The sequence below is a fragment of the Macrotis lagotis genome, chromosome 1 (genome assembly GCF_037893015.1).
Source record: "Macrotis lagotis isolate mMagLag1 chromosome 1, bilby.v1.9.chrom.fasta, whole genome shotgun sequence".
Taxonomy (NCBI): Eukaryota; Metazoa; Chordata; class Mammalia; order Peramelemorphia; family Peramelidae; genus Macrotis; species Macrotis lagotis.
In genome coordinates, this window is record NC_133658.1 from 756,145,616 (window position 1) to 756,433,973 (window position 288,358).

The 288,358-nt window shown below is 36.8% G+C and overlaps 6 protein-coding genes and 1 pseudogene across 18 annotated transcripts; 3 read left to right on the top strand and 4 right to left on the bottom strand.

Moving 5' to 3' along the window:
• The first annotated feature begins 10,803 nt into the window (after positions 1 to 10,803).
• CDON (cell adhesion associated, oncogene regulated) lies at positions 10,804 to 131,155 on the top strand. Of its 6 annotated transcripts, none has more exons than XM_074216380.1 (20): positions 10,804 to 10,908; positions 71,418 to 71,550; positions 74,917 to 75,189; positions 76,438 to 76,584; positions 77,892 to 78,035; positions 78,759 to 79,046; positions 80,704 to 80,973; positions 83,341 to 83,694; positions 87,087 to 87,379; positions 89,258 to 89,432; positions 90,476 to 90,607; positions 92,509 to 92,712; positions 93,584 to 93,765; positions 94,260 to 94,365; positions 101,091 to 101,213; positions 103,432 to 103,653; positions 107,690 to 107,967; positions 110,293 to 110,372; positions 125,210 to 125,463; positions 127,726 to 131,155. In XM_074216380.1, exons 2-20 carry the CDS (start codon positions 71,475 to 71,477, stop codon positions 127,887 to 127,889), a joined length of 3,765 nt encoding a protein of 1,254 aa, XP_074072481.1. In that variant the 5' UTR covers positions 10,804 to 10,908; positions 71,418 to 71,474; the 3' UTR covers positions 127,890 to 131,155. The 6 variants fall into 6 exon arrangements, with proteins under 6 accessions (XP_074072481.1, XP_074072480.1, XP_074072482.1 ...); XM_074216379.1 differs by lacking the exon at positions 10,804 to 10,908 and adding an exon at positions 11,094 to 13,722; XM_074216381.1 differs by lacking the exon at positions 10,804 to 10,908 and adding an exon at positions 11,094 to 11,306.
• On the bottom strand, positions 76,997 to 77,750 carry LOC141510219 (protein PBDC1 pseudogene; annotated as a pseudogene).
• A 3,771-nt stretch (positions 131,156 to 134,926) lies between the features above and the next one.
• Positions 134,927 to 149,349, bottom strand: VSIG10L2 (V-set and immunoglobulin domain containing 10 like 2). Its single transcript, XM_074213489.1, has 12 exons — positions 149,277 to 149,349; positions 146,699 to 147,046; positions 146,118 to 146,393; positions 142,923 to 143,198; positions 141,916 to 142,164; positions 141,283 to 141,543; positions 139,284 to 139,574; positions 138,429 to 138,725; positions 135,706 to 135,828; positions 135,365 to 135,389; positions 135,201 to 135,256; positions 134,927 to 135,021 (listed from the first exon to the last, which is right to left on the bottom strand). Exons 1-12 carry the CDS (start codon positions 149,347 to 149,349, stop codon positions 134,927 to 134,929), a joined length of 2,370 nt encoding a protein of 789 aa, XP_074069590.1.
• A 58,434-nt stretch (positions 149,350 to 207,783) lies between these two features.
• Positions 207,784 to 248,983, bottom strand: DDX25 (DEAD-box helicase 25). 2 transcript variants are annotated; one of them, XM_074216385.1, is made up of 13 exons: positions 248,838 to 248,983; positions 248,559 to 248,622; positions 245,508 to 245,567; positions 243,248 to 243,292; positions 242,549 to 242,684; positions 241,315 to 241,407; positions 241,123 to 241,225; positions 237,695 to 237,809; positions 237,173 to 237,350; positions 222,831 to 223,068; positions 213,984 to 214,146; positions 213,273 to 213,461; positions 207,784 to 207,995 (listed from the first exon to the last, which is right to left on the bottom strand). In XM_074216385.1, exons 1-13 carry the CDS (start codon positions 248,898 to 248,900, stop codon positions 207,934 to 207,936), a joined length of 1,509 nt encoding a protein of 502 aa, XP_074072486.1. In that variant the 5' UTR covers positions 248,901 to 248,983; the 3' UTR covers positions 207,784 to 207,933. The 2 variants fall into 2 exon arrangements, with proteins under 2 accessions (XP_074072486.1, XP_074072487.1); XM_074216386.1 differs by lacking the exon at positions 245,508 to 245,567.
• A 2,691-nt stretch (positions 248,984 to 251,674) lies between these two features.
• On the top strand, positions 251,675 to 263,920 carry PUS3 (pseudouridine synthase 3). Of its 5 annotated transcripts, XM_074216387.1 has the most exons (6): positions 251,675 to 251,787; positions 255,183 to 255,270; positions 256,527 to 256,956; positions 257,061 to 257,632; positions 258,264 to 258,454; positions 258,574 to 263,583. In XM_074216387.1, exons 2-6 carry the CDS (start codon positions 255,230 to 255,232, stop codon positions 258,864 to 258,866), a joined length of 1,527 nt encoding a protein of 508 aa, XP_074072488.1. In that variant the 5' UTR covers positions 251,675 to 251,787; positions 255,183 to 255,229; the 3' UTR covers positions 258,867 to 263,583. The 5 variants fall into 5 exon arrangements, with proteins under 5 accessions (XP_074072488.1, XP_074072491.1, XP_074072489.1 ...); XM_074216388.1 differs by lacking the exon at positions 251,675 to 251,787 and having other exon boundaries at positions 254,522 to 255,270; XM_074216389.1 differs by lacking the exon at positions 251,675 to 251,787 and having other exon boundaries at positions 254,522 to 255,270; positions 256,531 to 256,956.
• On the bottom strand, positions 253,154 to 265,765 carry HYLS1 (HYLS1 centriolar and ciliogenesis associated). 3 transcript variants are annotated; one of them, XM_074216392.1, is made up of 3 exons: positions 265,615 to 265,765; positions 255,073 to 255,259; positions 253,154 to 254,506 (listed from the first exon to the last, which is right to left on the bottom strand). In XM_074216392.1, the coding sequence occupies exons 2-3, from the start codon at positions 255,084 to 255,086 to the stop codon at positions 253,543 to 253,545; spliced, it is 978 nt and encodes a 325-aa protein (XP_074072493.1). In that variant the 5' UTR covers positions 255,087 to 255,259; positions 265,615 to 265,765; the 3' UTR covers positions 253,154 to 253,542. The 3 variants fall into 3 exon arrangements, with proteins under 3 accessions (XP_074072493.1, XP_074072494.1, XP_074072495.1); XM_074216393.1 differs by lacking the exon at positions 265,615 to 265,765 and adding an exon at positions 265,073 to 265,392; XM_074216394.1 differs by lacking the exon at positions 265,615 to 265,765 and having other exon boundaries at positions 255,073 to 255,601.
• Positions 265,766 to 265,866: 101 nt separating this feature from the next.
• LOC141508088 (small ribosomal subunit protein eS4) lies at positions 265,867 to 269,347 on the top strand. Its single transcript, XM_074216395.1, has 3 exons — positions 265,867 to 265,967; positions 266,195 to 266,299; positions 268,450 to 269,347. The coding sequence occupies exon 3, from the start codon at positions 268,463 to 268,465 to the stop codon at positions 269,252 to 269,254; it is 792 nt and encodes a 263-aa protein (XP_074072496.1). The 5' UTR covers positions 265,867 to 265,967; positions 266,195 to 266,299; positions 268,450 to 268,462; the 3' UTR covers positions 269,255 to 269,347.
• The last annotated feature ends 19,011 nt before the right edge of the window (positions 269,348 to 288,358 follow it).

Below are 288,358 nucleotides of genomic sequence, written 5' to 3' on the forward strand. Positions count from 1 at the left end.
CAATTTCCCTATCTGCAAAATGGGGATAACAATAACTGCAGAACCTTTCTCACAAAGCTGTTGCTGCTCAGTTGAGATAATGAATGCGAAGTGCCCTGAAAACTTTAAAGCATGATTCGAATATTAGCTACTATTCTAAGGTTTATTTGGAGAGTACCCCTTTTAAGGTCAGGGAGGTAAACTTTGTGCCTCAGGAATCCTATTTTGACCACTTGCTCCCTGTGGCAGAGGAATGGAAATGAAAGCAGGAGATCAGTGTTTGTACTTCAATACTTGGGATTCAAAATCCCTGGGATGGAGAGAGTCAGGGAAGAGAAATTTGTTAACCACTAAGAAATAAGTCCAGATTAAGTATCAGTGGTTGGAGAGGGGTCCATGGAAGAAGGCAGTTAACAACACTGTTTAAGACCCAGTCTGACCTTGTAACAGGTAGTAATATGCTTCATAGCAGGCAGGATCAGGGGAAGATACAAACTGTAAGTGTCTGGTAAGGAGACAGGATATGGCAGTTAGAGATGGGACAGATCTGAGAAAGACCTCTGGAGAAATAGAGAAGTTTTTGGAGTTAAGGGAACAGAAACCAGTGGCTTAGATCAAGGCTGACATAGACCTCTGGGATGTCTCTAAGGGTAAAGACAGAGGCTGGGAAGCAGGTGGTCTAGATCTTAGATCCTGCGGTGACATATCTGTATGTAGCCCAGCTGATAGATGTTTGTATTTTTGCTTAGCTAAGGATTTGACAAAGTTTACAAATCTGAGAGAGTTTACAAAGCACTTTACATATTTAATCAACAATAAATGGTTTTTTAAGTGCCTGCTTATGTATCTAGTACAATGCCAGGCTCTGAAGATAAAGAAAATTGAAATGATCCCTGTCCTCAAGGATCTTGCATCTTGTGAGGGTCTGGGGAGTAATAAATTTATGCATGTTTGTATATCCATCCATCCATATATATTAATATACAATATACATACATTTATTACATATCTATGTGTGTATATATGTATATCTATGTATATATATATATATATATAATATATATATGTATGAATTAATTTTTTTGTGAGGGCACTAGCAGCTATGGGGTTAAGGAAAGGCTTCCTTTAGGAGATGGCTTGAACTAAACTTTGAAGAAAACTAGCCAGCCAGCTTGGGTCCCTTGACCTGGAGCTAAGGCTTTGCTTCTAGTCCTGGAGAACTAAAAAGAGAAGAGAAATATTAAATCTTTGATATGACTGTGTAAAGGTAATGCTGATAACAAGAGCTTATGTAAATTCCTGATTCTGGATAATTACTATATACACAATAACTATTATTCCTAGGTTTGATTGATTCTGTTGTAAGTTTTATTTTATTTATACTTTATATTTGGTTTTCTCTTACTTACATATAATCATCATCTGCTCAAAATTAGAAAAATTAGAGGGCTTTTTCACCGACAAATAATACTATATTAACCAGAATTAAAGTTAGTTTAAAACTAATTAGTGGTATCATTAAGGAATTTTTAATGATGCTAATGAACAGACTGTGTAATTCAGTGGGGGAAAAAAACAGCCTCAGAATTAGGAAATTAGTTAGAATTCAGGCTTTGCCATTTAATAAACTGATTAAACCTCTCTGCACTTCAGTTTCCTGTTGAAGACAATAATGATGTAAGATGTAGGAAGTTAGAGAAAGATAATAAATAATAGCTCTGCCTATTTCATCAGATTATTTTGATGGTCATATGAGATAATTATATACAAAGTGCTTTGTAACCACTAAATTTTTATATAAATGCTAGCTATTATTATTATTATATAGCTGCGTGTACAATATTGTTTGGCAAGTTAACAAATTTGTTAAAGAATTGAGCTGCATAGAAAATACTACCAAACATAGTGCTTATTGAATTTATTGGCTTAATTTAGCCAGAGCTATGCCTCAGGGTTCTAGGACATGCACTTTGTCTTCTGGAAACTTAAAATGAAATCTTCCTTGTGTCAGCTGAGACATACAAAACCTCATTCCTTTAACATATGCTAGAGTTCCTAGTTAAGGTTACTAAAATGTGCCTTTACAATGCCTGGAATTTTTATAGTCAGGTTCTTTAGAGGAGTGGATATATCATAGCTCTTTAATCGCTCCTTTGAGGGGATAACAGAAACTGTACCAGAGAAGCTAGGTGATTAGTCCAAGTTCACCCAGCAAGACAAAAAGATAATGACAGAGCTGAGAATAAATAATACTGTGGAGAGCTCCCAATTCTCTGTGCCCTACTCTTTCTATGAAACCATCCAGCCTCAAATAACTCATTCTTCAACTGCCACCTTCCCCAAACATTCCCAACTCCTCATCTTTCTCTTTTAGTTCCTTTTTTCTCTTTCTTTCACTACTCAGCAAGGGTCTTGTTTACTCCATGGCACTGGATGAAATGAAAGGAAAGGTGGCATCAGAGTCTGTTTAATAGTGGGCTCCATTACAGGGCTGTCTTTTTCTTTCCTGTAAAATGATCTTCACATTCTTTACTGGTGCAAAAAAAGATGTGTAAAGTCGTTTTCTCTTGACCTGTTGTATGGGTAAATTAATCTAGCATCACAAACTCAGTAACAGAGTTAGGTGATCTGTGTATAATAGGTTTAGGCAGCAGGCTCTGAGCTGAGCCTGTTCAGCATATAAAAGGCCATAGAAATCTTTTTCTCTGTGAAATCTACTCGCACATATTTCAGGAAATGTCCAAGACAGGGGGAATGTAGTCAATCCATTGAGAGTTTTTTGCTATTTTTTGTTGTTTTTGCCCTGGAGAAAGTTTGTTGCTTTTGCACTGGAGAAAGTAAAAATGGTGCAAAAAGAAATGGATGATTTGCATTTTTCCCCTACCTTGATAGCCAAGGTGTCATGCAGCTGCCAGTTGCTTAATTCCAAAGGTTAGTGGAGAAGGTCAGGGCATTTAATAAGCTGTCAATATTAAGTTACATCATAAATAATCAGAACTTCCTGTATATTTAATAGGATCTTTGTGGTAAAAATTTGGAAACCATCCAAATGGAGACAAGCCTACTTCTGTTATTGTTTAGCTTTCTGAGTCCAACTTATTGTGAGGGTTTGGTTGTTGTTTTGAACTTTGGTACTTTTACCATCTAATGAAAAGAAAGGTCAGAAACCAAATGGCATCTAGGATGTACTGTTTCCCTCTTTTTTGTTCCCTTCTAGTTCGTAATTTATACAGCTTGGATTCTAATACATAAAAAGAAACAAAAATAAAATAAAAGATCAAAGTCAGGAACTGGATATATTGAAATCTGTTTGATCTTCAGAGTATTTAATATACTTATAGGTAAGGAGTTTAGTCAAAAAGAGTTACCATTTCACTCACCAGGAGATTATTATCCCAACATTACTTATTTTTATTTTGATATTGGAAGGTTATTTTCATCTGTGATTCCCAGCATGGAAATTCTCTTCATCAATGCAGATGAGCAACTCAATTCTTTATTTTATTAAGAGTATTACCTGGGAAGGGAAAAGTAGGGAACAGACATTTATTAAGGCCCTGGCACTAAGTGTTTTTTTTTAATTAATTTATTTATTTTCAAGACAATGGGGTTAAGTGGTTTGCCCAAGACCACACAGTTAGGTAATTATTAAGTGCCTGAGGTTGGATTTGAACTCAGGTACTCCTGACTCCAAGGCCAGTGCTCTATCCACTGCGCCACCTAGCTGCCCCACTGGCATTAAGTTTTTTAAAATTATTTCATTTGATCCACATAACAACCTTGTGAGATAGTGTCTATTATGATTCCCATTTTACAGTTGAGGAAATTGAGGCAGCTAGAGTATAAGTGAATTGACTGGGTCTCATAGCTAGGAAGTGTCAGAGGCATAACTTTAACCTAAGTCTTTTTTTTTTGAATTATAAATATTTTATTTATTTTGAGTTTTTACAATTTTTCCCCTAGTCTTACTTCCCTCCCCCCACCCTCACAGAAGACAATTTGTCAGTCTTTACATTGCTTCCATGTTGTACATTGATCCAAATTGAGTGTGATGAGAGAGAAATCATATCCTTAAGGAAGAAACATAAAGTATACCAGATAGCAAGATCAGACGATAAGATATCAGGTTTTTTTTCTAAATTAAAGGTAATAGTCCTTGATCTTTGTTCAAACTCCACAGTTCTTTTTCTGGATACAGATTAACCTAAATCTTCTTGACCCCAAGATTAGCAGTTTTGCATTCATTTCCATGCTGCCTTTCATCCTAACAGTAGATTATTGAAATGTACCTGACCAATAGGACCATAGATTCATAGAATTAAAAGTCAGTTGGGACTTGGTAGGTCATCTAGTCTAGCCCACTTTGAGTTTGTAAAGTGCTTTACATATATATATATATGTATATATATTGCTCATTTGATCCTAATACATCTTTGAGAGGCAGGTATTATTATTGTTATTATTATTATTATTATTATTATTATTATCTTAATTTTCCAGATGAAGAAATTGACAGAAAGTTTAAGTGATTTCCCCAGATTCACACAGGTAAGAGACATGCCAGAGTCTGTATTTGGAGAATAAGAATCTCCTCTATAGCATCCAAAGTAAATGGTTATCTAGTCTTTGCTTGAAGGCCTCCAAAGTGGGGGAACCCAATACTTCCCAAGGCATCCCATTCCATTTTAGGGTCACTCTATTGATCTAGGCTTTCCTTACAATTTAGGCCAAAACTGTCTTTCAAGGAGAACATGTCTAATAAAATTCTTTCATCCATGTCACAGTTCTTCAAATATTTGATGACAGCTACCATGTATCTCCTTAAATTTTTTTTTCTTTTATAAGTGAAACATTCCTAGTTCTTTCAACTAGTCCTTGTATATTATGGTCTCGGAGTGATTATCATTGTGGTTGCCCAACAAGACACTTTTTCTATTATCAATGTCCATCCTAATGTGAGAGATAGAGATAATTCTTTATCTTCTAAATTCAGTCAGGTTTTTACATTTTAATCAAGTTTAACATCCTGTGTTCCCTTTATGAGATTTGAACACATCTGAATGAGTCAAGAAGCAAATAACTCAATTGGCTGAGAAAAAAATTAGACACATTGAGATTGCAAGTTAGGATCTGTTTGTGGAGGAGACTCCTCTATGGGGAGAGGAAGGATCTTTTCTTTTTCAAGTTTCTTCATGGACCTTCTAGATTTGAAGGGTTACAACTTGACCAATAGGAGACACCAACATCTAGCAGGGAGAAGAAATAGTCTCTTTAGTTAGATACAGATACAGTGAAGTTGTCTCTTAGGGCAAGAAACAACTGTGAAGAAGGCAACCCTGACAATGGAACTGAGATCCTCTACCCAATGAGAACCACATGAAGCCTTCTAGGTCCTCAAGTAAGAGGAGTTGTGAATGGCCTGGTTTACATATGATTCTTCTATATTTGACTCACTACCACTAGACTTTGAGAACACTCAAATCACAAAATATCAGTGAATAACTCAAGGTAAGTTAATTCCCAAACTCAAAATCTCATCCATTTCCCAGCTATCATCCAGTATCCTCTTTATCCTCCATACATAGTAAGATATCAATCCTTCAACTTAGAAACTATTTTTGAATAAGACCATGATGTCTGGGAGATGATGCTATGACACGCACATAAATTGGATTTGAGTATGGGGATAATTATGCTCAGTTACCAACTTCACTTTTTCCTCCAGGGATATCTGGGTCTAGCATACAGATATTAATTAGGATGATCAAAGAGGGCTTTGGATGTCAGGAAATGGGGATTAAGTGACTTGCCCAAGGTCACACAACTAGTAAATGTCAAGTGTCTGAGTTCAGATTTGAATTCAGGTCCTCTTGACTTCAGGGCTGGTTTTCTACCATGCTACCAGGCTGCCCCAAAGAGACGAGATGCATATTTCTTGGAAAGTATAGCCTGGAGTTACAACTATAACTTTTTTTTTATAACCATCTGCAACTAAATGGCACAATGAATAGGCTACAGGACTTGTACTAAATAAGATATAGGTTCAAATAAGACTTTGACATGTCTCTTAGCTATGTGAATCTGGGGAAATCACTTAAACTTTCTGTCAATTTCTTCATCTGGAAAATTAAGATAATAATAATAATATCTGCCTCCTAGAGATGTATTAGGATCAAATAAGTACTATATGTAAAGAACTTTACAAACCCAAAAGTGATATAAAAATATGAATTATTATGGAGCAGCTAAGGTAGGGTAGATAGAGTACCTGGCTTGAAGTCAGGAAGACTCAACTTCCCGAGTTAAAATCTGGTCTCAGATACTAGCTGTGGGATCCTGGACAAGTCACTTAACCCTGTTTACCTCAGTTTCCTCATCTGGAGAAGGAAATCACAAACCATTCCTATATCTTCACCAAGAAAACCCCAAATGGGGTCACAAAAAATTGAATACAATCAACAACAACAATTTACATTTTTCTTTTTAAAAATTATATATATGTATATATATATATATATATATATATATTTCAATCAGCAAAAATCTGCCTTTTCTCCTTCTTCTCTCCTCCTTGTATTGAGAATGAAGGAAAAACAAAACCCTTATATAACTGTAATCATATTTGTTTTTCTGTATTGATTGCCATTTAAGAAAATGCCTTTGCGAAGAGCTAACTGAAAGGGTTGATTACTTATTATAAGGAAGCATACCAATAGCAGTATGCTTCAGGAATGGAGACTCTTAGAATATCCATAGAACCTGAGGTAGTTGTTCTCTGGGGACCTAATTCTTCATTATAATTTTGGGGAGTAGTCAAAAGGAGTACTATACTAAAATGTCTTACCTCTACAATATTCCAGCTGTAGTCTGACCAGGGAAAGTACAATGGAACTTTCCTCATTTTAGGCATTATACTTCTTCAAATGTGACCCAAGATTGAATTAGTTTTTTAAGTTGTGATAACGCAAGGCTAAATTCATATTGAGCTTGTTGCAGGTCACTAAAACCTTTAGAGCATAGGATAGAAAGGCTATTTTGAGGCACTAAACCCCTTAGATCAAAGGTTCTTGATTTAGAGCTGCAAGGGATTTTAGACTGCTCTTCAATTTCCAGAAAACTGAGGCCCAGAAAGGTTAAGTGACTTGTCTGAGAACAGGTAGCAGGTGAAAGAGTTGTAATTTAACTATGACTCCAAATATAGCATATTCTTCACTGTAACATACTGACTTCTTCATCTTTTTTCCCCAGTAAAATTCTATTCATGATTCCTCCCTCTTTTATTGAAATTTTATTTTTCCAATTGCATGCAAAGGTAGCTTTTAACATTCATACATTTGCAAGTTTATGGGTTTCACATTTTTCCCCAGCTTCTTTCCCTCCCTCTTCCCCATAGTGGTGAACAATATGGTAAAAGTCATGTTTGACATATTTCCATATTAACCATATTGTGAAAGTGGAATTAGAACTATAAGGCGAAAGAAAAAAACATAACAAAGGAAACAAGAAATTTTTAAAAAGTTGAACATAATAGGCTTTGTTCTACATTCAGACTTCATAGTTTTTCCTCTGGTTGTGGATTGCTTTGTCCAGAATTGTCCTTGATCTTTGAACTATTGAGAGAAACTGTATCTATCATAGTTGATGATCTCACAATATTCTTAATTTGTACAATGTCTTTCCAAGCTTCTCTAAAGTCCCACAGCTCATGATTTCTTATAGAACAATAGTACTCCATAACATTCGTATACCATAATTTGCTCAGTTATCCCCCAGTTGGTGGGCATCCCCTCAATTTCCAATTCTTTGCCAAAAGATCAGCTGTAAATATTTTTGAATGTGTGATACTTTCCCATTTTTTATGATTCTTTGGAATATATATATATATATATATTTATAAATATTTACTATTGGTATTGCTGGATCAAAAAAGGTATGTACAGTTTTATTGTCCTTTGGGCCTAGTTTCAGATTACCATGGGCTTCCCACTTTTAAATTCCACTGTAAGTCTTTTCCATTTTTGACTTCTTCAACATGGATGCAGATTGCAGTTCTTTCATTTTTTTATCCTGTGTGACTTTTTTTCAGATTCTTCTATAAATTCTTTACTATAGAGTCACTCAATTTCCTGGGGACATTCCTCTAGATCAGAACTCTCCAACCTTAGGTTATCTTAGGGCCACATCAAAATAAAATAATTATTCTAGGACCACACCCAGAATAAAAAATACAGTACATTAATATAATAGTTAATTTGTAGTCTTAGGTTTAGCAAACTATGAAAAATTTTGGCACTTTTAACTTCTTAGAAAGTGAGTCATCAATATGACAAGTGAAGGTGCAAAAGCAAACACAAAACAACAAAGCGACAACACAACAGTATAAAGATAGGTGCATACTGCCTGACCTGTATCATGTAGATGGAATGCATTCAACAGATTGATTGAAAATTCCATGCAATATGTTCCATCTAGAATATTATTTAAAAACATGAAAGAAAATGAACATCAAGATTATTAGTGAAGAAATTAAAAAATGTAATATGCCAAGCAAATTATTATTTTATTTTTTCTCTTGTGAAAATTAAAATCCACAGATGGGCCACATACAACCTGCAGGCCATATTTTGAACAGCCCTGCTTTAGATCTTTTGAAATCTCATAATTATTCATAGAGAGCAAAAGGGTCCATTGGTTATATCTCACCTTCAATATATTACACCTTCACTTCCAGTTATACATCTCTCTGATGACATCTTATATGGTGCTGCTTCTTTGCAATTCTTCATTGGCAATATGTTGCTGCTTACTCATGTCTATCATATACCTTTCAAAGTACCTTTTGGGTCTCATTCAAATTTTGAAAATTTTAAAGTTTGCTGAGGAATCCAAGAGAATATCAATAGTTTCTGACACGATGCTTAAGGGAACAGACAGCTGGATTTTGTAAATAATATTCTACAGCACAACATCTCTCTACAGTGACATAATTGGCTTTGGAATAATATTCTATCATTTTAAAAAGCACATAAATTGATGGAACAAAATACACTTTAAAATATCTGTCCAACAGGGCATCTTCTCTGCATGTCAAAAAAGATACAAGATTTCTTCAAAGATAAAATAGAAGTAAATTTGATAGAAGACCTTATGATTAGTAATTTCAAAAGAGACATAAAATAGGGAAGCATGCTTGCCACCATCATGGAGCTGCTGTTCCTTACTGGATTACTACTGTGAACTCTTTGAAGGCATGGACTGTTCTTGTCTTTCTTTGTATCCTCAATTTGGCAAATTTATTATATATATATATATATATATATATATATATATATATATACACATATATATACATATATACATATATTATACATATTTTATATATATGTCATAATAAATACTTATTGACTTAAGAGGACTTGAATTTGAAGGATTCCTTACAGATGGCAAGGACCTTCATTTGCTTTTGTTTGTGGATGATGTTTTGCAGCTTGGGTCAAGCTCTGGTGTTTTGCAGATCCACTTACGAAGCTCTGCAATCACTCAAAAATTTGACCCTATAAAAAGGAAAATAGAAGAGGATAAGGAGTGCTTATTGTCCAATCTATGATGGATGGACAATCACGTGAAACACATGAAACTCTTTGGAAGCATTTCAGTGAAAATCTGGGGGAAAGTTGTAAGGCAGTTGATATTTTCATTGGACTCTTCTATCTGTTGCCTTTATGCCTTCGATAGATGCTTACTTCTGGGCAAGACACACACACAACAAGATCTCTCAAGACATAGGAAAGCTGGGGCGGCTAGGTGGTGCGGCGGATTAGAGCCCCGGCTCTGGAGTCAGGCGTACCTGGGTTCAAATCCGACCTCAGACACTTAATGTAAAAAAAAAAATAAGGAAAGAAAAGAAATGGGAAAACTAGGGGCGCAGTGGATAGAGCACCGGCCCTGAAGTCAGGAGGTCCTCAATTCAAATCCGGACTCAGACATTATTACCCAGCTGTGTGGTAATCTCATTGCCCTGCAAAAAAAAAAAACAACTTAAAAAGGTGGGAAAGCTGAAAGTGTACTTGAACTCAGGTCCTCCACCGCGCCACCTCGCCCCCCCACTTTTTTTTTTTAAAGATAACTAGTTAGAGAGAGGGGAAGACTGGCAGGAGGTGGGAGCCTCCGCTAACCCAGAGGAGGAATGCAGCCTCTTCCATAGAAGGACAGGTGAGGGGTGGCGTGCGTGCCAGAATTCTGCGGGCGCCTGCACAAACGTTTCCCCTCTCGCTGTCCACCCGTGGGGTATTTGTCTCAGGAGCCGCTGCAAGTCCTTTGCCTGAGGAGCCCTCGGGGAGCGGCGAGTGCGGGGCATTGTGCCCCCTTCATTCGGCGGCTTCCCTCAGACTTGGTACGGCTCACCTAGCCCCTCCTCCCGTAGTAGAGCTGGCAGCCTGCGCGCGCCGTCAGGAGGACCGCCCCCTCCCGCCCCCGGCGGCTCGGATTGGAGAGCGTCTCCCTAAGACCCGCCTCTCCCCCCGGCCCCGCCCCTTTCCCGACGGGTCCCGTGCCGGCGCGGTGACGCGCGCGCGGCCCCTCGGGCGCTGGGCGCGCGGCCGCGGGGACGTGCCCTTGGCCCCGCCTCCCGCCCCCCTCCGCGGCGGCCCGGCTCGCGCCCGAGCACGGGGGTGAGGAGAGTGGGGAGCCCGCCGCCGCCTCCCGCCGCCGCCGCCGCGCCCCGCGCCCGCACGCACCACCTCCGCGCCCCCGGGCTGGGAGGCGCCGCCGCGCTCGCTGCTGTCCCCGCCGCCTCCGCCCGGTGCATGGAGGGGCCCGGCCGCATCGCAGCCTCCGCCGACGCCGCCGAGCTGGGGGATGAGCTGGGGCTGGCTGCCGGAGCCGGCTGCCGCGCGGGACGTCTGTGGGCTTAGCCAGCCCCGCTGAGAGGTGCGGGGCGCGGGGCGGGCGCGGGGCGGGGCGGGATGCGGCGGGCCGGGCAGGTGAGGAGCCGGCCCCGGGGAGGGCATCCGCATCCGCCGAGGGCACCGGGCTGCAGCCTGCAGACCTTTGTGTGCCTGCTCTCTCCTCACCCCCGCGAATCCCACCCATAAATCACCCCCGGGCGCGCGGGGGCGCGGGGGCCTCCCGACGCCCCCAGATCAGGTGGAAGGCTGGGCAGACTGCCCTCCCGGGGGCCGCCTGTGCCTCCCTGGACCACTAAGGCTGGCAGGTGCTCTGTAGAGCCAGGCTTCTTCCGAGTCAACGCCACCAGACCTTGGCACACGTCATCGGCAAACACTTTTTCTGAACCCGAACACCTCGGAAAATAAGGTTTGCACCAAAAGGTGACTTGAGATGTATGCTGGCCGGGGGAGAGCGCGGGACATCAGGCTGTCTAGCTTTTATGGAGATAATTCCCTCGCCTCCAGACTGTCAGCTAACTATTGAATGAGATGAGTTCATTCTCCCTGAAACTCACCGAAAACTCTCAGCTGACAATTATTGGGAGGTTTCGTCTTTGTGCTTGTGGTTGTCTGTTTTTAGATCACTTGGACACGGGTCTGTTTTTTCCGATAAGAGAAAAACTGGAAGATTTCTGAAAATTTTAAATTAGCTTTTGTTTTAATATAACTGCTCAACTGGAGAACATTTTTAGTAACCTGGAGAAGCGCAGAATACTGTGTTATAGTATCTGTTAGGCACATGTTGACATAAACTGCCTCATATTTTAGTTATATGAGAAGGATGGAGAAAACCTGTTTCATTTTGTAAAGACATATGTCCTGGGTGTGTGTTCGGCAATGTTTAAAGCAGAAACATTTTGTATCTCTGTTAGGAAATGCAGCAAAGATGCATATTGTTTAAATACTTCATGTAAAAATTTGGTTATAGAAATTGTGCCTTTGTTTAAACAGTCAGGAGAATTGATCCAGGAGAATCGGTTACTAGAAGTAATAAGCTATTGTTTGTCTAATAACTCACATAGGATGGTGCTTCGATTACTATGGCTCTCATCAACCTTTTTTCCTTTGGAAAGTGCTTTAACAGTTCCAGTTTGAATGCCAGAAAGTACTATACAAAGAATCATAAGACTTCAGCTCATGTTAATCTAGAATGTGTCAGATACCTTCTGAATCTATTGCTGCCCTCACCTCCCCTGCAGGTGCTTTGATTTTGGTGTGGGGAGGAATTAACACAGACTTTTTTTTTTCAGGTCAGCTAAGCTGGCTAGGTCAGGACTGGGTACTAGATAGAATGGCCAACTTCTGTCGTAGAGCTTTTTGGCTAGAGGGTCCAGGCAAACCATGTTAATGGTTTTTAATTCTGCCTCGTTCTCTCTCCCCCCCGCCTCTCCCCATTTTGTTAGGTTTTAGTAGCTTAATTTGCTTATGTCTTATTATCCTATATTCTAGCTTATTTCTTATTTTATTGAAATAAAGTTTGAAGCAAAATTTCTCTTCACTATTTCTTACATCCTGAAAAGTGGCAACATCAGTGCCCTCTATACTTCTAGGGAAATAATTGCAAGGATTACATACTGTTTCAGTGATCAGAGGACAGAGCTAATAGGGCTGGGGCATTGTGGAATGACTAGGTTCAGAAATGGGAAAAATAGCTTTTGTTTTAAAAAAAGCTTTAATAAGACATCACCTTTATAAGTATTTACATAAATTGTAGATAAACAAACAAAGTGGAACTAGATTGATACTAAAAAAAGATCTTAACGGTATTGGAGAGGAATGTTTTTTAAGTCCAGCCTACTAAATTACAGCTTTGAAGACTATTGTCCATATTTTTCTTAGTGCCTTTTTTAAAAGTCAGTTTTTGGGGATTGAATTGATCAAGAATGCTTTGCTGTTTTCACTTAAAATCTTTGGAATACATTGAGAAATTCCATTTGATGTTTCTTACTGCATGCTTTTTTTAAAGTTCATTTTCAAGAGAAGTGGGTGGGAGAAGAAATAAAGAAGGGGGAGAGATTTTACTTTATCCTTTTCAGTTAAAATTAAGGAATCATGATATGGGCATGTCAGTTTGAAAATCTTGGATTAGGAAAAAAAAACCTGCCTCTTTTCCCCCTTCAAGTTTTCCTTTATTGTCTGTGGGCTTTCCACCATTGTCAAGCTTAAAACATACAGTATCATTGTCATCTGTCTTCTAAATAATAGTCCTGAGGTGATATTATTAATGTGGCCTTTTAAAATCAAACTAATTATACTTGCCTAAAAGAGCCACATGTGTGTGATTCTAGCTGCCTGGTGCCTTTTGAGAGCCCTGGAGACAAGCTAGTGAATAGAGCTGAAAATTCATTCTGTATTTGATTAAATGGAACAGACTCGCTGCTCCTTACCCCAGCAGGGGCTATGAGATCTCTTGATCCCCGAAGCGGCTCCAAGACCCTGGGAATTCCATTAGCGAGCACCTGAGGAATTTCTGCCCTGCAGTGCCTTTTTTGTATGTGTGTATGTGTGCGTGTGTAGAGAGAACATAGCAGAGTGGTGATGGGCGGGGGAGGAGGCTACATTAGAAGACTCCATATGTTAGCAGATCTAAAATCAAGGCATGACTTAACAGCTTATCTTGTAAGAGAAAAGCCCAACCCAAAGGCAGACTTATAGTCAAGACTTTATTAAAAGGGGAGCTATGGTGGTATGATGGTATGGTCTTTTACATTGAAATGAACTTCACTTTAAGGTACAGAAAGCAACTCTTCTCTTGTCTTGTCTGAAGCTAGCACAAGCATATACACGTTTGCAAACGGTAAGTTTTTTGAATGATTTGTTGATAAGTATATAAAGTTGTGTTAGAATTTGTTCTTGCCTCCAAATGTTGATTCCTGAAATGAATTTTGCAGGTGAAAGCAAATCAGACTTTTTCCATTGAAACTGATTTGTCAGAGATGGCAACCCCACTTGCTTGGGGATTACATCAGTTTTTTTAAAAATCTAATTATTTCCATTCTACTCCATATACATTGTGGTGATAGCATTTTTATTTATTTAACATTCTGACCTTTTTGATTTATTAAGAATTTACATATGTTACTTGAGGACATTTTTCTAGCATTGCTTCAGGAGGTTTTTCAAGCTCTGCTATATTTTCTTGTAGGAGGCAAAATTAAATAAAAATATGATTAACTATCATAAAATCTTAAAAACTTAAGTGTTCCGAGAAACAGTATATCGATATGAGCATTATTTAGAATTTGTTAGTTCACCTTGTTTCTGATATGCTTTTTTGTGGGGATCAGCTCTGAATTATAATCCGGAGTTCCTAATTACTAATAGAAATGATTTTTTATCTATAGGAAGAGAGCTAATGTTAATAGTTAATTCCACCATATCTTAAAGTCTTGTATTTTTGAGCAAGTATTCAGTATGCATATTTGAAGATTTATTGATTGTATTTTGTCACTGATAGGATATCTTCTACTTCACTTTCCTTCCCACTCATCTTATATGAAATTCTTCCTATAGCAAAATTAAGAAGTAGTTTTGGATGTTTTAAATTTTTCACCTCACTACCCATAGTCAAGTGGAAAGGATTTATTTGAGTGGATCAGAGATACATGAAGTTCAACATTACATTGATGTCATGATTCACATGGATTTACATTTCTTTAGTTGCTTTACTGTAAGATATATTTTGGTGTTCAGAATAGAAAAACGTTCTCCAAAGGACATTTTATAATTCCAGGAACCATCTGGAAAGATGAGTGGGGGTTTCATTTCTGAAAGACATTTTGGTACTTTTAAAACATGATTCTAGGATTTCATTTTGTTTAGCAAGCAGGAGGGATAAAGGAAGTTAGCTGATACACCTTACTTGAGTGCAGTGGTTACAGAATTATCTAGTTAGGTAATGCTACTACTTACTTAGTTGGTCTTTCTTGAGAGTGTTTAGTTACTTTATTTTGAAATTACCCAAATGCAAACAAAAAATTGATAAATTAATATAACATTTTATTTTTTGCTAGCCCTGAGAATGTGCTATCCTTTTGTGAAGTTATGTGCTTTGCTCTGTTACCCAGATTTACTGTCTTTGAAGTATTATATGAAAAGTTTTTAGATGTTGGCAATAATATAGAACTATCTAAACCTATAATCTCAGAATATTGTTAGCATTTTAAAAATTCCAAATAAAGTGCTATGTGTTATGAAATATTAATGGCATATTTTATTAGTATTTTTTGTTAAGTTCTTGGCCAGTGAAAAAAAAAAGATCATTTTTCCCAGAAGCAACATAAAATTAGAAAAGATAGCTATCTTTTCTTTTGTGATAATGATACTCTTTTACTTTTATTTAGTGTTTTACAGCTTACAAAATGCTTTTACATGTATTTCATTTGATCTTCTCTACAACCTTGTTAAATAGATGGTTTTTTCCATCTCCATTGGCAAAAAAGGACAATGATAATTTGAGAAATGAGATCCAGTATTTTGTTGTTTTTTTCTCCCCACTTTACCCTGCTCTTTTAAAGAAAATAATTATGTTATTTAAAAACAATTATTAATCAACCAACATGAGCTGGCTCTGATAAAACTACCTCAGGGCCCACATTCCACAAAATCTTTCCATGTCTCCCAATTTTCAAAGGACTGAATTTGGGAACTGGGCAATAGGAAATATAAAATGTAGCATATCAGAAAGGAGGAGTGCTTTCCAAGGTCCCTAATATTTTTAACTGCTTAGTAGACCAGAGTTTATGCTCAGAATTGTAAATTAGCAACATTTGTCTCAAAGTAAATAACATTTGCATTTTGCCTTAAAATATAAATAAGAACAACAAACTAAACACATGTTGGTATTAGGCTTTTATTTTTAATAAAATTTCTTTTTTTAGAATCAAAACTTCAAATCTGCATCATTTAAAATATTTCTTAGACACTCTTCCTAAAATTTTCTTTCATACCATAATCTGTCTGTTTTTTGAGTTTTTGTTCATATTGAAATGAATGAATATATTGAATTTTGTTATTGTTATTAGAAAAGCTTATGAAGAAGCTGAATCAGTTTCTCATTTTGGGTGAGAATGGGGGGGGCCCTTTCTGTACTGTCTTAATCCCTTTCTATGAAATGTTGATAACATATCTTCTCTTGAACTGTATAGATTTAGAACTAGAAGACACCCTAGAAATCATCTAATTCCATCTAGCCGTTTTACAGATGAGAGAACTGAGGTACAGAGGGGTTCCAATTTGTCCAAGGTCACACAGAATAGGGCCCCTCAGACTCCAAATATAATGCTTTCCCATACTCTGTGAGAATCTCATATCTAATTGAATCACTAGTTTTCTTTCCCCACAATGTTATATATAATAAATAATTCTATATTAGAAATATATAATATATACATCATATTTAATTATATATATTACATATATATATATATTTTTTTTTTTTTGGTGAGAATGAGTGTTTTAACTGAAGTAAGGATATTGATAAAAGGCTTTCAGAAGCAACTCATGCATAGTATTACTACTCCAGTTTATGTGTTGTAATCAATAAAGCATTTATTGAGTTTTCATTACATTCATAGCACTTTGCTAAGTACTAAACAGTCATACATACAAGAAAACAAGACTGCTTGTCCTCAAGGATCTTGCATTCTAATGGGGGAAGTGAACACATGAAGGGGAACTAGCAAGGCACCGCAGTATGGCTTGGAGAAAATTAGGGAAGTGGAAACCAGTAAGTTAGCCAAAAGGCTTATTTGTAAGGATTGAGTTCAGGAGTATGCATAAAAGTTGCCAGGTTATCAGCAAAGATGGGAGTTTGTATAGCCCCAGAAATAAGAGAAGTTCATTCAATATCTTGCCTAGATTTCACTGTTGCAATGGGAGGTAAAAAGTGTTTACCTGGTGTTGAACTATTTAGGTGGTTTTAGATACATATATATAAATTATATTTGGAAAGAAGTATGATAGATAACTCTACTACCTTCTTTTCCTAATCATAGCATGGAAACAAGATTGTCTTAGGGGAATATAGGGCAATGGAAGGCTTCAAGTCAAGGAATTGTTGAAAGACCAGCCTAGCTATGTCTGCAGAACCTTAGGAGCAGAACATTTGACACCAGTTGATGGACAGTTTTTGGCTATAGCAACTCAAGAATATGTAAAGTAGGGTATATCTGGAAAAACTATGAGTTTTCATCTGCATCGTTGGAGGGAGTACCTATGGTGATGACATTTAAATTCTTGAAGTGTGGTAATTACAGGGATGTAGATTTCAGTTTCCTATAAGGAACTTTTCTATTGTTGGGCTGTGGCAATTAATTATACAGGCTAAAATAAAAAGTTTCTTGTTTCTAGGAGTGTTCAGTATCTAGGAGTATTGCAAAGTGGTTTCTTATTTAAGATTCTTTTCAATTCTAGTAATCTGTAAATCTTTGAAATAGATTTGTGAAGTGGTCTGGAACCTAACTACTATTTCTAATTTTCTTAAAGGGAAAATGTATCCTGACTTGCAAATAAACAAATTACAAATGTATATTAAGGAACAAAATAAACTTTAGGGAGTGTTTTTAAATTGGAGATTAACTTTATTAACCTTTTTCATCCAAGGAATTCTATTAATATTCATATTATCTCAGATAAGTGCTTGCTGAACTCTAGCTAAAGGGAGACTAGGGGAAACAGAAAAGAAGGAATTTTCTGAAATAATATCAACACAGATCCCTCTTATCTAATATTTTCTGTTTTCAACACACCTGTGAGCTTTCCAAAACATTCTTTGACATTTTAGAACTCCCTTCCTTTTCCATATTTTACCTATCCAACTTATACCACAGTTCTATAACATTGTAAAAAAAAAACAACTCACTAACTAGATCTTAAGTAACTCATTCCAGTTAATTAGATTTTTTGCCTTCTGTTTGACTATTAAAAAAAGCAAGTCATTTATATAAAATTGTTCTTTAAAAATGAGATTTACTAAAACCATTCATTTTTCAATATAATTGAGGTCATCTAATATATAGCTACAATATTTTTCAGTGACAGTTGATGTTTAGAATGATAAACTGGAGTCACTATAATTCCTTAAAAAAAACAAGAAAGAATTAAATTATGTTCTGTATTTTATAAGGCAATGTATTATGCTCTGTAACCTTGGGCAGTTAATTTTTCTGGGGCTTAATTTTCTCATCTGACAAAAGTGGAACATAATATCTATCCTCCCTATCTCTTTATTTTGTTCTGAGTTCAAACTATATAATATTATATGGAAATGTAATAAAAACCATAAAAATCCTGCTATTAAACAGAAAGGAGTTTAAATGTTCCCTTCAATTTAGGTTTTATTTATAAGTGTATCAGTCATATACATATGTATGTGCTATGCTTCCTCTTCACTCCACCCTTTTGTCATTACCATCATCACCCATCTTGTAGAGTAATGAAATTCAGAATGTTATGATGTATCATGGATGTCATAGTGTCATGACTCCCTGGAAAACGGAACTAGTACAATGAGAAATTCTGTCTTTTAAGGTGAACAATCAATAACCAATGAAGTCTCTTGAACTCATATGCCATGTCTAACAATTCACCAAGCTGAGAATGATAATGAATATTAGGACAAATGTGAGAATAAGGAAAGAGGGAGAGGTAAAAAGAATAAATAATTCTAGGAAAATCTGATGTCACATTAACAGAGCACTTTACGGGGCAGCTAGGTGTTGTAGTGGATTAAGCACCAGCCCTGGAGTCAGGAGTACCTGGGTTCAAATCCGGTCTCAGACAATTAATAATTACTTAGCTGTGCGGCCTTGGGCAAGCCACTTAACCCCATTTGCCTTTCAAAAACCTAAAAAAACAAAAAAATGAAACAGCACTTTACAAGTATTTTTACATTTAAAAACTATTCAAATTTTTAAAAATACATTCAGATATGTTACTAATTGATATATATATATATATATATATTGAATTGATATTTGGAATATATGGGATAACAGTAAACTGGAAATAAACGATGCCCACCATTTAATGAATGGCTGAACAAGTTGTATGATTGTCATGGAATTTTTTTTTGTGCTTGAGGAATATGATAAATTCAGAGAAATATGGAAAAACTTTGAACGAATTGATGTAGATTGAAGAACCAGGAGAATACACACAATAACTGCAATATAAATTGAGGACAAAAACCCATTAAAATGTCTACTATGGTTCTTTTACAGTAGCTCTTCTTTACCTTTTTTGCTTTTACTTAGGCCATCCATGGATGGAGAATGTACCTCTTTACCTCAGTCTTGTAGAATCCTTAGCATCCTTCAGATTTAGGTCAAGTGCCACTTCCTAAAGAGACTGCTATTGATTCTCAGTGGTTAGCTCCTCCCTCTTCCCTCAGCAAATTACTTTGTATGCACATTGTGTTTACTTTTCTATACCACAGGAAGTAAGAGTCCTTTAGTCCAGGGATGATTTGTTTTTAACTTTGTATCCCCAGAATCTAGGACATAGTTGGCACTTAATAAATGCTTTTTAAATGAATTCAGATTAAATGCAATGACACATCTTGGTGCCAGAAGATAAAACATACTTTCCCTTCTTTTGTTAGTGAGGTGATAGACTATGGATATGAAATGTTGCATACCTAGTCACAGTCAATCAGTTGGCCAATCTGTTGGTTAGTTTGCTTACAAAGACTATCTTTATTACAAAGATAGTCTCTTGTGGGTGGGGAAGGAAGAAGATAGTGATTATACTTTAAAAATAAAATCAACAATAAAGCTATACACACATGTATACATACACATACATTTGTTATGATGCAATATTTGGTATTGAATTTAGTGGCATCATTCACTTGAAGTCAGACTACCCTAGGATTGAATTCTAGCTCTGATGCTGTTATATCATTTAATTTCTTTGAGTCTTAATTTTATCAGCGGTCTAATGATAGTTAACCATAATTTCACTACAGGCAAAGTTGCATAGTGTTTAAAGAGCTGGCTTTAAGGTTAGGAAGACTTTGAAATCTGACACATACTGTGTGACCCTGTTAGTTTGCTTAATCTCTCAGTATCTTGAACCCTTTGTAAGGCTTAAGTATAGAAAAGATACTAATCTGCATTGGAAAAGAGAGTCCAGGGTTCCTTTGGAGTTCTCTATAATAACAAAAATCACAGGTATGATAAAAATAATGCAAAATTATTGCAAGGAAAGTAATTTGTTAACTGCAAAACATTATAAATCTGAGCAAATGTCAACCATGGTATCCTAGAGTCTTTAAATATTAAAACTATGTCCTGGTCTCTCTCTTGCTAAGAAACAACTGAAGGTTGTTCTCTATCTATGGTAGCAGAATGCAAGCAATTAGTATTTGTTCCTGTACTACAATTTGATATCTATTTGTAGATAATTGCATGCACTACCCACTTGGAGGTGAAATTGGCAAGGGAAATGATTAATGGATCAAATGCTACTTTTATCAGGCTGTGAAATTGCTGTGACATCAGAACTTGGCAGTTTATTTTACTTTAATAAAAAGAAAAATAGCATCACAAGCTGTGGGTGAGGCATTAATTCTTTTCTTTCATTTATTTTGGCTTATTTTCTTGGTCTTGGCCCCTGGGCATGTCTTGTACAATAAACTAACATCACATTTGATAACAAACAATAAGACTGGTGTGTGTGTATGGAGGGGAAGGGGGAGAATGATTTTAACCAATATTCATTTATACTGTAAACTGCTAACTAACCAACTTTTTTAGAATGTGTGTGTGTGTGCGCGCCTGCGCGCACACGGGCACATACACATACATACTCTGTACCCTTCAGATTTTTAGATCTTGTTTGGAAATACAAGGAGATTAAATGTTTAGAATGGAATTTAATACAAACAATTATAACACCTTAACTTGAAGTTTCTTAGAACTGTGTTCCCTAAAGAATAGCTGTGTGTAGAGAAAAACAGGTAGTTGGCTCTTAGTTATCTCCTACTACTAGACTCATACAAGGGGATTCACTGTGCCCATGTCAGCATAGTAATCTATGATAAATGATAAAACATGACTATCTGTGTAAAACACTCTACTTTTGGGAGAAAGGTTCTATAGAAAGCATTCATATAAACTTGTATCTGTGATTCAGCTTGTAGCTATCCAATCACATTCATCCAAAATGACCTCCACTTGAATTTTTCTTATTTGCAACTATACTTTTCTCTATTTTAATGAAATTATAATTTTAGATCTTTTTTAGTTGAATGATAAATCTGTCAACAGAAGTCCCCAGAATAAATTCAAGTTCCTGAATTAAATTTAAATTTGTTTAAATTCCTGAACAAAATAATATTTTTATGCTAGAATGTCTCAATTGAATTATGTTAGAACTTAACTATAAAATTGTCCTCAGGGTCTCATTTATGAATTTCTCATTTTAAGTGAGACTACCTCTATTACAGTGCTATTTTGATATTTCATTTGAGTAGGTACAATTCAATAACTTATCTTAAATTCTCATTTCTCCTTCAGAAAATTATACTACATATAGCAAGTTACCCTGCTGTTGGTTCTGAATTAGTTTTTTTCTTTTATTAAAGATTTTATTTGAGTTTTACAATGTTTCTGAATTAGTTTTAATGGAATTTAAACAAAATTCAGTATTTTACTTCACTTGAAACAAATTTTTAAAAATTTCTAACGTAGCATATTAGAACAATTTATGTGATTTTATTATATTTTATTCTATTAAAATATTAAAAACTATTTCCATTTCCTTTTAAGTCAGAATGCTATTAGCCCTGCTTTTTTGTTACCAGCCATCATTAAAGATCTACCTCACAGTCTTCCATAAAGCCTTGACTAGCTCTTCCTTTGGAAATTATTTTTTTTTTCACCTAAAAGATTTTGACAGATCGCTAACCTTTGGGCCTTAATTTCCTCATTTGTAAAACAAGAATTTGACTAGATGATCTAAATCTATTATCCTTTTAAAATCTTAAATCATTAGTCACAATTGAATTATTAAGTACTTAAGGGATAAATGGAATGTGCAATCTAATAAAAAAGAATAAAGATGCAAATATGATAGAAGATAACAAATAAGTTATATAATAATTTAAGACATACCAAATGTTTTTTCTTTGTTTTTCTGAGAGGGAATTGGAGTTAAGTGACTTGCCCAAAGTCACAGCAGTTAAGTATCTGCTTCTGGATTTGAACTCAGGTCCTCCTGACTTCAGGGGTAATGCTTTATCCTTGGTACCACCTAGCTGCCTTACAGTGTTTTCTTCATAACAAATGAGAAGCAACTTGGAGTAGAGAGTTCCAGATTTAGAATGAGAAACATCTGTGTCCATATCTTGCTTCTGACACTTGCTAGCTATATGTCAGGATCCCTCTTTACTCATTTCTAATTCTTATAATACCTATCACATAAATAGATTTGGGTAAATGGGGAGACTCAAAGGAGTGGAAAGGTCATTGAATTCAGAGACCTAGGACATGACTTCACATTCTGCCTGTTACTGCTTTTGTGACATTAGACAGGCACAACCTACCTGGGGCTCATTTTCCCCACTTTTGTAAAATGAGAGAGTTGGAACTGTTAATCTCTTCATTCCCTTTAGTTCTAAAATAGATGATTTATAGAGGTAATGTTTGTAAATTATTTTGTAAACCAGTAAATACTACATATGTGTCAGTTATCATTTTGTGATTTCTTGGCATAAAGAACTCCTAGTGGGACCTTACTTCACTTATATAGATAGGCTTAGAACTAGAGCCACTCTGGGACACAAAAGTTAAAGGGTCACATGCCTAATAGGTGTTAGAGGCAGGTCCTGAATCCAGATGCTTCTTAAGCTGTGGCTGTCCCTGTATCCTCTATTCCATGTTTCCTCTCAGTTGTTTTTGTTGTTGTGATAATGGTAATGTAGTGCAAATGTCATAATCGCCATTTTAAAGATGTACAAAATTGAGACCCATGGTTGTTAAAGTGACTTGATAAAGCAAGTAAAAATTAGAAACAGGTTGTGATAAGGGTTAAAAAATTCTCTAGAAAATGTACTACTAAAAAAAAATTTGGGAGAATGGAGAGAGCGTTTTGGACTGGATGATCCTAGAAAGACTTTTTGGAAGTGGAGAGGATATCAACAGCTAGAACTTTAGATAGAATTATAGTGAGGCTTATGGGGGGGGGCGAGTTTGGGAGAAGGATATGAATAAGTATGTGGTAGTTTAGCTGTGTTGAGAAGTATTAGAAGGGGAGTCAAGAGAAATAAGACTAGAAAGATAGCCTGGAATAATATTTAGTTCTTTTAAGATGAATATCATTTTTGCTAGATTTCTGTTGAGAGCTTAAATATCCTTGAGTATTATACATTGGTAATGTTTTATTTATAGACCTTTATATGATTGATATTCTTTGAAGTGATATTTTTCAGTACATATTTTGTTGCTAAAGTTTCTTAGGGCGTGGAAAGATAGTTTGAAGTTATTATGTGTTGTTGATATTGGTGTGTTATTAGTATTGCCAGTAGTATTAACACTTTGAGGTTAATTTTTAGTCTTTATTATGGTGGTTAGGCTTTAACATAATTTCACAGTTGTTACATGTGATAGCACCCACAGTAGGACTTTAATTATATAGTATGACATGTTCAGTGATTTGGTATTAGTGCTTTGAAGAATAGGAGCAATTTCTGCTCCAGGAATGAACTACATGACTCTTATTAATGGTTTTTTTTTGGGGGGGGGGTTATTGGGTTTTTTTAGGTTTTTGCAAGGCAAATAGGGTTAAGTGGCTTGCCCGAGGCCACACAGCTAGGTAATTATTAAGTGTCTGAGACCGGATTTGAACCTAGGTACTCCTGACTCCAGGGCTGGTGCTTTATCCACTGTGCCACGACTCTTATTAATGTTAACAGGAGTTTTGCAGCTATGTCTCTGTATGTCATGCTAAATGTGAATATTAGTAAATCCAGGATTTGGGTCTCTTCTCCACCTACTCTTTTCCCCACTTGAGCACTGCAGTCAAACTTTAAAAAAAATACTTGTTTGGTTGTCCTTAGTGGCTTCTTAAATAAGTAGATCAACAGGGAAAATGAGAAGAGCCTTATTAGCACTATAGAACACTAATGACTGAGCATCCTCTTATCATTTAGTTAGATATTATATCCAGTATACTGAGATGATCATGATTATAGATATTAGTTGGTTGTAAAGTCACAATAACAAGAGTCTCACATCACACCCAGGAAGCTTTTAAAATCAGAGACTAGGAAACTGATTTCTATATTTCAGCATTTAGGATTTTTCATTCTTCATTGTTGAAATGTGAATCTTCTAGAATAAAAACCCTTTCATAGTTGACATTTAGCAGGCTAACCAAGTCTATATTTGCATGTAAAGATCTTCTCTAATTTATTGAGAAACGATAGAGTCTTTTTGTGAATGGAGACCGTATAGTGTGACAATTTATAGTAAATCTTATGATTTAGGCAAACTGGATGGTAACAAAGAAATGACAAGTTTTGCTTAAGAGGGAGCCTCTTGTCTGTTTCTAAGCCCTGCAGTCCAAGAATGGTTTCCAGGGGATTTGAAGAGGAAAATCATTGGACTTTGCATGCATAGATAAACAGGGGAATCAGAACAAATTTTATTCTGAACTAGTTATGTTCTCTATCAAGAAGCTACTGTTTTAGTAATGGAAACTCTTGCTTTGGATTTTTAATTTTTGGTACAACATTTTCCTTTTTACTACCCTTAAAATGGTAATAGTTTTGTCATTCCTTTAGTATTTTTGAGCATATATATTTTCAAAATTATTTGCCTTTCTTTTGGTACCTCACAATAAATATCTAAGATTAGTATTGTTGTAGTATTGCCATGAAGACCAAAAATGCAGAGGTAGTAATTAGTGAGAAAAGTCTGAGGGTTTCCATCATCTTTAAAGTTCATGTTTAAATTTATTTTATTCTTTTGACCTTGATGGAATAAGAGGCATTCTACTTGAGCACTTTTCCTTTCTAATAACAGAAACAATAATGTATAATAATCTTAGAAGACCAGCTACAGAGCCAGGAAGATAAGGTTTTAATTTCTTCTCTGACACATATTGACTGTATTACCCCGAGCAAGTCATTTAACCTCTCTGTGGTCTAGGCTGTTCTCTAAGACTGTAAGTTGGAAAGACTTGGTAGGAATTTTCCTTACTTGGGAGTTTTGAATGCCATTAAAATCACAAGTCTAGTTCTAATATAATTTATAAAAGTTTTAAAATTTCTGTGACATTTAAACAGATTAAAATGATATAAAATAAAAATATTAGCTATGATTTTTTTTATTTTATGATAAGTAAAAAATAACACCATTAATAAAAATGTATTCTAAACCATGTATTCTATTATCATAATATTGAGTTGTTTTTTTGTCCAAGATATAGTGAATATACCATTTGAAGAGGTTTCTTCAAATTTTTGACTCCTAAGTGTTTAAATTTTGTTTGAAACTGTAGGAAGCCTTAATATTTTTCAGTACATTTTTTTCCAGAACAGATATATCATTACAGCTTTGAAAATACTGCTTAAGGGAAATAACATTTTAACTCTGCTCAGAATGAAGTTAGAAAACTTTTTCAATTTAAATGAAATTTGAGAAAAAAAAGATGTTTCTACAGAGCTATTTTTATGTGATGTTAGTGGCAAACTAAATATAAAATATAGAGTACAATTATCTTTTTCTTAGTGTACCTTCTGAACCAGAAGAGACTACTTCAGGATTTGGTAAATATTGAAATTTAAAAAAAAAAAATCTGTTCTAATTGCTTGGATGTAATAGAATGCTTGACCAAATCTTGCTACTTCCCTTCTTTCTGCCATATATAATTATTTGGGGTTAACTTTATATTAATTACATACACTCTTCAGTTAAAATAGAAGGTAAAATGGCATGATTTTATCAGATTAAGTTGGTGATAACCTGTAGTATGGATTTTGATCATTAATCTGAAATTAGAAAAACAAAGATTACAATTCTCTGCAGGGAACTGTTAACTTTTCAGAGTTCTAATTTAATAGAGCAGATTTAAAATGAAGACAATAAGATATTATTAAAAATTAAATTTGCTGTCCATCTTTAGGATGGTAGAGAGCAGGGTGAGGCTGTAGTGGAAACAGAGACCAGCTCCCAGCAAGAGGTGTGAGGCTGTTTATTTTCACTTTGGAAATGTATATACAACAGAAGGAGAACTCTGGCCTTGCTTAACCTAAGCAAGTCATTACTTATCTGGGATCTGGCAAGCAATTTGATTAAAGTTGACAGAGCTCATATAATATCAAGATCTGTTCTCTTCCCCCCTTGTAATTGATGAGCTTTGTCTGTAGACTTAGGGGAAAAAAAAGGAAAAAAAAAGGAAAAGTTGAACAAGAATGAACCTATATAGCTCTTATGAACAAGTATAAATCAAGATTAAAATAGTTGTGCTATCATACACATAATAGTTTCATACTAAAGTGAATGACATGTTCTTTTTTGTATTATAATTTTTAAAGATAACTGACCCTTGAGTCTTTTTTTTTTTTTTTTGCAAGGCAAATGGAGTTAAGTGGCTTGCTCAAGGCCACACAGCTAGGTAATTAAGTGTCCAAGGCCGGATTTGAACTCAGGTACTCCTGACTTCAGGGCCAGTGCTCTATCCACTGCGCCACCTAGCTGCCCTGACCCTTGAGTCTTAAAGTAATATTTGTAGCTCTAAAGATTTTTTAATTTGACTTTTAAAAGAAATTTAAAAATTTTGTTTCTGAAGATCCTATTTCATATCTTTGAATATCAAGTTCAAGGTATTCTATTAGAGTAATAGTCACTCATTGTTGTTTTTTTAAACCAATATATTGGGTTTCTCCACCACAATTTTTGAATAAAATAAAGATTCATTTTGAAGTGGTTTGTTTTTAATCAGAGGACATTTCTTAAATTTTAGCTATTCACCAATGAGATAAGAAAATGATTTTGACAAGTACAACAGAATATTATACTATTAATACTGATAGTGCTAATGGTAGTCCTGGCAGCTTGCAAGTTTAAGACACCCAATTGCTTGTTTGAATCACTGCCAACAAATATGATATGGTTTGAAATCTAAATTATTTTGCTGCACTGGAGTGAGTTCAATTAAAAGAAACTTTGTAATGACTTTTAATTTAATCTTTATACTACAGGACATTGATTGTGGAGTGTTATATACTTATTTTTTGATAAACAGATTTTCAAGATTACTGAATTGATAAAACTTGGATCAATAAGTTTTATATCAATTTAATCCTTAAATGTAAGGGATTCTCAGACTCAGTCAAATGTTAAGTAAATGTACTAACTGGAAAAATATGATATTACCATTCAGCTCTTTTAGACAGAAAAAAAAGTTTAAAAAGAAAAAGTTTCTGGCAGCTGCAAATGTGCATGAGAATGAGAAGAATTACTTTGGCACAAGTAAGGTTGGAATAGGTGAAGGAGAATGAAGACTACTTTTCTAGCTTATACTGAATTTGGTGATGATGATGATATACAATCCAGACACTTATCTTGATGGTTCTTATCTTAAATTTTCATTTTGGTTTTTTGGGAGCATTTTTCTTAATATGAAATAATTCTTTTATGCTGGGAAACTATAATTTACTTTTTTTGGGATATATTTTGAATCTAAATTTATAAGGATTCATCTGTTCTAAAAATACTTTTAGAAACTTATTTCAATTTAAAAAAATTAATGACATTTTTATTTTTTAAATTTTTATTAAATAGTCCAAATGTATGTTTTGGTATATGTACACTTTAATAACAATTTTAAAATTTCAGGTATTTTGTGCTTACACATCATGTTGGAAAAGAGAGTATTTTAATGGAATTATCATTTGTGAATTGCTCCAATATAACATTTAGATAATTTTTTAGATAACATTTAGAATTGGTACTCAGCAGATAGAGATATTACTAGGAGAATTTTTGTCATTCTCACTTCTAGCCACATTACTACTTGCTACCAGGTGCTCATCAGAAGTATGAGTTGCCCTACATGGGAGCTATTGAGAAGTAGAAATGGTATGTCCTAGTGAAAGGGAATCTAAAATAGGAAGTAGAAGTAGTGAGACAACAGGCTTACTTTTCTACTTGTCCTATTGACCTTGCCCCCATGGCTTCTTTCCCTAGGAGTGATATTAGTAACTTGTCAAAAACGGAAAATGACAGTTTTAAGTTAACAATAGTTAATTCTTACCTCCCTTTAGGTTGCAACCTACCAACTATGGATGAACATGATAGTTCTACATATCTTTTTTTTCTTTCTGGGGAAATGTTCCTTCTGCTCAGTCCTGTGAATGACATATAGATCAATCATGGCAAGTAATCTATAGAAACAAAGCAACTAAGAAAGTGGACAGGGGAAGGTAGGAAGAACAGCAAGTTGCTGTCATTACATGTTTCCTCCTCTTCCCCTCCATCCCTTGTCCCTGCTTACTAGTAGTAACTTGGGGTTTTCGATGGAAAGAGCAATGCAGCATAGAGTTGGCCAACATAAATGATGATTAGGAGTTTAAGGGGTGAGAAAAATATAAGACTGTGAGAGGATACTACTTCCATATGTAATATAGTATTAATCCTATTAACGACATTCTTTATGGTATCAGATGGTAGGAGGAATTCAAAACATCCCCTGACCCTAAGGCCCCCACTTCATAGGTCGAATCAGATTTTGAAACTGTTGCCACTAGTTTCCAGGTTTGTGTAGAGTTGTTTATAGCATTAAATAAAGAAAAATATTCTCCTGCATCTATATAAATTCATGAAATTTATGATGTTCTCTTTTCTGCCCAGGGAAGGGAATCTGACCTAATGATATTTTAAATGTTTAATTTTTCAGTTGTGATGATTTCAGTGATCTTGATGTCCATAAAAGACTCTTAGCCTTTCAAGGATCATTGGAAATTTTTTTTTAGAAAATCTGGAAATATATAGTTTGTTTTAATTTATCTTGATTGATTGATTGATTGATTGATTTTTGCCAGACTTGTGATTTCATTGACTCCCAGGAAAGAGTTTCTACCAATGCAGATTTGTACCTTTTCTGTACCTTGCAGTCAGAGTTGTCTGCAGGCACTGAGAAGTTAATGTCTTGCCCAAGAAAAGTTATGTGACAGAAATGGGACTTGAATATAGATTATTTTTTTTTTTTAGTTTTTGCAAGGCAAATGGAGTTAAGTGGCTTGTCCAAGGCTACACAGCTAGGTAATCATTAAGTGTCTGAGACCGGATTTGAACCCAGGTACTCCTGACTCCAAGGCTGGTGCTTTATCCACTACGCCACCTAGCCGCCCCATACTTCTCTGCACTGCTACAGGCAAAATTTCCTTTCCTCAAACATTCAATGATCCTTTTAGAAACATGTGTATTGTTTAGTTTTTTTTTAATTCATTCTTAGCAACACCTGGCTTAATATAGAATAATGAAAGTAATTCAGAATTATTAAAATGTAACTTTACTTTCTTCTCCTGACAACTTTAATCTGAGTGTTAGGAGTCAGTTAAGTGGCATAGTGTATAGAGCACTGGGCTCAGAGTCAGTAAGACCTGAGTTCATCTTCTACCTCAGATACTGACCAACTAGATCAGTTTAGCCTCTTAGTCTGCAAAAATGAAATAATAGCTACCAACCTAACAGGGTGTTGGAAGACTCAAATAAAATGTCAGGTCTGTTGGCTTATTATATAAATTTTAACTATTGCTATTTGTAAACTAAAAGTATACATAGTTTGAAATGGAGCTAGAGGGCATATTAATCCTCTCACAATTATGAGAATTGTCTTGACTTGTTTTTGAAATAAAAATTGACAGAGAAAATCAAAATATAATTCTTATAAAATGCATGCTTTTTGGTAAATCAAATTTTTTCCACTAAAATATCTGCATTTCCTTGGTAATTAGGAATTACACACACACACACACACACACACACATACACACACACGTAGTCTTTAAAATTATATTCTTGATAACAAGTCAGCCTTGCAAAAATTTATTATAAATAAAATCAGCATATAACTTGCATAGTTGTGTTTTTGTAGATCTTTGAAAATAGCCATGAGTACATAAAGACTTGAATCTTGATATAGACATTTTGACATTCTTGGTACAAATGTTTTAATAAAATGAAGTTCATAAGCAAATGAAGTGTTTAAAGTTAGTTGATCTATTTCTCTTTTACTCTTTATTTTCTCCCTTTTCTCCCTTTATTTTCCTTAAATTTGTAGTTTGCTATAAGCTTTTAATCTATATGAGGAAAGGAATGTTGTAATTTGGATTAATTAAATAAGTAATTTAGACTAATTGTTAGTTAAGTGGACAGTTTAATTGCTATTGCTAGTTAATTTGAATAATATAAGTAGATAATAAATGCTTGTTACATGGGTATAAAATGCTGGTTGATTAAGTGAATGCATACCAGTGTGTAAATATAATCTTTAGGGGATCAGAAAGAGAGGTATAATATATAAAGTAAATGGTAGAATACATAGAGAAGAATATAAGGATGAAATAATATATGTAAATTGTTTCACAAATCTTTAAAGCATGATGAAAATTAGTATTAGCTTTTAAAATTCGAGACCTTGACTGCCATCAGAAGAGACTAGGGCTCTGAACTAAGGAAAAAAAAAGGTTTACTTTCTTTCATAAATTAGGTTTGCTTATCATTTTTTAGTTTTTTATTTTCTATGAGCTCCAAGCTACCTTATGACTTACGACAGCTCTAGATTAAGTTGTTAAAAACTTTGGTTGCAGGTGTGAGTTTTGTATTTTCCTCAAGTGATCATAGGGGGAAAGGATTGCTACAAATTTGAGCAGAATGAGTTAAGATTGATAAACTGGTTTTTAAAGGATCTTTACCCCACATTTCTGCAATATTAGATGGTTGTTGTAAGATGATAGAAATTATAATGATTTTTCAAGTTTTGAATTAATGTCACTACTTAGTTTTTTAATTTGTAAAATAACTAAAGGAAGTGAATATTTGATATTTTAGCAATAATAGAATTAGTTTACTAAGTATTTACTATTCTATTTCTACTATTACTAATATTGTCATTTTTGTTTCAAAACTGCAATTTTTACTTTGTATCATTATGGACATTATCATCTTCATTTCAAAACTAATTCATACTTTGTATTTAAATATTGGGGATTGGCCAGCAGAAGTATAAAGACTTTGTATCTAATATGTTGGCAGTGTGAAATATCCAAGGCTTTGGTTATAAACTCTTCTAAATTGGTGAACTGTTTTCTGTTCATAGAAGAGATAGCACATTACAGTGAGAAGACCATATATTTAGTGTCATATGACCTTGATTCAAATTCTAGCTTTGTATTCTACTACTGTGTGCAACTTTGGGCAGGTCACCTAATCTCTTTAATTTCATTTGGTTTTCCTCATTTGTAAAATGTGGGACTAGGTGATCTGTGAATCCAGTTGTCCTTGAGGACAGGTATTTTAAGAATTTCTCCTTATTTAGTGATTCCCCCCCCTTGTGTTTTTCATTTCTTATAGAAATTTTTCTTTCTTTGAATTGCAAGTGAGTAAGGGTCAGTAAGAAGCATTAAACTAGATGTAGATAATTATATGAAATTAAATCAACCAAAACCAGCCAAGTCAGAATTGTTGCTTATTTGGATCAAAGTCCTCAAGATTATATTTTGTTTATATTAATAATTCAAAATGCTGTTAATGACTTTTTCTTTTTTAATTTCTTTTTTTAGTTTTAAGGCAATGGAGTTAAGTGACTTGCCCAAGGTCACACAACTAGGCAGTTATTAAATGTCTGAGGCTGGATTTGAGCTCAGGAATTCCTGACTCCAGGGCCAGTGCTGTATCCACCATGCCACCTAGCTGCCCCTGACTTTTTTCATTGTGACAGTTATTCCTTCAGTGAAATAAGACATTTTTGGAAACTGTATTAGTTTTTGAATTATTCATTGCATTTCAGTTCATTGAAATATAGTAGCTTATCAAAAAGATAACCCTACTATTGCCAGACTTAAAATATATATATTTTAGGTTTTTGCAAGACAAATGGGGTTAATTAAGTAGCTTGCCCAAGGCCACACAGCTAGGTAATTATTAAATGTCTGAGACTGAATTTGAACTCTGGTATTCCTGACTTCAGGGCTGGTGCTTTATCCACTGTGCCACCTAGCCACCCCTTAAAATATAATTTTCATAGATGTTTAATTTATTTCTAAAAGGTATTATTTATAAATTGGGAGGTTTTGGCTCAATAGTTATTTTAACCAAATGTACTTTACTTATTTGGAGGAATAATAGCTACAGCAAAGGAAAATTTGGTAATTGTGTTGAATGGTAAATCCTTGTATCATTTATGCCTTGGTCAGTTTTGTTATGTTATCTGTATTCTGCAAAAGAGGCATTATAAGTAGGGAAAATACTTGACTTTGAAATTCAGAAGACTCAAGTTTGGGTCAGTGCTGTAGCATTCAACTATTAACTTTGTGCCTGGGACCTGGGTCATATACACTTCTGTCCCTGTTTGTAAAAAGGTCACCAATAGTACTTATACAACTTCCCTCACAGATGGTCCTTAAGGAAAGCACTTTACCAAATATTCTAAAATCTCTAGAAATGTGTGCTAGTTTCATCATTGCTTAGTTTTAATGAATTTTTAGTGAAAAGAAATGGCAACAGTGAAAGTCCCTTACTTTTCATGACACTTAGCTTTTTCATAACCTATACAGGAAATCATTAAAAAGTTTCCCCTCTTTTGTAACTATTGCAGTATAACCTAGAATAGAAAGAGAAAGTGTAATGTTTTTAGTTGGGAGAGCAGAGATAGAGACTGTTGTTTGTACTCTGTGGAAAAATTATGTTCATTATTAGGCTTTGTCTTTGGTAAATGTAGTTTGGAGTTGATGTCTTTTGATTTCCTTTTAATTTTATCTCATTTACAGTCGAACATGCTGGTCATCATGACAGTAAGATCTATTGATTTTTGAGGCAAACATATAAAAATAAAAATTTAAAAAAGTTTCAGTCAATTATGATATCATCATAGCATAAAATATCATATATCATATCTTATAACATAACACAATATAACAGTAACATCATCAGTGAAAAGCAACTGACTTTCTTGGTAACACAGTGACCAAATAATTCAAGTACCTGACAATTGGCTACTTTGTTTTAACATCATCTATATGGGATGGATGAATCAAGTGAAGGGTTTTTTTTGAAGATGGTAGAGACATGGGTAAGTGGCCAGTAAATAGAGAGATTGAAGATAAGTGAGAGAGTAAGGATGGTGAGCATTGGAAAGGGAAGATAAAAGAAAGAAAATTTTATTTATACAGCATTTATTTTGTTCCAGGCACCATGCTAAATACTTTAAAAATGTTATCTCATTTGATCCTCAAAACAACCTGTTAAAGAAGTACTGTTATGTTTATTTTTATTTTTATTTTATCCTATTTTACAGGTGAGGAAAATTGAAGCAAACAGGAAAAATTTCTTGTCCTTGGCTTGCAGCTAGTAAGCTTTTGAGGTTAAATTTGAATGCAGGTCTTTTTCACTTGAGACCTAGCTTCCTAACATTCCTTATTAGAAGAGGCAATCTTTTAGAAAAGAGCAGGTGAAATTGTGTTTCTTTTGAATGTAGAGGGGTTTGCCTTAACAAGAGAAGGACCACTTCATCATATTGAGGCACAAGTAAGGGAAATAGCTGAATGCATTTTTAATTATGAGATAAGGGGTAAGAAAGAAGAAGTTCTCAATGATGGTGTTAATTTTTTTATTCAGGGAAGTATGGAGTAGTGCTCTCAAATGAGAAGGTGAAAAGACAGTAGGCTATGAAAGTTTGAGGAGGGCTGAAAATGTTTGAAAGAGTAACTGTGCTGCTGAGTGAGATAGTGAATTAGGGAGGCATAAAAGGATTGCTTTATAGCAAGGAGATTGAAATAAACATTTGAGGTTATGCAACACATATTTGTTGTGGACTCAGTCATCATGGCTTCATCTTTGTTCTTTTTCCATCTTTGTTCAGCAGTAATTAAAGGAGTGAAGTCAGTAGATGGTGGGAATGATCCAAGGCTGATGCTCAGCAGAATTCAAAAGAAAAGACAAAGAGTTGAATTGGATTAAAATGGGGAAAGAAGGATGTGATGCTCTTGGAGAAGGCTTAGGTCTGAGGGATAGAGGCATAGAATAAAAATGAATAAAAACCAAAGCTTGATTTTAGAAGGCAGAGGGTGAGATGGAATACCAATAGATAAGAGAATTTTAGTTAACTTGAAAGTTGTACATATGTTCTCTTTTGATCCTTTCTTATTATTCCTGTTTTACAGACAAGGAAAGAGAGTTTGAGGCAGTTTGAATTCAGATCTTCCTGACTTCAAATACTGATCTCTTTCCATTGCAACCTAGCTGTCTAGAATATGAATTGAAGGGGTATCTTGGTAGCACAATAGAAAGCACATCAACCCTAAAGTCAGGAGGACTGGAGTTCAAATGTGATCTCAGACACTTGACACTTACTAGCTGTGACCCCCGGGACAGTCATTTAATCCTAATTTGTTTTTTTATATAAATACTTTATTTGTTTTCCAATTATAAACAGTAGTATCTACCTACCATTTTTTGTAAGGTTTTGAATTTTACAATTTCCCCCCCTTCCCCCCCCCCAGAAGGCTGTCTGATAGTCTTTACATTGTTTCCATGCTATACATTGATGTAAATTGAATGTGTTATAAGAATAAACATAAACTACCCCCCCCCCCCCAAAGATGAGAGACCTCAAGAATAGAGAGAAAGAAAAAAAATGTACTTCAGTTTGTGTTCAGATTCCAATGGCTTTGTCTCTGGGATGAGTTGCTTTCGTTATCATAAGTCCACCAGAGAAGTTGCTTCAATATTTTTCCCACAGTTGCTATTACTAGCTGTACCTCCACTCTATTCCTCCCCACTCTCATTTATTCTATTCTCTCTCTCCTTTCATCCTGGCCATGTCCAAAAGTGTGTTGAATCTGAGTAACCCCTCCCTCGATCTTCCCTCTCTTCTATCACCTATTCCCCCCCCCCCCCCATCTCTTTCTTCTCATTTTTCTCTAGGGTAAGATAGATTTAAGTGTGTATGCTATTTTTTCTCTGAGCCATTTCTGATGAGAATGAAGGCTCACTCATTCCCCCTTGCCTTCCCCCCTTTCCACTCCATTGAAAAAGCTTTTTCTTGACTCTTATGTGAAATTTCTTAGCTTCTTCATCTCCTTTCCCTTCCTCCCAGTACTTTCCTTTATCACCCATTGACTCCATCTTTTTACTATATCATACCATAATATTCCGTTCCTTCCTATGTCCTGTCTATATATGCTCCTTCTAACAGCTCTTATAAATGAGAAAGTTCATATGAGTTATCAGTATCTTCTTCCTGTGCAGGAATACAAACAGTTCAATATCATTAAGTTTCTCATAGTTAGTCCTTCTTTTCCATGCCTCTATGGTTCACCAGTACTTGGAGATCAAACTTTCTGTTTAGTTCTGGTTGTTTCAATAGGAAAGTTTGAAAGTCCCCTATTTTATTGAAAGTCCATCTTTTCCCCAAAAAAGGATGTTCAGTTTTGCTGAGTAGTTGATTCTCGATTGTAAACCAAGATCAAGAATCTCATATTCCAATCCTGTGTAATCCTGACTATGGAGCCTTGGTAGTTGAATTTGTTTCTGGCAACTTTTAGAATTTTCTCTTTGATTTGGGAGTTTTGGAATTTGGCTATAATATTCCTGGAAGTTTTTCTTTTGGGATCTCTTTCAGGAGGTGACCAGGGAATTCTCTTGATTTCTATTTTACCCTCTGCTTCTAGGATCTCAGGGCAATTTTTCTGTATTATTTCTTGAAAAATGAAGTCTAGGCCCTTTTCCTGATCATGGCTTTCGGACCCCAATAATTTTTAAATTATTTCTTCTGGATCTGTTTTTGAGTTTGGTTGTTTTTCCAATGAGATATTTCATATTTTCTTCTAATTTTTTGCTTTTTTGGAAGAGTTTTATTTCTTCCTGATTTCTTGCAAAGTCATCAGCTTCCTTTAGTTCTATTCTTCGTTTGAAGGAGTTATTTTCTTCAGAGAGTTTTTTTTAATCTCCTTTTCCAGCTGGCCAATTTTGCTTTTTAAGGCATTCTTCTCCTTGTTTGCCTTTTTGTTTTGCTTTTTTCATTAAAGACCTAAACTGATTTTTAACATATTATTTTCTTCAGTATTTTTTTGCTTATCTTTCACCAAGCTGTTGATTTGGTTTTCTTGATTTTTCTGTATCACTCTCATTTCTCCTCTCAATTTTTCCTCCATATCCCTTAATTGCTTTTCAAAGTCTTTTTTGAGCTCATCCATAGTCTGAGCCCATTTTCTATTTCTCTTGGAGGTTTTGGATATGGAAGCTTTGATTTTGTCATCATCTGAGTATGTGTTTTGATCTTCCATGGGACTAATGTAGTTTTCTATGGTCAGATACTTCTTTTTCTTTTGTTTACTCATTTCCTCAGCCCAAGACAGCACTTCCAAGGCTTTCATTTGCAGGGGAGAGACACCCCACTGAGACCTTTATTCCTCCAAGGTCTTATGCTCTCTCTTTTTTTTTTAGGTTTTTGCAAGGCAAATGGGGTTAAGTGGCTTGCCCAAGGCCACACAGCTAGGTAAATATTAAGTGTCTGAGGCCAGATTTGAACCCAGGTACTCTTGACTCCAAGGTTGGTGCTCTGTCCACTGTGCCACCTAGCCACCCCTGTCTTATGCTCTCTTGCCTGTGCTTTGATGGCCCCAATACTTCCCCTCTGCCCTGGAGCATAATCTAGTCTGATTTATTTAGCAAACCTTTATTAAGTACTTACTTCAAAGTTTTGGAGCAAACAAAGAAATTTGGCAGTTTGTGATTCTGGATAAAGTTTTTTTAATTTTAATTTTTCCAAGAATTGTTTTACATTGATCTTTTCAAGATTCAGTTCCATAAATTGAAGTATAGTGGCATGACTTTATTTATAGAGTATTTTATTTTACACATTTAGTCCATTTAGCATGGACTTCACCAGATTGCTAAGAGGGTTCATAACACAAAACAGGTTAAGAATCCCTCAACTAGGAATGACATGAAATATCCCTAATGCTTAAGAGTGAAATATAGTCTTTAAAATTAAATCAGCATGAAGGTTTAAATAAATATTCTCAATTGTAGATCTTGAAAAATAACTGTTAGTGGTTAAAATTCCTTTCTCTCAATAAAGAACAATGGAATTTTTAGAAGTAGTGAATGCTTGCTTGACAGACAGATCAAGTGACTATTTTAGGTCCATAAATTAGTATAGTCTATACATTACAAATGCAATTCTTTTATTTTTCTACCCTGAATTAGAAGTTCAGTGAATATCCACATTATAGGAGAGTGATAATATGGATATTCTTGCTACTTGCACTAGACTAAACTTTTTTTTTTTAAAGACTGGGTTATCCCATCACCCCCAGGCTGATAAGTGCTGTGGCTCTCACAGGTCTTGATCCACCACTGATTGGCACAGGGACTTGGACCCATTCAATTTCCAAACTGGGCTTCTTTAAGAAGCTTGGTGGCTGCTTACATGGATGCAGGACTTGGTATAGACAACTGATTAGTCTAACCTGTTACAATTCAGAGTCAATCCTCTAGCACTTCTTTCCTGGCAGCAGGGATTATAGGTTTGTGCCATCATGCCTGGTAGCTAAATTTCTTTTATACCTATATTTTTATTTTATTTTATTTTAAAACATTTTTAACATTCTTTTTTTTTAATTAAGAGTTCCAAATTCTCTCCCTCCCACCTTCCCTTTTCCTGTTCAGTGAGAAAGCAAGCAAAAATGGTATCAATTTTATAATGTAAAGTCATGCAAAATTTATTTCCTATACAGAAATAAAATAATAAGAAAATAAAGTGAGGAAATTATACCTTAATTTGCACTTTAGAATTCATCAGTTCTTTCTCTAGAGGTGAATAAATGTTTTTTCAATATGAGTCCTTTGGAATTGTCTTGCTGAGAGAGATCAAATCTTTCAAAGCTTTTGATCATTATTTTAACATTGCAGTTATTGAACACAATGATTTTCTGGTTCTCTCTTCATTTTGCATTAGTTCATATAGATCTTGCCATTTCTCAAATGATGAGTATCTCTTCAATTTCCAATTTTTTGCCACCACAAAAAGAACTACTCTAAATATTTTGTACATATAGATCCTTTTTCTTTTTCTTTGATCTCTTTGGGTACAGACTTATTAGTGCTATTGTTGAGTTAAAGGTTTTTTTATAGTCCTTGGGCTAAGTTCCAGATTACAACTCTACCAACAGTGCATTTATTTTCTCTCATCCTTTCCAGCATTTGTCATTTGTGATAGGTTGTGAGGCTATAAAATGAGCTGAAGAAGGAAATGCCAAATCACCTCATTATCTTTGTCAAGAAAACCCCAAATGGGATAATGAAATGATGGAATGACTGAAAAACAACTGAACACCAACAACAATAAGTAGTGATTTAGAGTATTTTATATGACTATTGATGTCTTTGATTCTTTCTTTTGAAAACTTGAAAACAAAGCCTTCCATTTATCAATTGAGAATATATATATGTATATATATATATATATTTGTAAATTTGACTCAGTTTTCTATATTGAGAAATGAGACCCTTACTTGCTGTAAAAATTATTTACAGTATTTCATTGTGATACTTTTTAACAAAAATGTAATTTACCTGATTATTTCTTTTAATTAGGTCTGTTTTGACTTTTGTTTGCAATCATGGTTGCTTCCCTTGCCTTTTTTACTTTAGTTGAAGCATTCTATTCCAGCTCTTTATTTTAATTCTGTATATCTTTCTGTTTCATGTGTGTCTCCTGTAAACTGCAAATTATTGGATTCTGGTTGATAATTCATTCTGCTACCCAATTTTGTTTTATAGGTGAATTCATCCCATTCACAGTTATGACTACTGAGTTTCCCTCCATCCTGTTTTCTTCTTTTTGCTTTTGACCACTGTCTCCTGTCTCTCTTAATCCACCTTCCCTTTTATTATCCCTGCCCCCCCATCCCATATCTCTAATCTCCTTCCTGTCTATTTCCCTTTTGGACAATATAGAATTCTAAACTCTGTGTGTGTGTGTGTGTGTGTGTGTGTGTGTGTGTGTGTGTGTGTGTGTGTGTGTAACTATTCTTCCCTCTTTGAAACATTTTCAATGAGTGAAATTCAAACATTGCCTGCCACACACCCCTCCCCCCATTTCTCCCTTCAGTATAAATGTTCTTCCTTGTGTGCTTCTTTAATGTGAGAAATTTTTCATCTCAATATAAATGACCCACACTCATACCCTCTGTTTATGTAGACTCTTTCTAATTGTCCCAGTAATGATAAGGTTCTTAGGAGTTATGTGTGTCATCTTCCCATATAGGAATGCAAACAATTTAACTTTATTGAGTCTCTTATGGTTACTCTTTCATATCTACCTTTTTTTTAGGGGTTTCTTTTTTGCAAGGCAGATGGGGTTAAGTGGCTTGCCCAAGGCCACACAGCTAGGTAATTATTAAGTGTCTATGAGAACGGATTTGAACCCAGGTACTCCTGACTCCAGGGCTGGTGCTTTATCCACTGCACCACCTAGCTGCCCCCATATCTACCTTTTAATGCTTCTCTTGAGTCTTGTGTTTGAATGTTGGATTTTCTGTTCAGCCCTGGTGCTTTCATCAGAAATGCTTGAAAGTCCTCTATTTCATTAAATAGTCATTTTTTTATCCTGAAACTTTTACTCAGTTTTGTTGGGTAGATTATTTTTGGTTATAATCCTAACTCTTGCTTTCTGGAATCCAAATCTCCACTTGTTTAAGGTGGAAGCTGTTAAGTCTTATATAATATTGATTATGACTTCACAATATTAAACAATTTCTTTCTAGTTGCAAGCAATATTTTTTCCTTAATATGGGAGCTCTAGAATTTGGCTATAAAATTCCTAAGTTTTCATTTTTGGGATCTTTTTCAGGAAGTTATAGGTGGATTCTTTCTATTTTTATTTAACTCTCAGGATCTAAGATATTGGGCTCATTTTTTGATCATGGCTTTCATGTAGTCTAAGAATTCTCAAATTATCTCAATCTATTTGTATTTATTTTGTTATTTATCTGAGGGCCTATTTCACATTTCCTTCTATTGTTCCCCATTCTTTTGAATGAAATGTTTTTTCATTCTTTCTTACTTTCTCATGAGTTATTATCTTCCACTTGCCTGATTCTATTCCCCTCCCCCAAATAATTTTAGATCCTTTTCCAGTTGGCCTATTTTGCTTTTATTTTCTTTAGTGAACTTTTATGCTTCATTTACCATCAAGCCAATTGTTGTTTTTTTGTTTGTTTGTTTTTTTGCATGGCAGTGGGGTTAAGTGGATTGCCCAAGGCCATACAGCTAGGTATTTATTAAGTGTCTGAGGTCAGATTTGAACTCAGGCACTCCTGCTGCCAATTGTTTATTTATTTGTTTGTTTGTTTATTTATTTATGTTTATTATTTGGCCCCAGGCAGGCCACCCAGCCCACCCTCCCCCAAATAACAATAATAATAATAATAATAATAAATGTGCCCTAGTCCCTGCTCCAACACTAACAACTCTGCCATGGGTGGATCGCACTCTTTATGGTAAGTCCATCGCAAAAGTTACTTCCATATTTTTCCAACATTGCCATTGCTGATCGCAACTCCCTCCTTTCCTATTTCTCCACTACCATGTACTATATTTTCTCTCTCCTTTCACTCTGACTCTGCTGTAGGGTCACTAAGTGGCGCAGCAGACAGATCCCTGGTCCCAGGGCCAAGAAGCCCTGAGCCCCCATACCACCCTTAGGCCCAGAATCCACCTGGCCCTATGGTCCTGGACAGGCCTTCCAATCCCAGCCCCTTGCAAGAAGTAAAAAAGAAAATGTGTTATATCTGACCACTCTCCCCCCATGGTCCATCCTCTCCTCCTTTATTCACATCCCCACCCCTTCCCCCTGCTCCCCCACTTCTTACTCCAGATGCCTATACCCCATTGAGTATATATGCTGTTTCCTCTCCTAGCCACCTCTGATGAGAGCAAAGGTTCCCTCATTCCCCCTTGCCCCCCCTTCCATATCATTGCAATAGCTCATTGTAATAATATCTTGGCCTATTCCCCCTCTCCTTTTCCTCTCTCCCATTACATTTCCCTTTTTTTCTATTGACTCCATTTTTACACCATATTTTATCTTCGAATTCAGCTTTCTCCTGTGCTTCAACTATAAAAGCTCCCTCTACCTGCTCTATTAACTGAGGAGGTTCATATGAGTATTATCAGTGTCATTTTTCTATGCAGGAATACATACAGTTCATCATCATTAAGTCCCTCATATTTCCCCCCTTTCCTCCAATCTCCGTAATTCACCTGAGTCCTGTATCTGAAGATCAAACCTTCTGTTCAGCTCTGGCCATTCCAAAAGGAACATTTGAAATTCCCCTGGTTCATTGAAAGTCCATCTTTTTCCCTGGAAGAGGATATTCAGCCTTGCTGGGTAGTTCATTCTTGACTGCATTCTAAGCTCTTTTGCCTTCTGGTATAGTATATTCCAAGCCCTACGAGCTTCCAATGTAGTTGCTGCTAAGTCCTGTGTGATCCTGACTGCAACTCCACGATATTTGAACTGTGTCCTTCTGGCTGCTTATAATATTTTCTTTTTCACTTGGGAGTTCTGGAAATTGGCTATAATATTCCTAGGGGTTCGTTTTTTGGGATCTCTTTCTCTGGGGGATCGGTAGATTCTCTCCATTTCTATTTTTGCCCTCTGCTTCTAGAATATCAGGGCAATTTTCCTGTAGTAGTTCTTTGAAAATGATGTCAAGGCTCTTTTCCTGATCATGACTTTCAGGTATTCCAATAATTTTTAAATTATCTTTCCTAAGTCTGTTTTCCATATCAGTTGTTTTTTCAATGAGATATTTCACATTTTCTTCTAATTTTTCATTTTTTTGGTTTTGAAGTATTGATTCCTTATTTCTGGTAAATTCATCAATCTCCCTGAATTCTATTCTTTGTTTGAAGGATTTGTTCTCCTCAGAGAGTTTTCTTATCTCTTTTTCCATCTGGCCAATTTTGCTTTTTTAAGGCATTCTTCTCCTCAATAACTTTTTTGAACTGTTTTATCCATTTGACCTAAGCTGGTTTTTAGCATGCTATTTTCTTCAGCATTTTTTTGGATTTCCTTGACTAAGCTGCTGACTTCATTTTCATGTTTTTCCTGCATCTCTCTCCTTTCTTTTCCCAGTTTTTCTTCCAACTCCTTCATTTGATTTTCAAAGTCTTTTTTGAGCTCTGTCATAGCCTGAATCTAATTTCTGTTTTTCTTGGAGTCTTTAGATGCAGGAGCTTGTACCTCCTCATCTTCAGACTGAGTATTTTGATCCTTCTTGGGCTCATGAGCAAAATATTTCTCAATTGTCTTCCTTTTATTTCTCTGCTTGCTCATTTTCCCAGCCTGAGCCTGGTTTTGGGGTGCTTCCTGAGCTTTTGGGACACTCCCACAAGGGTCTCAGTGTGTGAGGCTCTGTCCTCCCTCCTGGTCTGTGAATGACCATATGTGCCCCCCTCTGCCACGGGGCTGAGGTGGGGGGGGGGGGCTGCTGTTCTGTGGGGGGGCCTAGACTGTGATCAGGATCTGAATGTGGTCAGAGCCCCAGAGTCCTGTTCCAGGGGCAGAGGAGGGAGCTCAGCAGTCTCTCTTCACTCCCCTCCCTCAGCTCAATGGGCTCATGCCCTGGAGGCTCCTGCTTACCCACTCCACCTGCTTCAGTTTCCTGGATCAGGGCTGGGGAAAGACCTAGTTGCTAGCTGTGTGCCCTGAGGGCTGGGCTCCAAGTGCTCGCCCTGGCAGAGGTCCCCTGCTGTTCCCCCACTTTGTGCCCGGTGCTCCCCTGGGTGCAGCTCAGGAGACTCCCCTGCTGCTGTGAGCTGGGGCTCCCAGCACCCTGGGCCTGCCTCTGGGAGGCTGAAGTTCTTTCGATCTGATGGGCCGCCCCTCCGACCCTGGGGAGCAGAGCCTTTCTGCTCTTTTCCAGGTTACCTTGAGTTAGGAGAACTGCCTCACTGGGTCCCTCTGTGAGTTCTGTCTGTTTAGAGTCCTTAGTTTCAGGTTTTATCAGAGAGCTCCTAAGACTTGATCCCTTCTTGGCCATCTTGGCTCTGCCCCCTGCCCATTGTTTTTTTAAGGTTTCATTCAGCAAGCTGTTAATTTTCTAGTTTCACTTTCTTTTCCCAATTTTCCCTCTTACCTTTTTTTGGCTTATTTCTTTCTTTAACTCTTCCCAGAATTCTTATTGGACTTGTATCTAATTAGCATTTTTTTTTGTGACTTTGCTTATTGTCATTTTTTCATTGCTGTCTTCTAATTTATGTTTGGTCTTCCCTGCCTCTCTAGTAGCTTTTTTTTGTTGTTGTTTGTTTATTTTTTCAGCCTATTTCTTAACTTTGTACTTTATGTTAAAGTTGGATTTTGTTCACCTAGGGGGCTAACATTTATTAATACAGTATTAAACCATAAATTATGTAGTATGTTATATACTAAAAAAAAATTAAAAGTTATGACCTGACATTTCATCTTAGAAGTCTTTCTTTGCATACAGAGAGGTAAAATGCAGTTAACCACATCATTTAAAGTTAAAAGTTTCTTGCTGTGCTTATAAAAGAGGAAAATAACTGTATAGATTTCTTTTAAAAAGAGATAAAAGTTCTACTCTGATTTGTCTGTGTGTGTGTGTGTGTGTGTGTGTGTGTGTGTGTGTGTGTGTGTCTGTGTGTTTCTGTGTGAGAGTGATTTGGAAGTGCCCTTAGGTTGTCAAAGACAGTGCCAGCAGATCTCAGGTTGTGGCAGAGAGGATAAAATTATGGCTATGGGAGCAGACTCCCCACTTTCTGATAGTGAGTTTGTTCATTCATGTTGAGGCACATTATCAATGCCTCTGGCTGACCTCTTGGTGACTAATCTTTTTTGGCTTTGATCATCTATGAATCAAAGAAGAATAAAAAGGTAGTCCTCAGTCATGTGCAGCCTCTTTGACCTCTGCAGATTACTCTGGACAAGTGACAGGAAAGGAACTGAAGGTGTGAAGAATCACAATTTTTAGAACCTCAATAAACATTTTTACTGTTGATCCTCTAAATGTGAGGTGCTTGTCCAGTGATTGATGATTATGCATTTTTGGTGATGAATAATGATAGATGATGTAAAACAAATGTTAAATGAATGATATCTTAAATAATTTATTATTATTATTATTAATTTATTAATATAATTGATTTAGAAAAAAAGAAGAATGTTGTAACTTAAATGGAAGAGTGTTTCATAGGTACTCCTTGAAAAGACAAAGAGTTTATGGAGAAAGCTTCATTGTATACCTCAGAGCTACAAAAACCATTATTTCATGGGACATATCCTTTTCATATGTTGAAATACTAATAATATGTATTTATAAAAAGACCACCATGAAAATAAATGCAGCTTTTCTACCACCAACAGTTGCTGAGGAAAAATTAGTAGAGAAATTTTGTGAAAAGCTTGTTGAGATCTTCCAAATCAAATAAAAAAGTTTCACTTTTCACTTTTCAATGAAAAGGTGAGGATGGGGAGATTATTAGAGAAAATCCAGTTCAGGATAAACAAAGAGAGGTCAAATCCATATAGATTATGCAGAAGCCTTAGGTCATTATCTCATGAGCAGTTTCTTCAAAAAACAAAAGGAAATGGTTGTTAATGGACTTGGCAAACCCCAAATGACAGCCTAAGAAGGAATTTGACTATAGTTGAATAAGTAGGGAAAAACCTTCATAAGTTAGTGGGAGTCATCTGTGAGGCAGCTTTCTTTGCTTAGTCACATCATTTACTTATCAGAGCTCAGTTCACAATTTATAGTAAATAGGAAGAAAGAAGTAGTGAGAAAAATTTGCATTTATTAGTATCTGACTTTTCATGACTCCATGGACCATAGTACACCACATCTTTTTATCCTACACTTTCACCCAAAGCTCGTCCAAACTCGTGTTCATTGATTACGTGATACTATCCATTTCAACCTCTAGTATCCCCTTTTCCTTTGGCCTTCAATCTTTCCCAACATCAGGGTCTTTTTTTTTTTTTTTTTTTTTTTTTTAGGATTTTTGCAAGGCAGATGGGGTTAAGTGGCTTGCCCAAGGCCACACAGCTAGGTAATTATTAAGTAAGTGTCTGAGATCAGATTTGAACTCAGTTACTCCTGACTCCAGGGCCGGTGCTCTATCTACTGTGCCACCTGGCCACCCCATCAAGGTCTTTTCCAATGAGTCCTGTCCTCTCCTTATGTAATCCAACCATTTAAACCTAAGCTTCAGTATTATGAGCTTCCAATGAATAGCCTGAATTAATTTTTTAAAGTATTGACTGATTTGATCTTGCTATCCAAGTGACTCTCAAAAATTTTCATCAGCTACACAGTTTTTTTGTTCCATGTCTCCTCTTTTCTTTTTACTCTTTTTTTAAAGATTTTATTTATTTTGAGTTTTACAATTTTCCCCCTAATCTTACTTCCTTCCTCCCACCCTCCACAGAAGGCAATTTGCCAGTCTTTACATTGTTTCCATGGTATTCATTAATCTAAATTGAATGTGATGAAAGAGAAATCATATCCTTAAGGAAGAAACATAAAGTATAAGAGACAGCAAGATCAGACAATAAGATATCAGTTTTTTTTTCCCCTAAATTAAAGGTGATAGTCCTTGGTCTTTGTTCAAACTTCACAGTTCGTTCTCTGGATACAGACAGTAATCTCCATCAAAGACAGCCACAAATTATCCCTGATTGTTGCACTGATGGAATGAGCAAGTTCATTAAGGTTAATCATTATCCCCATATGCTATTAGGGTGTACAATGTTTTTCTGGTTCTGTTCATCTCACTCAGCATCAGTTCATGCAAGCCTTCCAGGCTTCCCTGAATTCCCATCCCTCCTGGTTTCTAATAGAATAATAGTATTCCATGACATACATATACCATAGTTTACTAAGCCATTCCCCAATTGAAGGATATTTACTTGATTTTCAATTCTTGGCCAACACAAACGGGGCTGCTATGAATATTTTTGTGCAAGTGATGTTTTTACCCTTTTTCATCATCTCTTGAGGGTATAGACCCAGTAGTGGTATTGCTGGATCAAAGGGTATGCACATTTTTGTTGTCCTTTGGGCATAATTCCAAATTTCTCTCCAGAAAGGTTGGATGAGTTCACAGCTCCACCAAAAATGATTTAGTGTTCCAGATTTCTCATAACCCTTCCAACAATGATCATTGTCCTTTCTGGCTATATTGGCCAGTCTGAGAGGTATGAGGTGATACATCAGAGAAGCTTTAATTTGCATTTCATCAATAAGTAATGATTTAGAGCAATTTTTCATATGGCTATGAATCATTTTGATCTCCTCATCTGTAAATTGCCTTTTTTAGCTACACAATTTGAAAGCATTGATTTTTTTTTTGATGGCTACCAATTTTCCTTATAGTCCAAATCTCACAGCTGTATATTGCTACTAGAAAAACAATAAATTTGATTTTATGGACCTTTGTCAGCAAGGCAATGTCTCTCTGCTTATTAGTATGCTATTCAGATTTGCCATAGCTTTCCTTCCAAGGAGCAAGAGTCTTTTTTTTAAGTTGTTTTTTTTTTTTAGGTTTTTCCAAGGCAGTGGGGTTAAGTGGCTTGCCCAAGGCCACACAGCTAGGTAATTATTAAGTGTCTGAGGCCAGATTTGAACTCAGGTACCCCTGACTCCAGGGCAGGTGCTCTATCCACTGAGCCACCTAGCCACCCCAAGAGCAAAAGTCTTTTAATTTCATAGCTGCAGTCATCATCTGTAGTGATCCTTGAGCCTAAGAATATAAAATCTGACAGTTTCCATTTCTTCTTGTATTTGCCAGAAAGTAAGTGGACCAGGTACCAAGATCTTGATTTTTTTTATGTTAAACTCCAAACCAGCTTTTTTATACCTCTCTTTCACCCTCATCAAGAGACTTAATTCCTCTTTACTTTCTGCCCTCAGTCTGCTTATCTGAAATTGTTGATACTTCTCCTGACAACCTTATTTCCAGCTTTTGATTCATCCTCTCTGGCATTTCACATTATATACTGTATGTATAAATTAAATGAGGTGACAATATACAGCCTCATTGCACTGCTTTTCCAATCTTAACCCTGTCAATTGTTCAGTTCTAACTGTTGCTTCTTGCATATGTAGATTCTTCAGGAGACAAGTAAGATTATTTGATAATCCCATCTCTTTAAGGACTTGCCACAATTTGTTATGATCCACCCAGTCAAAGGCTTTAGGGTAATCAGTGAAGCAGATAGGGATTTTTTTTCTTTTTTTTTCCCCCCTGGAAAATCCTTTGCAATCTCCATAATTCAGTGAATGTTGGCAATTTGGTCTCTAGTTAGTCTACCTCTTTGAAAATCAGCTTCTTCTTCTGTTAGTTCTCAGTTCAGCCTAGCCTATACAATCTTTTTTTTTGTTAGAATATAAATTTTCTATAAAATCTTGTGAAGAATGCTAATGTAAAGTTAAAGCAATATCATTTTATAAAATGGAACAAAGTAGAAAATAAAGTCAGGCTAACTAAACTTTGGCAAGATAGTCAAGAATATTCAGGGATGAAAATGGAAAGAATACTACAAACAAGAAGAAAAGATTTGTAGAAATTATTAATAATGAACTTTTTTCCAATACTCACATAGTGCTTAGCAACATACTAAGCACTTATTAAATACTTGTTGACTCACTTGGACTATTGAACACAGTCCCTGAGGCATTTACAGAGTATAAAAGAATGGAATTAAAGAGAACAAATACGGGAATAGCTACTGCATTGTATCAATTATATGTGAAGCAGATATATTTTGACAGCAATAAATTAGTCAGCACTTTGAGAGCTTGATTACAAGGCATCTGAAAGGTGTGAAAAAAATTCTCTTATTGATATTAAAAACAATGACCAAGAAAACCTCAGCTACAAATCTTAATGTATACTCAAACATTTGTAAAAAATCTTTATATAATCCTTATACAAATTAAGAGCATCTTTTGATGAAGGTATTGTGAATAGGGAACAATTAGAATTTTATTATATTCATGATATTTAATAATAGACCACATCTTTGCTATCTCACAGTTGACTGAAAGATGTAAAAATAAGGACTGCAGTGTGCTTATTGTTTGTTGATGATGAGAAAGTATTTGACTTAGAGCAATACTCCATTTTATAGACTCTTTCACAAAAACATGTCACCCATTTACATACTTGGATCATCCAAAACTCCTTGGAATATGTTACAGCAGAAATAATTCTGTTCTGTGATGTTCTGATAAGAGATATCAGATGAATTTTAATTTAGGGAAGTTTATACTTGCCAAAAGTATTCATCTCTGTGATGCAAGAGATCCAGCACAAAGTCCTAGTTGAGGAAGAAACCCCTTGGAAGGTTAAATCTTAAAGTTGCATCTATTTATTGATTACATTATGTTGATTGCATAAAGCTCCAAGACATTTCGGAGTCTCCCAGAAGAGATCTGTAACCACTCAAAAAAGTTTGGACTATTCATCAATATAGGAAAGAATAACAAGATGAATTTTGAGTTCAACTTTTTAACATCCTGTAGAATTTATCCAAGAGTATGTATATCTAGGGTAGACAGCATAGATAGATGATGAACTAGATCCAGAGTTGAAAAGAAGTAAAGACTGGATTGATTTTAAAAGTAATAATCCTTGTGCTTATGCTCTCTTTCTCTGTATTTTTAAATCAAGAATATTTTCATTTCTTAAAAATATTCTTGGAGAAGATAATAAAGAATCTATTCCTAGTTTTAAAAATTCTTTACAGTCAATGACTTTTGCTTTTTATACTGGTGTTTTATTTATTATGGCACAGTAAACCATTTAAAAGGTCAAATGATAATGAAATTGGGACTGATATTTTGTTAAGCTTATTACTCTTTAATTAATTTACTTAGTGTGTTTAAAGTAAATTTGATGTGATGATGTTTGTCCTTTGTTTTTAAAGCAGACCATGACATCAGGGAAGTGATACTATGACAAGCATATGAATTGGATTTGAGTGAGGGACTGCTGCATTAAGTCACCAGTCTCATTTTCTGCTCCAGAGCCATCTGGGTCCAGTGGCCAGATAAGAATCATGACAGCTGGAAATGGCCCTGTATGCAAGGCAGTCAGAATTAAGTGACTTGCCCAAGGTCACACAGCTAATAAGTGTCAAATATTTGAGGTCAAATTCAAACTCCTGTCTTCCTGACTCCAAGGCCAGTGCTCTCTCTATTCCTTATACCACATAGCTACCCTAAGTAAAGTAAATTTAGCATTATGTTATAAATTCCATTGCTTTTCCTTCAATATTTTATTTTTATGAAATTGTTTCAAAGCATTAGCAAAAACTGTTGTAATCAGAGAAGGTATAGATTAACACAGTGAATCTGAGGAAATAGCTTTCAATTGTCATTTGGCCCATGATGTTCTTTAAAATTTCTTCTTTTAGTACGTTAAAGCACCATTAGTGGAGTTGTAGACTGGTCCAACCATTCTGGAGTACAATTTGTAGGGCTATTAAGCTGCCTTCCCTTTGACTCAACAATTCCACTAATTGGTCTGTCTCCCAATTAGTTCAAAGAAAAAGAAAAAGGACACACACACACACACAAACACACATACACATACACACACCTCAAAATATTTATAGAAGTTCATCTTTGACTTTTCTATGCCATATGGCTGGCAAATATTAGAGGGGAGATGTGAATTCAGATCTTGTGATTTCAACTTAGAAGACTTTGATGAAGTATACTGATGATATGACTCCTTTATATTACTGAAGTGAAGGAGACAGAATTGATATCTTTGTTTTTAGGCTGTGTTATATTAAGATGAATGTTGCATGTTCTCATTTCAAGTATTGTTACTTGATTTGGTGCTATGGTGATGTATAGTCCAATGGATTCTCCTTTTGCAGAGCTTCATTATATGTGGGCATTTTTTTTCTTGAAATCAAGATTATAGTTAACCTGTGGTAAAATACTGTTCATCAACACCCATTCAGTTGTAATAAGGATCTTTTCTATTTATAGGCATTGTTCAAGGATCAACGTGGCTAACTTCAGAGGGTTTTATTATACTAGGTTGACTGAAGGTTGATTAATTATTTTTACAACAACTTTTGATAAATGGAAAAAATAATGATCAAGACAAGCTAGCATCTTTTCTTCAAAAGTGGTCATGCCATGCTAAACTTATTTCCTTTTTGAAAGGGGTTATTAGACAAGTCTAATCAAGGACATATTGTAAATATTGTTTTATTTTAGTAGAGAGTTTAGTAAAAGTTTGCTGAATATAGGATATGGCTAGACAAAAGTTCAGCTAGATGGATTCATAAATGTGGACTAAACTACACAAATTTTGTGTTTGATGTTAAGTTCACTTAATCATAGAATCTGAGACTTGACAAGGACTTTGGTGACCATTTAGTCCAAACCATACACCAAAGAAATATCCAAGAATTTTATAACATGTTTGACAAAGGATTCCCTCTAGCTTCTGTTTAAAAGCTTCCAAAGAAAGGGCATTCACCACCTTTCAAGAGAACATGGAAGAAAATCTGCAATGGAAAATCCCAGGGACCTTGGCCTTATACTGTTAAAAAAAATAGTGACTTAGATAAGGCATAATTGGCATGAATATCTGGTTTGGAAATGATACAAAACCAAGATGGATAACTAACACATTGGATAGCAGATTTAGGATTTAAAAAGATCTTTGCAGGCTAGAATATTAGAATGAATTCAATAAGATTACATTTAATTAGTGAATAAATATAAAATCTTAGAGTTATGTTCATATAAATCACAAACCCGAGATGGGCAACTAGGTGGTGCAGTGGATTGAATGCTAGTCCTGGAATCAGGAGGGCTCAGCTTACTAGCTGTGTAGCCCTGGATAAGCTACTTAATTCTATTTGCCTCAGTTTCTCATCTGTAAAATGAACTGAAAAAGAAACTGGCAAATCACTCTAGTAACTTTTTTTTTAAGGTTTTCGCAAGGCAAATGGGTTAAGTGGCTTGCCCAAGGCCACACATAGCTAGGTAATTATTAAGTGTCTGAGGCTGGATTTGAACCCAGGTCCTCCTGCCTCCAAAGCCGGTGCTCTATCCACTGCGCCACCTAGCCACCCAACTCTAGTAACTTTGCTTAGAAAATCTCCAAATGGGGTCATGAACAACCAACAAAAGGCTATAAAACAGTATAATGGACATCAAACCCTTATATCAACAGTGTAATATGACAGTCCAGAAGACTGATGTGATATTAGCTACATTAAGAGAAGTAGTTTCCAAGAAGGTTGTAGTCTCACTGACCTTGTCCCTCCTAGTAAGACTACATCTGGGGGTGACTAGGTGGCGCAGTGGATAGAGCACCGGCTTTGGAGGCAGGAGGACCTGGGTTCAAATCCAGCCTCAGACACTTAATAATTACCTAGCTATGTGTGGCCTTGGGCAAGCCACTTAACCCCATTGCCTTGGAAAAACCTAAAAAAAAAAAAGACTACATCTGGAGAGTTGTATTAAGTCTTGGATACACTATGTGTCCAATGTGTACCAAACTGATATTGATAAACTGAAATAACCAAAAGATAGTAAACAGGATAGTTAAGGACCTCAAATGCATGTCACATGAGGTTTGGCCAAAGGAATTACATAAGTTTAACCTAGAGAAAAGAAAGATTGGTATTTAAAGGGGAGTCATATGGAAAAGAAACTGGACTTGTTCTTCTTGATTACAGAAGTAGAATTAGGAGCAGTGGTCATTCATTTAAACTTGATATAAAGAAAACTTAGCAGTTCTTCCTTTGTACTCTTCTACAATAAAAACTTTGTCCAAATGCTGTTCTATCTTGTTTTGCTGGATTTATAGGGTGGAAATGTACTTTTTTTTTAATAGTAATTTCCTCTCCTTCCTCCCCATTAGTTTATCATCTTGGAACAGCATGTCAATATGATGAAAAACCATAGCATCATAGGTGTGGACAAGCTTTTCAGTGTTTTTTTCCCTTACTTTTAGCATGTTTTTAATATTTAACATGGAATTCCAAGACTGGAAAGGACTTTAAGAATTCTCTTCTTCTAGCCAAGACTTAAAACTGCCCCTTAATAATAATAATAATTAACTTGTATCACTAGAAATTTTCCAGGAAAAAAGATTAAAGATAATTTATTGTGCTTCAAATTATCTGAAATATAAAATAATTCAGTCTGTCACAGTTGAGATTTTCTAGAGCAAGAACAACAAAAACAAAATTATTGCATTTGCATGTAATTCAAAATCAGATAATCACAGTTAAAACTAGGAGTTTCCTTGGCAATCTAGTCTAATCCCCTCCTTTTACAGATGAGGAAGCTGAAAACCCTACTACAGTAAAGTTTTAAGTGACATGCCCAACATCACAGAACTCATAAGTATTAGAAATAGTAATCTGAATACATGTCCTTTGATTATCAACAGTATTTTTTTCATTTGACTATGAAACCATCCAGAAGGACCTTATGTAGGTTTAATGTAAAAAAACTGAGACTCTTCTTTTTGTTCATATATCATTTGACCATTAACTTAGGAGCAATCCTACATATATCTTATCAATCTAAAATTAACATCAAAGTTGTATGACTTCTAATCTATGTGCATATTTTCTGAATTCAAGATTTAATATAATATGCAATAAAAATAAATGAAACCAAAATTGCACATTCAAAAATGTGTATTTTTTTTTCCATCTTGCTCATTGCTCCCTTGCCTCACCTCAGACTTTACTACTTTAGCTTTTATAGTCTGTTTTGTCTTTCAGTGTTATGGTGATATGAATTATACTTTGTAGGTGATTTTTATTATAATAATAAATAGCATCTTCATTGGATCTAGGAGTCACAACCATATAGGAAATTTGATATGACCTCATATGTGGATGTCTCCAATTTGGATTGCTACTTGGATTCTATATTTTTGTTTTCCTAAAGGACATTTGATTTAATTTTCTTTTTTCTGGTTATTTTGTGCTTACCACAGCATAAGGTAGCAGATTTTATTGGTAGTATTTTACTGTTTAATTCTGATAGATTTTCTTTGGTGCAGATTGTTCTTTTGGATTTACCAATCTGTAGTAGTTGTTTAGAGTTACTGTTGCATGATAATAATAAATGATTGGTTTACATGTCAGGTCTGTTTTCAGAGTCCTATCAATGCTGTACAGCAGCTGCTCCAAGATAGTGTGACACAATTGACCATGCAACTTCTGATTCAATTCCCATCACAAACGGAACAAAGCAGAGTTACACAAGGAATGTAGTTTTATTGAATCATTTTATGTAGCCACACGCATCTTAAAGCTTATGTTAGAATAGTATGTCTGTTTCCAGGTCTCAGGAAAACAACTCAAGAGACAAATACAAGGACTTTGTGACAATTTTCCAATATTCATGTTGGTTAAAGTTGGCTAAAGTTCATGTGTTTTGTCAGTAAGCGAAGTTTTCTTTTTAGTTTAGGTTTGACTTTCATATAAATATATTGCAGAATTGTAGTTCATCACTAAAGCGGGGTTTGTAATAGAATGTGCTTGATATGTAAAGTTTCAGAAATATTCATATCTTTTCTAGAAATTACTTATTTTTGCTGATATTTCTCTACTATCATTGTTTACCAGAGTGTACTTCATAGAAATATATCTTTTTTAAGTGTTTATCTTTCTCTATTTCTTAATTATTTATCTTTCTCTATTTCTTAATCCCAATAGCTTACTTGCCAAGAAAAAGCTATATTTCTGGAATAATTAGTAGTGCTAAAATATTATTAAGTTATGATAACAAACTGTGGGCTCATTCCTATCGCCTGTCCCTTAATAATACAGTTGAGATTTGTAGTCTTTATCTGTTCTTCCCATCAGTTCTCCTTTTGTTTTAGATATCCTAAGAATTTATTTGTGAGATTGAAAATCAGGCTTTTTAGTGTTTGAGTTTTGTAGTTATCATCTTTCCCTATGAAGCCAATCGGCAAAGACAAGTTTGCAAATCTATCTTTGTAAAGTGCTGGATTTGCAGTAAGTGTTGAAGTTGCATACTATTCGAAAAGTAATCCCCTTTATGCTTGCCATATTTTGTCTTTTAAAAATAATCTCCTTAAATCCTTTTTCATAATTTCTCTATCCATAATTCTACCTCTTAATACATTTAAGCAAAGCTTTGTATATAGCATACTATGGATGCCAGAATTGTCTTATCTCTTCAGAGTTCTTGGTTTCCTAGGCTTTAGAGACAGGAAGAAATACTCAGTTTAGTGCCTATTTGGAAAAATACAACAAGAACACTTGACTTTTTTTTTTTAAATGTACTATTGCAGTGAATAAACCCTAACTCGGATCTCATACCTCTCTCTATGTGTAATTAGGAACACATTGATTCTGATTGCAGCCGGCAGCCAGTCACTGTCGCCTTTTTCTGCTTGTGACCCTTGATCCCAATGACCTTTCCTGGGGTTAGTCTTAGGCCCTTTTCATTGGGATGGGGTTGAAGTGGCTCATGTGGAGTTGATTATTTCCTTGCTTGTCTGGCCTTTTTGGTGCCATAATTCCAAGTCACTTCCATTTTCTTCCCCTGCTTTTGGCTCTCCACAGTGAAAGGAAATGCTTTTGCTGGTCACAGGATCAGTTTGTATGCTTGGTTGACTCGATTGAGACCCATGAGAAGTTGGGGGAAGGGCATTGAAGCCTATAGGTACTACTTTTTCTTTAAAGGTTGAGGTGAATGATTGAGAGATCATTAAGTGTTTTTAAAAGTAAGTACTTGAGAAGTGATTTCAAAAGCTGCCCTTTAAATTGATAGGGATCTGAGTTCTGGGAAGGGAGGTTATTGAATTATTGACAGTGGGCTGTGGAGGGCATACTTTATATCCAACAGCTCTACTTTTATAAGATTGATTGGTGTTTTCCACTAACTGAATTGTGTGGCATGCCAAGGAATACATCAATGTCAATTGTTTGACTATTTTAAAGGATTTCTTAGTTTCTAAAAGAACTAAGAATAACTCTTAGATGTTAGCACTTTACTATTAGGCAGTATATCTTTTGCTACTGGTCTGCTCATTCCTCCCTCTCCTAATCCATTCCCAATAAAATCAGGGAAGGATGGATACCAGCTGTTACTCTCATTTTGCCAGACCCCATATGGGCAGTATGAAGACAGTCACTGATCAAAGGCTCTGGTGATCATGGAGGAGTCAACAGCTAAAGGAATGTGTCTGATTACTTTCTCTTACAACCCTAGACTCTAGGACCTTTTAAAGGTGTCTGGGTGTGAAATTTAATGATATTTCTCAGTTCACTTAAATAAATTCCGAATGTTTTTTTTTTCATCCCTGGACCATTGTTTGTGGTCTTGAAGGCCTTGCACATTTTTCAAGTGAGTAACTGTACTTGGATTATGAAAAGCAAATGAAAAATAAATTGCTTTATGCTTAAAATTTTCTCATTAGTGAGTTCTTCCTTTAGATAACTTTCTTCCTTTTTTAATCAATAAGTTTTATTTGTCATATTGTACAAAATCCCATTGTACTCACAATGTATACCCCACAAATGTATAATCTCTTTAAACTGTTAATCATAAAAATGATTCCAATGGATATAATCTTACCTAGGATACTTTCCAAGTTAGTATCAATATTGCCAGTCTGTTTTGCTGCCATTTAAAATGCTTATTATGTATATATTTATAGAAATTATGTATATTGTTCTCTTGGTTCAGCTTTGTTCATTTTTATATCACAGGTCTTTGAATTTTTATTTATATTTATTTATTTGAATTTTTCATAATTTTGTTATAGCTAGATTATGTCTTAAAAATTGCCTTGCTACAATATCTTCTATGAAACTAAATACTTATTTATGCCAAACAAGGGAACCACGAAAAACTTTATTACACATGAAGAAAGCTAGTTTTATTTATAAACTAGATTTGTAGAAGAAGACATTAAATTTTCATAGGGAATTTACTGTATAATTTATTAGGAGGTACATAGCATATAGAATAACTTCAAAGTTATTAAAATATATATCAACAAATGGAAAATTAATATAGAATAAGGAGTGGTACTACTTGATTAATCAAAGAAAAAAGACCTCTGATTCAGAATTTAACTAAAAAGATAATTGGCAGCCATTGTTTGCTATTCCCAATGCATTTAATTAAAAAGAAAATCTAAACCAAGTTTGGCCATGGCTTTTCTTTCTTTAAAGTTTGTATTTATTGACTTAATTATTTAAGAATCATTCTCTGTCTTATTCTATCTAGAGTGTAGTCATTTGCAATTTTTAATTATTCTAAAAGGCATAGACATATTAGTATAACTATTCTTTTGTTGAAAACTATATTTCATAACATTCTGTTATATTGATTGAACTTTTCTATTTTGATGTTTTTAAGAGGAGTTTGTAGTGAAGAAGAAATGAGTGTTGTCATTAGTATGGCAAAAGGTTAGGTTACTGGAAGTTCATTGCATTCTTATGCATGTCTTCTATCATGGTTGCTCCTAAAATTTTTCTAGCTTTTCTGGTAGAAGCTAGTGGATTTTGTTTATTATCCAAACTACTCTAATTTATCAACAGGACAAGAACGGTGGAAATGGTAGCATCTAGGAAGGCTCCTCCTATATTTCCCCATGAGATCATTTATGCCATCATAAAAATGAGAGAAGAGGTTCGCCTAGACTATTCTTGTAATGTAACTGATCTGTCTTCCTTTAGTCTTTTCTCCCAGTGCAATGCCTCCTGCATGTCATACCAGACAAGATAAGCCATTCTGAAAGCAGAACATTATTTACTTAATTCCTCTTAATTAAAAAAAAATCATATAGCAGATAAGAATTGGAGGGGACCTCACAGGTGAGGTGAATTATTGTTCACCATTATCTATTGACTAAAAGTTCAAACTCCTTAGTCTGCTATTTAAAACCCTTCTACAATCTACCCTCAGCTTTCCTCAAACCTTATTTTCTCTTACTCCTCTCTTTACAAGTACACCCATGCTTTAGACAAATTAGAATACATGGCATTCTCCAAACATACTTTATGCTTTAATATCTGTGTCTTTGCTTTAACTTTTCCTTAGGTAGACTTGCTTTCCTGTGTGTGTCAAAATCCTGCTCATTCTTTTTTTTTTTTTTTTTTTTTTTTTTTTAGTTTTTGCAAGGCTTAAGGGTTAAGTGGCTTGCCCAAGGCCAAACGGCTAGGTAATTATTAAGTGCCTGAGGCTGGATTTGAACTCAGGTACTCCTGACTCCAAGGCCAGTGCTCTATCCACTGCACCACCTAGCCGCCTCCCTGCCCATTCTTTGAGACCAAGCTTGAATAACACATCATCTATAATCTTTTCCTCTATATACTTTTATCCATATCTATATAAACACTTCTATCCTGTCCTTTTCCTGCCCTCTTATAACTGAAAGTGATTTTTTCCCTTAAATTTTGGTAGCAGGTTATACTACATATATATAGATAGCACTTCTATATTTCCTTATGCTTTAGCCATTTCTATATAAAGTATACACTTTATTTCCTTTACTTGATTGTAAGCATTTTTGAGGGGAGGATTTATAATGGAATTCTGCATAGCATAGTTCTTCATACCTGAGCTGCCAAAGACCTGTCCCACAACTCTACCAAGTAAAGAACCAGATTAAAATGTAATTGAGAAACATTTAACAAAATAAATAAAAATGGAATTTAGGTAATATTAATATGTGGGTTTTCTAAGTCAATATGTGAGCGACAGGAATTCCTGACCTTCCATTTGAGTTTGTCACCACTACTTTACACAGTAGTGTAATAAATGCTTTTTTGGATATTGTAGAACTTCACTTGGGAATTTTCTGTAGGTAGGTAATGATTTTTCATTAGCTAAATAAATTGTATTTAGAAGAAAATATACCTTAAAGGAGAAATAAAGCTATAAAATGTGAGATCAATATATTTTGATGTTATCAACTTAAAAACATTTTTATCATTTGGCATTATTTTTTTTAACTTATTTGTTTTTCATTTGGTATTCTTAACTGGAACTCTAGTACAGGAAGCATTGTTTTATGGGGTGCCCCCCCCATTCAGCAACACATAAAGTCAAAGGAAGTGGATGATGGAAGTAACTTAGGTTTAATTTGGCAAGGTGATGGGAAAAGGATACAAAGATTTTGGGTGTAGAGTATAGTTGAACTTATTATCAATAGGTCAAGATAGGCGAGGGAGGACAGTTTAAGCAGTGGAAAGATGTCCTCTGAAAAAAACATGAGGGCTGGAGGGAATTGAAAGTAATGGTGAAAATCTTAGTGATTGAAAGGCATAGGAAAAAGTAGAATGATAAAAGTAGTATATTAGTCAATAATAGTAAAGTTAAGTGTTTGGCATAATGCTAAGTTTCTAGGAATCAAAATAATAAAGAAGACAATCCTTGCCTTCAAGGAGCTTATAATATGGGGGTAAGTTAACAAAAGGAAGCTGGGGGTGGGGTGGGGTTGAGAGTTACTAGATGGTAGTCAGGCTAGACTTGATGTTCAAGAAATTGAAACCAGGAAGAGTAAGCTGATGGGCAGTGGAAAGATGACTTAGAAAATTCTGAACCCTTTAAAAAGGAAGGCTTTGGGAGGAGCATTTTTGTCCTATCCTTCGGCTTTCCAGTCAAAGGGGAGAAACAGCTGAAGGTACTGAGACAGTGATGTGTGTGTGTCAAACTTGAAGCAGTCTTCAAGAAGATAGGATTTCTAGTGATGAGCTTATTCTGAGCAAAGCATGATGTTCATGGACTTAAAACCAAGCAGGACATTTGGTGGGAAATGGAGAAATGTCTGAAAAATTTCTGATCCCTTTATAAAGGGAGGTTTGGGAGGTTTTTTTTTTTTTTTGGTTCTGCCTCCAGCCCCCCAATCAGAGGTAAAGAATACCTGTAGGTAAATCAAGGTTATGACTACCTTTTAACTGAGATGGAATAGAGAGGCCATGAGAATTGAATAGGTTGAAGAACTTGGAAATTAGGGTTTTGGGGGAGATAATTTTAACGTTGAGGCAGCAGTATATTGAAGTTTTCTAGCATGAATGGAATTTAAGAGACTTTTTTTTTTAGGTTTTTGCAAGGCAAATGGGGTTAAATGGCTTGCCCAAGGCCACACAGCTAGGTAATTATTAAGTGTCTGAGACTGGATTTGAACCCAGGTACTCCTGACTCCAGGGCCAGTGCTTTATCCACTGTGCCACCTAGCTGCCCCAAGAGACTTTGTTTTAAATTAATTTTTATTAAAGATATTATTTGAGTTTTACAATTTCCCCCCCATCTTACTTCCCTACCCCTACCCCCCCCCCCCCAGAAAGCAATCTGTCAGTCTTTATTTCCATGTTGTACCTTGATCCAAATTGGGTGTGATGAGAGAGAAATCATATCCTTAGAGAAGAGACAAGAATTCTAAGAGGTAACAAGATCAGACAATAAGATATCTGTTTTTTTCTAAATTAAAGGGAATAGTCCTTGAACTTTGTTCAAACTCCACAGCTCCTTATCTGGATACTAATGGCACTCTCCTTTGCAGACAGCCCAAAATTGCTCCTGATTGTTGCACTGATGCAATGAGTGAGTCCTTCAAGGTTGATCATCACTCCCATGTTGCTGTTAGGGTATACAGTGTTTTTCTGGTTCTGCTCATCTCACTCAGCATCAGTTCATGCAAATCCCAGAGGCTTTTTTTTAGGGTTTTTTTGCAAGGCAAGTGGAGTTAAGTGGTTTGCCCAAGGCCACACAGCTAGGTAATTAAGTGTCTGAGACCGATAGGGCCGGTGCTCTATCCACTTCGCCACCTAGCCGCCCCCAAATTAATAGACTTTTATTCGAGCCAGACAAGGAACTCATTGAAGAAGGAAAGAGAATGTTCTGGGAGTTCAGGAGATAATAATGGTCATCAGGCTCTGAATTAGATGATAAATTTTAATAACAAAACCTTTTTAAATAGAGGGGTTGCTAAGTGATGATGGTAGAAGGAAAATATGGAAGTGACAATAGAGGGAGCAAAGAATATTTTAAAAGTAAGAATCATATAATTTGACAAAAAAAATTCTAAGACTCTGTATATGTAGAGATTTCTCAAAGAATTGTTCATTACTGATTAATTCCAGTGCTTAATCTCAAGGAATGTGAAATTGGAGTTTGGGTCCAGGACCTTGAACCATAATTAGAAATTCTGTCACTAAGACAAACATTTGAGGAGAATGTGGTGTAGTACAGAAGACACTATAGTTGGGTTTCATTACCCAGTGCATGAAAACTACTTATTTGGAATTGGGAAGAGGGAGTAGGAGGATCCCAGAAGGAAAGTAACATAGATTTGGGCCCTAAGTGTTGAAAGATTGAAGTCATTCTGTTTTATTTAGGCTAGTAGAAGACTTCAAAGTATAGAGATAGTAGTCAACTGGTTATCAAGATATTAACTAATTTATTAAGGAATTCTTAGAGGTAGGATCTCAACCTGGGATTTGACTGGTATAGGAAACTTCTGGATGAAGAAATGTTCTCTATCAATACAAGTCAGAGCCTTATAGTTTTAGAGAGTTACAAATGGCATTGTGATATTACCTGGTAATAGAATTTTTTTTAAGTTATTGAAGAAATTTCCTTCTTAGAGTATATGTCAAAATAAATTATATTCCTTTGTTCAGATGTCATTGTGCTTTTTAAGTAGGGAATTGATTCTTCTATCTCAATTATATCTTCTGGGTATTTTTCTTTATTATTTTATTTTTTCCTCCAATTACATTCAGTTTTTTTTTTGCAAGGCAAACGGGGTTAAGTGACTTGCCCAAGGCCACACAGCTAGGCAATTAGTAAATGTCTGAGATCAGATTTGAACCCAGGTACTCCTGACTCCCGGGGCTGGTGCTTTATCCACTACACCACCTAGCCGCCCCTCCAATTACATTCAAAGATAATTTTCAACATTCTTTTGTTCTTTAAATGGAAATTAATTCAATTAAAAAAATTCATGTTGAAGAATTATATTGCACCAGAGATGGTTTGTGTTTATAAATTAATCCTGCTTGTTTCTTACATCTAAAAGAAATGAAAGGAAGGGTTAATGATTCAAAAAGAGAGCAGTGATCATCCCTTGTGAAAGCAAAGAAATTGCTTCAAAACCAAAGGAATTAAATCTAGAGATTTAGGAAAAACTTTTCCCAAAGGCTTTTCTCTGACAGAATTGTGGAAAGAGGTTATAAAAATGAGGTTCACAACCTAAATAGCAAGTTAAGTAAGGTTTAGGGTAGTATTTCTCTTCTAATTCCAAGTCAAGACTAAAGTTCTCTTTTATTCTTTCAATGTAAGATTCTAACACTACACAAATTTAAAGAAAATTGAACATTTTATTTCATTGTTATGCAAAACTCCTTTTGTGGGAAAACTTCTTCTACCAATTCAGATAAGCACCTAATGAGTAGCCTTGTAAATTTTAATGTTTTTAAAATTAAGGCAATGGGATTAAGTGACTTGCCCAAGGTCACACAGCTAGGTAATTATTGTCTGATTCTGAATTTGAACTCAAGTCCTCCTGACTCCAGGACCAGTTCTCTATCTACTGCATCATCTAGGTGCCCTGGCTTGTAAGCTTTTAGAAAGTTGTTGGAAGATGTGTGGAAAGACACCCTTAGTCACATAGACAATGTGTATAGGTGGGAGACCTTGAATCCAGCTTTTCCTAACTTCCTGGTCCACCAGTTAACCATTACACTGCATTAGAAACCAGTACATTGCCTTTTATCTAGATAAGTGAATGCTTGGAAGAAGACTATAACTTAAATATATCAACTGGTGTAGTGGCTTTGTCTAAAAAATTTTAACTTAGTAGGGTAAGTATACTTAGGAGTGATGGATCAGGGGTTATATTACTAGCTGTCCTTCTTGTTTCTTGTAGGTGCATAAAGGGTAGTGCTCCACTTCTCAGTACCTGTGAGCGTAATGAAAGCTTTAAAAACCTTCTCCAGCTTTTTTCTTTATCACTCTCAGAATTACACAAAAATGTATTGAAGCTATATAATTATATAATGACTGCTAATTTTGAGTGAAAGGCTAAAAGAGGGATCAAAGGATCTGTTCCCTTACATAAAGTAGATAATCAAATATATTTCTCTTGGTTCCAGTGAACTAGGTTATTATAATCATAATTTGTCCTATATTTTGGATATTCATAGGCTGCATTTAGTATTGGAGGGTGAGGATTTATCAATTTGTTACTATTGCTAATCTACTGCCACTAGGTGGTAAAAAAAGATAGTTGCCAGGCCTAGAGTCAGGAAGACCTGATTTAAAATCTGAGCAAGTCACTTTACTATGTTTGCCTCAGTTTCCTCATCTGTAAAATAAGCTAGAGAAATATCTTTGCCAAGAAAATCCCAAATAGTGTCATGAAGAGTTGGTGATGACTGAAATGACTTAACAATAATAACACTGGTGGTCTAGGGAGGCAATTAGATGGTATAGCAGATAGAACTGGAAATTGGAATCAGGAAGACTTAAGTTCAAACCTAGCCTCTGACAAAATTGCTGTATGACCTTGAACAAATCACTTAATTTCTCCATCTCACTTTTCTTATTTGTAAAATGGGGAAAATTATAGTACCTACCTCTCATAGTTTCTATGACAAAATGAGTTAACTAGGTAAAATGCTTTGCAAACTTTCAAATGTTATGTAAAAACTTGATGATGATGATGATAAGAGACTGAGGGAAAATATAGGTATGTAAGATTATGATAGGATGCTATCATGTTATGTCAGTGGTAAAAGCATTGGGTAAAAGAAAGGAAAGTACTAAAATATTTTATTAGATTTTGATTTTAACAATATATTGATAAAAAAGTTTATAAATATATATAGTTTTATAAGTCACTGTTTTGAATCAGTTGCCTTCAAACTTTTCCACAAATTATCAACTGCTTTTTGATATGTATTTTTAAAAACTATGCTCAGTTTTTGTGAATATACATGGAATCATTCTGTGAATATACATGGAACAAATTGAAACCATGCTGTGTAACCTATCAGCAGTGACTTTTTACCCCATTTCATCAAAGTCTCTGAGTAAAGAGCAGAGGTCTTGTGTCAAGGGTGGTTGGAGGTTCTGAGTTTCACAAGGCTTAAGGAAATGCAACTTGAAATGCCTTCTCTTGCCACCTTGATTTATTTTTTTTTATAAAATCATTCCTAATCACCCAAACTAGTGGATTTGAAGGAAATTCAGTTGACCCATCCATTCAGAATTTCAGGACAAAAGTTACTTTAAAATTTTTTGAACTTTTATTCATTTGAACATTGCTTTTTCTTTTCTTCCCTTTGCCCTATTGAGGAAACTAGACAAAAGGAAAGAAAATCTTATTAGCAAATAAACATACTTAAAACAAACCTCCACATTGGTCATGCCAAAAATTGTGTCTCATTCTATATCTTGAATCTATCACCTCTCTGTCAGATGTCATCAGTCCTCTGGAATCTTGGTTGGTCATTACCTTAAATCAGAGTTCTCAAGTCTTTCAAAATTGATTGTCTTTATATGTTGTTATGATAGAATTTGTTCTGTTTCTGTTTATTTCACTTTTCATCAGTTTATGGTCTCCCTTTGTTACTCTGAAACTGTCCTTTTTATAACTTTTTAAATTAATTTTTGCAAGGCATTGGGGTTAAAGTGGCTTGCTGAATGTCATGCAGCTAGATAATTGCCAAGTGTCTGGGTCTGGATTTGAACTCACGTCCTCTTGACTCCAGGGCCAGTGCTCTATCCTTTGCAACACCTAGCTGTCCCCTTTTTATCATTTCTTTTTTTTTAAGGTTTTTTGCAGGGAATGGGGTTAAGTGGCTTGCCCAAGGCCATACAGCTAGGTAATTATTAAGTGTCTGAGGCTGGATTTGAACTCAGGTACTCCTGACTCCAGGGCCGGTACTCTATCAACTGCGCCACCTAGCCACCCCTATCATTTCTTAAAGTATAATAATATTCCATTACATCCATATACCATAATTTGTTCAGTCATTTTTCAATAAATGTTTATACTCTTTTCATTTCCAGTTCTTCCTATAACAAAAAGAATTGCTATAAATATTTTTATTTGTAAGAATCCCTTCTTTCTTGAATGTCTTTGGGATATAAGGCTAGTGATGTTATAGTTTGGGTCCAAGGAAATGCACAATTTAGTAATTTGGGAGGTATAGTTTCACATTTCTTTTCACAGTAACAGGACCATTTCATAGCTCCACCAATGGTGTTGTTTCCCTGTAGTCCCCTGGGTATGAAGTAGAACTTCTGAGTTTTAATTTGTGTTCTGTAATTATTAGTGATTTATAGAATTTTTTTTAAATATGGCTATTTATAGTTTTCATTTTATCCTTTGAAAATTGCCTGTTCATATCCTTTTGACCACTTCTTAACTGGAGAATAGTTTTTGTTCTTATAAATTTGAATCATTTCCTGTCAGTACACATTTGCTAAGCACCTACTATGTTCCAGATACTGTTAAGCAGTAGGGTTAAAAAAGAGGCAAAAGACAGCCCATTGACCTTAAGGAGCCCAAAATCTAGTTCATTTTATTTATCTTGGAAATGAGATTTTTATGAGAGGAATTTGCAATGGATTTTTTTTCTCCAGTTATACACTTCCCTTCCAATTTTAGTTGTATTGGTTTTGTTTATGCCAAATATTTTTACTTTTATATAATCAAAGTTGACCATTTTATGTTTTGCATTTATAAATTTACTTCTCAGATTTTCATTAATGCCCCTACACACACACACACACACAGAATTCCCAGGTAGTAATTCCCATCCATATTTGACTCCTGAAGCTAGGTATTTGTTATGGATTTGAGAATTCTTACTTCACCCATTCATCTACCTTTGCAGGGGCCTTCATTGGGGAGCTGAACATTCATTCAACATGCCTTTATTAAGTTCCTAAAAGCCTGAGGAGATACAATGGTAATTAAGGCATAGTTTAGCAAGGATAATGTGACATCAATCCAAATGTTAAATAACTAAAATAATTGTAATGTAGGAAAGACTATAGGTGTCCTCAAAGTCTTAATGCAGTTTTAAGCTGCTAAAACTTATTTAAAGCATCTAAAACTTAAAGCTGCACTAAGACTTTTGGATCCCTGCATGAGAGATACACAGTTTTATGAGACATCTAAGAAAATAAGGACCATTTCTGGCTTGGGAAATCAGTTCAGATTTCATGGAATACTTCTGCCTACTTAAAACTTCTCTAGAGCAAGAACCATGTATTATTCTAAACTTAATCTAGCAATACAGTTTAGGTCCCATATTAGGCAACTTAAATGTTTATTGTAGGATGAGGATAGAATATTCGTGGTTCCTAGATTTGATTCCTGGTCATCTGTGATGTTGGTTGGGTAAAAGACACTCTTTTTAGATCTTAGTTTTCCTCATCTATTAAAGGAGGGAATTGGACTTGATTAGAAAGTGTCAGGCAGCCCATAACACTTCCAATTACAGTTCAAATCAGATTAAAATGTAATTCCTAGTTGATTTTAGTGTGGTGAAGTATTGACTAAAAAAATAAATTTATAAACATGTATGGCTTTCTAAGTCAATATGTAGCCTTAAGGGCAATTTAGTGACCCCTGTTTCTATTTGATGTCACTGGCATACATGATCTCAAAAGGTTCTTTCTGGTTCTAAATCTGTGTCTTATTTTTATAACTCCCAAACTATTTTCTTTTTCTCCCCCAATTGATATTGTATTTTTCCAGTTACATGTTGTGAAAAATTTTCAGCATTCATCTACATGCATATGCATATTTTTAAGTTATATAATTTCCTTCCATTCTCCCCTTCCACCCCTGCTCCTCTCAGTGGCAAACAGTTTGGTGAATATTGTACATACATATTTGCGTTTAACATGTTCACAGATTAGTCATGTTCTGAATAGGAATCAGGATTAAGGAAAAAGATAGTTATGAAAAACATAAAAGAAATTTTTAAAAAGTTGGTGTAGTATACTCAGATTCTGCAGTTTTTTTTATTTTGTTTTTCTTCTTCTGAATGTGGATAGCATTGTCCAAATCAAGTTTCCTAGGGTTGTTCTAGTTCTCTGAACTGCTGAAAGGAGCTTCATCCATCAAGATTGATCAACTCACAATGTTGTTAATGTGTACAATGTTCTCTTGGTTCTGCTCCCTTAGCTCAGCATCAGTTCCTGTAATTCATTCTACCATAACTTTTTCAGATAGTCTTTAATTGATGGGCATCCCTTCAATTTCCAATTCTTTGCCACTTCAAAAAGAGCTACTACGAATATTTTGGAACTTGTGGGACTTTTTCCATTTTTTTGTGATTTCTTCTAGATGTAGGTCTAGTATTGATTGGTATTACTGGGTCAAAAGGTATGATGAGTCTTATTGCTCATTGGACATAGTTTCATATTGCTCTCTGGAATTGTTGGATCAGTTCACAACTCCACCATCAGCACTGTGCTAAGCCCTTCACAAATATCTCATTTTGTCCTCACAACAATCCTGTGAGGTGGGTGCTATTATTTTCCCATTTTACAGTTGAGGAAACTGAGGCAAACATAAATTATATGACTGGCCCAAGGTCAGATGGGTGGTTAATATCTGAGGCAAGATTTGAATTAGTTTTTCCTGACCTCCAGGTTTGATAGAGTGCTTGTAATTGATCAAATTAAAATATTAAATTTTATTTTTCTTTTAGACAGAAATGGTTTATGTGCTTTTAAAAATGATGTGCTGGGGGGGGTAGCTAGGTGGTGCAGTGGATAGAGCACCAGCCCTGGTGTCAGAAGGATCTGAGTTCAAATTCAGCCTCAGACACTTAATACTTAGTTATCTGTGTGACCTTAGGCAAGTTACCTAACCCCATTTGCCTTGCAGTGCCCCCCCCCCCAAATGATAGGCACAGTCTGAAATGATTTCCTTAAGTTTTGTTTGTGTGAGCAGGGCAGTTGTCTTGTACTATTGACCTTGACATAGCTTTTCTGTTTGATGGGTCATAGTAAGAGGATATAGGCATTTATAATATTACAAAGAAAAAGTCAGTAAATAAGCATTTATTTAACACTGTTTTAGGAACTGTGCTATAAATGATGTAGATACAAAGACAAATGATGGTGTTTGTCCTTCATTCTCAAGGAAGGCCATAGCATCAGGGAGGTGATGCCTTGACAATCAAGTGAATTGGATTTGAATGAGGGCATGAATTTTCTCTGGAGTCATCTGGATCCTGTGCACTGAATATAAATCAGGACACCTGGAGATGGCCATGGATGTCAGCTAGTCAATGTCAATGTCCGAGGCTGGATTCAAACTCCTGCCCTCCTGATTCCAAGGCCAATGCTCTATCCACTGCCCAACTAGTTGCCCCACAAAGAAAAAGAAAGACAATTCCTGCCTTCAAACAGTTTACATTCTAATTGAGGAATATAAAACAAAAGGGGAGCTGAAAGGGTATAAAATTGCTGAAGGAGGGACAGTGGGACTGGAAAGGTAATTGTGAGGAAGACAAGGTTTCAAAGTTCAAAGCATGAGGATTGGCTTGTCAGGGCCTTTATAGAAATGAAACTTCTGGGAAGAACTGACTAGTGGGAGAAATGACCTGCTGGGGAGTTGGTTGGAGGAGGCAGCTAGGTGGCAAAATGGATAGAACACCAACCTAGCAATCAGGAGGACCTGAGTTCAAGTTTGGCTTTAGACACTGGATATTTACTAGCTATGTGACTTTGGGCAAGTCTCAACTCCATTGTGTCACAAATTCAAAAAAAGAAAAGAAGGAAGAAAAAATAAGTACTCTGTAGATGTAGCTTGTCTATTCTTCTTATGTTTGAGGATAGCTGATTAAATGCAGCATTTTTAGTTTTATTTTATTTTTTTAGTTTTTGCAAGGCAATGGAGTTAAGTGACTTGCCCAAGGCCACACAGCTAGGTAATTATTAAGTGTCTGAGGCTGGATTTGAACTCAGGTCCTCCTGACTCCAGGGCCAGTGCTCTATCCACTTTGCCACCTAGCTGCCCTAAATGCAGCATTTTCAACCAAAGTATTACAAGAAAAATAATACTTGATAATGTTCTTTAGTCTAGGGCTATTTTTTCTCTTAAATCTGGATTATACCTGTTGGGTATATTGTAGATGGGATTCTTGTTCAGTTTTGGGTTGGTCTTAGTTTTCTTTCAATACTCAGATTCTCTGAGTCTGATTCTTATGAAATCTAAACAATTTAATACCAAGCCTCATGTCAGAAGAATGTGAGCTTCTTGAAAGCTGAACTTGGTCTCATTTTTGTCTTTATTCTCTTTTCCTCTTCTTTCCTTCCCCCTTTTCCAATGCCTAGTACAATTTCTGTCTTTGCAGGTATTTAATAAATGTTTTCTTTTGAATTGAATGTTCAAGTTGTTCCAAAAGGAAAGTGGTATTGATTTTTTAATGAGATAATATTTTGTTAGATAATATTTCCTTGTTCCCTTCCTCTTCTCTTTCCCTACATCCAAATATTAATTATTTTGTGACATATTATAAATTTGTTTTCCACATTCTCCCTATATTCTTATAGCTCCGCTAATTTTTTAATAATTATAGTGATTATATATATATATATATATATATTTATATATATATATATTTGACTACCAGAGTAATGACCTACCATGGAATGATCTATTCAGTTGTTTTTTCAGTAGTGTGGATGGATTTACCCCTGCACTGATCTAATTCACCTTGGTGAGCAGTGATAAATATTTAGGCTTAGAATCATAGATTTTAAAGGTAAAAGAGATCTTAGAGGCTATCTGGTGTAATCTCCTAATTTTATGAATGAGAAAACTGAGGCCCAGGGATATTAAGTATATTGTTTTGGATGGTTTACAAACTTCAGAGGTAAAATTTGACCCTGAGTTCTTTGACTCCAAATTCATCATGCTTTTTGATTATATTGTGCTGCTTCCCCAAGGAGTATCATCAGTGGCTGTTGAATATAACAAAGTCGATTGACTTAGGTAGCAATGACCCTGACCTTGATTTCATTGACTCTTGTCAGGCTGAACTAACCATTCATAGACAAGTGTTAGGAAGTCATCAAGTATTTAGTAAGTGCTTACTTCATATTGTCCAAAGAGTCACAAGTAGACAGAAGAATCTCAGAGTTTGAGTGAGAGAGAATGGATTGTGATCAATTATCATTGTGGGGAGTAACCACATGAACATAATCACAAATTTGAAATATTAAATTTATTATATACTGACTTTAATTTTATTTTAGTCTCCAAAATCAAAGAGGGATATCTGTATAAAGTCATCTATATAGACAAATGAAGCAGAGAACCTACAAAGAATAAATTTAAAATGAATTGTTAAAGGTATTCCTATGGGGTGTTATCTGGATTCTACTAATGACCTGGTAATAAGGGACTCTGCCTCATTTATTTTTATTTTTGAATTATAAAGATTTTATTTTGAGTTTTACAATTTTTTTCCCCTAATTTTACTTCCCTCCCCACCCCCACAGAAGGCAATTTGCCAATCTTCTCATTGTTTCCATGGTATTCACTGATCCAAATTGAATATGATGAGAGAGAAATCATATCCTTAAGGAAGAAACATAAAGTATGAGATAGCAAGATCAGACAATAAGATATATCAGGTTTTTTCCCTAAATTAAAGGCAATAGTACTTGGTCTTTGTTCAAACTCCACAGTTCTTTCCCTGGATACAGATGGTATTCTCCATTGCAGACAACCCCAAATTGTCCCTGATGGTTGCACTGATGGAACGATGCATCCTTCAAGGTTGATCATCACCTCCAAGTTGCTGTTAGGGTGTACAATATTCTGGTTCTGCTCATCTCATTCAGCATCATTTCATGTAAATCCCTCCATTGCCTCCGTTTTTAAAGGACAGCTACAATGAAACTCAGTAGTTCATACATATACTAGGGTTAAAGTTGATGCTGAATATATGTTTCACTGCTTTTTATAAATAAATAATGAACAAAGAATTGGCAAAAGGAAGACAAGGAACCCCACCCTCCAACCCTTTTAGGGAAGTATCTCCTGTTAAGTTATTTGAATGTTTACTTTGTTCTGAGTCCTTACTATTGAAGTGGCAGTATTTACCCTTGAAATGAGTGAGAATTCAAATAAACTAAAGAAATTCTTGCACAGCTGGCTCCTTCTGCCAACTGAGTGTAACCAAAAATATCCATTCTTGCTTAGTAAAAAAGGTCATTTGAAGAATTTCTAAAAAAGACTTACCAGAGACCTAATAATCCGAGCTAAATATAAGTCTGTAATTCAACTTTTCTAGCCTTATGTGGAACTTTTTAATGTAAAATGAAAATTTTGTTGAGGGTTCAAGGATCATAGGAATATTTGTGACTTCTAGAAAGTAATATTTAAGTGAATTCTTTCTTCCATCTTCTTCAAACTAATAAATTGCCCAAGTAATATCATTTGGAGATTAAGTCAAGTACAACAAAGGACCAACAATAAAGTATAAGTTATATGAAGTATATAATCTATTTTATCAAGTATAAATATTTTTATTGTATAGGACAGATATCATACCCATTTATAAATTTAGAGTAGTTCTAAAATTTCATTAAAGAAACAGTGTAATTTTACATATTCCACGGTGAACATATTCCTTTTCCAACCCAGGTAATTTGCCATACATACTGATTTCTTAATCACAAGGGAATTGAATGAGATGAGAATAGATAGATAAATTTAAGAATTCATCACTTCTGCACACACCCTTAGAAACATACCCTAGTTTAGTTTAAAACAAGAATTAAACATGGACCCCCCAAAAAGACAACATAATGTTAATTTTATTGGTCATTATTAAAAGCTTTAATTTATAACATCATTAACAAAGCTTTAACAAGATCATAATCTTGTATTTTGAATCTATTTCAAGTCCAGTTATTACCTGTGCAACTATGACTAATTTGGGAGATTATGAAAGTTAAGACCACTAATATATCAAGATAAATTATTTGGGCACAAAATATAATTTTAATGATGTGATGAGTTAGGGTAGCTTTTAAAATACTTAATTTAATCTCCATAAATTAGTTTATATTGTAGGAAAATCTACCTCATTAAGACCCCTGAAGTGATTCTGTGTAGAGTTACCAAAAAAATTAGGACTTAGATTATTACTTCTGTCTACTTATAGTAAACATAATTAGAGGTTTTTCTTTTCCTTCATTTGTTTCAGTGTCAAGAACTGTGTTTTACTCTGAAAGTCTATTCTATCATCTCCTATTCTGGCGCTATGAATCCAGATTTTGGATCATTACAGACACTGTTATATGTTCCTTTTATGATCCTGTGCTCTTCTGTAAGTTCAGGTAAGTCTGTAGGAATGGTAACAGATTTCATAGTTAAATGCTTTAACCAATTGTCTCCATTGTCAGTGTATGATCATCCTGTAGTATAATATTGTTAAACTTTTTCAAATTTGAGGACCTTCTTTTAATTTCTAAAAATTTTGAAAGTTGTCTTGTGATAGTAATAGCTATTAATAAGCATTGAAAAATAATGACAAAAAGTTACTATGAATTCATTAATGCTTTTAAGTGCAGTTTTAGAAATCACAAAGCATCTGTATATTTGAGAATTAGTAAAATATATATTATATATGACTTTAATATGCAAGATATTTGGTTTAGAGAAGTTATGTTTATACTGAATCATGCTCTGTATTTTCTTAGAATTAAAGATCAAATGACAATTCTTGTTTTATAGATAGATTCTAGGAGTCTTTAAATAGCTCTGTGAACTCCTTGAGATATGGGTTACCATGTGGGAACAGGTGTTGCTTTTCTGTACTAGATCCTTTTGTGAATATCAGGAGTTTCTTTTTTTGCTTAAACTTCTAACTTAAATTTTCTTTTACTTAACAGAAATCCATTTTCTCTCTCCATTTCCTCCCAAACACCAAATAGGAATAAAACTGAAACACTTATAACAAATCTATGTAGTCAAACCTAACAAATCCAAAAAAATATGTCTGTCTCACAGCACACTGGGGTGAATTTACTACTTTTTTTTTATCAGAAGGTAGCATGTTTCATCAGTCCTCTAGAACTCTAGTTGATCCTTGCATTGATAAAAGTTCTTAAGTCTTTCAAAATTGTTTATCTTTTACAGTATTGTTGTTGTATAAATTGTTCTCCTGGCTCTGCTCACATCAGTCTGACTCAGATTATACAAATCCTATTAGGTTTCTTTGAAACTATTTCTTTTCTCATTTCTAAATTTCTCCAGCCATATCCCAATGAATGGTTATCCCCTTAGTTTTGTGTTAGAGCTATCATAAAAAGAACTGTTATAAATACAATGTATATATGAGACCCTTTTTTTTACATCTCGTTTCAGTGTAGACCTAATAGTAGTACACAGAGTCAAAGAACCTCCACAATTTAATGATTTTTTTTAGCATAGCTGCAAATTACTTACTGGAATAATTGGATCCATTTACAGTTCCATCAAGAATACAAGTGACCAGTAGTGAGTGACTGGTCAAATAAATTCAGTTGATTTTTATTGCAGAAAGAATTCCATGTAAAAACAAGCAAACTCCATGATGAAGAAAATTTCATGTAATCTCATGGAACTTTTGTACCTCTCATACATTTATTATGTTCTATTTTGTATGATGGTTCTTTGGTTATGTCTTATCACTTCTGTTAGTGGATTCCTTTAGGGATACACTATACCCTTTATATTTATCTCTCTCTTCTCATCTAGCACAATATTTTTGCACATATTGAAGGCAATAATGAATATTTGTTGAATTTTTACATTGTATTTGTTAAATATCAAGGATCATCACAGACAGTATAAACATTTGCCCTGAGAAAACTATCTTCTGCCTTCTGGTAGTTCTTCTACTGGAAAATTAAGGACTTATTTCACTGCCTTCTCTTGGTGTGGAGAATACCCTGGGCTCTTGAGGGCTTATCTTAGCAGGAATGCAAGTTACGCAGGTTCTACCAAGCCTAAGAACTTTAAGCAAGGACTTAACACTGGTTTTGTCCATTGACTGAGAACCAGCATAGGTAAGTTTGGAGAAGAGCACCTTCAGCTAGCTGCAGCAACTAGTGGTAAATTTTTTGGTCACACAGCTGTTTGAAATTGAACCACATTAAGAAGGTGGTGGGGGTAGTGGTGGCAGTTGGGTGGTGCAGTGGATAGGGCACTGACCCTGGAGTCAGGAGGACCTGAGTTCAAATCCAGATTTAGACACATAATAACTGCCTGGCTATATGACCTTGGACAAGTCACTTAACCCCATTGCCTTAAATTAAAAAAAAGAAAGGGGTGCTCATTCTCTTGATGAATCATGGATCCCTTAATGTATTCACTAAATCACAATTACAGACTCAGGTCACTGCCAGTATCTTCATTTTTAAAATTATAGTTTGAAAAAATTTTAAGCTGGGAAAGAAATTTTATAAATCATCTAGTCTTCTACACAAGTAAATTCAATAGTTCAGTGTTATCTTTTCTTGTAAAAATTTTGTCTTTTTCAGCTTTGCAAAAAGATTTGTTTTCTCCTTATTCCTAACCCTTCTTTGTCAGCTTTGCCACATTAGCAAGCAAATTTCTTTCTCCTGTGTTTCTGAAGGAACATATTTAGTGAATTAAATTTTTTGGGGAGACAGAAAAGTAATTCCTCCATTTTAAAAAGCATTTCATTAAATATTAACTTAGTTCATTTTAAAAAATTTTCTTAATTGAAAGTTTCAGTTTTAAAAACTAAAAGTTAAATTACTTGGGGCTTCATAACTTTTTTCTCTCATAAGATCAAATTCTATTAGTAAAAAGTGGAGTAAATTGTTTTTATGAAAGTAATTTCCATACTTTTCAAACAAAAAAACTTGTATTCTTATGAACTACTAAGTCATAGCTATATGCAGGGGTTAATGTTTCTCTGAATGTTTCTCTGAAAATCAACTTGAGAGGGGGGTTTCAAATCATAAATCGAATTGAGTCTGTTACGTGTTTTTCTTGAATCTCTCAATTAGGCCAATATTAACTCTCAAACTGATACTCTATTTTTCTTTGCTTCTAAAAATGGGTTATGAGGATGTTGATATCAAAGAGCAGTCACACAAAAGATTCTGCCTATTCATGTGAAGGAAATAAAGAATAAGCTCCCTGAGGGTAGTATTTTTCTTTATATAGGCAAATCACTTTTCTGCTTAAATTTTCTTCTCCATAAAAGGCAGATAATAATAGTACCTGCCTCACAATGTTGCTGTGAGAAGGAAATGAGATATTGTTAGTAAAGAAAGCACTTTGTAAACCTTAAAGTGATACATAGAGGATAGATTTTTAGATAATACTAATATCTAACAGAACCTCTTGCAGAGTAGACACTAAATAAATGTTTGAAATGTTTAGTGAATGCAGACTGAAGTAATTTTTTTTCTCTATTCTTGAGGTTTCTCATCTTCTGGGGGGGTCTATATTTATCTTATGTTTACTCTTATAATATATTCAATTTGCATTAATGTATAGCATGGAAACAGTGTAAAGACTAGGACAGATTTCTGTGGGGGGCATTGTAAAATTCAAAATCTTTCAAAGAATGATAGGTAGATACTACTATTATATGTAATTGGAAAAAAAATAAAATGTTTTAAAAAAATGAAATGTTTAGTGAATGGCCTCAGAGTGTAATGGCCATAAATGCCTTTTCCTTATAGACTTGGTACCTCGTTTTATTTCTGAGCCGCACTCTATTGTCCAGAAACTTGGAGAACCTGTCAGACTACAGTGTTCTGCTCAACCTGTGACAGTGCACATATCATGGCTGCTTAATGGAAAAAAATTCAACAGAAATGTGGAGCAAATTGAGGTTCAGCAGGGGACTTTAAGGATCCTTTCTCTCAGTCCTTCTCTTTCTGGTCAGTACCAGTGCATTGCTAACAACAGCATTGGTGCAATTGTGAGTAAGCCTGCAACAGTGTCCATTGGAGGTAAGTTTGATATTTTAACTTTTAACGTATAGTATATTTCCATAATGATGAGAAACTTATTAAATTGGTGCCACCCATCATAATTTGAAATAATGGTTAAACATTAGGCAGAGCACAGTAATCTGGGTTTTTTAATTTTTTTTTTTTTTGGAAAGTCATTTGAATATGAGAAAATTTCCTGTGTGAATTTCTGGAATTAATATTTTAAAACTGAATTCCTTTATTTCATAATACTCATTATCTTTTTTAAATAGCTGATTGCTTTGCCACGTAGACCTCCTATAATTTGGTTCAATAATAAAAAAAAATAAAACCAGAAACAAGAAAAGGGAATTGAATTGTCCGTGAGGAAAGGAATACTGACTATGGAGTCATGGTGGTAAAAAATCTGAAGCAAGTAGTTTTCTTAATTTTAACTATCTGCCTTTCAAACAGTGATGGATGTTCCAGTAAACACACAGAGTGTTGAATACCTTAGACTAGTGGTGTCAAACCACTAATAAACTTTATGTTGGACTACATATTAACATAGTTATATAATGTTTCTTATATTTTATTGTATTTTTATTTATTTTGTTAAATGTTTCCCTGTTACATTTTAACTTAGTTCCCATCTTAGAGTAGCTTCAAGTTGCTGGAAGCTTTTAGATTAAGAGAAGATGACACCTTCCTCATTGGTGGGGGGACAAGGTTCAGCCATTTTAAGATTTGCTTTTTTAAGGTTGCTGAGCTGCATTGCAACTTAAAACTCTGATATTCAAATAATTCAAGCAATGCACTAAGAATTAGTCCTACCCCTGATATTGTAGTGAAAAAATGTTGTGAATTGGATAAAGACATACAGGATGAGTGAGTTTTAGTTAAAGATTGTTACTGAAGGGGTAGAGGAGTTGGAGACTATTCCAGGAATAAAGGATAGCAAGTTCAAAGGCACTGAGTCAGGAGATGGAATGTTGTGTTAAGGAACAGCAGTATTTTACTACTTGATCATAGAGTATGTGAAAGGGACTCAAGTGTAAGAAGTCTCGAGGTCATAAATGATCAGGCTGTAAAGTACTTTAAATACTATATAGAGGAGCAAGGAGGCAACCATTTGTTATTTCATATTTGCCTCTCTCCCTAATTTTTGCCCCTAAGTTTTAGGGAAGAAAATCTTACCACTCTCTAGATGTAATTTTAGTGTTTAATTTTCCAGAAAAATAGAAGCAAAATGTTATTTACCTTTCTAAATTGGTTTTTACTTTCAAGGTCTTAGTGATTTTGGTGCATCAATAAAGCATGTTGTTATAGCAGAAGAACAAAGTGCTGGATTCATTGGCTGCAAGATACCAGAAAGTAATCCATCAGCACAGGTGCGCTATAAGGTCCGAGGGAAATGGCTGGAAAGTTCCACAGGTAAGATCTACTTTAGGGAGTCAGTGAATAGAACTGAACATATCCATGATGTCTATGTGGCGGAACAGGGTTTTTGGTTAATGCATAATGGTTCAATATGCGTCCATTGTTACTTGTTTTCTTTGATCATTATTGCTGTATTTGAAGGCATTTTTTTTGTCTTTGTATTTGTGCCTCTTTAATTAAAGTATGCCTATTATATCCATACCAGTCATAAGACTACATTTCTTAAATAGTTTGATCACGCCTTGAACAGTTCTGAACACCTGAGAAAAGTTTGGGTGACACGTCCAATGGTCCAATCAGGAAATTGCAGAGTAGATGCCAAATGGTGATGTCTCTTTAGTCCACAAAGGTCTCTGCAGGTTCTCTGGAATATTTAGATTCAGTGCTCTGAAAGACTGGGAGCTCCTGCAGTCTTTACCTGCTATCTTTCTCTGCTGCTCTGTTCTGCTGAGCACTGTTGTAAACAACTTTGTTAAAACCTTCCTGGTTACGAGCTATTTCGATAGCAAAAAATTGTATCCTGGTAGCAAAGATAGTGTTCTCTTCACTATATCCCTGAGCACAGTCCAGTCACAGCAGCGTACCATAATTGAAATCTTCAACAATACCATTGAACTTCATGCAAAATGTTCTCCACTTCTCTTTAGCTGGTTCTGATTTGAGCTCTTCTAGGTCCAACACATCTATCTTGAGCTTTCCAAAATTCTCCCGGAACTCAGAATAGATCTGGTCATCCACTTTAGTGAGTCTTAGGAATAGGGGATCAACTGAAGAAATCAAATTGTAATAAACCTCAGCATGCTGCATAGCCTTCATAGCCCAAACCATCTCAATGTTAGGCTGAGTGAAGAGATCAGGTTGGGAGGATGCTTTGGAAAAAAGAAAACTTGGGGTGTGGCCCTGGAGAGGAGGGGCAAGCTGGGGTCAGGGTGACGGCCACGCGGTCCAGCTCCAGTGACCGTGTACGGGGTACGGCAGCCTGGAGGCTGAAGTCTGGGGAGGCCGGAGGAGGCTTCTGCGGACGCGGGGCCGGGGCTACGTTGTTGGGGCCCTCATGCAGCCTCGTGTACTCACGTTGTTGCCGAGGCCTCGGCCGGCAGGGACATCGCACGGGCGCCGCAACTTGCACCGCTCCCCGCTTGCATGGTCTCCCTGCTCATGAAGGCATTTTCTTAATTTTTGTTCACTGGTTATATGCTGCCATCTTTATCTAACCTATAATAATTGTCCAGTTGGTTTGTGATTATGTTGTGGACAAAAATTAAAAAAACTCTAATCATATTCCTTTTTCGTCTTTCCAGATAACTATTTAATCCTTCCATCAGGAAATCTTCAGATTTTGAATGTGTCATCAGAGGACAAAGGCTCATATAAATGTGCAGCTTATAATCCTATCACACATGAATTAAAAATTGAACCCTCAGGCCACAAGCTCATTGTGAGCCGTAAGTATTTGGTTATCCTTGGTGGTACTTAGGGGAAAAATCCTTTAGTAAACATTCTCACAAAAAGTTGGTAAATGAGTATTAATGTGGATGCATGGATAGTGTACTTTGCTACATAAAAGTAAAATTTTGTTCTGTTTATATAACATGAAGCAAGTCCTTAAAAATAAATGTCAGGTACTTGAAAGATAAGCATCTTTTTCCCCAAAAAATTTATATTGGCATAACCAACATGTGGTATTTAGAGAGAGTGACATCCATTCTTCCTCATAAAGCACAATATATAATGGTAAAAAGGGAAATGTGGTGGAAATTCATGATTTTTGTATATCTTTATCCTCCAGTTTATAAATTCATTAATATCATGGATCCCACATCTTAATTGACCTTAACTAGAAAGTCTGACTACTAATCTATAACTTGATAGAGGACTAAAACATTGTAAGTAGATTGAGGAAAAAATAATATCCAAATTAAAAATTGAGTGTTTCATCTGGACTTCCTGAAAATTCTATAACTCTGTCTGGCAGGAGTAGCCATGATAATTACAGAAACACTTCATTTAAGTCATCTTATTTCATATAGGTATTAGTTACAACAAAGTCTTGTAGACAGGAAAGTAAAAGAGAATAAATGAGATGTTGGGAATGCTTAAAACTTTGCTAAGGATGTCAAAGAGGAAAATAGATCAGATTATTTTTTCATTTTGCTTACTTCTTCTAGGTCCTTCATCAAAATATGTTCGAATAATTCACCCCACCTTTTCCCAGTCATTGGCAGCTGTTTCTCACAATCCTGTCACTCTGGAATGTGTGGTGAGTGGGGTGCCTTCTTCTCAAGTGAAGTGGCTAAAGGATGGCCATGGTTCTCTACTGGGAGGTAACTGGAGACAGTTGTATTCCCACCTTGTCACAGATAGCATAGATCCAACTGATGCTGGAAATTATTCCTGTGTAGTGGGAAACAAGTCTGAAGATCTCACACGGGTGACCTACACAGTTAATGTGCTTGGTAAGATATTATGTTTTTTTTTTCAGTCACATTTAAATTAGATTATTTTTCTGATTTTGCTCTTGTCCAACACTAGTTTCTGTAGATATGAGGTTAACCTGTTTATTGAAAGAAACAGCAGTAACATGCATAAACTATTTCTTGCCTTCTTATTGGGGGTTGGGGGGGAGGCAGGGAGAGAATTTAGAATTCAAAAATTCTAAAAAATGAATGTTCAAAATTGTTTTTACATATAATTGGGGAAAATATTAAATACAAAATATATAAAGTATATTTTATATAAATTATTATTATATTTATGTATAATATATTTATATATATATATACATATATATATAAAATATTAAATAAAAAACCCAAAACTATGTTAGGAGAATGTAAGAAGAGTTAACCCAAGAATAATCGAGGTATGACAGACAGATAGGATGGAGGAATGGGAAGAGGGCAAGATTTAGAGTTGGGGTCCTTGGCTTACATCACAATTCTATAAGACCATGGTCAAGTCAGTTCATCAGCTGTAAAATAAGGGAATTGAATTCTCAGTGTGTCAGACTCAAATGGAAAGGGGTACAATGAGCTGGTATTGACTTAGAAAACCATAAATTAACATTATCTGTGTTTTATTGTATTTTCATATATTTTACTAAATATTGACCAATTATATTTTAATCTGGTTTGAGTATCCTCAGGAGTTTTATGAACTACTTGCATTTTCCTTACTCTAAATTATATGATCTTATGAATTTAGTGGTAGAAATGAAGGCAAAAGGCTATCAAAAAAATGGAAAATTGTGAAAATATCACCTCTTTCTACACTACCTAATGCATTTGTTTGTATCTCTAATTTATGCAGTAGCCTTGATCCTAGTCACCTTTTAATACTCCTTTCTTCCTGGTCATTCTGAGTTTTTGTCATTAAGGTCACTGATAAAATGGCTATTTAAAGAAAATTATTTTTCTTCCACTTGTACTTCTTTGAAAACTCAGAAAAAATGAAATTGAGTCAAAATAAACTCAATTTTTTAGTTTCTCTGTATTTTTGATTAGGACATGTCTTGTAGAACAGCATTACATTGTCTATATCAGTAAGAAATCATTTATAATAGCTTTACAATAAGTGGGATTGATTTTTTTTCTTAGTATCCCATTAATAATGATGAAATAAAGATATAGTTATTTTTTTAGGCAACAAGGCTCAAAAAAAATTACTTCTGAGACCCTAAAAGAAAAAAAAATCAACTTTTTTTTGAACACATATATTTCTTTTGGAAGTCCTTGTTTAGTGTTGAAACTACTATTCCAGTGGGAGAATGAGAGAGTGAGCCAACAGGCTGAAACATAAATGCTTACAGGAATACAGGGTTGGAAGCTATTTTTATGTTTTTTTTTTATGGTTTGGAAGATCTGTTAAAAGAAGACTATAGCTTATTAGTAGCATATGACTTTGACCTCAATTTAATGAAGGGCTCCGTTAGAGACAAGTTATAATGCATTGAAAATTTTTTTGATGGCCACAGCAAATGAGAAAATGTGAATAAACAATACAACATGGTCTTAGCAAGTTAGTGGTATATAGAACATTGCATATGACTCATATGTGATAATTTAAAAAGTGCATTTTGAGGACTGGTATCTAATTTGTGTATGTTATTTTCAGAAAAAGCTTCAATTTCCAAAGGATTGCGAGACCAGACAGTCTCCTTGGGTGCCACAGTACTTTTTACATGTACTATTCATGGGAACCCAACTCCCAGTCTGACCTGGTTTCATAATGCAGAACCTATACACCCTTCCTTGCGGCACCTGATAGTGGAAAACACATTACGAATCAATGGTGTTGCTGTGGAAGACTCGGGGTTATACCAATGTATGGTGGATAATGGGATTGGATTTATGCAATCTACTGGGAGACTTGAAATTGAAACAGGTAGGCTCCCAAGTTCTGCCATGATTAAGAAGTTTTTGCTTTGTAGGTTGATTGTGTTATGAGAAAAGCAACTTTATCCAAGCAAACCTGATTTCTTATAGGTTATTTTGTTATACTAAACAGTGCAGATTTTTTTGGGGGGAGAACTAGGCTACTATGCTGGCTTTTGTGACCACAAACTTGAATGTCTTCTCTATACCTCAAATTATATGTCTTCATTTATTCATGGTAGTATTCAGAGAGCCAGTTTCACTTTATAAATATGTTACAGATTTTGCAGAACTCAATTTAGTATTGGACTTAATGCTTTTCTTAGATTGTGTTAAAATTATCTCAGTTAAGTTTTTGATAACCTCTCTCCTTTTTTTACAGAGTAGGGAGAGGAAGTGTATGAGTTTGGAACATTCCATATCTTGTTGGGTTGTTGATTTGTTGATTAGCTGTATTGAACTGCCCCCCCCCCTTTAAAGAAAAATCTTTGTTGTAAGAGATGGCTTTGCTAGGTAGGAGAGGAAAGAAGAATTCAGTAGAAGCAAATGTTATCTATAAAAATTTTAAATGTTCTTAATAAATAGCTCATAGGATTGTTGCAAGATACCATTATCTAAAAATCAGATGAAAAAAATCTTTTTTTTTTGCTTTCAAGCTATCATACATAGTGACACTCCCTCTGCTTATGCAGAGAACACTCAAATTCTGCTTGTTCATTAAATCTCAATCTGTTTTTATCAGTTTATATTCCCTTTGTCCTTTCAATAGTGAGCTTATCTTTCTTAATGTATCAAGAAATGAGTCTGAAAACATTTCACTTCATCTCTGACTATCCACTTTTAAAAAAAGTCCTTTGACTTTTACAAAATACCAGCCTTTTTTTGTGAGTAGATGATTGATTCTTTTTATAATTTGTAGAGAGATAGTCTTCTGCTTGATGGAACTTGGAATATAGGTTAAAGCAGAGAATGATAAAATTTTAATAAGAAGATTTTCCCTTCTAGCCACAAATATTAATCTTTTACATTCCTCAAATTATATATTGCCATTTATTCATGGCAGTTTTCAGTTAGACAGTCTCTCTTTGTAAATATATTACATATTTGCAGAACTCAGCTTAGCTAGTAACTGAGTGCCTCAAAGAATTAGCTTTTTTTATTACCTCCTTTCCTTAAAAAAGTCCTAAATACGAGGCTTATCTACTTAGTAGGATAAACAATTGGAATATATAGCAAATATATCAAACTCATTGCAAAACTTCTTTTCTATCTCTTTATTAAAAGAAGTTAAGAAAAACAACAGGAGATGATCCTTCCTTTTCTACTTCAGACATAATTTATGATCAAGCTATGAGATTAAGAACAATGTGCTTTACTTAATGAAAACCCATTGGAGACCCTTATTCTTCAGGAAGTTGTGATTCTTTTCTATTTTATGATAAAAAACATTCTACGTATTTCAGATACATAGCTGAAATCATAGATTAATTGTGCAGATTATTCTGAGGGGGGCTATAGAAAAATAGAGAAAAAAAGACAGGAAACACTTAGAGCATTGGATTGAGAACAGAGTTTGAATTTTTTTTCTTTTGGTTTTTGCAAGGTAATGTAGTTAAGTAATTTGCCCAAGCCTACTCAGCTAGATAATTAATTATTCAATGTCTGAGGCCACCACCTAGCTGCCCCCAGTTTAAATTTTTTTGAAAGGGACAAAGCACAAGGAGAAAGAACAATGTTAATCAGTGTTCCATTGTGGGTTCACTTTGAAAAAGTCCTCAAAAAAAGAAAAAATGTCTTCAGTTTCTATTCAGAAGTGGAGATAGAATGGAGATAAGTAACAAAAGAGAAATGCCTTAAAAGAATTTAGGAGGCAAAATTACTTTGGAATTAAGTTAAAGAGCATCTTCATATGTTTCATAGATTTTCATTCCTGTGAAATACAAAATGGTTACTTTTTTGTCATAATACATTTTATTTTGACCAGTTCATCTCTATCTGTGATTTGATTGATGAATTTTAGATTTAAAATGTGATGATTCACCTGAGGGAATAGCATTTGATTCTACATTCTCACAGAATATCACATTTTATGTGGGAGATTTTGATGTCAGAGGGACATATTCTCATATTCTATTTTTGCAGTAATCTAAGGTGTCTAGTATGCCTGCCTGTTGGAAAGCTATCAGCATATTTCTTTATCCATATTTCATTCTTTCTGAAAGACAAGAAATCTGCATAGGAAATGTCTAAGAGCTTAACTATAAAAAAGATTATCTTTATTGGACATGTTACTTGTATAGGAGATATAACTATTACCATTACTTTTCTGAATTTTGATAGTATTCTTAAATTCTGTATGTGGATTGCATTTTAATAGGTAGTGGATTCAAACCAATTATAGTAATGCCACCAACAAGCACAAAGGTGATAGGTGGTGACTTTGTCACTTTATCCTGCAATGCCACTGGGCTGCCAGTTCCTGTTATTCGTTGGTACGACAGCCATGGTTTGATAACCAGCCATCCATCACAAGTACTTCGCTCTAAGTCACGAAAATCACACCTGGCAAAACCCAGAGCTTTCACGTTAGAGCCTGTTTACTTCATCATGTCTCGAGCTGGATCAAGCTCCCTATATATTCAGGCTGTCTCTCTGGCACATGCTGGGAAATATACCTGTGAAGCCACAAATGAACATGGTTCTACATTGTCAGAGGCATTCCTTACAGTTGGTGAGTTGCCGTGATAGTTGTTTTTTATTTAATGCCTTTTTTTGAAAGGAGAAGGATGTTACGAGATAATATTCTTTAAATAGTCAAGCAATCTTTAAATTACAATATACATGAATGTTTTGTGGCATCAAGATGCCATCTTTTCAGGCTAAGGTGCTATCTAGATTGGTGTTGCTTAGTCCTTGGATCAATAGGAAATGGTTTGGCTTTAGTCTTTATTTTTGAAATATAAGCATCCGGAAATTCTTACTAGAATTTATTGCTTTAGATTTCTAAGAAAAATTGAATGGGGGAACTTTTATCATAGATATTTTTATAGTATACTCCTTATAGCCTTTTGAACCTTTATGTATTATATAAATATATGTTATATGTTAATAATTAGGTTATTATAATAAATTATATATTTAAATGGTAAATAATATGTTTTATTAAACTTAAAGGGCAATTACAGTAAATGGAAAGGAATATAAATCAATCTTAGGAATATACTTTTAACCAGTCAATGCTTGACCAGATGTTTAAGTCTAGAGGTTTTTCCTACAGGTTATTTCCTTAAGTACCATTGAACTGGGGTCTAGTCAGACAATGCCTATGTAGGTGTTCTTCTACCTGGCGCAAAGGAGGACTTACTAAATACTTGTTAATTTTACAAAATTATTTCATCAAGGAGTTATTATCCCTCTTTTCTTTATCATCCTTTAGTATGAGTTATTTCTGTTATCATTGAAGTATTGGTAAATAGATAAATAGAAAATGAAAGGAGTTAATTCAAATTGAAAGTTACTCAATTGAAGTTTTGAACACTGGTGTCTAATACCTAGATTTCATCACCATATTTGTCAGATTGCATTGATGACACACAGTTTGGCACAAGACCATAAGTAATTCCTAATTCTTGGCTGAAGTGTTGACCAGGAGCAGCACAGGTGCTTTGAATCTCTTGGAAGTTCTGTCAAATGAGAACCACAGAGCTGGGGCTACTTCTTAGGGGAAATAGCAGGAGTAGTAACTTAGTTTCTTTTCTACTTTGAAATCAAGTTTATTGTAAGACTACAGGATTTTAGTAGATAATCTTGGGAAAAAAGGATAAAATCAACTGGGTTTTTTTTTTTAGGTTTTTGGAAGGCAAACGGGGTTAAGTGGCTTGCCCAAGGCCACACAGCTAGGTAATTATTAAGTGTCTGAGACCGGATTTGAACCCAGGTACTCCTGACTCCAAGGCCTGTGCTTTATCCACTATGTCACCTAGCCGCCCCTCAACTTTTTTGAGATAGAAAAAAATCCCTAAGATTTCTCCACTAAAGAAGATGAGCAATTAATTTTTTAAAAAAGTGAGTTAGGAAGCTATTTAAGTTCAAGTACACAAGTTAAGAATATTGTTTTTGGAACAACTGTGTTTATGTAGTGAGTCAGAAGGTAGAATAGTGGTTATGAGTGTGAGTTAGTGTAGGAAACTAGACTTTAGCCAGTAGAGATAATTAGTTGTGGCTTAGGGTGGTGAGGAAGGAGAGAACCTTTTACTGTTACTATTTTCAGTGATCCTTTGGGTAGTTTACCACTGGGAAGTGGTTTTCAGTATAAAACACCACATCTCAGTGGCATGGGAAAATTTTGAATGTTATGGTACTCAACTTCTTGAGTGTTAAATTCAATTTCTATTTACTATAAATTAATCTTTGTTTTTCAAGACTAAGACTTTCTTCTAAACCTCATTAGAAGTCAGTTCAATTTAATTTTTCATCTTTTACTATAAACTGAGTACCCACAACACAATAGGTGCTATATACATGATCACCTTCCATCTAAATCTTTTATGGTACTTTTTAAAAAGTGTTTGTACACATGTTCTCATTTCATCTTTTTTAAGTTTTTTTTGTTTTGGGTTTTTTTTATTTTATCTTAAAAATAATTCTCAAGTGGGTCAGACAGGCATTCACTTTGTACAGAGATGGAAATCAGGCCAAGTGATTATAGCATGAATATTAATCTATTTAGGGAAATAGCAGCATGAAGTAGTAATAGTTGGAGAATAAATAAAATTTAATAGTGTCAGGGATAATGATCCAAGTTATATTTTTGCTATATGCTCCAATTTTTTTTTTTATTATAAAAGAACACAGGTGCTATTACCCTGTATCTTTCTTATGATGGATTCATGAGTTTACACAATTCTATAAAGCACTGGGGTGTCTAAAAAGGAAGGTGTTTTGGTTTGGTTTGGTTTTTTTTGCAAGGCAGTAGGGTTAAGTGGCTTGCCCAAGGCCACACAGCTAGGTGATTAAGTGTCTTTGAACTCAGGTACTTCTGACTCCAGGGCTGGTGCTCTATCCACTGCATCAGCTAGCTGCCCCCCCCCCCCCAGATACTTTTTTCTAATGAAGTTTGAAAGAGTTGCAATAGTTGGAAAAGAATATAAATTGATTTTTACCGTTAACTGACTTAAAATACAAGATAAATACTCTGTTGATTTCTTGAAAGGAAGTCCTCCTCTAGCTTTCTTTCTAAACCTTAATAAGTAGTTCTGTTTGAGAGAAGTAACCAAAAATTTAAAACTGAAAGGCCCATGAAGTAAACTCAGTACAGGAAGAAGCAAAAGGACTTTGGAAAGTACTACCAGAAGTGATTTAAGAAGGGAAGAATCAAGAAAACATGAAAGATGATTGATACTAACAGTGCTGTTTTCAAAGACAAAGAATTTTTAAAGGTCACTTGAGAAAGCAATCTTTAAAGTTGTGACTTGTTTCTTATGTGAAACTAGTACAATTTAGCAGGCTAATCACATAGCTTCTTTTGTTTATGTACCCATGTAAATTCAGGAAAATTCAAAGTACTTTTCGCTTTTCCTATTCATTTCACAATATTTTTGCTGCTGTATTTGTTTTTTAGATTTCTTTCCAGATTATTCCCTAGAAAAGAAGGAGCATAAAAACCTCAAATTTTAAGCTAAAGAAATGCTCATTCATCATTCTTTAGAAGTAACATGTTCAGGGTATTTTTCTCATTTGTTTGTTTTAATAAATAGAATGAGAAAAAAGAATCTCGAATGTCATCAAATATAACATATTCACAAACCTGTGACCAGAGAAAAGCCTCCAGGAAAAAAAAACTGGTCTCATCTTCTATGCCTATATTTTCTTCTGTTCTTCCTAGGCCTTCCTTGCTCTCTGAAGAAATTCAGAAACCAGATAAGCAAATTCCCAAATTTTTGAAGATTATTTAGAATTCAAATGTTGCCTGTATTAATGCTTTCCTCTCAGACTGCAGTAATATTTGTAGAGTAGCCAATAAAAATGCATTTCTAATTGGGTAGCACAATTTGAAGTTATAAATTTTGATTAAAATCTTTCTTACCATGGCTTCATTTCTTGCTTTCTGTAATTTTTCTGCAGTTCCTTTTGAAACAAGCACCAAAGTTGAAACAGTTACACCTATTGATGCCACACAGAGTGATGGACATAAAAAGGATGATTCTGCAGCACCTTTGAGCACTTTTCCAATGAAGTTACAGTCCAACACAACAGAGGCAACAATAGAAAGAAATACTAGTAGTTTTTCTGCTCCTGATGCCCCCATCATACTGAGCCCCCCACAAACCCACAAACCAGATGCTTACAACCTGATCTGGAGATCAGGAAAAGATGGTGGACTACCCATCAATGCCTACTTTGTGAAATATCGAAAGGTAATGGTGTTTGTCATCTCTCAAATGTTTATGTCTTTATCTTATCACCTTTCAAAATAATTGATAGATTCTCCTTTGCAGTAATTTAAGAAAATTTAAGAAGCAAGAACTAGGTTGGGAACATCCCTAAACGAAGAGATGGTAGGAATATTGAAGGCAAAGGAGTGCCAATTAATATTAGAACTGAAACTTAATTTTTAGAAGTCATTAGTCAACAGGTGTTCATTAAGTACCCACTCTGTCCAGGTGCAGTGCTTAAGACTGGAATGAACTGTACCCTCAAGGAACTTTCATGATAAATAATACCCTGGACAGAAGTCTAGTATATATGGAATATGTGCAAAACAAATACAAGGTCATTTTGGGAGGGGAAAGGTATTAGCACATGGGGTTATCAGTAAAGGCTTGGAGAATATAGCATTTGAGCCTTGAAATCTTGAAGGAAGCCAGGATTCCAAAAAGTAGAATTGAGAAAAAAGAATGTTCCAGTACTGGGAGCAAAAACATGGAGTTAGGATATCAGTGATGTGTAAGGAATCATAAGGCAGTCAGTAGGGTTGGACCAAATATTGTTTGGAAGGGGAAGTAATGTTCAAGATGTACAAGAAGAATAGAAAGGTAAGAAAGGTCTGACCAGTGTCTGAAGAACTTTTAAAATTATAAATAGAGGGGTTTGTATTTGGTCTTGGAGGAAATATGAAGTCTTACCTGGAGATAATGGATAGATTTGTGAAATGGTTAGATCTGTGCTTTAGGAAAATCCCTTTGGGGGTTAGGTGAAGAATGGATTGGAGTAGAGATAGATTGAAGGGAGATTGTGAGTTTGGGTGACTGGAAGGAAAGTGGTAATAGAAGACTTTGAAAGAAAGATGGATTGGGGAAGGGGGAAGGAGATAAGAATTCTGTTTTAAACATTAGGTTGAACTTGAGATACTTGCAATAGATCTAATTCAAAATTCCCAATAGGTCATTGGGAACTGGAGCTTGGGGAAGAGACTAAAGTTGAATCTATAAATCTCGAAGTCATCTGCTAATAATTGAATCCATGGGAACTGATGTATTGTTGTAATGTAGAGGTTGTAATGTAGAGAGAAAAATCAGAGATATAGAGTCGTGGAGAATACCCAGCAGGTGTGACTTGGATGATGATCTGGCAAAGGAGAATGGAGGATTTGGTGGACTCTGGGCCCTCTCAGTTGAATTTTAGTAATGTTTTCATCTTAGGTTCATCAATTAAAATGAAATGAACATTTTTCTTCTCTTTGTTTTGAAGGACAAGCAAGTTCCTTGACAAATAATGATAGAGAAAAAAATGTTCAAGTCATAGCTCCTGATTAATCACTGGGGTAATCTATAGTTAACCAGCTCTTTTTGCAAATTTTAAAGTGCTATAAAACATGCAGTATTGTTCATAGGGCTGCCAATAAGAATAATAGTAATAATGCTAGTGTGCTTAATTGATTATACTTTTAATCTGAAAGTCTTACTCTCTTTCTCTAATGTAAGTTTAATAATTCTTGAAAAAATGATTAATTCAATTAGTAGAAACTTCCATCATACAATTCTCCTTGTGATTGATTATAATTCAAAGAGTTCTTCACTAAGAAGACTGAACTTACTGGATCTTCTTTCTCATTTGTCCATTCTACATAGAATGAAGTAGGATTTTGTGTGCTATTTTCCTTCCATGTCCCACTTCCTGATGCTTTAACAAATGCCCATGCCTTCCCGGGCCAGGGTGAGGTTCTGTTCTAATCTTAGACACTCAGGCCTGACTTATTGAGAGGAAGGTCTTTTCTGGACTGCTCCCTTTTCTCTACCATTTGCCTTGCTTCTTTTACATGGACACTTTTCATCTTTGATGTTCCTCCTATACAGCTGGATGATGGAGTTGGTTTAGTGGGAACCTGGCACACTATCAGAGTTCCTGGAAGTGAAAATGAGCTCCACCTAACAGAATTGGAACCATCCAGTCTTTATGAAGTCTTAATGGTAGCAAGAAGTGCAGCAGGTGAAGGGCAACCTGCCATGCTCACCTTCCGAACTAGCAAAGGTAATTGGGCTAGTCTCTGATGTTAGAGGAATGGAATGACTGGGTGTTATTCAGCTAAGTTTAATTAGAGAATATTATATAGGAGGTCATGAAAAGAATGATCATGAAATAGTTGACCTCCATGAAGATTTGTTCTAGTATAGTGGTGTGATAAATAGATAAATAGGTGGCTTTTTAGGAAAAATATATTTTTAGTGCATGCAGTGTTTGTATCAGAACATATCAAAACGTTATAATGAATTTCAGCAACTAATCTCTAGAAATTAATTTTGGATTTTTTGACCCACATACTATTTAATACTGATAACCTTTTCAGTTGTTAAAAATAACAAATTTCATTTTTTTCTAATTTTAAAATTTTGACATCTTTTGATAACAAATTTTGGTTCCTAGAATTAGGACGCTTATTCTTTGAAAAATAAAACTGAGCAGGGGCAGCTAGATGGCCCAGTGAATAGAGCACTGGTCCTGGAGTCAGGAGCACCTGAGTTCAAATCCGGCTCCAGACACTTAATAATTACCTAGCTGTGTGGCCTTGGGCAAGTCACTTAACCCCATTGCCTTGCCCCCCCCCCCCAAAAAAAACCTAAAAAACAAAACTGAATTAGCAGTGAGAATTAATTAATCATGAGCCTTCATTGAATGGATCACTTAGTCATTACTTGTTATTTTATCCAACTGTTAAAAATAAGGTTGTTGTGTGGAATAATGATCATAAAAACAGAAAGTGAGTTTTGAAATTAACTTGAGAGACCATCTAATTCAACTCCTTATTTTACAAGTAAAGAAACTGAGTCCCAGAGGAGTAAATAACTTGCCCAAATAGTAAGTAGTAGGAAGCATGTTAATTTTTATTACCAGAGAACCTCAAAATTACTCAGTCATTTATACTGTGTATGTCAAAATCAAATTCTATGAGCTGAAAATGAAAATGAATTAAAACCATACATTTAACAAAAGAAAAATTTGTGCCTACATGATCCAATTGGAATCTTCCAGAATTTATTTCTTTGAGCTCATGATATTTTTCATAAATTTAATAGAGAGAACATCATCATCAAAAAACACCCAGGCTTCCTCTCCACCAGTGGGCATTCCTAAACATCCTGTTGTTTCAGAGGGGACCAACAACAACTTTGGAGTAGTGCTCACAGATCCCTCCAGGCATAGTGGAGGTAACAGTTACTTCAATTCATTTTATCAAATATAATTAACTATCTCATTAACAGATTGCTTTCAACACAATCTTTTGTTTGTTGTATATATAATCTTTAAATTATTTGCTATACCATCATCCATTTTTCAAGTCTAGTTTTTTCCTTTGGATTATTACATTTGCATACACTACACAATAATAACCTTTTGTCTTGTATAGTATTCAAGTGAATTCATATATAAAAATCTAAAAGGTTATCCAATTTTGGAAGCTCATAGAAACATTTTATGATATCTTGGAAAAGGGAAAAATGGAGAAATTGACAATTTGCATCCAATTCATATAGTCAAAGGACATTGCAGTGCCTCTACTCTTTTCTTTTCAGAGAGGTTTCCTTAATTGTTGTTTTTGGATTATTTTCTCTGCTATGATAGAATTTAACATTTTTCTCTAAAAGATTGCCTATTTGAGACTATTCCTGTAGAAAAATTAAGTGAATGCCCATCTAATCTTATTGTTTTTTAAGCAATTTTGACACCATGATTTGATGTCTTGATGGTTAAATTTTGATACTCAATTGTTCCATAGTTAAAATGTAATTTGTCTTTGCTGTGCTGTCTGTATGTCATGACTCCTATGAGAGACATAAGATTTCTGTACTTTACCTATGCAAATTTGCAAACCTCTCATATGTATTCTTTCTCATCTTCTATAAATTGATTATACATACTGTGTGTAAACTCACAATTTAGCCTCTACTCTTCAGAATTTAACTGCTTTCCTACTAACAAGTTTCTTTGTTAATTTGTTGTTACTTTTGGTACAATAAACTTCTCAAAAACTTCAACTGTCTAAAAAGCTTTACCTGTATGTCTATACCTAAGAAGAATTTTCTGTATTCAAAGTTATTATCTGAAGGTGTTCTGGAACTATCATATTTATTTAAATATAGTTTTTAGACCTCTTTGGGTATGGTATTATTAAATTGTATTTTTGCTTTATATTTTCTTTAATAGTTTGCTTATCTGTTTTGTGGTTGTTCCTTGAAAGACTTTAGTCATGTATTTATTAATATAATGAAGGTCAGATGTTTACTTATAAAATCTCAGATTTTCTAACAGTTTTATTCATTTTCTGTTCCCAATGCTTTCTAATTTGAAGTGAGTCCAGTAAGTATTGATGAAATTTGCCTTCTTGATTTTGTCCTTTTTTTCATACTTTAAGCAATTTATGGAGTAAGTTGTACTCTACAAATAATCTATTAAGCTGGAATAACTCTCAAGGAAATGTTGGCATTACCCTTTTTGTGGTTTTTACCAATCCATGTGTTTTCTTAGAATATCACCTCTGTATTATATTTGGAGATGTTCTGTTAAGTCAGAACATTTGTCTGGACAGCACTGTGGTGCCGGGTGCTCTAACAGAAATTTATTCATTGGTAGATGCTCTAACAGAAAGTTATTCACTGTATACTTTTGGAAATAATATATTTAATGATTTATATTCTGACTTGCTACATTTGACATTAGAAGTCACATAGAAATTGCTATATTTTAACAATTTTTGTCCATAAGTCCCAAATAACATGGTTATAATGATTATGCTCTATCAGTTATCTATTTATCGGAGAATATTTAATCTAACTTAAAGACAATTCATGACCTGATTCTGCTATTGTTTCTTGCCTTTTGAACATCTAGTTTCTTATTAGTAGCTTGAGTAGAGATCAGGAAAGGAAGCAAGGTGAAAGTTGTCAATTTTACTATTGGTTAACAATCATAAAACAAGATTTGATGAGAATAGATGTTTAGAGTATTGTATAAAACGAGGTTTCTGACTTAACTTAAACTATTCAGACCTCCTTGATTCCTATTACAGTAGGTATTCAAAAGTTGTGTGTCAATTAATTTCCTCTTTTAGTTCCAGAAGCACCAGATCGACCTACTATCTCTACTGCCTCTGAGACATCTGTATATGTCACTTGGATTCCTCGGGCAAATGGAGGTTCTCCCATCACTGCCTTCAAGGTTGAATATAAAAGAATGAAGAATAGTGATTGGCTAGTGGCAGCTGAAGACATCCCTCCTTCCAAACTTTCTGTGGAAGTGCGTAGCTTAGAACCAGGTACGTTACCCAGATAGCTTGTTTCATATCAGTTTATATTTGGATTTGGGATGCATATTTTTTCGATTGATATTTTGTTTTTCAAATTATATGATGTGAAAATTTTTCAATATTCATCCACATGCATGTGCATGTTTTCAAGTTGCATAATTTCTTTCCACCCTCCTCCCTTAAGTGGCAAAAACTCTGGTGAATAATATACATGTGCATTTGTGTTAAACATGTTTACAGATTAGTCATTTTATGTATAAGGAATAAGGATTAAGGGAAAAGAAAGAAGAAGACCATGAGATAGAAAGAAAAACATAAGAGAAATTTTTAAAAAGTCAATGTAGCGTTCATTCAGATTCAGTAGGATTTCTTTTTGCTTGATTTTGTTTTGTTTTGTTTTTCTTCCTCTGGATGTGGATAGTATTGTCCATAGCAGGTCTCCTAGGGTTGTCCTAGCTCTTTGAACTGCTGAGAAGAGCTGCATCCATCAAGGCTGATCAACTCACATTGTTGTTGTTAATGTGTACAATATTCTCTTGGTTCTGCTCCCTTCACTGAGATGCATATTTTTAACAGAAAATAATTGAATTTTCTTTGACTGATATTGCTCGTTCCTGATTATGGCACATACTCTGTAAATTCCAGTTAATGTTTTATCCCATGAAACTTATAAACTTCATTTAGCACTTTTGTCTTTTTTAAAGCTCACTTTAGACTTTAGTTCAGTCTTACCTACATAGCTTGAGGCTGTCTAGGCAAACTTAGAGTAAATAAGATAGTAGCCTAAGGAAACTTTCATTTTTTTAATACTTAATGATAAATGATACTTTGTCTCCTGTTATCTGTTTAACACTTTCTAAGCTGTGTGTTCTTCCAAAAGGCTCTACATACAAATTTAGAGTTATTGCTATCAACCATTATGGTGAGAGTTTTCGGAGCTCTGCATCTCGCCCTTATCAAGTAGCTGGATTCCCCAACCGCTTTTCCAACCGTCCAGTTGCTGGACCTCATATCACATATACAGAAGCTGTCAGTGATACTCAGATTATGTTGAAATGGACGGTGAGTAGCAGCATCTTTTTCTTTAGCAAATTTTCTGTTCTGGTTGTAGTGCTAGTCCAAAACCTTTGTGATAACTCTAGTGTAGATAAGGAGGCTTTTGAATTTCTTATTGAGGAGAAACTGAGGCTTAGAGCTTTTAAGTAGTTTTTTAAAAATCACATACTTCCAACTTTGGCAGGGTTGAATATGAAATTGCTTTCTTTTTGGCTCCCTTCCCAGTTCTTTGTTAAGTACAATTTCATGGTTTAATAATTTGGAATCAGATGTACTTTTATGCTGTTGAGCTTAGCAGAGTGAATTGTTTTATTTTGGTTGTTATTTCAACCCTGCTTTCTAAACTGATTTTTTTCTTTTTTTTCTTTTTCATTTTTAATCAATACAAACATGGTGATAGGAAGTTAAAGCCAGAAAGTCATTACAATGAGTGAAAATAAAATTCTATAACTTCAAAATTTTTGTTTCATCTTTGATGAGTCTTTCCTTTTGTTTTTCAGTACATTCCTTCAAGCAACAATAACACACCTATCCAAGGATTCTATATCTATTACCGACCAACAGATAGTGACAATGACAGTGATTACAAGAGGGATGTTGTAGAAGGTAAGTACTACTAAGTCAGTATTCTTTTTTTTTTAATTTTTATTTAAGGCAATGGAGTTAAGTGACTTGTCCAAGGTCACACAACTAGGCAATTATTAAGTGTCTGAGGCCAGATTTGAACTCAGGTCCTCCTGACTCCAGGGCCGGTGCTCTGTCCACTTCACTACCTAGCTGCCCCTAAGTCAGTATTCTTTAGACTAGAGGCCCAAGAACACATTCTAAGGATTTGTGGATATGGAAGATATAGAACTGAGAAATTAGAAAACAGGTTTCTCCCTTGTGACTTTATTACAGTTAAGCTCAGTCTGTTAAAATGTTCCTAAGAGAAGTACAAGTAATTGACTAACATCCAAGGGCACTCTGTTCTGATTTTGAGGTGTATTGATTTTCTGTTTGTAATTTAATTGCAAGGGTGTTTTTTTTTAATGTTACAGGCTATTATTTTTCATTAGGATATGCTGGCACTTTATTTTTTATTTTTTAAAATTTTTCAAGGCAATGGGGTTAAGTGGCTTGCCCAAGGCCACACAGCTAGGTAATGATTAAGTGTCTGAGGTCGGATTTGAACTCAGTTACTCCTGATTTCCAAGGCTGGTGCTCTATCCACTGCACCACCTAGCCGCCCCTTATGCTGGCACCTTAAAGGAAGAATTTAAATCCTACCAATGAAACTTAAGTCTAAAAACATAAATTTGGTATTATTAAATCCCTAATTGTGTGTTATTAACTTCTGATACTCATTAGGATATAGGATGTCATTGTAGAAAAATTACCTTACATAAGATAGCAACCAATAGGACATTACCTGGCTTCTCTTTCTAGACAGCATTTTTCCATTGTGCCTCTTATAAACCTACCCACTGTATTTTGTTGATCTTTTATTTTTCTGTTCCTTCTCTCTACTTAGAATAAATCTGAGATCAATGAGAAATATTTCTTAAATAACAAAAATAAATATTGAATCTAGCCATCTTCATTAAGATGGTGACTGAATCATTGTCATATAATTTCTTCCAGAGTATTGAAATCTTCAAATTTAACTAGGCTAAATGTTAAATTAAATCTGACCTTTAGTCTTTTTTTTTTTGTTTTCATGCTATACATTGATTGAAATTGAATGTGTTAGGAGAGAAATCATATCCTTGAGGAGAAAATAAAATATTAGAGATAGCAAAATTATGTAGTACATAAGACACTTTTTAAAAAAGAAAATTGAAGGTCAAATAGACTTTGATCTTTGTTTAAACTCCACAGTTCTTTCTCTGTGTACATATGATATTTATTCTCTGTTGCAGGTGCTCTAAAATTGTCCCTGATTATTGCACTGATGGAATGAGCAAGTCCTTTAAGGTTGATCATCACCCCCTCGTTGCTGTTAGGGTGTTGATTGTTATTCTGGTTCTGCTCATCTTGCTCAGCATCAGTTCATGCAAGTCTTTCCAGGTGTCTCTGAAATCCCATCCATCTTGGTTTCTAATAGAAAAATAGTGTTCCATAATGTATATATACCACAGTTTGTTCAGGCATTCCCCAATTGATGGATATTCACTCTATTTCTAATTCTTTGTTACCACAAACAGGGCTGCTATGAATATTTTTGTAAAAGTGATGTTTTTACATACACTTGATCCTAAAATTTACCAACATACATTTAGTCCTAAGAAAGAATTAGAGTAGGGGTAGGTAGTTGGTGTAGTGGATAGAGCACTGGCCCTGGAGTCAGGAGGATCTGGGTTCAAATTCAGCCTTAGACACTAGCTTTGTGACCTTGGACAGGTCACTTAATCTCATTGCCTTGTAAAAAAAAAGGAGTAGCCACATTGATTAATTCTTGGTTCAAACTGAACTTACCAAGAAAATTCACCCCAGGTCTTTTTTACAAGAATTAATCAGTTTTCTTGGTAAGTTCAATTTGAGCCAAGAATATGATGCACCTGCTCAAAACAAAAAAAAAAAAACACTGATGCTATCTTAGGCAGCCTAAATAGCTCTAGAATTTCCACATTGATATAGGTGTGATAGTATCACTGAGCCCTTTCTTCTTTGGTCTTATCAATCAGAGTGTGCATTCAGTTCTAGTTACTTGGGGGGGGGTGATTTTATTTTATTTTTTTTGTAAGGTAATTAAGTGCCTTGCCCAAGGTCACACAGCTGGTAAGTATCACATGTCTCAGACTGGATTTGAACTCAGATCAGGACCAGTACTATATACACTGCATCACCTAGCTGTTTCTCTAGTTGCCAAATTTATGAGAGTTATTTAAAAAAATGACAGTGTTAGAGAATGTTAAAAATAGACTATACCCCAACAGATGAGGAAACTTAAGCCTCAAGAAATACCGTGGACCAAAGTCATACCTTAGTAAGTGGCAGGGCACTTGAAGGAGAGGGGTCTTGATGCCATAGATTATGGATGTTGTATGATAAAGAGGTTAAGGAACTAGGAAAAGGCAGCCTGGAAAAGATGATTAGAAAATGTGGTAGGTCTCTTTGGATATTTGAAAAAAACAAGTATGTGTTTTAGAGTACAGAGCAAGGAATTTGGAAAGAAGATGGTATTCAGTTCAAAATAATGAAGAACTTTCTAACATTTAGAAATGATTAGTGATGGGACATGAATTATTCTTCCTCCCCAATTACATGTAAAAACAATTTTTAACATTCACTTTTTTAAAATTCTCTCCTTTCCTCCCCCTTCATTGAGAAAGCAAGCAGTTTGTTATAGGTTATAAATGTGCAGCCATGGAAAATATATTTCCATGTTAGTCATGTTGTAAAAGAAAACAGACTAAAAAACATAACAGAAAAATATAGTATGCTTCGATCTACATTCAGCCTACATCTTTCTCCAAGGGTGGATACTATTTTTCATCATAAACCCTTTGGAATTGTCTTGAATCTTTGTTTTGCTGAGAATAGTTGAAGTCATTCAGAGTGATCATTGTATACTATTGCTGTTACTGTGTACAATATTCTTGTGATTCTACTCACTTCATTTATCCTGCTCATTGTTTCTTATATCACAACTTGTTCAGCCAGGGAATGAATTATCTTGCTGAGAAGTAAGCTCTTTGTCATTCATAGTGCTCTTTTCTTTTCTATTGGGGAAATTTAGGAGATATTCTAACATTGTGAAGATTGACTTACATGACATCTGAAGTCTCTCCTGATGAATTCTCTCACATTTATTCAGCTGTTCTAACAGGTGGATCATGCCAGAAAATTCCTGAAGGAAAAATTTTTTTCAGATGACTTTTTTTTTTTTTTTTAGGGTTTGTTTGTTTGGGGTTTTTTTGCAAGGTAATGGGGTTAAGTGGCTTACCCAAGGCCACACAGCTAGGTAATTATTAAGTGTCTGAGGCCAGATTTGAACTCAGGTACTCCTGACTCCAGGACTGGTGCTCTATCCACTGTACCACCTAGCTGCCCGTTCAGATGACTTCCTAATTGAACACTTCTGCTTACAAAACCAAAACAACCTCCCTCACACACTGTCCCCCTACATCTCTAGTTCTTGAGGTTATCAGTTACTTACTCATCTCTCTTTAAGAGGGATGTATCAACTCTGGATGTTTTAGCATCATTTCAGTTTTTATCAGACAGATTAATTCTCTTTCAAATAAACCAATAAATCCTTTTTCTGAACTCTGAATATAGTGAATTAGTTCATCCTCTTGAATCTGAAATACTATAGAAGTTTTTCCCTAAAATCTGTTTTTAATAAAAGTAAACTAAGAAATTTCTAGTGCTAAAAAATACTAACACTATTGACTAGTCTTGTATGCTTAGTTCTAACTAGGACTTTGAATTTTTTCAGTCTTCCAAATCATGAATGTTGTCTGTAAATGTGTTATTTTAGCCTAATGGTACACAAAAAAATTGTTTATAAATGAAAGCCACTGAACAGTTGGATGTTTAAGTGGGGGCTTTTGTGTGCTGTGAAATTTTTGCCTATTTCTGATTTTCAAGTTCATGCATTTGGAATTCCTTTTATGGCACATGGAAAATATTTGAGTCTCCTTAGTTCTCTCAAGACTGGCAACTATAGTATTCCCTCCCTTTTAGATAAAGCTTTCCTTGAAATTAAAGTCTTAAGTCGCTGATATAACTTTTTATGTAAAATCTTTCAGACATAAGGAGAAAATTTTAAACTCAATTGTGTTTTAAAGCATACTGTAGGAGAACAGTGAAATTCATTAAATTATCCTCTTTTCCTGATTATATTCTACATTTTTTAAGGTGTTTTTTTGTTTGTTTGTTTTTTGTTTTTGCTAGGCAATGGGGTTACGTGGCTTACCCAAAGCCATACAGCTAGGTAATTATTAAGTGTCTTAGGCTGGATTTGAACTCAAGTACTCCTGACTCCTGGGCTGGCACTCTATCCACTGCACCACCTAGCTGCCCCCTGATTATGTTCTATATTTAAAAGTGAAATTGCTCTCCAGGATATTGGGGTGATTTATTTTGATGGGGAGGGCAGTTATTTTTTTATCTTGCCTGATTCATTTAAGTACTGAATCAATCAAAGCATTACTCATTCTGAACCATGTGCTTAATTCTTTCCTTGCTCTTGTAAATCTTCAAATATTTTTACTCCTAACAAAAAATGTTTTTTCATAAATCTTGTACTAGTTGAAATTAAGTCAGTTAACATATTTATTTGTTTTGCAAATAATTTGAAATTTCTCTGTTAAAGAAAAGTAGACTCTGTGTCATGTTTATGTGCTATGGAATTTCAGTTTACCAGAGGATTCATTATGGCAATTTTTTTTTATCTTAAAATTAAGTATAGTGAATGGTTTACAATTCTATCTCTAGATAATTCTATGTAGGAAGCACAAATCTATACTAATTCTATTTCCATTAATGGTATTAAATAGATACATCAAACCTGGTGTGATAATTACTCAAAAGAAGTTTATGGGAACGTGGTAGTAAGGCCAGGGTCAGAGACTCTAAAGGCAGAAAAGACATGATGAGGGCTTTGGAAAAATGTTGGCTTTTAGAAATAGGCCAGTTTCCAGCTTCAACCAGTATTTAAGTAAATATTCTTTTGAGCCCTCTTACCATTTACAAATGGGGCATAGAATTATTTTTGAATGGACCTTTCAGTCTCTTAATTCTAAAACAAGCAAATCCTAATTCTTTTAAAAATTGAATATGTGTGGAGAGTTTTGTTTAGTGATCTGGGTAAGGGAAGTTATTTTCATTTTGAAATATTTTTTGTCTCTAATGAATTAAAAAGGATCCTGGATCCTAGAAATGGAGTATGTTTTAAATATATGTGCATGTGCACATGTATGTTTGTATATATGCAAGGGTGTGCACATGAGTGTGCTCACCCCTTATTTAATTCTTAAATCAGTAGGTGGTATAGTGGAGTTTCTAAGAAACAGTGGAAACAGTTGGAAGAAGCATTTTCTGAGTGGGATTAAAAGTACTCAGACAGTTAATTAAACTCACCAAGAAGGGTCTCTATTTATTAAAATTTGTCACAAGTCCATGAAAGTAAAGATGGAGGGTGAATTATACTGAAGTGCTCAGTTTAGTAGAGTTTCTAAATGAAGAGTTGGCAGTGAGCCAGTGATAACAAAATCATTCTATTAGTCATGCTTATTTGGTTTGGAATCTCTGACTCAAGAGACTAAAGAGAAACTGGGGGGAGCCTATCCTTTCCCTTAGATAATTTATTTGAGTATTACTTCAGGAGATTATATTTATTAAGTATGTTTGTAGCTCATCTTATATCCCTGCAACTTATTGAAGATATGAGAATTTAATAAGACATCTTTTCTGGTTCTGTTTAAGTTGTCATTTAATGTAAAAATGTCTGATCTCATTTATTTATAGGCTAGTCCCTTTTTTCTTTTGATTTAACACTGGAATAAGAATTCAGAAAAATTAAATATTTATTGGGCCCTGAGACTATCTTATGAACATTTTAAAAAGTAATGCTAGTATTTTCTTAATAATATTGTGACAAAACTACAAAGCTTGACTTTTCTAAGCTCTCTACACCTCTATTTGGCTTTCAAAATTTTAGAAATATTAACTCATTTCTTTGAGATAGTAAGAAAATTATAAAATCATAACTTATTAAATGACTTTCTTTTGTGCCAAATAGATCATAGATTATATATATATACATGTGTGTGTGTGTGTATATATATGTGTGTGTGTGTGTGTGTGTATATATATATATATATATATATATATATATATATATATATAGTGATTAAACTAGCACACTTTCCAAGAAATATTGAATAATAAATAATGATATTATCATATCATCAAGATAGTCATAGTAGCTCTCAAAAAACAAGTTTATAGCTATGGAAGAGGGCAGGCAGTCTATTTTGGTAGAGAGAATACCCATGCTGACAGAAGCATAAATCTTAGAAGTATTGAAATAAGAAAATTATTTATTTCCTTTATATCATATGTTCTTTGCAGGGCAGAACTATAGAATCAATGGGAAGAAGTTAGCATGAGGCTGATTTTGATCCAAAGTTAGGAAAAACTTCCTAACATAGAGCTATCCAAAAATGAAATGGGCTGTCTCAGGAGGTAGTCACTTTCCCATCATGGGAAGAATTTAAGCAGAGGTTGGTAATTTTATAGATAGGATTCATGAAATGGGTAAGAGTTGTTATAGTCTCTGGGGTTCCTTTCTGCTCTGTGATTATGAACAAAGCTTATTTTTAAAAAATATTCCATCCCAGGTTCAAAACAGTGGCATATGATTGGTCACCTGCAACCAGAAACATCTTATGACATTAAAATGCAGTGTTTTAATGAAGGGGGAGAAAGTGAATTCAGCAACGTGATGATCTGTGAAACCAAAGGTGAGTAAGGGATGGAGGGTTTTATACCTTTCTCTGAGGTAATTAAACTTCACAGTATTAGAAGCACTTAACCATGAACTTTTGAGAGCAAGGTATGGTAAGAAAAGCATTGTTTTGTGGGCCATAAGCCTGGGCTTAGAGTCCTAACTTTGATGTTTACTTTGTGATCCTGTACATGTCACTTCATTATGCCTCAGTTTCCTCATCTATGAAAAGAGGATAATAATGTGACCTGTCTTCTGGGTTGTTGTAAGGGAAGTGTTTTTGTAAACTTTAAAACAAGATTGGCCCTTTTCAGCTCTCACTGGACATACAAATTCAGTGCCAGATAGCATCAGCTTAAAAAATAATAATGCACAGATGGATTGAACCCATGGTAAAAAAAAAAATTGCATGTACAGCTTTTGAGATCTGCCTTTGTTTATGTGCTTAGTACGAATCAAGTTCTTGTTGCAAATAAAGCACTACACTAATCATTAAGGGGATTAAAGAGAAATTCCTTCCTCGGGAAGTTTATAGTCCCTATCAAAGAGACAGAAGATGATAATGTCATAGTGATGGTGTAATATGTCAGTGAGTTTAAAATATACAGTTGTACCTCATTTATCTAGCAATATCAGGCAATGAGAACATTGACTTAAGTGCATTTTAATAGTTGACACCTTTTTAAACACTTAAACTTTGATAAATTTATCTTTGAATGATTTATCTTTATCCCCTCAAAAGTTTTAATAATTTATTAAAATGAAGAATTTTCTAAAATATTATGCACTTCTTTGCCCTCCTAAACATAAGAAACAACTTAACCTTTTCTGCTTGTTTAACGCCTTTGCATTTCACTATATATAATACAGTTTCGCCCCACCAGAGGTTGTTGCAGTTTTGTATGAAGAGTGCCAAATTTAGACTTAGAGACCTGAAGTCCAATCCAACCTCTGACACTTAATCACCTTTATGATCTTAGGCAAGTCACTGAATGTATTGTAGTGAAGTTTCCTTTTATATGTTGGACCAGATGACCTCTTGTAACTCTAAATTCTGTTAAAATCTCAATTTCTTCATCTGTAAACTGAGGCTAAGAGTATTGTAACATCTACCTCACAGCATGATTGTGAGGATCAGATTAGATGTGAAGGACTTTGCAAACCTTAAAGCACTATATAAATATCTATTATTTTTGTCATTATTACCTTAAAGGATTGTCTGCAGTAATTGCTCATAATGCTCTAATCACTTGCCTGTGATTATGTAGCCTTTATTAGAAGCAAGACTATAATCTAGGATTATTTAGCACATTATTATTAGGTGCCATTATTTTTTTTTTTGAGGTATTCTAAATCTTCATGTTTCTCAACTGTGTTGCAGATAGCTGAGGTAGTAACAAGATAAGTGAGTTAGCAGTGCAGATCACATTGAATATATAAGTGACTGATTTTATGTACTTGGGTGTTATCTTGAATTTTATAAAGACCATTTGTGTCATTTCTTATTCCCATCCTGTCAGTGACATATGAAGAATTCTTGATATTTATATTTATTTTTAAAATAAAATTTTTAAATGCTTTAATTTGAATCCCAGATATACCAGAACTTAAGAACACAAATACATTTTTTTCCTTGTTTGGATTTTCTAGTGAATGCTTCTAGTGAAGAATTCCCTTCAAACGTTTGTTTAAACATTGCATTATGATATTGATCATTCTGATAAGTTTTCTCATCAGAAATCTATCTTTTAATATTATTGTTATGGAAATACAAAATATATTTTCTGGGCCTTTTTCAGATAAGTTTGGGTCAGATAGCCGTAAATCTTTTTTTTCCTTAATAGCAGTTAAAAACTTGAGATATTGTACCCATTTGGTACATTTTTATTTATTCAGTGATTAGACTGATATCTTATACTTAGGAAAAAGTTGACCACAACAGACTTACAATAGACCAGATTATCTATTTATTTATTTGTTTGTTTGTTTGTTTGTTTTGCTTTTCTGTTCTTTTTGATTTTCATTTGTGTTTTATAAGCTGAAGCTGGTCAAGATTAAAGTTGCCTTGAGACATAAATTATTTTGACTTTCAGCCCTGTCTGTAGTTCATTGGTGATCAAGTCATCTCAATAACAATATAGACTTGCTTCCCTATGCAAACCTCCTTCAGTGAATCAACCATTTCACCAAGACAGTATTCACTCAGGCCATGCTTTCAATTGTTTTTCCACTAGTGAAACGGGTTCCTGGAGCCTCAGATTATCCTACCAAGGACTTGAGCACCCCTCCAAACTCTTTTGGAGGTGGTGGGAATGTTGGCCCAGCACTGGGTCCTGCCCGGAGCAGTGATATGCTGTATCTGATTGTAGGCTGTGTACTTGGAATTATGGTGCTTATTCTCATGGTTTTCATTGCCATGTGCTTGTGGAAGAATCGACAGCAAAATACAATACAGAGTAAGTAATTCAAAAGGTGCTTTTCTTTCTTTGCAAAAAGGATGGACAGGAAAGTTTTGTTGAAACAAACATTGACTTCCAACACTTTTACTATAGTATATAAGTGTCATGGTACAAAACATAAATGTTTAAGGCTATTCATTCAGAGGAGTAACACTAATCTTCCTACTATTATCACTTGCAAGCCAAAGTAAGTTGGACTTTACATTAAATTTCCCAGAAGAAATAAATGCTCTGATCAGTACTTCTAACAAAGTCAAAAGTAACCTGGCCCCTAAACAATTAACTAATTTAATGCTGGAAATGTTGGCACTTCTGGACCACCAAGGAGGAACAGTAAGGAAACCTCAGCAGATTTTCTTTTTCTTAGTCTTACAAATTTTATTTGTCAACACTATAGTAGAAAAGAAGGTTATGGGGGATCTTCTAAGTTACCATTGTCTGAATTGTCCAGGATTTAAAATCCATCTCCTCACTGAATGGCACCCATAGTTGTTCATGATGATAAGGTTTTGGGGGATAACCAACCTAGTTCTAAGTGGTTCTCCATGAAAATGATATGGGCTGATTCTTAATATACAAAATAGTTATAGTACAATTATGAAATATAGATTAAAATTCTTTTTTCCACTTTCTCTTTCCTTTTCAAGATTTTGACTAAATAGGATGGCCAAATCATATAAGAAATCTGTAGTCTTCATTTAGATTCCTCCAAATAAAGGGAAATATTTAAAAAGGGAAGGAAGGCTCAGCAAGAGTATGGCCAGCAATGGCAGAAGTGGACATCTATTTGAAGTGAACCTTTCTTTTAATGAGACAGCACAAGAAAAATGTACCACTTGGCAGGAAGTATTTAATTAATAGGATTTTTTTTACCTGTTATAAATTGTGTGGATACAGCAGCATCATTCAATCATTTAAGTGTACTCTGTGCTGCCTGAAATGTTGAAAGGCTTTCTGACTAGATTGATAGGAGAGAATATATGGGTGTTCAAGGAGAACTAGCATAGGGTGGGAGGGCTTAGTGAACTTTTCTCAGGGCTGCTCATCCTCCTTTGGTGTCCACCTGGCATTCAAATCTCACCTATGTCTCCAAGAAGCTGCACAGCAGCCACACCCTGGTAAATCATCTTGGCAGATGGCCTAAAGCAGATTGAGGGTAACCAACCTCAAACCTGTTGATGATGTCTACCCCAAGCTTGTGAAGATTTTCCTCAAATGAAATGGGTGAATGAAGACCATTTGTTCAAGTTGCCATGAAGCTAGCTGAAGTAGGTACTGTGAAGCCCTTAGAGCTTGGTCAGGACACTGATGATGCCAAGGTCATCCACTACATCCTAAACCGTTGTCATTCTTCCAGACTTTTGTATTGCCACTGGTCTTTATGTCTCTGGAGGAGAGAGTGAGACTAGTGTCTGTGCAACTCTGCTTTACTTAAATCCAATTCAAGAACTGGGTTGTCATTGGTCCTCTTTGAAAATGAAGGACAAACAACAGCAACAAATTGATAGGACCAGATTGGCATTAACTAACATATTCCTTATTTTTTAAAATAAAACCAGGAGAATAATTCATTCAATTGCAAGAAATATAATTTTGAAAGATTTTTAAAATTTTTCTTTTTTCTTTTTAAATTTATTTTCCTTTTAAATTTCCCACCCAGCTACATGCAAAATCAAGTTTTAAAATTTCAGCTTAGAAATCTTGAGTTCCAAATTCTCTCCCTTCCTCCATCTCACTCTCCCCATTGAGAAAGCCAGTTATTTTGTGTAGGTTAAAAATATGTAGCCATAACATATGCCTTTTAATATATCTGTAGTTAAATATTTCCCATTTATAATGTAAAAATATTTTAACAATAATTTCAAAAAATTTTGAATTTCAAATTCTTTTCTTCTGTCCTGTCCCTCACTCCTTGAGAAGACAGGCAATATGATAGCAGTTATGCAAGTGAAATCATAATATATTCCTTTTAAGACATGGAAATACATTAATGAAGGTTTTATAATAATATAAATGCCATTGAAAGGTTTCTCAGAAAGCAAATAATAGCAAATTCAGATGCCATGTTTTCAAAGAAATATCAGCCTATCCATTTCTTGCTTCTGATACCAGGGGAAATTAGAATTGTGTATCATTTTCTTTTTTAACAAAGATAATAGGACAAAACAATAATAATAATAATTCTAATCATGGGTTTTTTATCTTTCCTCTAAACCAATTACAGTGTTCAATAAGTGTATAAATAGACTATTAGGAAATGGATAGATAACTTTCTACTGATGCCTAATTTATAACTTTAAAAGTGCTTTTTTCTTTTTTTGAAAAATTTAATTTTCCAGTTTTCAATTAATCAATATTTATTTTCTTACCCTTCCATTCCTTTCTGCCCCTTCCCCAATGAACAATAAAAAAACAGAAACAAAAAGAAAATTTTCTTAAAAATATGCATAGCCAAGTGAAATTGCTTTTCACATTGACCATGTTCAGAAATGTCTGTCTCATTCTGCTTTTAAGTCCATAGCTATCTGGCAAGAGGTGGGTATGTATCATGCTTCATCTTTTGTCCTCTAGAATCACGGTTTATCATTGTATCAATCATAGTTCTCAAGGTTTTCAAAGTTTTTCTTCATAATGTTGTCATGTTTAAATTTTTTTTTCTATTTCTTTTGGCTTTACTCTGCATAAGTTCATAGAAACTCTGAAACTTCCCTTTTTATAATTTCTTATGAATCAATAATATTCCATCATAGTCATATATCAGTTTGTTCAACTATTCCCCAATAGAGAGATACCTCCACAGTTTTCATTTTTTGTTTATATGAAAAGAGCTGCTACCATTTTTTTTTTATGAAAACAGTTTCTTTTCCTCTTTATTTGAATGGGGGAGAGTCTGTTAGTGGTGGTGCAAACTCAGAAGATATGCACACTTTTGTGACTTTTTTAGGCATTGTTCCAAATTGCTTTCCATAGTGGCTAGACTAATTCATAGTTCCACCAACAAAGCATTAATGCGTCTGTTTTTCCCCAGCCCTTTAATATTTATCATTTTCTTCCTTTACCTTTATTACCAAACTGATGGGTGTGAGATAAAACCTCAGTTATCTTAAATTTGCATTTCTTTAATTATTAATAATTTCAAAGATTTTTTTCATATGTTTAAATGGATAGTTTGAATTCCTTCTTTTGAAAACTGCCTGTTGAAATATTTGACTTGGAAAATTTTAAAAGAGCTTTAGAGTATTTTTATATTTATTTCCCAAAATGATTCCCTGAAAATAAAAAGTCTTTCTGCTGCATGCTATTTAAAGCATATTTCTTTTCTTCTTTTCTTTTCTTTCCTTTTCTTTTCTTTTCTTTTCTTTTTTTTTTTTTTTTAGGATTTTGCAAGGCAAATGGAGTTAAGTGGCTTGCCCAAGGCCACACAGCTAGGTAATTAAGTGTCTGAGACTAGATTTGAACCCAGGTACTCCTGACTTCAGGGCTGGTGCTCTATTCACTGCGCCACCTAGCCACCCCCCTCAGTATTTCTTTTGAGTAGTTCCATATTCCATGATTCGTGGCTTTTTCTTTTGAGTCTTTTAGGTAATTCTTCCCATCAAGAAAAAGTTAGTCAAGAGAATTCAGAACTGCCTTCACAGTATATAATGGAAATAACAAACAGTGATGATTTGTTCAGTTTTATCTCTCAAATAGTAGAACTTTGAAGCAATAGTATTATTTATTTTTCAGATTTCTTTTACATCTTTTATCATGGGGAAATTATATGCTAAGCAAAGAATTAGTATTTATATTCTAACTCAGTCAACAAATATTTATTGTGTCTGCCATGTGTTGTTAGGCACTGTGGATTCAAGAACAAAGAATGTTAATTCAAACAGAGTTTTAACATTCTAGTGGAGAGGAAGCAAGTATATATAGAAATTTCCACAGCATAAATATAAACTATATAAATGTAGATTCTGCTTAGTTTCATCAATAAAACTGTTAGCCTGTTCATTATTTAATTTTTTTCCCCCTCATTTTCTCTTAACAGAATATGACCCACCAGGATACCTCTATCAGGGCTCAGATATTAATGGACCAGTCATGGAATATACCACTCTGCCTGGGACAAGCCGAATCAATGGCAGCGTCCATGGAAGCTTTATCAGCAATGGAACTCTCAGCAATGGTTGCCCACATCTCCACCATAAAGTTTCCAATGGAGTCAATGGGATCATGAATGGGAATATAAATGGAGGACATTACACTGGACATAACTCCCTTACCAGAAGTCATGTGGAATATGAGCATCCTCACCACTTAGTGAATGTAAGAGACTTTCCACTTATAAGAAAGCCTTCTAAGGACAGCAAGGTGCCAAGGTATAGAAAAAGGGTCAACATATCTTGCTTTTGGTTATGAAAGCACTGCATGTTCCCTTGAGTGAAATGTACCATTGGCAGTATCTTGATCATTATTTTTCTCCTTTATAAGTCTGGTTTTAAATTTTTAGGTTCAAGTTATTAGGGGTTAATTTATTTGTATTTAATAATTAACATTTAAACTAAAACACTCTGTAGCTTAGAGTTTGGAGTTTATTCTTGATACTCAACAGAAATATCAGACCCAGACCAGTCCAAAAATGTTTCACCTGTTTTCTCAGTTCCTATTTAACATATTATCATATCACATTCTCTTGAGTAGTATTCATCTACAAGGAAAGAAACAGTTGTAAAGATGCTTTCTTTTCATAATGTTTGTTTACTTTGGTACTGAAAATTTGAGTAAGATAATTGTCACATTTTATTTGAATTCTCTTAAAGGTTCATTCTCTTCATTTGAAAATTAGATTTATTACATTACCTGTCATAAGTACACATTTTCCATTTTTGTTAGAAAATGTATGTCTCTTACTTGAACAGAGCATTCATATATTTCCCATATTACTGTTTTAAGTGGAAGTAGTACACAGATGATTTTGTTATAAGCTGTACCAAACAAAATTTTAAAGAGATGCAGGCTTTTTTAAAAAAACATTTAAAAAAATCCTATTTTAATGAAACTTTGATTTAAGCTTTGAAATTACATACAGATAACTTTTTAAAAATCTCAGATATGTTTTCTAGCCTTCATTTACTGTTGAAAAATATTTAATTTGCCTAAATGCATCTCATTTCCGGAAGGAAATACTCATTTCACTATTGCATATAGAAACTGATGATTTGTTTTCAGAATTACCAGTTTTTTTGTCACTCTTTGTTCCTAATCAAGAAAATCGAAGAAGACAGCATGAAAGTTTGAGAACCATATGTTGTTTCCATAAGGAAAAATAGGGCTGTTGTTTACTTTAGTAATTAAACTCAAGTAGTTTGGTTTTTTTGGAATAATATGTTTTTTACTTACATGGTAATTGCTATACTTTCCTTAAAGGTCTGTATCTTTGATTCAGACTCTTTAATTTTTCTTAGAGATTTTTTTCCCTATATTTTGTAAATTCTTTTTCAAATAGAAAGGAACATTTATATATATATAATACATATTACATATGTATTTATAAATTAATGATGACTTTTCAGTGTAGTAATATTTTAAAAGTTTAGCAGCTGCAATAATATACTTGATTATTTATGAAGCTCTTATAATTTTGCATAAACAATCTGTAGATTATTCTTTAGCACATTAAAAGAAAATTTCTGCTTCTAGTTGGTTTGAAGGTGCTGTGCCTCTGAGAGAAATTCTGAGACTGTTTATTCTACCTGGATCATCATATTTCTGAGTCAAGTAGAAATGAAAAGTATTGTGCTTGAACTTTTCCCAACCTGCAAGGCTTGATTTGAGTAAAGCTCAGCCTCTTCCATTGCTTATCAATTGTCAGTGTGACTTTTTCAAAACAGAGCAGAATTCTACCTCTAAGCTTATTAGTCCACCTCTTAGAAGTATTTCCTAGTCTTGCTGTCATGAATGTCAAGAAAGCATTTCACAATGAAGTATGTGTTAATCTGGTTGTTTTGCTTAATTGCCAGGCAGTTTCTGCCAAAAACAACACCAAAATATTACACCCTCCTTCAAGTCATTGCTGGCTAGGAATCTACTCCATCTGGAAAAATATAACATATTTCAAAACTCACTATAGTCAAGGGAACCAACCTAATCATAATAATTATAGGGAAATGAAGATGGGTTTTATCTTGTGACATCAGATAAATAGGCTTTACACCCTATCTCTCCCAGCTGTATTTACATGAAATTCTTTCATGTATAGTTGAAAAGTAGAGAGGTACCATTTATATAAAGTACATATTAAATGCATTTTGGCCATATTAGATACAAAGAAAGGAAGAGATATGATCATTTTCTACCTTGCACTTATTTACGTTTTTATAAGTACAAAATATTTGGGAAAATCCTTTTTTTTTTTTTTTAAATTATGTAGAGTACTATTTTAGTATCATGTATGTGCCACTTTGTAAAATCTCAGCCATGAAGACAGCAAAGATGTTTTTTGTGTGATTACCAAGTGTTGCTGTTAAAATCTCTTTATTTTACCATATTTATTTACCATACTATTTGCCATGTTTTATATGTTGGAGTGATTTGAGCTAATAATCATCTTTTTTTTCCTTTCTCCCCCCTCCAACTGACTTCTTTATCAAGAGCGGTGGAATGTATACAGCAGTGCCCCAGACTGACCCTTTGGAGTGTATTAACTGCCGAAATTGTAGAAACAACAACAGGTCAGTGTGAATGTGTACACATAAGTATTAAAACAGAGTCTAGAATTTATTTTCCCTTGATAGTGGAGACTTTTGAGGAACTGCCATGATGAACCTGACCCATTGTGTTTTTCTTTCCTTAAAATCCTATTTTCATATGTCTTGGTTTTTCCAGGAGTAGAACAAGAATAATAATTGCCTTATTATCAGTAATCTATTAAATCTATTAAATCTGTTAAAATCTTTAATAATGGTAATATTGGTAAAATGACTCATGGTAAAAAATCTTTAAAAATAGTATTTGAATGAAAAATATTCTCTTTTTCCATCTAATACTGTTTTCCTATCTCATATATATTTTATGAAGATAAGTGGACATTTGGGTATTAGAAAGTACTATAATGAAATTTTCTTACAGAATCACCCAAAGTAATATTAGAATTTTCAAATGAATAATTTTTAGATGAGTAACATCTTTTTATTTTCTTTTCAATTGATTTACATAAAGTATTTGGCAGTTTTGTTCTACAAAAGATTTACTTTTAATGAGCCATTTCTAATAACTAGTACTTACAAAGCACTTTTACAAACACTTTCCTATGTGATCTTCGTGATAGCTCTGGTAAGCACTAGAGACATTATTATCCCTGTTTTAGAGATGAGGAACCATGCTAAAAGATTAAGTGACTCGCGCACAACTGATAACTGTGAGAGAGAGGATTCTAATCTAGATTTCTCCTGATTAAAAGTCTGGTCTTCTTTAACTGACTATCCTCCTTATATTTCCAGAAGGCTTCACAGATATAAAGTTTCCCCTATAAGTTAAAAAAATGTTAAATTTGCCCTTGTCTTAAAAGATTTTAATATGTTTATCAACACATATTGGGAGGGGGGTAAAGAGGAAGGCATTACATGCCAAGACTTATAATTTTATGATGTCCTGTGGCTATTAGAATTATTATTCAATCATTCCAGATATCTCTGACTCTTCATGATTCCATTTGGGGTTTTCTTGGCAAAGAAACTCGAATGGTTTTTCATTTCCTTCTTCCAGCTCAAATTACAGATGAGGGAAACTGAATCAAAAATAGGATTAAATGACATGCCCAGGGTCACACAGCTACTAAATCATATTTGAACTCAGTTTCTTTCTAACTCCAATCCTAGTGCTCTATCCAGTCAACCTGTCCCTGGTCATTAGTATATAAGGTCATTTTTTATGTTGGCAAGATTCACCTTATCTATATTGTTTTGCATTCTTTGGCATGCTTGTTCCCTATTTAGGTCTTTGATAGCTCTGTCATTTAAATCTATAGGGATGTTGTATAGAATTGTGGTAAGTCATATTTTTCCCTAATCTGTTTCCAGCTTTGGTAGTTTGAATAGCATTGGGTAATTAGTCAGGAATGAATAATAATAATAATAGTACTTATAATAACTAGCATTTATATAGTGCCTGCTATGTACTAGGCACTGTGCCAAAACTTTACAAATCTTATTTGAGGCTCACAACAATCTTGCAAAGGATGTGCTGTTGTTATCTGCACTTTACAGTGTGGAAACTGAGGCATACAGGGATGAAGTGATTTTCCCTAGATCACATAGCTAGAAAGTGTCTGATCCTAGATTTGAACTTAGATCTTCTGACTCCAGGCCCCTATGCTCTGTTCACTGTGCTTCCTGGGTACATGGTACCAAGTAGATGGTAGTTTATTCATATTATTTAGTGACTATTTAAGAAGAAAAAGTTCAAAATAATGAAAGTTTTAAATTCAACTTACAGCTACCTCGTTGCCCTTTATTTATTTTAGTTTGAGATGTGAATACTTTATTACCTGCAGCTCCTGAACACAGATGGGGCATCATTCTACTTTTTACAAACAGATGGCCTTTTTAAAATCCTTTTCCTTTTTGACCTTTCTGCAGATTTTGACACTATTCCCCTTTGACTTCAGAGACACTGATTTCGCTTGGTTGTCCTTCTATCTCTCAGATTGCTCCTTGGCTTGATCTCATGCCATAACTGACACTACTTTCTCCAAATGATCTCTTTACTGCCATATCCAACTTCAAGTCCTACCTACACTTGCCTTGGCAGTGCTAGACCATATGATTTGTGGGTCTTAAATGGCCCTTGAGCTGGAGGGTTCCTGTCCCTGTTGTAGAAAATAAACTCCTTAATGGTTTGTACTGTTTTGTTTATGTCTTTGCCTAGCCTGGCCAACAGTAGGCAATAAAAACTTGTCCTTTGATTTAAAAAAAGCAGTTTTTTTTTTCTTTCTACTTTCCTTATCATTTTATAATTGTTAGGTGTCCTGCATTTCTAATGTTCAAGAATCTGACTTCTCTATATTTTAAATTGTGGTCCAGAAAACCAAATCCTTTTTTATAATATATGTACCATTTTTTTAACTAGCTTTTCCCCTTCCTTATCTCTTTCTCTTCTGAATCACTTGACTTCAGGGATTAGGAATGAAAATATTACCTTTGCCTCTAAGGTATCATTCTGTCCTGAATGTTGGAAATTTGGGGTTAGGTAAAAAGCGAGAGTACTCTTATGTCATAGACTATAAAGGAGCTATGTTTAAACACAAAGATTTGGTTAGTTCCATGGATGTGGCTTATCTTTAAGGAATAGTTTTGTTTAGTTAATATGAATATTTAAAAATAAATTCCTAAGAGGAATGTGCAATGACATATTTTCCCAGGACATAATGTATATGTACCAGTATAAATATAACTTTGCAGATATCTATCAGACCCATTGATTGATCCATTGATTAAAGAAGTAACCTTTTGGTTTTGGCGGTGTCAAAGTTAATCAGTTGGGGTTTTTTTTTAAGTGTGATGTCTCCTCCAGTTATTTTTTTTCTTACACCTTCCTCTCCCCCCCCCCCCCCCAATTCTGGAAAGTAATAAAGTAGTCTGAGACACGCAAGCTAAGTTTTATTTTTCAGCTTCATGGATGATTGGGTCCATGGGATTGATGTTAGATCTATTCCCATTTAACATTATCCTTGATAATCTGGAAAAGAGAGTAAGCAGGACACTAATGAAATTCACAGATGATAACCAAAATGGGAGTTTCCATCAGGAAGGAGGAAGAATTATATCAAGCTTCCTATAGAGATTAGAAAGGTACAGGAATTGACTAAGCAAAACTCAGAAAAATGTATATAATTCATCTGAGAAAAAGTGAGAAGCATTGCTAATAGTAAAAACAAAGCATAAATAGACTTGCAAGAAGTGTTTTAGAAAACAGAGACAGCAAATGATCTTCAAATTTCTCTGTAATGGCAACCCAAAAAAGTTGTCTTATTGGTTGGGTGCTTGAGGGAAAGACATCTCAGTGAGTCAATTGATAAACATTTATTTATTGCTTGCTGTGTACCAGTGTCCCTGGAGGTACAAAGAAAGGCAGAAATTACGTAGAGGACAAATAGGAAATAATCAACAGAGTGGAGTCATTAGAATTAAGAGGAATTGGAAGGCAAAGATGAGGAGGGAGAGGATTCTTTTTAATTTTATTTATTTAAGGCACGGGATTAAGTGACTTGCCCAAGGTCACACAGCTAGGCATTTATTAAGTGTATGATATCAGATTTGAACTCAGGTCCTCTTGACTCCAGGACCTGGGTTCTGTCCATTGTGCCACCTAGGTGCACCACGCACCACCACCACCACCCCCCGAGGATTCCCATATGAGTAGCAGCCAATGAAATGTTTGGAATTGGATATAGATAATCTTATTCAAAGAATGGCAAGGAGTGTCACTCGGTCAGAAAGTATATGGAGGAAAATGGTATAAGAATACAGGAAAAGTGAGGAAAGGAAGCTTTAAACATCAAAAGATTTTATATTTTATCCTGAAAGGGATCCTGAAGTTTTATTTGTAGCAGGGTAACAAGGTTGGACCTACACTTTAAGAATTCCTTTGAGAGTGAAGTTTAATATCTGATTTTCAGGTTTCTGTTCCCAAATACAATCTTGGGGACTTCAACTTAACATATTGTTGTCACCTAATACTTTTGCTTCCTAGCTCAAGTGCCACTTCCTTCAACAGGTTCATGTTCTCCCCTGCCCCATTACTGTATATTTATTTTGTAAATATCATAGATATTCTTATGTGTAAAATATATTGTATTTTCTTGTTAGAATGTAAGCTTCCTGATGATTATTGTCTCACTTGTGCACTTATACACTCAGCACCTAGTACAATACCTAGTATATAATAGGTACTTACATAAATACTTGCTGATTTCAACTAGTTCAAATAACACCTATAAGGGGAAAAAAATAAAATTACCCAATCAACAAGTATTTGACAAGTGCATTGGGAATACATATACAAAGAATGAAATAGTTCCTTCTCTCAGGGAACTTACATTTAAATTAGTGAGATGAGATGTACATATAAAAATATATATACATACACAAATATAAAGTTAATCAGTTGATACATTAATGAGTAGATTAAACATGTGTATATAAGTGTATATATATATCTTTCTATATAAACATATCTACACACACATATAAAATAGTGAAGTACAATGGTTTGTGAGGCATTGGAGGGCATCAGAAAAGACATCATGCAGAAGATTGTTACTGTAGGATTTCTTAAAGGAAAAGAGGAATTCTATTAGATGCAGGTAAGAAGGGAGTAGAATTCCATTCTATGAATGGAAGACAGTGAGTGAAAAGTCACAGGGATAGAGGTAGAAGATTTTGAGTAAGAGAGATCAGTTTGATTGAATTATAATGTGCAGGAAAGAACCCTAAGGCTAGACAGATAGAGCTAGGTTGTATAGGGTTTTAAAAGCTAAACAGAGGAGCATCCTGGAGGAAATAGGAAACCATTGGGATTTATTGAATTTGGATTTATTTTTCTCCTGACTCCACTCCTGATGCTGTTTGGACCTTCCTAACCTCACTCAACTGTTCTCTCACCCTAGACATGCCTGGTTTTTTTGCAGCCCTCTCTTCCAATTGGCAAGTTCCCATATGGAACCTCCATTTGAGAAAATGCCTATCCCGTGTGGATATCTTTTCCTAACTTCATGTTTCTTCTCCCTTTTATGTATTTCCTCCTCCATTAAAAGGACTATCCTTTTGCATGTAATTTATATTCCTGGTATTTAACATATGCTCTTAATAAATGCCATATTTACCTAAGGATAATTACTTTGGCTACAGTGTGTAGGATAAACTTAGAGAAATTTAAAGCAGGAAAGCTATTTTGGAGGCTACTATAATAACCTAAGTGAGGGATGATAAGAACCTGAACTAAGGTGGTAGTTGTGTGAGTAGGGAGAAGGGGTTGTAAGAAAAAAATGATATGACCTTGAGTCAATTTCCTACATTGCAAGTAGTAAAATTCTTGTCCCAAAAAACCCCCTCAGATTTTGTGTTTGTGGCAAGATGCACAGGGTTCCATTTATTCAATTTTGTAAAATTTAGGTTTAATGTCAGTCATTTCTTTGAACCAGAACCATTTTGGAGAAAACCCCCACCTATAAATGGATATAGAAGTGAAAATGGCAAGGTTATGCCCCTAATGGTGTATGTAGAGTGCAGAAATTTGAAGAATCCAGGATAGTGCTACGGTCTAAGAACCTTAAGATACTGGAAATATGGTGATGTCTTCAACAGGAGTAAGGAAGTTTGGGGGAAAGTTAATTAGTTCAGTTTTAGATGTGTGAGTTTAAGATATCTCTAAGATAATTTGAAATAAAGAATTGAGATTATGATTATCAAATAAGTAATAAATAGAGTGTTTTATTAAGTGTCCAGGACTTAAAAAGATTCATGGCCTGTACCCTGAAAGGAATTTGTCATTTGATGGAAGAGACAGATGGGAGAATCATAGATAAATTTTAAATTGTTTGTATATAGTTGTTCAATAAATCCTTATTTTCTTCATATTTCCAACCATGGGTTACTTCATTCAAAAAAGGTTTAAGAGATATAAATATAGACTTTTGAGAATATCTAATATTCTGCTTGAGCAAGTACCAAAGTACCTTGTGTAAATTTTTATTTTCTAGTTAATAATCCTGAGAGTGAATGATATAAAACTTAGGGTTTAGAGGATGAGATGGGACATTTTCCTATTTAGCATAAAACCTTAATAGACGAGTCATTTTCCTACATTGCAAGTAGCAAAATAGACCTCCCCTGTTTACTGAGTAGTATTTTAAGCCCTGTGACTAACCACCTGAATTCTTGTCCCAAAAAAACCTCAGATTTTGTGTCTGGCAAGATGCACAGGGTTCCATTTATCCAATTTTGTAAAATTTACGCTTAATGTCAGTCATTTCTTTGAACCAGAACCACTTTGGAGAAAACCCCCACCTATAAATACAGTACACAGTAATTGCTTAAGCTAAAGGGTCTTCACTAATTATTTATATTTTGTGAATTGTTTGTAAAATGAATGCTAAGGGAATAACTTTTTGAACTCAGATGTAATGCTTTATACAGACTAGGTATAATTTATTCTTTTACTATTTATTTGAGGTTTTTGTTTTTTTCTTTTACTATTTGTTCTTGTCAAAAGTGTAATATTTTCAATATTATGTGGTTATTCTCAGAAATTAAGGACACCTCTAGGTTTTTTAATTGATTAAACCCCTATTAGCAAAGGAATTATTTTCTCATGCTGTATTTAATTTTTAAAAAATTGACCACATATATTCAAAACATAATATTTTTGTTCCTTTAGTAAATTAAATTCTTCATATCTAATCTGATGTTTGATTTACAAATTTAATCATTTTATCCTGATACATTAACAGCTGAAATTGAATTTGAAAAGAACTTGATTGTTTCATATTCTTTAAGTAAATTTATATTTATTTGGGTACCTTTATATTTACAGCTCAGGAAATAGAATAATTTGAAATCCATTTTTTATTTAACATATTGAAAATTGAGTTGAAGTCATCTGAAATATCTGAGTTAAGTTATCCAGAGAAAATACTTGCAAACCTTCTATTATTCAGAGCAACAATACACATTTCCAAATGGGGGGAAAATGGCACTTAAGAGACTACCATAATTTGAGTTATACTTTACTATACTGTTACAACATATATTGATAATTTCATTTAAAATTTTCATATATTGTTTTTCTTATCATTTTATTACATATAAACAGCTATTTTTAAAATGTTTTACATGCATTGTAGCTCGCTAAGAGCTTTCAAGTCTTGTCCCACCCCTTTTAGTTCTAGACAGTTAAACTTCAACTTTATTACCTGACAAGAATATTTTACAACCAAGACTTAGACTATCTTCAGACTTAATTTTTAAATCTCCATTCGGGGCCTTTGTTTTTAATGCAAGAATTAAAACAGGAAGATTAAAAGCAACCCATTTTCAGGTGAGTGTTATTCTGCTTAAATGTTAAAAAATTTAAACTTTTATTAATGGTAGACATCATTTAATCTAAATATTCACTTTTTCAGATGACTACACTAATTTTCCAGACATCTTTGAAATTGTGGCAAGTATACTTACTTATTATTACTTAATTAAAACTCCCCTTTATGATAGATATTTTTGTTGCCATTTCTTTAGGTTCATATTTTCCTAGTACCTTCCTATGTCTTCAAGTTTCCTCCACTGAAAGGAAACAAAAAATAGAGTTTTGCAAAGGCATAGTGATTCATTGTGTATCTTTAGCAGTTCACTAAACACCAATTGCTCAGAAGATTCATAATATGTAAAGCCTAAAGCTGCTTTTTTTTTTTTTCCTGCTTCCACTCACTTCTCTTAATTCTGTCCTTTGCAGCCAACTGGAACAAGTCTAGTTGTTTCTTTCTATGGTAGAGGTACTGTCGTTTGCCTCTTTTTGTATTCTGGAACATAGTACCAAGTAGACACTTATTAAATGTTGACTGATTGATTATAGCTACTAAAATACCTGTTATGGCCCTCCACCTCTACCTCATCATCTCTTCTTCTGACTAATATCTCCATTTCTTTTAGTTTATTCTCCTAAGGTATGATCTCAAAGTGTATATTTCCCTGAATGCCTTTCCCTAGGACATTGTCAAGCTTATAAATATCCTCCTTAAAAACTGGTACCCAGAACTGAACACTAAAGCTGCCATCTATTTTTTCAGACAGACTGCTCTCTAGCCACAGAGTTCTTTTTTTTACTTGCAAAGTCAATAATAACCCATTTCAGACATTTCATTTGTGTATATTAAATTTAATCTTACTAGATTTGATCCAACATTCTGGCCTATTGATGATTTAGGAATCCTGATTTTGTAATCACCATATTAACTACAAATCCTATATACCTGTCCTCTATCTATATCCAGTGATTTACAAACTTTTTTGGGTATGAAATAGCAAAGGTGTAAAACACACAACACAATACTGAATATGGCCAGAGTTAGATTAAAACATAATTAGGAAATATAACAAATATAACAAAGTAAATAAAAATACATTAAAACATAGATAATGTTAACATGATTTTCTAAGTGGTGCCCATTGATACTTATATAAGAATTAGTGACCCCATTTCTATTTGAATTTGACACCACTGTCATATCCTGTTATTCTTAAATCAGAAGATTCATATAAATAATTACATGTATCAGTTCTCTACAGTTGATGTTTACCTAATATGCTCATTGAGCATCAAGTTAGAGATAAAATCTGAAGTAGTATAAGGTGAAGCATCTAAGCATGTTATCTCTGAGGCACTCAACTGCAGACCCCATTTAATTTGACAACTAATGATTATTCTTTGAATCCAGATATTCGTTTAATTCTGAAATTCTACATTAATCTCTGATTTGTCAGTCTAATACCATATCAAAAAGGAAAGTAAAGCTAGTCCTATGCCATTGGTTATTCTCCACTACTAATTTCTACTTTGGGCTTGCCAGGCCAGGACAGAATTCAAATAGTATTAGCTCATAGGCCTAGTTTTATAGTTTCTAAGTCTAGTTTCATTTAGTCCATTGTCTAGTCAATAGTCTAGTTTCATTTCATTCACTTCAGTGAAAACCCAAGGCATGAATCCCAGCAAGTTTACCACATCCTTCAGCCCATTCCATTTCAGGACATCTACAATATCTTCATTCCTTGACTTCTTTGTTGAAAATATATAGTAAATTTCACCTCCAAACATACAATATTATAAGACCCTTCTTTGTGTAACTAAAAGTCTGTTCAGGAAGAGAATTTAGCAATAGTTTGTCCATGCCTTAGTTTGGACTGATGCAGTTGGTAACTTCTCTGGTTTTTGCTGTTAGCTCATTTCCTTTTATTATTTTATTAGTGGGCCCTGTGATTTAGTGATATTTGGTGTAGTTTTTCCCAGAGAGAGTCAAGCTTATTCATTCTTTTTTCATTTCATTGCTTTTAGAATGTATAATTGAGGAAACAATCAAGATTGGTTAAATAGCTTGTCTAGGATTGCACAGCTAGTTAGTATCAGAGCTTAGGCCTGAATCCCAGATCTCCTGACCACATATTGTTCAATGCCTTATTTACCTTCTCAAAACAAAAATCTCAGTTTACTGATTTGGAAGCCTTCTGGTCAGTTTATATATCCATAATGTAGGCAGAGAATCATCCATAGAAATAGGTGGCTGTGAAGTTATCCCAGATCTTTTCCTCCTTACCAAAATTTGTGTATAAAACCATATGCATGGTAAGTATTAATGAAAAGCAAACACAAAACAAAAAAATCTGTCCCTGGTCATAAGGAGCTTGGAGTCTAATGAATAAGAAAACATACAACTATCTATAAGAATTTTATATACAGGATAAATTGGAGATAAGCAACAGAAGGAAGGCATGAATATTATGGGGAATCAGGAAAAGCTTTTTAAAGAAGGAGACAAAGCCAGGAGAGAGGGATGAGACATGAGGGAAAGTTAGGGAAAATGCCTGGAATCTTGGGAAAGGAAGGTTAACCAAAAATAATGCTCCAAGTCCATGAGATATTGTGTTGCAACTAGATTTATGACAAAAGAAATGAACCTGCATGTGGAAACCTAAGCTATGGCAAAGAGTTTACAATTCAAAAAGAAGCATATTCATGAAATTGTGACAAAGAGAAGAAAAATAGAAATTTCAATGTAAATGGGAGTGGTAGGAGAGGAGAAATCATGTTTATTATAAATTGCATTTTACAGATGCTTGATGAAATATGTATTCAAAACCAGACATTCAGTAAACAAAAGTTGTTGAAGGCAAGTAGTGGCAATAGAAGACACATAAGCTAAAAAGAAGTTTAAATATAACATATTAGGGAAATGAATTTACATTCATTAGAGTAAGTATCCATGAATTAAAAATCCATTCTGTAGAGAAATGCTACAGATATTATTCAAAGGGAACTAGGCTAGCATATAATTTCACTTATTTTTTAAATCTCTTCAAATTATAAGAAATCAAGGCACTTTTTCATCAAAGTACATCTTTATGTTCAAAAGAACATAAATAGTATCTACTTAAGATTAAATAAGTGATATATACATATATATATATACACACACACACACACACACACACACACACACACACACTGGCTTTAAACACCGGCTAATAAAAATGCCACAGGTGTGTGATAAAATTTCAAAATTAACACCTTAGTTATACAGCATATTTCCAAATGTGGACTTGAATATCTTAGAAAAGAGAATATCTAAATGAAAGCTTTTATACATTAAATTTTAGTTTTTTATAAAATTAAGAACTCTGATTTTAAAAGACATATATAACAGTAGATTTATCATAATTTAATGATTATTAGAACTTCAAGTATGCCTTTTTATTCAACTAACGTATGCAAATAAAAGTCCACTTAGAACCAACTATAAATAGTAATAACCTAAATATTAATAAACAACTATTGATTTTTTGCCTATACTTTAAGATTCCTTATCAATATCAAAGAAATGAAATGCAAAAAGTTCAGTCCTATGTTAGGTATATAGTAGAGGTTCTCTAAATACTTTGGCAACTGAAATTCCTTGGTCAATTTGAACAGATAGAAATAAATCATAGAAATAAATCTCCCTAAAAAGAAGAGTTATCCAAACACCTAATGGACTGTGCAAAAATCCTTCCTTGGAACAAAAATGATAACCTAAATTATCTGGAATTAAAGTAGTTTAGCTAAAATGTTTAATGAATTATTAGCTAACCTCTTTTTATGATAGCACTATATAAAAAGTAAAATTATATAAAATTCCAAATATTCTTTTTGTAAATGTTAATATTAAAATGACAGTCTTGTAGCATGTTTTGGTTAAGCTTGATGGGTGGTTTGGAAGGCATAAGGTGGTAAGAAAAGTTTATGAAGACCTGTTAGGAGGCCTTTGCTGTTGAGATAACAATTAAGATTAGTCTTAGGTGGTGGCCATGAGACTACAGAAGAGTGGACATATTCAAATAATGCGTGGAATTAGAAGCAACATGATTCTTTCATTAGAGAAGAGAGGGAAAGAGAAAGTTTAGAACATGAGACTCTGTGGGAACACTAACAAATGGTGAAATTAGGAAAAGGAATACATTGTTGGGGAAAAACTATAAATACAGACAATTCAATTGGTTTTGGGCAAATAATTTTTTGTTTGCCATCTTTTCATCTCAAGATGAGTTAAAAAAAAAGATGAGAGTAGTAGTGTGAGTTGGTTATAGGGTTAGCTTCAGGTCCTCAAGTCACATTTAGATCTGGTATTAATTTTTATTGTGAGTTATTCAGAAATTAAAATTGCAGCCATTCTACTTTGACTGAAATTGTGTTCCATAAACAAATGCCTGACAGAATTTTTGTATTTCAAACAACTTGACTGAGTTCCTGAATTCCATTAAGTTTGTAGTGAGTCTGGATTTTTTGCTTGAATTAAATTTAGAATTTTTAGTTAAGAACTTGGCTTACTAACAGATTTCTTCTTTGTTTTTCAGGTCTAGTAATCTCTTCATATTTCCCATTTGCTGCTCCCATAACTTGAACTAATAGAAAAGACCTAATTTCATTTACACAAACTTACTTCCTCTTAATTTCATGTTCCAAAGTGAGGATTCCTCATTATTCCTCCCTCGTGGACTTGTTTTCAATAGTTTATTTTGTGTGTTTTTCATTTCACATGCCCAAGTCAAAACCAAATACACTGAAACAGTTCTTCATACTGCCCCCAAATCAACCTCTACCTCCATTTATAAGAGCACCCAACACAATCTCTTAAAAGAAGGCAGCAGAGAGGGAGATGAGCAGAACCAGAAGAACATTGTATACCCTAGCAGCAATATAGGGTTGATGATCAACCTTGATAGACTTGCTCATTCATCAGTGCAATAATCAGGGACAATTTTGGGATATCTGTGATGGAGAATACCATCTGTATCCAGAGAAAGAATTGTGGAGTTTGAACTATTACTTTTAATTTTTTTTTTTTTTTGCAAGGCAATGGGGTTAAGTGGCTTGCCCAAGGCCATACAGCTAGGTAATTATTAAGTGTCTGAGGCCGGATTTGAACTTACGTACTCCTGACTCTAGGGCTGGTGCTGTATCTACTGCGCCACCTAGCTGCCCCTGTTACCTTTAATTAAAAAAAAAGTTACCTTGTGTAATTTTGCTCTCTCTTATACTTTATTTTTTTTTCCTTAAGGATATGATCTCTCTCATTACATTCAACTTAGATCAATGTATACCATGGAAACAATAAAAAGACTAACAGAAAGCCTTCTGTAGGGGGTGGGGGAGGGAAGCAGGATTAAGGGAAAAATTATAAACATTCAAAATAAATTTTTTTTAAAAAGGCAGTAGAAAGAAAGCCAGAGCTGAAGTTACAACCCAGAGTCTCTAGTAAACTCAGTAATTAATTCTGCCAAAAATGAGCTGAAAATAATTTTAATTGATGTCTCTTCCAAGAGGTTTAACTCATTATTTGATACCTGAGAAATGTATTTTTGTTGTCTTCCTCCAGGTCTTTTCTTTCTTGTTATTAAAGGCTTCTGACCTGCTCCCTGGGGTCTCATTATACCCTGAACCAATGACTGAAGCCTCTATCAAAAGAAGGTCAAGACTAAAGTGAAGAGTATGTTGGTGCATGATTTTTTTGTTCACAGATGGTTGTGCCCTCAATACAACCTCTGCCACAAAGTATGGATTGATTCTCTGCTGCTTATGCTCATTTTGGCCTGACAATTAGCACCAAGAAAGCACAGGTGCTCCAACAGCCAGCACCACATAAGCCAAATGAAAAAGCTTTGAATACTGTGGATAATTTCACTTATCTTGCCAGTATACTTTCCAAGGAAGTTCACAATAATAATGAGGTTGACGCATACATTGTCAGAGCTAACTCAAGCAGCCAGGTAGTGCAGTAAATAGAGCACTGGCCTTGGAGTCAAGAGGACAGGAATCAAATTTGACTTCAGACATTTGACACTGATTAGCTGTGTGACCTTGGATAAGTCACTTAACCCCAATTGCCTCACATCCAGGGTCATCTCCAGGCATCCTGGATCATATCTGGCCACTGGACCCAGGTGGTTCTGTAGGAGAAAGTGAGGTTGGTGACTTAGCAGAACACTCACTCATTCTAATCCAGTTTGTGTGCTTGTCATGGCATCACCTTCCTGATGTCATGGCCTTAACTCAATATATGGGAAACTTTGAAGGAAAATGAGGGAGAGACGAGGTATTAGACTGACTACCAAACTGAGGATCAACAGACTGTGAAATCTGGACAGCATGCTAGGAAACAGAATCATTTACATTTGAATTGTCTTGGGAAAATTCTGAAGATCACCTGGGAGGAGAAGATTCTAGACACAGGTCCTTTATTGAACTAAACTACCAAATATTCAAATTCTCCTGTAGAGAGTGCAGTTCTGATGGGCTAGCCATGTTGTTCAAATTCCATACATATGCTTGCCCAAAAGTCTATCTTATGAAAAGGCAAGCACTCACATGATGGCGAGAAGAAATAAGGGACACTCTCAAGGTCTCTGAAGAAGTTTGTAATTGATTGTGTGACATGGGAGACAATGATATATGACCACCCAACATGGCATACTGTCATCGAAGAAGATGCTGTGCTCTATAAGCAAAGCAGAATTGAAATAGCTCAAAAGAAACACAAGATATACAACTTTAGAGAATCCACTGCAAATGTTCACATGGCTTATTTGTGCCCAACCTGTGGTAGAGCATTCCAAGCTAATGTGGTCCTAATCAGCTACAGTTGGATACTCTGTAACTTGACTCTAACATAGTGATATCATTTTGGTCCTCTTTGAGAACAAAGGACAACCACTAATTCAATATATCTTCAATACATATGTTCCATCTCTCAGACCTGTTTGATACCATTGGGTCTGTTGAACTGGCATTTGTGACAAAATATTAAAAGATTTCAAATGTTTAAGTTGTTGGGAGTATTATTGACTCATTTGATTTTTGACTTCATACTTTTGTCATTGACTTCAGCTAGAATTTTTGACTGCTCAGTGTCTCAGATCATGAATGTTTTTGCTTTTGTAATTAATAATCTAGTACTATAATTATGAACCTGTCTTAATTTTTAGTGTCACAGATTTAAAACTCAGAGGGTCTTCAGAATTTATGTATTTAACTCTTCCTCATTTCACAGATGAAGAAACTGATGCCCAGAGAAAAAGTGATTTGCCTAATTGCATTACAAAGCCCCCACAGACTCAGAGCCTCTGACTTCAAAGTTCACAATTGCTGAGTCCACTCTTGCCAGTTTTACTGTGCTTTTTCTCTTTTGTATACCGTTACAAATAGAAAATATCTTTACTGAAGGTTATGTTGGACATGATTCTAATTCTTTGTTCTGAATTAAACATTATAGGTGTTTCACCAAAACAAATGGCACTTTCAGCAACAGCCCTCTTCCTGTGATCCCAGTGGTAGCACCTTATCAGCCAGATAGCTTAGAGATGAAGACCTTGAGTCACATGATGGTACCCATGTGCCTAGCCCCCACAGTCCCAGAATGTGGTGAATTAGCTGAGGAGGATATCAAAGACAAAGTGGCACAAGCATCCACCCAACATCCTTGCTGTCAGGAAAACATGAAGCCGATCAACTCAGATTGCACAGAAGGTAAGTGAAATTCAACAGAAGTGGGGAGGCAAGCTTTGGATTTCTAGATGGAGTCTTCTATAATCATTCTTGGACATAGGAAGCAATATACTAGAATTGATTTTTCATTGGAAGAGGGCAAGCTTTCAGGGATAGAATTCTTTCTCCTTTATACATACCTTGCAAAGTACTAGGATTATTATAAGTACTCTTGTCAAAGAAAGATAATGGGAAAATATGATTGCTGAAAATTCCATTATTATTCATATCCATCTAGTTAGGGTGTGATCTCTCAAGATTACAAGTAATAAACTTAAATAGACTCATTACTATCTGAAACAAAGCCTTCATGAGAGGGCAGATGCAGAGCTAGTGTGAATTGCTCTTATAACCTTTTTTGTTTTTGTTTTTTGGTGAGGCAATGAGGTTAAGTGACTTGCCCAAGATCACACAGCTAGATAATTATTAAGTGTCTGATGCTGGATTTGAATTCAGGTTCTCCTGACTCTAGGTCCAGTGCTCTATTCACTGGGCTACCTAGCTGCCTTCCTATAATCTTTCTTAAAGGTAGTTTAACTTGAAGCTTTCTGAGGTTTTGCTCTCAGAAAGTGAATATTTCTTTTTAATCCCCACCTGATTCAATCACTTAACAAACATGTATTTCTTTAAGTTTGTTATGTGCCAAGCACTGGATACAGATTACAAATTAATAATATATATATACAGGACATAAGAAGAATAGATGGAAAGGAACCTTAGAGGGAAAAGCCTCCTGCAGGAAATTGTATTTGAAGGAATCTAGGGATTCAGGGAGCTGGAATTTAAGAGGGAGAGGTCCTGGAGAAAACCAGTGTAAGAATTCAAAGATATAAGACAGTATTTCATGTGCAAGGATAGCAGTGATGTTTGGTGTGGCTGTTCTGCAGGATATGTTTGTGGAAGTAATGTATAAAAAAATTCTAGAAAATAGAGTCCAAATGGTGAGGAGCTTTAAAGGCCAAACAAATTAGTTTATATATGAGGTAAAGGTAATAGGGAGCCTCTGGAGTTTGAGTGAGGTGACATGGTCCAGATTTATACTTTAGGAAATCACTGACAGTTCTGTGGAGGATGGAGTAGAGTAGGAAGAGAGCTGAAATGTGAAACTAACTTTAAGACTATTCCAATAGTCCAGTTAAGAGGGCATGAGGGGTTCAACTGAGCAGATGGTTGTGAAATTAGCAAAAAAGGGACATAATGTGACAGATTTTATGAAATTAAGAAGAAATAGGATTTGGCAATGGATTGTATATGTGAGATGATTGAGAGAGAGGTGTTAAGGATAGTACTGAGGTTGCTAACCTGGGTAGACGGGAGGTAGTGGTAGTCTAAACAGTAATAAGGAAGTTTATAATAGGATGAGCTGGGAACGTCTGGGGAGTTCTGTGAGTTCTGTTTTGGATGTATTAAATTTGAGATACCTTTGGAACATTCCTGTTTGAATTGTCCATTAAGTAGTGATGATAAGGGGCTAGAGCTTAAGGGAGAGAATAAAGCTAAATATAGATTTGGTTATCATCAGAATTGAGATGGTACTTAACTCATGGGAACTGATGAAATTATCAAGTGAGAGAGAGAGAGTGTGTGTGTGTGTGTGTGTGTGTGTGTGTGTGTGTGTGTGGAGAATAGATCCTTAAACCATCACTCACAGTCAATGTTTTAGCAAAGGAAACTGAACAGGAACTTTCAGACAGGTAGGAGAAAGAATCTAAAAGAAAGGATCATGAAATCATGAGAGAAGAGAGTATCCAGAAGGAGAACCTAATCAGCCATAACAAATCGTGCTGTGAGATTGAGAAAAGAGCATCAGATTTGGCAATTGAGAGATCATTAGTAACTTTGAAGAGAGCAATTTTACTTGAATGATGGGGTCAGAAGCTAGATTGAAGAAAGTTTAGAAGAAAGAAAAAGAAGTAGAGGTGTAAGGTAGCAGCTTTTTCAAGAAGTTTATCAGAGAAGAAAAGAATTACGGTGATAGCTATCAGAGGTGGTTGGATCTAGTGGATTTTAAGGTTGAAAAGATGGGTGAGTTGTAGGCAAAAGAAAAGGAACTAGTAAATACGAAGAAACTGAATATTAGAGAGTTGGTTTGATACTATGGTTAAGAAGATAGGAGGGGTTGGGATTAAATATTTTCAATGACTTTGCTTGAGCTAATAGTCTATGTCTGATATCCCTTTATTTGTTACTCTTAAATTGAGTTACCTTGTCATTTCTTACTTCTATAGCTCCTTTGCCTTCCAGGAGACAGTTGTCTACATTCTGAAACAGAGAATCATATTTTGAGTTGGAGCTCCCTTATTTTGCCATCCCTTTCAAGAGACTGTAGTGAAAAGACATGTTGGTCTTCAACTGATATTACAGTAGACAACACTTCAAGGGACCTTCGGCAATCCCAAGAAAGCTGAACGTGTGCAAGCGACTTTGTTCCCACTTCAAGCCAGTAACTGCACAAGATGGACATAGGAAGGGACTACAGGAAAGACATTCATTCAAAACAGAGACAAAGTTATTATTTATTTTCTTGGAGTAGTAATGTCATTTGAATGTATCTTAAAATGTTTGACTTTTTTATATTATTTATGCCTTGAAAAATTTTCTTCCCCCATCCCCTTCTCCTTCATAGTGCAAAGCAGTGTTGTTCTGTATAGTTTCAAAAGAATCTAAAAGCCAATGGAATCACCCCATATTTTCCAGTAACCTTAATTATGGGAAGAGTCCATCTGCAGAAAATCTTGACTGTTGGCAGAGCCAAGGGGCACAGGCATTTTGAAGTTTGCTGCCAGTCACATTGTTGTCAAATAGAGAGCTGTCTATTTCGTGCAGTATTTTTGCAGTAAAATCTGGGGATATTCTAAAATCAGTCACAGTTTTATATGTTTTGTGTTTTATAAGGGAACCCCTTGTCCTGGCAGATCTGGGTTACATGAACTGTGAGAGTGCTGATCACCCAGCTACTAGAATAATGAGTTAAATTACCCTCTCTGTGTAGTTGAATACACATCTAGATACATTTTCTAGATATTCCAGTTAATATAATAACAGGATTAACATCCAGTAACAGGCTAAGAGGGACAGTAACCCTCTTAATATAATTTAATAGATAGTAAAATGGAAGATGTTTACCATTTTGAGAGGGTAAGAAGAAAATCAAACTTTACAAAGTACATTTAAAGAAAAAGAGGAAGGAATGTAAACTCCTCCCTAGTTAAAAGTCCTTTATCACCGTCATGTGGATTGTAGTCTACGTATCACATTATATGGGCAATTGCCTAGAAGATAATGGGGTATTTAAGAAAAACAGGCATCTAGAACTAAACTTATTGGTGAGGTTGGGGTAAAAGAAGCTTCCTACACATTCTTTAAAGATATCATCATAGTAATAAGCATCTAGAGTTTTAGGCAGCTAGGCTAAGTCTCAGTTACTATTGCTTCTGGGTATTGAGGACATGTGCAGTTGCCTTTGAGAGATTTCTCCCCTTCCCTTATTTAAAAAAAGAAGAAAATCAGTGATAAGCATATTTAATAGCAAGCTTGAGTCAAACTCTTGTGGAATGTTGTTCCTAGTTTGAGTCTCATATCCCTTGGGGAATGGGGGTGGGGGGTGGGGATAGGGAGCAGAAGGTATTCCCTGTTCAGCAGAGACCTTCAACAGATATCTACTAAATTGAATTAAGTTGTACAAAGTTTTATGCCATAAGAGGGAGAAAAGACTCTAGTTCTCCTGAAATGACAACATATATAAACACAATAATGTGTTAAATGTATGTCTTTACAAATGTATAGATATTTCTATAAATATCTATATATTTTATAAGTAGAAACTTCAGTGAAAATGTTTTGTTTGACCTTGTTCACTATGCAAGAGTTTATTACAGTAGAAAATAGTTATTGCAGTTTCATAGCACTAGGGATATTGCCAGACCAGTCAGGTTCTACATTCCAAATGTCCGTGTTTGTAATATGCTAGATTTATTTTTCATGGTCCACAGATTCATTTGGCTTTGGTGGGGGGAACAGACATTTCCCTGACATGTTGTGACTCCCTGAGGACAACTTCCTACAACATGGAACCTGAAAACAAGCCCTGTGTTTTCAAATTAAGTTGGTGTAATTTTGTCCAAGTAAGATGTTAGAGAATTGTTAGAGGGTTGTGGAGTGAGTGTTGTTGGCAGCCATTGGGGTTAGGTTGATTCAGAAGACTAAAAGTGGGTTAGCATGAGCCTTGGGTCATAAACTGCTTTAAAAGAGTTAAGTTTGGAGATGGGATTTGCCCAAGAGGAAGAAAGTGTTTGATCCTACCTTGTAAGCACAATCTCATCATGGACTGCTTTATTTATGTTATTAGTAACACTGTTTTAAGTGTTGTCCTTTTTATTGTATTTTATTTATAAAAAAATATATATATATTATATATATAATTGCCTTTATGTTTAGGAGTTGTGAGTTCTAACCAACCAGTGGACCATTGTTAGCCTGTAAATCCTGCACCACTCCCCAAATTACTGGGACCAATCTATTATACTCACTTCTACCTTAGAACCATTTCACCAGGAAATAAAATGATACAATAGAGGTCATTTTCTTAGGCAATATTAGCCAAAATTTACTGCCATCTATGTTTTCTTTGGCCCCTGTTGATCCCATCTGAGACCTTGATTTTATCAATGTAAGCACTGTTCCAAACCTCTGTTGATAGAGCTATATGCCCTATCGCCTAGTATTTGCTGCTCATTCCTTGCACATTACTGAAAATTAGATTCTCCTTGTATACTTTTTATATGTACTGTTAGATCTTGAAAATATTGTGTCATCTATTCCCAGAGTCCTTGTCCTGTTTGTTGTGATTTTATATTTGAATATTTAAACTCTATATTCCCTTCCATCATTCTTTCCTCTCAAACACTCAAATTATCACTTGTATCATTTCCTGGTGAATATAATGCAGATTATCTGAGTATGACTTGTATGCTGAGTCTGCTAAGTGCAGGAGGCAGGTTAAATAGCAAATAATGACTTTCATCATGGTCTTTTTGGAAAGTCTTCCTACATGGGTTACATTCTTGTCAATATTAAGATTTTTCTGGACCTATGCATGGAGTCCTGGTTGATCCTCATCACAAATCCACTCAGTACTGCCTAGAAGAGAAATTTTATATTTGAGTTTCACCTGTGTTGCTGTCTTTGAAAGCAATAACTTTGAGGTGCATGTTTTGTATCATATAGAAAAGTATGTTATATTTTCCTAAAAAAATACAAAAAGTTGTTATATTGTTTTTGAAATTGTATATATTTTTTAAAATGTAGTTTGGCAGGTGGATTATGGTGTTTTTATTGTTTATATGATTTACATTAAAGAGATTGCTGCTTTGATACATTCCCTGAGTCAGGATCAAGTCAGGTCCAGCTGGCTACTCTGTGTTGTGTTTGAGATGTATCAAATAGCCTCTCCTATCCCCAGGCTCTCTCTTTTATTTGTCTCCAATTGTTTCTTGGAATTCCTGCCATTGCTTCTTTTGATTAAAGCAGAATCTCCATCTACATAGCCCGTGAAATAATAGAAATTTAATACCTGAGCAAAGGCAACCTATTAACCCAGTTAGTTTATCATATTGATTGAAAAGCTGAGAACAAGCTACAAGTCATTTAATAAAGAAATATCTTGAGCCAACTACCTTTGTGTCTGAGGGGGACAGATGAAAACAAACTATATAATATGAGGGTTAAAGGAAGTGAAAGGTGAAGTAGAGAAGTCAGAGCCACCTCAAATACAAATATCACCTTTTCCAGAATTTTCCCTAAGCCCAGTCCCTGTACAGACTCTTAAAAAACAAACCATTGTGGTAGAAAAAAGACTAGAAGGGCTTGCATTATCTTAACCTAGAGAACACATTTTGTTTGTTTTTTGGGTTGGGGAGAAGATATGTGTGGAGTACTTTCCAGTAGCAGCTTTTTTTTTTCTTACTACTAAATATTGACTTGAATGGTCAACTCTAGGCACACAGATTTAAGGGTGGAAGGAATCCTGGGGATCATTTAGGCCAGCTTTCTCAGTTTAAAGATGAGGTGTAACACTTTGCTCCCAAATCACTCAGTAAGTGGTAGAGTCAGGGCTTGAACTCAGTTCTTTCTACTGCAACCATGCTTCCTCTCTTGGGTTCCCTGCTTCAAATTATTTGTCACAAAACTGATAGTTTTAAGGAGTGAGGAAGGGTCATTGGGGGAGGGGGGCAGTTAGAAATAGTTTCTCTAATAGGGCTTAAATCTATCACAAGCCTTAACAACCTCTCAAGTTTCCTGCCAGTTTTCCATGAGCTGTCTTTCAATCTCCAGACGCCTTGTTTTTGGCAGAATGTCCTGTTGGCTATTTGCTGTTTCTTCTCATCCAGGTCTCCTGCTGAGCTGCTCCAAGCCCTGTCTTCTCAGGCCAGTTAAACAAGCCTGCATTTGTGTCTCACCCAGATTTCAGAGACATGCTCTTGGAGCCAGTTAGTCATGCTGGCAGAGGCAACTTTGGAGAAGCCAGCATGCCTGTCAGCCTATTCCTCCCAGCCTGGTGGCAAGGGCTATATGAGCAATGCCTTTCTACCTGGTCTCTAGCTTGGTACTAAGCATAGAATAATCTTGTGTTTCCCAGCCCTTTTAATCAAAAGGTTCAGTGATGGACCCTTAAATAGGGAGAATGGATGGTAAGTTGTCCTTGGTTGGAGATGATTCCCTGTATCTATAGCCATTTTAAGCTTCAAATTCCCAGTAATAGTCAAGGACTTATGACAAGGATTTGAATTTCTGTAGGAGGGTTTTTTCCCCAGGCCTCTTCTAAAGTATAGCTTTGATTACATCTGCATCAAGGGAATCAAAGTTTAAATCTTCCAACCAGAGTAAGTGGACAGGACACTAGGTTTAGTTGCCTGTAGATTTTTGAACATTTGATCAATCATCAAGCATCTATGATGTGACAGGCACTATGCCAAGTGCTTAGATGACCAAAACAGAAGACAGTGCTTGTTCTCTCAAGAGTTCTCAGTCTAATGGGGGAGAAGATATATAAATCACTTTGTACAAACAAGATACATACCAGATAAATTGGAGATGATCCCTAGAGGCACCAAAATGAAGGGCATCAAAAAAGCCTTATAGAAGGTAGAGCTAGGACATAAAAGACAGGAGGTAGAGATGGGGAGAAAATTCCAGTTGGAAGGACAGCCAAGGAAAATTTCTGGAATTGGAATATGGAGTATTTTACTCAAGGAACAGCAGGGGTGCCAGTCTCACTGGATAGCAGTGGTGGGAGGCAGAAGCTGGGTGAGGAATAAGGGGTGAGAAAACCTATTGAAAAAGTAAGTTATGAAAGCCTTTCAATGCCAGGGGATTTTGTATTTGATCCTAAAGGTGAAAGCCACTGGAATTTATGAGGACGGTGACATAGTCAAACATGCACATTAGGAACATCTTCTGGATAGAGAATGAACTGGAGTGGGGAAAGACATGTGACAGAGAAACCAACCAGCAGGCTATTGCCAGGGTAATGGCAGTGGCAGAATTCAGAAGGAGAAATATAGGAGAGATATTGTGAAGGTAAAATCCACAGACCTTGGTAATGAATTGGATATGCGGATGAAAGTGAGAAGTCAAGGATAGGAAGATGGTAGTATAACAACATTAATAGAAAAGTTAAGATGAAGTAAGGGCTTAGGAAATGGGAGATAATGAATTCATTTTTGGATGTGTTGAGATTAAGTAATCTTTACAGAAGAGGAGAGAGCCCTGGATAAAACCCTGAGGAATGCCTCTAGCTAGTTAGAGTGATCTAGATGAAATTCCTTCAGCATAGGACACTGGAAGTGAAGCAGATAGGTATAAGGAGAACCCGTAGTGTCATAGAAACCTAGAAGGAAAGTATCAAGAAGAGAATAACTGACAGAATCAGTGTTTAGAGAGGTCAAGGATAAGAATTAAGAAGAGACCATTGGATCTGGTATTTAGGTCAAAATTAGGCAATTAGTAATTTTGGAGGAAGCAGTTTCTGTTGAAGCCAGAGTTAGAAAAAGAGTGAGAGGAAAGGAAGTAGAAGCATCTGTCATGGAATTCTCTCCCTCATACCTCCTGGCTTCCCAGATTTCCTTTTGTGTCCTAGCTAAAATCCTACTTTCTACAAGAAGACTTTCTTGATGCTATTCATTCTTAGTGTCTCTATTGATCATCTCCAATTTACCTTGTAAGTATCTTATTTATACAAAGTGATTTGAATGTCCTCCATTAGACTGAAAACTTGAGAAAGCAAAGACCATCTTTTGTTTTGATAATCCCATCTTTTAGCACAGTGCCTATTCTATAGTAGTTGCTTGGTAAATATTTATTAAGGAATAATATCAAAGAATTCGACCCAAAACGACTGAATGAGAAATGGCAAGGATGAATGGATCAAATGAGTTTTGGAATCCATGTATCCCCCCCCAACCAGCCTCAAGTTTATAGGTAGTAGGGAATTAGCCAATGGAGAAAGAAAGATTAAAGATAAGGGAGAATGGGGATTAATGGCAATTAGCTGGAGAAAACAATGAAATGGGATCACTTTTGTATGTAAAGGATTTAGCTTTACCAAGAAAGATCACCTTTTCAAGTGAGATGAATAAAAAGTGGAAATAGTAGCAGAAGGCACCTGGGAGATGTATGTTGAGTATATAAGAAGGAGCTCTTGGCAAATGGCCTCAGTTTTTTTGGTGCAATATGATGCAAGTTTCTCAGCTGAGAGGGAGTCTTTTGGGGTGGAAGAGTTGAAGGATGAAAAAGTTTTAAAAAGTCTGCAGTGAGTGGGATAGTGATTCAATTAAGAAGAATAAAGATTGCCGCTGTGAAGGTTTCTGCTAGTCAACTTGCTTTATACTTGTAGAAAAATGAATAGTTCTAAGAGTACTTCAGGTTTATAGAAAGCTTTTTTCCTTGAAACCCTGTGAGATAGTGCAAGGATTATAAAGAATAATTTCCAATTGACAGTGATTTATTAAAGAGTTCAATCCATAAAGTTGTATTCCTTCTGGCTAAGTACTTCCTCCTCCTTAACTTGCATACAGATAAAGGAAGAGAATCTCTTCTTATTTCCTGGGTAATTGCCTTCATCTGATGAATATTTGCTAGCCTTTTTCCCTTCCTATAAGACTTTCCAATATTATCCTCCAAGCAGCTGCCATCTTGGGTGACTCTTGGACTGGGGAAAGAATTGAGCTTGAAATTCAACTAAAAAGATGGTAGGTGGTACATTTGAAGTTTGTCTTACCAGTGAAGGTGGGGGAAGCTTGGTCTGGGGTTTTATTTTCCCTATTACTTCTTTGAAGTAATGAGATCAACTGGAGTGAAAATGGGGCCATTCATCCTTGATCTTCTGAATCTGTCACCTTCCCCCATTCTCTTAATTGTATTTATATGATCTTTCTTTCATAGAACTTCATGGTGTTGCAGTCACAGTAATGGTGACATTCACAGGAGTATCATTAGGTTCCAGGGATGAGCCTGGGGCCATGGTTGAAACTGGGCCTTCACCTACAGAGAGAATACATGAAGGACTTGAAAGATCCAGGAGCCTTAGAGGGCAAGCTGCTTTTCAGGTCCTCAGGAAAGACACATTGCCTATAAATCCAGGATTACATGAAGGTATAAAATCACTGAGGTGGTCAGCCCCTCCCCTGCTCCGAGTGGAACCTTTGGTGAATTGTGCTCACCTGCTTGCATCTCTGCATCCATCATGCTCCTCCTGTCCTGGGGATTTCCCCTGGTTCTGAAGAGGGAAAAGGAGAACACCAATAATAGCTACTATTAGGGCATACCATTTGGAAGAGAGTTCATTTATTCCCACCCACCACCCGACTGGAAAGTCCATACTCACGTGAAGAAGAGCAGTTGACCCAGTCCTATAAAGGAAAAAATAGTCATCAATGAGCCATTTAACCTCAGTACCTTCTGTCCTAATTTGGTACAGCTAAATAAGGGGGTGTGGGGCATCGAAGGTCCAGAACCAGAGCCATTTACCCACACTTGAGAGGTTGAAACTCAACAGAGGGAAACTGATCCAGATCTTTGAAACTAGAACCCAAGAGGATTACTCTATTCATATGTCAAGGGAAGGGACCTCTTTAGAGACCATAGTTGATCAAAGGATTAGGGTTAAAAGAATACCTCTAGCTTAAGTTGGCAAAAATAGGCACCAGTTCCCCAACTCCCACTCACGAGGGAAGATCTCTGGGTGCCGAACAGCATACTGGAACACTAACAGGGAGACCACTGTAGCCACTACTATTCCAGTGGCTGCTGCCCCCAACACAGCAGGGTAGGCATTGAAGGGAGGATCCACTGGAAGAGGAGAGAGCAAAATTCACTGGATGAGCCTGGAGTTAATATTTGATTAGGGAGGAGGAGTTCCCTTCTAATTAGCTAGCAGACAAGATCAACTCTAGAGCTACCTAAAGTATACCTCCTTGCTTAACTTTAAAATGTGGAGAAAACTTAATAAATTTCACTTATTCAGTAGTTCACATCTCAGTTCTATGAGGTAAATAGTACAACTCAATATATTACCCTCATTTTACAAATGAGGAAACAAAGGTCTCAGGGAAGTAATTTCTTCAAAGTCCGTAGTTATTAAGTTGCAGAGTCAAAACTGAAACCCAGGAGGTTTGATTTCAAGTTTAGTATTCTCTGTATTGCCTAATGTTACCCTTTCTCTTTGAAGGTGGCTGAAAAGATCAGGTTTTTTTTCTGAGAGTACCAAAGCCTTTGGTCCTGATATGATCCTTCTACTCTTCCATATGAAAGTTAAAAGCCTAACTTGGAGTTTCCTTGGGATTTCCGGTTGAAATTCAAGTTTGCTAAATAGGATACTCTAGAATTCCTTGTCATATCAGAAGTAGGTGTATTTATATGTGCTATGGGAGTGAAGAAGGAAAACAAAAGCTGAGAACATCAGTCCACTTGATGAAAGGGAGATATAAGGTTATGAGACTTTGAGTAATTCACCTTGAGGGGCTTAGACTTTGGAGTAGCATGGTTATATCTTTTAAGAACTTTAAACCTATATAGCTAAGGACTGGCAGACAATGAACTTGCCTTGCCTTTTCTCTGTCCAGTCATGGAAATGGGAAAGATTGAGTTAAAAATATCAACTAACTTTGGTGAAGAGGGCCTAGCCATCTCTGAAGAAAAGACCCAATGTTTTCCCTTGTGCCTCTTGGAGAGGGCAGCAGGCAAGGGAGGGGAATCTGTTCTTCTCCCTCCCCACCCCAGTTAGCAATGGCATCTTGTTTCAGCTGTAGTTTCCAAGGAAACATGGTATAGCTGCAAAGTTGAGAAGAGTCAAGAATCTGGTGATACTACCCTAGAGATGACAGGTCTTATTTATGAATGCCATCTCTTCTCCAAAAGCTGTAGCAGTCCCTTAGGCCAAAATATTAGAGACTACAACCAACCTTCTTTCTGCTGGTCTAAAAGTATTATAGCAGTATTCCAGACCAGAATTCCAGCAGTCTGCAGCTGGAGATAGTGAAGACCACCAGGACCTAGCTTCAGGGCCATGTACTTACATTGGGTAGAGTGACTTGCCTATCAGAGATGGTGCAGTGGAGAGAACCAAGCTTGGGGCCAAGAGGACCTAAATTCAAATGTGACCACAGGTACTTGATACTTACTAGCCATATGATCTTGAGTAAGTCTCTTTACCCTGATTGCCTCACATCCAGGGCCATCCCCAGTCATTGTGATTCATATCTGGCCACTGGACCCAGATGGCTCTGGAGGAGAAAGTGAGGCTGGTGACCTAGCAATTAGCACCCACTCATTCAAATTCAATTCACATGCATATCTCCCATCACCTCCTTGATGTTATGGTTTTCTTGCAAAACAAAGGACAAACTGCACCATGAGCTATAGTTGAACTGTGTATCTGGGGTACTTCCATGGGGATCCATCCTATGGTACAAGCTAAGAGGGCCTTTGATAATTATGGGACTGCACTAATATTGCTGAGGCATTTTGTGGCCTATAAATTGGTTTACATAATCTCATTTATCCTATTTTATACTATAAAGCAGTTATAGTAGAAATATTTTCACTTACTAAATGAGAAGAAAGGATAGTGAATGGGGATTGGAAGGTATGGGGGGAGGAGCTTTGGAGTCAGAAAAATCTGGATTCAAATCCTAGGTCTTTTAGTTAAGTGGCTAGCAATGTGGGAGATTCTCTACTCTATTTTTGCCCAAATTCTGAGGTTATAAATTATAGACTAGTTGCTGATTTACATCAGAGAAGAAAGATTCCATTTGAAAGAGCTTCACACATGATTGAAATTGTAGGTTCAGACAAAACAAACAAACCTGCCCCACAGATGAAGCAACTAATGCTCAAAGACATGGGCCTCTGACCGTGGTCACCTAGCTAGTGGCACTGATGGGCTTTGAACCTCCAGTTCACTCAGGTCTGATTGAACTTGGTCTTTGCCTTTCCCTTCCTGACCCTTGGGAACATTGGAGTCTTGGTACCTCCAGGTATGGAAAGGAGAAGAAAGGACTAAAGATGACATACCTGTGTACTGAGTGAGAGACAATGACTAAAGTTGGTAGGAACAGGCAGAAAAAAAAATTGAAACTGGAAGTAGGAAGTAATGATTCATATTTCTATAGCAAATATGTGCTTTTTTTTTACAATCATTGGATCCTCACAACCATGCTGGCAAGTAGATTCTATTATCATCTTCATTTTACAAATGAGGAAACTGAGGCTGAAAGAGATGAAGTGATTTTCCCAGGGTCACACGGCTAGTAAGTATATGAGATCGAATTTAAACTCAGGTCTTCCTGCCTTGAAGCTTCATCAAAGGGAACAATAGTGGGGAATTCCCTGTGAAGAATTTGGACAAGGATTTGGGGCTGCCTTGATGGGAAGAGGAAGAGACCCAGCACCTGGTGTCTTCACCTCAGAAGGGTGCCCAGCTGTGCGGTGATTCAGGGCCAAGACACGAAAGAAATAGAGGATCCCAGGATCCAGGCCACCCAACCGCCGCCCTCGGCAATCTGGCTCGATGTCTGCCGCTGCTCTTTCCCAGACTCCAGCCTCTGAAGCTGGGGGGCTTGCTCTCCGCTGGACCATAAAGCCTGTTAGGTTCCCAGGACCCTTCGTGGCCCACTGCAGTCTCACCTCACTTCGCTGTCTTCCATAAGTCAGACTGCTGATAGTGACATTGGGAGGGGCAGGGTACCCTAAGAGAAGCAGCAGAGAGAGAAGAAAGTTTAGAAGGATCCACCCATGACCCATGTACACCTGCCCTCCTACCTGCATCAACACGCATGTGAATGAGGCACACAGAGGGGAGTTGGGATCACTGGCCATGAACTGGGAAACATGGATTTTTCATCCCAGTGATTCTAACTAGCTGTGCTAATTTCAGTGAACCATTTTCCCTTTGTGGGAAAATTTATATGTAAAATAAGTGGATTGAATGAGATCATCTCAAAGGATCATCTTTTGCTCTGATACCTCCATGGAGTTCTACATGACAGAGTGCAGCTCAATCTTTTTCCCATATCCCTCTGGGAGGCACATTCTATTTGTTCTCTTTCCTCACACATGGGAGAGCCTAATCCCATTCTATTCCCTTTGATTCAAGAAATATTTCTTAAGCACTTGAGTGCCTTTGGTTCTGGGTGTTAGAAAATAGAGACAAAGCAACAGTTTCTGCATTCCAGGAACTTACAAGAGAGAAGTCTTTTCATGACTGGATCTAAATCTTCCAGCACTCTCTGGCCTCAGTCACTTACTCTGAACCTCCAGGAGGGTGCTGTGGCTGGCATTGCCCAAGGCATTCCAAGCAAAGCAGTGGTAAATTCCATTGTGGTGGGCAGGGTCAGCATCATGGAGGATGAGGCTGAGCTGGGAGCCACTTTGTTGTAGAGTGTAGTGGGGGGTGTCTGACTTCACAGGACGTTGCTGGGGACCCAGCCAGAGGAGCTGAGGAGGTGGATTGCCCCTCTGCAGCAGACAACCCAGCCTGGCTTCCCTTCCCTCCAACACAGAAACATGAGTTTGGTCAACTACCAGCTGAGGAGATTCTGCAAAGATATAGAAAGGAGGGTTGGAGTAGTGATCTTAAATTGTCTTTTAAAGGAAGGAGAAGAAAAAGAAAGAGGAGATGAAAGAGAAGAAAAGGAGATGATGATGATGATGATGATGATGATGATGATGATGATGGTGAAAATGACTCACATTTGCAAATTTCAAAGACTTGGAGCCAGGAGATCTGAGTTCAGATCACACCTTAGATAATTAACAATCTATATTACCATGATCTAATCACTTAACTTCTCAGGACCTCACTTTCCTCATCTCTAAAATGGGGATAATAACACTATGCTACTACCATATCATTCATTTTTTTTACTTCTTCCAACATTTATTAACTATCCATGGGTGTACAATGACTATGTGAAAGACCTTTCAAAATTCACATGAGATAGATATAAGAATAATTAAACTATGGTTCTAACCTACTAGGAGCTTGTCAGAGAATTTCAGAATTAGTAGACACTTCATAAGCCATCTAGTCTAATTCATTCATGAACAAGACTCCTTGCTATAAAATTCCCCCCAAATGATTGTCCAGCCATAACCTGAATACTTCCCTTCATTGGAACTCATTTCCTGCTGGGAAAGGTCATTTCATTTTTTTCTAAATAGCTCTAATAAATAGGAAATTTTTCCTGACACTAAAGCCTAAATCTGCCTCTTCAAAAATTCTACCCATTGATCCTAGTTCTTTCCTTTAAGGTCAAGCAGACAAAACTCTTTTACCTTCTTTTACCTTGCTTTTTGTTGCCTCCATCCATTGTTCATTTCCTCTAAAGAAGAACAGAACAAGTCTAATATCTCTCTTTTACAAAACAATCTTTCAAATGGTTGAAGGCAATCATCATGTCCTCCTTTAGACTTCTTTTTCAGTCTTAGAACTTTCCACCAATCCTTGAGTGATATGGTTTCTAGTCTTCTTATCATCCTGATCAATGTAGATGTACTCCACCTTGCCCATTCTTCTCTTAGAATGTGGTGCCAAATACAGGATGTGGTAGTGCAGATATGTCCCGATTACTAATGGACTAATAATCATTGCAAGCTGGGGAGCTTCTAACATTCCATTAAATGAGCAATCAGCTAGAATACCTAGTTCTCATATTCATAGCTTTCCAGTTCAAAAAGACCTTAGAGATCATTTTGTCCAACTTCTTCATGTTACAGATGAGGAAACTGAAAACTTGACCAAGTTCACACAAACAGAAAAAATCATGGACAAGTTTTCCCAGATCCTTGTTGTCCAATCCACTGACCTTTCACTATTACCTAACCCTGGTTCTGAATAAAACTTGGGCTCTGGCATACAAAACTTCCTGCATGAACTTTCTGTTGTAATTAATCTATTTGAACTGTTTTCTTGTATTCCTATCTCTTACACTTTCATAATACAGGGGAGGGAAAGAGGTGATGGATCGAGATAGACAGGGATACTATACAATGAGATGGAACCTGATGGAGGAGAGAAAGTGAAAGGGAATGGAAAAAGAAAATTCATGCCCAACTCCCCTTTTTCACCACTTCTAACAGAGCAATATTTGAAACCACAAAGCAAATAGTGAATACACATAGATTATACAAGTGCAAATAGTGATTCAGTCCCTTATTGCCATCATCTTGTTAATTGTGACAAACTGATCACCCTCAGACCTCCCAACAGAGCCCAAGCATCTGCCCTCCAATGTAGCTACATACCTAGCTGGAGCCTGCACTCTGGATCAGGATTCCGGAGTGGGTGGGTTCCTCTGCAGGTGAACTCCTTGCCAGCCAACCCTTCATGGGCCTTTAAGAGTTGGATGGCGGGTGAAGATCGACTACTCCCCAGGAGCTGCTTTTCTTTATTGTACCAGGTGAGTGAACCTGAAGGCTGCCCTCCAGGCCACTCACAGCTCAGCATAACAAATTGATCTTTCGTAGTAACCTTGATGGAACAGGTTGGGGTATTTCTGGGCTCCACTAGGATAAGAAACAATGGCTCAGAGTATATGAATGAGGAAGATGCCAAGAGAGGCTGCTTTTCTCTCCTACTCCTCCAGAGTAACATTCTTCCATTATCTAATAGAATTTCCTAGAGTTCAGGACTTCCTTAATCTGTGGACCTGAGGTCTGACCCAAGAGTCATTCCAAAAATCCTCTTAACTTGCAGTATTAAGATCCATTAAGATCCCCCTTTCCCGAGACCAGGCTCCCTTATCTTTTGCCCTGTCCATCCCCCAATGCCCACCGTCTTCAATTTGAAACTCTAAAACCTTTTATTCCCATGTTTTTCCCTCCCACTCCCCTTGAATTGTATCCCCTCTAGCCCTGTCTCCTTCCTTTAGCACTCACAAAGGGTAATCCTACATAAGACAGGTCGAGCCAGAGCAGGATGCTGGGTGATGCAGGTGAAGATGCTTCCATTGGGCAGATGGTTTGACAGATGGGTCCAGATGAGGTTGGTAGGGGCAGAAGGGCTGGTACCTTCAGGGCCCTCCCACTGCAGCTGGGCTGCTGGGAATCCCCCAGGCCAGGTGCAGTTTAGGACCACAGCCCCAGTATCAGGGAACACAGCACAGGTGGGCTGCCCCTGGGGAGGATCTAGGCAAAGTAGGTGGGGCATAGGAGAGAGGAGGGGGAGGGGAGACACAGGTAACATACCTCCTGGGGAGGAGGGGAAGGGTATATATCTGTCACCTTTCCCCCACCCCAGTTTCCCATCAAGGAAAAAAAGACACAGCTGACTTCTCAAGAAAGGACTGAGGAGGTACAAGACAGAAATCAACCCTCACAGAACCTGAGAAAGTCTAGGTGACTCCCACTCGACTCCAACCTAAACTGTCCCTAACCCTGGCCTCTTCTCAGCAACTGTATCTTGGAACCAAGACACTGCCCCCACCCCATCCCCACTTTTTCTCTCTGAAACTCTCTGTGCTTCAGTTCCCTGCCCCTAACCCCTTTAGCACAATAGAGAGAATTATTCTCTAAGTGGGTGACCAAACCTTCCTCCTCATTCCTAACTTTAGACCACCCCTTTGGTCTACTTCATCTTTCTTATGCCTTCCTGGGGATCAGTTTGACTCTGCAAACTCCGCTTCTCTCTTGCCTGGGTTCTATCTCTAAGTTTAGGGACTTATTCATGACCCCATTCAAAGCCCCACTTGCAATCTTAATTTAACCTTGTTCCCAGGGATCTGAAGCCTAACCCAGTTCAGGGCAGTACAGGTATATACTGTCAATATCTCAGTAGAGGTGGGAAATAGAATAGATACTGGAAAGGCAAGAGGGGTGCTAGATAATGTCTACCAGTCCTGGAGGACTGATGGAAGAGTAACTGGGACTCTCTCTTGTTCACTCACAGAAGATGGTGAGCTGGATGGTGGCCTGGGTGTGGGTGTCCAAGTGGCTGTTGTGGGCCAGACACGTGTAGAGGCCAGCATGGGACTGGTGAGCATGAGTGATGACGTAGGTAGGCCCAGAGTAGACTTGAATGTGGTCATGCAGCCACACGTAGCGGCTGGGGGGATTGGAAGAAGCCACGCAACTCAGGGTCACCTCCTCCCATTCACTTGCCCAGTAGCTGTCTGCACTTACTGCAAAAGGCTCCACTGTGATCCTGGGCTCATCTGGGCCATCTGGGGAGCATGGGAGAACAGATTAGGTTCCTTCCTCAAGAAATAGCAGAGGAAAGTCAGGCTGGGGAAAGAGGGAGGTCATGGGGCTGGACAGAAGTTTGAAGGAATGAAGGTGTGTGTGTGTGTGTGTGTGTGTGTGTGTGTGTATGAAAAATGGCCCTGCCAATCTTTCCTGCTTAATGGAAATTCCTTCAGAGAGATTATAATTTGAACACATAACCTTGACTGCTATCTTTTTCCTATACCTTCTTTTAAGGTAAGATATACCCATGAAGGAGGCAGCTAGGTAGTTTCATACCAAGCCTGGAGCCAGGAAAATGCATTTACATTCAGCCTCAGATATTTACTAATTGTGTGATCCTGTGCAAATCACTTAAACTGTTTGCCTTAATCCACTGGAAAAGGAAATGACAAACCATTTCAGGATCTTTGCCAAGAAAACACTATGGACAGTAAATGGCATGCCCTATTATAGTACATGGGATCACGAAGAGTTGGACACCTGAGAGCAATGAAGCCCTTTGCCTCCCACTGTGAAAGTTGACCCAGGTATAAATTGCCCATGAGAAGTGGATAATAGATACATAGCATGGTCACAGAGTTCAACTTTGTCCAATTTAGGAATTACCTATTGAATATTCTTACAGACCTTATATGACTGAATCTCAGGGACAGAAGCCCCTTCAGAACCATTATCCCTAACAAGTGTTCACCTAGTTCTTGCTTAAAGAACTCAGAAAGTGGTAGGGAAAGGGCAATCTACTATCTCCTGAACCATCTTATGTACATTTTTGGAAGTTCTGACTGTTAAGAGATTTTTCCTTACAACAAACCTTAATTTTTCTATATGAATCTTCTAGAAATTTTCCTTGTTCTGCCCTCTGAGGCCAACCAGAAGGAATTCAGTCCTGCTACCACATTAACAATCCTTCAAAAACTTGAATACAGCTATTGTCCCAACTTCCTTTCCCCTCACCTGAAGCCCTAAGATATTCCCTTCTCCAAACTAAACATCCTCAATTTCTTTAGTGGATAAGACATATTATTCACATGAATATGATATAATTTTGATGGTCCTTCATCATCCTGGTTGCCTGCCCCTGGATTTTCTTTATCTTATCAATGCCCTTCCCTAAAATATGGTGCTAAGCTAAACAGTTCTCTAGTTATGATCTGGACACGACAGAATACAATGTTGGATCCCTCCATGATTCAGGGATCCCTGAATCCTGCCTCTTCTTGGTCTTCCCTGTCTGGTTCTGTGATTTATAGGATCAACCCAATCTGGAGCTCTTGAAGTCCTGTTGGCTTCTAAGAAAGCATGCTCCTTTCCTCCTTATGTCTTATACCCTCCACACCTTAATCCATGTAAATAAGCACCCCAGGCTCAGTATTCCTAAGTCTCTGAACATTGAGGCTGTGCTGTTCACTAATTTCCCCAGAAAAGCCCCCACCCTTTGTCTTTAAACTTAGATCTCATAACTTCTAACTTCTCACTGATTCACTCTTCTCTTTTCCTCACCACCTTCTTGGCATTCAAATTCCTTCATAGCTTTGCCTCCTTCTCCCTTCCTGGTCCTCTTACACCTTACTTTTCTCCAGGTACCTTTGATCCAATGACACTGACTTCTTGGCTATCTCCTGAACCTTCATTCCATCTCTGGCTCCAGGCATTTTCTCTAACTGTTGAATGCTATCCTACCCTCAATTCCATCTACCAGCTTCCCTGACTTTTATTTTACAGGAAGCCTTTTCCAACCCTTTTTAATTCAAGTGCCTTCCCTTTGTTAATTATTTCCTATATATCCTATATAGCTTGCTTGCATAAATGTTTGCTTGTTGTCTCCCCATTAGATTGTGAGCTCCTTGAACTAGACTGCCTTTGCCTCTTTTTGTATCTCCAGCACTAAGTACAATGCCTAGGGAATTGTAGGTATTTAATAAATGTGTATTGATTGATCCATAGTATTTAGTTGAGCTCTAGAAACCTCCAGGGCCGGTGCTTTATCTACTGCGCCACCTAGCCACCCCAACATCCAGTTTTAACAAGTATCTCTAATCAGAAAAGAAATGAGGAAGGGACCTCATCAATGAATCAGTCAACAGGCATTTATTAAAGTTTCACTATGTTCCAAGTACGATAGTAGGTCCTGAGGATGAAGAGAAAAAAAAAGGAACTGGTTTCTGCCTCTATAAAGTTTATATTCAATCAGACTCTCTGAGGGTAATGATAGTCCCAATTTGAAAGTATCCTGATCTCCCCACAGACCCTTCTACTCCCTACTGGTATTAAATAGATCAACCTAGTTGATTGATCTGATGACCCTGTCAACCTTCCCTTTAACCTTATCTTCACTTAATCATGTTTCTGTCCAATGGTAGCCATCTTCTGTGCGTACCCTGTTTTCCTCCTGTTGTTTCTTGTGCTAAAATGTCTTGTTCCATTTCTGCCTGATAAAGCTCGCTCAAAAGTCTACCTTCTTTACGAAGCCTTCCTTCAATCCTTACTTCTGGTTCCTCACTGCATGAAGGTGTTCACATTTCTCTTATACATGTTATCTTCTATTTTGTATTATAAATATTCATGGATGCTAAATTGTAACCTCCTTGAGGGGCAAAGACTATGACTTAGTCTGTGCCAATCTCCCTTGATTTCTGGCACAGTTCCTTGCATGTTGTAAGTGATTAATCAATGTACTGGTTGATCAGTTGATTGAGTGAATGAATAAATGAATGAATGAATGAATGAATGAATGACTTCCTTGAGGGGTTTCCCCTTTAAGCATCACTTGGACTTCCTACCTGGGAGAAGTGATGCTGGAAGGAAGGGTCTTAGGTGTATTATTTGGGTTGGAGTAGTGTTTGAGGGAAGAACAAAAGTCCTTTCCTATAGGTGCCTCTCAGGAACTGACAACTTACAAATAACATCTAGGTATACTCTCTCACTGTTGAGTCTGTTGACCTCATTTTGAGCACTACAGATGTACCAGCCAGTGTGAGTTCTATTCACAGGTTCCAAAAGAAGCAATTGCTCAGTCTTCTCAGTCAGAGTTCCTTCTGATCCCTGAGGCCCTTGATGTTTCCAGGCAAAGGATACAGGATCTGTGCCTTCTCGAATCACGCATGCCACTACCAGGGATGCTCCCTCCACTGGGGATGAGCTGCTTAGCCGCACCTGGGGCTTAGACACGGGCACTGGTAGAAGGAAAGGGGGTTCTTTCATTACAGATCCCGCTCAGATCCCTCTTCTTGTCTCATATCTACTCACCTTCCCCCCCTGAAATTACAGCTCTCTCCCCTCCATAATCTGATCTCAAAGTTCCAGGTTTCACTTACTTCTCATTCTAATGACTGGTAGGGAAGAGTTAGAAGGATGGTGCCCAGGAAACTAGTCACATGCAAATATATGCAAATGATACACAAATCCATGGAAGACAATATTGCAAATGAACAGCAATCTTAATCTTTCTTTTTCTTTATTGGACTCATGCCCCACTTACCCAAAACAGACAAAATGATGTAGGAATAGGCAGTATGGAGTTCACCATCAATTGAATACAAGGCCTGGCACAGGAATCGTCCCTGGGCTGCTATCCGAAGTCCCTCCAACACCAGGCTACTGTTCCGCAGGCTCACAGACCCCAGGGCTAGAGCTCCTGGCTCCACCTTGATCTCAGCTCCATTGGTGACAGCTATAGGCTGGGGGGCCAAGGAACCTGGTGGGGTAAAGCTCCAGAAGACCACCAGAGGAGTGGGAACTGTGGCACATGACAGCTCTAGGGAATCTCCTTGAACTCCTTTGATAGGCACTTCCCTGGATGGGGCACTTAAAGTTGGGAGGAGTTGTCCTGGGAAGACAAAGGATAAATGAGAGCTTCTGAGCCTTACTGGGTTAGCAGCATACCCTGGCTGGAATGTTGAGATCATAGCAGCAAATAGTTTTCAACTGGAAAGGAATCTCAGAGATTATCTAGCTCAGCACTCCTTGAAGCATCCCCTCTATAATATCCTTGGCAAGTCCTTCTCTCTACTCCCTAAGAGGCAATGTGGATTTAAAACCAAGGGCATTTTATCAGCAGTCAGAAGATCTGGATGCATCTCCCCATTTAGCTTCTAATTTGCTGTACAACTGTCTCAGTTAAGCACTTAAGCCACAAGGTCTCAATTTTCTTAAATGCAAGATGAAGAGATTACTGGTCAAGATCAGTGGATCTGAACCTGGAGCCCATAGAAAAAGTTCAGGATTATTTGAAACTTTAGATGGGAAAAAAATACATCTTTTTTTGTCACTAACTTTTGATTTCCTTTGTGATCCTGGGTATTTTATTATATACTTTTAAAATCATTATTCTAAAATTCTATTTGTTATTCTAACTCCATTATTCTAAACCCCTGAGAAGGGGTCCATAACACACAAAAGATTAATAACTCCTGGCTCAAGTGATCACTAAGGTTCTTTCTACTCTCTGAATCTATACTTCTGCTTCCTACTATGCAAACTTCTCAGACCAGAGGAAAAAAGACTAAAATGGCAGGGGGAAATATTTAATTTGAACATCATGAAACATCTGATGATGATAGTTTTAATATAGTTACTGTCTTAGATTAGTACTCCACAATGACTCCTGCTCTGAAGAAATTTGAACATAAGTCTAGACTTCTGGAGAAACTTTGCTCATTTTCCAACTAGAAGCACAGGCATGAACTAAATAAAGCATTCCAGAGGGGATATCTAAAATTGTGTTAGAATGTAGATTGGAGAAAATAGAATCTCAGATTTGGAAGGGATCGAAGAGGACATCTCAATCAGCCTCCACCTGAAAAAGAAACCCCATCCACCAAACACCTGATAAAAGATTCCATTTACAGACCATGAGGTTTTCTTCTGTGATCAAATTTAGTGATCAAAGGGAAGTCATCCTTCCCCAATCCTTCTCTGAGCTCTGAGCCTCCACAAGAGATGACTTGGTGTTGTCTCTATTACAAGTTTAGGGAAACATAGCATAGAATACCTCCAATTAATCTAGCAATCAACAAATTATCTATTGAGTTATGGCTCTGTACTATTCCCTAACTTCCTCAGAAAAGCCTCCATTCTTACTTTGAACTCTTGGTTCTCTGTAGCTTCATGCTTCTGGCGAGTAGTTTATATTCCATCATCTTCTCTTTGAAGCCTTCCACTTAAAAGTCCTTACTCCTCTCTTTGCCCTCAGCTATCAATATCAGATCACTTGCTCATAAAGTGCTTGGAGATCTTCTGAGAAGGTCCCAAGATAGGGTGTTCAGCGACATAATTATCATGATCTTTCCCCCAAGGCAGGGAACAAAAAAAAATGGGAGCAGGAAGTAGAGAAAAGAAGATAATGAGATAGGAAAGGGAAGGAGAAGGGAATAAAGATTGATGTTGAGCTGTTTCAGATGTACAACTCCTCATTTGGGTTTTTTTTTTTTGGCAGAGATTTTGGCAGAGAAATCACTGGAGTGGTTTGCCATTTCCTTCTCCAGTTCATTTTACAGATGAGGAAACTGAGACAAATAGGGTTAAGTGACTTGCCCCAGATCACACAGCTAGTAAGTGTCTGAGGTCAGATAAGAATTTGGCTTTTCCTGCTTCCAGCCATCCAGCATGCACAAGAATAATACCACAAGTCAAATCCTGATAGCTCATTTCACAAGAATGAAGATGAATACTTGATTTATGGAAAGAACATTGGACTGGGAATTGGGAAGCATGGAGTCTCTGACTGACATTTAAAATAACTGTGTGACCACAGGGAAATAATTTTACCTCCTTAGGGCTTAGTTTCCTCATCTATAAAAACGGGAATAATAATTTCCACCTGCTTCATTGGACTTGTGAGATAATGGAAAGTAAAGAATATGTACTGAATGGAATGTTGAGGTGCTTCCATCAAATCTGTTAATTCATATATAATCTGAAAGACAAGTTCTATTTAATGGCAGTAATTATTTGAATCAAGGAAAGGTAGACAGTGACTGGTGGGTTATAGATGGAATAAGGCTTGAGCTTGGGGCAAACCTATGTCTTGAGGGAAAGGGATGTTGATCATCACTCACCTGAGTTCCACAGAGGGAGCTGTAGCAGAAAGCAGAGAGATAGGTGGAGGTTCTTGAGCAGCCCACCAGCCATGATTCCATCACTCCAAGAAATGCAGACACAAAACTTCAAACTACTTCCCACCAAGCCTCTTTTACTTTTTGTCCTAGGAACCATCCCCAGCACCCAACCTCAGGAAACTTGGGGACTGGGCTCAGGTTGCCTTCTTCAGCCTCTTAGGATACCCACTTCTCCTGCTCTCCTGTTACTCTGTGGACTGAACTCATTTGAATTATTTATACCAGATGATTCACAACATCCATAATTCAGGAAGGGGTCAGGGGCACTAGTTAGAGAGGGGAAGGGTCAAGATTTTAGAAAAATCTAACCAGAGAGGTCCAAGCCTATAGAGGTCTTGTCTTTTAAATGGCTATTATAGAATCATAGAATCTTAGCATGGGAAGGGAAACTTGAAAGTCATCTAATGCAACCTCCTTCTACCCAATACAGGAATCCCCTCTCAATCTTCCCCAGCCATAGGTATCATGTAACATGGATGTGCAGTGAAGTACTACTATGTCCCTATTACATCTTAGTCAACTTTTATAATGAATTACTAGTTCCTACATTCCTCTCCATTGATACCTTTCAAATATCCAGCTTAGTGTGAACCTGGGAAAGGGAAAGGAAAATGGAATGAACTGGGTCCATCTTTCTTCTTGTTTCCTTTTCTGAGCTTTCTGATAGCAAGGCATAACTGACTTGAGAGCATTCTGTTTGGTTGACAAAAGCAGATGGGATCAGAGTTTTCCATCCTCTTTAGGAGAAATAGAATTCCTGTGGCAGAGCTAGTAGAGATGGTAGGCTTACCAGGCCATGGAGAATAGTGAGATTAGGTGTCTGATCATGTATCTTGTCCATGAAGGCTAGGTGGGGAGGGGGAAAGGGGCAGGTATTTTCTCCCTGATAGACAAAGAAAGGTAGATGGGGAGGGATGGGTTCAGAATAAAACTATTGAATCTCATTCTTTGTCTTGAGTTCTCTGGGGACTCCATTCCTCTCCAGGACAATAGAGAATGTTCACAATTTCATGCCTTACCTTTCATGAGCCCTATTGACTCTTTACAGGAAATCTCCATAGCCAATGACCTTTTAGATCTTCACATTAGAATCTAAAAAACACACTTCCTTCCTGGCTTTGCAGCCCTTTAGTGTACTAGTAAAGAAACTGGATAGATAACTAGCATGAGTGTGTGCTGAGAATTGAGGTCTATTTAACAAATGAGTGAGACTTTAGGAAAACCTGTAAAAAAGAGGGTTTATTGTTTTTGCACTACTGAGTTAACTTATGTAATCATCTGAAATATTTTGATTTTTGAGTTGATGTGAATGCTGTACTTATTTCTTTCCCTTAATATGGGATAGGACAAAAGGGAAATTATTTATTTCACTAAAAAAAAACAGAACTTGAAATTTTAAGATTTGCAGAGCACTGTCATATATGGTGTCTCATTTGGATCCTATAAAGTAAGGCATTTTTCCCCTTTTACATATAAAGAAACTGATTCTCAGAGAAGTTAAGTGTCTACAGACTCTTAGATATTTTTGGAGATAGAATTCAAATCAAGATCTTATCTGCAAACCTAGCTCCTGAGAAAAGTCAGTAGACCACTCCCCAACCCCAGTCAAGACATTCCCTGAAATTGACTGAGAGACTGCCATCTAGCTTGTCAAAAGCCGAGATGAATTTGGATAGGGGTCCAGAGCTCAAGGAAGGTTCTAAGGATGAAGTACCATTCTTTTCCTGAGGCTACAAGTTGTAGCTAGCAATGGGCAAAGTTCCATCTAGGAACTGTTTGTTGTTCAGATGTTTACAACTCAACTCTTCATGATTTCATTTGGGGTTTTCTTGGCAAAGATACTGGAGTGGTTTGATATTCCCTTCTCTAGCTCATTTTACAGATGAGGAACCAAGGAAAACAGAATTAAATGATTTTCTTAGTCACTCAGTCACTAACTGTCAGGGGCTGCATTTGAGCTCATCAAAATGAGTCTTTTTTGACGTGAGACTCAACCCTGTTCCCTGCCCACTGTGTTACCTAGCCACACAAATAAGGAGTTATAGCTAGATAGAATAGCTTGAAGTAGTTTCCTATTACTTATTATATTCTTCTTACTTTTTTAAAATTCATTTAAGACAGTGGGATTAAGTGATTTGCCCAAGATCACACAACTAGGCAATTATTAAGTGTCTGAGGTCATATTTGAACTCAGGTCTCCTCTCCAGAGGAGAAAGTGAGACTGCTGACTTAGGACAGCACCCCCTCATTCAAACCCAATTCATGTATTTGTTATGGTATCACCTCCTTATGTCATGGTCTTCTGCAAGAATGAAGGATAAATATCAAACATCTATAATGGATATGGCATTATGCTAACTAAGCAATGGGTTACAAATACAAATGCCCTCAAGGAGTTTACAATTTAATAGGGGAAGACTATATACAAAAAGGTGGGGAATGGCACCTGAGTTTAAATGTGACATACTAACTGTATGATCTTGGACAAGTCACTTAAGCCCAATTGCCTCACAAAAAAAAAAGAAAGAAAGAAGGAAAAAAGAAGAAGGAAGGTATGTTGGAGGATTTCAGAAAAGTCCAAAATCAGGGTAGCTAGTAGCATATAAGGAGAAAAAAATATGTGCTGTGCCTCTTAAATAGAGGTTCTGGAGTCCATGACCTTGTCTTCTGGTTATTAGGTCAATGGATAGAGGACCCTTGTGAGGTAGGCAATATGAGGAATTATCCCCATTTTATAGATGTAGAAACTGAGGCAATAGAAAAGTGATTTGCCCATGGTGACACAGCAAGTTAAGTGTTGAAAATGGGATTTGAATCTAGGTCTCCTAATTGGGAGACCAGGACTTTTCCCACCACATTAAACTGCTTTTCATTAATTTGTCTTTTATTGTACTTGTAAAATTTTTTACCTTGGCATATTATTTTTGATTTCCTTGTAAACAAAACCCTATAATCCTTACTCAAGTTTGGGAGTATGTGATTACAGAGGTTAATAAAGGTAAGAGAGAACACATGCTAGGTTGAGTATCCAGTGATTGTGGCAGCTGCAGAAGGGAAAAGATAATTAGATATCTGGTGACACAAATCTCTGAAACAAGGGAGCCAAGCGGGTGCAGGAACCAAGGGCCTCTAGGAAACTACCCTTGTGGGTTTGAAGTTCTTGAAGAGTAGAGGGTGAGGGAGGAGAGTCATGATCAGAGAAGGTTTTAAATGTAGTAAAAGAAGATAATCCCAAATTCCCTGGATCCATTGGGGGAGGAGGTGAAATCTCTAGAAAGTTGACTAGGAAGACTGAGGGCAGAGACCCAAGGTCTAGATTCTTCTGATAAGCCTCTCAATGGCAAAATCTCCTCTGCTAGTCCTCTGCTCCTAGTAGGACTTAATCACTTAATCACATTTTCCTTGGTCTATAAAATGGGGACAAAAATATCTATGGTACCCACCTCATAGGGTGGTTGTAGGCTTAAATGAAATATGTATGTAAAGTTCATTGGGAACATTCCAAACATAATTTATTATTGTTGTTGTTATAACAAAGCTCCAGGATGAGCCAAGAGGGAAGCTCTGCTCCTTAACTCACCCTCCTTTACATGATTCCTCTGCTGACTCAGGCCAGCTCCCATACACTCTCTAAACTGTCTGGCTCAGTGTCCATTTGTCTCCACCCTAGCCCTCGGGTACTTTCTTTTCCAGTACAGAGATGACTAGAGCTTGAAATTATGCTACTCAAATTACTTAAACACTGCCAGAATTGTCATCATTGTCCTTAGAACCCAAATTGTTCCCTAGGGATCCTCATTCATACCCAAGGCCAGTCAACCCCTCCAGTTCACTACTCAGGCTGGGATGCCTGCTCTGCCTCCCACCTTAGGACCCACCTCCCTCATGCCAACAACTCAAGACTTATTCTCTCATTTTGACCCAGCAATGTTCCAAAAAGTCAACATACTCTCTCATATTCTACTGCTACTCCACAGACATTCAGTAACTTCTCCACATTCCATAGTCTCTCTCTAGGTGTCAAGAACACTTCTGTTTGCACCATAATTGCTTCACCATCAGTCACAAACACCCAGAGTCTGTCTTGCCTACTGGCACCAAATGAACACCAAGAAAATATTTCATACTCCTGGAGCAGAGTACATCTGAGTTGCACTCTCTGTAGTAGAGTTTGAATGCTTAGTAGTTCAGCTTGAGAAAGGACCTGTGACCTAGTTGACTCTTTTTGTTTTGCAAGGCAATTGGATTAAATGACTTGCCCTAGGTGGAACAGCTATATGATTATTAAATGCCTGAGGCTGGATTTGAACTCAGGTCCCCCTGACTCTACTGCAGTCCTAGTTGATTCTTGCAAGAGAAGCAAGACAGAATGGCCTTTGCTCTTGACTCCCAACAGGAATTGTCATCTTTCCCTCCATATCCCTTTTGCTAGGATTCCCTGTCAAGGTGAGCTAGGAAAGAATGCAGGTATTCAGAGTTGGCTGGAGCTAGGAACAATCTAGGTGCTTGTCTTTAAGGAATAATGGCCTTTCTGGTGTTAGAATGGTAAAGGCCATTGTAATTACAGAAGAATTGTAACTATAGTATTAATGTTTTTTCTGGCACTGAACCACCAAACATTCAAACCCTACGGCAAAGAGCACAAGTTCAGTGGACTGGACAGTTGTCCGAATGCCAAACAAACATTTCCTTTAAAGACTGTTTTACAAAGAACTCTCACAAGACAAGTGCTCATACAGAAGTCAGAAGCAGTAATACAAGGACTTTCTCAAGTTCTTCTCTGAAGAACTTTGGAATAATTTGTGAGACACTGGAGATCCTGGCACAGGACCACCCACCATGGCATGGACCAAAGAAGGTGCCATGCTCTATGAGTATAGCAGAATTGCCACAGTTTCAAAGAAATGTGAGATGAGCAAATGTGGAGAATCTCCACTCTAAATATTCATTTGGAGTATTTGTGCCCAACCTGGTAGATCCTTCTGAGCTCACACTATCATTTTGGTCTTTCTCAAGCACTAAGGATAATGACTAAGGATAATGACCACCAGGCTAGGGCATGAGAATGGAGGCTTTGCCTCACAACACTAAAATTTAGAGGACCCAAATACTTCACTTGAATTAGCTGAGCTTTGATCCTAAATAGCAAACCTACTCTTCTTTTTTTTTTATTTTGAATTTTTTACAATTTTCCCCTTTATCTTGCTTCCCTCCTCCCACCCCCCACAGAAGGTAGTCTGTTAGTCTTTACATTGTTTCCATGGTATACAATGATCTAAGTTGAATGTGATGAGAGAGAAATCATTTCCTTAAGGAAGAAAAATAAAGTATTGTGCCTGATTGTTGCACTAATGGAATGAGCAAATCCATCAAGGTTGGTCATCACCCTCCATGTCGCTGCTAGGGTGCACAATATTCCTCTGGTTCTGCTCATCTTGCTCAGCATCAGTCCATGCAAATATTTCTGGGCTTCCTTGAATTCCCATCCCTCCTGGCTTCTAATAGAACAATAATGTTCCGTCACATACATATACCACAGTTTGCTAAGCCATTCCCCACTTGAAGGACATTTACTTAATTTCCAATTCTTTGCCACCATGAACAGAGCTGCTATGAATATTTTTGTACAAGTGTTTTTTTTACTAAAATATTCTTGTTTAAGAGTAAATATAATAACCCCTTCCCCCAAAAAATATAGACCCTCATGAGAAATAAAGTAAAAGAAAGAGAAAAAAAATGTGTTTTGGTCTGTGTTCTGATACCATTAGCTCTGTTTCAGGTGGATCACATTCTTTATGATAAGTCCATCATAAAAGTTACTTCCATATTTTTCTACTGTTGCTGTTGCTGATTGTAATTACCTCCATCCATTCCTCGCCACTACCATATATTATATTTTTCTTTCTCTTCACTCTGTCCCTCTTCTAAAATGTGTTGTAGGGTAGCTGAGTGGTGTAGCAGATTGATCACTGGCCCTGGGGCCAAGAGGCCTCGAGCCCACATACCACCCCTAGAAACCACCAAGCCCTGTGATCCCCGACAGGCCACCCAATCCCAGCCCCTTGCAAGAAGGAAAAAAGAAAATGTGTTATATCTCACTATTCTCTCCTATGATCTACCTTCTCCTCTATCACCCACATCCCCCCCTTCCCCCTTTGCCCCTTCTCCCCTTTTTACTCTAGATGTCTATACCCTATTGAGTGTGTAGGCTGTTTCCTCTCTGAGCCATTTCTGATGAGAGTGAAGGTTCCATCATTCCCCCTCACCTTCCCCTCCCATATCATTGCAAAAGCTCATTGTAAAAAAGAAGAAAAAAATATCTTTTATACAAAATATCTTAGCCTATTCTACCTCTCCTTTTTCTTACTCCCTGTGCATTTCCCTTTTAGCCATTAACTCCATTTTTACACTACATTATATCTTCAGATTCAGCTCTCTCCTGTGCTTCATCTATAAAAGCTCCTTCTACATGCTCTATTAAATAAGAAGTTTCATATGGGTATTATCAGTATCATTTTTCTATGCAGGAATACATGCAGTTCATCATCATTAAGTCCCTCATATTTTACCCTTCTCCTCCTTTATGTTTCACCTGAGTCCTGTATTTGAAGAGGAAACTTTCTGTTCAGCTCTGGTTGTTTCAACAGGAACATTTGAAATTCCCCTGGTTCTTTGAAAGTCCATCTTTTCCCCAGAAGATGTTCAGTTTTACTGGGTAATTGATTCTCAGTTGCATTCTTTTACCTTCTAGAATATTATATTCCAAGCCCTATGAGCCCTTAATGTAGTTGCTGCTAAGTCCTGTGTGATCCTGACTGCAGCTCCATGGTATTTGAATTGTGTCCTTCTGGCTGCTTATAATATTTTCTCTTTGACTTGGGAATTCTGGAACTTGGCTATAATATTCCTGGAAGTTGGGTTTTTTTGGATCTCTTTCTGGGGGAGATCAGTGGATTCTCTCAATTTCTACTTTGCCCTCTGCTTCTAGGATATCAAGGACAATTTTCCTGTAGGATTTCTTTAAAAATGAGGTCAAGACTCTTTTCCTGATCATGACTTTCAGGTATCCCAATAATTTTTAAATTATCTTTCCTGAATCTGTTTTCCAGATCAATTGTTTTTTTTTCAATGAGATGTTTCACATTTTCTTCTAATTTTTCATTCTTTTAGTGTTGTGGTATTGTGTCTTGACTTCTCATAAAGTCATCAACTTCCTTCAGCTCCATTCTAGATCTAAAGGATTTGTTTTCCTCAGAGAACTTTCTTATCTCCTTTTCCATCTGGCCAGTTCTGCTTTTTAAAGCATTCTTCTCAATAATTTTTTGAACTGTTTTATCCATTTGACCTATGCTGGTTTTTAACATGTTATTTTTTCCAGCATTTTTTTGGATCTCCTTGACTAAACTGCTGATTTCTTTTTCATGTTTTTTCTGCATCTCTCTCATTTCTTTTTCCCAATTTTTCTTCTGTCTCCCTTACTTGATTTTCAGAATCTTTTTTTGAGCTCTATCATAGCCTGAGCCCAACTTCCATTTTTGTTGAAGTCTTTAGATGCAGGAGCTTGAACTTCCTCATCTTCAGATTGAGTCTTTTCATCCTTCTTGGGATCATAGTCAAAGAATTTCTCAATGGTGTTTCTCTTTTTTCTCTGTTTACTCATTTCTCCAGCCTGTGCCTGGTTTTGGGGTGCTTCCTGAGTTTTTTGTTTGTTTTTTTTAGGTTTTTTTTTTGCAAGGCAAATGGGTTAAGTGGCTTGCCTAAGGCCACACAGCTAGGTAATTATTAAGTGTCTGAGACCGGATTTGAACCCAGGTACTCCTGACTCGAAGGCTGGTGCTTTATCCACTATGCCACCTAGCCACCCAATGCTTCCTGAGTTTTTGAGTATTATTGGGATACCTGCTTTGGAGGTTTTTTGGGGGATACCCCACTGGGACCTTTATTCTTCCAAGGTCTTATGTTCTCTTGGCTATGCTTTGATATATAGATGAATACAGGCACTCCCCTCTGTCCTGGAGCTGTGAGGAGGATCCCTGCTATCTTAGTATGGAAGGCCAAACTGCAACCTGGATCTGAGTGTGGGAAAACAGGAGAATCCTGCCCCAGGGAGAGCAGAGAGATTTCTTCAGTCTCCATTGACCCCCTTACCATCTATGGGCTGTACTCTGGAGGTGAAGTCTGGTTTCCCTAGATTCCCACTGCAGGTTCTCACCAAAGGGCTGCTCTAAGGCCAGTGCTCCTTACTCCACACTCATTCTGGGGCAGCAGAGTTCTCTTACCACAAACCTACTCTTTAGAATAGGAAGCTATAAGTTGCTTTCCTTCTCATATATGTGAGCTAGCCCACAGATTAGGCTCACCCTATTCCTTTTCAGCCAGCAAGGTGGCACAGAGAATAGAAAGGTGGACCTGGAGACAGGAAGATTCATCTTCAGGAATTCAAATATGACTTCAGACATTTACTAGTTTGTGTGACCCTGGGCAAGTCACTTAATCCTATTTGCCTCATTTGTAAAATGATCTGGAGAAGGAATTAGCAAACTACTACAGTAGTTTTACCAAGAAACTTTTTATATTATCTTTGCCAAGAAAACTTCAATGAGGTTTTCAACAATTGGACACAACTGAAAAGCAACAAAAACTCCCTTTCCTCTTGTAGAAACCTCTCTAGCAACAATCCCCCTCATTTTACCTATCTGTCCTCCATGGAATGCTCCAGGATCTTTCCGCCAGGAGGGCCTTATGTCCCTAGGGCTGAAGCATCTTTCTGATGCTACTACTTAATATTAAAAACTTGATTTGAGGGGGCAGCTAGATGGTGCAGTGGATAGAGCACTGGCCTTGGAGTCAGGAGTACCTGAGTTCAAGTTCAGCCTCAGACACTTAATAATTACCTAGTTGTGTGGCCTTTGGGCAAGCCACTTAACCCCATTGTCTTGCAAAAAAAAAAACAACCAAAACCAAAACAAAACAAAAAAAAATGATTTGAGAACATCTTTTATGATGATCAGCATTTTGTGAAACTTGCCTTGCCCATCAGAAATCCTAGTTAGAACTCTGTCTCTGTGCCTTCCCTTGTTTGTCAATGTTAAAATGTAGTGCCTAGAAGAAGATGCCATTTCCCAATCTGGGGGGTCAAACACAGTGGGACTATTAACACAGTTGTTAATATATGATATTTCATATAGCTTTTGAATATTTTAGCTCTTTTTGTTCATTCATGCTTAACTTATGGTTCATTGTTTCCCAAATCTTTTTTCATTTATAGAAATTTTAAATTACCCCAATTTTAAGAAGAAATATAATATTCACTTTGGCTAAAAAAATAATCATCTTCACAGATTCATGACTGGGGAGACCTAACTTCAACAGCAATTCATGTGAAAAATACTTCAGGGTTTTAGTGGATTATAATCTCAATACAGAATTGGTATAATATTGTAGCAATGGAAAAAGTTAATTGAATACCACCCTGCATTAATAAAATATAGTGTCCAAAATGAGAAGAAGAATAATAGCCCTGGTTGTACTCTGCCCTAGACAGACCAAACCTAGCCTGTTGAATCCAACTCTGGTTTCCATATTTAAAAGAGATATTGATTAATTGGATCTTACCCAGAAGAAGGCAATTGAGATGACAAAGGTTTGAAATAGGAAGAATGGCCAGAGGAGCTAGGATTATAGCTCTTTACAGCTATAAAGTACCTTCCTCCCAGCCACCTCCAATGATAAATAATACAGTTCACCTTGAAAAAAAGAAGTGAGAAATAAAACTCTCTTAAATATTTGAAGAGCTGGCATATGAAAGAGAGATCAGATTTAATTCATCTAGTACAGAGCTCAGGTACCTAGGTTTGAGTTCCTAACTTTGTCACTATCTAGTTGTGGCAACTCTAGGCAAGTCAATTTTTATCTTCCTGGGCATCAGTTTTTACTTCTGTAAAATGAGAAGGTTGGATTGGATGACCTTTGAGATCCCTTACAGGTCTTGCCTATGAATTGCAGAATGGTTCAGTAGAAAGTTTCCTTTAATCTAGGTGGAAGGTACTGGAGATTCAAATGAAAATTAAAATGCAACAAAATATTCAGAGAAAGTGGAACCAGAGAAGCTAGAGGCCTGTACAGCTAAGGACTGTCCTAGAAGCCAGGTGCTTATGTTTAAGTAATGTTGACTTGTTGGGGTCAAGGGTAAAAAGTCATTCTGGTTATGCTGTTTTTGGAAGAGTTGTAATTAAGTTGTGAGATTAGAGCTTTATCTGAGAACACTAAAATTTAGAGGGTATTTGCAGCACATAAAGTAGCAGATATTGGTTTAGTTGAGTTTTGTTCTTAATTAGCAAAACCACTTAGAGTAGAAAGCTATGAGATGCTGTTTCCTCCTCAGCCAAGGGAGCTAGCCCATAGATTAGTCTTACCCTAGTCCTTTTCCTCTGTGGAAGCCTCCCCAGCAATAATTTCTTTTTTTTTTTTAGTTTCTTTTTGTACTCCATTGGATTGCCACTCCCTTTCCAGTGGCAAGGGTGATGCTGATTTCAAGATAGTTCTAAAAAACCAAGAATAGAAATGTCCAGTGAAAAGAGGGATGCATATCTGAAAGCAGCTGACAAGATATATGTGTTGCTTAGGTAGCTCATTGTTTTTTTGTTCAGTAAACTTTATTAGGCAACCACTATGTGCTAAGTATGGGGGTTACAAAAAAGAGATAAAAGACAGTCTCTGCCCTCAGGGAGCTGATCTTTAAAAGGAGGAGACACCATGAATATATATGTGTGTGTGTGTGTGTGTGTGTGTGTGTGTGTGTGTGTGTGTGTGTGTGAGAGTATGCATAAAGTAAGCTAAATACAAAATAATTTATTTTATTTTAAAATTTTTTTGATTCATGTTTTATTATTTTTAAAAAATATTTTATTTGTTTTCAACTATATGCAATGGTAGTTTTTACCAAACACCTTTTTCTTTGCAAGGTTTTGAGTTTTACATTTTTCTCCCTCCTTCTCTTCCCTCCCCTCTCTTCCAGACAGAAAGCAATCTGATGGTTTATAACCATTCCAACCATAGATCCATATTGATGATGTTGTGAGAGAAGAATCAGATCCAAACTGAAGAAAGAAAACATTAAAGAGAAAAAAATGACATAATATATAAAACAATTTTTAAAAATTGAAGATATTAAGCTTTGGTCTTCATATCAACTCCACAGTTCCTTCTCTAGATATGGACAGTATTTTCCATCACAAATCTTAAAATTGTCTTTGATAATTGTACTACTGAAATGAAAAAGTCCATCATGGTTGACCATCAGCCCATGTTGTTGCTAATATGTAAATACAAACTAATTCAGAGAGAGATATCACTGAATGAAGAGAGATGAGGGAAAGTTTCCTGTAAAAGGTGGGATTTTAGTTGGACTTTAAAGAAAGCATTCAGGGGGTTGGTAGTTGGAGAGGAACAGAAATAGTTCCGGTCTGTGAGACAGCCAGAGAAAATGTCCAAGAGCCAATATATGAGTGTCTTTTTTATGTAATAACCAGGATTCAATATCATTGAACCAGAGAAAAAGTTAGAAAGTAAGGGCTAAGAAGACTGGAAAGGAATGAGGGAGTTAGGCTATGAGTGAAATATTATTGTAAACATTCAAAACTAAGCAATGAGAAGAAGCTGTAGGGGAGGCAGGTTTCAGCTCAACTGTAAGAAGGTAATTTCTAACAACTGAAGCCTGCCTAGCAACAATTATTGTTTGCCCTGTAAGGCTGTAGCATCTCCCTGGTGTTATCCAGCAGTACAATGCCCATCTGTCAGGGAAATTGTAGAGTGGATCCCCGAATTCAAAGTAAAATTGTACTTGCTGCTCCTAGAGGCCCCTTTCAGCTCTGAGATTTCCTAATTGATTTCTCATTAGTTTCAGTTCACTTTCCAGTCTTGTTAAGCTTCCTTTGAATTCTGACTGTGCTTTGCAGTGTTAGCTCTCCAGGTGCCTTTAGAGAAGCTGAGATGAAATCAGGAGAAGCCTAAAATGGAAAGAGGAAACAGCTTCTCTGGAAGACAGATGGTTTTTCCATACCCTGGTTGTCTGTGACCCCGCTAGGGACCCTGGCAGAAGGAAGAGTGATGAGGGGGAGGGCAGGACTTCAGCAGAAATAGACCCTGAAAACCGATACAGCCTTCATGAGGGGAGGGAGCAAGGAGGTGGGGGCTGAGATCCAGTTTGTGGGAAGGGAAGGGGGAGGAAGGATTAGAAGGAGTAGAGTGGGGAGGCAGGGAAGGGATACAGGGCAGAGGAGACCCCAGAACTCATATCTTAGTCTCTTTCTAAACTGTTCCCAGAGGACCAGAGAGGAAACAAACAAGGCCCTGACAGGATCAGGCTGGGTAAAGGAGAGAGAATGGAGGGAATGAGGGATTTGAGGTTCTCTAGTTTTGAAGAAAAAGCCTGTCTGAGTAGTTAGATGGTTTGCTTCTCATTAAAATCTAGGAGACTTGATTTCTAGCCCAAGAACTAAAACTGCTTTCTGCATAATCTTGGGCAAGTTGTTTAAGCCCTCACCTAGAAAATGGGGACAATATGTGTTTCCTTGTGAGTATCAAATGAGATCAAATAAAACAGAACATTAAAAGCTCTCTAAAGTATTATTAGTCTAATTTCCTATCTTTGGGATCATATATTTATAGGATTATAGATTCAGTTAGAAGAGATTTTAGAAGTCATTGAGTCTAAGTCTCTCAATTTACAGATGAAGAACCTGAGGCAAGTGGTGATGAAGGGAATAGCAGGTAGTGGTTGTTCATTTTCAAAGAGGGTCAAAATGGCATCACTATGCTGGTGTCAAGGCACAGTGTGAAGAACTGTGACTGATCAGACCATGACAAACTTGGAAGGTTCTATTTCAACTTGGGCACAAATAGTCCATCTGAAAATTTGGAATGGAGATGGCTCCAAATTTGTGCATTTCACATTTTTTTTGGGGGGGGCTACTGTGATTCTGCTCTATTCATTGAGCACAGCACCTTTTTTAATGTGGGAAGATCATGCTACGTGGTCAATGTCTACCTTACAATTCCAAAGTTCTTCAGAGAGACCTTGAGTGTCCTTGAATCGCTTCTTCAGACCTCTTTATGAGCATTTGTCTTGTGAGTTCTCTGCAAAATAGTATTTTATGAAAATGTACATAAACATGTTAAACAGAAATGTACATGTATAGCATTCACTAAACTGCCATTGGGAGGGGGGTGGAAGAAATTGTGTAACATAAATATGCAAGTGGATGAAAGTTGAAAAACTTTCACAATATATAATTGGAAAAAATGTCAATCACAAGAAAGAAAAGATAAATTTAACATTCTAACAACAGGGTTGTGATCTCTGCAGTAGAATTTGAATGCTTGGAAGTTTGGCTTGAGAAAGGACCTCAGTGTCTAGTATCTTATCCTGCTAGGTGAGCTTCAGAATCATCCTAAGACAATTTAAAAGGAAGAGATTCAATTTCCTGGCATGGTGCTGGTATACTGTCCAGATTTCATAGGTATACATCAATGAGGTTAGCACAATGGCTCTGTAGACCTTCAGTTTGGTATTCAGTCTAATACCTCTTTTCTTCCACACTTTTCCTTGAGAGCTTCCCAAATCCTGGTGATGCATATATCAATCCTGTCATCTTTGCGTACATTCCTGGAAAGTATGTTGCCAAGGTAAGTGAACTTATTTATAATACTCAAAATCATTTCATTTAATGAAACTGATGGCTCCATATATAAATGGTGTGGTGCTGGCTGGTGGAGAACCTATTTTCTTTGTACTAATTATTAGGTCAAAATTAGCACAAGCAGTAGATTTTGTAGTATTTCAGCCTCAGAGGTTGCACTGACTGCACAATCATCTATGAACATAAAGTCAAAAATTGGCATACTAGTTTTTCCTGTTTTAGACTTAACCTTTTCAAGTTAAATAATTTACTATCACTGCAGTAGCTGACCTTGATACCATTGTTGTCCTGTTGAAGGTGTCTGACAACATAGCTAAAAATATCATCTTACAAAACATGGAAGCAAACATACAGCCCTACTTCACTTCATTGGTGCCTGAGAAATTTCAAGAGCATTGTCCATTATCCAGAATCTCTGCAAGTTTGACATCATGAAACTGATGTACAACACTCATGAACTTCTCAGGTCAATCAGATTTTGCCATGAATCTTCTACAGCTCTCAGGCCTGACAGTGTCAAAAGACCTTGGTCAGATCGATGGAGGTTGGATACAGACCTCTGCTCTGCTTCTGGCATTTTTCTTGGAATTGTCTGGCAGCAAATACATATAGACTGTTCCTCAGCTCTTTCTGAAGATACAGAGGCTCTCAGGTGAATGACCATCTCCAAGGTGAAGCGAAGGATCAGTCCATTAAGGAGGACTCTAGGAAGAATCTTGCCAGCAATGACTAAGAGATTCCTCTGTGATTGTCACAGTACAGTTTCCTTTTCCTTTATAGAGGTGAACAGTGGGGGCATCCTTGAACTCATGGGGATCAATCTGCTCTTGCCATCTAGCCCCAAAGATTTCAGTCAGCTTATAAAAGCAGTGGACCCCTGCCTTGTAAATCTCTGCTAGGATAGAATCAGCACCTAGTGCTTTGTCTAGCAGCATTCAAAACCTCTTCTTCAGTTAAAAGTTTGTCTAGAGAGGAATTGACTTCAACCTGAGGTAATGGTCAAGGGCTTTAGTATTAGTTGATGATAGCCCATTTAGAACATTATGGAACTGTTCAGCTCATTTTCCTAGGATCATGTCTTATTATTAATCAATATGACTCTATATCAGCCCTGAGTATTTCAGATGTACCATAATAGCATTCCAGGCATCATAAAAATGCTTTGGATATTACTATCGATATAAGACTGACATCTGCCCTCTTACTGAACAATCAAACTAATCAGAATTCAAATAAATGGAAATCAAGAAGTGTGGGTTTCAAATTTGACCTCAGATGCTTACTATTTGTGTGACCCTAGGTAAGTTGCTTAATCTCTGTCTCAGTTTCCTCATCTATAAAATAGAAATGAGAATAGCACTGACATGATAAAGTGTTTAGCATAGGACCTGGTCCAATTTTTTTTCTGAATTATGAACCAGCAGAAGAGATTGAAAAGCCAGAGTTTGGCAGGTAACAAGAGGAGAACCAAGAGGGGAGAGTGGTCAACCCTGTAAATGAGATGGAGAGACCAGGAAAGATGAGATCTGAGAGAAGATCACCCTATTTGATAATTAGAAGATAATTTGTACCAGTAGTGAGCAGTTGGAAAAGACTTGGGCATGTTTGATGGCAATAGGGAAAGAACTAGTTGATAGAAGCTAAAGTTCTTAAAGAGCGTTATTGAGGTTGCCATCTTCTGAAGACAGGAGGAAATGAAAATAAGAACACATGTAGAAGGGTGACTTTGGCAAAGGAAAGGACCATCTGCTTGCCAAAGGCTGGTGGAAGGGAAGAGATAGTGAGGAATGATGTCAAGGTGATGGGGAGAAGGGAAGAAGAAGGAACTCACTTTGAAAAACCTCAGTTTTCTCAGTAAAGTGAAGCTAAATTCTCAGCTTGAAGGGAAGACAGGGGTAGAATGAGATGCTTGAGAAAAGAAGAGGTTTGAAAAAGCTTTTGTGAAGACAAAAACCAGAAAATTAAATAAAGAAGACTGAAAGGATTGGTTTACTTGCAATGAAAGCTCATTTGAAGCTGAATTAAATGGATTTGTTACTGTTGAGGAGATCAAGGAAAGAATTTACATAGAATGTAGTCTGGAGCTACATCTTGAAAGAAAAAAGGGATTCTTTGACTCAGAAGTGAGTTTAAAGTAAATTCTAGACACTGGAGATTGTCTATGTAAAGTGGGGAATTAGAGTAAGGAGCAGAGAGAAGACCAGGACTCTTCTGAATTGAAAAATGTAGGAAGGCTCTTAATATCAAACAATTCTAGAAAGATGCTTATAAAAGAAGGACTTCCTTGGAAGTCTCTGCTTCAATGTTTCATTCCCTAGTAACCCCAAATTTGATTCAATCTCACATTCATCTTAGTGGCAGAAAACCAAATCAATACCTTGAAAATATTTGAAAATATACATTGCACTGCTGGATCTTAAATCCATTACTTCCCTGTTAAAAGCTGGGTCAACAAGTTTAGTCATCCTTCTGCAGTTGTGACTGGTCATTTCGGTAGTTAGAGTTCTGTAGTTTTTCATTATTATTTTCTTTTACATTATATAGGTCATTATATAAATTGTTCTCTTGATTCAGCTTTATCTTCAAGGTACCTCAGACTTGAAATTAGATGTCAGTTTTGACTTTTCACTTTCTCTCATCTCCCACACACATATACAATCTGTTGTCAAGTCATGTAGATTATACTTTCATAACATCTCTTGCATTGGCCTATCTCTCCTCTATCATAACTCTCACCCTGGTGTAGGCCCTCATCACCTCAGTTCAGGCTTCTTTTTTTTATCTTTTAGATTTTTGTAAGGCAAACGGGGTTAAGTGGCTTGCCCAAGGCCACATAGCTAGGTAATTATTAAGTGTCTGAGATCGGATTTGAACTCAGGTACTCCTGACTCCAGGGCCGGTGCTTTATCCTCTATGCCTCCTAGCCACCCCTATCAGTTCAGGCTTCTTTTGGAATGTTTTTGACTTACTTACACAAGCAGCAGAGAATGGATCCACTCTTTGTAGTATCTCAGTCTTACAAGTTTCCTTGAATGCAAAATCACCTGTCAACATTGTCAAAATTGGCATACCAACTCCACCTTTGTTTTAGTCTTGGCCTTTCCAAGTTAAATAATTTACCATCACTGCTGTAGTTGACCTTGATACCATTGTTGTCCTGTTGAAACAATATAGCTGAAAATATCATACTGCAAAACATAAAAACAAATACTTGGCCCTACTTCACTCCACTAGTGCCTGAGAAATTTCAAGAGCATTGTCCATTATCCAGAATCTCTGCAAGCTTGCCACCAAGAAACTGTTGTACCACACTCAACTAGATTTTGCCATGATTTTCCACAGCTCTCAAGCCTGACAGTATCAAAAGGTCTTGGTCAGATCAGTGGAGGTTGTATACAGATCTGTTCCTGACAATAGTAGACACTATAAATGCTTCTTGATTGACTGATTGATGAGCTTTTGTATTTTCCATATAATCAAATAAAGGTTGTGGTAGTCCTGTTATATGTATTTCTACCTTGAATGTGTTTGAATGGGAACTGAGGAACATTTTTACCACATATGTAGATATCGAAACATTAGCTATATTAGAATATTTTCCTAGTATAAACCTTGAAGAAAGAAATAATCATCCAAAGAGAGTGATGTTTTAGAATAAATCTTTAAAACTAGACTAAGACTCAGTTCTTATACATCTAAAGAATAAAGTACTTGGTCCTGTCAATGAGTATTACTTCTTTCACTTTTTAGACCAACTATGACTTAGAGAAATGATTGCCCAAGATCACACAAGTTCTAAATAGCACACACTGGATTTGAATACTTGGTTACACCAAGGTGACAATGGCAGTGACATCATGGTGACAATGGCAATGATTCTTGATAGCATCAAAGTGATAGTGGAGGTGGCATTTGGTGACACCAAGGTGATAATGAAGGTGGCACTTCATGGCATCAAGGTGACAATTCAGGTGGCATTTGGTGGCACAAGCGTGACAATGGTGTTGGTACATGGTGGCAACCAGGTAAAAACTGTGTCCCTTTGGTGATAATGGTGGGTCTATGGCACTTAGTTTCTCAATTGTTTTGATATTTGTTCATCTGTATGCTGGGGTCACTATCATTAGAAGACCAACTTGGCATTCTGGCAGAAGAAATAGATTCTTATAGAGCCCTTGAGCTTCATCAGTCTTGAATTGTATGAATTCCAGCAGATCCCTTCACTGAAAATACAAGGCCTTTCAAAGCAGGGCACAAGTTCTAGGATGGACTGGTTCTAAGGTCAATGGGGAAATGGGTGTGCCTGCCTGTGCCTTCCACATCCCAGTGAATTCCAAGATTACTACCTACAACAGAAAGTTGAGAGTGATTCCCAGTTCTGGTTACATTTGAAACAGATATGAGTAGTGACATTGCTGCTGAATATTGCTTTTACTGCTGTTCTTACAGCTACTGCTTGAAATAGGCCCAAATTTGCCATTCTAGCCCTCAAAGGAAGCCTAGTCCTATAAATCAGGCATAGGCTTTATGCTAGTATAGTACAAGATGCCCATAGGTCTCTCTCTCTCTCTCTCTCTCTCTCTCTCTCTCTCTCTCTCTCTCTCTCTCTCTCTTTAGTTCTCATTTTATTATTTTATTTTATTTCTAAATGTTTTTCCCCAACTACATATAAAAGCAAATTTCAACATTCCAGAAGTGTAAGTTCCAAATTCTCTCCTTTTCTCCCACCCTACTCCCCACATTGAGAAAACAAATTTCTTGGTGTAAGTTAAAAATGTGAAGCTATGAAAAATATTACTACAATAGTCATGTACAAAGAAAAAGAAACCTCAAGAAAAATGAAGTGGGGGGGGAGTGTGCTTCAGGTCTGTATTCAGACATCATCAGTTCTGTCTTTGGGATGGATTGCATTCTTTATCATAAGGCCATCAGAGAAATTGCTTCAATAATTTTTCCCACAGTTGCTATTGCTAGTTGTAATTTCCTCCCTCCTATTCCCCAACCTCCATTTATTCATTTCTCTCTTTTCACCCTATCTTCCTCAAAATTGTGTTGCATTCAACTACCCTTTCCCACTCTTCTATCACCTATATGCCCCTTCCCCTCTTCCTGTCACCTTTCTCCCATCAATCTCCTCTCCTATTTTTCTCTAGGGTAAGATAAGTGTCTAGATTCAAGTTATTCCCTCTCTGAACCACTTCCTATGAGAGTAAGACTCACTCATTCCTCCTCACCTTCCCCCTCTTCTACTCCACTGCAAAAGCTTTGTCTTGCTTCTTTTATGTGAAATAACTTATCTCATTCTACTTCTTTTCCCTATCTCACTACATTCCTTTCTCCCCCATTAACTGAATCCTTTTAATATAGTATATCTTCAAATTCAATTCCCTCCTGGGCCTTGTCTGTATATGTACCTCCTAACTGCCCTAATAAATGAGAAGGTTCATATGAGTAATCAGTAGCATCTTCCCATATAGGAATAGAAACAATTCAACATCATTATGTCCCTCATGATTTGCCCTTCCCATCCACCCCCTCTGTGCTTCACCTGAGTCTTGTACTTGAAGATCAAATTTTCAGTTCATCTCTGGTCATTTCATCCAGAAAATTTGAAAGGCCCCTATAAGAAAATCCATCATCTCCCCCTGAAAGAATATGTTCAGTTTTACTGGGGAATTGATTCTCAGTTCTAATCCAAGCCTGCCAGAATATCATATTTCAAGTCCTATGAGCCCTTAAAGCAGAAGCTGCTAAATCTTGTCTTATCCTTACAATAGTTCCATGACATTTGAATTGTTTCTTTCTAGTTGCTCATAATATTTTCACCTTGATTTGGGAGTTCTGAAATTTGACTAAAATATTCCTGGCAGTTTTCATTTTTTAATTTCCCTCAGCAGGTGATCAGTGTATTTTTTAAATTTCTATTTTCTCTCTGCTTCTAGGACATTAGGGCAGTTTTCCTGGAGAATTTCTTGAAATATGATGCCTAGGCTATTTTTTTGGTCATGACTTTCAGGTAGTCCAATAATTTTTAAATTATGTCTTGAGATATAGGATGTGTTCAGGGAAGACTAGTACCTTGTTGTGAGGGCTGCTTTCCACCTTTGATGTCTACCTGAGTCACCTCGCACCTGTGGCTCCAAGAAACTGTAGCATACACAGCAGCCATACCTCACTAAACTATTTTGGCAGGTGGGTTAAACCAGTTTGAGGGTAACCAAGGGAATCTCAAATTCATCAGTGAATAATGTGGGCAATATCTACCCTAAATATGTGAAGACTTCCACTGGTGGAATGGGTGGGAGAGAACAATTTGTTCCAATGACCATGAAGGCAGATGAAGCAGGAGCTGTGGAGCACCTAAGCAGGTGCTTAGAGTTTGGTTAAACATCAAAGATGCCAAGGTCATACATTGCATCTACAGCCATCACCAGTTATTTTGACACTGTCTTGCTTTGCTGGATCATGATGATTTTGGAAGAGAGAATGAAGCTGTTGACTTTTTATAGCTCCTCCTTACTTAAATCAAACTTATGCATGCAACAGAAGACATCATTCATAACCATTCCTCAAAGTCCAAGGCCATCAGAAGAAGCTATACCAAGACACCCTGAAGTTCTCACTGAAGTATTTCAGAAGTGATCTGATCAGCCACAGTTGGTACACTGTAATTTGTCTCAAATATAATGATATCATTTTGGTCTTCTTTGATAACAAAGGACAAGAGCCAACACTTCTTTCACTTTTTAGATAAGCTATGGCTTAGAGAAATTATTGCCCAAGGTCACCCAAGTTCTAAATAATACACTCTGGATTTGCACTCAGGTCTTAGTAAGCATTGGGGAAAGACTCAAACAACAGCTTTTGAGTGCAATTTCATTGCTCTTTCCATTATCTCAGGCTGTCTCTCAAGGTCAAATGAAATAATAATGTATATTCCATCTGTCACCCCAGGTCTATCTTTTTTGTTTCTAGATTTTCTCTTTTCTACTTTAACAGAACTTCTATTCTTCTATTTTTCTAAAAAAGAAAAACCAAAACCAAAACCATAATAGTGGAAGTACTTTGGTTTGGAAATTTAATATAATTTATAATATAATTTTGCCTCCTGTTATTAGGTTCAGACTTGTTCTTTATCATTATCACATAATAGCTCTTCCTCTTTTGAAGTTCACAGTGTCCTAATGTGTCACCTAATTTAGATACTTCTGGTCAATTAATTTAGTACTTGGTTTAGTCTTTACATTACATTTACCCTCTTGCTGGGGAACTTCAACATACCAACTGTTACTTCTTTAAAAATCTTAACTTTCAAGTTGCTCAATCTATTCAATTTCTGTGACTGACTCTTTCACTCTATTTCAGCTATGCAGAAATGATCATACTCTGAATTTCACCATCATCTATAAGCAATCTACTTCCATATATATATATATATATATATATATATATATATATATATAAACAAACTCTGGAATTCTTTTTCTGATTATGTTTTTATCATTTTTTCTTTCTTTTATAGGCTTTATAATATCTTTGTTGTTCACCCTTACTTTGATATCCAGTTTTTCACAGGCCATACTTTTGTTCTCTCCCTATCCTGACTTCTTGCTCAACTAGTTCAACTCTACATTTAGCCTCCACTCTTGAGATCCCTTTGCCAACTTGTCCTATCAGGAATCATGCTTGCCAAACCTCAACCCCACAATATTTCTACCTTCTGCTCCCTTTGCTCCTATTCACATGCTATTAAATAGAGTTGGAGAAAATAATAAAACCATGTTGATTGGGTCCACATGATTGATGTTACCTAATCTCAATTGGGCCTTCACTGTAGCAAGGTAATTAATATGCTACTTCCTAATGGATTTGAAATTCTAGGCTTTGCCCTGGCTACTCAAAAGACCTTCTTGTCTCTGCTCTAGCCTCCCCTGGCACTCCTCTATCCCTATTTTCTCTGCTGAGGACTTTAACTCATACTACACTGGGAAAAAAACTGAGGCCATTGGCCAATGCTCCTTCCCTTTTCCTCTAATCCTTCCCTATTGCTTCAAACACACCCATGTCTCTTTATCCTTAAAAATAAAGCAAAAACAAACAAAAACCCACTTGATCTAACCATCTGTGATAGTTATTCTATATTTCTCTTCCCCTTTTTGTCTAAACTCTTTGAGGAAAGTTATCTATGCAAAATGCCTCTATTTCTTCTCTCACTCCTCTGACCTTTGCAATTTGTCTTTTGACTGCATGACTCAAATAAAACTGTACTTGACAGTTTTCAATGACCTCTAAGTTGTTCCATACAATGGCCTTTTCTCAGTCCCAGTTGCCATTTCTGCACCAATTGCCACTGTTTATCCCCTTCTCATTTTGAGTATTTGTTCTTTCCTGTTTTTCATGACACTACTCTTTCCTGGTTCTCCTCCAATTCAGACTGTTCCTTCTCCATTTCCTTTGCTGGAATTTCATCTATGTCACATCTATTAACCATGGGGAACCCCAAGACTCTGCCTCAGGCTTTTTTTTTCCTTCTTTACTCTCTTACTTGTGAAATAACATGTGTTCATAAGTTCAATTATTATTTCTACCCAGATGAGGTGGCACAGTGGTACTAGTGGAAGTTAGATGGTGCAGGGGATGGACTGCCAGGTCAAGAATCAGCAAGACTCATCTCCCTGAATTCAACTCTGACCTCAAACACTGTGTGACCCTGGGTAAATCAGTTGACCCTGTTTAGTTTAGTTTCCTTACCTGTAAAATGAATTGGAAAAGGAAATGGCAAACCATTCCATTCCAGTATCTTTGCCAAGATAACCTCAAATGGAGTTATAAAGAGTCAGACATGACTGAAACAATGAAATGGACACAGATGATCCCCAGATCTATGTAACCATCCCTAGTCTGCTTTTTTTTTTTTTAGTTTTTTTCAAGGCAATGGGGTTAAGTGGCTTGCCCAAGGCCACACAGCTAGGTAATTATTAAGTGTAGTAAGGATTTGAGGCCGGATCTGAACTCAGGTACTCCTGACTCCAGGGCTGGTGCTCTGTCCACTGCACCACCTAGCTGCTCCTCCCCCCCCCAGTCTGCTCTTAATTAGTATTAACATTGGTGCTGGTGTCACCTGTTTTCTATTAGAAAGCAGTTACATTCTATATTTATTAAGTGATCTACTAAATACAAAGCTCTGTATTGGAACTGTCAATTCCTATACTAGGTGCTTAGGTGATAAAGAAGAAAAATAACAGTCTCCTTCTTCAAGGTCAGAGCATCATAGATTTAGAGTTGAAAGGGACCAACCCTCTGATTTTACTTATGAGGAAATTGAGGCATAAAGAGGTTAAATGATTTGCCCAAGGTCACATAGCAAAAAAAATGTCAGAGGTGGGAGGCCTAATGAGCCCAAGTCTTCTAACTTCACATGCAGTGCTCTACCAGCTTTAACCCATTGACTTTCTAGGTGAAATAGTGACAAATGTGCTAGCAACAAATAAAATGTAATAAATGTAATGAATACAGCCAGATCAATCAATGTGGAATTTGAGAAGAGAAATATTCCTTCCAGTTGGAAAGATGCAAAAATAGAGGAGATGGCATCTAAGCTGTTAAAGGAAGAGATGTATTTCAACAGGTGGAGATGTGGAGAGAGATTGTATTACAGTCTTGGGTGATGGACTGCAGGAAGGAATGGAGTTGGGAAAATGATGGCATTATTATTTTTTTTATTTTTTGGTTTTACTAAGGCAATGGGGTTAAGTGACTTGCCTGAGGTCACACAGCTAGGTAATTATTAAGTATCTGAGGCTGGATTTGACCTTTGATCTTCCTGACTTTAGGGCCAGTGCTCTATCCATTGTGCCAAATGGTAATATTATTATCAGAAATAGGACTTATTTGTATGACTTAAGCACATCATAGTACCAATCTCAACTTCACTTTCCTCAAATGCAAAAATAGGGGAAGATTTAGGAGATTTTGTGTTTACTATATTAAATAAGAGTTTTGTAACTCTCCCTTCCTCTTATTTTCTGCCTGATGGTTGAGGAAACTGCAGTCACCCCTGCCTGGCCAACATCCCCAAGTTTTTTGGCCTGGGGAGCTGGGAGGAGTGGGGAGTTTCCAAAGTGTCTCGGTAGAGTTCCAAGAGAGAGACTTGGAAAATGGAAATTGTCAGCCATCTCCTTGGCAACCAGCAACTAAATAAAGATGGGGGTGGGGGGGTAGAAGGGAGAGTTCTGTAGGACAGCCAAGGTAAACAGGCACCAGGTCCCCTTCCCCAGAAATCCCTGCCCTGAGGCTCCACAGCTCGTTTTAAAATGATTCAATTACTCATTACCTCAGATTATTACCCACCTGGATTGGGGGAGGGTCGAGAGAAGAGAGGGAGTAAAGAAGAGAGGGAGTAAAATAACCTTTCTTTCTTTTTTTTCCCTTCATTCCTTTAATTCTGATTTCTTATTCAGTTCTCCAGGCAGCTAAAGGTTTGCTGATGGTGCTAAGCACTTAGTAGGTTCTCAGTAAATGCTTAGTGATTGGATTGGTGATTGCTTGAAATGAAGGTCCTCTGTCCTCTAATCCTGTGGGGGGTGGGATGTGTTTTTTTCTTCTTCTCCAAGGACTAGCTCTGCCACTAGAGACTAAAATAGCTCAGAGTTTTAGAGTTTGAAGTCACCTCAGACATTGAACCCAATTTACTTATTTTACAAATGAGGAAACTGAGACTTAGAAAGATTAAGTGACTTGCCTAGGGTCACATAGCTAATGAGAATCTGATCTGGGATATACTTTCTACCTACTATTACTATGCAGCATGTTTATCAAGTCCCAATAATGTGTTTTCTTTGGTGCTAGACACTGCAGAGGAGGCAGAGATGTATACATCACAGTCCCCTGAAAGTTATGGGGTGTTTCCTTTAACAAATGGAAAGTTCTTGTTGCATTATTTATTTATTGAAGTTGTGATTAAAAACTTGCAGATGAGGATGGTGGAAGATTATGAGCAATATCACCCCATAAAACTATGAAAAGCCCTGGAGGGAAAAACAGAAAGCTTGGCAAGAGGTCCAACTAAATCCACTCGTCCTAAGGGCATTTAAGGATGGAGTTGGAAAGGCAGAAAAACAAATGGAAAATGGAAAAAAAGATTCGTCAAGATTTCTGTGACAAATTCTTTTCCCCATCAATGACTGCAGACACCACATATGGAATCTAATATCACAGTCCCCAATGTATTGCCTGAGGAAGTAGAAATGTCACAAAAGTAAAAAAAACCCAAAAGGTGGGAAGAACAGCTTGATCTGACCAACTAGAAACACAGTGGAAGTCTGTGCTGCAGATGTGGGCTTTGGAGGACCTGATTCTCTAGCTAAATGAAAAATACGAGGATACAGATCCATATATATCACTTTTCCCATCCTACTCAGTCTTGGTGAGAATAATTTTACTTAGTCATTGGAAAAAACCATGATGAAGGTAGGTACTGTTACAAATGATATTTTATAGAGAGGACATTCTTTACAGTCACAAAATTGACTGAAACATGAGAATACAAGATCCCACTGTGATTATTTATTTATTTTTTGCAAAAAAGTATCATAAAAACACATTTGATTGGAAGAAAAATGATACCTTAAAAACTTTTATTTACCAAGAATTTTTGAAAAATATTACTACCAAAATAATTTTGTTCAACTCTCTTATTAATATTAAAGAAAGTATTAAAATTAGACATTAAATATCAGTTGGCTAAAGTTTTTTGCCTCTGTCATGGAGAAGGTTCAGTGGAGTCTAACTAGAGAGAGATTCTTTTTGGACAGTAAGTCAATAAACATTTATTTAGAGTCTGTTATGGGTCAGATGTGCTAAACACTAAAGGATGCAAAGAAAGACAAAAGACAGTCTCTGCTCTCAAGGAGCAGAATTTACTGCGGAAAGATAACACATAAAAATAAGCAAAAGGGAGGAGTACTGGTGGGAGGTGATGAGGATCTGGGAGTTCTTTGATGTCTACTTTCCAGTTATAGGGAAAGAAGTATCTCAGGACCCCTGGGGGTGGGGATAGGAGGTAAGATCATCTATATGTAACATCTTTTTTTTCTCTGTTGATACTTTATGACTAAGCTGTAAGGCTTCTAATATCAACCTTCAGAGTTAAAATTTCAGATAATCCAAAATTAGACTGCAGAAGATGAAGACTTATGCAGGTGGATCAGTGAAATAGATTAGGTACACAATGCACAGTAGTAAAAGACTAGTAATCTAGTGTTTGATAAACTTAAAGATGCAAGCTTCTTGGACAACAACTACTATTTAACAAAAATTTCTGGGAAAACTGAAAAGCAGTTGGGCAGAAATAGGTATAGAACAACTCACACTGTATATGATGATAAAGTCAAAATGAATGCATGATTTAGACATAAAGGGTAAGGCCATAAGCAAATTTTAAGTTCACCTGTCAGATCTATGGAGAAATATTGCAAAATGTAAACTGTATAATTTTGATACCTTAAATGAAAAAGGGTTTGCACAAACAAAACCAATGTAGCTAATAGAAGAAAAACAGAAAAATGGGAATTATTTTTTTGCAGCAAGATTCTCTGATATAGGCCTTAATATAAAGAACTAAGTCAAAATTTTTAAGAATACAGATCATTCCCCAATTGATAAATGGTCAAAGAATATTAACAGGCAGTTTTCATATGAAGAAATTAAAGCTATCTATAGTCATGAAAAAAATTCTCCAAATCAATATTGATTAGAGTAATGCAAATTAAAATACTCTGAGCTTCTACTTTATATTTATCAGATTGACTAATGTGACAGAAAAGAAAAATAATAGATATTGAAGGAAAGATGGGAAAATTAAGACACTAATGCACTGATGGTGGAGTTGTAAACTGTTCCAATCAATCTGGAGAGCAATGAGAAAATATGCCCAAGACACTATAAATCTGTACATACTCTTTGATCCAGCAATACCATTACTAGGACTGTATCCCAAAGAGACAAAAAAGAAAACAAAACAAAAGAAAGGACCTATGTGTGTAAAAATATATATAGCAGCTATTTTTTGTGGTGTAAAAAATTGGAAAGTAAAGGAATGCCTACAATGAGGGAATGGCTGAACAGTTTATTGTATATGTTTGTGATGTAATGCTGTAGGAAATGATGAAGGAAATGGTTTCAGAAAAACCTGGGAAGACTCATATGAACTAAAACAAAATGAAGTAGGCAGAAACAGGAGAACATTACAGAATTGTAGATGATCAACTTTTATGACTTAGCTGTTCCAAACAATACAATGATTTATGACAATTGCAAAGGACTCATGATTAAAAAATTCCCCTCTAGGAAAAAGAACTTGATGGAGTCTGAAAGCAGATTGAATAATACTTTTTAAACATTTTTCTGATTTTTTTGGTCTTCCTTCTCCACATGGTCAATATGGCCAATATTTTGCATGACTACACAAGTATATCCTATATCAAATTACTCACTGTCTTGGCGGGGAAGGGAAGAAGGAAGAGAGAGAATTTGGAATTAAAATTTTAAAATATTTTAAAAATGAATGTTACAAATTTTATATAATATTGAAAAAAATAAAATATTTCTTTAAAAAGACTTCTGTAGGAGAAGTGGTGTATATAACTCAGAGATATATATGACTGGAAAAGGAAGTAGGCCAACCATGTTTGGTGGGAATGGAGTAAATGATGGACAGCTTTGATGGACTGTGATATGTCAGGAGATAGAGATCAGTCCATTGCACTTTAGGTGGATGACTGTAGAGAATTTTCAGGAGGATATAAACCAAACTAGACAAGCAGAAGATGTATATAGGTTACAATAGGAGATAGTACCTATAGTGATGAGATCATAATTCTATGGAAGTTTTGAATCACTTAGTATTAGATACTGCACTGAGTCCCAGAAACAATTTCTGTTAAAAGGAAGGTGTATACATAAACATGACATAAATAAAAAGAAGAAATACAAACTCATGTTGGGCATACAAAACCATTCAAAGTCTTAGCCTCAACTTATCTTTTATTCTTATTACATATTTCTTTCCTGCACACGCGCACTCCTGTCCAGTCAAACTGGTCTTCTCATATATTGCATTCCATTCCCCATCTCTTTGTCTTTGTAAAGGTTGTCCTTCCTCAAATGCATGCATACCTCCCTCATTTCCATCAGTAAAATCTCTAGTTTTTCTCATGGTATAGCTGAAGTGTGACTTTTTCTGATTCCCTCAGCTACTAAAGGACTTTCTTCCCAAAGTCACATTGTACTATTTTGCATGAATGCTGTAAATAGTAATATATTTAAATTATCCTGACTCCTATTGATGAGACAAATTTATAAAATAAGGCCCGTAGTCATTCTACAGTTAGCCAGATAGTTTTGAAATAGCACCTGGTTAGAGAGTTTTTTGCTTCTGATTAGAGAGCAGAAACTCTTAATAATGGATAGGAGGCTGAGTCCCAGTCCTGGTTAAGAAAATTGTCTCTCCTTCCTGGGTGACTCTATTTGCACCCTCAAACTGCAAACATAAGGACTCAACTACAGGTGTTTATGAGAAATAATATTACATTTTGTGAATGTATTCTTCAATGAAATAAACAAAACACATACACACATACAAGTAAGTGGAAGAAAGACAGGTTGAGGTAGGATTTGCCCATTATTCTGGCTGGTTTCTTTGCTGCCTGGAGAAGTTGAAGAAATTTCTACATTAAAAATATAGTTATATCAACCATTTAGAAGTCATCATCTCTCTTGATCTAAAGAGGGAATTATATGTTGTGATGGAAAACTGCTGCCTTAGTGATGTTTCTATTGTGGGACAGTTGTTAGGCTTCACCAATCCCTTCTTCTGCTTTGTCTAATCAAGAATTTCTGCTCTGTCCACTCTCCCCTTATAATAGAGGTATTTTGGAGAATCTCAGAGTTGAATGAAATTCAAATAGTCTCATACAAGTCTATATCTCCTATAAAATACCTAACAGTTATCCAGACTTTGCTTGAAAACTTATAATAAAAGGGAATCTATGACCAATTACTTTTGGTCTAATCTTTAAGAATTTACCAGAACATTCCTTTTCCCATGCTTGTAACAGATTTTTTTTTGTTATTCCTGCCTGATGATTTTCCCTCTCCCTGAAGGTTTAATTCAAAAGCTACTTACTCTTTCTCACTCATTGTCCTTTGGATCAAGTAAAAAAGTATCATCCCTCTTTTACTTCATAGTTTTTTAAACACTTGATGATAGTTTTTTCTATCTCTCCTATGTCTTCTCCAGGCTAAATATCTGCAGTTTCTTTAACTTGTTCTTGATGTTATAGTTTCTAGTTTCCTCCCTATTTTGGTCTCTCTTTTCCTGAGTGTTCTCTGACTTTTAACAGCCTCCCTAAAATGTGCCCAAACCTGAATTCAACATTCAGCTATGATCTGATCATTGCAGAAATGGTGGGTACTCTCACTTCCTTCATTCTAGGTATTCTTAATGTAGTTAACCTTGCTTTTGTGTCCGTACAATGTATTCCCACAAAGACTATAAGCTCCATGAGGGAAGGGATTTAAACTTCTTCGTTATTTTTATTCCTCACAGTGCTACAAATAAAATAATTCAATTAATTGTTCTGAATTGAACTGAATGGAACTGGCAGGCAATGCTTCCTCTGTACCTAACAAAATTGCAATCCTAGGATATCTCTTTCAACCCATGGAACAAGTGGTTTATTGCCTGCCTCCAGCTACCAGTGATAACTCCTGCCAGCCACATATAAATGAAATCATTCTGGTCATTTATCTAATTAAAATTCCTTTTAGGTAGGGCAAGGAGATGTTCCTAGTCTTTGCCCTCAAGTAGCTTACTATCTAGTAGAAGGATGAGATATGCACCATTAGTCTCTGAATGACAAAATCCCCTTTGAATGGAATCTCATGAGACCTCCAGGCATTCCAGTTAATCTTCAACCAGCGCCCCCCCCCAAAGGAGACTGTATGCACAGTTGCCCTGGTCCACAGCTATTTCCAATGTTCAGTACAAACTTTATTGAAATGAGAAACACAGTTGATCATTTCTCCTACATCATGCTCCTTCTGATTAGCTTCATATGATGTGGGCTGTCAGCAAGGCCTTGGAAGAACCTCTTCAAAGAGAGAATTGTTCATAGGCCAGGAGGTGGAGGATGAGGGGTAGGGCAGTCCCTACCCGGGGTCAGGAAGTTGAGAAAATGTCCAGGGCATCTTTGGTCATTCCAGAGCAGAAAAAGAGGTGGCTGTTGCCAATAATAAAAGGAACAGTGAGAGAGTAAATAAGTTGTTAAATATTTTTTTAAAAGACAGAGACTTGATCTGGGAAATTTGTTTTTCATAACACTTAACCTAAAATTATAGGACTTTGAAGCTAAAAGGAGCATCTTAGAGATCATCTTGACCTTCATCCTTATTTTACAAATAAAAAAGAAACTGAAACTCAGAAAAAGATAGTGACGTGCTTAGGGTGACACAACTACCATGTGTTGGAGCCAGGATTCAAACAGGTTTTTTTTACTCTGTGGTCTCATGCCTCCATGCAGTTCAGGGAGTCCAAAATATCTTAAATTCACTAATCCATATTATTAAGAGTTTAACATAGGTTTGGAGAAATGGTGCTTTAAAATAGAGTTAGGTGTGTGGGAGCTAAATGTTCTTCATACTCACTGGGTCTAACTATATTGGAGATTGTATGTTGGAGTGGACCAGTAAGGGTAAGTTTTGGGGGTGGGGGGGAGAGAAATTAGCTTATATGGCACCAGAAGACATCTTAATGATGGCAATGCCCCTAACTCACAGTCTCCACCTGTGGTGAGTTCTATCTGGACATCCATTTTAGGAAGCACCTATGAAGCCATTCTTAGATAACTCTTTAGTTTCCCAGACCCTTTCTTGCTCCCTTTTATGTACTATCTTCATTAAAATAAAAGTTCTTTGAGATCAGCATAAGGGCTTCAAAAAATTCTATCATCTGTCTACTTACCTAACATCTGTCTAATCTATCATCCATCAATTTAATCTATCATCTTTTAAGTTATTTTATTTTTTCCAATTACATGCAAAGTAGTTTTCAACATTTACCCTTTTGCAAGCTTTTGAGTTCTACATTGTTATAAATTGCTCATAAATACTTAGACCAGAGTGATTAAAATGGTTTTTATTAAGATATCTTAATAAATGGCACACCTCTCCCAAGGTGGGAGATCGGGCCAGGAAACTTCCAAATGCTTCCAAATGCTTCCAAAATCTTTTTTCTTTCAAGGCAAATGGGGTTAAGTGGCTTGCACAAGGCCACACAGCTAGGTAATTATTAAGTGTCTGAGACCAGATTTGAACCCAGGTACTCCTGACTCCAAGGCTGGTGCTTTATCCACTACACCACCTAGCAGCCCCAATATATGCACTTTCAAAGGCTAGATTCTCCTGCCATCATTACTAATACCCTGTTCTCTAAATCAGAGATAGGACTCTCCCTAGATAGGATATATACAGACTCATGTAGGATATAATCATGCCACCCAATAATCTCTACCTCCTTTTCTCTCAATGGAGCACATCTTCACCCTGCCTCTCCTTCTCCTTTCCATAAGGAGAGGGGCATAAGTAGGGGTGTCACACTTACAGAATAAGTTACAGGTACAGACCCCCTGACTAAACGAAGTACACATAAATGAGAGATGGTGGAGATGAATTGGTCCAGTATCTCTCTCCCCTCCCCTCCCCTCCCCTCCCCTCCCCTCTCCTCTCCACTTTACTCAGATCAAAACACGTGTTTTCATCACAAGACAATAAAGATTCTAGGGTTTATTTCAATTTACATTTTGCCTTACTGTCATATTGACAAATATACTTCACTTTAATGTAATAAACTTCCATAAGTGTTTTACTACATGAGCAAATTCCAATGAGAATTATCATATTGACTTAAGCTTGTAATATATACATTTCTTAACCTTTTGCTCTCATTACAATAATGTCTTAACCAAAATGAATATCTTTTTCCAAAATATTTCCAAATATACCAAAGATTTTCCTTTTTCCAAATGTACTTATTTCACAATCCCTTCCTTAAACTAGAACTTGAAACTGTAATTATCCTAAGAATTTCCCATTCTTCCAGAAAAACATTGTACATCCTAACAGCAACATGGGGGTGATGATCAACCTTGATTGTTGCTCATTTCATCAGTGCAACAATCAGGGAAAATTTGGGGCTGTCTGCAATGGAGAATACCATCTGTATCCAGAGAAAGAGCTGTGGAGTTTGAACAAAGACAAAGGACTATTACCTTCAATTTAGGGAAAAAAACTGATATCTTATTATGTAATCTTGCTATCTCTTATACTTTATTTTTCTTCCTTAAGGATATGGTTTCTTTCTCATCACATTCAATCTGGATCATTGTATACCATGGAAACAATGTAAAGACTGGCAAACTGCCTTCTGTGGTGGGGGTGGGGGGGGAGGGAAGTAAGATTAGGGGAAAAATAGTAAAACTCAAAATAAATAAAATTTTTAAAAGAAAAAAATGAAATTCCCATTCTTCTTACCTACTGCCTCTAACATAAAAATTAAGGAACTTAATTCATATCTTAACATGTAGCTGATAGCAGGTGTCAGAGCCACATACCTAATCTATCTTTGGCTATTAAATCCAATTCCCCTAAAACTTTTTCTGGTCTGCTTAGTAACTATAAAGATCCAGGACATTAAAGGAAAATCCTTTTATAGATATAATTATTGAATGTCAGTGTCCAGGAAGAGGTCATGTGGGTAGTGGCAAATGTCTTAGGCCAGATTTATTTTACAGGTGAGACATTATCCAAATGTCACTTTGGGGAAATCAAGTCAAAAGGGTACAATCTCGGGCCACACTGAGAAGTCACCCCTTCAACTGCACATCCCTGTCACTTGACATCTTCAGCCCATTGGCTTCCTTGGCTCCAAGAACAATACATTGACCTAGTAACATTTCCTTTTTACTGACCAACCAGGTATCTGACATAAAAAGAGAAAACTGATTAAAATCCCATGATTGTCTCTACCCTGAAGAGATTATGAAAAAGGGTAAAAACATCACCTGTACAAAAATGTACATAGCAGCTCTGTTTGTGGTGGCAAAGAAATGGAAACGGAGGGAATGTCCATCAATTGGGGAATGGCTTAACAAACTGTGGTGTATGTATGTGATGGAACACCATTGTTCCAACACTATATATCCCTGCCAGGGAGGGATGGGAATTCAGAGAAGCCTGGAAGGTTTTGCATGAACTGATGCTGAGCAAGATAAGCAGAACCAGAAGAATACTGTACACCCTAACAGCAACATGAGGGTGATGATCAACCTTGATGGATTCACTCATTCCATCAGTGCAACAATCAGGGACAATTTGGGGTATCTGCAATGGAGAATACCATCTGTATCCTGAGAAAGAATTGTAGAGTTTGAACAAAGACCAAAGACTATTACCTTTAATTTTTATTTATTTTTTATAGGTTTTTGCAAGTCAAATGGGGTTAAGTGGCTTGCCCAAGGCCACAAAGCTAGGTAATTATTAAGTGTCTGAGACCGGATTTGAACCCAGGTACTCCTGACTCCAGGGGCGGTCCTTTATCCACTGTGCCACCTAGCCGCCCCCTACCTTTAATTTAAAAAAAAATGTTGTCTTATTATGTGATTCTGCTGTATCTAATACTACATATTTCTTCCTTAAGAATATTATTTCTTGGGGGCAGCTAGGTGGCAAAGTGGATAAAGCACCGCCCCTGGAGTCAGGAGTACCTGGGTTCAAATCCGGTCTCAGACACTTAATAATTACCTAGCTGTGTGGCCTTGGGCAAGCCACTTAACCCCATTTGCCTTGCAAAAACCTAAAAAAAATATTATTTCTCTCTCATCACATTCAGCCTAGATAAATGCATACTATGGGAATGATGTAAAGACTAGCAAACTGTCTTCTATGGGAAGTGGGGGGAGGGAAGAGAAATTGGGGGAAAAACTGTAAAACTCAAAATAAAAAAAAATAAAAATCCCATGATCTAAAATAGTTTTTATTTAATTGGGACTTCCAGTGAATACAATCCATTAAATTCCAATTATAGTCTTAATGGGGTCCAATTAATGAACCCCCTACCTAAAACTCTGAGTGCCCTTCCTGGGCCCTTGCTAAAACCAAGTATTTTAATTATGACTGGCCCTACAGGCCTCATCTCCTACCTCTTCCTTTACCAATCACATATCACATCTATAGCCTTTAAGGCTAAGTGACTGTACCCCCCCTTCCCTCTCCATGGGTGGGTGAGGGACTCCTCCAGCTAGACTCATGTTTAGAGTTAAAGTAGAAATTATCCTTCCTATAACTTCTCAGTCTTAATCATCTCCCTTCAAATTCTCTCTGCCTTTTCAAACACTCCCCCTGGAGGCAGCTAGGTGGCACAGAATAAACAGAGCACAGACCCTGGAGTCAGAATGACCTGAATTCAAATCCAACTATAGACTTTGTGTGATCTTGGGCAAGCCACTTAACCCCATTGCCTTGCCCCCCCCCCCAAAAAAAGAATTGCTAGCTAACTGAATAAAGGCATAGAATTCTATTAAAAAAAAAACCACTTTAAGAGCCTCCCCCTCCTCTCTCTAGCTCCATCCACCAGTACTGCCTGTCTCCTTCCTGTCAGAGAGGGCCTGAACTCCACCAGGGAAACACTTTCGAATTGTAGATCTTCCTTCTTCCTCCCCTATCTTCTGAAACTCCTTGTCTCAACTCCCAGCTCTCTCACAGTTTAAAACTTAAGCTGAGTCCCCCAACCCAGAAATAACTTATCCCAGAAAACTAACACACAAAACAAAATACACATAAAATACCACACACAAAAAACACAAATACACCCCCTGAGGGACCATACTCACATTGGATTCAATCAGTGGCTTCCTTCTTTCCATCTTCAGACTACCAGCTACCAGCTCCTGGCTACAGGCCACAAGGCTCCCTGGCCTTCCATGTCCAACCTTGCTCTTGGTGGACTTTAGATTTTGGGTAACTTCCTGAGAACTCCAAATCCTCCTCCCTCCCTTTGGGGCATCCTATCATCCTCTGGCCTCTCTTCTTTGGAGGACTTCTCAGCCAGCCCAGGGCAGCTTTGGCCACCACTGCACCAACCCTGGAAATACTACTTTTATCTCAGATTTTACTCCCAGACATTTTAACTCTCAGCTCCAACCTGGACCAATCTTCCCAGGAATCTCCTGAGATATTTCCCCAGCAAAAGCAAGCCATTTGCTCACATTATTTTCTTTTGTTCTTCCTGAAAAATACCAGGAAAAGAGATTTACATTATAATATCCCAAACAAGCCCCCAAATTGTTATAAAAGGCTAGTAAATACTTAGTCCAGAGTGATTAAAATAGTTTTTATTAAGATATCTTAATAAATGGCACACTTCTCCCAAGGTGGAAGAGGGACCCCAAAACTCCCAAATGCTAGTTGTTATATGCACTTACACATTCACCCTCTCACCCCAGTACTTTTCCCCCCACCTTGCTCATTATACTAACGAGCAAGAATAGCTACTTCCTTCCCCAGGTGTAAGGGACAGACTCACTCATTCAACTTATTCAAAGTTACTTGACCTTTTCCTTTTTGTCTTAATTCTCTCCTCCCTGTAAACAGGTTGGCATCTCTTGAGTTGCCACAAAGACAAGACATCCTGGTTTTTGAAATGTATTATTTTCACAGACATCTGTGAGACTCTGGCAATACCCTTTCTCACCCTTGTGAAAGCAAAACACTTGAGTCTTTCCCACACACATTTTTCTACCATTCTCCCTTCCCTCCTCCATCCCCATGTTAGTGACCAATCTGATTATACATGTACAATCATGTTTAACATATTTCCATATTAGTTGTATTGTGAAAGAAGAATAGAACTAAGGGGGGAAAACCAAGAAAAAGAAGAAAAAAATAAAAGCAAGTTTTAAAATTGATCACAGTATGCTTTGCTCTTTTTTCAGACTCCATAGTTTTTCCTCTGGATATGGATGGTATTTTCCATCACAAATCTTTTAGAATTGTCCTTCATCACTGAAATGCTGAAAGGAGCTGAGACCAGCATAGTTTATCATCTTACAATGTTGCTACTGATATGTACAATGTTCTCACCAGTGATCTGCTCACTTTTCTCATCATCATTTCATGCCAAGTCTTTGCAGACTTTTCTGAGGCTGCCTGCCCATGATTTCTTATAGAATAATAGTATTCCATCACATTCATATACCATAATTTTGTTCAGCCACTCTTCAGTTGCTGTGCATTCTTTCAATTTTCAATTCTTTGCCACTACAAAAAGTGCTGCTACAAAATTATGGTGCATGTTGGGTCTTTTTAACTTTTTTATGATCTCTAGGATATAGACCTAGTAGTGGTATTGCTGTATCAAAAGTATGCACAGGGGTCAGAGCCAAGATGGAGACAAGAATGGATTGTGTCATAGGCGCTTTCTCATAAAACTCATTAAGCTAAGGACTCTAAATTTTCAAGAGACAGAACACACAGAGGGACCCAGTGAGGCAGTTCTCCTACTCAAGGTAACCTGGAAAAGAGCAAAAAGGCTCTGCTCCCTGGGGTGGGAGGGGCAGCCTGCCACGCTGGCCCTCCAGAGCCAAAGAACTTCAGCCTCCTGGAGGCAGCCCCAGGACACGGCTCCCAGCAGCGGGGGAGTTCCCTGAGCTATGCCTGGGGAATACCGGGCACAAATTGGGGGAACAGCGGGGGACCTCTGCCAGAGTGAGCACATGAAGCCTAGCCCTCAGGCCACTGCATTCCAGATCCAGGAAACAGAAGCAGGCAGAGCCAGTAAGCGGGAGACTCCAGGGCATGAGCCCATTGAGCTGAGGGAGGGGAGTGAAGAGAGACTGCCTAGCTCTGTCCTCTGCATCTGGAACAGGCCTCTGGGGTTCTGACCACATTCAGATCCTGATCGAAGTCTAGGCCCTCCCAAAGAAAAACAGGGCCCGCCCCCTCAGCCCCGTGGCAGAGGGGAGGCCCATATGGTCATTCACAGACCAGGAGGGAGGACAGAGCCTCACACATTGAGATCCTTGTGGGAGTGTCCCAAAAGCTCAGGAAACACCCCCAAAGCAGGTTTAGGCTGGGAAAATGAGCAAGCAGAGACAAAAGAGGAACACCATTGAGAAATACATTATCTATGATCCCAAGAAGGATCAATATACTCAGTCTGAAGATGAGGAAGCACAAGCTCCTGCATGTAAAGACTCCAAGAAAAACAAAAATTGGGCTCAGGCTATGACAGAGCTCAAAAAAGACTTTGAAAATCAAATGAGGGAGTTAGAAGAAAAACTGGGGAAAGAAATGAGAGAGACGCAGGAAAAAACATGAAAATGAAGTCAACAGCCTAGTCAAGAAAATCCAAAAAAATGCTGAAGAAAACAGCATGCTAAAAAACAGCTTAGGTCAAATGGATAAAACAGTTCAAAAAGTTATTGAGGAGAAGAATGCTTTAAAAAGCAAAATTGGCCAGATGGAAAAAGAGATAAGAAAATTCTCTGAGAACAAATCCTTCAGACAAAGAATAGAACTCAGGGAGACTGATGAATTTTTTTGTTTTGTTTTTTAGGTTTTTGCAAGGCAAATGGGCTTAAGTGGCTTGCCCAAGGCCTCACAGCTAGGTAATTATTAAGTGTCTGGACTGGATTTGAACCCAGGTGTACTCCTGACTCCAGGGTCAGTGCTTTATCAACTTTGCCACCTAGCTTCCCCGAGACTGATGAATTTATGAGAAATCAGGACTCATTACTTCAAAACCAAAAAAAATGAAAAATTAGAAGAAAATGTGAAACATCTCATTGAAAAAACAACTGATATGGAAAACAGATTTAGGAAAGATAATTTAAAAATTATTGGAATACTTGAAAGTCATGATCAGGAAAAGAGCCTTGACATCATTCTCAAAGAATTACTACAGGAAAATTGCCCTGATATCCTAGAAGCAGAGGGCAAAATAGAAATGGAGAGAATCCACTGATCCCCCCGAGAAAGAGATCCCAAAAAACCAACCCCTAGGAATATTATAGCCAAGTTCCAGAACTCCCAAGTCAAAGAGAAAATATTACAAGCAGCCAGAAGGACACAATTCAAATACTACGGAGCTGCAGTCAGGATCACACAGGACTTAGCAGCAACTACATTAAAAGCTCATAGGGCTTAGAATATAATGTACTGGAAGGCAAAAGAGCTTGGAATGCAGCCAAGAATCAACTACCCAGCAAGGCTGAATGTCCTCTTCCAGGGAAAAAGATGGGCTTTAGGGGCGGCTAGGTGACGCAGTGGATAAAGTACCCACCCTGGAGTCAGGAGTACCTGGGTTCAAATTCCGTCTCAGACACTAAAATAATTACCTAGCTGTGTGGCCTTGGGCAAACCACTTAACCCTATTTGCCTTGCAAAAACTTAAAAAAAAAAAGATGGACTTGCAATGAACCAGGGGAATTTCAAATGTTCCTGTTGGAATGGCCAGAGCTGAACAGAAGGTTTGATCTTCAGATACAGGACTCAGGTGAAGCATAGAGATTGGAGGAGAAGGGTAAAATATGAGGGACTTGATGATGAACTGCATGCATTTCTGCATAGAAAAATGACACTGATAATACTCATATGAACCTTCTCAATTAATAGAGCAGGTAGAAGGAACTTTTATAGTTGAAGCACAGGAGAAAGCTGAATTTGAAGATAAAATATGGTGTAAAAATGGAGTCAATAGAAAAAAGGGAAATGTAATGGGAGAAAGAAAAAGGAGAGGGGGAATAGGCCAAGATATTTCATATAAGATTTTTCTTTATTACAATGAGCTATTGCAATGATATGGAACGGGGGAAAGCAAGGGGGAATGAAGGAATCTTCGCTCTCATCAGAGGTGGTTAGGAGAGGAAACAGCATATATACTCAATGGGGTATAGATATCTGGAGAAAGAAGGGGGGGACAGGGGAAGGGGGGATGTGAGTGATGGATGAGAGGATGGACCATGGGGGGAGAGTGGTCAGATATAACACATTTTCTTTTTTACTTCTTGCAAGGGGCTGGGATTGGAAGGCCTGTCCAGGACCATAGGGCCAGGTGGATGCTGGGCCTAAGGGGTGGCAGGGGGACTCGGGGCCTCTTGACTCCAGAGCTGGGAAATCTGTCTGCTGTGCCACTCAGCTACCCTACAGCAGAGTCAGAGTTAAAGGAGAGAGAAAATATAGTACATGGTAGTGGAGAAATACGAAAGGAGGGAGTTGCAATCAGCAATGGCAATGGTGGAAAAATATGGAAGTAACTTTTGTGATGGATTTATCATAAAGAATGTGATGCACCCGTGACAGAGTTGGTGGTGTTGGAACACAGACTGAAGCACATTTTGTATTATTATTATTTGGGGGGGGTGCAGGGCAAATGGGGCTGGGTGGCCTGCCTGGGGCCGCATAGCAGGGTGACCATTGGGTGTCTGAGGCTGGATTTGGAACCGGGTGCTCTGGGCTCAAGCGCCAGTGTTCTGTCTGCCACCCAACTGCCCCTACTATTATTACTATTTTATTTTATTTTTGGTCTTTTTTTTTTCTTTTTCTTTTGGTTTTTGCAGGGCAGTGGGGTTGGAGTGGCTTGCATGTCACACAGCTGGGTGATTGTTGGGTGTACAGGGCCGGATATGGGCTTGGGTGCTCCTGGCTCCAGGGCTAGTGCTCTGTCCGCACCACCTGGCCATACCTACAAGTATTACTATTATTTTTTTAATTTTAATTTTTTTCTCTCCCCTTTACTTTATCGCTCAAGCGAGTCTATATTTTTGGGGGGAGGGGGTATTTTGTTTACTCAAACAAGAATATTTTATTAATGTATAAAAAAAACATTATTTGTAAAAAAAAAATGTGCATACCCTTTGATCCAGCATACCATTCCTCCGTCTATACCCTGAAGAGATGATGAAAAAGGGTAAAAATATCATTTGTACAAAAATATTCATAGCAGCCCTGTTTGTGGTGGCAAAGAATTGGAAATCCAGTAAATGTCCTTTAGTTGGGGAATGGCTTAGCAAACTGTGGTATATGTATGTCATGGAACACTATTGTTCTATTAGAAACCAGGTGGGATGGGAATTCAGGGAAGCCTGGAGTGATTTGCATGAACTGATGCTGAGCAAGATGAGCAGAACCAGAAAAACACTGTACACCCTAACAGCAACATGGGGGTGATGATCAACTTTGAAGGACTCACTAATTCCATCAGTGCAACAATCAGGGACAGTTTGAGGCTGTCTGCAAAGGAGAGTGCCATCTGTATCCAGAGAAAGAACTGCGGAGATTGAACAAAGACCAAGGACTATTACCTTAAATTTAGAAAAAAAAAACAACCCTGATATCTTATTTTCTGATCTTGCTATCTCTTATACTTTATGTTTCTTCCTTAAGGATATCATTTCTCTCTCATCACACTCAATTTGGATCAGTGTTTACCATGGAAACAATGTAAAGACTGACAAACTGCCTTCTGTGGGGGTGGAGGTGGGGGAGGGAAGTAAGATTAGGGGGAAAAATTGTAATACTCAAAATAAATAAAATCTTTAATTAAAAAAAGTATGCACAGATAGTTATGTCACACTGCTCTCCAGAATGGTTGGATCAGTTGACAACTTCACCAACAATGTATGTGTTCCAGTTTTCCCATATCCGCTCCAACATTGATCATTTTCCTTTTTTGGCTTTTTAGCCAATCTTATGTGTGTGAGGTAGAACCTCAGAGCTGTTGTAATTTGTATTTCTCTAGTTAATAATGATTTAGAACATTTTCTTCATATAACTTCAGTTTTAATTTCTTCATCTGAAAACTTCTTGTTACTATTCTTAACCATTTATCAATTGGAGAATGACTTGCATTCTTATAAATTTGACTCAGTTCTCTATATATTTTAGAAATGAATCCTTTATCAGAAACATTAGCTGTGAAAATTGTTTCTGTGTTCCTTCTAATCTTGTTTGCATTGGTTTTATTTGTGCAAAATCTTTTTAATTAAAAAAATTAATTTAAAAAAGCAGCACTTCTTGTAGTGGCAAATCAAACTAATCAAAATGATCTATTTTGCAATTTGTAATGTTCTCTATTTCCTGTTTGGTCACAAATTCCTCTCCTCTCCATAGAAATGACAAACTATTCCTTGTTCTCCTAATTTATTTATGATATCACCATTTATGTTTAAATCCTGTACCCATTTCCACCTTATCTTGGTATAGGATATGAGACATGGGTCTATGCCAAGTTTCTGTCATGATATTTTCCAGTTTTCCCAGCAGTTTTTGTCAAATAAGGAGTTCTGATCCCAGAAGCTAGTCTTTGGTTTTATCAAACAGTAGATTACTATCTACTATGTCTTTTGTACCTAATCTCTTCCACTTTATTTCTTAGCAGATACCAGACAGTTTTGATGATGGTTACCTTATGATATAGTTTTAGAATCTGGTATGGCTAGGTCATCTTCTTTTGCAATTTTTTAAATTAATTCCCTTGATATTCCTGATCTTTTGTTCCTCCGGATGAATTTTGTCACTATTTTTTCTAGCTTTGTATAATAAGTTTTCAGTAGTTTGGTTAGACATTGAATAGGTAATTTGGGTAGAATTGTCATTTTTATTATTCAACTCAGCCTACCCATAGACAATTGACATTTTTCCAGTTGTTTATATCTGACTTTATTTGAATGAAAAATGTTTTGTAATTGTGTTCATATAGTTTATGGGTTTGTCCTGACAGGTAGATATCAGGTAGATATGTTGTCTACAATTACTTTAATTGGAATTTCTCTTTCTATTTCTTGTTGCTGAACTTTGTTGGGAACATGATGATTTATGTGAATTTTATCTTATATCCTGTTACTTTGCTAATTGTTAATTGTTTCAAGCAATCTTTTAGCAGTTTTTCTAAGTATCATATCATTTCTTAAAAGTGAGAATTTTGTCTCTTCATTGCCTATTATAATTCCTTCAATTTATTTTTCTTCTCATTGCTAAAGCTAACATTTCTTTTTTTTGACTAGTTTTTTTTTTGAATTTTACAACTTTTTCCCAACCTCACTTCTCTCCCCCAACTCCCCACAGAAGGCAGTCTGATAGTCTTTACATTGTTTTCATGCTATACATTGATCAAAACTGAATGTGTTGAGAGAAAAATCAAATCCTTAAGGAAAAAATAAGGTATAAGACATAGCAAATTTACATAATACATAAGATAACTTTTTTAAAAATTGAAGGCAATAATCTTTGGTCTTTGTTTAAACTCCACAATTCTTTTTTTGGATACAGATAGTATTCTTCATCACAGATACCCTAAAATTGTCCCTGATTATTGCACTAATGAAATGAGCAAGTCCCTTAAAGTTGATCATCAACCCTATGTTACTGTTTTGGTGTACAGTGTTCTTCTGCTCGTCTTGCTCAGCATCAGTTCATGCAAGTCTTTCCAGGCTTCTCTGAATTCCCATCCCTTCTGGTTTCTAATAAAACAATAGTGTTCCATAACGTACATATACTACAATTTGTTCAAGCATTCTCCAGTTGATGGACAGCCCCTCGATTTCCGATTCTTTGCCACCACAGAGCTGCTATGAATATTTTTGTACAGGTATGTTTTTACCCTTTTTCATAATCTCTTCAGGAAATAAACCCAGTAGTGGGTATTGCTGGATCAAAGGGTATGCACATTATTATTGCCCTTTGAGTGTAAGTCCAAATTGTTCTCCAGAAAGGTTGGATCAGTTCAGAGGTCCACCAACAATGTATTAGTGTCTCAGATTTCTCACATCCCTTCCAACATTGATCATTGTCCTTTCTGGTCCTATTGGCCCTGCTGAGAGGTGTGAAGTGGTACCTCAGAGATACTTTAATTTGCATTTCTCTAATCAGTAATGATTTAGAGTAATTTTTCATATGACTATGGATCTATGGATCATAAAGCTAACATTTCTAATGAAAGATTGAATAATAGTGGTGATAATAGGCATACTGTTTTTTCACCTCTGATCTAATTGGGAATATTTTTAATTTATTCCTGTTAAATATAATGCTTACTGATGGTTTTAAATAAATACCTACTTATCATTTTAAGGAAAACTTCATTTATTTCTATGCTTGTTAGTATTTTTAATAGCGTATTTTGTTGAAAGCTTTTTCAGCTTCTATTGAGATAATCATATGATTTCTCTTAGTTTTGCTTTCCTAATACTGAACTAGTCCTGAATTCCTGGTATAAATCCTTCTTGCTATAATCTCTTTGCTAAATTTTATCATCAACTTTCATTAGCAAAGTTGGTCTACTGTGTGGCCTTGGGCAAGCCACTTAACCCCATTGCCTTGCAAAAAATCTTTTAAAAAATTGGTCTAAATCTTTTTTTCCTGTTTTGGCTCTTCCTGGTTTAGATATTAGCACCATATTGGTGTCATAGAAGAAATTTGGTAGAATTCCTTTGTCTATTATTTTCTTTTGCTTTAGTTTTATAGTTTATTAAATATTCTGTATTTGTATCTTTTCTGTAAGCTTTTAAACCACTCACACATATGGACTTGCATTTCATAGAAAAACATCTGAAAAATTAAGACTAAAATAAGAAAATAGATATCTCACAAACACCCCTGGATAATTTGCTGAAATGTTAGCAAAAATCTTTTAATTTATTCTGTACATATGCTTAATGAAGATACTTATGAAATATTATGTGACTTGGTTCTTTTGAATCTGGCACCAGACTGCAATGTTTAAAGTGTTTATGTCTGCTAAAGGGAAGCAGATACAAAAGTGTCTAATCACAAATGATTTCAATAACAATATTTCAAACACAGGACAAAAACAGGACTACTCTCTCTCTTTTTTTTAACAGATATTTTTGCAAATCCATTTTATAAGCTCTCTCTATTACCCAGTGAATTAGTGTATTTTCATATTCTCACATGGGCAAAAGAAACAAATTCTTTCAAAAACAAATTTAGGCCTTTTTACAAAACATGAAAATATTATTAAAAATAAATATAATATAAATATAACTATAAATAGTATGTCCCTTCAGTTTTAGAATTAAAGATCCTTTGTTCTTTCCCAAAGATCTACATCTTCAGCATTCAAAGGGTATACAATGCAGAGACAGAAAAAAGTTTGCAAATGCTTTATATTTCCAACTGTTATTACAAGTACGTTAAAAACTGAGGTTACCGTTAGCAGAGAGACCAAACCATCTATTAAGCAGTCAGAAAACTAGAATGATAGAATATATGACCATCTCCCTTTTTTGCACCTTCTTTGTTTTCTTCTTCCAGAAGCTGGAGACAGCAAATAAGTTTGATTATTAGATGTCTCAGGGAAGCAGCATCTACAGACAATCATATCATCTGGTGTTCCTTCAGCTGACCCATCCAAAACTGAAAGACCATACTTGTGATGTTCATCCAGCACATCCAAAAACTGCAGTTAAACCCTAGGAGTAAAAGACAGGATAAATGACAAAATGGATGGATCAGCTCCATCTTTAGGTAACATATGGGGAGGCCAGGCACAGACCTGGTGTCATTGTGTCAAAATGGAATAGTTTTTTTTTTTTTTTTTTTGCAAGGCAAATGGAGTTAAGTGGCTTGCCCAAGGCCACACAGCTAGGTAATTATTAAGTGTCTGAGACCGGATTCGAACCCAGGTACTCCCAACTCCAGGGCCGGTGCTTTATCCACTACGCCACCTAGCCGCCCAAAATGGAATATTTTTTGACCAATCTCATGAACCTTTCCCTTTTCAGTCTGTCAACTGTATGGGACTGATGGCTGAGTTCCTCCTCAAATATGACTTTTCATCTTCATTTTGAAGTGGTCTCTCACTCAGTGTCAGAATACAGTGGAGATGTTTTTTTAATTTTGAGAATTTAAAGGGTGTTGACTGGATAAGATCAAGGCCAATTGGTCCTGAAAATGAAATGTCTCCTTTATTACATGCTATAAAATCCTCTCTGGAACCTTCATCATCACACCAACACTTGAGACTCTTTCTTGGAACCCTAGCTCAAATCAGGAGGTAGAAGAATGACTTTTAATTTTTCTAGGACCCTTATCCTTTGAAGGGTCCCTTCAGTTTATTTCCTCTCATACTGATTACGATTTATTTCTGCCATGTCAACTGTGGGAGAAGGAAATGCAACCCCATTCATCAAAAATATCCCAGCTATGACTGCTGTATGCATTAACTGCTTCTGTTCTTATCAAATACTTGACCTTGCTTCAACTAGGGCGTGTGTTACTTGTTGCTTCTTTTCCCCTGGAGCCCTGTTGGTGAAGTCACCAGTGAGGGTCTTTGGGCCAGCTCCCCCATAGCTAGAGATGAATGCTCCCGAAAGACTCTGAGGAAAGGCAGCCTGCTGGACCATCCTGCAATTGCTCTGGGGGGGGGGGGGGGGGGGGGGGGGGGGGGGGGGGGAAGAACAGCAGATGAGCCTTAGTCCCTTCTCCTATTTTTCCAAAAAGTTTACATAGAATTGGAATTAACTGTTCTTTAAATATTTGGTAGAATTCACTTGGGAACCCACCTGACCCTCGAGATTTTTTCCTTTGGTAGTCTTTTAATGACTTGTTCAATTTCTCTTTCTGAAATGGGGTTAAGTCTTTTATTTCCTTTTTTGTTCATTTATATTTTTGTAGATATGCATTCATATCACTTAGATTGTCAGATTTATTGGCATACAGTTGAGTTAAAATAGCTCTAAATTATTACTTTGATTTTCTCCTTGGTGATGAGTTAACCCTTTTCATTTTTTGAAACTGGAAATTTGGATTTTTTCTTTTTTTAATCAAATTAATCTAAGTTTTGTCAATTTTTTTATAAACCTTTTAGTTTTATTAGTTCAATTAGTTCTTAACTTTCAATTTTTCTCCTTTAATTTTCAAAATTCTATGATCTATCTTTTGTCTGTGTATCTTTGTCTTTTTGTATCTATGCATCTGTCTGTCTTTTTTTTTCTGTTCCTGAACAGCCCTGGGAAAGGTTAGGAAGGAAATGTTAAGTTATGTACAGGAGAAAGAGTACAATTGCCTTTTGGTGATGTTAATTATAAGTAATTATAAACATTTTATACGTTTAAAGTTGAAAAGAAATTCTTGTATCCATGTTTGAAAAATCAATTTCACAAGTACAAGGTGAGTGAAATATTAGACAGCAAATAACCCGAGAAAGATTTGGGGACTTTTAGTGTACTGCCAGCTTAGTAAGTCACCAAAATTATAGGGGCAACCAAAAGAACTGATCATAGAATGGGGGTCTTAAGCTGCATGAGGAGAGATGACCCCGCTTTGCCCTAGTTATCTAATAACAGTGCCAAGCACTGTGCTCAGTGTTTTTACGAATATTATTTCATTTGATCCTCACAACAACTCTGGGGAATAGGTGTTATTTGTTGTGGTTGTGTTTGACTCTTTGTGACCCCATTTGGGGTTTTCTTGGCAGAGATCCTGGAGTGATTTGCCATTTTCTTCTCCAGCTCATTTTACAGATGAGGAAAATGAGGTAAGAAGGATGAAATGACTTGCCCCAGGACATACCACTAGTAAGCATCTGAAAATGGATTGAATTTGGGTCTCCTTGTCTGTACTGCACTGTGCCACCTCATTGTAGGAAGGACAATGATAAACTAGAGAGCATACTGAGAGGCAAGGACCCAGTATTGTACCATATGAAGATCTTTGAGGGAAGTGGGTATATTTAACTAGGAATGGAGAAGACTGACAAAGGTGGTTATGATACCTGTAAGTAAATACTATACTTGTGTTTGGTTTTTCCCTTCCAGGTTGCATATTGGCTTGATTAAAGGAAATAGATCTTTTCTTCCTTCCTTCCTTCCCTCTCCCTTGAGGTCTTCTAGTACAGTCATTTATTGGGGATTTTGTAGTATGGATCCTTATCTAGTTTATAACTTGGGCCAGATGGCCATAAGGTCCCTTCTAATTTATCCTGATACAATGGAAAGAGCATTGATTCTGGAGTTAGAGGACCTGATGCTCACTGCTCATATGACCTTGGGCAATTACTTAGTCTCCTTTAGTTTTATTCAACTGAAAAATGAAAAAAAAAAGTACTAGATAGCCTCTGTGATCCCTTCCAGCTCTAGATCTATGGTCCCATGACTTGATTCTGAGATTTTGTATTTGTCTTCCTGGTTCAAATCTAGCTTCACTTTACCCTGTTTGCCTTAATTTTGTCTTCTGAAATGAAGGAAAATGGCAGGCAGAATAAGAAGGAAATTACAAATCACTCCAGTATCTTTGCCCAAAAAACCCCAGATGGGGTCCTGAAGAGCTGGACATGACTGAACAATAATAACGACTACTGGAGAAGCTTCCCTTGATCTTGACCTTGGCATGCCTAGTTTTGTTAATTCTCTGTTACTCCTACTAGTTGATGTGGGACATGACAGCATTCCCATCTCCTCCACATCTTGAGACTGGTGAAGTTTTTTTAGCATAATAGATAATGTATTTTCTCTTAAGCACATTTGGTTGGTTTATCATCTCTGATGTCACAAGTTTAGAGAGGCTAGCAATTGACTTGGGGAAGGAAGACTTGGTTGTTCAAACATGGAGAATGAAGTTTCCAGAAAAGGGAAAGAAAAGGAAGCATGTCTAGAGTTAAAGCAGTCAGCTACTAGTAAACCAAATGGGTCCAGGGAAGACTGAATGAGCAAAGGGCTAACTAAGGAGCTTCTTTGAACTTAGTTTTCAAATGCGCAACTTGGTTTATTGCTGAGACTATGCTCAAAATCTTTCCAAAGTGATGGAAACTACTAGAACCTGGATTATTAGCAGTTAGCATAGTTAGCATAATCTTCAAGAATCTAGGATGACCTTCTTTATTAAAGCTGGTTTCTATTTTCTGATCCCATACTTTATAAGATATATCCTTCATTCTCAAAGGAAATCATGTCATCAGGAAAAGTTCAGAAGGGAGGAGAATCATGGTGAGTGTTAAGAGAATCAAACTGGGACTAAATATTTATCACATAAATTATTGTGTAGAGAATCCACATCCAAATAACATATAGTAGAGGCAGCTAGGTGATGTGGGGGATAGAGCACCAGCTCTGGAGTCAGGAGAACTGACTATTAAGTCTCTAACCTCAGAGACTTAATAATTATCTAGCTCTATGACCTTGGGCATTAACCCCATTACCTTGTAAAAAAAAACAAAAATAAAAAAACCCAAATAACATATGGTTAATTTGTTAATAATAGGTTTACATTTATATAATGCTTTTTTTTTTTTTAGGTTTTTGCAAGGCAAATGGGGTTAAGTGGCTTGCGAAAGGCTACACAGCTAGGTAATTATTAAGTGTCTGAGACCGGATTTGAACCCAGGTACTCCTGACTCCAAGGCCGGTGCTTTATCCACGCTACCTAGCTGCCCCCTGTATACAATGCTCTTTTGTTAAAACAATCCTATGAGGCAGCTAGAGCAAGTGTTATGATTCCCATTTTATTATTAGTAAACTGAGGTTCTGAGAGACTTGTCCATAGTCATTTTACTGACTGGAACTTGAATTTAGGTCTTTTCATTGATAGATTTATTGATTGATTTTACTAGTGCCTTCTCATTCTACCTTGGTGCTACACCATTAATGGAAAATGAAGAGCTATTTGACCTTAGTTCTGAAAGCCATCTTGGTTTTATTTTTACATAGTTAACCAACATTTACTAAACATCTACCAGTGTGTAAGATGAATCTGTGTAGAAGTAATCCATATTCCTGCCCTTAGATGCTTAAAACCAGAAATACAGCTAAGTCCCTCCAAGGCAGAAGTCATCAAAGCCCAATGATGTTCATACTGAGGTAGCACCTCAGAGTATGGCAACTTACAGAAATGGACCCAACCACCCATCCATGACATAGTGTACTAGAATGGTGTCATTTAACCCCCACCCTCTGATTTAATGACCTCAGACAGACATATTACGGGTTTATCTCAGGGTAAGTGTTGTAGACATGAAAATGGCACCTCCCCCACCAGATCTCAAGAGGGTGTAGGGCCCCCCATTCCATTCTGATGGATAAAGTGAACTCATTTATCCAGTTGTTTTAAGTGAGCTAAGGCAAAACAGAGCCAGAGAACAGGAACATAAATCTCTCCTTCCCAGAGTGTTGAGCCACTGCCAGACACCTTGGATAAGATTCTTTGCCTGCACAACTCACTTTTTTTTTTCTTTGAAAGACAGGAGGGGGAAAAATACCAAATAACCAAGGTGGGGGTGGGCTGGGATGGGTTGGGGTGGGTTGGCAGGGTCTGCAAATGACAAACTTGTCAACACTTTGACCTAAAAATTATATTTCCAGTAAGAAAGACAACTAGTAAATTTGAAGTTTTCAAAGTACTAGTTGGTGAATGTGTACATGTGGGTGTTGGTCTGGGTAGAGAGGGGGAGGCATTAAGTCCAGTGGTACTTTTGGAGAATTCTACAATGCCCGTGGTAGGGACAGGGAACCTTATTCCTTGTTCCCCTACTCCCCATTCCCCACCCTCCTACCCCAGCTCCAAGAGGTTCCATTTGAACTCTGAGGTGAGACAGTCCATCACATCTCACCCTCTGGGGTGTGGCTAAGAACCTGAAACTCCTGTGAACCAGAGACATTCACACATACTGTTGGAAAACATTTAGAAAACCTCCTGGCCAGAGAGAAAGCTTACCTCATTAGGAGGAGCTGAAAACATGTACCAAAGAGCTGCTGGTGAGCGGTGTCTGTGTGTGTGTGTGTGTGTGTGTGTGTGTGTGTGTGTGTTACTGCCTCTGCCTTGTGGTGTCACAACCAGACACTAAGCTGGTCTTTTTTTCCTCCTTAAAGATAGCTCCTTAACCTAAATCTTTTGTTCTCATCAAGGGAAAAACTTCAAAAAGCTGTGAGTAGAATCAGTGACACACCTTGAAAAATAATTTATCAGGCTGTCATTGATTCATGTTGGCTTCTCCCACTAGATTGCAAACTCCCTGGGGGGCAGGGACTGTCTTTTGCCTCTTTTTGTATCTCTAGTACTTAGTTAGCTCTGTGGTGGAACATTGTAGGTGTTTAATAAATCTTTATTGATTGATTCTGGCATTGCGATGAATGTTGAACAAAATACATTATGCAGATCTAATTGTGTCTTTCATAAGTTGATAATTAATGGCAAACATAGACAAATACATAGGAGACATCTCCTAAATACATAGGAGTTCATCCATATTCTTCTCAAACTCCTTGATTGACATTTAATATCTTCATAATCTGGTCACATATTGTTTATCCAATCTGATCTCCTATTGCCTTTGTAGGTAACTCCTGCTCCAGGAGGGCTGGTCACAAACTCTGGAACTGAAATTCTCTTAGCCTGGAAGGAATGCCATTTCTTCCTCTTCACCTATCCGAATTATACCTATCTTCTAATTTTTTTAATGTTTTTTATTTTATTTTTCCAATTACATGTAGAGAGAGTTTTCAAAATTCCTCCTTTTGCAAGTTTTTGAGTTCTACATTTTTCTACCTTTCTCCCTTCCCTCCTCCAGCAACAAACAATATGATATAGGTTGTTGCATGTAAAATTATGTTCAACATTTCTTTATTAGTCAAGCTGTAAAAGTCCTATAATGAAGGGGGAAAACATAAAAGAAGCTTTAAAAATGAACATATACTTTGTTCTGCATTCAGACTCAATTGCTTTTCTTCTGGATTTATATGGCATTTCTAAAACAGGTCTCTCAGGAATGTCCTTGATCATTGAATTGCCAAGAGGAACTGAGTTCATCATAGCTGATCATCTCCCAGTGTTGCTGTTAATGCATCCAATGTTATAGTTCTGCTTACTTCACTCAGCATCAGTTCATGCAAATCTTTCCGTGCATCTCTAAAGTCTTCCTGATCATGATTTTTTTTTTTAGTTTTTTGCAAGGCAAACGGGGTCAAGTGGCTTGCCCAAGGCCACACAGCTAGGTAATTATTAAGTGTCTGAGTCCAGATTTGAACTCAGGTACTCCTGACTCCAGGGCCGGTGCTTTATCCACTGCGCCACCTAGCCGCCCCCTGATCATGATTTCTTGCTGAACAATAGTATTCCATCACATTCATGTACCATAACTTGTTCAGTCATTCCCCAGTTGATGGGCATCCCTTCCATTTCTGAATCTTTGCCATTACAAAAAGAATTGCCTTATTCTTGTACATCTCCTCATTTTCTAAAAGGTCCATTTTGAGAACAGGTATGAATTAATATAGAGGAAACAAGCAGAACCAGTAAAACAATTACCTGTTGATTACAATAATGTGAAGGAAAACAACTTGAATTTATTTCAGAACTCCTTTATGAATGCAAAGGTAAACCTTAATTTCAGAAGGATGATGATGATGGGGCATCTTTGCAGATAGGTGATGGACTTGAAGTTCAGAATGAGTGATCCATTTTTATATGTCACCAATGTATTGATTTTTTAAAATTGATTTCTATGGTGGAGGAACAATGGAGATAAGATAATGGCAAGTAAAAGAGATGTTTCCACAAAGCATTTAAAAATAATGTAGGGAAAAGAAAAAGCCTAGAAGGTTGCACAAACAAGGTTGTTCTGTTACCACCTTGTTAAATTTTATATGCACTGAAAAATACACTTTTTGGTTTTTCCTTGCATTTTGAAATGTTTGAATTTGTCAACAATTGCTAAGCTCATAATAAAAAATAATACCCATCTCTTCCATGTTAACCACCCCCAACCACTCCAGTACAACCTGATCCCCCTTTTCTGAATTTTGCCATACAAAAATATACTATTACACAACAATACAAGTTCAGCAAATAAGGCACTGACAGAGCCCTTCTTTTCTAAGGTCATTCATAGCATAACTGGTCTCATATGACTTATTTTCAAACGGAATTTCAGAATGTGAAAGACTGAAGAAAGTACAGTATAATGGGGATGATTTGACATCAGTTGAAACCGGGTTCAAGACCAACTAGGTTCTCTTCCCTTATTGTGTGACCTAATAAGGGAGTTTAACCTTGGCTTCCTCATTTGTAAAATGGGGATAATAGTACTTACCTCCCATAGTTATTATAAGGCTAAAGTGAGATAGTTGTAAAGCTCTTCACAAACTTTAAGGTGTTAAAAACAAAAAAAAATTATGTATTATAATACACACACACATACACACACACACACACACACTGTCATTTCATTCCTGGGTCTTCAGTAACTGTTGCTGCAGAGGAAGCAGAGGTTATAGAACCTGCAGGGGAACAGTCAGATCTCCAATGTTTACTTCCCTTGATAACGGTAGGAGCAATGGAACCACTAGTAAGAATGGGTGTTGGTCTGGGGAGTACGCTATTCCAAAGGCTCATAGCTTTAACTTCCTATTGGTGACAGTTGGGCAGCAGTTGAAATTATAATCAAGGGGATAGAGGGGACCCTTCTCTGTGAGGGTTGTTATACCTCATTGCCCATGGGGGATGGGCTAGAACAGGGACAGTAGTTGGAGGAAGATACATAATTCCTAGGGTTCTCTGATATTGGGTCCTGGGCTAACCATACCAGACTTTTAGGGGAGGTAATGGTCAAGGTCAGGGTCAAGGATATTGAATCCTGGAACATACCAGCTCTGTGACCTCAGGATGCCTTGCTACTTCAATTAAGCTATCTTGCCTACCCTGGGTGATTTGTGTGGAAAGCAATTTACAAATTTAAAGCAAAACATAAATGTCAGTCATTTTTCTGATTCTCATTAGAATTGTTTTTCCTGTATCTTCAGAATTACATTTCTGGGAGAGTTTTCCCCTCAATCCTTGGCCAGCTTCCTTTGTAGAATTTTAGACATGGGATACTACCAGCCCTTTTTTCTGAACCATTTGAAGTTCATTCTCACAATCTGATGTGGGATGGTAGACTATGACTATATTTTATCCATCACAAATTACAATTTGGAATGACTTTCCTTACCACATTTCTAGCCTACTTCAGTAGAATGGTTCTATATTGTTGGTTATGTCCTTGTCCAGAAGAGGAGCTTCTCCTACTGTTTTCTTTACCTTTTGAAAAATTAGAATTAAATATATAGTGTAGCTCTTTGACCTTTCCTGCCCCAGAACACGCATCCAGCTTTTTGTTAGTATCCTCTTCTCCTTTCCTGTTCCTAGTGGATAGAATGTAGAATCTCTTCTCTCCTCTTACTGTTTGGTCTGCAATCTATCTTTCTCCAGTGGTGGTAGTCTGTTCCTATGATTCTTCACCTTTGAAAGAATGTTAGTTATCCTCAGTCTTTTTTGTTTTTTAGATTTTTTTTTCAAGGGGTGGCTAGGTGGCACAGCGGATAAAGCACAGGCCCTGAAGTCAGGAGTACCTGGGTTCAAATCCAGTCTCAGACATTTAATATTACCTAGCTGTGTGGCCTTGGGCAAGCCACCTAAGCCCATTGCCTTGCAAAAACCTAAAAAAAAAAAGATTTTTCAAGGCAATGGGGTTAAGTGGCTTGCCCAAGGCCACACAGTTAGGTAATATTGTCTGAGGCTGGATTTGAACTCAGGTACTCCTAACTCCAGGGCCAGTGCTCTATCTACTGTGCCACCTAGCTGCCCCTATCCCTTAGTCTTAAAGCTTACCTACTACTCTCTGACTGGGGCCAGGCATATCAGATTTCTGGTTATAAAGAGTTGCATATGACTGAATGAACAATAACAACAAAAAATTGACAACTTGGATTTCCCTGCCACATTTTTCTAACCTCACACCTTCACTTTAAATTAAGACTTCCATCTACCTCTTTAGATCCTTCTGTTTTTGCTTGAAAGCATTTATATCATATTACTTTAAAATATCTGTACTTGTGTTTTATTCCCCTTATTAGACAAGTTGCATGAAAGCAGGAAATATTAATTTTATCTAAAATTTGCATTTTCTATATCACCAAGCATAGTCTTCTCCAAATAGAAGGCACATAATAAATGTGTGTTGTATAAACTCATAGGCACTAAGAATTAGTCCTGTATTATAGTAGATGAAATTCAAGCTATGAGGTTTTGTATTTCTGAATAGGCTCATAAATTCACTTCCATTTTTTGGTTCACAAATCAATAGACATTGCTATTCTTTGAAAGGAGTAAGGCTAGATGGAGAGAAGATATAAGTTTTTTTGTTGATCTTTTGGGAAAACCATTAATGTTCCTAACATTGTATCCTCAAAGTGTATCCTCTGAACAGTATTGACAGGGAACATTATTTGGAATTTAGAACCCATGGACCCTCTGGCACAGAGTGAGATCCCAGAGCTAAGGGAAGGATTCTGAATCCTACTTTAGTTTTTGGCATTCACTAGCAGAATTTATATATATATTTTTTATTTTTTTTGCTTACTGTGTGATGGGAAAGAGATCCACTCTTCAAAAGATGAAATAACCCTCTCTCTCTCTCTCTCTCTCTCTCTCTCTCTCTCTTTTCTCAGAAAGAACTGTTAATTTTCCCCAACAGTTTTCTAACCTTTTCCATCATTGACCACATGGAGATCAACAGCCAAAGTTTTCATGATCACCCAGCTGAAGAGGATTGACACTTTCTAAAAACCAAGAGCAATTACTCAGTTCAAGAACCTTCCCACCACACCACTAGACTATGGCCAATGTATTTGCCTTTCCTATTAAAAGACTTAGCTCCAGTCCCTAATACCATGGTCCATTCAGACCCTTGCTAGGTGCTCACTTACAACCCCCATTAGAAATTGCTGTTGCTGCCCAACACAATAATGAATTCCAATATGTTAACAGCATCAGACTGGCCAAGAGAAACACCTACTGGTTTTTAATGGACTGATTTCTAATGTTTAATGCCAAACAACACACAGCTGATTCACCCAGCTCACAGATGTACTGAAGTCATCTGGCTGTTTCTCCGCTCTCTATTTAATTCTTCTCCAGGTTTTCAATGACTGAAGGGGATGACCTTGACTATGGAATCAGTGGAGATGTGAAAATTGCTTCCAGTTCTGGGCAGTGATCCGAGCTGAATGAGACAGCCCAGAGAGGTACTGCCTAACCAAACTGGACAACCAATGTTAAGACAGCTGGGTTACACACAGAGACAAGCATGGTTTTGCTGCTTCCCAGGTGGCCAGACAAAGGGACATAAGGAGAAGGGCAAAGGGGAAGTAGGAAGAATGTCCACTGTTTGCAGACCCTGTGAGAACTGTCACTAAACAGAAGTTACTAGAGGGGCTTGGGAGAGTAACTAAAGACAGCCAGTAGCAGATTTTTCTGAGATCTAAACTAGGGGACAGGGGGAAGGGAAAACTAAACAAAATGGGTCCAATTTTATTCATGACATCCTAAGACTGATGTAAGTCTAATAAAAAGAAAATTCCTAATCAACTCTTGTCTAAGCAGAGAATGATACTTAATGTATGAGAAAACACCTGAAGGCTAATTTCAGGATAAGAACTGTTTTACAATAAAATTTTAACAATTTAACAATTATCTATCAGTGCTTTGAAGAATTTTTTCTTATGACTATTGATTGTATATCTACTCTTGAAAACTTCCTATTTATATCCTTGTGACCACTTATCGATTAGGGATGGCTTTTATTCTTTCAAACATGAACCAATTCCTTTATATATCTTGGAAATGAGACCTTTATTACAAAAATTTTCAACAAAGATTGGGATGTTTTTCACCAATGGCCAATGTGGAAATTTACTTATGCACATTTTTTAAAAGGAGAAAAGGTAATAAATGCTTGTTTATTGAAAGAATAATTAACAATTAAAGTTGCTCATGGGACTGATGATCAACCTTAATGGACTTGTTCATTTCATCAATGCAACAATCAGGAACAATTTTGGAGTATCTGCAATGGAGAATACTATCTGTATCCAGAGAAAGAATTGTGGAGTTTAAACAAGACCAAAGACTATTACCTTTAATTTTTTTAAAAAAGTTATCTTATTATGTAATTTTGTTATCTCTAATATTTTATTTTTCCTTAAGGATATGATTTTTCTCTCAACCATTCAATTTTGATCAATGTATAGCTTGGAAACAATGTAAAGACTATCAGACTGCCTTGTGGGGGGGGAAGTGAGATTGGGAGAAAAATTCTAAAATTCAATCCTCCCCCCAACAATTAAAGTTGCATTACAGTAGAACTGACTATGCTGTGAGGCAGTGAACTGCTAATATTTTCTGTCAGATACTATATGACTATTTGGTTGGGGATGCAAAGGAAATTCCTACATTAGGAAGGTCAGAATGGATAATCTCTAAATTATCTTTTAATTCTTAGATCCTATCATACATTGACTTCTTGTTTGTGCTTGGGCGTTCAGAAATTACAAAAGGGAAACAGCAGGAGAAATGTCTAGGAAGAAAGCAAAGGCAAATAGAGGGGCTGTCCCTATATCTCAATTCCCGCCTTCCCAGTTTACATTGTGTCTCAAGACAGAAGTGATATTTATCACTTACTGTGTAAATGAAACAGGTTTTGAGTTCCCCAAAGGGCCTCATTCCTGAACAAAAACAAACGTCTCCAACTGATGATTTGTGATGATTGGTGGATTGAATAAGTCATGCAAATATCTCCATTTTACTAATGAGGAAACTGAGGTTTAGAGAGAGGTTAAGTGATATAACCTTTAGTGGATGCTGAAAAAAAGGCAAGACTTAAGCCTGTCTAGGACTCTATGCACTATTTGATACTGCCTCTGCTCATAACTACTAGGTGGGGCTAAGAAACAAGTAATTAACTTTTTTTTTCTTTTTTAGATTTTTGCAAGGTAAATGTGGTTAAGTGGCTTGTCCAAAGCCACACAGCTAGGTAATTATTAAGTGTCTGAGGCTGGATTTGAACTCAGGTACTCCTGACTTCAGGGCTGGTGCTCTATCTACTTCACCACCTAGCTGCCCCCAAATAATTAATTTTTCAAAAATAAGTTGTGGGAAAGCTAAACACCCATCACTCCCAACATGTCCATAAAAATCAGATAAGATAAATTCAAAAAATTACAGAAGATGAATTCAAAAAGTTACAAATATTTCAAAATAGAAATAGTTATGTAGGCATACAACAAAAATAAGTCCATTTTGACACAGAATGTCAAGACCTGCTCATTAGGTATAATAACTATCAGGTAAGGGTAAGAATTGACCATACATGGTATCTGTATTGGGAGTGGGTAAGTGGGAGGGACAGGAAACAGAAAAGTTATGTTGCTGCAGTGGGAAGGTGACAAAGCTCTCCCGGGAGCATCAGGTTTCAGCCTGCTTTTTAGAATCTGGTGAGGTTTTGATTTTAAACAGCAAATACATGGAAGAAACAAGTAATCCCTGTGGAGGGCACAGGAAAATACCTGGGATTTCCAAATAACAATCTAAGCCCTAACATCCAAGTCCTTAGACAATGGTTCTCTAATATGAGAGAGATTTCTTTCCTCCCAGCCTCAATTTAATAGTTGTGGGACTTATGCCAACTCCTTTACCCCTGGATGAGCATCACTTATAAAATGTCTAATGGAATTAACTTCTCACACAGTTGGGTGGATCAAACTAGATCATATTTGGGACAGTGCTTTGTAAACTGTAAAATGAGAGATATTATTACATTTTCACTAAAACTTGAAGGCCACTGAGAAGCAGCCGCTGGTTGTTTAATCCATCAGGAGACTCATGATCTCATCAATGGGAGGGACTTCCTTTCTCAATACATATTGTGACCCATCCCTTGTACTTTAGGATTTGTGCTCATGTTCTCCCATAAGAGGATCTGCCCCATGTGCTGGAGGTCTTTTAACATTTGATAGGTATCAGGAGAGAACCTGGCTTGTCACTGCTGTTATCCTTTGCTCTAATGACCTGACTGGCCCACCTTCTTTTCCAATCAAATAACTGGTACAAAATAGAAAACAATGTTTTGATGTCTCCTCTCACATTGGGAAAGCACAGGAAGTTGCTAAAATTCATATCCATGCACACAAAGCATTGATAATAATTCAATGGAAATGCAGAGGTCTCATGAAATGGTGGAAAGGACACTGGAATCAACACCAGAACATGTTGGTGTGAATCCTGCCTCAGATGCTTAATAGTGTGGCCATAGGCAAGACACTTATTTATCCTCTCAGCACCTAAGTTTATTAAAAGAGGGAACAGAGTACTTAAATTTGAATTGTACTCACAGGTCTGCTGAAAGCAACTCTGCACATCTTCAAGTACTCTATAAATATAAATTATTTTTGCTGATTAAAATTAATAAGTACCCCCAAAGCAGAGGGGGGATGCTCAAGGGGGTTGGAGGGAAAGGGGAAGAGGGTAGAAGAAATCACATAAAAGATAAAACTCTCAGATTAGGTATACAAGTCATTTCATTTTGACTCCAAAGTTCATGTTTCTGTCTTCACAAGGATAAAAGAACTAGTAAGACTTGACAGCCATCTACTGGCAAAATTCAAAGGCTCCAATATCATAATTTTTGTGTAAAGGATTTCTATATTTAGATTCATCAGTGTACTCTGAAATACGTGGAAACCCCCACACAAATATACTGACCAGGAAAAAGATGAAAGACAAATACAGATCAGAAACTGCTTTCAGACCTTGGGCCAATGCTGTTCAAAAAGCAACATTTTAAATGATGTGAAGAAGAATTAAGACTAAAATTTAAGACTATCAGGAACTTTATTTTCCTATATGACAAACAACAGGTTTCCTTCTGAAAAAAGTCCCAACCATCAAATTATAATTGTAGCTTTCTTGGAAGCTGTTTACACACACAGGAGTGTTTTATAAACTCCTTCAAAGTCTTCACTTTAATAGTCAATCTTTTCAATTTCATCCATGTCATCTGGGTCCAGCTGTTTAATTTTGCTGTCTGAAAAAAAATGTGAAAAGACACAGCAGGCAAGTTAACACCATTGTCTGTAGGCAGAAAAATCAATGAATTCCAATCAACCATTTCTGAATGAGAAAGGGATAACACTTCTAACCAAGAGGATACACTTACAGTAACTTCTTTTTCAGAAACTTTGCAATGGCAACTAGAATAACAGGAGAGGCATGAGCTGATAAGGTGGCCCTGATTCTGATAGGCTATACTCATGCAGAAAGACTCATCCAGCAAGTCTTAATAGCAAGCTGGAGCCAGAAATGGACTAGTAGCCTAAGGTCCAGACTAGGTAAATAAAATTTTAGAGGTTCATCACTAGGATGCAGTGATAGGAAGAGAGTGCCATTGCTGACATAATTAGAGATTCCTGCTGTGATGGAGATATGTGATCCAAGAAGTCAGGGAGAGAGGAGAGAATCATGGCACAAAAGAAGATTAAAGGCTAAAATAAGGTAAAGCATAACTCAAACCCTCCAAAATATGTATCTTAGAGTCTTGGGGGGTGAGGTGAGAGGGCAGGGATTAGATTAAAATCAGCAAAAATAGAGGGAGGGAAATGAGTAAGAAGTGGTCATGTTGGCATGTGCTAAAGGACATGGTGATTCAAGAAGAAGCAACAGAGTCCCATACATTCCCTGGACTAGGCCCCCAACAAGGATTCTTTCACAGCTGTAAAGGACCTTTTGAGATTGGGAGCATGACCACCCCTGGGTCACCTTAGAAGGACCTCATCAGTTTCTCACTTCACTGTGTAGTCTAAAAATTGTTTCTTGGCATACTTATTTTTTATTTTTGCCACCCATAGAAAAGCAAATGAAATTTGCAAAGAACTGAGGCTATTTTTAATTTTCATTGATTCTGAGGTTAACATGGTCAAGAAACAGGAGACATGAGATCTATTTTCTATGAAAATTGCTCCCTACAGGCTGAGGGTAAGTGTCCCTCATGTAGAATATGTGTACACATGGATTTCTCTAGAAAAAGTTCACAGGACTGATCCAACCTTTCTGGGGAGCAATTTGGAATTATGCCCAAAGAGAAATAAAAGTGTGCAAACCCTTTGATCCAGCAATACCACTACTGGGACTATACCCTGAAGAGATCATGAAAAAGGGTAAAAACATCACTTGAACAAAAATATTCAAAGCAGCCCATGTTTGTGGTGACAAAGAATTGGAAATTGAGGAGATGTCTATCAACTGGGGAATGGCTGAACAAATTGTGGTATATATATATAGGTGATGAAACACTATTGTTCTATTGGAAACCAGGAGGGATGGGATTTCAGAGAAGCCTGGAAAGACTTGCATGAACTGATGCTGAGCGAGATGAGCAGAACCAGAAGAACACTGTACACCCTAACAGCAACATGGGGGTGATGATCAACCTTGATGGATTTGCTCACTCCATCAATGCAATAATTAGGGACACTTTTAGGGTATCTGTGATGCAGAATATCATCCGCATCCAGAGAAAGAACTGTGGAGTTTAAATGAAGACCAAAGATCTTCAATTTTTTTTTTTAGATTTTTGCAAGGCAGTGGGGTTAAGTGGCTTGCCCAAGGCCACACAGCTAGAAATATCTTCAATTTTTAAAAAGTCACTTTATGTATTACATAATTTGGCCATCTCTAATATTTTCTTTCTTTCTTAAGGATATATTTTTTTCAATACATTCAGTTTCCATCTATGCATATCATGGAAACAAATGTAAAGACTGTCAAATTGCCTTCTGTTGGAGGGAAGTAGGAAGGGGGAAATTCTAAAATTCAAAAACCTTACAAAAAAAAGATATATATATATATATATATATATATATATATAATTGAAAAACAAATAAAATATTTATATATAAAAAAGAAAAGGTTTATAGGGAGTCTGCTCCATTCATCATATGTCTCCAAGGGAGACTGATTCTTATTAGGAAGGGAGCAAGAGACTGGGGCTACAAGGCTGGTCACTCTTCTCTCAAGGGAAACATAAAAGGCTAGAATTATATCTATTTGCCTCCCTGCAAAATGTGTTATTCTTTATTTATTTAATTTTTTTTGCAAGGCCAAGCTAAATAATTATTAAGTTGTCTGAGGCTGATTTTGAACTCAGGTGCTCCTGAATCCAGAGCCGGTGCTCTATCCACTGGGTCATTTAGATGCCCCACAGATATGTTATTCTAAGGGAAATAATTTTTATGTTCAAACTTCTCCTGACCATTATCCCTCAACAGAGATATATCCAAAGATGATCTTCCTACTAATGCCAGATACACAAAGATCCAGTGAATAGCAAATAAAGTCACTTATTCAAAGTGATAGAAAATAAAAATAAAATAGTCCTACAGACGATAATATACCAGACCAAGAATGAATGAGCTCACCCACTGGGAGTGAGATATTGCCATAAATAAAATTCCAGCTCTCATCAAATGGGAAATTCTCCAAAGTCTCTTAGAAATGGGAAAGGCACATGAGTGAGGCTCTAGCTTCTCTATATGTTGATTTCTTTCCCAAGTGTGTCTTTTTCTCTGTCTCTCTCCCTGAAGAGGATTTGGAAATCAAGTATTTCCTCTATCAAAATTAGTGAGGAGTAAATAAGAGATCAGGAGAATGTCTTGAACTCAAAATTATAACTCTTAGGCTAGCCATATTTTTTTTGGGGGGGGGGAATATAGATATAATTCTAGTCCAGTACTCTCTTACTCTGAGTAGAGAAGAGTGATCAGCTTTTTGGCTTCGATTTCTTGCTCCCTGCCTGGCAAGTTGTCCTTGGAGAGGAGTGGGCCAAGGAGATTCTACGGATGCCTATTCACATCTCCCTGAGAATACATGATCCACGTAGACAAACAATCTATATGGAGCAACTACCCCCATCCCAAGGTGATGATCATCAGGGTTATAGAATTAGAACTAGTACATTAAAAAATCAGATTGTCTCATATTAATTTGAGCAATTATTTTATATTCACCAAAATCTCTATCTATAAAAACATATGCATCTATCTGTCTCTATCTATCTATCCTCATTGGCTCTCATGCCCAATTATCTTTCACAAGAATTCACTTTGAAGGTCAGCTAGGTAATGTAGTATATAGAGTATTGACCCTGTTGTCACAAAGACCTAAATTCAAATCTGACCTCAAACACTTACCAGATATGTGATTCTGAGCAAGTCCCTGAATGATGACCCCCATTTTCTCCCTAATAAAATAAATCACTCTATATTTCCTATCAGTCATGGTACCTCTAGGATTTGGTAACTAAGTAAAAACAGTTTTCTGTCCCTGACCAAGTGGATGCTAATCCTGGGAACTTCTGAACTTTGGATAAGTTAACTGAAAGGGTTCATCAAAAACATGTAGTCCACTATTTCAATCGACTATTCCCTTATCTTTCCTAAAAGTTTGATAAAAATCATTGACAATTACATCAATTATGTTCCCCAAATTTCTAAAGTATGCATACTTAACTTCTGACCTATTAATACCACTAAAAGTCCTATGCAACAAAAACTATCAAAGAAAGAAAAAGATGCATATATACAAAAATATTTATAGTAGCTCTTTTTGAAGTGACAAAGAGCTGGAGATACCCAACTGGTGCCAATCAAACATAAATATTATTTTATAAGAAAAGATGAAAGAAGTAATTTTAGAGAAACTTGGGAAGAATGTATAGTCTGATGAAGTGTGAAGTGAGCAGAACCAAAGAAAAATGTAGGCTCTAACCATATTATAAAAACAAACATTTTGAAAGGCTAAAGAATTCTGATCAAGGAGATTTCAATGGAGCATGTTGCCTACTTCCTAACAGTAGTCATGGATTCATGATGCAAAATAAGACATATGTTTTTGGACATGATCAGAGCATAAATCTGTTTTGGTTGATTATGAATTTTTCTTTTCTCTTTTTTTTTTTCAGAATGTTAGGTGAAGTGGCATCAAGAAAAAAATAAATGTTTGATGACTGAAAAATGAATGGCAGAAGTTCAAATCCAGGTCTGTAAAATGAGACTGAGATTGCTTTGTGAATGGATCAACACTTGTCTAGCATGACCCTGAAGGTTTCTCTTAAGAACTTTAGAACTGATTGTACAACATGAGAGACACTGGCACAGGACAGTCCAGCATGGTGTGCCCTCATCAGTAAGGGGGCTGCATTCTATGAGGAAGGCAGAACTGAAATAGCTCAAGGGAAATATGTAAGTTTAGACTACCCAGCCTAGATGTTCACATGGACTAAGGGTGCCCAGCCCGTGGTAGAGCATTCCAAGCCATTTTGGTCTTCTTTGATAACAAAGGTCAAGAACCAACCAACTAGTAATTTCCCCTCAGCCAGTCACTAAGCATTTGTTCAGCACCTATTTTGGCCTAGGTACCATACTAAATACTCTGCAGCTAAATACTGCAGACACAAAGAAAGATAAACAGTTCCTGCCCTTAGGTCAGTTAATATTAGCATGAGTGCACAGCTGCTTCTTCTAAGTAAGGGCAACTTATTCATTTCAAACATGTTGAAAGCAATGCCCATTTTTCCAAAGCGGCCTTCTAAGTCCTAGGGTTTCACTGTGGGGTGAATGAAACTCCGGATTCTCAAAGTCTCTACCAGAAGAAAAGTTATTGAACCAATGTAAGAAGTATCAGAGATACCCAGGGAACTGCTTGTCACCAAAAGTTTGGTCACCAGGTTTTGTTGCAGGTCTGCTAGAACAGGTAAAGAGTACAGAATGGAGGAAGTGACTACATTAATAAGATCATAAATCTTTTGGAAAGTTGAATAATGATGATGCATCTGCAGATGGGCCAGGGCTGTGTACTTCAATCTGTGGAGTATTTTGTTCTTCAGCCTTAAAAACTCTTGAGACATATGCACCAGGCAAGCCAGTAACATCCCTCTATCAAGGGTGTTTGTCAGCAGAGTCTATACATGCCTCCCAATTCCACTTCCATGGTATATAATATTTTTCTTTTGGTGGCAAACTGATCTGAATCTTCACAGTCTTTTGTGAAGTAAGTCTCCTGATTTGCTTTAATTTTGGGTTGCTCAACATATATCATACATAATTTCCCCCTAAACTGGCTTAAAAAAATACTTGGGTCTTGCTAGTAATATTATCTATAGATGTATATACTGTATATATGTGTTCCTTTCAACAGTATAGGTGGTGGATGTTTGGGGAGGGGGATGGGGCAGGAAGGAGGGACGATATATTTGAAACAACACAGCCAATAGAGCTATAGCTCATTTTCTGGAGAATGTATTACTTACTGAAGTGATCCTGAATTTTAAAAACTAAGGGCAACTTATTCACTTCAATCATGTTGAAAGCAATGCCCTTTTTTCCAAAGCGGCCTGTTCGTCCTATTCGATGGAGGTAGGTCTCATAGTCTGGTTCACTAGTTTGGTTTAAAGGAAGGTCAAAATTCACAACAATTGTGACTTGCTTCACATCAATGCCTAGAGAGAGAGAGAGAGAGAGAGAGAGAGAGAGAGAGAGAGGAAAGGGAAAGAGAGATTGACAAATGATTCTATAACTGACAAGTCCCACAATTTCTCCCAGGAGGAACTGCTGATGAGTGACCATTTCTTTGGGGAAGAACAGATTTGCTTTCAAACAAATGAAAGGCCTAGAAATAAGTAACTGCTAAATCTTCTATAAGGTAACGATGTAAGGAGGGGAGGTCCTAGCCACACCTGTAAAATCAATTCTATTACAATATTCCCTTTCAGTGCTGAAGTGAAAAGCATGAAGTCATAAATTTAAACTCTTCTTTCTCAAAGTATGAATCCACCTGAGCTCTCCCTAAGTTCCCAGGGGTTTCAGAGGAATGAATGAGAAGACTAGAGTTAACACAGATTAAGAATTTAAATTTGTTGAGGATAAACCTGGAAAGAATAAATTAACTGCTTATAAGAACCTGAAGCATTCAAAACAGTCAATACCTCTACATCTTAAAAAATAAAAATAAAAACCCACACCTCGAGCACAGACATTGGTGGTTATAAGGACTTTCTCTTTTCCATCACGAAACCTCTGGATGATTGAAGCCCGCTGATCAACTGTCAGCTCTCCACTTAGCAAAGATACTTGGTGGCCATCCTGCATCATTTCCACAGTTAACCACTTTGCATTTCGACGAGTCTGTTTGAAAAATAACCCCCCAAAATACATCCACAAGGTTAAGGCATAGTTGCTGTAAGGAATGGGGGAATGAGAGAGGGGAAGAAAGATCTTTGCATTTCCCATTAACTACTATAAACCCTAAAGTATACCGCACTGATTTGCTTCTTTCTTTTATAGCAGTTTTGAAGGACAAAAGGCAGCACCAACATCACAAGACATTTGTCTTAAGCTTTATAGATGTAAATGTAATTCCAAAAGTTCCACATGTTCCAAAATATTCATAGTAGCTCTTTTTGTAGTGGCAAAGAATTGGAAATTGAAGGGATGCCCATCAATTGGGGAATGGCTGAACAAGTTATGATATATGAATTCTATGAAATACTATTGTTCTAATAAGAAATCATAAATGGTCGGACTCTAGAGAAGCATGGAATGACTCACAGGATCTGATGCTGAGCAAAGGGAGCAGAACCAAGAGAACATTGTACACATTAACATCATTGTGAGTTGATCAACCTTGATGGATGCAGCTGCTCTCAGCAGTCCAGAGATCTAGGACAACCCTAGGAGACCTGCTATGGACAATGCTATCCAGATCCAGAGGAAGAACAAGAAAACCAAAAAAACCCTACAGAATCTAAATACTACATTCACTTTAAAAAAATTTTTTTTCCTATTTCATGATTTTCTTTCTTTTTCCTTAATCTTAATCCCTCATACCGAAAATGACTAATCTGTGAACATGTTAAAAACAAATCTGTATGTACAACATTAACTTGTTTGCTGCCAAGGGAATAGGGAAGGGAAGGGAGGATGGAAGGAAGTTATGTAACTTAAAAATATGTATATACATGTGGATGAATGTTGAAAACTTTCATAAAATGTAATAGAAAAATAATATATTAAAAATGTAATCCTATTTGATATCGCTGATTAGGGACCTGATATTTAAGATACATAGGGAAACTTTACATATATACAAAAATGTGTATATTATATATGAAACATACAAATAGGGAAACATATATTTACATATAATATATATGGATAAGTGGTCAAAGGACATAAATGATTCAAAAAACTGCAAATAATTAATAATCAAATGATTGTGTCAAATCACTAGTAATTTGTCTGTCTATCTATCTATCTCTAAAAAATCCCTTTGAAATTCAACTTCACATCCAGAAAACTGGCAAAGAGGACATAATGGATCAGTCAGTTGTTGGAGGTATGGACTTTTGGTGTAGCCATGAATTGGTTCAACTTCTTTGGAAAATAATTTGGAATTATACTAAGAATCTGACAAAAAAAGGTCATATCTTTCAAATCAGATTTGATCCCAGTATAGAGGAGGTCAAAGATAGAAAGAACAATCCATGTACATCAAAATATTGATAGTGGCACTTTTTGTAGTTGAAAAGAACTGGAAACAAAAAAAAGTAAGTGTCCATTGATTGGGGGATGGTTAAACAAATGATGGTTCATATAGATGATGAAATATTAATGTGCTATCAGAAATGATAGATATGAAGGATTTTGGAAGGCATAGGAAAATTTATATGAACTGAAACAGAATCATATCAGTAGAATCTACAAAACAACATAAACAGTGACATGGAATTGTAAAGTAAAAATAAAACAAAACTGAGCATTGTATATTTATAATGACCAACCTTAACTCAGAAGAATTGAGAAAATGTACTATTTCTCTTTCTTCTTTGCAGAGGTGGGAGACTGTGGATATAGAATGCTGCAAACACTATTAGTTTTAATTGATGTAATGTTTAGGTGAATGTTTTGGTGAACAGAGCCGTCCTCTTGTACTTTTCCCCTTTTCCTTACATTGTGGAGAGGGTGATGGATAGAGAAGGGACATCTTTGGAAATGCAAGAGATATCATTACATTTTTTTTAAAAGTTCTCTCATTCGTGTCTTATTACAACTCTGTGGGGTTGGCAGGATGAGTATAATTTATCATCTTCATTTTGACACCTGGACAAATTGCTAATAAATACAGGTTAAATCACTTGTCTAAAGCTGGTACTAATAATCAGAAGGTTAATAAAACTTCTCACTTCAATACTCCAAAGGAATCGAATTTTGTAGGCTTTCATGGATACTTCATTTATTTCATTCAGTAGAAGTTACTTTCTGCAGTTCAGTTGCAGTACCTTGTTTCAGAATCTGAGGTAAGTAACTCTGGTAAAGGGTCTCCTACCCTCCATGATAACTGCTTTTGTCTTTATCAGCAGCCCCCAAGGCGGAGAAGCAAAGGGGCTTGTCACAACACAGGGCTCAGGAAGGAGCCAGAGCAGTGAAGAGGAGGAGCAAAGGGATTTTTTTCCTAAGAGTACTGTATACACAGTATGCTCTGTGGAGAGCCAAGGTGAAAGTGCCCCAGGGAAGGAGCAAACTGGTACTCTTAACAGTTTTTCTTTACAATTACTAATACCCACTCCCCTTTCCATCATTCAGAAACTAGGAAGATACCCTTTAGCTCTTTTGTTTCTGGCCCCTCCTGCTGGTTCTAACACACAGGCAGATTCAAACCTTTTCCCCAAGCTTGGATTTTATATATATATATATACATATATGTATGTATATATTTATAAAACATTTTAATGTATATATTTTATTTCCCCCTATTACATGTTAAAACAATTTTTAAAACTTTTTTTAAGTTTTAAATTCCAAATTCTATATTTCCCTCCCTCACTCCTCTCTGCCCTCACTGGGATGGCAAGCAATCAGATACAGGCTATACATGTGCATCATGTAAAACATTTCCATATTAGTAATTATATACAAAAAGATGAATAAGAAAATGAAAATCACATGCTTCATTCTACTTTCAGACAATGTTAGTTCTTTCTTTGGAGGTGGCTCAGATGTGTCATCATTAATCCTTTGGGGTTATCTTGAATTATATTGCTGAGAAAAGCTAAGTCATCCAAGATACTTCATTGTACAATATTGCTGTTATTGTACAACATCCTCCTGGTTCTGCTCAGTTCACTTTGTAAGTCTTTCCAGGTTTTTCTGAAATCATCCTAGTCATTTTTTATATTACAATAATATTCCATCCTAAGTGATGGGCCATGCTTTCAAATTCCAATTCTTAGTCAAGGCAAAAAGAGCTCAAGTTTGGATTGTTTTGAAAAAGCCTAAACAGTGTCAGTGCTGTTAAAGGATCATGGGATAACAAAGGGGTCCAGATAGGGAAATTTTATCATCTATATTCCATATCAGGAAAGAAAAAACTTCCAAAGTGAATTAGAAACAGATGAGGCAATTAATTGTGCAATTAAAAAAGGTCCATTTCCTCTTCCCCTTTATCTTCAAATCCCAAATAGCTCTGAAAATTTGGGCTATGATGAAGGAATGTATACATGGCTTGCTTATAACTTCTATAGAAACCTGCTGTCACTACTGACAATGTCACTTTCTTCAGGTCTGGAAAGATTTAAAGCTACTCTTCCTTTCAGAGGCTGGAAATTGTTCATCATGCAGCCCTTCTCATTGTCCTCCAAAGTGAAGAGGAAGTGCTAGAATTCTCCCAACTTGTGACAGGCATCTTGAGTACTAGTGGTGAGGTCAGGGACCCTGGGAAGATGTACTTTGAATAAGAGCATGTATAGTGCATCTATCAGTATGTTCATGCTGGCATGTTTTGTCTCTCGTCTCCAAGGGGATGTTGACCAAAGTCAGGTCATCTAGGGCCATGGCTCCTTCTGAGAAGATCTTATACTTTTGCCCATTTCCAAAGACCAAATGAAACTCACTGGAGAAGGACTTACCATCCACTGTCTTCCAGATAAACCCAAGTTGTGTTTTTCCCGTAGTGATAAGTGGAATTGCTTCAGCTAGTAAGGTCCATACTGAGGACCATCATTCACCACCATCATTATTTATATCACTGAATCTCTAAATTTTCTCTATCATGACAAAATATATGCTGTTGGTGATGCTTGGTAACATGCAGGTCCTATTATTCTATAGAACTTCAAGGTTGGGTCATACATAGAGAACCCAATTGGAGACCATGTTGATGGGAGACTGGTGGTCTTCCTGGGTAATGGGGTATAACTTGTGCCCCAGCTGTGATGGCCAGTCATACCACTGCCACCAACAGTCTTAGTTGCTATGCACCTGTCTTGGCTACAATGCTGGCTCTGGAAACTTGTTGAGTCACTCAGTCCTATATTAAAACCTCCAGAGGCTTGACTGCAGGAAGAGAACCTAACATTTCCAATAGTTGCTGTGGCTTCCCCAAAGATCATCCCTCAGAGGTCAAACTTGAGCTCAATGAGGGTAAGAATTCTGTGGTTTTTACCTCTTTATCTCTAGTGCCTAGCTCTGAGCCCTTCACACAGCAGGCATGTAATAAAGGTTGAACTGTGGAGAAGAATGAACCTCTAGATTCTCAATCTAGAAACCAGGCTTGAATTCAAGGCCCTTCCAGCCTGGAGGATCTTCTCAAGCTGGCCCTCCTTTGGTAAAGTTTTCAAGAAGCCAAGTTCACCTCCATATAGTAGGACTCCAATGAAGAAAAATATAATTATTGCTTATACTTATTTATAAAAAAAAAAATTTGGAACTTGGTATGCTTATGCTAGGTTGTCAGAGCTGGAGGAGATTTTAGAGGCAATCTGTTTCATTTTACAGATGAGGCCACTAAAGCCTGGAGAAGCCAAGTACCTGCCTGATCTTCTGACTCTAGCCCAGTGTTTCCTACCACACCTCAAGGACTCATTTTTTTTAGTTTTTTTTTTTTTGCAAGGCAATGGGATTAAGTGGCTTGCCCAAGGCCACACTGCTAGGTAATTATTAAGTGTCTGAGACCAGATTTGAACCCAGGTACTCCTGACTCCAGGGCCAGTGCTTTATCCACTGCACCACCTAGCCGCCCCTACTGCGCCACCTAGCCGCCCCTGGACTCCTCATTTTCAAAGCATTTCAACAATCCTGAAAAATATAGAATAAGGGGCAGAATGAAGAAACTGAGACTTAGAGAGATGAAGCATGACTTGCCCACAGGCAGAGGGAATAAGTATTTAATAATCAGTCATGTGCCAGATGAAGTCCTCTCATCTGGTCCTCACTGCAAACATCTTTAGGGCTAAGGTCCTGCATGATCTCCTTCCTTGTCCTCTGTCCTGGGGGGTTGGGGAGATGAACTGACTGGAAGAGCTGCTTTTATTTTAGGACTTGAAATCTTCTACAGAACTCCTTTCTGGATTGGCATCACAGAGCATGTGGTCCAGAGAGAATATTTTTGGAGCACTTCAAACTATTTTTCCTTTAAGGTTCCTCAAGGGCTTCCAGTTGGGAAATTTATGCTGAAGTCCTGGGTTTTGCTGCTTATGAGGCAGAGACCATCCCTCATTCTATGCTTCTTTGTTATACAGTTGTTAGCTCTATAAACCAGCATTTAATCCTTGCCTGTATGTGATTTTATACTCAGAACTTGCCTGAATAATTTCTTTATAAAAGAATCTTCTGGAATTATGATGGAAAACAGAGGTAAAGAGGATACTAAGCTTGTGAAATTCTCTTCCCTGAAAATCTAAGAAATATATTCACATGGGAACTGGATACAACAAAATCTTCTGTCCTTTAAAGTTCTGTTTCACCAGGAGGGATGGGAATTCAGGGAAGCCTGCAGGGATTTGCATGAACTGATGCTGAGTGAGATGAGCAGAACCAGAAAAATTCTGTATACCCTAACAGCATCATGGGGGTGATGTTCAACCTTGATGGACTGGCTCATTCCATCAGTGCAATAATCAGGGACAATTTGGGGCTGTCTGCAATGGAGAATACCATCTGCATCCAGAGAAACAACTGTCGAGTTTGAACAAAAACCAAGGACTATTACCTTTAATTTAGGGGAAAAAAAAACCCTGATATCTTATTGTCTGATCTTGCTATCTCTTATGTTTTCTGTTTCTTCCTTAAGGATATGATTTCTCTCTCATCACACTCAATGTGGATCAATGTATAACATGGAAACAATGTAAAGACTGACAAACTGCCTTCTGTAGGGGGTGGGGGGAGGGAAGTTAGATCAGGGGGAAAACTGTAAAACTCAAAATAAATAAAATCTTTATAAAAAAAATAAAGTTCTGTTTTAGTATAAAGTACCACATCCTACACCTGAAATCTTGCTGCCTGGCCTTGGGATTATGGCTAGTAAAATAGTAGAGCTAAGCTCATATCTGGAATTTGCTTCTAGCACCAAGTCAGGTAGTCTTTTAAATCACCTTCATTAGTTTCCACCAGTCAAGAGCAGCCTCTACCCTCAGGTTTCCTAGAATACTCTGATGTACTTTTCATCTATTATCAATGTCAATTTTTTTATTCCCTTAACAGACTGGAAATTGCCTAAAAGCAAGTTTGCAAAGCACTTATCATACATTGTCATTTATCAGTAGACACTGAATGTTTTCTAGGTTGAATTGTTAAATTTTAAGATGGAAGAGAAATTGAGAACTTTTAAAAGCCATCCATACTTTTTTTTTTTTCAACTGACAAAAGATTTTTCTATTAGCCTCATTTGAAGGCAGCTCTAGTGTAATGGAAAGATCATTGGATCTTGAATCATGAACCCTGGCTTTGAGTATGGCCTGTATCATTTATTGACTGTATGAATTTGTGTTGAGAGCTTCACTGGGCCTCAGTTTCCTTATCTTTAAAATGGAAGAGAGAATACCTGTCCACTTTATAGTATCAAATGGGATATTGTACATAAAAAGTAAAATGCTTTTTGCACTGGTTTGTGGATTTTAATTGTTTCCATATAGGATTCTATGAAATATGAAGGCCAAATACTGTTTCCCAGAGGTCCTTGTTAAAATTCACATATATAACAGAGGAACTGGAGGGAGAGTCCTGAGGAACAACTGTAGCTTTCTCCCATTAGCACACAAGATCATTACACAAATAATCAAATCAGCTACTTATCATTTTGGGAGACTTGAAAAGCATGGCTTTGTGATATCATTTGTTTGTTGTTTGAACTTCATTCTTGAAGAAAGCCATGACATTAGGGAAATGATGTCATGACAAACATGTAAATTGTATTTGAGTGAGGGGGTTAAGTCACCAGCCTTACTTTTCCTCTAGAGCTATCTGGGTCTAGTGGCTAGATATGAATCAGGACAACTGGGCTCAGTAATAGAAGGCAGGTAGGAAACAGTAGTAGCAATCCTGGGGAGTGGGGAGATTGCCAGATGGGGGTAACAATTCAAAGATAAATACCTTGAGGGCAAGGATTGTCCCTTTTGTTTTATTATCAATGCTTGGCATTGATAGTGTTTGGCATGGAGCCTTAAGGAAAGTGCCTGTTCCACAAATGCTTATTGAACTGAACTGAATACCTATAGAGAAGAGACCCAGGAGGGAAGTCGGGGGTGGGGGGGTGGGGGGATGGAATACAGAATGTATGTGAGAAAACTAAGTAAACTATGCTTGCTTCTAAGGCTGGCAATTCATTGTTGTTTTCCATCCTGTCTACTGCTATACTGTTTATGATCTACTACTGATCCTAGAGTATCTCTTTAAATTAGCAATCTAGTAATCCTGTCAAAGAAAGGAAAGGATTAGTCTGGCATTATTGTAATTCATCAAGCATTAATAACTTCTCCCTGGAAGGGTGCAGGCTCAGCACTGAGGATAAACAGGCAAATGAAAACCAAACAAAAGTTTACATACGTTACAGTTTGGGAACCACATTTTAGGAAGGATATTGAGGAGGGAGAAAGGGTACTAAGGAAGGTGATTAAGAACATGAAAGGGTTAATAGGGTGCACCACTCCAGGATCAACTGAATTAACTGGGGAGATTTAAGTCTTCCAGAAAAGAGTTGAAGCTGCATCTCTCTTCAAGTATAGGCAGGACTGTTATCTACAAGAGGGACTTGACCTGGCAGCAATGGGTAGAAGTTGCTGAGAGGCAATATTTAGGGTTGTTATTAAGAAAAACTTCCTAACCATCAGAGCACTTCAAACACTGAAGGAGAGATTTTGGGTTTTATGTCACTTGGGATCTTTATGTAAAGACTGGCTGACCACTTATTGGGGAAGATACAGGTCTGTTTAGAAACTGTGAGGTGCCTTCCAATTCTGACTTTCTGTAATGTTGCAAGGTGAGATGAGGCAACACACAAGTACAAACTCACTCCCATTCAGGGAGGTGAAGTCACAGACACTTGTATTATACCACACAGCCTCTCCTACCAGAGATCCAGCTTTGACTTTCCCATCCAAACCTTCTACTCTGGTTTGGTTCCATATCAGTTCACTATTCAAAAGTTTCTAGGATATCCTGCTGCCATCCTTCTTTTCTACACATCCAGAACCTAGTCAGGACCTTGAGACATTGGACTAGCTAATAAGTGACTGAAATAAAAATAAAATATCTAGTATCTCTTTTAATTTCACCAGGCACTGTATACAGCAAAAAGAGGCCTGTGCTGATGAGGTCAGCCTATTTTTTTTTTTCCTGTGAAGAAGGAAGCACTTACTAGTTGGAAAGGCGAGATGACAAGTGCCCAGTTCTGACTTTCCTTCAGTTCTGGGAAGATTGCCTGTTTGAGCCAGGTGTATCCCTGGCTACTGAGGACCTGCTCCATACAAGGCTCAACATTGGGGAAAGAGGGAACGAGGGAAATATCAGAGAGGCTTCCATCTAACCAGAGTTACCTGGCAAAAGATGATGGCCTGACCAATGGTGATGCCTCCATAGATGTTGCAGAGGGCTTGGTATTTGTCTTTCCTATTGTCACACAGAACATAATACTGTCTGATGTTGTTCAGAGTCAGCTCTTCTTTGCGTAGCTTGATCACATTAGGATCAGGAATGATTCGCTCAGCAAACTGCCACACAGAATCCTCAAAAGTTGCTGAGAAGAGCAGCATTTGGCATTCGGGCTGTAAAGCTCTGTAAGAGAAGAGGCCAGTTACCTGGGGGTTGTCTTTCTCACCTTTCCAAAGCAGCCTGGAGGAGGCTGAATCCTACCCTCACCCTCTGTTCAACAAGTGCTCTCCCCATCATTTGCTTTAGGAGAGGCAGGCACCCCTATATGAACAGCCAAGGACAAAACTGCCAAAAATGTCCCACAAAATGCACAGACCCCAACCAACCAGCAAATTCAATGAGAGAAACAAGAGGTCTCACCAACATTGTGTAAAAGGCTCAGATTTCCTTATCATAAGGACCCATTAAACTCATTTTTGATTAAAGCCAAAGATTCTGGAAAAATGACGGAATAAGGCAGGAAATTATTTGCCTCTCCCAAATTTCCCCATAAATAATTTAAAATACCTCAGTGAACCTTAGAGTAGCTGAAATAATTAAAAGTGAAAGTAAAGAAGTGGTTCAGATTAAGACAACTCTGGAGGACATTGGGAAAAGCTTGATTCCCCCGATCTCCTTTCAGGAACTTTCAACCTAACTCATAGACAATGTGGAGGATAGTTGGCTAATCAGGGTAAGACTGCAGGAGAATCAGGGTCTATGGAGGTCCTGCCTGGACCTTGCCCCAGGCTGTGATTGGGGGTGAGGAGGAGTGAGTACATACTGGTTGAGAAGTTGCAGAGGGCAGGGGGCTTGCTGGTTACTATGGAGAGTAGGGTGGTGGGCTCATCCTGATGGCTATGGTTCCTCATGGGAGGGAACTAAAACCATGTTTTGGTTCCAGGGTAGAGGGATAAGTTGAGCCTTAGTCTCTAGAAAGAATTCAGAGAGTAAGAAGGTTTTTGTGTGACAGGGTTGATGGGGCCCTGGCCATGGCTCAAGGGCAGAGGGACTAGGCCTAGATTCTAACATAAAAGTTAATAGTCAAGAAATAAGCCACTAAAAATGAGTAAGTAAAAGCAAAAGAATCTGACCATAAAGAGCTACTATGGTGATAGAGAAGATGTAGGTACAAACTCAAAAGAAGATAGTGAAATCAAAACTGCCACTTAAACTCAAAGTAAAATGTAAAAGAGTCACAAACCCCAAAAAACTTCTTAGAAAAATTTTAAAAGGACTTAAAAAATAAAATAGGAAAAATTAGGGGAAAAAAGAGCAATATAAAAAAATCAAGAAAATTATAAGAAGAAAGTCAACCAATGGGAAAAAAAATACAAAAACTTATGGAAGAAAATAATGCCTTAAAACTTAGAATTGGGCAAGGGGAAGCTAATGACCTCATAAGATACCAAGAAATAAAAGAAACAAAAAGAAACAAAAATGCCCTAGAAGACAGATTAAGGAAATATAAGAATTGCTGAACTACCTGAAAGTTATTAAGATTTAAAAAAAAGGATCTAGAAACTATATTTCAAGGAAATATTAAGGAAATTTGCCCTAAAGCTTTAGGACTAGAAAGTAAAACAGAAATTGTAAAGTCCACTAATCTCCACTTGAAAGATCCTAAAATTCACAGGAACATTATAGCTAAATTCTGAAGAAGATACTATAAGTAACAAGAAAGAAACAATTTAAATATTGTAGAGCTATAGTCACGTTAATACAAGATTCAGTAGTTTATATGTTAGAAGACTGGAGGGCATGGAACATGATATTCTGAAGAGCAAAGGAGCTGGATTTAAAATGAAGAAAAATTTACCCAACAAAGCTGAATGCAATCCTGCAGAGCAAAAATGGATATTTAATGAATTAAAGGACTTCCAGGTATTTATGAAGAGAAGATCAGAACTGAATGGAAACTCTTGACTGACAAGAATCAGGAGAAACATAAGAATGAAAACCATGAAAGACCAATTGTAAGGGATCTAATAAGGTCAAAGAAGGTTTACTTCTTATATGGGAAAACTTATCTGTAACTCTTATAAATGTTATAATTACTAGTATAGTTTGAAAAGGCATACAAAAATGGCTTGGAGTTGAGTTGAATATGATGGGATGGTCCTAAAAATAAAATTGGGTAAGGAGAGGTAAAATTAAGTAATTATTTCAAACAAAGAAGGCATGAATGGAAGAACAGTTACAGTGGAAGGAAGAGGAGGTAGAGGGCTGTAATGATTTTCATCAGAACTGGGTTAAAAAGGGATCATATACATCCAGAAGGGTATAAAAGTCTCCTTATTTACAAAGAAATAGGAAGATGAGAGGAAAGGATAAGTAAAGGAGGGAATCATGGAAGAGCTTTCAGATCAAGAAATAGGAGAGTAAGGGGAGATAAGGGAGGAACTCTTATAAGGTGGATAGATTAAGGAATAGGAAGGCAAGGAGAGAGGATAAGGGAGAGATCCTTAGAAGTAAGGATTGGGGAGGCAATGGTCAGAAATATATTAGACATCTGAGGAGGGTTAATGTAAAAAAGCCAGGGAGAGAAGGATAAAAGTGAGAAAAAATGGGAAGGAGGGAAATATACAACTAGTAATTATGACTTTGAATGTTCCAGAAATTTATAGCATAAAAGATTAAAAAGTCTGAATTTGATATGTCATTTATAAGAAACATTTCAAAATGTGATACACAAGGAGTAAAAATAAAATACTAGAGTAGAATTTATTATACTTCAGTTGATGCAAAAAATGAGATCAGGAGCATGATCTCAGACAAAGTTAAAGATAAAACAGATTTAATTAAAAAAGATAAATGGGGGAGAGAGGCAGATGGTGAGGAAAAGCAGGGACTCCCCTGAGTTCTCCCCCAAACCAATCCAAATGCCTTTAAATAATTATTCTAAACAAATTCTAAACAAAATTGTGGCAGAACCCACAAAAAGACCAAGTGAAACAATTTTCCAAGACAACTTGGAAGATTGGTAGGAAGGATCTGTTGCACCAAAGTCAGAGAGGAACACAGTACTGCCAACCCGTATCGGAGCAAACTGTCCCAGCAATCGAGGAGCACAAAGGAAAGCAACTGGGTTAGTGGCAGCGGTGATGGTTTCCAGACCTCTTAGCTCAGAGATTGCCAAAGACAATTCAGAAGGTCAGCAAGAAAAGTCTGCTGCACCAGGGTGAGAGTGGAGCACAATACAGTGCAGGCCTCAGTGCAGACCTAGCCCAAGCAGACCAGGAGCAGACCTTGGAAGCCACTTTCATCAGCAAAGGCAGCTACTTCCAGAGCTCCTGGGCCACAGATGGTAAGAGGTCAGAAAGAAATACAAGGGTCTCTTTATTATCACTGAGGCAGGATTTTGTTACTTTGCCCATCCTCTGCTCTGGTAGCAGTCCTGAGTCACAGACCCAGGAGGAAGCAGAGCAAGAGTACAACATAGTTTGTAGCTGCAGGGTATCGGGAGACTGTCCTCCCAGTTCCAGGGCAAAAAAGGAGTGCTTGTGGTGATACATAGACCAGAGCTGAGGCCAGAAGAGTAGTCAAAACTTCGACTTAGATCACACTACCTTGGAAGAATTGACAACTTGCAGATCCCTAGAAATATCTCTGCAAACAGTTAAAATAAAAACCCAAAGGCTTGGAAAAGTGCATCTGCCACCCTTGAAAGCAGAGTCCTTCCTTAACAAAGAGTTAAAATCAAGTCAGAGGCTGGGGGAAATGAGCTATCAACTGAAGGAAAAAAAATCTGACTATAGACAGCTACTATGTTGATAAGGAAGACCAAAATACACACTCAGAAGAAGATAACAAAGTCAAAGCTTCTACATCCAAAGACTCCAAGAAAAATATGAATTGGTCTCAGGCCATGGAAGAATTCAAAAAGGATTTTGAGAATCAAGTAAGGGAGGTAGAGGAAAAATTGAGAAGAGAAATGACAGGGATGCAGGAAAATTATGTAAACCAAGTCCAGCTTAGTGAAGGAGACACAATACTGAAAAAATTAACATCTCAAAAATCAGAGTGGGCAAAATGCAAAAAGAGGTCCAGAAAGTCAATAAGGAGAAGAATGCCTTAAAAAGCAGAACTGGTCAAATGAAAAAGGAAATACAAAAACTTGCTAAAGAAAATAATTCCTTAAAATGTGGAATGGAGCTAAGAGAAGCCTGATGACTTTGTTAAAAATTAAGAAACAAGAAAACAAAACCCAAAGAATGAAAAACTAGAAGAAAATGTGAAATATCTCATTGGAAAAACAACTGACCTGAAAACTAGTTCCAGGAAATATCATTTAAAAATTACTGGATTACCTGAAACCCATGAGACTAACTAACCTAATCTTAAAGAATGAGTGGGTTAAAGAATAAGTCATAGAAACAATAAATCATTTTATTAAGGAGAAATATAATAATGAGACAACCTACCAAAACCTATGGGATGCAGCAAAATAAGTAGTCAGAGGAAAATTTTTATCTCTAAATGCTTCTATCAACAAAATAGAGAAAAAAGCAGACTAATCCCTCTGCCTCTGTTCTCTGAATCCAACGGAGCCAAGCTCTTCCAGAAATTCAACATGTCAATTTTGAAGATCATTGCAAGAGAGATCTTTTGACTCTCGTGGAAACCCCACCGTTGAAGTTGATCTCTGCACTTCAAAAGTTCTTTTCAGAGCTGTTGTGTCCAGTGGGGCTTCTACTGACATCCATGAAGCCCTGGAGCTCTGAGACAATAAGACCCACTATATGGGGAAAGGTATCACAAAAGCGGTTGAACACATCAATAAAACTATTGCCCTGAACCTGATTAGGAAGAAACTGAATGTTGTGGAGCAGGAGAAGACTGACAAATTGATGACAGAGATGGATGACTGAGAATAAATCTAAATTTGGAGCAAATGCCATATTGGGAGTCTCTGGCTGTTGGTAAGGCTGGGGCTGCTGAGAAAGGTGTCTCGTTGTTCCGCCATATTGCTGATCTTTTTTTTTAATTTAAATTTATTTTTATTAAAGATATTGAGTTTTACATTTTCCCCCCAATCTTGCTCCCCCCCCCCAGAATGCACTCTGTCAGTCTTTACTTTGTTTCCATGTTGTACCTTGATCCAAATTGGGTGTGATGAGAGAGAAATCATATCCTTAAAGAGAAGTCTAAGAGGTAACAAGATCAGACAATAAGCTATCTGTTTTTTTCTAAATTAAAGGGAATAGTCCTTGCACTTTGTTCAAACTCCACAGCTCCTTATCTGGATACAGATGGCACTCTCCTTTGCAAACAGCCCAAAATTGTTCCTGATGGTTGCACTGATGGAATGAGCAAGTCCTTCAAGCTTGAACATCACTCCCATGTTGCTGTTAGGGTGTACAGTGTTTTTCTGGTTCTGCTCATCTCACTCAGCATCAGTTCATGCAAATCCCTCCAGGTTTCCCCGAAATCCCATCCCTCCTGGTTTCTAATAGAACAATAGTGTTCCATGGCATACATATACCACAGTTTGCTAAGCCATTCCCCAATTGAAGGACATTTACTGGATTTCCAATTCTTTGCCACCACAAACAGGGCTGCTATAAATATTTTTGTACAAGTAATGTTTTTAACCTTTTTCCTCATCTCTTCAGGGTATAGACCCAGTAGTGGTATTACTGGGTCAAAGGGTATGCACATTTTTGTTGCCCTTTGGGCATAGTTCCAAATAGCTCTCCAGAAAGGTTGGATGAGTTTACAGCTCCACCAACAGTGTAATAGTGTCCCAGATTTCCCACATCCCTTCCAACAATGATCATTATCCTTCCTGGTCATACTGGCCAATCTGAGAGATGTGAGGTGGGTACCTCAGGGAAGCTTTAATTTGCATTTCTCTAATAATTAATGATTTAGAGCATTTTTTCATATGGCTATGGATTAATTTGATTTCATCTATAAATTGCCTTTGCATATCCTTTGACCATTTGTCAATTGGGGAATGGCCTTTTGTTTTAAAAATATGACTCAGTTCTCTGTATATTTTAGAAACGAGTCCCTTGTCAGAATCATTAGTTGTAAAGATTGTTTCCCAATTTACATTTCTTTTGATCTTAGTTACATTGGTTTTATCTGTGCAAAAGCTTTTTAATTTAATGTAATTGAAATCATCTAATTGGTTTTTGGTGATGTTCTCCACCTCTTCCTTAGTCATAAACTGTTCCCCTTTCCATAGATCTGACAGGTAGACTAGTCCTTGATCTTCTAATTTGCTTATAGTATTGTTTTTTATGTCTATGTCCTGTAACCATTTGGATCTTATCTTGGTAAAGGGTGTTAGATGTTGGTCTAATCTAAGTTTCTTCCATACTAACTTCCAATTTTCCCAGCAATTTTTATCAAAGAGGGAGTTTTTATCCCAATGGCCAGACTCTTTGGGTTTATCAAACAGCAGATTACTATAATCATCTCCTGCTTTTACACCTAGTCTATTCCACTGGTCCATCACTCTACTTCTTAGCCAATACCAAACAGTTTTGATGACTGATGCTTTATAATATAATTTTAGATCTGGTAGGGCTAAGCCACCTTCTTTTGCACTTTTTTTCATTAAGCTCCTGGCAATTTTTGACTTTTTATTTCTCCATATGAATTTATTTAAATTTTTTCTAACTCATTAAAGTAATTTTTTGGAATTTTGATTGGTAGGGCACCATATTGCTGATCTTGCGGGCAATGAAGTCATCCTGCCAGTTCTAGCCTTCAGTATGATCAATGGTGGCTCCCATGCTGGTAATAAGCTAGCAATGCAGGAGTTCATGATCCTCCCTGTTGGAGCATCAAACTTCAAGGAGGCCATGTGCATTGGAGTTGAGGTCTGCCACAACCTGAAGAATGTGATTAAGAAATATGGACAGGATGCCAACAATGTAGGAGATGAAGGTGGCTTTGCTCCTAACATCCTGGAGAATAAAGAAGCTCTGGAGCTCATGAAGGAAGCGATTGGCAAGGCTGGCTATACTGACAAGGTTGTAATTGGCATGGATGTTGCTGCCTCTGAATTCTTCTGGTCAGGAAATATGACTTGGACTTCAAGTCTCCTGATGATCCCAATAGATATATCTCACCTGCTGAGCTTGGGGACCTTTACAAGAGCTTCATCAGGGACTATCCAGTGTTGTCTATTGAAGATCCCTTTGAACAGGATGATTGGGCAGCTTGGAAGAATTTTACTGAAACTACAGGCATCCAGGTTGTAGGGGATGATCTCACAGTGACCAAATCCCAAGGGCAACGGAAAGGTTGTGAATGAGAAAGCTTGCAACCGTTTCCTGCTCAAAATGAACCAGATTGGCTCCATGACCGAATCTCCAGGCATGCAAGCTGGCCCAGTCCAATGGGTGGGGAGCAATGGTTTCCCATTGTTCTGGGGAGAATGAAGATACCTGCATTGCAGACCTGGTGGTGGGTCTCTGCACTAGGCAGATCGAGACTAGAGCCCCCTGCTGATATGAGCATCTGGTCAAGTATAACCAACTTCTCAGAACTGAGGAAGAACTGGGCATCAAGGTTAAATTCGCTGGAATGATCTTCAGGCCAAGTAAGCTCCATGACCATGAAGCCTCAGAGCTAGTAGGCGACAGTCACCTCTGCAGAAGTCCTCCAAAGAATGGGCAGCACCAAGTAGTAGACCAATTTTGTTTTGGGGATGGGGGCTCTGCTACTTAACTCCACCCCCTCTCTTCCACTTTTCTGTCTTGTTCTCACTGCTTCTTTCAAACTGTTTTATCAGAGATAGTACCTGATCATTTGGTCCTTTATTGGAAGACCTTATCATGTGACTATGCTAGAATGATTTGTTCTCCTCCACCCCCTGCCTCCAGTATTGATGTGTAGAGTCATATACATATGATGCAGCCCCAACAAGCCCACAGGCCAGATCCTTTAGTCACTTCTATGTGCAAAATAAAAGTATTCAGTTAAAAAAAAAAAAGAAAGAAAAGAAAGAAAGAAAAAAGCAGACCAATGAATTGAATATTCAGTTTAAAAAACTGGCAAAATAAATTAAAAATCCCCAATTAAGCACCAAGTTGGAAATCCTAAAAATTAAATATCAGATTAAAAAATTAATTAGGAAAATATTGAATAATTAAATAAAATTAGGAGTTTGTTTTATAAAAAATAAAACAGACAAATCATTGGTTAATATGATTAAAAAGAGAAAAAAATTAAATCACAGTATCAAAAATGAAACAGGTGAACATATCACTAATGAAGATGAAACTAAAGTTATTATTAGAAGTTGTTTTGCTCAGTTATGTGCCAAAAAATTAAAAAAATAAATGAAATAGAAGAATGCTTATAAAAATATGAACTTCCAGGTGGCTAGGTGGTGCAGCAGATAGAGCACCAGCCTTGGAGTCAGGAGTACCTGAGTTCAAATCCGGCCTCAGTCACTTAATAATTACCTAGCTGTGTGGCCCTGGGCAAGCCACTTAACCCCACTGCCTTGCAAAAATCTAAAAATAAACAAACAAACAAACAAGCAAATAGGGACAAAAAAATGAACTTCCTAGATTAATGAGGAAACAGACTATCTAAATAAACCTATTTTAGAAAACACTGATTATCAATAAGTTTCCTAAGAAAAAAGCACCAGGCCAGACAGATTTATAAGTGAATTCTACCAAATATTTAAAGATTAACTAATTCTAATACTAAATTATTTAGCAATAATAGGCAAAGGAATCCAACCAAACTCCTTTTGTGAAACAAACATGGTGCTGATACCTAAACCAGGAAGAGCAAAAAATAGAGAAAGAAAATTATAGACCAATTTCACTAATTAATATTGATGCAAAAATCCTACATAAAATACTTGCTAGGAAAGTACAACAATATATCACAAAAGATCATACACTGTTTATACCAGAAATTCAAGGATAGTTTAACATAAGGAAAACCATTAATATGATTAATTATATCAATAACAAAAGTAACAAAAATAATGATTGTATCAAGAGATGCAGAAAATGTTTCTGTTAAATATAATACAATCCTATTCAAAAACACTTAATAGCCTAGGTATAAATAATGATAAGCATCTACCCAAAACCAACAGCAAGCATTATTTGTAATGGTGACAAGCTAGAAACTTATCCAGTAAGATTAGGAGTGAAGCAAGGATGCCTATTATCACCATTGTTACTTAATATTGTATTAGAAATGCTAGCAATAGGGGCGGCTAGGTGGCATAGTGGATAGATAAAGCACCAGCTCTGGAGTCAGGAGTACCTGGGTTCAAATCCGGTCTCAGACACTTAATAATTACCTAGCTGTGTGGCCTTGGGCAAGCCACTTAATCCCGTTTGCCTTGCAAAAACTTTAAAAAAACAACAACAAAAAAAACCAAGGGTAAAAAAAAAGAAATAATAGCAATAGCAAAAAAAAAAAGAGAAGAAAAAGGAAATCTAAGGAATCGATTTTTGCAAAATATTATGATATACTTTTACAAACTTAAGAGATTCAACTAAATAGCTAATTGAAAAAATTAAGAATTTTAGTAAAGTAGCAGGAAATAAAATAAATCCACATATATCATCAGCATTTCTACACATCAACAACAAAACCCTTCAGAAAAGATAATAAGATATACCCCACTAAAAAAAGCACAAAATACCTGGGATTATATCTGACAAAACAAATTCAGAATTTCATAAACATAATTATAAACATTTTTAAAGAAATAAATTCAGATTCAAATAACTGGAAAAATAGTAATTGTTCATGGGAGGGCACAGACAATATAATTTAAAAAATGACAACTCTACCTAAATGAATCTACTAGTCAATGCCGTCCCAATTAAATTATCAAAAAAATATTTTATTGAACTAGGAAAAAAAATAAAAATTCATCTAAAAATGGTCAAAATATAAAAGGAATAGGAAAAAATAAAGTAGATTTAGCAGTATCAAATCTTAAACTATATTATAAGATAATAATTATTAAAATCATCTGAATCTGACAAAGAAATACATAGATGGATTGGTAGAACAGAATAAATATATAAAACATGATAACATGATTATAGTAACCTTATGTTGGACATAATTAAAGATTTAAACTTATAGAATAAGGATTTACTATATGGGAAAATAGGGAAGCAATCTGGCAGGAATTGAACATAGACCAAGATTTCATACCATTAACCAAGATAAGATCAAAATGGATACATAAAGGGAACTACAAGGTAATTAGAAAAAACATAGTACAGATTACTTAAGGGAGAAGAATTTAGGAATAAATGAGACACAGAACACTGTGAGATGTAAAATGGATAATTTTGATTATATTAAAAAGTTTTTGTACAAATAAAATCAATACAGTCAAGATGAGAAAAAAAGCAGAAAATTAAAAAATCTACAGACAGCTTCTCAGATAAAGGCCTCATATCTCAAATATACAGAAAACTGTCAAATTTATAAGCATATGAATCTTGAATCATTCTCCAATTAACAAATGGTCAAAGGATATAAGCAGGCAGTTTTTTTTTGATGAAGAAATCAAAGTTGTATATAGATATATGAAAAAATGGTCTAAAAAATCATTTGTGATTAGAGAAATGCAACTAAAACAAATCTGAGAAACCATCTTATACCCATCAGATTGGCTAAAATGAAAGAAGAGGAAAAAGACAAATATTGGAGGGGATGTGGAAAAATTAGGAACTGATCCAACCATTCTGAAGAGCAATCTGGAATTATGTCCAAAGAATTATAAAACTAAGTTATATTATACTTTGGCTCAGTAATAGCACTATTAGGTTTGTCTCCCAAGGTGATAAGGGGGAAAAAAACCTTATATGTTCTAAAATGTTTATAGCAGCTCTCTTTGAAGTTGAGGGAATATCCATCAATTTGAGAATAAAGAAAATGTGGTATATGATTGTGATGGAATACTATTGTGCTGTAAGAAATAATGAGTAGGGGCAGCTAGGTGGCACAGTGGATACAGCACTGGCCCTGGAGTCAGGAGTACCTGAGTTCAAATCCAGCCTCAAACAATAAGTACCTAGCTGTGTGGCCTTGGGCAAGCCACTTAACCCCATTTGCCTTGCAAAATATATATATATATATATATATATATATATATACACACACACACACACACACACACACACACACACACACACACACATATATAAATAATGAGTAGAGGGCAGGTAGGTGATGTGGGTGATAGTCAGAGGACTTGAGTTCAAATCCAGATTCAGACACTTAATTATTACCTAGCTGTATGACCTTGGGAAAGTCAGTTAACCCCAATGCCTTGCAAAAGAACCCAAAATTTTTAAATAAAAAAAAAGAAATAATGAATAGGTTGATAGAAAAACATGGAAAGACTTGCATGAAACAATGAAGAATGAAATGAGCACTGTCAGTGCAACAATCTCAAGCAATTTTGGGCTGTCTGCAAAGGAGAGTGCTATCTGTGTCCAGATAAGGAGCTGTGGAGTTTGAACAAAGTTCAAGGACTATTCCCTTTAATTTAAAAAAACCCAGATATCTTATTGTCTGATCTTGTTACCTCTTAGAATTCTTGTCTCTTCTCTAAGGATATGATTTCTCTCTCATCACACCCAATTTGGATTAAGGTATAACATGGAAACAAAGTAAAGACTGACAGATTGCTTTCCGTGGGGTGGGGTGGGGGAGGGAAGTAAGATTGGGGGGAAAATTGTAAAACTCAAATAATATCTTCAATAAAATTAATTAAAAAAAGAATGAAATGAGCAGAAACAAGAGAACATGGCATATGGTAACAGCAATATTGTTTGAAGAATAAATGTGGGGGCAGCTAGGTGGCGCAGTGGATAGAGCACTGGAGTCAGGAGTACCTGAGTTCAAATGCGGTCTCAGACACTTAATAATTACCTTAGCTGTGTGGCCTTGGGCAAGCCACTTAACCCCATTTGCCTTGCAAAAAAAAAAAAAAAGAATAAATGTGAATGACTAAGTTAATCTGAGTATTATAAATACTTGAAACAACTACATAGGATCTATGAAAGAAGATGGTATTCACCCCTCTAGACAAAGAACTAATAAACAGAAATATATATAGTATGGATTTACATCTTTATCTCTCTCTCTCTCTCTTCGTAGTAAATGGTGGCCTTCTCTAGTGAGAAGTGGAAAGACAGAGAGGAAAAGAGTCAGAATTTTTTTAAAAAGAAAATATCAAGTCCATTTAGGAACCAGTCATAGAGACTGAGGTCTCTCTCCCAGGCAAGGTCATCTATTTTCTAGTGAAAGGAGAAGAAATATTTAAAGACCACATGTTTTGCTTCAAGATTATAGAATAATCACATAATATTGTCTTGACTATGGAACACAGATTTCATGAACTTTTCAGCTCCAAACTCTGATTCTCTCTGGTTCTGATGTTCCAACTGAAAAGGAAGTCAGCCTTTGAAGCCAAGTCAGTTTTGAAGGAAGAAGACAAGTTTAAAAAAGAGAGATGAGAAACTAAAATGATAATCAGATCTGAAGCAAAGTGAGAGACAATTTGGAAGATGAAAGACAAATACAAATTACTATTCCTAATCATAAGGACTATTGCCCTAAACAAACAATAGAAACAAGGCTAAAAGTCTCCTAAACAACAAAAATGGAAGTGACTAAAATGATTCTGGGGTACTACACTGGAAAACAGAGAAGCAAGAAAGATGTATTGATCTACTCCTCTTTTCAGGACTGCAAGTATATTGCATGAGATTTGGACAAGGATTAGGAGAAATGTTTTCTTGGAGAGTTTTTATTGTCAGTTTTTGGGAATAATTTAAAAAACTACACGCTATAACTTTTTCATTCTTGCTTCCTTCTTTCTTAAGAAGGATGAACAACATAGGAGGAAGGTTGGGGGGGGGGATTATAAGAATTAGAACTGTATATGAAGGAAAAGCTGCAGTAAAACTATTCCCTTTATTTTTGTTTTTTGACTCCGAGCTGTGATTCAGAATCACAGAATCTTAAGAGATAAAAGTAATCTTTAGAAATTTTGTAATTCAGGACTCAACATATTTGTTTTGGAAGCCAGGTACTTTTTTTAGTTTTCAAAGAAAGGAAGACAAAAGGAAAAAAAAGATATTATGTTACCATAGGATACGGGTCACCAATCTCAGATCAAGATCCAAAATTGAGTCACCTAGGGTCCTAAGAAGGATCTAGAGAAAACTTCTGAAAAGGCTTAGAGAAGTTCAGAACAAATGGGTACATCCTGGGCATTGTCCAGTCTCCTGAATAAATTTTTTTCATGTTACTGAGATGACAAAATAGTAACAAGCATGAAAAGGAAGAGCAGAACATATTTATATAGTTTCATGTAAAATTATATGGAAATATGTAGCTAATGAAATTGGTAGAAGCTATGGTCAGCTGGTATCTGAGATTTTTTTCAAGCCCCAATCTAATTTCCTCATGAAACAGAGATGAAACCAGAAGTAACAAAACTAATTAGGGGCATACCCCCAACTAGTACCCAAGTCTCCAGATGGTAAGTCCAATGCTCTTTCCAGGATTACATTTTCTCACCATATCACTTTTTCGATATGGAACTTGAATATAGGAAACTCCTGGAATATAAAGTCTACCATTCCAGATTTGCAACTCATATGTAATTTAATGGACTTAGAAATTTGATTAGAGCACCAAGAGGTTAAGTAGATTGCCAACTGGGACTCTGATATATAGTGTGTGTCAGAGAAATGACTGCTATACAGGTCTTCTTTACTTTAAAGTCAACCTTCTATTGATGTGGCCCCTCAGTTATCTGGTGTACTCTCATAATATCCTTTATAAAGTAGGTAGGTAGGTAGGCAGGCATCAAAATTCTCTGTTTGTATATTTGCCTAGGGAAATGAAGAAAACATGAACAAACTCAGCAGGAGAGCATGAATTCCCTGAATCTCCACTTGTGAATCCACTACAGCCCAAGCCTTTGCTGCCCCCATGTGTCAACACAGGCAAAACAGGAATAGACTGGCAAGACCTTTTTTCTAGATGAGACAAAATAAAATGAGGTATTTCAAGAGTCACAGGATTCTACAAAGCTCCTGGGAGGGAAAAAAACAAAAAACCAAAATGAAACCTGAGAATAATGAGATGATAAAGTGTTAATGGGAATGATAATGGGGAGAGGTGGGGAAAGATGAAGTCTATATAACAAGGCACAGCACGCACATTAGGTAACAGGAGAGAAGACATAGGAGGAGACACAAAACTCTGGCATTACCTCTGAATTCGAATGCTTTGGTCTGAGAATCCCTGAGTATCAATCATCACATCTGCTTCATCCAGGACAAATACACGAATCTTATTCAAATCTATCACTTTTCGTTTAAAACACCAATCTAGGACAGTCCCAGGAGTGCCAATTATAATTTGTTTGGTTATATCCATGCCTCTCGGAGCTAGAGGAAAAGATTAAATTTTCTCTTAGATGGAAAGTCTCATTTTTCGTAATATCTAACTGTTTAACTCAGACCACACAGCATTAGACTGCAACTGAATGAAATGAGTTCCAAAAATCTAAAAATTAAACAACACTGCCATTTTTGGCTTTGCAAATGTTCAAGATAAACTCCTGAAAACTCAGTTGGGCTAAAAATAAAAATCAAAAGAAAAGTGTGTGGGGTGTGATCCTACCACAGAGGGTTCTGAGCGTATTTTAGAAACTAGCCTAAATGGTATCAACTGTCTAGGAGCATCTGAAAGCACAATCAAGTGAGCCAAAACTTCTTTAGTTGGCACATACCTCGGTTTCCTCGAACAGCATACATCACTTCAACATCAATACAAAATTTTCCCATCTGCTCAACCACACGTCCAGTTTGCAGAGCCAATTCATAAGTTGGAGCTAAGCAGAGACACTTAAGGTAGAACAGGCAAAAAAATTATAAAAGCAAACTTTTTGACAGTCTGAGCTGCAGTGTGTATGGGGACTGGGAAAGAGGAATAGAAATGTCTAGTTGTAGAATTTGGGTTTAAAATATCAACCTGAATGCAAGATGTATTTCATATATTTTTTGGAAAAGTCACAAAAAGAAATATCCAACAATATAACTACTAGATACTGCTATATTTGTACACGAGGGTAGGGAATGCAAAGAAGAAATATTAGGAAGTCTTAATCTAAATCTAGATTCTTCTCACTTTTATCCATGGACTATTATCATCAAACTGATCTCCCAGCCTGGCCTTTTTTCTTTCCTAAATTTATCATTACCAACATCCCACTTCCAGTTTAATCTTTCCATTTTGCTGTTCTTTAACTCATTCTACTAGCCCAAAGTCTTGAATGGTTTCCAGATGCCAGGACAAAATCTGAACTCCTCAGATTGGCATTCAAGGCTCTTCCAAATGTAGATTTGATGTTAATTTTTACTAGTCTTCTATATATCGTCTCTAATATGTTCTGATGCTCATTGTTCCCATGCAAGACATTCAAATATCCATACACTATCACTCTGATAGTCCTCTTCCCTAGGTTGGATTCCTCCTTCTCTCTATATTTAACTTCTACTCTTACATCAAGGTCAAATTCAAGTTTCTTTGTTCCACTCAAAACTATTGTGATTCTGAGATTCTTTCTCAATCTCCCTAGTCCTGTAGCCCCTTGTATTTACATCACTTATTTAGTTCTTAGCTTTTGCTACCCTTTAAAATTGTTGATTTTTGTGTATTTATGCCCTATCTTCCCAACTATATTGTAAGCTTTGGAGGCTAGGAAAAGAATATTAGGCCTATTTTCCCAATGCTAACCATAATATCCTGCACCAACTAGGTCTAGGAGGAATGATGATGATGGTGGTAGAGAAAAATGGATGTGTAAATCCATAGCTGCTCTAGCCAGGGTATTATGATCCTAATACTGACTGTTTTAGAAAATAATGTACCATGTTGAAGAGATTGAAAAATATTTTATATTTGTATCTTAACTTTAATGCAATGAAACATATATTTATTAATTTGTCTACTATGTGAAATGTACTGGAGAGATAAAAACAACTCCTGCACTCAAGAAATCTGTGTTCTCCCAACAATAAGTACAATGTAATTTGAGGTAGGCCAGAGCAGTAAACACTGGAGGTGGAAAGGACTCTGAAAGGAATTCTGAAGAAGAGGACACCTAAACTAGGCCTTGAGAAGGATGCTGGGAGTCAGGGATCATGAAGGAGTGTATTTGAACAGCTGTGTGAATGTATAGAGACAGGCATTGAGATGTCAAATTTGGGGAATAGCTAGCAATCCTGTCCCATTAAACAGCAGAACACAAGGTTAAAAGATATATTGCAGTCATACTATAGGTGACCTTACATGTTAGGCTGGGGAGCTATTGGGAGGCCTGTGTCTGAGAAAGATTATTTTGACAATTGTGTGGATGAAATAGAGAGGTCAGACAGGAAGCAGGGATACTAATTAAGGAGGCTATTGCAATAGCACAAGCGAGACATGTTGAGGACCTGAAATGGGGTGATGACCATATTAATAGAAAAAGGGGATGAAGATAAGAGATTCTGTGGAGTTGAGTTGGCAGTACATGGTGACTTAATAGACATAAGATACAAAAGCATAGGGAAGAATCTAAAATGACTTTGAGGTTATCAACCTGGCAACTAGGAAAATAGATGCTCTCAGTAGAAACAAAGTCTAGAGGAAGAACACATTTGAATAGAGGAGCTAAACTGCTGGAATGCTGGAGCTGGAATGCTAATGAGACATTCAGGTGGCAATATCCAGTAGGCATATGACAATGTGGGGTTGGAATGCTATAAAGAGATTAATATTGTTGCTCCATTATTAGTTCTGTCATGCCCAACTCTTAGTGACTCTATTTGGGGTTTTCTTGGCAAGGGCACTGGAAGGAATAGTCATTTTCTTCTGTAGCTCATTTCATAGATGAGAAAAAACTGAGGCAAACAGGGTACAGTGACTTTCCCAGGATCACACAGCTATTAAGTGTCTGAGGCCAGATTTGATCTCAGAAAGATGAATCTTCTTAACTCCAAAGTCAGTATTTTATGTATTGTACCATTTACCTGCCCTAGAAATTAATACTGAATATATAGATTGAGGATTCATGTACACAGAGGTCATAAATGGGGCAGATGAGAAAAACCAAAGGAGAAAATGTAGAGAGAAAAGTAAAGAGGGTCAAAGGCAAAATCATGAAGAAAAATGATATTCCTGGGGCAGTAAAAAGATGATAAACTAGCAAAGAAAACTGAGGAATGGTCAGACAAGTAGCAGAAGTAGGAAATAGCAGAGCTCTGGACATCCTTTTGGTAGCTGTAAGAAGATGAAATGGAATGGGGAGAGATTTGAAGCTGGAAGACCAATTAGATGGCCAATAGAATGACCCAGATGAGAGTCTGAACCAAAAAAATGTTCATCTTCTGAACAGAAAGAAGAGTATTGGTGGCCTGAATCTTGGGGAGATGAAACTGGTAATTTTTCAACTGACTGGATATGTGAGCTGAGAAGACAGTGAGGAAGAAAGAACAATGCCAAGATTACCAACCTGGTAGGCTGGGGAAAATGGTGATGTCTTTGAAAGAAATAAGAAAGTTGGGGCAGCTAAGTGGCACAGTGGATAGAGCACCAGCCCTGGAGTCAGGAGGACCTGAGCTCAAATCTGGCCTCAGACACTTAATAATTACCTAGCTGTGTGACCTTGGGCAAGAAACTTAATCCTCCTGACTTAAAATAATAATAATAATAATAATAATAATAATAATAATAATAAAAAAAGAAATAGGAAAGTTGCATAGAAAGATAATTTGGTTTTTATTTGTTTGGGGTTTTTTTTGGCTAGGAACTCTGGACCTCTGACTCCAGAGCTGGTGCTCTATCCACTGTGCCACCTAGCTGCCCCAAGATAATTAGTTCTATTTTGGATGTTGAATTTAAGGTGTCTCTGGACATTCAGTTTGAAAAGCTCAATAGACAGTTGGGGATATGAGACTGAAACTTGGGAGAAAGATTGGCATTGGATATGAAGCTTTGAGAGCCAATTGCATTGAGATGGGAGTTGATGAAGTCACCAAGAACGACTACAGAGAGAGAAGAGAATGAATGACTTCAATTTGAGAAGGGGGAAGAGGTTTTTATATTTTTTTTCCCCAGGATGACCATTACAGATACTCCAAGAATTATGATTGTTCTATCTCACCTCTTTCTTACCTGTGGAAACCGCTCTGAAGCATTAACTCTGCTTAGCATTGCCAAGACAAAAGCAGCTGTTTTGCCTGTTCCAGACTGGCTCTGTGCTATGAGGTTCTGTGGTCTACAGGATAACAGGAAACCATTAATCTTGAAGCCAGTCTAAGAAATGAAAACATGCCAAGCCACTTTACTACAGCTGTTGGGACTTACGGGTGTGCCAGCATCATGGGAAGGGCCATCTCCTGGATTTTTGATGGTCTGTTGAATCCCATTGCATAAATCCCTTTCAGTAACTCTTCCTTTCTATTAAAAACAAATCAAAGACTTACTGAAGTCTGTGGCTAATAATACCTACATTAATGATTTGTAGGTATTCCCTACACTGGAATCAGGACAATCTCTATTCTTTCACAGAACCACCAGGGAGGAGTTGTCCATCATGTTTGAGGTCTTCTGTCACTGAATGGAGAAGAGGGGAGCACATGGTCTACTCCCCTGATATTCCTCATTTTTACATGACCATGTAGGACTTCAAAAATACACACCTCAACAATAAATAATGCTGCTGAGTAATTTTTATGGCCATGGACTCTAACTTGTCTTCAAGAGTATTTAATATAAATTTCTTGATGATACGATTATAGTCTGATGCAGAGGACCAGAATACTTGCACTTTCTTAATTACTCACTTGGATTAGTGAAAACCAATTTTGAATCTGAGAGAAGTTTCCTTACCTACCATTCAGCAGACCCCATGAGCAAGGAAATGAAAACTCATTTTATTTACTTGTTTTAAGTTAGCCAAGGCAAACTCAATTTGGGAAGATCAATATATTTTTCCTGGTTCAGGATCATGTCTTGTTCCAAAATTCAATAGAAATGATTTCTGGATGATCAACACTACTATCTCCCAAAATAATGAAACTACACCTCAGTAATAAGCACTACTGACATAGCACTCTAAGAGTTACAGAATATATGCTCTTCTTAACAGTCTGGTGAGGGAACTTTCCTTGCCCTCTACAGTTGGACTTGTGATCTCAGTGGTGTGGTGAAACTCTCTGTACTAAAACAGATCAGCAGACTGTTTATAGCTTTATAACTTTAGAATGCTCCCTGGGGCACTGACCTGTTATATGACTTGCCCATGATCACACAGCTAATATGTGTCAGAGATAAGACTTAACCCTAGGTCTTCCTGACTCTTAGGCAGGGCTTCCATCCAATATGCCTCAGTAACTCTTGTGAGACAGTTACTTATGTATATTATCCTTATTTTACAGATGAAGAAACTGATGATAAGAGAGTGACTTGTCCATGACACAATGAAAAAGCATCAGAGAAACAGGATTTAAACTCAGGATTCTTCTGATTTTGGTTTAGCATTCTTTCTAGCACATTACATTAGCATTTTCCAAAGCTGACCCAGTAATGAAGTACTCACAGTCGCAACTCTTCAAATGTCTTTACTGAATAGAGGGGAGAGCTAGGATCCTTCTGTAAGACTTCCACACGGTGAGTGGACTCTACTAAGGACTGCCGGATTAATTTGTTCAAGAGTGAGTTAGCAGCCAGATCCACTGAGGGAAACAAAATAAGAATGGGAAAGTGTAATAGTGATAGCAATCCTAGTGAGCTATGTACACAGATTACATCAGAATTAAGAGTTCATATTTTAATGCATTTGTGGTCACCTGTTTTCTTAATTAAAATTGTAAAAGTGACTGGAAAGGATGACACTGAACTAGGAGCTGATTTTCTTCTTTTGTGAGAGTGCAGAACTTTCAGTGTTTCTACACATACTTGCTTCTCACTATAAGTAAGCACACAGTCACCTGAGACCCAGTTCTTCCTTACTTCCTCCCTTAATGAATGATCCCTAAACATACTTTTGCTTATTTTACTCTCATTCCATTCTTCTTCTCCCAAGTACACTTTGGGTCACTCCTGTTCTTTTCTCTACTCTTTTCTATTTTTCCTTCCTAAACAATTCCCATGATATTATATATCTATATCTCTATATATCTGTATCTATATCTATATCTATATCTTTCAAAAAGGAATTTTCAATGCTGGGAAGAATAGCTAAATGGAATAAAACCAAATGCAAAATAAATGTATATATGCAAATAAACATTTTTACCCATATCTTCTTCTTCATTATCTTCATTATTATTAATGGAAGCACCTGAAAGGAAGAAATATCCCCCCACCCCCCCAAAAAAGGAAAGGTAAGATATATAAATGTTGGGAAGGGATATACTCTAGCCTCTTCCCCTCTAATATGTGTTGAACATACAGTGCTTTCAGGTCACCCTCCTACTATTTTTAGATTTTTTAATCTGCAATCTCTCCCCATGACTGACAGGATAAAGTTTAAACTCCTTAGTTCATTACTTTACACTTACACTGGGCTGGAAATGGTTGTTTATAGCTGTAATCCCTGCTACTTGGGAAAGTGGAGGTTGGTGAATTGCTTGAGTTTGGGAGTTCTGACCTGCAAGAGGCCTAAAGTTGATGAGGAGTCCACACTAAGTCCAACACCAATAAACTGGGCCCCCTGGGAGCACTAGGCTGTCTAAACTGAGCCAGGTCAGAAAAAGAGAGGTTAAAGCTTCTGTGCTAGTCAGTTTGGGACTGGCTATGAGTGGCTGCAGCATGTTCCAGGATAGGCAAGATGGGGCAATACAGTCTCAAAAGAAAACAGAAGCAAAATGCCCACACTGATCTGGCCCCACCCTCCCTTTTTATTTTCTACTACATGAATTCTGAACTTCCATTATATTGGTTTATCTGATATCTTCTCAGTGTGCCATGCACATTCTTTTTTCTGTAATGTGTTGGTTGTGTTTTACTGCCTTCTCTCTGCTTATCCAAATTCTATGCATTTTTCAAATATTAGCTTAAATCTAATTGCTTGAATTTAATCACATCTGACCACCATCATCTCTCTTTTGTTCCTACAGCATTAACTACATGTGCTTTACATTTGACACTTAACAGGGCTTACTTATAACATATTGTTCTGCTATTATTATTATTTTCATTACTATTAAATTTTTCACAGAAATGTTTCATTTTTCCACTTGGACGAATGAAGTATAGTATAAAATTTTATATATCAATGATACTCAAATTTCTGTTGAATGAATAACTTTCACTTAAATAATGCTATGGGGGACATAAAGCACTTTCTATACATGCCTGGTTTAGATGTAACATAAGGTACACCAATATCTCATCTTAAAAGCAGTTATGACCATTCTCTCCAAGTTCACCAATGAGCTCTTAATTGCCAACTCTAATGATTCTTTCCCAGCCTTATCCTTTTAGCTCTCTCTACAGCCTTTGACATGGTAATCTTCTTAAATGCTCTCTTTTATCTATATTTTTGTAATACTGTTTTTCTCCTACCTGTCTGATGGCTTTTCTTCAGTTATCTGTGCTCAATCTTCATCTGCATTATGCCCCCAGCTCTATACTGGGCCCTCTTCCTTTCTGACTCTATGCAATCTGACTTGGTAACCCCATTAGCTTCTTTGGGTTCTTTGTTCATCTTTCTGCAGATGATTTCCAGATCTACATATCCAGATCTAGTCACTTTTCTTAGTTATACCACCTTAACATATCTCCAACTGAATGCCCCCTAGTCACTTCAAATTCAACATGTTCTGAACAGAACTAATTCTCTTACCCCCAAAATCCTTCTTCCTTTTCTTTCTTATCACTGTCCAAGACACCACAGCTAGTTAGTTCAAGAGCCAGGATTCAAATGCAGATCTTGAGTCAAAGTCTATCACTTTTACTACTAACTACATTGCATTTCATCCTAGACTGGTATAAAGGCTAAAAGAAACCTCCAGATCTTTAGAAAAAAAATCACTCAAAGGTACCACCTCACACTTCTCAGACTGGCCAATATGACCAGAAAGGACAATGATCATTGTTGGAAGGGTTGTGGGAAATCTGGGACTCTATTACATTGTTGGGGAGCTGTGAACTCATCCAACCTTTCTGGAGAGAAATTTGGAACTACACCCAAAGGGCAACAAAAATGTGCATACCCTTTGATCCAGCAATACCACTACTGGGTCTATACCCTGAAGAGATGATGAAAAAGGGTTAAAACATCACTTGTACAAAAATATTCATAGCAGGCCTGTTTGTGGCAGCAAAGAATGGGAAATTAAGTGAATGTCCTTCAATTGGGGAATGGCTTAGCAAACTGTGGTATATGTTTGTTATGGAACACTATTGTTCTATTAGAAACCAGGAGGGATGGGAATTCAGGGAAGCCTGAAGGGATTTGCATGAACTGAAGCTGAGTGAGATGAGCAGAACCAGAAAAACACTGTACACCCTAACAGCAACATGGGGATGATGATCAACCTTGATGGACTCACTCATTCCAACAGTGCAACAATCAGGGACAATATGGGGTTGTCTGCAATGGAGAACACCATCTGTATCCAGAGAAAGAAATGTGGAGTTTGAACAAAGACCAAGGACTATTTACCTTTAATTTAGAAAAAAACCTGATTTCTTATTGTCTGATCTTGCTATCTGTTATACTTTGTTTCTTCCTTAAGGATATGATTTTTCATCACATTCAATTTGGATCAATGTATAACAGGGAAACAATGTAAAGACTGGCAAATTGCCTTCTGTGAGGGTGGGGAGAGGGAAGTAAGATTAGGGGGAAAATTGTAAAACTCAAAATAAATAAAACCTTTAAAAAATTCACTCATCTATAAACTTTACATTTAACAAAACTGCCTCCCTAACTTTTATCCCTTTCTTCCTCTCTATGTCTCCAAAAATACCTCTTACCACAAAACTCTAAAAAAAAAAAAAAAACCTATGTAATCAATTTCTTCCTGGTCTGCTGTCTGATTTTATTTATTTAAGCCTTCCTACATTGTTATGAACTAATCATTTAGGCAATAAAGTTATAATTTCTTATTCTATCAACAAGAGTTTATGCAATCAGACACTTTTAAAGTTACCATTCATCCTCAAATACAGAACTGTCTAAAAAATGTTTGCCTAAGGATATAACTATGCAAGACTCAAGTGCTCTTGTAGCTCAGAAAAGCTAAACTGCTTTTGTTTTTTTTCCCCCTTCTTGCTTGGTCAAAATATTTATCACCCTGCTGCCAACTTTCTAGTAATGAACATTTTTGAATTTAGCTATGCTGATCCTCAGACAATAAAATCCTTCATTTGATTCTTGAGTTCTAATGGTATAGTTTTTTTTTTAGTTTTTATTTTTTGCAAGGCAAACGGGGTTAAGTGGCTTGCCCAAGGCCACACAGGTAGGTAATTATTAAGTGTCTGAGACCGGATTTGAACCCAGGTACTGCTGACTCCAAGGCCGGTGCTTTATCCACTATGCCATCTAGCCGCCCCTCTAATGGTATAGTTTTAAAACTTAGTTACTTCCTTGTGAGGCTAAGGTACTGAATGGGGATTATAGTTATTTGTGCTTGTATTCTCCCAGCTGCTCTCCTGACACTTTCAAAGGAGAATTTAATAAATTATTTAATTTCAATTTATTCTCATTTTACTCAGCTTAGATAATGCATTTCAATTCTCTGGAAAGTACATAGGATAGATTGAATGAATGGTCATGATTAAAAAGAAAAACATTTGGTAGTTGTCCAAGAGGAAATTCCAAGAGAGAGAACAAAATTTACTCCCACCTGGAGAGAAATCATGCTATTGGCAGAGAGTCAGCTGGCTTCCAAGCCAGTAAAATGTGGGTTCAATTTTCCACCCCAGATACTTACTGGTTGAGTGACCTTGGGCAAGTCACTTAACAGCTTAGTATTCTAGACAACTCTCTAAAACAATAAGTGGCAAAGAAGATACCAACCTGCATTGGTAGAGGGAGCTTCCTCACCATGGAGTTTCCTATATCAGTGAAACCACAATCACAGGTCCATTCCTCAGCCTATTTCCACATTTATTTACTATGTTTGTCCCTCACCTAGAATGCCATTTTCCCCCTATGGATGCATATATATATATATATATATATATATATATATATATATATATATATATATACCTTCATACATATATATTTAAAATATATTATTATGTTAATGCAATTGATATATATTAAATTATATACAAATATATTTATATATAAATGCGTAAGTGTATATAATGCAAATAGAAAAGATGTGCATATATATACAGAATTTTCCAAGTCTTTATGCAATTTAAACATATTAAAGCTCTCATATATATAATACATATATTATATATATACACATTATAAAACAAAATATATAACATACACATAATAAAGCTCTCTCATATACATAATACATATACACTTATAAAACATAAAATATATAACATACCTATAATCAATAAAGCTCTCTCATATATAATACACATATTATATACACATTATAAAATATGAAATATATAACAGATATAATCAATAAAGCTCTCTTATATAATACATATATTATATACACATTATAAAACATAAAATGTATAACATACATATAATCAACAAAGTTCTGTCATATATATTATATATACACATTATAAAACAAACATAATACATATAATTAATAAAACTCTCATATAATACATATATTATATATACATTATAAAACATAAACTATATAACATATATAATTAATACACATAAACCAAAATAGATAACATCCATACAATTGATTCTATGGATGTTATATAGTTTATGTTTTATAACATGTATATATGTATTATGAGTTATTAATTATATGTATTATATATTTTGTTTTATAATGTGTATATAATATTAATATATTATAACATTATACATTATAAAACATAAAACGTATAACATCTATATAATCAATAAAGTTCTGTCATATATATTACATATACACATTGTAAAACATAAACTATATAACATCCATCTAATCAATACACATAAAACAAAATAGATAACATCCATAGAATTGATTAGATGGATGTTATATAGTTTATGTTTTACAATGTGTATATGTATCATGTATATCAAAGAGCTTTATTCCACTTATGCATTTATATATTAAATATAATAAACATGTTATTGTTGCATACATAAAAATCTTGTTTAGCTTTCCATGTGTATCCTTGTGCGTTGTCACAGTAAATGCTTTTTCATTCATTCCTATTTTCTCTAGGAAAAGTTAGTTCTACGTCCTTTGCCTTTTTTACGTCTGTCCCCAACTTAATCTCCCTCTCAACCTTGTGCGGACACTCGGCTCCTCGGCGCTTTTCTCGTTTCACGTCTACCGACAATGGTCTCTTTTCCCCTCAACCCCAGGCGCCGCGTGTGTCCGGCCGGGGCCTCGAGTACTGAGCCCGGAGCCGAGCTGGCGGGCCCGGTGAGGGCCTGGGCGGCGCACACAGAGTTGTGGGCCCCAAACAGCCTCAGTCCTGGCCCCCGGGCCGGGCCCACTCACCTAGTCCGGGGACCGCGGTACTCTTAAGCCCCCGAAGGCTCTTCCGGGGAACGACATTTGACAACTGTTGAAAGACACAAATTTCAGGCGGCTCAGGCTGGGGCGGCCGGCGCGGGCTCGGCACGGCCCGGGGCGGCCTCCGGAGCCTCAGTCCCGGGGGCCCCGCCGGCGGGGCGTGGGGATGCCGTGGGCCCGCGAGGCGGCCCGCCCCACCCCTCCCGCCCCCTCGCCCTCGGGCCGCGCCGTGCCCGCCCAAGCCCAGGGGTGGGGGGCCGTTACGTGGCTACTGAGCCGCTCGCCCTCCGCCGCCCCGGCGTCGCCTCCCCACAGTAACGACGCCATGGCTCCCGCCGCTGCCCCCTCGGCCCGGCACGTGCTTCCAGCCGGGCGCGAGGACGTGCCCCGCCCCCGCGCCGGGCCGCGGAGCCGGCCGCACTCCGCCAGGGCGCACGCGCGGGGCGCGAGGGCGCGCTGCCCCTGTTTCTCTGAACTTGAATTTGCCCTTAAGAATGACCTTTCCTTTGTAATCTTAACGAGTTGGTGTTATGCATAGTTTGAGGTCAATAGATTTCATCAGATTGCCTAAGGGATCTATAACACAAAAAATGGTTTAAAAAACATCTAATATAGTCCATTTTCTTCACTTTTATATATGAATAAAGTAAGTCCCAGAGGGGTGGATAACTAGATCGGGCACAGGATTGCAGGTGGGGGGATAATACTGGACAGTGACCCAAAGCAAACTTCCTCCAGGTTCAAACCTAGAGCCAGATGGCTATTGATGCCTTAATCCTTGACTCTGTGACTAAATGGGTTATTAGAAAGCCCTCATAAGTACACTTTAGTCTCCCAATTTTCTGCCAGATTTCTGCTCACAATGCAAAACAGCTTGAATGGGGACAGCTAGGTGGATAGAGCACCGGCCTTGGAGTCAGGAGGACCTGAGTTCAAATTCGACCTCAAACACTTTACCTAGCCGTGTGGCCTTGGGCAAGCCACTTAACCCCATTGCCTTGCCAAAAAAAAAACCACCTTAAAAAAAAGAAGCTTAGGGCAGCTAGGTGGCACAGTGGAAAAAGCACCGGCCCTGGAGTCAGGAATACCTAGGTTCAAGTCCGGTCTCAGACACTTAATAATTACCTAGCCGTGTGGCCTTGGGCAAGCCATTTAACCCCATTTGCCTTGCAAAATCCTAAAAAAAAAAAAGCTTGGAGAAAGAGGGGTGACAAAGTATATTAGTGTGAAGGGAGGATGTAAGGCAAAGGATCAAGATGATAAAGGAGCTGGTTACAGAACGGAGTCATTTTAAAAAAAATCACAAAAAAATTTCTCAAGTTCCAAATTCTTTAATAAGGCAAAAAAACCCAAAACTTATTAAAATATATATAGTCATGCAAAACAAATTTCTGCATTAGCTATGTCAAAAAAACAGAGGAAAAATATTTCAGTCTGCATGTTTTCTGTCTGAAGGCATTCAGCATGTATCATCACAAGTCTTGGATCTGTGATGGCTCAGTGTTGATCAGGGTTACAAAGACTTTCAAAGCTGATTATCTTTACAACATTGCTATTGCTATATGCGTGGTTCAGGTTCTGTTCACTTTACTTTGCATCAGTTCTTACAAGTCTTAGGTTTTTTTTTTAAATCTTTTCATCATTTTTTCCCCTTAGCTTTTGTAAGGCAATGGGGTTAAGTGGCTTGCCCAAGGCCACACGGCTAGGTAATTATTAAGTGTCCGAGGTCGGATTTGAACTCAGGTCCTCCTGACTCCAAGGCCGGTGCTCTATCCACTGTGCCACCTAGCCACCCCTTTTCATCATTTCTCATAGAAATCACATTCCTTCACAATAACTTGTTCAGCCATTTCACAATAGATGAATATTCCCTACGTTTCCAATCGGTTTATTTCTCTTTCTTTGATTTCTGAGGTTTAGCCCTAGTATCAGTATTGCTGGATCAAGAAATGCAGAATTTACTAGCCTTTTGGGAATAGTTATACCTGTTTTTCCAATTCCTTTAACATTTGTGTTTTTCCTAGTTCTTAGCTAACTTGTAAGGTGGTATCTCAGAATTTTTTTCAAAAAACTATTAATAGTTTTGAAATTTTTTCCTCTGAAAACTACCTATTCATGTCCTTTGATCATTTATTAGTGGGAGAATGACTGATTATTTTAAGAAATGAGAAACTTTCTACACCTCCCCCCCTAGTTTCCCGCTTTTCTAATTTTAGTTGTATTAGTTTTGTGTGTTTTTTTTATCTATTTAGAAATATACATTTTGCCTCCCATAAACCAGTGTCTTGTTTAGTCATATATTTTTCTTCTATCAATAGATATGACAGATAATTTCTTCTCTGCTCCCCTTTTTTGCTTATCATTCTTTGTCTATTTAGACACCTATTTGAGCATATCTTCCTTGATGGTATGAGATGTTGGTCTATGCTTAGTTTCTGCCAGACTCTTTTCCAGAGGAAGGTTGAATTTGAATTTTAATAATCCCATTGCCAGTTTCTTTTAGAAGTATGTTTTGCTTTTAGAAATTACTTTGATGAAATGTATTTTTTAAACAAAAGGCAAAGGCCAACACACGGAACGACAGTAGTAGTCTTGGAGGCTCACATTTAAAGTGTTTTGTAAACCATTGTGCTCTTTTACCTGGGATCTTAAAATCTTGTGCGCAGGTCTTTCCCTAGAACTTAGACGTGATCTCTCCATGGTGCTGAAGTCACCCTATTGATTAGCCATGCCTTCCTCAGTTTCTTGCCTATTTTTAACTTTAATAAAGTTAATTGCCCTTATCTTGAAAAGATAGCTTTCCACCTACTCATTTTGTATAAAGAGTCCATGGTTTTTGTTTTTAGTTCTGTCTTACAATTTAAGCAGGAATTTTGAAAAGCTATCGTTTTTAAAAAAAAAAAACCGGAAGAATTCTTGCTCCCTTTTATTCTGCTCTAGAGTTAGGTGGCACTAGGGAGAGGTGCATCCTAGACCGGAAAATCAGGAAGCAGGGCTCTTCCTTTGAGCCTCACCGCTGTGGCGCTTGGAACTCCATTTCCCGTCATGACTTGAGCACACCACGTGGCTGAAGCCCGGCAGTCACTTCCGGTAGAGCCTGCTGCTTCCTGGAGGCTTTGCTGCCGCAGGGTCGGTGTGTCACGGCCGGCTCTCGGGCATGCGGTCCCTTCTTTCATCACCGAATCCCTGCTCCTTGGGGTAGAGTGTCCTGAGGGTAAGACCCGCACGATCCCCCCCTCATCTCAGCCCCGTCCTCCCCGCCAGAGGTAGCCGGGCGGCCCCGCCAGGCCCCTGCCTTGGGGCCTTGGGGGCGAGCCTTGCCCGCGGAGTTCCTCCACCCCGAAGGTTGAGCTTGAGAGGAGCACGCGAGCCGTGGCTTCCCTCGCCATTGTTTGGGATGAGGTTTGTCCTTGCAAATGCATCCTCTTTCCAGTCAAGTCATCAGAACCTCGGGAAGCAGCACAGTGAGGAATGCCAGTGTTCCCCACCTCACCAAACCAAAGCCCGGTATCTGAATAGATTTTGAAATAGAGCTTTAAACTTGGCTTGTGATCTTAAGAAGGGACGAGGGGTATATTCCTGTGGGGATAATGTTTCTAATTTTAAAATTTAGCTGGCATTGTTTCTAGATGGAATTGATTCAAATACAAACTTTGGATTATTTTAGGTTTTTATTTGAAAACTCATCTTTTGAACAGCTCCTTTGTAATAAGATTACAAACCATATTAAAACAAGTGGCCACAATATCATCAAGGACAGACATGAGGGAAAAGATTGAATGAACAGCCTAAGTCTAGACTGTAATCTTTTAACTCAAGAAAGCAAACTATCATTGATAGACCAAAAAGGTTTAGTATACCATTTAAAGCTCCTCTGATTTCAGGTACTTAAGATGAGGGTTCTCACCCCCCCCCCCTTTCCCTATCTCTACCCCCCCTCCCCAAGAAATCAAGAAGTTATGATTTAAGTAGCTAAATGGCAAGGATTAGTTGCTTCTACCCCAGCCACAGAAGTGAACTGAATTTAAATCTTTATCCTAAATCCAGTTTTTATTTTTAGTAGAAGTTACACAACTGTATTCAGGAGTTTTACTGTTGTACAATTTGTTCTTTAACGTGCTGTTGTTGGCCACAAGAATCAAGTGTTACATGAATTTAACTCTGAAGTGACCGAGTTTATAAATTACATTCTTCAGTTTAACAAATTAAACATTTATTAAGTGCCTACTCTGTGCAAGGAATTCTTGATCACAGTTCTTGATTGGAATGCAGTGCAACTATACATCATAGATGCTGCTTCTGGGAACTTCTCAGTAACAAGATATATCTGAATGTCTTTTCTTTAGCAATAGTTTTGACCTTTGATTTACTCTTATATCCTTTATTCAGGAGCTGTTATGGGGAGGGCTGGCCTTGTGTTCTTATTCCCCTACCTTCATCTCCTCAGTTCTTATAGAATAAGGAGGAAGGGGGAGCTAGTTGGTGGGGAATGCAGGCAGGGACAGAATGCTAGGAATTGGAGTTGTAGTTCATTATAATCTTTCTATATTAGGAAATATCTGGTAGAGATATGGGCAAGCTTACACATTTCTAAAATATTCTTTATTGAGACAGGTTTTAACTCTCAGTGGCTATAAAAATCACACACAGCATCAATTGAGTAATAACATCAGTCTGGCCAAATGGGAAAAAGGCATAAAATACAAGTAGTGCTTATCATCAAATGTTAACAAAAAGACTACAAGTTTGGTTTTCTCTGGCATGATTTTGTCTTAAAGAGTGCTGGGTTTTGTGAATGGTAATTTGGAATTTAATTGGCACCTGGCCCTGTTTAGAATAGAAAGAAAAAAAGCCAATAATGGATGAAGTCTTCCTTAAAGTGTTCCTTGTGTTTTTTAAAGTCATTGGTATCTCCTTATGAAAAAGTGTTCAACAAACTAGGTAGTCATAGGTTATCTTAAGTAGGAAACTAGCTAGTAAAGGACTGAGAAGGAGAAACAGGGGAAGGGAGCTTCCTGGGCATGATACCATTTGCTAGGTCACAGCGCACACTCCACCGTAAGGCAGATCTTTTCTTCATGGTTGGCACTAAGTAGTTATTGGGGACATAAATGTGCTGAGGCTTGGGTTGGGGCTCTGACCGACAGATCATCTGCTCTCTAACACCCCAACGAAGGTCTTTCCTTTGATCCTCTCCTGGGAACTTCATTGAATCCCAGTCTCTTTTGTACTCAAAGTACCGGGCTACTCGATCAATCTTTCCCCGGTTTCTGCTTAGCTGATCCATCTTTGGGAGAATGAATGATTTAGGTTGGTTAGAAACAATCAGATCTTGTTCAAAAACTGGAGGTTCAATTGCTTCTCTTTGTAGGTAGCAGATGATTTCTTCTTCTTCTTCCTGAGAAATGTCATGGTACGAATGTTGTGTGTACAACTTTACTGAACTTTCCATACCTTCAGCTTCAGCCTCAGCCTCACTGTCTTCCTGGCAGGCTTGCAAATTCATTAGTCTTCGCCTCAAGTCCCAGAGCTCCATGTCATTTTCTGTACTAGATCCTGAATCACTTACAACAGACTCATCTGTAATTAGTACTTCCCCATCTGGCTTCCTACGAAGCACTTTCCTTTTCATTACTGGCTTCCGGGCTATTTGGGAGGTGTCTGCGCCAGTCTCTGAAACTGTAAGATCTTGTGCACACCGCAGATGCATAGGTAGAGAGGGTGCCTTTCCCAGGGTCACTGAAGCTTTACTATACGGATCATACTGGTTTTCCCTGGCTTCTCTTGCGGCATCCCCCTCACCCTGCCCTGCACAGATCTGGGTAAAGGCTATAGCAGCGGCTGCCATACGTTCTTCTGGATCCATAGAGGCCCATTTCTGCTTATCAGGGCCCATGAGTTTCTTCATTGCTTCTTCTATCTTGTAGGCATTTCTATAAAAGAAAACAATAAAGACCCGATCTAATGTTATATACATTCATAAATTTGACAATTTTCTATTTCTGACAGAACATTTATAGTCATTCCTAATATTATTAAGTGGTTAAGGAAGCAACTTAAATTTTTTTGCATTCCTGATTAGTCAGCAGTTAACATTTGCAGTAGATGTGAATATCTGAAATACTTTTAAAATGAGTCCTCTGTAACTGTCTTGTATCATTATATTGATCAAAATAGGCAAGTCTTTCACCTGATCATCACTACATCATTGATGTACAATGGTCACTTGTCTTAACCAATATGCTCATTTTATTTTATACCACCACAGAGGAAGTTCTAAAGTCTCATATTTTTAACCTGGTGCCATCACTCTAGGTATTATTAATGATAAGAAATTCAGTGTCTTCCCCTACTTAGGCAGCCCTACAGTATTACTTTCATCTGAATCTGTTATTTGAGGGAGAAACTCAAAAGTAAAGGATAGAATAAGTAACGTAGAGGCTGTTACCAAAGTTAGTATTAATACTAGGGAGGCACTATTTTACAAAACTTAAATTACCTTTTTTCTGCCATTGAAATTATATAAGGTGGTGAGAATTCTTAATTGTTTCTGAGCTTTGCTTCCAATATGGAATATAATCATTGATAAGGTCTTTTCACTCGGTTTAGTCTTCTATTTTATCACCTTGAAGATGGAGCTGGATACTTGAGAGAAGATGTGGATCAAGGCACTCAAAAATCTTCATCTGAAATATTGGTAAGTCATAGGAAATATTAATCATATTAAACATATAAGCAACAAGTGGTATAAAGTATCCAAATTCTAAAGCTGAATGAATTACAGGGAGACATAGACAACATAACTATTTTAGAGGGGGACTCTCAGAATTAGATAAATCTAACCATAAAATAAACAAGAAGTTAAGAAAGTGATTAGAATTTTGGAAAAATTTGATAGACCTCTGGAATGAGGATGGAAAGGAATATGCCTTTTTCTTTACAGTGCATGGCACCTACACAAAAATTGACTGTGTATTAGGGCACAAAACCCTTACAATCGAAGGCAGAAAGGTAGAAATAATAAATGCATCCTTTTAAGATCATGATGCAATAAAAATACATTTAATATATATATGTAATAAAAGCCCACAGAAAGATAAATTAAAAATTATTTGGAAATGAAATAACATAATTTTAAAGAATTGGTGATTCAAACAAAATATCATAGAAATAATCAATTTCATCCAAGATGGTGACAATGATGAGATATCATACCTATTTTTGTGGAATGCAGCTAAAAGCAGTTCTTATGGGGAAATTTTATACCTCTCAATGCTTATATGAATAAAATAGGAGAAAGAGGAGATCAATGAATTGGGCATGCAACTAAAAAAACTAGAAAAAATAAAAAATCTCCAATTACATACCAAATTAGAAATTCTGAAAATCAAAGGAGAAATTAATAAAATTCAAAGAAAACTACCGAGTTAATAAAACTGAGTTGGTTTTATAAAAAAACAATAAAATGGATAAAACTTTGAAATACTGATGTGATAAAACTTCAGTCAGATTAATACAAAATTTTATAAATAGGTTCTTAGAAGATTTAATGACTAAAACACACATTTTTGGCAAATAAGTAGAATTGGGTAAAATCAGTAAAGTCTGTTTTTCAATGATCCTTAAAAAAATCCAGATAAATAAAACAGGTGGATAGAATTGAAAGCAATTATTTTTCTAAACATAGTTGGTAATAACTTTTCCCCAGTTTGTGTTTCTTCTTTTCCTTCCCTTAACTAAAAGGACTAGAAGGTAAGAGTTTAGGATGAAGTAGAATTGTTTGAAATAGTCAACAAGATGGCTAATTACTTCCTATATGTTAACTTCTTGGATTTAGGCCAGAGTTCTTCAAAATATTGAAGATGTAGTTGAAAGTCTTAACTGTAGTAGTAAAACGACATAATCACCAGATTAATCATCATGAAGTGCTTCATTTCTAAATTCTTATTTAAGGCAGAGAGAAAATATTTATTTTTTTACATTTCGGAGATACACGATGGAAGGAAACATAGAGACAAATCAGACTGAGACACTTCTGAAGAGAATACAAGAACTGGAGAGAGAGGTACAAAGGTTACAACAAAAACAGGCTGACAAGAAGAGTCCAAGCATCAAAGGAGAAAGTTCCACTGAAGCTGGGAAACCAAAGAAACGGCAGCAGCGTAATTTTAACTTCAGTGCATATGGCCAAAGACATGTTGCTCTAAGGATAGCTTATTTGGGCTGGGGATACCAGGGTTTTGCCAGTCAAGAAAACACAAATAATACCATTGAAGAGAAACTGTTTGAGGCACTAACCAAGACTCGGCTAGTAGAAAGTAGACAGACATCTAACTACCACCGATGTGGGCGAACAGACAAAGGAGTTAGTGCCTTTGGACAGGTCAGTAGGTTTTCTTCCCCCCTAATCCTTTTAAGATGCTGGGTGTGCATGTTGTGGAGTTAGATTTATTGCAAATGTAATATAATCTTTTCCTAATTTCATAGGTGATTTCTCTTAACCTTCGCTCCCAACTTCTAGGGAGCAAGAAGCCAGAAGATCAAAGTTTGAAAGACAGTATCAGTGATTCTGTTGGAGAGATTCGCTATACCCATATTCTCAATCGGGTGCTCCCTCCAGACATCCGGGTGCTGGCTTGGGCCCCTGTAGAATCCAGTTTTAGTGCCCGGTTCAGTTGTCTTGAAAGGACTTATCGCTACTTTTTCCCTTGTGCTGATCTAGACATTGAAGCCATGAATGATGCAGCCCAAAAATATGTTGGTACTCATGATTTCCGGAACTTATGTAAAATGGATGTGGCCAATGGTGTGATAAATTTCCAGAGGACTATCCTGTCTGCTAAGGTACAGCTAGTGACCTTATGGGGTTCAGGGGAGAAACTTCAACCGCAGGAACCATTCCAGTTGTGTCAGTTTGAAGTGATTGGGCAGGCATTTCTTTACCATCAAGTGCGCTGCATGATGGCCATTCTCCTCCTGATTGGCCAAAGAATGGAGAAACCAGAGATCATTGACGAACTGTTGAATATAGAGAAAAATCCCCAAAAACCACAGTACAGGTAATAGAAAATTCCATTGATTTCACATGAAATTCTTTTTACTTGGGGTAGTTTCCATTCTTTTATTTTCATTAGCTACTTAAATTTAATATTACCCCTAATATTCAAGAACCTTACATACAAATAGAATATTTTTTTAACTTCTAAAGCATTAATTTATTTTACTTTGTTTTTATTTAATGAGTTTTTACTTATTCCATTATTATGCTAATACTTGTTATAGTAAAATAAAAGATTCCTATTTTTGAAAGCAAAATATTGGGCTTTACTACATACATGTAGGACTCCACCTTCTGGTCAAGCTTTAAAAAGCTGGGTTTCAATTAACAACTGTCTAGAGTATGATTGTGAATGTGTATATTTTAAACCAGTTTTTAAAAAGTTAGCTTTTTGTATTAATTCATTTTTACATAACGTGGGTTAATACTGGATTTTTTTTACTTCTAAGTCAAATCCAAACATCCAAAAAAGGTTCTATTTCTATTTTAATTATAAAACACTTCAAGGAGGAGGAACAAATTTCATTAGTGTCTTTTTATAACAACCAAGAAATACTTTACATTGTAGGGCACTTAATAAAAACTATTAACCTTTATAAGAAACTGAAGAAATAAATCTTGTCTCTTTGCAGCATGGCAGTGGAATTTCCATTAGTTCTGCATGATTGTAAATTTGAGAACATCAAATGGATCTATGACCAGGAGGTTCAGGAGTTCAATGTTACACACTTGCAGCAACTGTGGGCTAGTTATGCAGTTAAAACTCACATGTTATACAGCATGCTACAGGGACTGGATTCTGCTGCCATATCCCTTGGGTCAGGTAGGTGAGGAAAGAAATGGAACCATGACTCAATCAGGGGGAAGTAGATTATTAGAAAGACTGGGGGGGGGGTTCATTGTGTTAAATTTATGTAATTAATTGCTAATTGTATACTGCAGGATCAAGGAGAAATGAAGTGGTCCAGTGGAGAGATATCAAACCTCCTATCCAGAACCAGATTAGTGCCTTTGTTGAAGGAGTGAAAACACGAACCTATAAGCCATTATTGGATCGTCCTAGATGTGAAGGCTTAGAGTCCCGGATCCAGCACTTTGTTAGAAGGGGACGAATTAAACAGCCACAAGTGTGCCAAGAGGTGGAAAGAAAAACCAAAAGGGACCATGGTGATGCTGTAGAAGAAAGCAACACCTCAGAAAAGCTAACAAAGAAGATCTGTGTTAATAGGAATTAAAAATACCACTTGATCTTAGGAAAGGCAATGAAACATGGAGGGACAAATCAGTTTAGAGAAAGACCAAAATGAATTTTTGTTAAGAGCTACAGAACATAAACTTCCTTAAGGAAGAGTTGGTTTTTGCATAAGTTTCAGGTTAAAAAACAAAACCCAAACTTTGGTTTTAAACTGAACTCGCCAATGTTCCAAGTATGAATTTAGTGGTTGAAGAAAGCACAACTTGGACCAATAGAAATGAGGCAGCAATATGAATGAAAATATTTCCCGCAGCTAGACTTGTGCCTTGGTTTTCAAATTCATTAAACGATTTAAAGTGGGGGATTACTCTTTAAAAAGTCAATCCTACTGTCTGTGTTTTCCATTAATTAGCTTAAACTTAATAAGAGTTTTCTCCAGTGGAATGAAGAGAGCATAAAGAATGAAATAAAACTAAAAAGATTGGGGGGGATACCAGATTATACAGATTCTTAAATGCCAGATTAAAGAGTCTATCTGGTAAGGGGGATTAGGCAGTGACGAATCCACTTAAGTTTTGGGCAAGGCATTTGGGTGACTTGCCCAAGGTCACATAACTAGGTAATTATTGTTAAGTGTCTGAGGCTGGATTTGAACTCGGGTACTCCTGACTCCAGGGCCGGTTCTCTATCCACTCTGCCACCTAGCTGCCCCCACTAAAGATTTTAAAGCAGCATAATGACATGTTAATTCTGAAGCTGTAATCATTACAACTATGTGGAAAATGGTTTGGGGAGAAGCCTGACTTGGAAGCTTAATTTAGGAAGAAGTGATAAGGGTTTCAGTTAGGTTGGGAGCTTTTTAGTGGAGAAGAGGGGTTGGATGTGAAGTATCTGATAAGTGACTGGATATAATGGGGGGGGCGGAGAAGAAGCAAGATTATGACTTTAGATGAGAAGAAGCTTGGAGGTGGTGAATTTCATGGGGAATAGATAGATGTGCAAAACAGTCTAGATTGTTCTTTTTATTCAATTCTAGGCTTAACTTAGTGTCTATTTACATCTTTTTCAAGACACAAAACACATCTATGTATGATGTCCTTTGTATGTTATCTATATAAGTGCATATCTTGACTTTTTTGTGCACTTTACTGAATGAATGGTTAGGTGAAACTCTTTTTAGAGGTTAAACTCATTGCATCAGCATTTTCCATTCCATTCAAATCATAGTGTTAGTGTGTCTGGGCCACCAGGTTACATCCCTTCTTTTCTCAAATTCAGGACTTGGATGCCATTATACTAAGGTCATTCACTGTGCATACTGATGCTCTCTCAAAGTGCTTACTATAACCTACTATGACTTACTATAAAGTGTTGTTAAGCTTCCTTAATCAAAATCTAACTTAAATTCCTTTGACCCTCTCTATGTTTTAGCCCTCCCATTCTTTGCTCATTGTGACCTCTAATGCCTCCACTCAGTATTTTCACAAGTCATTATCCCTCTCTGAATTTCTTTCCAATTATGACATTGTAACTACATTAACTGATTCACTGAATGCCATAATGCTATCAACCCTTAAACAGTAATCACAGGTTCTTTATTTGCTATTTTTTAAACATATATGCCTAAGTATCCTCTTATCCTTGGAATCTTATATTAAATTCCAGTCTCTGGAGCTTCATTAAGTGCCTTTTGGACAACAGAACTTTCAGTCATCTCCAACTCAACACTTCCATAACAGAACTTGTCTTTCTGGCCAAATTGATATTTTTTCTAACAGTCCTGATTTCTGTTTAAATGACCACCAGTCTTGCCAGTCTGCCAGTCTTTGGGTCTGTTCTCAATTCCTTTTTTTGCCCCTCACTATCCAAGTAGTTGCTAATCACATGCTATTTCTACTCCCATAACACACTTTGAACCTGTAATCCTTTCCATTCACTTCTTAGTTCAGGTTCTCATCAATTGCCTAGGTTGCTCCATGCTAAAGTCCCATTGTTCTCCTAGCCTCAAGTCTTTTCCCCACTCCAGTCTATCCACATAGATGCCAGTCATTTTCTTTAGAATAGATTTGTCACTTCCCTATTTAATAAACTCCAATGATTCCTTATTGCTAACACCAGCTAATTTCTCAATTTAGTTTTTACACAGTATAGCACCCAAAACTACTCACCTCATTGTACATTAGGGGCGTCCTGTGCTCTGCAATCCAGCCAAACTGGCCTTCTAACTTCCTCATGTCACTAAATCTCCCATTTCTATGCCTTGCATTGGCCATCCTCATCACCTGCAATGAATTCCTTTCTCACTGTGTCTTTTCCAGATACAATTTGAGCAACATCTCAATGAAACCTTTCCTAATCTTCTCAACTGTTAGTGCTCTCTTATACCTATTGTATTTCTTTTTATTATGTAAATACTTAATCATGAATTTTTTTTATAATTCATGTTTGTTTTGAGAGTAGGGATTTTCTGATTCTTTTTATTTGTTATCCCCAAGAAAGTACAGAGTGAACACTTATAAATGCTTGTGGATGGATTGATTACTTGGCCTTGGATTTCATCCAGGGGTCCACATTTGATTTGAATCAATAGACATTTAGTAAGTGTCTAGAATATTCTAGGCACCATGCAAAGAATTGGAGATAGAATTAAACAGTCCCTACCGTCAAATAGCTTACAGTCTTAACAAGAGAAAACGGAATAGGTACCGTGTCATCACCAAAGAGGAAATTTCTGGAGAAACTCACTCTCCACAATTAACTTTCTGTGTGTTGGATTATTTACTAGTTAAAAGCCTGTGGAACCCTTCTCAGAATAATGTTTTAAAGTAGTTAACTGCTAAAAATAAAAGCATATTATTTTATTCTAATTGAAGGAAAAAATAAATTTCAGTTAAGAATATTAAATAACAATTAATTGAATTAATTAAATAACTATGAAATTTCCCCCACCAAATCCTTTAGACCCTACCCAAGTTATGAATTCCTGCTCTATGACAATGATTCTCTAACTTTTTTTCTTATGGCACAGTATTTTTTTGTTAGGAATTGGCACACTCTCACTATTGGAAGGTTAGCAGATTCATGAACACACAGGCAATTGCAAATGTTTATTAGGTTCCATTTAAGGGCATTGTGGTGAGTGAAAGATGAAATGACTAAGGAAAACAAAGGTTTGCTCTTCCAAGCTTATTAATTTATTAAATAGTGAATGACAATTGCCCAACAGACCAGGACCAGATGATCTCAATTTAAGCCTGGACCCTGAATACAGGGGGAGACAGACTTTCATATATTAAAAACAATCAAATAAAATCAACTAATTAAAATAACAGTTATTAAGTAATCTAATTTCTTATTGGAGTAAAGATTGTTAGGGGCTTTCTAACTTGGAATAAGGAAACTGAACAGTGCAATTCCTTGATTTAAGAAAAAGAGGTGTCCTATTTCACCCAAGTCTGAATGATCAAATGAAAATGGAAATTGACTGAATTTTCAGATCAGACATATGGATTGTTTATTTACAACTTTGAGAAAACTCCTTAGGCCAACCTTTGGATCTAACCAGGTCTCTAGACAGCATAATCCAGGCCGCTAGTTAAGAGTGTCTACAGAACAGTTAGAAGTAATCCAATTTCCCATTTTAGGAAAGGCTGGGTTAAAAAGTATAAGATATTTTTTTCCCCAGTTCCCACAATTGAAGATATGGGTTAGACCGGACCCATAACTAAACAATAAAGGAGCTAGCTCCAGAATTGAGTCACAAGATGGAGTCAGAGTAGTTTACCCAATCCCACAATTAAACAACTGTTCTAAACCTCTCAATTCCACTAGCATTCCAATCAATTAAGGGCACACCTAGCACTTGTAGCACACAATCCTTTAGTAAATCCCCCACAAATCTGAATCTTGCCCTGTATCTTCTCCAAGACATTGATCACAGTTGGCTGTTTTATACTTGACTAGATAGTAATTCAAAAGGTCATAAGGTACATTCTCTGTTCTATCTTTTAGGGAATCTTTTATCATTTTGATTCAAGAGACATTCTGTTAGCAAGGAGCTTTTCCAGTTAACCAAAGTTTTAAAAAATCAAATTAAGAAACAACCAGCACAGTGGGATCTTGTATTCTCCACATCTTTTTGTCAATAGGATGACTCAGATTTTTTGGGGGAAACTGCAACTTCTTTTAATGACCCTAAACTTTTCCTTGATTAGGTCCTATATACATACATACGTACATACGTATATATGTGTGTGTGTATATATATATGTATATTGATTTTTGCAAGGCAATGAGTTTAAGTGTTACACAGCTAGGTAATTATTAAATGTCTTGAGTTCAGATTTGAACTCAGGTCTTCCCGACTGGTTCTCTATCCACTGTGCCACCTAGCTGCCCCCAGGCCCTTATTTTTAATACTGATAATATCAGTTACTTTTATGACTCTAAATCTCTAAAGAAATTAAAATAACTCAGAAGGCAAGTTCTATTACTTCTGTTAACCAAGTCTATTAGACGTGTTACAATTGGATTACAAGAGAAACGTACATGTATTTGGAACTCCTATCTTGTCCCTCTCCACCCATTTTCAACTTTTCTTAGTGTATTGTCTTCCATCATTAGATCATAAGCTGTCTGAGGGTAGGGACACTTTTTTTTTCATATTTGATGCTCAATGCTTGCATTAGCAAAATATGTGGAACATACCAGGTGCTTAATAAATGTTTATTGACTATTGCTTATCTATGAGATGTTGGGCAAGTCATTTAACTGCAGGGACTTCATGTTTCTCAACTGTAAAGAGCTAGGTTTTTCTTAGTTTTAAACCTAAGATGCTAAAAGCTTAACAAAAATTAACATTTAAATAAGTGATGTTTTCAAAGTATTTTTACATATATTAATTTTTCTCATAGCATTTATAAACCCCAAATATAAAGTATCAGTCCTCAAAGCCATTAGATATATATAGACAAGGGAGTATCAGAAATAATGGTCCTCAAAAACCCAGAGTTTGATAAATTGTTTTTTATTCTATTATAAAACAAATTATTTGGGAAAGAACTCCTTTTTTGTTTAAGAATTGCTAGCAAAACTGGGTTCTCTATACCAACATTCCAGGTCTGGTGCCACCCCCTTCCTCTCACCCTAATCTGCTCTGCCCTCCAACAATAGCAGAAATAAAACCCTTATTACAATTTTTTAGGAAATTAATCCTAATCTCTAATTTAAAAATGAAATAGAGATTCAGAGAAGTAATCACTCCCCTCATGGTGTGTGTGTGTGTGTGTGTGTGTGTGTATGTATGTATGTATATATGATTATCATGAACCTTGGTCTTTGATTCCATGCTCAAGATTTTTTTCCATACCATGCTTGTTAACTAGCATTTCTTAAACTCCTACTATGTGCCAGGCAATTGTTGAGCCAAGGTACAAAAAAAGGCTTGTTCTTTTCCAATTCTAAAGAGTAATAGCTAGCACTTTGGTTTAATGCTTGCAAAGAAATTTAAATACATTAGCTCATTTGAGGCATACACAGGTAAATATTAATAAATGAGGAAGTTGAGTCTTAGAGACATCAAGTGACTTCCCCAGGGTCACACAGGTACTAGATTTTAGCATGAGCCTTCCAGAATGTTGTTTTAGCATCTTAAGATCAATTTTTTTTTTACTACTAAGGAATTAAAAAACGATGATTATAGAGCAGGCAAAAAAAAAAATCCCTGCCTGGCAACATGTTAATAATGATGTGATAACGTTTATTGAATGATGGGCCAAAGCCAGAGGACTTTAGCTATTTGGGAAGAGAACATAAATGTTATTTAGTGTGGCTTCATAAAGGTAAAAGAAAATGTAAGTGGTTGTGGGCAAGGATTTGGACCTGAAACACAGAATGTAATGTTTCTCCCTTTTAAGACAGGACTCGTGGACAGGAGGTAACTGTCTTTTGCCCTTTTTTGGTATCAAAGCACTTAGCAAAGCGTCTGGAACACAGCAAGCATTCAATAATACTCTGAATAACTAGAGCATTGGGAGCTCATGTTAGAGTTGGTGACATCCTCCTAAATAAAAGAATCCTACTTTGGTGTTAAAGCGTTCCAAGAGTCTCCCCCTTTCTTGGAAGAGGAAAATAAGTCAAATAAGAGATTACGAGTCAATCATTCCATTTTCCATCTTACTCTGGCTCTATCTTGCAGACAGGGTGGCTACATTTCAACCCAACATCTATTAAGCACCTACTACTTACACGATCTTGTGAGGAACAAGTGTTCCAGGTAGGTAGGTAGGTAGGTACTGGAGGCAGTAAACTGTTTCCTCCCGTGTGTTTTTTTTTTAACACGCATTTTAGGCAGTCGCGTTTCAAGGATCTGCTCCACGCTGACTGGGAGCTGTTGCCCTCGCGTCTCCGAGCTCTAGGACCCCAGGGGCTGCTACGTCTCTCCCTCTCCACCTGCTGCCTTGGCCTCAGTCCTGAAAGGAACTAGTGCAAAGGCTGTTCGAATTCGGGCGGCGCTTCGTTAAGAGCCATTTCCCTCCAAACTGGACCGCGGCTGGGGCCCAGCGGCAGGGTGAAGCGAGCCGCCCCTACGCTCCCCTGAACGCCCCGTGCCCCGGCACGGGCAGCTGCGGGTCCGGCTCCCCGGGCCGCCACACTGCCCCGCCCCCCCGGGGAGCGCCCCTATTCATGAGCTCCTGGGGGAGTTTCCTGCTCAAGCCCGGCCGCCGCGGGGAGCCCCAAAGGTTCCCACCTCCGCCCGACCCAGCCCTTCCTCGAGAAGGATTTCTCACCGGTTCCAGCTGCTTTGTCCGTAAGCAGCATCCACCCTTCTTGGAGCCGGTCGCCGTTAGGGTGGGACCAACACCTCCGGCGCAGGCGCAGATTTCGTCCGAGCACTCCGTAGCCGTTAACTGCCGAATGGGGTTTAAACCGGATGTGGAACCCTCGCTCATTTCCTTCGTAGCCTCCGCCCATTCTCCTTGTCCATTGGTCGAATGAGTGGGTCATCTTCGAATCTTTCTACTATTGGTCTAATCGTTTCCTAGGCCCGCCCTGTAGTCCCGCGAAGATACCTGGGAACTCCGTTTCTGAGAACACGTGACCTCTTGCCGCGCGGCCCTGGGACCGGCCGGTCGTGCTTCTGGTGAGCTGGAGAGTCGGGGGGCGTCGGGGGTGCGGAGAGGCTCGCAGAGGCCGCAGGCTTCGGCTTCCCTCAGCCGCCTGGGTTGCTTCCCCTTCACTCCTGAGGTTGAATGGGGAGCCAGGCCTGGAGAACCCCCAGATCTAGCGAGGAAGTGTGCGTGCGTGCGGGGGGGGGAGGGGAAGGGTGCTTGGGAGTTGACGGGCTCATCCCAGTCCTTCATTTTGCAGGAGAAGGCGCCGAGGCCCAGAGGGTTAAAGTGACGTGGCCAAACACAGCCATTAAGTAGTCCCCGACCCTACCTGCAGTCGAGTAAACTTCCTGCTATATCCCAGGTAAACTCAAGTATCCAGGTAAACTCAAGTAGCCAAGTAACAGCTTTTTTGTTCTTCCGCCTCGCTTACGGTTACCAGCTCAAGAATTATTCTTTTCTCAGCTTTAGTTTCCGTATCTTAAATTAAGCAAAGAGAAACTTCTTATGTAGCTTCTAGGTACTGGGCATAGAGAGACTAAAAACCGAAAGTACTAGTGATTAAAAAATTTATCTAAACGGAGCGACATCGGCTTCTGTTAGGTGGCCCTTTAAAGCTTGGATACATACGGAAAAAATATAACGTGAATTTAAGATAGTTGATGGGAGGAGATGAGGAAAGGTTTCTCTGGGCTCCTCTTGAGCCCTTGAAAGGGGTTCGTTCTGGGGAGCACTGATGCTGGAGTCAGGAGATCTGAGTTCAGATTCAAATTTAGAAACTTTACTTAGCTGTATGGCCTCGGGCAAGTCAGTTGACCCCATTGCCTCGTTAAAAATCAAAAGAAAAAAAGGAATTCTGTGAAAGGGGTTCTGCTATTGCCTATTAAGTTGGAAAAGGGATGAAAAAATGTGAGGAACAGAGATCACTGGTTAGAACTTGGAAACGGAGATGAGGGAAAAGGGATGACTAAAATAAAAGTATTTTAAAAGTTAAATCAAGTTACATTTGAATTTAGAGACTATGGAGTCAGACCATTAGAATTGGAGTAGGGCAGTATAATTATGGTTAAATGAGGAAAATCACTTTGGCAACCCTGTGAATGAATGACTGGAATGAAGAAGGAAGAATAATATGCATATTTGTAGCTCTTTAAAGGGGTAGGTAAATAATGTGGATTAGAATGCTGCTGGGTCTGAAATTAGGAAGAGTAATCTTCCTTAGTTCAACTCTGGCCTCAAACTCTTACTAGTGTGAACCTGAGGGAGTCTCTTAATTCTCTTCTCAGTTTCCTCATCTCTAAAATGAGCAGGAAATAACAGATCATTTCCCAAATGCCAGCACAAAGAGGTGGACATGACTGAACAATAATGAAGCATTTTAAAATTTGCAAAAGTATTGTTTTGATTCTTTACCTTGCAGTCCTGCAGGTCAAAGGTGATAAAGGTCTGAATTAAGATGAAGCTGATGTGAAAAGAGATAGGAATGTGCCAGAGAGGTTTTGGAGATAGAAACATTGGATTGGATACAAGTGGTGAGGGGGAGTAAGGATTTAAGGACAATGTCGTAAGATCCTGAGAACCTCAGGGAATGGTTATGCCATCCACAGAAATGGGGAGATGTATCAGAGGGGTAGGAAATTTATGTTTTGGATGCATGGCTGCTGTGGGACACCCATCTCAAAAAATGTAGAGAGCACTTGGTGATTTGGGAGTGGCTTTTAGACCTAGAGGCTAACTAGTTTAGTAGATCTGAATTAACTGTACAGAGGTGAAGTTTTAAACTCAAGAGAGCTGATGATGTCACCAAGGCATAGAATCAGATGAAGCTGAGGTTGGAAAATGTGAATTGAGAAAATACCATCAAACTTGCAATGAAGAAATAATTGGTCCCTTTGAAGAGAGCACTTTCAGTTGAGTGAGGATGGAAATTATTGTGAGCTTTTTCTGAAGGAGGGAAAGGGGGAGAAGAAAAGATAATGTTGTTTTTTGGTGGTTAGATGATAGGGATTTAGTGAAGCTTTTATAAGAATGTAGAAAATTTGAGCATATTTGTCCCTTCACTAAAGGAAACCAGATGGGATTAGGATGAGAAAGGTTAATAAGGGAATTCCTTTCAGGACACTAGGCGGGGCAGCTAGGTGGCAGCAGTGGATAGAGCAGGGGCCCTGGAGTCAGGAGTACCTGAGTTCAAATCCGACCTCAAATACTTAATATTTACCTAGCTGTGTGGCCTTGGGCAAACCACTTAACCCCATTTGCTTTGCAAAAATCCTATTGGCTTTAGCAAGAATGAGGTGCAGTTCTCAGCTAAAAGGATTAGGGAAGCAAGAAATATGAGAAAGGTTAGGAGGTTTAAAATGGTTTTCTGTGGGGAGAAAACTAGAAAATCATTAATGGTGGTGCAGAAAGTTTTAAAATGAGCAAGTTGGAAAGAGGAAATAAAATGGAATTATTAGAACCTCCTGTACATATTTGCAAACCTGAGAATTTAAAAACCTGAATTTCTTTCCCCAGATTTAGTGTAGCCATGGCTCGTGGTCCCAAGAAACATCTGAAACGTGTAGCAGCTCCAAAGCACTGGATGCTGGATAAGTTAACAGGAGTATTTGCTCCAAGACCATCTACAGGTCCCCACAAGTTGAGAGAATGTCTCCCTCTCATCATCTTCCTGAGAAACAGGCTCAAGTATGCCCTTACTGGAGATGAAGTAAAGAAGATCTGCATGCAGCGATTCATCAAGATTGATGGCAAGGTCCGCACTGATATCACATATCCTGCTGGTTTTATGGATGTCATTAGCATTGAGAAGACAGGGGAACATTTCCGTTTGGTATATGACACAAAGGGACGCTTTGCTGTTCATCGTATCACAGCTGAGGAGGCTAAATATAAGTTATGCAAAGTGAGAAAAATCTTTGTGGGTACAAAGGGTATTCCCCATCTGGTGACCCATGATGCCCGTACTATCCGTTATCCAGATCCCCTCATCAAAGTGAATGATACAGTTCAGATTGATTTAGAGGCTGGCAAAATCACTGATTTCATTAAATTTGATACTGGAAACCTATGTATGGTGACCGGTGGAGCCAACTTGGGTCGAATTGGTGTGATTACAAATAGGGAGAAACATCCTGGCTCTTTTGATGTTGTTCATGTAAAAGATGCCAATGGCAATAGTTTTGCCACTAGGCTTTCAAACATTTTTGTTATTGGCAAAGGTAATAAGCCTTGGATCTCTCTTCCCAGAGGAAAGGGTATCCGTCTTACAATTGCTGAGGAGAGAGATAAGAGATTGGCAGCTAAGCAGAGCAGTGGCTAAATGATTGTAAATCATGAGAGAATTTGTAGGTTTTCAGTCAAATTAAGATTTTAAATTCAGTTTTTAAAATGATTATCCTACAAATACACAAATTACACCAAAAAAATAAGAATCTTAAACAGCTCATTTTTATAAAGCAATATTGAATAAGCCATAATGCTTTCTCTTCTTTCCTTGAATTAGAGTACTTTGTGTATGACTGTTGCATAAAATGGTGTGGAAGATGTACCTCTATTGGTTTTGCTTAACTTGTTACATGGGAAGTCTCACTGATTGGAGGATGGGGAGAGGAATATTGCAAAATGGCTGATGTTAAAACAAAAGATATTAATAAAACTTAAAGAAAAAAGTTTGGACTTTTTTAATTAATCACCTGCTATGTGCTAGGATAGATTTTTATAGGTTTTCCATAGCATATTTACCCTACTTCTTCTGATGTATATTGTGTGTGTATAAGTGAGCATGAAACTGATTGGTGAAGTGTCCTCATTTTAGATCCCACAAGGCAGCTACATAGAGCAGTGGATGGAGCTGTGGGCTTGGCAGTTTAGAAGACCTGAATTCAAATGTGGCCTAAGTTAATTGTGTGGCCCTGGGAAAATTACTTTACCTCTGCCGCCATTCCTGTAAAATGGTGGGGATGCTCATAACACCCACCTACCAACCAAGGTTGTGTGCATAAAGTACTTAATATCTTGACACAAAAGGAATTTCATATGGTAGCTATGATTAGTTATTGTGAAGGTAGCAACTGTGGGATGAATGAGGAGGACAATTAACTTGAACTTGGGTGACAGGAAGGATGGTATTTAATACCTTTGACAGTAACAAATATTGGGAAAAGGTCTGGGCTTAGAAGAAAAATAATGTAATAATCAGGGGATGCAAATTAAAATCACTTGTCTGCTTTTGTGCAACTAATTTTGTTCACCCAAATTGTAAAGGGATGGGGACAGATTTTTCCAAATGCACTTGCACATTTGTTGCTATGATGCAAAAAAACAAAAATTGGGAGGTTTGAGATGAGGTAATGTTGGTGGTGACTGCAGCAGCAGCATCTGACTGACTTAATTATGAGTTGGAGAAGATTTGGACACTAAAGGTGGGTGGTTGCTTTTGTGTTGGAGATTGGAGTCTCAAGATTGGCTATTTGGGAAGGTAGTATGTATGCAACATGGCTTTTTTGTGATCATATTCCCCTTCTGGTCAGACCACGCTTCCTCCCACTTAGATCATTTGTTCTTTATAAATACCCTGGCCTCTTCCCAATTTGGACATAGTTGTTGCATCCATGAATGCAACCATGCCAACTGATAAGAGAATAGATTTGACCTCAGATACACCATTTACCACATTGTCTATTTCCTCCTTCAACTATCTTTTTTTTATTGATAGTTCTAATCTATTCTAAAAACCCCCTTTTCAACTCCAATCCTTTACTTGCAGTCTTATTTTCCGAAGATAATCCAGGTTATCTGTTGTGAATTTACTCTTCTACTTTAATCCTTCTTGAATCTCTTTTACATTATTCTTCCATTGTATTTTTGTTTTAGCTTGAGGAAGAAGTGGGTTTTATTGCCAAGGCTAACTGCTCTCTTCCTACCCTTGATCCCATCTCTTCCTGTTTGATCTGAGATCTTTCCCCTTTGGTGAGGTCCATGATACACTCTGTTGAGAGTATTCTGTATTGCCTAGTGTGTGTGTGTGTGTGTGTTTATATATATATATATATATATATATATATATATATATAATCTTACATGTACCTTCTCTGGTTTCTGTTTTCCTATGATTTGGATAAATGAGTTTTTTGCTATTCAAAACTAGAGTAAAATAGCCTTACAAATCAACCAATTCAGATCATTGTTTCTCTTCAGTTTCTTTCTTGCTGTCCTGGAACATAGCCAGATCTCTTATCTTTAACTTTCTCTTGACAGCTATTTCTTCAAGTCATTTTATTTATCTCTTACAAATTAAAGAGATGATTGGCAATTAACTAGAAAGAGACTCTAAATTTAGAATTAGCATGCCTGGATCAAGAAGTAGGCATGTGGAACAGTTAGATGGCACTGTCAATAGAGCATCTGCCCTGGAGTCATGAGGACCTGAATTCAAATGTGGCCTTAGATACTTAATGGCTTAGCTAGCTGTGTGACCTTGGGCAAGTCACTTTAAGCCCATTGCCTTAAATTTTTTAAAAAAGTAGGTATGCTAGAGTAACTTTGACAGGATTACTATACTGTTAGGTAAAAGGAATGCCGTAGATATTGTCCACTCGAATTTTAGTGAAACATTGGATAGATTAGCACAGACTATTCCTATGAAGAAGAATGAGATATGATTTGACACTTATACTGGCTGGGTTCAGACCTAATTGGATGGATTGTTTCAAAGAATAGTCCTTGATGGTTCAATGACAACTTGGCAAGAAGTCTCCAGTGAAGTTCCAGGGACCTTGTCTGGATAAAAGCATGGGTCATTTATCAAATTTGTGGATGACACAAAGCTGGTAGGGTTAGTTACCACAATGCATGACAGAGACAGGATCCAAAAGAATTGAGCTTTGGTTGATCATTGGACTGATCTTAATAAGGTGAAATTCAGTAGGAATATGTATAAAGCTTTATACTTAGTCATTGAAAAATTAACCTGATGGATATAAGAACAGGGAGGCATAGATAACATGTTTTGAAAATTATATAGAAATTTTAGTGGACTGCAAGTTTAAGAAGGACAATGATGAGGGCCACTAGGTTGCACAGTGTATAGAGCACTGGCCCTGGAGTCAGGAGTACCTGATTTCAAATTCGGTCTCAGACACTTAATGATTACCTAGCTGTGTGGTCCTGGGCAAACCACTTAACCCCCTTTGTCTTGCAAAAACCTAAAAAAAAAATTGATAAATTGAACATTTTCTAGAGGGCAAATATACAGATGAAGAGCATTGTATCCTTGAGATCAGGATTATTCAAAGGAAGTGGGCATATTTTGATGGAGAAAAGAAGATTTAGCAGGAATAAGTATTTGAAGGACTGCCATGTGAAGGAAGGTTTAGATTGTTCTGATTGACCCTAGGCTGGAGAACTAAAAAAAATGACTGGAAATTGAAAAGAGACAAGTTTAAGCTTCATGTAGGAAAACTATTAGAATCAACTCAAAATGGAAAGACCTGCCTTAAGAGGTACTGGGGTCCCCTTCCTTAAGCTCTTCAAGCAGAGACTTTATGATCATTGGTCAAGTATGTTATAGAAAGATTTGCTTTGGGTTGGTCTAAAATTCTGCAGTGCGAGGATTATGTGATCCATATTATATAATAGAACAAATTTTGGAAGGATTAGTGAATTAAGTATAAAAATTAGACTATAAAAAGAAGAAAAATATATTGTTCAAGTAAAAATAGGTCATTTTATAGGTTTATATGAAATTTTAAAAGAAAAACCTTGCACACAAAAAAACTTATCATGGAAAGATAACTGAGTAGGAAAACATGAAAAATGACAATTCTGCTCCCAGAAATTTTAGGGAATTCATTTATCTTTAAATGGACAAATAAATGGTTAATTAATAAATGGACAAATCAGGGATATGGATATAGTTTACAAAATAATAAATACAAATTAGCATATGGATAATTGGGAAAATAACTTCATTAATAAAGATGCAATTTTAAGTCATCTGTGAGGTACCATCACATAACTATAGAATTAATAAATGGTAAAATCCAATATTGGTAAAAGCCCTGGGGAAACACCCTGAGATATCCTTGGCAACAATAAAAATAATACAATCTATTTGGGAAAGCAATCTGAAATGAACCAAGCAAGTAAATTAATCATATTATGTCCTGGAAAAGCCAGGAAGACCAGGTTTCAAAACCTATCTCTGAACTATACTGGTTGGGTAATATTGGGCAAATCTCTGAGACTAAGCAATAGAGAAATTGCCATTTTGTATTTATAGGAGTTTTCTACTTAAGGAATTCCCTGTACATACTAAATCATAGGTCCAGTTTCTATACTTATCCCTAGTGTCTTTGACTCGGGATTCTACTACAATGATTATGTGTCAAGGGAATAGCTAAAAGTAAAAAAATAATTGGTAAAATCAGAATTTAAAAAGAGCTTGACAGGCTATTTAAGTTCAAAAGTTTTTTAAAATGTGTAAGTTCAAGATGCAAGGGAAAATTTGGGAGTAGACAGTACCAGCAAGCATTTTTCTTTTTAGGGTTTTGCAAGGCAATGGGGTTAAGTGACTTGCCCAAGGTCACACAGCTAGGCAGTTAGTAAGTATCTGAGACTGAATCTGAACTCAGATCCTCCTGATTCCAGGGCCAGTGCTCTATTCACTGTACCACCTAGCTGTCCCAGCAACAAGCATTTTAATGTGGAAGTCTGTGGGAGCATGCTAAGGCCTTCCCTCTCCCCACCACCTTTAAAGAAATATCAATAAATCAAATTGGCTTTTGCTGAGTATTAGGTCTGTCTAATGCCCTTTCACTGACATCCTTTTGCTTCTTATTGAAGGCCCAACTAGTTTATGACTGATCAGTCCTCTTTAGTTCTAGAGGGAAGAATTAAGGTCATTGAATAGAAGCTATAAGGAGATATGTTTCAGTTCCATAGAAAGGAGAATATACTAATTACAGCTGTCCAAAGCCAGAATAGTCTGACTTGGGAGGCAATGAGATCCCACCAATGGAGGAATACAAAGACTAGATGACCATTTGTGGAGGACATAAGTACTTTGAATGAAAGCTGATCTGGTTGATCTTCAAGGACCTTCCAGAAAGATTGGAGGGCTGTGTGGCAGCCTGAATTGGATACTCCAGATATAGTCTGACTAGAAAAGAGTAATGAAACTGGAAAGCATACTTTTATTTTTTCCAGCATAAAGCTCACATTAGAGTTTTTGAATGGGGTTTTACTTTATTGCCTCATTGAGCTTGTAATCAACTTAAACCTTTTTTGGTTTTTAAACATGATCTTTCTAGACATCTCTTTCACTTTGTCTCCATGTTCTGACCCCGTTTTGGTGCAGTTATTTATTTTTTAAAATTCAAGTTCAATACTTAACATTTATCTACTATTAACTTGTTAGATGTGGTTCTTGATTAGTTTTGATCATTGATTGAAAGAAAAGTGACATGGCTGTTTGCTAAGGGAATTTACCTAAATACAATTTATTGATTATATAAGAAATGTAAGATTATAAATATAAGAAAAAAAACAAAACACCTGCCTTTTGTGTCATAGTCTCCTTAATCCTAGCCTTTTTCTTAATTGTTGGATATGATATAGCCCATAAGTTCTCATCAGGCCTTCAGATTGGCCACTGTGTCTCTCTCCCTCCACATGGAGTCTCTTTCTTTATACCTGTGAATAAATAAGTAATTCTTATATGCTATACAAATGAATCACTTAGGAATATTTTAGATACCCAGGTTAATATATTTTCTTTGCTCTTTTGTGGTTATACTTCATGGATTTCCCAATCACTCTGGTCATTTCTGTTGGTGAGCATTAATTTCTCTGGTAAAAGGGGACACTTCTGACTAACCTACAGCAAACTCTTGAAGATAACTATTAAGTCCCCAATAAGAGATATTTTTGGATTCTAAATATGTTATTCAATATATTAACATTATTCTGAGTTTATTTCATCCACAAATTTGATAGGCATGATATTTATATCTTTATACTGTAGAAAAAACTTTGCCCAAACCAGGCCCAAAGACATAACCCTAAAATAATCCAAAATGTCCAATTTCAAATTGACATGAATTCATTAATCATCACCCTTTGGGTCTGATTATAAAATCAGTTTCACTTAATTATACTCTCATCTAGTCCTAATCTCTCCATAATGATCATAAAGACATCATGAGAGACTTTGTCAAATGTCTTGCTGAAATCAACATATACTATGTCTTTACTATTTCTTAATCTACTAATCTAGGAAATTTAAAAAATGTTTTATTTCAAGTTTATGGGAAAAAACCAAGTATTTCCTTAACACAGTAGAATTTTAAAAAATGGTGATTGTACATTAAACTGCAAATCTATTATGTACAACTTTCTATTCCTTTTAACAATATATAATAAAGTTATCATGTAATTATCTTTTTTTCCCTCTTCCCCTTTTATCCTCCCTCCCCCACCCTAGAGTTGAAACTAGAAAATTTCTTAAAAATGGAAATGTGGTTAAGTTTGATATGATTTGTTCTCAACAAATCTATAATGCACCCTAAGGACTGCTTCTTCCTTTTCTAAATTCTCATGAATCATCCCTTTAAAAATTCATTGTAAATTTTTTTCCAGTTTCCAGGGTAATGATGATTGGTCTATAGGCTAATAAAATCCAAATTCTTAACCTTTTTGAAAATTGGGGCAATGTTTTACTGCCTCTAGACCCATAGAACCTATATGGTTTTTTTTACACTACCCATAGTTTATTAATAACATCTGACATTTTGTAGTGATCATGTGAATCTCTTGCTCAAAAACCTATAGTGGTTCCATATGATCTTTAGGATGAAATATGCAAGCATTGCATTTTTATTTAAATATCCTTCATTGTCTGGCTACAAGCTATCTTTCCAACCTTATCTCATATTACTTTCATTCATACAATCAACATTTCAACAACTAGCTATTCCCTGAATTGGACATACTTCTGCATATTTATATAAGCTGTCTCCTCTTGCATTTACTATATTTCTTCGTCTCTACCTTTCAGAATCTCTTATCTTTGAAAACTAAGCTTGTGATTAATTTCTCTGTGAAGTCTTTCCTGATTCTTGCCCTTCTTTCTCTTCCTTCCTTACTCCCTCTTTCCATTCTTTCCTCCCCCATTATACTCCTGTTCCTTTAATTACTTTTTATTTATTTATTTGGGTACCTATATCCTCTACAAACCTCAGTAAAAAGTAAACTCTTTGAAGACAGGTATGCTTCTTTTAGTTTCCCAGGCCAAGCTTTGTGCCTTGTACATTGGGGGGGAGGACTGAATTTGTGATTTTATTGGTATAGGTTTTTCTTATTGATAAACTCCCTCTATCAGTGTAGACCAACAATGGTTCTGTGACATGCAGTCTAACAGAGTTGTTTGTGCATAATAGGCATTTAATAAATGTTTCTAAGTATTGTATTGAATTATTCTCTACTCTGTGATGTAATTTATTCAGATTTGATGACTAAAAATAAGGAAAAGAACTCCATGATCTCTGCCCTAGCAGTTTTCTAAATTTTAGTAAATCGTTTCATAAGTGCTCCCATGTTAGATGGAGGTGGAGAGATGTAAGCTAGCTATTTGGATTCAGAACCAACTGAAAACCTAACTCAAAGATAATCATCAATTGTTTGATGCTAACTTGAAAGGGGAGGTTTCCAATAGAGTGACTGAAGCATCTATCTTTGGTCCTGTATTAATATTTTTATCAGTGATTCAAATAAAGACACAGATAATTTGTTTATCAGATTTACAAATGATGAAAATTGTGGCTCTGGGTACTACACATTAGGCAGAATATTAATAGACTAGGTAGCATCCAGATGAAAGCAACCAGGTTGGTAAAGGGCTTTGAATCCATGCCATATATGGACTATATGAAGGATTGTTTAGTTTGGAGAAGAAAAGGCTTTATTGGGGACTTAATAGTTATCTTCAAGAATCTGGAAACCCAAAATGTAGAAGACATAATAGAGATGAGAAAGAAAAAATAAAAATCAATAAAACAAGGAAACTACTCAGAATAAAACATTTATAAAGGGGGCATGAAAACAAATATGGCCCACTTGTTACTATCTTATTAAATTTTATATACACATTAAAATGCAACAATTTACAGTTTATATAGTACAATCTTTATTTTAAACATTTGTTTTTGGGGGTGGCTAAGTGGCGCAGTGGATAGAGCACCAGCCCTGGAGTCAGGAGTACCTGAGTTCAAATCTGGCCTCAGACACTTAATAATTGCCTAGTTGTGTGGCCTTGGGCAAGCCACTTAACCCCATTTGCCTTACCAAAAAAAAAAAAAAAACCCTAAAAAAAATTGCTTTTACATTTAAAACATGCACCAAAAAAGGAGTGGATAAACTCATTCTGCTTGTCCCAGAACATAAATCTTGGAGCCATGGTTAGAAGTTGTAATGAGAAAAATTTAGACTTAATATAAGAAAAATTTCCACTAGTTAGAACTCTTTGTAAGTCAAAAGGACTACCTTGAGAAGAAGTCTTTAACCAAAAAACCTGGTTGGTTATTGGCTTGATCATAGTTTATAGGTTGATTCTTGTTTAAGTCTGGATTGGAGTAAATGAGATTCCTTTCAATTGGGAGATTCTCATACCCAATGATAACTTCAATATCTTGATTTAATGAGTAAGGTTAATTGCACTATAATGAGATAATTGTGTACTGTTGAACACATCTGACCATTTAGCTAGTCAGTTCTAAATTCATCTAGCCTGCAGTCCACGTATCTCCATTTTGTTTAGGATAACATGAAAGATTTTTCAAAAGGTCTGTGGCCAAGACACGGTTTCAGAAAGCCATGGTCAAGACATCTTCCTTCTGGGTAAAAGAAAGTGAATTGGATTAGGAGACAATCAGGCACTCATGACAGATATCTGGAATGAAGAAAAATAGAAGTTATTGGAGCCTGCATTAGTTTATTTAGGCTTTAGAATGACTAGAATGGACAAGCCCAGTAACAAAATGGAATAGGGGATAGTGACCACTAAGAACATAGTTGAACTAATAGTTTTTCTTTTGATACCATTTCTTAATGAAAGAGTGCTATATTATTGAGGGAAGTGTGGCAGCAGTGCATAGAAAGCCGGACCTGGAGTCAAGAAGACTCCTCTTTTTGAATTCAAATCCTGGGTCAGACACTTACTAGCTGTGTAATCCTGGCCAAGTAACTCTTTGTCTCAATATCCTCATCTGGAAAATGAACTGAATAAGAATGACATATTACTCCAGTACCTTTGCCAAGAAAGCCCCAACATGGGTTATGAAGAGTCAGACATGATTGAAAACATGATTAAACAACAAGCTAGATGATTTCAGATGAGTTAGAAGAAAGATGAAACTGGATGATTTTTGTAGGTGATCTTTCCTTCCATCAGTCTGTTACCTCTAGGTAAGAATAGTAGGATGTTATGAAAGAGAACTGGCAACAATTTGGATGGATAAGAGTATTATGTTTGGAAATTTTCTTGGACATGGCAGTTTTGTCATTATCCTCTCAGAGAACTGCATAGCAGTCTTGAATAGAGAGAACAAATGTTGCTTCTCTAAAGCTTTTCATTAGTCTAAGAAGTAATAATTGTAATAACTAATCATTGGATTATCCACTTTTTTCCTTAAAGGCACATCTTCCATTAGTATTGACAGTGAAATGTGTTTTCTAAAGGTAGGAATTATATATTCCTTTTCTTCATTATAACACAGGTAGAATTTTAAATTATAAAATTCATTAATTTTGCATTATATAATTTCTAAAATTAAATGTTTAGACTGGAGTACTTTTTATTAGCAAGATATACACTTAAGGGGTGGCTAGGTGGCACAGTGGATAGAGCACTGGCCCTGGAGTCAGGAGTACCTGGGTTCAAATCTGACCTCAGACACTTAATAATTACCTAGCCATGTGGCCTTGGGCAAGCCACTTAACCCCATTGCCTTGCAAAAACTAAAAAAAAAAAAAAAGATATATACTTAAAATGCCACATTGTTTCTCAGTTCTATTCTAGATATATTATCATACTATTAATATATTATTATTACTATTATGAAAGCTTAGGCAAAACAAGGAAATACACAAAATATTGAATCAGGAAAGGTGAAGGAAATAGTGTAGATACACAGTAGTTTTTTCTACAAATCAAAAGCTTCCCCATCAACAAATAAATAAATGTTTATTGAGCACATTAGTGACTACCACTATGGGAAATGGAAAAAAAAATTATGAAAAAAGTAAAGAACAATGGTATTGACTAATCAGAGTGATAATAGCTCAGAGATGTTAGAGATGTGTGGGTTGCAGTAATTTTCTTGTCCATTTTGTGCCTTTCTTTCCCCATCTTCTTTTTTCCAAATAAAATAACCTGAGTTTCAAAGACTTACTACTTATCAGGCCTGCTGACAGTGTGTTGTAAAATTCTAAAGTACCAAAGTTTGAGAAACTAGTATTACTCCCAGCCAAAGTGGGGAATCTCAGATTGGCCTAAAGCAAAGAGTCAATTTTGTTTGAAATTATATGGCTATCACCTAGGAAAATTATGAAATTGCATTTATTAATAATATTATTAATTATATTAATGCCACAGTGTTAATTATTAAATATAATTATTATTTTATTAATTAATATTGTGATTTATTAATAAATAATATTATATGAAGTTATCTTTGAGTCAACCTACTATCCACAGACTTTAGATTTAAAGATATAAGTTTTGCTTTAAGGGTAAATAGGCAATGCAAATAGGAGACTTACAGTGGTCAGAATTTTTTTTTTGGGGGGGGTCTTGAGTGAATTCAGTGTACTGACTCATTTGTGAAACTCCAGATTGTGATTATTCTTCATTTCTAAATAAAGGCTAAATATCTTTATATGTGCTTATTGTTAACTGTTGGAGAAAGATAATAATAATAATAATCTAATCCTACACTATGATTAGTGAAATTTTACTATATGAAGTAACATCTTTTGGGCTGTAATTTGACATAGTTCTAAGTTCTGATTTCATGCATGATTGTCTGAAGTGTCATGAAGTCAATATTATACCATTGAAGGCAAATGCCATTTGTTGTCCAAATGGAATGTGACCTGACAACTGTTACAAGATGAATATATGTCTCCAAGAAAAGTTGAGGGGATTGATAAGCAAAGGTAGAATTTCCTTGACTTGATTTTCCATTGTGTTGTTTCCCTCAGGATATTTCCATTCTTGTTTAATTCTGAGCCTAGGTGTGGTAACCTCTGAACAAAGTAGAATTTCACTCCAGGATTAGCTGTTAACTATGACTCTTGCATAGAGTTAAGGGATGATATGTCAGATCAATCTGTGCTTTTGAAGGAACAATCTTGATATTATCATAAGCACTTCTCAATTTTTTTCTTTTCATAGCAAATTTATATTGTTATCAGGTTTTGTCATTGCAACACTAAATAAATTAATAATATTATAACATCTGAGATAGTACAATATGTATGAAAAATATTATTATTTTTAATCTGTCTCAACTCCAGATTTTAAGTAATAGCCTTGCCTTTCCCTCTCAGACACTAATTTCTGATGAATTATGACTTCCACCTGAAGGACACTATCCTAGCATTTTTCTTTCTGAACTATTTGTAGCTCCCAATTAACAGGTTAGTCTTTCTTACCCCTACTTGCAGAATCCATTGACCAATCCTTTCTCTGCCCCTTCCTGAGTAGTATAGAAAGTATGTATAGGAAAGTGACTTGAATGTATTGCTATTCTAGAGGGCAATCCACTTTGAATTAGACTTTTTGAGACCAAGACACCTGTCCTTCCCATGTATCTTTAGCTCTTTTTTCTCTCCCTCCTATATAACTTTGCTCCCCTTGATCATAGTTATTATGTTCATATATATTAGATTAGGTCTTTAAAGTTCCTCATTTCTTCAAGATGATATTGGATAATATATATCCCCCAAAAAGGAGGATAAGAGAAAAATGTAAAAGTTGTGGTTTTTTTTTTTAAGTTTAATGGAGTAGTAAACTTTGGGAAAGCAAAATAAGATTAGATAGTTTTATCTTGGATCTAGGATTATTTATATATTATGTGATTAACTTCTAAATATTTCTAATTAGAATATTTTTCTTTTGGGACATCATAGAAACTATCCTTTTGATGACAGGGAGAGGGAAAGGGAGATAAGAACTAAGGTATAGGGGCAGCTAGGTGGGGGCAGTGGATAGAGCACCAGCCCTGGAGTCAGAAGGACCTGAGTTCAAATATGACCTCAGACACTTGATAATTACCTAGCTGTGTGAGACCTTGGGCAAGTCAATTTACCCCATCGTGTTGCAAAAACCAAAAAAAAAAAAATGAAGGTATAGTTAAAATAATAAAAAATAATAATTCACATTTCTATTATACTTTACAGTTAGAATCAGGATTAAAATCCAAGCCTCCCAAATCAATATGCCTTCCATCATTATTAGAAAAAATTATGTAGGAAGGAGAGAAAAAAGAGCTAAAGATACATGTGAAGGACAGGTGTCTTGGTCTCAAAAAGTCTAATTCAAAATGGATTGCCCTCTAGAATAGCAATACATTCAATTCACTTTCCTATACATACTTTCTATACCACTCAGGAAGGAGCAGAGATAAATGGATTCTGCAAGTAGGGGTAAGAAAAACTAACCTGTTAATTGGGAGCTAATTCATCAGAAATTAGTGTCTGAGAAGGAAAGTCAAGGCTATTAGAACTTGTTACATAAGTGTTGATTCCAACAGCACTTATATACCCGTGTCTTGTCATGTGTTTTCTTACTCTTTGACTTGCAATGTTTTTATAACTCACCTCCACAAACTGAATGACTCCATCTAGGGAAGTAGAAAAACAGACATTTCCAAGAATCTAGATGAGGGAATCCAAAGCAACTGTGGTGGTGACCTCCATTTCTGTTCCCCATCAGCCCTAGCGATATAGGCAAACCTGCTTGACGTGAGTTTAGCTTCTGTTCAGCATCCTCTATGGGATTACCTTCCAGGGATCCCTGGATAAACAAGGATGATTATTCCTTGATGTTCCACCTCCCATGACCACTAGAGGTCTCCCTAAGTCCAGGGACTGAGATGGCCAAACCCACACCCAGGTGAGGACTATCTAGATTACCCAGGCCCAGTGAAACAGCCCACCTGCCGCTTACCTCCACCTTCCCAAGGAGAATTTTGCTTTTAAACAGGTCTCATGTCTTTTTGTAATGCAGGTATCAAATCTGCCTAGGCACTCTCCATTTCTAAGATGTTAGACATTTCAGAGTCTCAACTGTCAGAAAACAGAAAGCAGGGTACAAATGCTAAGGAAGATGCTTGCTGTGTAATGGAAGATTCCCATTATTTGGAAGACTTTTTGGGGGCACCTGTGGCCCCATTCTTTACAACAAACCCCATCTGGTACCAGCCTGTTCTGTCTTTTCCAAGGGTTGTTCTCCCCGACTGAAACCATGGTTCTACATCAAAATAGACCTGGGGACCTTAGTCCCTACCAAGCAGGGAGAGGACTGGAGTGAGATGACTGAAGAAGATCACAGTGGAGGAAGATACAACTCCCAATCTCTCTTACTGGCTTCCCTGGTAGTTGCAAGGGGATAATCCAGCCTCAGTTGCATCTTCCCCAAGGCCAGTGTAGTTTGGAAGTAGAGATTTAGGAGACTTTGAAGGTCTGTGGAGAGGACTACAGGATTCTAGAAAGAGGAGAAAATATTTCCTTGTGAGTCATTCCTTACCAGGCTTTTTAAAAGGTTTTTTTGGTCACTTTATGCACTGTCCCTCAGCATAGTCCATGTGAGGAAGAGAAGAGAATGGCCTAAGAGTTACATATTCATCTTATATCAAGATCCTTAGTTGCTGTTTGTCTTTTCTTCTCAACGAGGACCAGTGACATCACTGGAGACTGCAAAATCAGAGGGGGGCAGTGAACACAGATACTGCCACCCACTTTATATTGCCTTGAGTGGACCTTAGAGGGAACTGAGAGATGTGATTCATTAGCTAAGCCTCTCTGATTTTAGATGCTCTCTATGGGTAACTTAGGAGTTGATCCCTTGGTAGGAGACAAATCATCCTAAAAAGGAAAATATCCCTGGGGCTTACAGTAGGGGGTGGAGGACACAATCCAAATGACCCAAGTCTCCAGATTATTTTGTATCACCTTACCATGGGGGCTTATGTTCTAACAATTTAGGCAATGCTATCTTCATTAGAAATCAAGGGGTGGCTTTCCCTTGGGAACCACTAGAAGTGATAAGTTTTTGCAAGTCAAGCTATCTAAGGAAGGAGTGTTGGGAATTGGCTTGAGAGGATTTATAACCTCTTACCTCCCACCTTTTCCCTGGGAAATAAGTTGATGATGAATTGTTTTCTATGCTGAGCTATTCAGATAGTCATGGGAAACTTCAGTGAGTCATTTATTTTTCTGTTTTATTAATGAGTATCAAGCATGCTTGGCCTAGTATGGAAAGTTTTTATTTCTTGCACATGGGTTTTATAGAGTCAGAGTATCTTTTCTCAGAATTTTAAAAGCCCATCCCTCCCTATTAGAGAAATTCATAGCCTTTTTATCCAAATATTTAATATTCCCAAGAAAAATCACACTAATATTCCTATAAAATACTTCCACGGAGTTCTTACTGTTTTAGTTTCACTGGAAATATTTCAAGGATAAAGTCTGTATTTTTTTCTCTTTCTTATATATAGTTTTCCCTCTAAATTGCCTACCTAAAGTCTTTATATTTATAGTAGATCATTTGACAAGGATTGGCTAACTGTCCAGTAACTGAATATAGAAGGTTAATTGTTTGACTAGAAGTGACATTCCCATTAATACTCTGGTCCTCCAAAGATAGTGTGGGAAGGCACAGTACTGTCCCTGACCTATTCTGAAAGTTCACCCCTGCTAACTGCTGAGCTCACCTCATTCTCAGCACAGCTCTGCTTTAATGGATAAATTAAGAAAAGATGACAAATTATATTAACCTCTTTAGGGATAGTTGACACCAAAAAAAACTGAGGTCTTTTTTAGCAAAACAAAAACTTGTTATCTTTTGTTCCTGAGGGGCTGTTTATAGACTTGTGTGGGTCTAAACAAATATCATCTAGCTGCTGGGACCTCTGCTGTTGTTAACTGTTAGGACTTGGATTACACTGTGGCTAGAATCCTCCTGCTGGCTTTCCTGCTCTCCCACCTCCTGGACTTTACTTCCCCTTTTCCCCCCAAAGAGATAGACTTTCTTTCTTTTTTTTTAAATTTATTTTTTATTCTCATTTTGTACAAATGTTTTTCTTTACATTAATAAAATATACTTGTTTACAAGTAAACAAAATACCCCTCCCACCATGAATATAGATAGACTTGCTTGGGCAAAAAAATAAAGGGGGGAGAAAAAAAATTAAAATTAAAAAAAATAATAGTAATAATTGTAGGTATGGCCAGGTGGTGCAATGGACGAGGCACCAGCCCTGGAGCCACGAGCACCCGAGTCCATATCCAGCCTCGTAAACTCAATAATCACCCAGCCATGTGACATGCAAGCCACCCGATCCCCACTGCCCTGCAAAAACCAAAAAGAAGAAAAAAGACCCAAAATAAAATAAAATAGTAATAATAGTAGGGGTGGCTGGGTAGCAGACAGAGCATTGGCCCTTGAGCCAGGAGCACCTGGGTCCGAATCCGGCCCCAGACACCCAATGATCACGCTGCTATGTGGCCCCAGGCAGGCCACCCAGCCCCACTTGCCCTGCACCCTCCCCCAAATAATAATAACAAAAGATGTGTTTCAGTCTTTGTTCCAACACCATCAACTCTGTCATGAGTGGATCACATTCTTTATGATAAGTCCATCACAAAAGTTACTTCCATATTTTTCCAACGTTGCCATTGCTGATCGCAACTCCCTCCTTTCTTATTTCTCCACTACCATGTACTATATTTTCTCTCTCCTTTCACTCTGACTCTGCTGCAGGGTTGCTGAGTGGCGCAGCAGACAGATCCCTGGTCCTGGGGCCAAGAAGCCCTGAGCCCCCATACCACCCCTTAGGCCCAGAATCCACCTGGCCCTATGGTCCTGGGCAGGCCTTCCAATCCCAGCCCCTTGCAAGAAGTAAAAAAAAGAAAATGTGTTATATCTGACCACTGATCCCCCATGGTCCATCCTCTCCTCCTTTATTCACATCCCCACCCCTTCCCCCTGCTCCCCCCTCCTTCTTACTCCAGTTGTCTATACCCCACTGAGTATATTTGCTGTTTCCTCTCCTAGCCATCTCTGATGAGAGCAAAGGTTCCCTCATTCCCCCTTGCCTCCCCCATTCCATATCATTGCAATAGCTCATTGTAATAAAAAAAAAAAATCTTATTATGTGAAATAGCTTGGACTATTCCCCCTCTCCTTTTTCTTTCTCCCATTCCATTTCCCTTTTTTTCTTATTGACTCCATTTTTACACCATATTTTATCTTCGAATTCAGCTTTCTCCTGTGCTTCAACTATAAAAGCTCCCTTTACCTGCTCTATTAACTGAGATGGTTCATATGAATATTATCAGTATCATTTTTCTATACATGCAGTTCATCATCATTAAGTCCCTCATATTTCCCCCCTCTCCTCCAATCTCCATGCTTCACCTGAGTCCTGTATCTGAAGATCAAATCTTCTGTTCAGCTCTGGCCATTCCAAAAGGAACCTTTGAAATTCCCCTGGTTCATTTTAAGTCCATCTTTTTCCCTGGAAGAGGACATTCAGCCTTGCTGGGTAGTTCATTCTTGGCTGCATCCTAAGCTCTCTTGCCTTCTGGTATATTGTATTCCAAGCCCTACGAGCTTCCAGTGTAGCTGCTGCTAAGTCCTGTGTGATCCTGACTGCAGCTCCACGATATTTAAACTGTGTCCTTCTGGCTGCTTGTAATATTTTCTCTTTGCCTTGAGAGTTCTGGAACTTGGCTATAATATTCCTAGGGTTTGGTATTTTGGGATCTCTTTCTCAGGGGGATCGGTGGATTCTCTCCATTTCTATTTTGCCCTCTGCTTCTAGAATATCAGGGCAATTTTCCTGTAGTAATTCTTTGAAAATGATGTCAAGGCTCTTTTCCTGATCATGACTTTCAGGTATTCCAATAATTTTCAAATTATCTTTCCTAAGTCTGTTTTCCATATCAGTTATTTTTTCAATGAGATATTTCACATTTTCTTCTAATTTTTCATTTTTTTGGTTTTGAAGTATTGATTCCTGATTTCTGGTAAATTCATTAATCGCCCTGAACTCCATTCCTTGTCTGAAGGATTTATTCTCCTCAGAGAGTTTTCTTATCTCTTTTTTCCATCTGATTTTGCTTTTTAAAGCATTCTTCTCCTCAATAACTTTTTGAACTGTTTTATCCATTTGACCTAAGCTGTTTTTTAGCATGCTATTTTCTTCAGCATTTTTTTGGATTTCCTTGACTAAGCTGCTGACTTCATTTTCATGTTTTTCCTGCATCTGTCTCCTTTCTTTTCCCAGTTTTTCTTCGAACTCCCTCATTTGATTTTCAAAGTCTTTTTTGAGCTCTATCATAGCCTGAGCCCAATTTCTGTTTTTCTTGGAGTCTTTAGATGCAGGAGCTTGTGCTTCCTCATCTTCAGACTGCACATTTTGATCCTTCTTGGGCTCATTTGCAAAATATTTCTCAATGGTCTTCCTCTTGTTTCTTTGTTCATTTTCCCAGCCTAAGCCTGTTTTTTGGGGGTGCTTCCTGAGCTTTTGGGACACTCCCACAAGGGTCTCCTTGTGTGAGGTTCTGTCCTCCCTCCTGGTCTGTGAATGACCATAAGCGCTCCACCCTCTGCCACGGGGCTGAGGTGGGGGGGGCCTGCTGTTCTATGGGGGGGCCTAGACTGCAAACAGGATCTGAATGTGGTCAGAGCTCCAGAGTCCTGTTTCAGGGGCAGAGGACAGAAGAGCTCTGCAGTCTCTCTTCACTCCCCTCCCTCAGCTCAATGGGCTCATGCCCTGGGGGCTCCTGCTTACCAGCTCTACCTGCTTCTGTTTCCCGGTCTGGGCTGCAGAAAGACCAGGATGCTGGCTGTGTGCCCTGAGGGCTGGGCTCCACGTGCTTGCTCTGGCAGAGGGCCCCCACTGTTCCCCCACTTTGTGCCAGTGCTCCCCGGGGTACAGCTCAGGAGACTCCCCCGCTGCTGTGAGCTGAGGCTCCCAGCGCCCTGGGGCTGCCTCCGGGAGGCTGAAGTTCTTTGGCTCTGGCGGGCCACTCCTCTGGCGGGCCACCCCTCCGGCCTGGGGAGCAGAGCCTTTCTGCTCTTTTCCAGGTTACCTGGAGTAGGAGAACTGCCTCACTGGGTCCCTCTGTGGGTTCTGTCTCTCGAAAGTTTAGTTAGAGTCCTTAGTTTATGAGTTTTTATCAGAGAGCTCCTAAGACTTGATCCCTTCATGTCGCCATCTTGGCTCTGCCCCGAGATAGACTTTCACTGAAGACCCTCCATAATGTCTACTGTTGAAAACTTAATTAAATCTTTTCTTTTTCTTAGTGGGATCTGTAGTTTGAATGTCAGAGTAGAGGCTTCATTTATCTTTGGTAGGGAATAGTTCCAGGAGCATGTTGGCTTCATACCACCATCTTGGCTCCTACCTGGAAGTCCCTAAACAAATATAATGTCAAATTATGCAACCTTGATTTCCATTCTTTTATATAAATCATGGAGAAATAGGGTGGTGTGGTGAGCTGACTTCAATGACAGAAGGTCTAAGCTTTAAATCATCTCTGATACACATTGACTGTATGACCTTGGGAAAGTCACATACTTCTCAGTGTTCTAGGCAACGCTCTTAGACAATAAATTTCAGAGAATGTGCAGATTCTTTGACTTGGTAGAGGGAGTTTTCTCTCTTGGGAGCTCTCCAAATTCATGAAATCAAGGATCCTGTTGTTTGATGTCAACCATTAAAAATAATTTTAGAGGATTTTACTGTAATAGTTCTGCCTAAGCTTTGTTTAAATGGTGGAATTTTTACCATTGCAGAAAGATGGAGAACCTTTTAGAATAGTTCATGTGAGAGTTGATGAAGGCCTTATCCAGATTGGTAGAAGTGAGAGAGTGAAATAATTTGGAGGTGGCATTGAAAAGGCCTGACAACTGATTAGGAGGTTGGAGTGGGTAAAGCCAGATGGGGAGGGGTGGGATGAGAAGAAGGAAGAGTAGAAGATGACTACAAAATTTTGAAAGGATCCTGGTCAGGTGGTGGTACCAGCACCAGAAATAGAGAAGTTAGGAAAAAGGATCTTTTTTGTTTTCTTGTTTTGACATACATGATTTTAATTTTTTTTTTTTTTTTTTTTTTTAGATTTTTACAAGGCAAACAGG

What these genes read in the sequence shown, in the direction of transcription:
- DDX25 (XM_074216385.1), bottom strand. Translation starts at nt 248,900, where the DNA reads ATGGCGTCGTTACTGTGGGGAGGCGACGCCGGGGCGGCGGAGGGCGAG. An exon ending in CCCATGATGCTGGCACACCC is followed by an intron (nt 241,226 to 241,314) that starts GTAAGTCCCAAC and finishes GTTATCCTGTAG; the next exon opens with ACCACAGAACCTCATAGCAC. An exon ending in TGCTGTTCGAGGAAACCGAG is followed by an intron (nt 237,351 to 237,694) that starts GTATGTGCCAAC and finishes CTTTTCCTCTAG; the next exon opens with CTCCGAGAGGCATGGATATA.
- PUS3 (XM_074216387.1), top strand. Translation starts at nt 255,230, where the DNA reads ATGTGGATCAAGGCACTCAAAAATCTTCATCTGAAATATTG. An exon ending in AATCTTCATCTGAAATATTG is followed by an intron (nt 255,271 to 256,526) that starts GTAAGTCATAGG and finishes TTCTTATTTAAG; the next exon opens with GCAGAGAGAAAATATTTATT. An exon ending in CCCCAAAAACCACAGTACAG is followed by an intron (nt 257,633 to 258,263) that starts GTAATAGAAAAT and finishes GTCTCTTTGCAG; the next exon opens with CATGGCAGTGGAATTTCCAT.
- VSIG10L2 (XM_074213489.1), bottom strand. Translation starts at nt 149,349, where the DNA reads ATGGCTGGTGGGCTGCTCAAGAACCTCCACCTATCTCTCTGCTTTCTG. An exon ending in CATCATTTTGTCTGTTTTGG is followed by an intron (nt 146,394 to 146,698) that starts GTAAGTGGGGCA and finishes TCCTTCTACCAG; the next exon opens with TGCCCGTGTCTAAGCCCCAG. An exon ending in GGATGCAGAGATGCAAGCAG is followed by an intron (nt 135,022 to 135,200) that starts GTGAGCACAATT and finishes TTCTCTCTGTAG; the next exon opens with GTGAAGGCCCAGTTTCAACC.
- CDON (XM_074216380.1), top strand. Translation starts at nt 71,475, where the DNA reads ATGAATCCAGATTTTGGATCATTACAGACACTGTTATATGTTCCTTTT. An exon ending in AATTGTAGAAACAACAACAG is followed by an intron (nt 110,373 to 125,209) that starts GTCAGTGTGAAT and finishes TAAACATTATAG; the next exon opens with GTGTTTCACCAAAACAAATG. An exon ending in CAACTCAGATTGCACAGAAG is followed by an intron (nt 125,464 to 127,725) that starts GTAAGTGAAATT and finishes TTTGCCTTCCAG; the next exon opens with GAGACAGTTGTCTACATTCT.
- LOC141508088 (XM_074216395.1), top strand. Translation starts at nt 268,463, where the DNA reads ATGGCTCGTGGTCCCAAGAAACATCTGAAACGTGTAGCAGCTCCAAAG.